Source organism: Balaenoptera borealis (genome assembly GCF_965194805.1).
Source record: "Balaenoptera borealis genome assembly, chromosome: 3".
NCBI classification, from domain to species: Eukaryota; Metazoa; Chordata; class Mammalia; order Artiodactyla; family Balaenopteridae; genus Balaenoptera; species Balaenoptera borealis.
In genome coordinates this window covers 30,877,970-31,098,750 of record NC_138866.1, presented here as the reverse complement: position 1 = coordinate 31,098,750, position 220,781 = coordinate 30,877,970, and the positions used below count along the sequence as shown (strand labels likewise).

Sequence of the window (220,781 nt, the reverse complement as noted above, 5' to 3'; positions counted from 1 at the left end):
CTTTCTCTGGGGCTATGCGGAGGATTAGATGAGATTAAAGACGTTCAAGCACTTAGAAAAGTAAGGTGCTGTAACATATAAGGTATAATTTAGTACATTAAGGCTGTGTCCAAATAAAAACCCTCAGTACCATACAAATGGCAAGTACACGTGTGAAAAATGTTCACCCTTGAAATTAGAGATATCCCAGTTTGTTCGATACACAGTTCTTATTTATCAAATTAGAAAATATTTTTAAAAATTTAATCCTCCGTGGTGGCAAGGATGTTGGCAAACTAGTACGTTGCTGGTGGGAGGTCAAGTTAATACAACCTTTCTAAAAAGCAGATTGAAAGTATGTTCCAAGACATTTTTAGACATTAGCATAATTTCTTGCAAGGAAAAACAAATTAGGACAAAAATTTAAGTATAAATATAGTTAGTTAAGAGCATAGATACTAAGACCAGATTGCCTGGATTTAAATCTCAGCTCTACTTCTTATTAGCAGCGTGACCTTGGGCAAGTCTCTGTGACCTGGTGTCCAAAATAGGGATAATAATAGCACCTATTTCACTGGATTGTTATGATATAAGTGGTACCTATTATTTGTATTATCTCAGTGTTTTTTATAATAGCAAACAATTGGAATCAATCTATCTGACCACAGAAAAATGATTAAGTACGCTATGCTATAGACACAAAAGGAATATTATGAAGTCATTAAAAATAAGGCTTTAAAAGACTATTTAATCACATATAATGTAAAGTAAAAAGAGCAGGAAACTGTATATATCGTCCCATACCACTCATGTTCATTAAAAGAGCACTTTGTACAGATACAGATGTATAGAAAACAACCAGTAGGAATTACATCAAAATATTAACAAAGAATATATCTGGGTGACGGTGTAGGGTTGGGGGTTTCTTTATACGTTTCTGTACTTTGCAAAGCCTCCAGAACAGTGCTTTTCACACTCTTCACAGGCATAAGAATCACCTGGTAATCTTGTTAAAATGCAGATTCTGGGTCAGTAGGTCTGGGATTTTGCAGATTCTCCATCTTTAACAGGCTCCTGGGTGATGCTGGTGCTACTGGCCCAAGGTCTCCGCTTTGAGTAGCAAGGTTTTGGAGCAGGGGTCCTCAAACGTGAGTGTGCATCTGAACCAAGGGTTGGGGGGTAGATCCCATGCCTAGAGTTTCTGATTTTAGTAGGTCTGGACTGGGACACTAGAGACTGCATTTCTGTTTTGCAGGTGATCCTGATGCTGCAGGTCTGGAAACCATGCTTCAAAAACCACTGCTGTAGAATATATATACATATACTTTTTTTCTCAGCATCATAAAGGAGGGGGGAGCAGTAAAACACAGGCCAGCCTTCTCCACTGTTTACAAAATCAAATGCAAACCCTTCATCCAAATGCCTCCATAATCTAACCCCATCATTTCCAGTTACTTTTGTTTAGGCCATAAAAATCAAACCACTAATGCCCTAAACACAGCCAAGATTCCGAACTTCATGCCCTCTGCTGTTTCCTCACTCTGGTTGAGATGTCATTTCCTTCTACCTCCTCGTGCCCAGATCTTACCCGTCCGTCAAGGCCTTCAAAGGCCATTTCCGGCACAAAGTTTCCCTTCCTTGGGGCTCCACAGGACTTTCTGTTCCTCCCTGATGACACTTACCAATCTCTGCCTGGCAGAGTGACTCTGCCGGTGGGTGGTGTATCTCCGCCAGTAGACTGGGAGTTAGTTAATGGTGAGCAGGGCAGTCCCTTCCTTGACTATCTTTGTCTGCCCCCTGACCTCAGCAAATCCCCAGTAGACAGCCGCCACTCAGGGCAGACTGAAAGAATGAATGAACCAAGGGATGGAACCTCCCGAAGCAGGGCAGAACTGTCCTGTAAATGGAAATTCGAACGCACGCCCAGCCTTGATGACCAACAGTAACAGGTGTTTTCCATCTCTGATGTCTGTGATTCATTCTGCACAACTGCCTGCACACCCAGGCGTCAGCACACGGCGGCTCCTGGAATACAGCGCCCTACACGCTGAAGTGCCCACTGTGTTCTGGGCGCCTGGGCAGCCACACACGGAGACGCACCTCAGCGACAACCTGCATCCACAAAAAAAGAGGCCCTGCCACCTTAAAAATATTAACGCCTCACTGCAAAGAATACTCACACGCGCGCGCGCGCACACACACACACACACAGACCCCCTCCCCCGTGTGTCTCTTTCAGACTAGGCGCGTCTCCGAGGACTGGATTGAATGGGAAAGAACGGGCCCGTCTTTGTCATTAATCCTCCCCTCTTTCAGGCGAGCCAAGCTTCTTCCGGGTCAGCGACAATCACCGCCAACCCCAGCAGGCCCTCGGTCCCCCACACCGCTAGCCCCGGAGCGCGCGACGGCCAGGTCGCCACCGCCCGCAGGTTGAGGGAGGGGAGGAGGGCGAGGAGGAGGGCGGGCGGCGCGGGAGTGGGGGAGGGAGGGAGGGAGGGAGGAGGGAAGGAGGGGAAGGCAATCCGAGGAGGAGGAGGAGAGAGCAGCCTCCCGCAGCTGGCGAGGAGAATGGGAGTGCGGGACGACAGACCGCCGCGGGGTGTCACGGCCGCGGCCAAGCTTGCCAGGCGTGGGGCCGGCGCCCGCCGCTTTTAAACCCGGGAGGGCGCGGCGGCGGCGGCGGCGGCGGCGGGCGGATCGCGGCGCGCGCTGGGCGCCGGGTGGCGACCGAATGGAGAGGAAGGGTTCGGCGGCCGGGGCCAAGGGGAACCCGAGCCCGCCGGCAGCCGGCGAGGCTCAACGGCCGCAGCCGCCGCTGTGCGTCCCGGGCGGCGGCGGAGGGACCCCGGCGCGGGGCCAGGGTGGCGCGGCTGCGGAGCCAGCCGAGTTCATCCGGCGAGCGCAAGAGTTCAAGAGCCAAGGGGCGCAGTGCTACAAGGATAAGAAATTCCGCGAAGCCATCGGCAAATACCACAGGGCGTTGCTGGAGCTGAAGGGGCTGCTGCCGGCCTCCGAGGAACGGGAGCGGGACTCGCGCCCGGCCTCCCAGGCCGGGGCCCCCAACCCCGGGAGCCTCTCGGAGGAGCAGAGCAAGACGGTGGAAGCCATCGAGATCGACTGCTACAACAGCCTGGCAGGTGAGCCGCGCCGCGCCCCCGGCCCCTCCTCCCCCTGCCCTCCCCATCTCCCGCCGGGCGCCGGTCCCCATTCCCCAGCCCCGGGCCTCCGGGTCGCAGCCGACCGCCGCGGCGCGCCGCGACGCACACGCCCCCGCTGGGACCGTGCCGCTCTGGGAAGGAGAACCTGGGAGGGGGGCGCTTTGGGAAAAGTGTGACTTTCAGGATTATACCTTCCGAAACTCGTTGTCATCTCGCATTCCTCCCCCGCATCCTCGTAAATCTCGCCTATAAATAACTGGACAGAGAGATGGGAACCCAGCTGGCCTGGCGACAACTGCTGCTCCTACTACTGTTCACCAGTGGCCCTGGGTCCAAATGCAGGAGGCAGCAGCCAGGGTGGGCCACCCGCACCCACCGCATGCCCAGTGGCCGCTTGCCTCAGGGGTCGTTGACACCAGAACTCGCCCTCGCCTTCCCCGCAGCTGACCGCATCCCTCTGAGTCAAGTCCTTCCCCAAGTTCCTTTGGCCCCAGTAGCAAAGGGCAGTTTGCTACGATGCCTTCAGCATCTCAAGCAAAATGGATTCCAAAATGCACTTTCTTCTCTCTGAGCTCTGCTGGGGCCGCCGTTGCCAGGTGAAGAGAGCGATCTCAAAGGAAAGCTAGTCCAAGGTTGGGCTTGAGCTGTGCTGCATTCTCGCTCTCCTCCCTGCCTCGCTCCGTGTAGCACTGGTTCTCACACCAGCTAGCTGCTAGGCTTGAGGAAAACGGAGCCCTTTTATTGGGATGAGAAGGTGAGGTATACATTCCCGAGCACACTTTGGGGATTAAGGTCAAAGTCGGGCATTTTAAAAATTAACTTTGGCACAGAAAATTTTAAAGTCTCTAAAACCGGAGGAGTCTGGGTCACTCCAGGGCTTTCATGTGAGAAAGTGGAAGATGTTGGCAGAGGCAATGGCCTTATATTTGAAAAACACTCTCTCTCCTCTTCTCCCACCCCACTTGGTGGGATCTGGGCATGATCCAGTTCCTCTGACCAGATAAGGGCCATCACTCCTAATCCTTAACCCTTGAAGTTGCCTAAACTAGCTCTGGACAGTTGTAGCAGAGTCAAGTTGTGAGAATGGGTGTGGTTGGGGACGGTGGATTTGTCTGGGGCCCAGACAGTTGGGGGATGAAAAAAAATGTATGAATAATTCTGCTCTGTTCCTAAGTGCCAGTCAGCTCTGTGCCCTTTGAGATCTCTAGTGCCAGCCTACCTCTGCCTTCCCATAACGGCATGTCCAGTGTCATCTTTAATCAGGCAAAGCCCAGGCACTTTGTAGATTGTTAAGTAGTTTACAAACTTAAAGGATTAATGATAATAGTAGTAGTAGCAATTGTGGAAATGGTGGTGCTGATAGCAGTACTAGTAATAACGGCAGCAGATAAAGTAGTAGGAATACAGCATAGATGGACTATTTCAAGCCATCACAAGGTACACCATGAGTCCCTTTATTTCCCGTAAGTCTCTGGCATATTCATTACTGCCTGATGAATATAAAGGGCAGAGTGGCCATGGGTGGAGGAGGGGGCTCTCTGGGTCACTAATGCAGTGATTTCAGAGTGGTAATAGAGTCTTATATTTAGCGTTTTCCATGGGCATTCTAGGGTTGCCCCTCCCCCCATGCTTTTGGCTGCCAGCCGATGGCTAGCACCGCCTACTTTCTACCCCAGAAGTGGTTACATTTCCAAGGTGAAACCAAAGCTGTGTCCTTGGTCAGGCCAGCCCACTCAGGGCAGGGCTAAGATCTGGATGGTTCCTCCACTTCCATACCCACCCCTCCACACACTTTGGAAAACTTTGGTGGTGAGAGAATGGAAAGTAGCAATGGCAGATTTCCCCCTCTGCTGCCTTCTCGGGTGCTTACCACTTATGAATATTAATAATTTATGGATTACAAAAGTAATGCTTACCTATAAAATGTGTTTTCTTTTAGAAAATACAAAATTACCTTTAATCCCACCAACCTAAAGAAATCCATTGTGATATATTTCCTTCCTGTATTTTTTTCTATAGCTAAACATAAACTATTTACAAAGCTAAGGACCTCCTGTATCCTGTTTTTATTCCCACTTGCCATTGTGTCAGAGCATTTTTACATTTCACTAAAATATTTTTGTGAAGATTATTTTAAATGGCAACCTAAAATTTTTAAATGTATGTTTACAATGAGCATTTGATGGAAAGAGAAAGAAAGATGATCACTGTTATTGCTGTTAGAACCAGAACAGTGCAGCGTGGCCCATGAGATAATCTTCTCTCCCCACCCTCCGTGCCTGATTAAAGGGAGGAGACAGCAACTGCAAGTTTGTTCCAGCAAAAAGACAACTGGCCCTTCCACTGGGGCTGCAGTGTGGGGCTGAGCAACCCAGTGGGCTTCAGGAGAGAGCAGTCTGAAGATGTTGGTTCTCTCAAGGATCTGTCCTTCCACACAGCTGTGCATAGAGGGAGAGGTTTGGGGTTTAGAAGCAACATGAACTAGCCCAGAAACACCTGGGGGATTAGGCTGTGTTGCTAAGGGCATCTCAGCACCAAACAAAAGACTATTATGAGGCTTCGGGAGGAAACCTAGGTTCAGTGGACTCTTGCACTCTGCATGGAAGGCTCCAAGAGAACAGCAAGGGGGCAGTTAGAATCTGCTAAGAGATGTTAACCTAAAAATCCATTTGGATGACTTGAGGTGACCACTTGAAGGGTGTGCAGGCAATGTGCAAAGTGCCTGTGGCTGTGGTCTGTTCTGGCTTGGAGTTCCTTCTGATTAGTAGGTATCTGGCCAGGGGTGCAAGACCCCCAGATTTGATTTTGCATGTCTTAGTCTCTAAGAAATTCAAGGAAGGAAATGAGAAGCATCTTCTTCCTTCAGAATTTCTAATGACTTTGATACAATGATTAGAAAAGATATCCTGCCTGGGCAGATGTAGGCATGTGATTCTTACCAAGGCTGCAAAAGAAGCATGTACTGGCCTGTCGATCAACTCCCACTGACCTTGAACAAGACACAGGACTCCCCTGGGGCCTTGGAATGTTCTGTGCAAAACCTCTTGAAGGACAGAACCTTTTGCTTTACAGCTGTTCCTGTGGGGCGGTAGTGGCCCCAGCTGGGTTTGATCAAAAGGTTGCAATGCATGACTCTGTTGGTATTTTCAAATGATGTTCAGGACTCAAATGCCCACAGTGGAGATGGGTGCTGACAGGCCATGGCATTGGATCTGAAGGCTAGACAAGAGTCAGCTTATGTCCCTATTCCTGGCATACCCTGTGACTTTGTATAAGTCCCTACCACATCATTTTACCTCCATTTTCCCATCCATTTAGAGCTATGTTTGGGCAGGGTTTTTTTTGTTTTGTTTTGTTTTTTACCAAAGGGGCAGATAATATCCATTGATGCCAACTGAAAGTCCCAGGACAGGGGAGTGACAAGGCCTAAAGAAGTCACGCAAGAAAAAGGCCTGGATGGGAGCCAGCTTTATCAGTGCTTGTGGACGTGTCTTGAAGCCATGGGACTGGGGCCAGCTACATAATTTGTGAGGCCCAGGGCAAAATGAAAATGTGGGGCTCCTTGTTCAAAAAAGCAGGAGAAAGTTGTCATTAAAAGTTCTAAAAGATAAAGTTTTTTCCCTTTCTTTCATGGTTTCTCTCTCGACTGGAAATGGTGTTTTTATCTGCTATTTAATGTCATTTCAAGAAAATTACAATTTTAAATTATTGGCATGAATTTACTATTCATCTTTATAGTGTGCAATGCCAGTTTTAAGTGGAAATATAAGAACACTTAACTGGTATATGAATCATGTAAGTTATACAATTCACGTTTCGTAGCTTGTACATGCATATGTAGTTTATTCTTACTGGAACCATGGAAATGCTGACAAAACAAACTCAACTGCTTTTATTTCACTTTTTATATGCATACTTTATAGGTGCACTTTCTACCAGTCTTGGCTTTCTGATGAGTAAGGAAAGGAAAAGGAGCTATTGCATACTCCTACCCTAGTCTTTCCTCCTCTGTCATCATTTTCAGCATAAGTGGTTGGCTAGTACAGGGCACTTAAGCAAGAAAGGATGTGATGGGGTTTTAGGTTATTTTTGTTTCTTAGAACACTATTGCTCTCTTTCTGCATTTGAAGCAATTTCTGGGTTGAATGGAAAGCCTGGCCTCTTTGGGCTGTCAGTGTGTGCGCTTGCTTAGTTATTGACCTGACCCTCTTACTTATGCTTGTTGAACTCCCCTGCACTGTGGATCCACTGGAATTCTGTGCTCATGGGGCATCGTGAATGCTATATACTACATGGGCCTGCAAAGAATAGTTGTACCTCTGTCTTCTGCTCAACTTCATGCTCCATTATCCAGTCGGGCTTCACTTACAAAACACAGTTTCAAAGATAAAATAATTAAGAATTTCAAGAAGTCAACAGCAGAGCATTAAACCAAATACAGGGCCCTTCTGAGCATGGGTCTTATGTGACTGCACCCTTAAAGCCGCCCCTGCAATGGGACACCAGAAGATGACTGAGCGTATACACCTAAGGTGGACAGAATTAGATATAGACCCTGAGGCAGATTCTAAGACAAAAGGTACCCCACAGAAATTGGTGTGGGAACCAAAGAACCAAGCAGGAAGATGGATAAATTACAAATGCAAGAACTCAGTGGGAAAAAAAAAAGAGGCCAAGAGCTAGAGACAAGCAGTAACCTGGCAGCCAGAAGATGAATTGTTGGGATAAGAACTGGCAAAGGAGGGGAAAGAAGAGGGGCTTCATGCTAAGATGCTCAGCCAAGGTACTGCCATCTGGATGGGAGAGTTTGACTGGCCAAGCCATTGTTAACCTGAGGCTGTTCCTCAGGCAGCCCCTTGGCCGATAAATCTTAAGCTTGTAAATGTGGCTTCAAAGATCATCTTCCAAGAAAGGATGTGAGAATTGAAACTTGTAGAATGCTTTCAAGGAGAGAATATTCTGAATGTAGACTTTGGGCTGAGTTTCTAAAGTGGATTCTGAAGTTCCTTAGTTTACCTGCAAAAGTAGTGAGTTGGGTGGCTCGTAGCCAGAAACTCTCTAAGATATCTTGAAGTAAGAGTCCCTACAGCCAAAAGGCATGGGAGTGCCCCATCCAAGGCAAGGGGACTTGGCTGCAGGATGGACAGGAAAGCCAAGATATGCAGCAGCCAAAAGCTTCACAGAGCGTCACAGGTTGGGAGTGACCTTCAGATGGGACATTCTCTCCTGCCAGCTCTTTGCTTTCGTCACCAGATTGTGCCTCCTCCGGAGAGCTAGGATGAAAATCAAATGTTTCAACCAACAAGCCAACCAGCAATTTCCTAATTCCCAGATACTTGGCTTTGGGAAATCAGATGTCCATGCTGGGACCAGAGTTTCCCATTATCACCAACGCGATTAGTGTGGTCCATTCCTAATTACATAGCAGCAAGCACAGCTCCAGCACGGACAGTGGTACCAGACATTTAAAAAGTCAAAGATAGGGGAATTCCCTGGCAGTCCAGTGGTTAAGACTGGACTCGTTGCTGTCACTGCCGGGGCCCTGGGTTCGATCCCTGGTTGGGGGACTAAGATTCCACAAGCCATGTGGTGCAGCAAAAACAAACAAACTTTTTAAAAAAGCCAAAGATAATACTACAGAAGATTAAAAGAGTTTAGTCTTCCTCATGGTGTTCATATGGCCTTGAAATGATCATAAGCAGTGTAAAGCTCATTATCTTCCTTTTAAATATACATACACATTTTCATATCAGCAATGAAATGATGCCATGTCTGGTAGGACTCAAAACCAACAGTTCCCAAATATTTTTTAAAAAGAAGCAGGATGTAGGAGCTATACTCAATATTTTGTAATAACCTATAAGGGAAAGGAATCTGAAAAAGTATGAGATATATATATATATAATATATATATAAAACTGAATCACTTTGTTGTACACCTGAAACTAACACAACATTTGTAAATCAACTATACTTCAATTAAAGAAAAAGAAAAAAAAGGAAGCGGAATATGTAGTGCCAAGGAGAGCTGACTTGAACTAGAAGAATCCTGGGTTGAAATATATCCAAGTGGGCCTTCTCTTCTCTTTCGGCCAAAAGGAGTTTAAAACAGCACTGAAATTACAGACAAGGTTTACAGAGAGGAAGCTTGTGGAGCAAAGGTTTCCCTTCCACAGTGTGTCTGTGTGAAAAGAACAAAAGTGCTAAGGAAGTGCTAACTAGCTAGCTCGAGAGTTATGGAAAACCAGAATTACGATTTCAGATTTGGTTATGACTCCATACCTTACAGAGGTGTGTGAATTTCCTTGTCAACATTACCACCTTGTTATCAGCATGAGCTTAGGCACTTCCAAAAATAGGGATAGTCACCACTACCTATAGTGACTTATTTAATAACCACCACCACAAAACAACAACTATAATAACAATAGCAGTAACAATAATGGTAGTAAAGACTACCATGATGAGCCCAGCTTCTGGCCCCCAGTAGATGTTCCATAAATGTGTTTGAAAGGAATGGAAATACTTATTCCAGCATTTGTCTCATATTAAGGATCCAAGAAATTCAATCATTTCATTAATATTCATTGAGCAACTAATAGGTGCTAGACGCTCGGACTTGAGGGCTGGGAACACAGGAGTAAACATAAAGAACAAGGTCACTGCCTCTCATGAACTTACATATATACATGTATAATTCTGTGAGAAAGAAAACTCAAGCTGGAACAGTTAAGTCCCTTGCCCATGGTCACGCAGTAGTATGTGGCAAACTGGGATTTCTCATCTGCCAGGTATGTAATTCCAAAGACTATAGTCCTAACCATTCACCCCACAACCTCCATCTTTAGAAGTTTCTTCCTTAGGTACTAAAATTTTCCTCCTTGAAATTTCTGTCGATCCAGCCATATTCTATCTATCTTTTGAAGCAACAAAAAATACATCTCATCACTGTAACAAGGAAAAGCCTTGACATTTTTAGGGCAACTCGCTTGCCCATCCTCCAGTCTTGTCTTCTGTAAGTTATTCCTTTTACCGTGATTGTGCCTTGTGTGATTAGGATTCCCATTCCATGACCATCCTGGGTCATGGAAAAACTGTCCTGCTCTCTGTAACCAGGTTCTATGTCACTAGGAAGGTGACCTGAGAGGAATGAGAATCTGATGAGTCATAATTTCTAATGAGCCTAGAGGCTTACAGAAGCCCCACCCATACCTCCCCCTAGTTTTTATCCCCTTTGCTCCAGAATGTGTGCATTCCAGTTAAGAGGTCTTGAGAAATTTAAGTGGATGTGCTAAGAGTAGGAATTCATTTCAGCCAGTACTTTTCAGTAACCAGTTTGTGGATACAATGACGGGAAATGACCCATTAGAAGAATAACATCTGGACTTGTCCAGATGCATTACTCCAGACCTGGTCAGTTTTAATGTCATGAGAGTGATGATACCATCATTTAAAAATATGTTCTGGTTTAAGTGCTAAACGAGATTGGACACAGTATTATTCTGTGTGGCATGGAACATTTTCTCTCCTAACATCCTGTAAAGTCGTATTTATTTTTTAGTTTGTGTTTTTATGACTGGCTGATAAGTTCTAACTTTGTGAGCCAAAACCTTATCTCCCAAGAAACAAAAACAACCCCTCCCCCAAACCCAGCAGTAAATAGACCAGTTGGCCCTGTGTCTAGTGGGAGGGGAACTGAGGGAGACTCGTGTGACAGCTGGTGGCACATTTGCTACATATGTGAACTTAATCTGGTCTTGAGTTTCCTCACATATTAAATGGGTATAATCATGCCTGCCTGACTCCCAAGATAAGGGTGAGAAGCAAGAAGATAACGTATGAATGTACTTTATAAACTACAAAGTATTCGAACTGTAAATTATCCTTTTAAGTGGGCAGGGATATTTAGGAGAACAAAAAAAAGAATAGAAATAAGAAGTGGGAACTGGGGCTTCCCTGGTGGTGCAGTGGTTAAGAATCCGCCTGCCAGTGCAGGGGACACGGGTTCGAGCCCTGGTCCGGGAAGATCCCACATGCCACGGAGCAACTAAGCCCGTGTACCACAACTACTGAGCCTGTGCTCTAGAGCCCGCGAGCCACAACGACTGAGCCCGCGCGCCTAGAGCCCGTGCTCCGCAACAAGAGAAGCCACCGCAATGAGAAGCCCGCGCACCGCAACGAAGAGTAGCCCCCGCTGGCCGCAACTAGAGAAAGCCCGCTCGCAGCAACGAAGACCCAACGCAGCCAAAAATAAATAAATTTTTTTTAAAAAAAGTGGGAACTGCCCAATGAAGGAAATTTCCACCTTTAGTTCTAACAGTTTTAAGACAAAAGGGATACTTGAGTAGTACCTACCAGGAAAACCCTCTTGATGCGTGGTTTCTGAATTAAATATCTATTGAGGCTGACTCTCCCATTTTGTTTCAAACACACACAAAAAAACTGCTCCCCAAATGCACGTACTCCACCAAAAAAAGCACTTGCTAATACAGTGAAACAAAAGTGTTTCTCTTGAGCAGAATGCAAGGGATGTTCTTTGAATGTGTTCAGACGTCCCCAGCAAGGGCACAGCGGAAGCGCGACTCGGTAAAGAGTGACGTGGGCAGCAAGTTCCGTCTCTAACTCACCAGCTGCCTTGGGTCAAGGAATTTTACCTCTTGGGCCGTAGTTTTCTGATGTCTAAAAACCGAGGGTTGGAGTCCAGGATCTCCAAGGTCCTTTCCAGCTCTGGAAAGAATAATTCTCCATTCTTTCTGAACTGGGGGGCCATTACCCAGAATGGGAGAGTTCCGTGTGGACTGATAGAGATCCGTCTCCAAAATCTGTTATTACGTGAAAAGGCAGAATGCAAAACAGTGTTTATTTGCTTTGTGTTTAAAAAAAGAAAAAAGATATAAACTAGCATCAACATATACTCTAGTACAGTACTTGCTTTCAAGAAGATTATCTGATACCATGCAAGTGAAGCTGTTCACTTCACTTGAATAGGGACTGGGCAGAGAAATTGGGGAGAGACTTTCACTTTTTTTTTTTTTTTTTTTTTTAAAGATTAAGACTTCATTGTTTTTAGAGCAGTTTAAGGTTTACAGCAAAATTGAGGGGAAGGGACAGAGATTTCTCATATACTCCCTGCACGCATGCATGCCTAGCCTCCCCCGTTATCAGCACTCCCCACCAGAGTGGTACATTTGTTACAGTTGGTGAATCTACACTGACACGTCACGATCACCAAAAGTCCATGGTTTACTTCGGGGTTCACTCTTGTGTTGTACGTTCTATGGGTTTAGACAAATGTATAATGACACGTACCTATCACTGTGGTACCATACCGAGTGCTTTCACTGCCCTAAAAATCCTCTGTGCTCTGCCTCTTTATCTCTTACACCCCACCCTTGGCAACCACTGATCTTTTTACTGTCTCCATAGTTTGCCTTTTCCAGAATGTCCTATAGTTGGAATTATACAGTGTGTAGCCTTTTCAGACTGGCTTCTTTCACTTAGTCATATGCATTTAAGGTTCCTGCATGTCCTTTTTTAACTTTTTATTCTAAATCTTTCTATAGCGCATGACTTTTCTAAGTATATGCATTATTACTTTTATTTTTTAAGAAAAACGATGACAGGATTATCTGTGTAGAAAGATTATGGGTAGTTTTGCTTTCTTCTTTTATATTCCCGAAGAAAACCTACCTTATACACATAATTTTTAATGCCGTTCTGGATATTATCTGTGCCTTGTCTAATCCTGTCAGACTGTGACACCAAAGATGTCAAGCAAACTTATCCCAAGCCCCAAACTTTCTCTTAGTATCCCATAATATGACTTATCCTTTCTGCACTGCCCTCCACCCCAATGCACACATAGGGCTGGATCCTGGCAGCATGGTAACCCACAGTAGGGGGACACCCCTTTGGACTCAGTAGCACGTGAGTGACGGTTTGAATCTGCTGGTGAGGCAGGGAAGAAAGTTGGGTCAGAGCTTGTGACACAAACCGGTCCTGAGCATTAGTGATGTGCCGCTGGTGTGGAGGAAGGGACCGTATGGGTGGTCCATGTCCAAGATTCTCGTTGGCCCCTGAGTCTAGGAAATCCTGCCCATCAGTAGCTCAGACACAGCACCCAGAAGGAAACTCACTCACTCATCAGATCTTTATTGGATACTTGCCATGGCTGTTCACAGCCCAAATCTCAAAGCCACTGTGTTCTCCTCAAAACATGGCATGTGGTTGTGGGAACAGGGTTCTAATCTAGACCCTGCTGCTAACTTGCTCCATGACTTTGGAAAAGTCACATCGCTCTAAGCCTCAGTTTCCTCATATGTAAACAATTGGTGTTGGGTCAGATGCCCTCCAAGTCCCCCTTTCAGAAGTGTTGAACCGTCTAGGATTTTGAAGACCCTCTAGCTCCCCTCTCCCCCCTCTAGCCTCTCTCCTCTGGAAGCAACCAGATTTAGGAAGGAAACAGGAAACAAGCTCCCTTTTGTTCCAGTTTACTGATATGTGCTGACAAATAAGCATAAAGATCTCAACTAAGATTTCCAAGGTAACCTTGCAAATTTGAGGGTAAACCAAAGTAAACGGCAGTCTCCCAGGACGATAGAGTCAGACAGAGGGTCTCAGAGAGAAACCAGAGTAGGGGTTGGAAGCCTCTATAAGATATTGCCTGGGCCCTGGAATCTAAATTGATGGCACCAGAGATTACCTACTGCTGCTAGACCTTCTCAGATTATTCCAAAATTCAGACTTTCAGGCAGTCATTCACCATAAGAAATCTGGCAAGACTGGCTGTATTAGGCCAGGAAGTTCTGATGGAGGGGAAAAAAAAAAGCTTTTAAGAAATGGACTGCCAGTGGCAGGGCCAAGAGTTTCAGGGAACAGTTGCTGGCTAAGCTATAGCATCTCAGAGGGTTGCCACCATTGACTCAAGACTGGAGAGCCCTGAGGAGTCCGGGCCAGATCTGAGCATTTGAGGGATGTGATTCTGGGCCTACTGCTCTTGCTGAGTCAGAACTGAGCTCCTTTCCTGAATGGACCCGAACCTCAGGCTGTAGGTGCCACTGGGTCATTGGAACTTGTGTGGAATTTTCTCTGATACCTAGAGAGAGAGAGAAGGGCTGCGTTCCTGTGTGTGCCAGTGAAGATGGGAGGGAAGAAAGGGAGCACAGAGGAACAGAAAACCTGTAGGGCAAGGTGGCCTGATGGAAAAGATCTTTACTTAGCGTAAGAGGATCTGGGTTTGACTCCTGACTTCCCATCGACTCCTCCGTTAACCTTGGGATGGTCCTAATCTTGACAAGCTTCTGTTTCCATTATAGCGTGGGAGTAGTAGTGTGCACCAAACAGGGTTGTGATGGTGATTGAAATTAAAGGATACGTGCACGCATGCCTAGCACAGTGCCTGGCACGTAACAGATGCTTAATAGATGATGGCTGTGTGTAAATCTACCTCCTACTCCGGTAGGCACTATGGCGGGGAAGTGTGCAAGAGGGGAGGAGAAAGGACTCAGCAGGGGAGGCTGTGGGGGACTATGGGAAGCAAGTGAGCAAAAGAGGGGTCACACCTCGCTCGCCTCCCCTGCACTGTAGCCACTTAAGAGCAAGTTTCAGCTCTTAAGAGCAGGGGAGGCAAGCAGGGTGTGAACCAACAGCCTTTGGTATGGATGTTTCCTACCTGGGCCCACGGGGCTGGGTGAACAAGTAACCCATCAGGCTTCCTCTGAAGGGCAGCTGAGCTCCAGCAGAACCAAGGGCCTTTGGGCCCTGAGGTCCTTGCCTGCTTCCAGCTTCTCAGAATATAAGGCGGTCCAGAAAACACTTAGAAACTGCTGGGTTGGGACTTTCCTGGTGGTGCAGTGGTTAAGAAACCACCTGCCAATGTAGGGGACACGGGTTCGAGCCCTGGTCCAGGAAGATCCCACATGCCGCAGAGCAACAAAGCCCGTGCGCCACAACTACTGAGCCCACGTGCCACAACTACTGAAGCCCACACGCCTAGAGCCCGAGCTCCGCAACAAGAGAAGCCACCACCATGAGAAGCCCGCGCACTACAATGAAGTATAGCCCCCGCTCGCCGCAACTGGAGAAAGCCCGCGTGCAGCAACAAAGACCCAACACAGCCAAGAATAAATAAATAAATAAATGAATGAATGAATGAATGAATGAATGAGAAACTGCTGGGTTCCAGGCAGACATGTCTCTGGCCTGAGGTTGTGCAAGCGAATAAGCCTCAGACGGTGTTTGTTCTCTGCCACTTTCCATCCTCTGCCCCAGGATTCTCTGACCCGTTCTTTGAACTGAACTAGTAGGGAAAGAACTTCAGATTCTCTCACAAGTTAGACCAGTTCAGAGTCTGAGAGCAGAGAACAAGGATGTTCCAGGAAGAGAAGATGCGTGCTGTGATCAGCTGGGTTCCCTGGGGAGCTTCACAAGCAAGAGCGTTGACTGGTGCGCTGGGGAAAGGAGGCTGTGGAGGAAGGCAAGGCCCCTGCAAGAGGGAGAAGCTGCTAAGCTGGCAGCCTCACGCCTGCTCTGCCTGTCCCCTTGTGTCTTATGCTGGCGCCAGTTTACTGAGCTGCCTTCCTCATGTCGGATGAGGAAAGCCCCTGGCTTGATCAGGTGTCCTGGGAATAAAAGCCCTAGCAGCCATGTCCCCTGGAGCCTCCTTTTAATCCCGCCTTACAGGCACTCCTCTACCATAATGCCCGGAGTCCTCTCATGACCCTGGGTCTCTCCAGATTGGTGCTCCGTGAACAGCCAGTGCTTTCTGCTCAGTAAACCCTTCAGAAGGCTTTACTGCATCTCTCCTCCCAGGTTCCCCCACTGCTCTCTTTGAAGACATAATGGGCAGAAGTGATTTTTTTTTTTTTAATAAAATCACAGTTGATGAGGGTATTCTAAAAAAAGATAATTTCTTCCCTAAAAGGAACTCTGATGCCTGTTATAACACAGTCTTCACCCTGATACACACACACACACACACACACACACACACATTTATTTTTCACAAGATTCAAGTTGTACTGCACAAACGTTCACAACTTTTTCCACCAATATTTTACACTAAAAACATTTTTCAGTGTCATTAAGTATTTTTCTACAGTATGATTTAATGTCCGTGTCATGTTCCATTATACCAATGCCCTGTTATTTATTTAACCAGTCTCCTGCTGATGGATCTTTAAGTTATTTCCAATACTTTGCTAATACACACAGTGCTGCCACAGAGAGGCCACAGAGGTGCTCTTTCTGCTACACGTGTGCCTGTTAACTAACTTATCCCCAAACGTATCTGGTTACGTGGTATTTGCCCTGGTGTCATGGAAAGATGGCAGGAGAGGCAATAGGAACAGGAGAGATGTTGCTGGGGTCACAGAAGGATGGAGGGAGAGGTGATCAGAACAGGAGAGGTATTTTTTAAAGTCTAAAAAGAGAACAAGATGGCATTTTGGCTTCTGAGATTTTCTCCCATCCTGGCTCAGAATTCCTGCCAATGGGCATGACATGTGTCCTTGGCCAGAGCCAACAAGGTAAAGATACTATCAGGCAATGGGTTTCTTCTGAATGTTTCTGGGTATATACTCATTGTCATATTCCAGATGGCCCAACTGGCCCTTCCAAAGTCCCACTTCTAACCCAAGAAAGGGTGTTAATGAAGACAAACAGTAATCCTGTCCTACTTTCTTCCTACTACTCCACTTCTCTCTGTGTATATACTACAAGGAAGTCGATAAGAGTTGGGGGCCGTGGATGGGAGAAGTTGTAAGTATGCTGCTGTAGCACCCAAGTCTGCTCCTTCCCTCATGAACAGGAGCATGTGACAGGCACCAAAAGGCTGAGCTGACCTCAGGCTTTGGCATTACAACTCTCTTGAGCAGATTTCGATATCCCTTAAAGGACTGTCAACATAAGCCTTTAGCTTATAAGATTTTTACACTGGTTTTTCACCTGAGCTCTTTCAACTGCCACGTTCACAGCCAAGTAGTGGCCAACAGAGGGTGAATAAGAAGAATATAAACTCCCTGAAGATATCAATATCTTTTGAATGCTCTCCATTTCCTTACAAAGCCCCGGCACAGGCTGTGATGAATGAATCCTCATCGAATAAGTTTACGAAGAGCCTGTACCCAGGATGGTGTGGTGATGGTGAGAGGGATGCAGCAGCCCTTGAATGCTGGGGACATCCATGTGAAGAATTCGAAGGGCGGGAAACAAAGGGCAGCTTGGGAATGGTGTAAAGAGACCTCCAAGAATAATGTTGCTAAAACAAAACAAAACAAAAGAAATACTTGGCAATGTTTATTTGAATCCAGTGTAAGCATGTGCTAGATTGGAAAAATAGAAGGTCAGAAATTAATGTGAATGGAATCAGAGGAGATTTAGCCCATGAGATAAAGCCAGATGACTCCTGGTCATGGGAACAGTATCAGCAGTGATGGGGGAACTCTATCTAGATGCCAGGCAGGGCAGGAATGATGTGAATGAAGATACTGCCACTTGAAGGGTGCTGGCTTCCTGAGTCAGCAGGAAGTTGTCATCGCTTCTCAGTGCCTTAGACTTGGAAAAGACCTTCAGGGATCAGTGAGTCCAGGTCTCTTTACCCACCAGCTTTGCTGGAGTGGAACCAATGTAGGCTTGGGCTTAGACAGTCCTGGCTCTTTCCCTAAAACTCAAATGGCCTTAGCAAATCACTTAACTTCTTTAAGCCTCACCTCTTGGAAGCAGGACTAATAAGACCTATTTTCCCAGAGTCACTGTCAAGGTCAAGTGAGTCATGAAACACTATATAAATGTTTGGTATTGCTACTTACTGAGCATACAATATGTGTAAACCAGTATGATGTAGTTTTGCTGTGTGAGGGTTTACAGATGCCCTACAGATGCTTGTCTGGAAAGCAAAGAAGGTATGTGTCATAAGTAGCTGCCATGATGGGCATGAGCTGAGTCTGTGGCTGTGAAAAATGATTTTATTCATTGGAAAACAAAAGGGCTCACTTGATGACTGTACCTGTAGATCTGGCCTCATTAGAAAAAGACCACCCTACATGTTCTGTGAAAGCGTTACCATTAGGGCGGGTTGTACTATAATTCACAGGTATTAGAAAGATGGTAACTTCTCAGCAAGTTAGAAATAGAGGAAAATTACCTGATCTTGATAAAGAGCACCTACCAAAAAAACTAAAGCTAACATCATACTAAATGGTGAGAGACTGAATGCTGTCCACAACTCTTCATAGCAGCATCATTCATAATAACCAAACACTGGAAATGGCCTAGATGTCCTTCAACAGATGAACGGTCAAACAAACTCTGGTACGCCCATACCATGGAATACTACTCAGCAATGAAAAGGAATGAACTATTGGTACTTGTAACAGCTTGGATGCATCTCAAGGGGATTATCTCAAGATTATGCTAAGTGAAAAAAAAGCTAATTCTCAACAACTTCATGCTATATGATTCCATTTATGTAACACTTTGAAATGACAAAATTTTAGTAATGGAGAACAGATTAGTGGTTGTCAGGGTGAAAAAGGAGGTGGGATACAGGAGAGACATGGATGTAGTTATAAAAGGGCAACAGGATCCCTCCTGTGATGGAACTGTTCTGTAACTTAACTTTGGCGGTAGACAGAGGAAACCACGTATGTGATAAATGGTATAGAATTAACACACACACACACAAATGAGTACAAGTAAAGCTGGAAAACCTGAATAAGATCTGCAGATTGTATCAGTGTCAATATGGTAGTCAATATATTATACTATAGTTTTATAAGATATTATCATTGGGGGAACTGGATAAAGGGTGGAAGGGATCTCTGTATTATTTCTTACAACTGTATGTGAATCTAATATTATCTCAATAAAAATTTCAATTAAAAAATAATACTGTTGGTGTTAGTCTGGCCAGCAGCAGCTAAGATGGATGTTGTTTCAGGAAGAAACCAGAGATGTGTCATGTCAGCCCTATTAGGATCACAGCCGACTCTCAATGGAATTGGAGATGCAGGTGGTTTTAGGACTTAAAAAAGAGAAGCCTTGGTGGAAACTCTGCACTTGGTTTTGTTTGTTTGTTTTTGTCTTTGAATGCCGAGACATAAGAGGGGTAGAGGGTCCCAGAGGGTTATATAGGAAGCTTCCAAATGAGATGTATACAGATAAAGTATACAAATAAAATGAGCACAGTTTGGTACCAACAGGGTCCCACAGTTGCACCTGGCAAGAAGCAGAACTCAAGCCTCAAAGCTGTCTAATGAAGGAACTGAATTAAAATTCATTATAGGCAGTTGAACATTCTAGGAGAGCACTGTGGGTAATGCTGAAGAGCACGGTCTCAGGTGACAGATGGCTTAGAATCAAATCCCGGCCCTGATGCATATTAGCTTTGTGACCTTTGGCAAGTGACTGAACTTCCTTGGGCCTTAGTTTCCCCATCTGGAAAGTGGGCAAAATACTAGAACCTACCTCATAGGCTGTTGTCCAGATTAAATGAGTTAATGCTTAGAACACTCCCTGGCCAATTCATGCTTGATCAAGGTTACCTGCTCTTACTCTTACTACCCTTCTGGGAGGATAGATGAATACTGCCTATGGTGCAAGGCTAGATTCTCCTGAGCTCATCATGAAGCATCTCAGCGTTCTACCCTGTTTCTTCATTTCCTTGGCCTGGGCTCCTATTCGCCAGTCAGAAGTCTCTAATCACTACGAAGGAAAGAACCCAAAATGTCACATGTTGACTGTCGGAGAACAGTTGTTTGCCTACATGTGCCAATTTCTCGGCTCTAGGGCATGGCTTTCTGGGACCTGTTTGCCCTTGTGGGTAATCCTGGGGCCTCCCATGGTTATCCTGGGCTCTCATGGTTTAACCAATAGATGTTCCTGAAGAAACATACATCGAGAGTGGTAGAATGTAAAGTACTAGCTCAGGTGAGACGGCCCACCTGCAGGTGCTCACTGGGGACTTTTTAAAAATGTGGATTACAGGGACTTCCCTGGCGGTCCGGTAGATGAGACTCCACGCTTCCAACGCAGGGGGCGCAGGTTCGATCCCTGGTCGGGGAACTAAGATCCCACATGCTGTGCGGCTCAGCCAAAAAAAAAATAGACTTAAGAAAAACATGTGGATTACAGGGTTCCAGAATCTCCATGTTAACTAATGATGATCAGTTAGCATGGATGATTTAATGAGAAACACTGTGGGGTTCTCATCAGATGTCCAGGTCTGGCCCTTGGGAAACCCTGACTTTTCTCATCCTGCTCACAAGCCTTCAAGGTAGGGAGCAGCCATAATTACCTTCATTTTTACCCACTTCAAAGCTGAACCTCTGAGAGGCGAGCTGTTTTAACCCAAGGATGCCAGGTGAATGCTGGTGCTGGGGACATTGTCTTGTATCAGCTAACTCAGAGGCACTGAAACTGGCCAGCAACTTCTCCGTAAAACTATTTCCGTCTTCTCTCGAAGGCTCTTTCATGCCCTGTAGAGTCAGGAACCAGGCCTATTCATTTTCCTGCCACAGCCGGCTTTTAGAGCTCCTAGCTTTCCCAAATTAGTAGGACTCCAGAGGAGCCCAGCAACTTTGGGTCTGTCTGCCACCCCATCCATAAAGCTGTCAGTGAAATATCGGCGGTGGTACCCAATCATCCACTAGTGATGAGAAAAGGGCTGAGAGCAGGCAGGAGGCAGCATTCACGTCTGCAGTTTAGGGATGTAGACAGGTGGGGGGAGGGTACAACCAACTGTTGACTCAGAGGCTGTCTAATCTATAAATGAAAAGAAAATAGTCCCAGAACCCTACCCCATTCTTTCCCTAAGCCCCCTTTTCTGGCTGCAAAGCTGCTTTTATCATGTTCTCTGCATATACCCACCCACCGCCAATAGGAAAACACACTTTTGAGCACACTTTTGAAAGGAAAACTGGTAAGTAAAACCAAGCATCAAACCTAGGTGTGGGAAACATTTGGGGCAAGTATGAGTTTATGTACATCCGAGACAATGAAAGGAAAAATGAGAAATCGGGGATGAGCTCTGCCCTCGCTGCACAGGTTTGGGGGCGGAGCATTTTTGCTGATCTTTGAATCAGCTCATGTCCACGGAGCATTTGCTGTGGGCCCAGCGCTGCATCCAGCATTGTGGTGCACTTTCTCACTTCATCCTCAGAACAGACCGGTGAGTTCGATAGAGTTGCTGTATTTATTTCAGAGGCGAGGAAACTAGTCTTAGAGAGGGCCAGTCACTTTCTAAGGCCGCATAACTGGCCAGGGGTAGTCAGGATTAGAACCCAGGTCTGCCTTACCCCTAAATTCTTCATCTCCCTTAGAAAGTAGACATCTCTTTGTGCAAACTGGGGTTTGCCCGTCTCCTCCCAGCTGTCTTCTTGGCCCTCCCCACAACCCAGTGAAATAAAAGCAAGCCAAACATAGATTATTTCTGAAATGAAGATTCCTAGGCGTTTGGGAGGGCCCAAGGCTCTAAGTAAACAGCCACTGTCAAGGGGAAAGATCTGTGTGTTACGTGGCAAAGGCCACGCAGACGGTCACACACCCTGACCTAGTAATTGTAACCCTGGGATTATAGGTTATATTTAACATAAACAAAACCTCCATGAGTATATTTATCATAAAGTTACTTCAGTATCTAAAATGTAGAGGCAACATAAATGTCCAGAAAGAAAAAAAAAGAGAGAAATCAAGAGAAGAAAGTTGTTTTCAGAACACTGAGTGTAAGCATTCGTGTACACAGAGAGGAAAATCAGTACTTTTATGGAAAGGTAAAATTGGGTGGGTCATAACAGTCCTGGATATGAAGTTTAATAAGTAAAAATACCCATCATTTCACTGCACACACTACATTCCCATTGCTCTGCCACAGAAAGACCCTCTATCATTTTGCAATATATACAAACATCAAATCACCATGTTGTACACCCGGAACAAACATCATGTTATGTCAACTTTACCTCAATTTTTAAAACTTTTTTTCAATTTTATTTTTTTTGTTATTTTTAATTTTTTATTTTATTTGGCCACACCACGTGGCATGCGGGATCTTAGTTCCCCCACCAGGGATTGAACCCACACCCCCTGCAGTGGAAGTGCAGATTCTTAACCACTGGACCGCTAGGGAAGTCCCTACCTCAATTTTTTAAAAAAGAATCAAGATGCTAAAAAAAGAAAGAAAGAAAGACCCTCTAAATTACCCTCCAAAATATATCTGACCTATTCTTGAAAATTGGCTTTAAATTAAGCTGTAGTTTCCTGCACTGTGTGTAGGATTCAAAATGGAAATTTCCTCTGATTAACATAACACGTTGCTGGGGAAACCACATTTGACCAGTGATTTCCTAAAGAACTAGCATTTATGAGAATCAGTTTTTGTGCCCAGCGCTGTGTGGGGCATAAAACAAACATTAATTACCTCATTTTATCATCACAAGAGTTCCTACAAAATAGGTATTATTATCTTCATTTAACACATGAGAAGAAGGAGACCGAGGGAGATGAAGCAACCTGCCCAAGGGCCTGGGCTAGTGCGTGGCAGAGCTTGGATTCCAGCCTAGGACTGTATCTCCAGATCCAGCACTGACGTGCAGCCAGAACAGCCCAGAACTGGCACAATCCCATGTGCCTATTCAGTGTGTTTAGGACCTATACCAGTTGTTAAATATCCTGAATGTCACCTCTATCCTGATCCAAGCTCTTTCCACTTGACTACTATGCCAGCACCCTTTGAAATCAATTTGAAAATGGATCAAATAATTTAGTTTGGGAAAATTTCCCCCAGGAACATAATAGCCAATTCCTGGGCCCACTTCCCAAAGAAATGACCAGCAAGGTGGTCATTAGTTTCCTAAGGCCACCATCATAAAGCGCCACAAACTGCATGGCTTAAAATAACAGAGAAACACTGTCTCACAGTTCTGGAGGTTAGGAGTCCAAGATGAAGGCGTTGGTAGGGTTGGTTCCTTCCGAGAGCTGTGAGGGAGAATCTGTTCCAGGCCTCTCTCCTAGCTTCTGGTAGCCTCTGGCATTTCTTGGCTTGTAGGTGGCCATCTTCTCCCTGTGTCTCTTCACATCATCTTTTCTGTGTGTCTGACTCTGTGTCCAAATTTCTCCTTTTTATACGGACATCAGTCGTACTGAATGGACCCTAGTCCATCCTACTGACCTCATTTTGACTTGATCACCTCTGTAAAGGCCCTCTCTCTATACGGGATCACATTCTGAGGTGTTGAGGATTAGGACTCCAACATACCTTTTTGGGAGGACACAATTCAACTCCTAACAGCGGGTTCCCCCTCCTCACTCCTGGCCCCAGATGGGTCTTTCCTTCCCTCCCATCCAGCCCAGGCTTCCCTCCCGTCCAGCAGGTAAGGGCAAATGGTAGTGAATCGGCTGTCAGAAGAAAACCAATGGCTACATGAACTTGGTCTTCCTCCTCCCATCCAGTTTCCTTTCATCTCATGCCAACAAGTGGCGTTTTGCCCGGGCTGTCACCATGCCCTGCATGCACCAGGAAAAACAGAAACAAAACAGGTGCCAGAGCCAGGAGAGCCTGACATGTTTTAGCCTGTGGTCTCGGTGTGGTTGCCTTGGGGAACATCAAACTTATGATTTCCTCTGTCTCTGTGTGTGAGTGCTTGGGGCTGTTTAAGTTGCTGATTCTCTTTCTCCTACTGCAGACTCCTCTGCGGAGCTAAGAAAGCCTGCCAAGCTCTTTTCATAAAATCATACCCTAACCACCCAAGGTTGGCAATGGAAGAGGAATCTCCACATGGGAGGAGTGACTGAGGATTTACCACCCCAATTTTGTCCTCCAAATTTACCTTTCTCTTGTAAGTTGCACTGGCCACTACTGCTGCCACCATGTTAGGCTCAGGGAAGGCAGTTTCCCTTCTAGCACTCCTTTCCAAGTATGAATGGAAGCTTGTCCTAATTCTCCACAGCTTGGTTGATTCCAGGATGCAGCATTTATTCAAACTTGTCAGAAGACCCAGAGACCAGAAAGTTCATAATATTTCTCTGAAAAGAGCTTCTAGAAATGGTGGTCTGGGAGCCCGGGCCCATCTCCACATGTCCACTTTGGACATGTCTCCCCACCGGGCATCTGCCGCTTAATAACTGCATCTTTGAAGCCAAATATATACTCAGAGCCGAGGCCATGGACAAGAACAAGCTCCCTTTCCAGCCAGCCCGAGGCCTGCCTTCCCAAGTCCACTGTCTCCTAAGCTGGGACTGGCCAACAGTGGCAGTGCTTACGCCCTGCAGGGAAGATCCCGCCCCGGAGCCTTGGCTTGGAAGACCACATCCGAACATAATCCCGTCTCTGTGCCAAAACAAATCTCCACATAGCAGAACTGTTTTAGACAAGCCCTTCCATCGCTGCCTCACCAGTTCTGATTGTCATCTCCAGCAGAAGATGCCTTACCAAAAGTAATAGAACAGAAGTCCTTTTGAAGAGGAACCAGTGAAACAATTTCATCCTTCTATTAAGTGGCGAACATTTATATTCACAGGCTGTTAGGTGGAAACGGATGGTAGAGATTACTCAATGAAATGTGGGCCCCTCGTTTTTACTGAGGCCCCAAAAGGGAAAGTGATTTTCCTAATGTTGGCTAGTGGCAAAGGTGGGACGAGGATCCAGCTCTTCTGATTCCCAGCCCAGTACTCTTTAGAATGTTGATCTGTGCTGTATCGTAGAGCACAGAGACTCGTATTTTAAACCTTATTTCAAATGGAGACCAGGTTGCTACAATGTGGAAGAAAACTCGTGGATCATCAGTGAATCCAAAATGGCAATCTAGGATCTCCTGGGATGACGGGCTCTAAGCACATGAGTGTAACAGCAGAGGGGACATATTTCAGGGGTTCCCTAATGCTAGTCAGTTCTGACTCCTGGGTGCCGTTTGAATGAATCCCTTTCTCCTGCCTTTCTGCCTCAGCCTGAGTCAACCGAGTCACCATCATTTTATCATCCAAATCCACTCTCGCCCTAAGAATAAAGTCCCAGATCCTCAACATGAACCAGAAGGGTCTGTGTGTCCTGGTTTCATCTTGCTTCTCTAGCTTTATTCCCTTTTACCCTTCCCTTCAGTCTCTCTGCTCCAGCTGGGCTTGGCTACTCAAACCTCCTCAAATAAACCATAATCTCTCTTTCTTTCTATCTTTCTTCCTTTCTTCCTTCCTTCCTTCCTTCCTTTCTTTCTTTTTCTTTCTTTCTTTCTCTCTCTTTCTTTCTTTCCTTCCTTCCTCCTTTCTCTTTCTTTCTTTCTTTCCTTCTTCCTTCCTTCCTCCATCCTTCCCTCCCTCCCCCCCACCACATAGAAAGCTTTTTCTCCTTTCCACCTACATCAACTGTTCTCACACAAGGGTGATTCCCCCCGCCCCCCACCAGGGGACATTTGGCGATATCTGGAGACATTTTTTTGCTTGTCACAACTGGCATCTAGTGGGTAGAACACAAGGATGTTGCTAAACATCCTACAATGCACAGGACATCCCCCCCTAAAAAAAATTACCCAGCTTAAAATATTTATAGTGGGAACCTCACTGGCTGCTACCTGTGTGAGACTTGGCTCCAACAGCTGCCCCCAGAACTGAAGGGTTTCCTGTCCAAGCTTCCACGCGCCATCTCGTGTCCTCTGTTCTCAGCTGAGAGCCCTCTTCCCGTCCAGCCCTCCATCCTCAGACACTTCTGTTTGCTGACCTAAGCAGTCTAGGAAATGGATCTTTGTTTCTTTTAAAAAACAGTTTTTGAATGTCTAAAACTGGGGCCGGGGGAAGCAAAAAGGCCTGGAAATGGGAAAGTCCTCCCCCTCACACACCATCCCCCCACCTTGGGCAAAAGAAGGATAGCAATCGATTTCCAGGACTCATTCAGTGAAAATGTCTGGAATTCCCCTGCAGATCTGGTGTGAACTGTGAGACCTGGCTGTGGACCAGGGTTCAGACCACAGGGGAGGTGGGGCCTGGCAGGTTACAGGGTGTAGAGGCCCTATTCCCAGGCAGGAACCTCATGACAGAACCCCTCCCTGTCGGCAGAGCTGTGAAATCACCAAGGCAAACTCCAGCAGCGTCGGGGTGGAGCAGGGGGGCAGGGGGGCCTCCACCCCACAGCTGAGGGAAGAGAGGGCAGGGAGCTGGTGGCATCAGCTCGGCAGGGTGGACCCCTAGTGTGCCAGCAGGTCTGCGTGTCTCAGAGACCACAGCCACCCACGCCCATGCCCACGGGGTTAGCAGCCTGCTGCTTCTGTCGACTTGTTTGGTTTCCTGCCCTGTAGCGAGTGGAACGTGATGGGTCAATTTCCAGATCTGGGCTGATTCTCTGCCACTTCCTGGTTGTCATACCTCCAACTCAGCCTGCAAAAGGATGTTTTTTGTTTGGGGGTTTTTTGTTTTTTTGTCTAAAATGCCCAATGAAAGATCTGGTCTCTTGGTCAGCAGTTCACGTCCCTGGGAAGTTATTTAAGGGATCAAAACAGCTGAAGTTAGACCCCTGAAGATTAAAATCAGTGACTTGCCTCTATCCCGAGGATGGTTCTTCCAATGTGGGAGGAACCTGAGTGCAAAGGAGCAGCGCATCAGCACCCTCCCACGTCCCACCAGCCAGGTCTTGGCAGGAAGCAGCGGTTTGACCTCCTCAGTCTGTTTTCATTCACTTTGAAGAAGCAGACAGGTGCCCTTCCCCCACCCCACCCCACCCCCTTTTAAAAAATTCCTCCAGTGTGTTTGACATCCCTCTTTGCCTTTAGTCAACGCCTACTGAATGCTTGAGGGATGGAATGGAGACCGAGGTAGCTCAGCAAGGCTGGGATTAGGGTGAGGCAAGTGAGGCCCCTAGGGCACAATATGTAAGGAGGTGCTCACTCTCAAGGGTACAAACTTCCTCACCCTCGCCCTAGCCCTGGCCCTGTGACTGATCGCTGGTGAGAGAAAGCTTCAAGGGGGACATGGTGTACTCAGAGATAACTGACTCTGGAATAGGAAGGAGCCCCACATAGGCACCTGCCAGCCTCAGCTTCCTCTTGCCTGGGACCCCCAGGTCTCTCATGCCCAGAGGTGTGCTCTGTAGAAGGCTGGTCACTAGCCCATCAGAGGCCCCTGCTCCCAGGGACTGCAGAGACAAACGTGTGGAAGAGAACTTGAGGAAAGTCAGAGGCAGTTGTCGCCACAGGATTGCAGGGGCTGCAAAGAATTATAATTACATGAAGTAACAGTGTGGGTGCTTACTATGTGCCAAGCCCTGTGTCAAATACTGTGCCGTCATTTTATATAATCCCTTCAACAGCTCAGTAGGGAACTTGGGCTCTGGAGCTGGACAGTTTTGATTTAAATCTCAGCCTTGCCTCTTTCATGTTGTGTGTCCTTGGGAAGTTACTTAAACCTCTCTGGGCCTCAGCTTCCTCATCTGTAAAATGGGAATAATAGTTGGACCTTTGTTATAGTATCCCAAAGATTCTATCAGGTGAGTCAAGTAAAGCAATGAAGCAAGCATCTGGCACAAGGGAAGCACTTGACAAATATTGGCCAAGGTTAGTATTATCATTGCCTCTTGTGGCTTGTCCCTACAGTAGCCACAATGAAAGTGTCACAAACTGATGGCTTAAACAATAGATATGTTCTGTCTCATGGTTCTGGAGGCTAGGAGTCCAAGATCAAGGTGTTGGTAGGGTTGGTTCCTTCTGAGAGCTGTGCTTCTCTCCTAGCTTCGGGTAGCCCCAGGCATTCCTTGGCTTGTAGGTGGCCGTCTTCTCCCTGTGTGTCTTCACATCATCTTTCCTGTGTGTCTGTCTTGGTGTCCAAACTTCTCATTTGTCTTAGTCTCTTTGGGCTGCTGTAACAAAAGTATTGCACACTGGGTGGCTCAAACAACAACCACTTATTTCTCATAGTTCTAGGGGCTGGGAAGTCCAAGATCAAGACACTGCAGATTCAGTGTCTGGTGAGGGCCCACTTCCTGGTTCATAGATGGCTGTTGTCTCACTGTGTCCTCACATAGCAGAAGAGGTGAGGGAGCTTTCTGGGGTCTCTTTTATAAGAGCACTAATCCCAGACATAAGGGCCCCACCCTCAATACCTAGTCACCTCCCAAAGACCTCACCTCCAAATACCATCACTCTGGGGATTAGTTTTCAACATGTGAATGTTCGGGGGGACGCAAACATTCAGTCTATTGTACCCTTTTTATAAGGACACTGGTAAGATTGGATTAGAACCCACTCTAATGACCTCTTTTTAACTTGATTACCTTTGTAAAGACCCTATTTCCAAATAAGGTCACATTGTAAAGCACTGGGGGTTAGGACTCCAACATATCTTTTGAGGGGGGCGGGGGGCACAATTCAATCCATAATACAAGGTCAAGTAACTTGCTCAAGGTCACACAGCTTGTTGAAGATGAAACTGGATCCTAGAACCCAGGATTATTTGATGACAAACTCCATGGCATAAACCCCAGCACTCGTAAACCTTCTCTGGTCAGAGAGGAAAAACCAAAGAGAGACATTCAGAGGCTGCTGCTGCTGTGTTGATGGCACTTTCCCTTCTTTCTCCCTTCCTCTGTAGCCTGCCTGCTGCAGGCTGAGCTCGTGAACTATGAACGAGTCAAAGAGTACTGCCTCAAAGTCCTGAAGAAAGAAGGGGAGAATTTCAAGGCCCTTTACCGGTCCGGTGTGGCCTTCTACCACCTTGGAGACTATGACAAAGCACTCTACTACCTGAAAGAAGCAAGGACCCGACAGCCAACAGGTAAGGCAGCAATTGCTGTTTCCTTACCACCAGCCCCCTGGGGCAGCTCCCAGGCCGCCTCATTGCCATGGTCAGATTTCCTGGCTGGCAGGGCCAGGCAGGGAGGGAAATGGCAAATGAGGGGTCAGGTGTGTGCTAGGTCCTGGAACAAGGAGAACACGTAGTCCATGCCTTTGCCTGGGGTCTGGGTTCCAGGGAGGTTGGGCATCTCTTCTTTTCAAATAGAATATGGAATTCATTTTTCTAACCCAGAATCCAGCCCTCTTTACTTATTCAACGAGTACATATTGCATTCTTACTATGTGCCAAGACTTGTGCTGGGTGCCAAGGATGTAGATAAGAAGACGTGGCCCCCACTTGTGAGGAGCTCACATTCTGGCTGATGAGACAGAATACAAATGGATAATCTAGGGGCTAAGCCCAGCATCTTCCAGGAAGCGTGCTCCAGCTCCTGCAGTCAGACCCCAGTCCTTAGAGAAGGCGTTATCTGTACCATTCGCTTAAATCACATCCACTAGCCCCGCCATTCATTCACGCCACAGATATATATTGAGCAGGTACAATGGGCCAGGAACTCTTCTAGGTGCTGGGTAAATAGCAGGGAACAAAAAAAAGTTGCTACCTTCAAGGAGTTTATGTTATAATGGAAGAAGATGGACAGTAAACAAACAGACAAATTGATAATGTAATATTTAGTAGTAGTAAGTGCTATGAAGGAAATAAAGCAGAGTCAAAGGGTCAAGATTAAAGAGGGTGCTATTTCAGACCAGGTGGTCAGGAACACCCTCTCTGAGGAAGTATCATTTATTTATTTTTTTTTAATTTTATTTATTTATTTATTTTTGGCTGAGTTGGGTCTTCGTTGCTGCACGGGGGCTTTCTCTAGTTGCGGTGAGCGGGAGCTACTCTTCGCTGAGGTGCGTGGGCTTCTCATTGAGGTGGCTTCTCTTGTGGAGCGTGGGCTCTAGGCGCATGGGCTTCAGTAGTTGCCGCTCGCAGGCTCCGTAGTTGTGGCTCGCGGGCTTAGTTGCTCCGCGGCATGTGAGATCTTTGCGGACCAGGGATCAAACCCGTATCCCCTGCATTGGCAGGCCGATTCTCAACCACTGTGCCACCAGGGAACCCCTGAGGAGGTATCATTTAAACCATGACTTTGACTTGCTGTTGCCATGGTTGTTCATACGGCTGATTTTTTTTTTAATGCAATTCTCCTTCCAAGGAGTTTTGTTAGGATGAATTTGCAAATACCCAATATACTTTTTTTCTTTATTTTTTTAAAGAACACTAACATCTTTATTTTTATGTGTTGCTGATTTGTTTTCTGTATATAAATCGTGTTCCCCCAACTCTACTCTAAGCCACTTGAGGACCAAGAATGGGACTCATTCAGCAGAATTTTCTTGAGTACCTGCCATATGCCAGTACTGTTCTGGATGCTCTGGCAGGCATTTTGGAATATTATACAGCATTCATTTCTACTTCTGGAAGTAAACATCTCAGGCAGCCTAATTCATATTTTGGTGTGTGCAGGGCTGAACAGTTGTTCTATGTCCTTCCGCACTCACTAATTTAAGGGCTGGAACTGGGGCGAAATTCCCCAGTTTGTGGTGAAGTGGCTGCCTAACCTTACTTGTAAGAACAAAATAAGACAATGAAGCAAATTTCTTGTAAACTCTCCAACTAAAAAGCATTACAATCAACTCATATTTATTGGTCATTTGGATTAAGCCCTTTTAGACATATCTATTTCGGTCCTGACTGCAATTTTATGAGGAAGATATTATGATCCCCAGGAGAGGCAGCCTTTGGATTCAGATGCAGCAACTATGTGTGTCTCCTTGGGCATCTGACTTAATCTCTCCGGGGCCCAGTTTTAACTTTGGTCACAGTGAGGATGATGAAACGTACCTTACAGGATTATAATGAGGGTTCAGTGAGACAATGAAGGTTAAAAACACGGCATAAAGTAGGCACTCAGAAATGGAGGTTGTTTCTTGCAGACGAGACAGGAGGCTCAGAGAAACTTCTAAGTTGCCTGAGGTTAAACTCCAACTAACTGTGCTGACTCAGGACCACTGGGGTTTGCTGCTCCATAGAAATAAGGGGAGAAAGTCCCCTGCCTCTCCTCTCCTTGCCGTCTGTCCTCTGGGTCACAGGGACCTGTCCGCGTGGAGCAGTGAAGGAGGGGAACCACATCCTGGATGCCCTCTCAGCCATGCTGGACCTTGGCTGAGTGAGTCTGGCTTGTCCATGGTCTGCAGATACAGCTTTGGTCTGATTCTCCGTAGACCCAAGAGTTCCCCTCACCAGCTGTTCCCTAAGGTGTGTTTCTCTCCTCACAGACACCAACGTGATTCGATATATCCAGCTGACGGAGATGAAGCTCAGCCGATGCTCCCAGAGAGAGAAGGAAGCCATGTAACGAGAACACCTTTCTAGAGCCGAGCCTGACCCGCGGCATCCAGGCACCCGCTGGTGGAGAGCCCTTCCCAGGGTTCTGTTCCTTTCTCCCCGCTTCCTCCTCCTATTGCCCCTCAACTCTTCGTCTACTCCCAGTGTGAAAAGAAGGAGACGGGCAGATTTGGAATCTGGTGGGTTGCCCTGACAAGGGACATCCTCTTTCCAGTAGGGCAGCCGCTGGGAGAGACCTAACTTCAGCAGGAACAGCTGGAGAGGACTGTCACAGGTTGGGAACGCCATTGCAGCTTTGACTTGGGCCAGTGCTTCTGGCAGAGGCAGAGCCTGGCAGGTGCACCATCCCAAAGGCGTCAGGCACGGAGCCCACGGGCTGGACCCCTCCACAGCTTCCTGACAGACTGCAGCATCTCAAGGCAACTGTGACAAATCCAGGGATGCGACAGACACCAGAAGCGTTGGTTAAGCCAACAGAGTCTGAGAATCTGTACACTGGATTTCTGCACACACACCCGCTCCCCACCCACAAGAACCTCAGGCCCTGCCTCCCTCCCTCACGCGTTGTCTTGGTTTGTGCTTTCTCCTCTCCTACTTGGGGATCTGAGACTCTGCCAGGATTCACATGCCATCGAAGCCCACTCTCAGTGCCCTCTGGTGACCACACATACCATTCTCCCAGACTCCCAGCCAGCAGGCAGCTGTGACAGCAGAAGGGCAGGGTAGAGTGGGCCAGGGGCTGACCACATAGGGATGGGGGGAGGGAGAGATGATATCTAGGGGAAAGAGCATTGTATAGACTGGGAGACTGAACTGCGGACGAATTAAGTGTAAATAAAAATAAATTAACAGGCAGCAGTTCCTGTCATTTCTGTTGAAAGAGGCCCACTCCCTCACTTTTACTCCCTCCCGCAACCCTCAATCAGAGCTGCTTGCAGCCAGGTAGGATGGGGCTTCCCCCAAAGCAATGGGCCATTTGTTCAGTGGTGTACAACGCTGGCTGCGCCTTTGTGCTTTTAGAGTAGGCTGGGACTGTGGAGACTGCCCAGGGATTTGGCTATGTGGGAACTTGTAGCCTCTTTTTTGATGAAGTTACCTGGACTCAATATCTAGCACATAGAATGTGTTCAACAAATATTTGTTGAATGACTAAATGATGACTGCAGACTGGCTCTCCTGCCTTAAACTAATTTTATCCCAGCCTAGTCTCCTGATACCTGTGCCGTTTTTGCTATGCCATGTTGCTTCAGTCAGATAAGGGACATTTACTGAGGGCTTCTTGTTTGCCTGTCATTGTGCAGTTTGCCCTGGGACATAGGATGTAGTCCCAGTCTTCAAGGAGTTGGAGGAGTTGAAAAATAGTCATAGGAGATTATTACCGATGATACCTTTAATTTATATGATGCTTTAAAATTTTCAGAGCACTTTCATGTATTTTTTGTGTGATCCGTGAGACAATATTGTACAAATTAAAATATATACAGATGCAATAATATTAATAGTGAGCATTTATTAAATGCACTATCCTCAGATCTTTACATGTATAATCTCATTTCTTTCATGCAATTACCCTACTATTCCCATTTGATGGATAAGAAAACTGAAAAAGAGAAAACTAGCCCAATGTTGCACGGCCGTAAGTGGCATAGCCGGGATTTGAACCGAGTCTGTCTGACTCCAGAGCTCCAGCTGTTAACTACTCTGTAGTTAGTTGCTGCCCTAAAAAGTATAATATTGGGTAGTTACAACCATTCAAAAGCAGGACAGTATGTGTGACAAACCTTGACTACGTCAATGATGGTACGTGGGCTGCCTTTCGTATTTAGCCCAAGGTGAAAAATTGTCCCAAACACTTGACTCCCTAGTGGCGGAAAAGGCAGCTGAGACGCAGCAGTTATTTCTGTGTATTGTTTATTCTCCTTGCTGATGGGCCAGCATGTATCCAAACAATCCACCTAGCATTCCTCACCCCATCCCCAGCTTTGGGGAAGAGTCACAATTATAGGTAGAGATTGAAACGAAACACAAAGTTAATTCTGGGTTATTTATTTAATCAGAGGCTCCAACACTGCAGGATCCAATCACTTCTGAGGGGCCCAGAAGCCAGCAGCACAGGTTATGTTCACATAGCTCCTCAAAAGCTTCCAACGGGGGCTGCAAGAAGGTGCTAGAAATATCCAGGGGCCCCCAGTTGGTTGCCTATAGCTCACCCTCTGGAGAAGGGGAAAAGGGAAAAAAGCTGTTACTGCTGCCACATTCTCCCCCACGCCTACCATGTCCTTCTCTCTGCCCTCTTCCTCCAAAATGGTTTCACATGACCCCAACTCAAAACCACCCTGCAGCACACTTAGTACAGGCAAACGTGCAAAACTCCCCTCTTCCTGAGGCTCCAGCCCAGAAAGTCTGTGAGTTGGCAGACTGCTTGTTAGGATCTGAAGGATGAAGATGAGGTCAGAGGTGGCGTGCAGAGCCACTTCAAACTGGCAGAGTCTTCCTTTGGTCTTCGTGCCATGAAGAAGGACTCAGAGTAACTATTCCCAACGTGGAGCAGGAGAGGGGTCTTGCCTCACCGAGTGAGTTGGGGCAGGGCTGGACAGATGGGGATGAGAAGATTGTTGCCATCCTTCCAAAGAAAAAGGTTGAAAACCAGAACTAGGTGAGGACAACCTCATGGGACTTCATAGAACAAGCGACCAGGCTTTCTGCTTGTCTGGTAATGTAGGTACACGTGCTGGGAACTCCATTCACTGTGACCCAAAGTTAAATGATCCCAAAGAAAAAAGCTGCCTGGGACTTGTTTGAGATGGTGGGACTGAACTTCCTGTGCGTTTGTCCACAGACGTCAGAGAGCTGGTAGGCAACATCAGGTCTGTTCCCCTTAACAAACCATCAGCTTCCTTCTCCTCATCCCTCCCCCAAACAGGGACTGTTATTTAATTACACGTTTTGTTTGCAGATGTCACTGCTGAGCTATACTTGGAGCGCTCATCCTGGATCTGACCTGCTTTGCCATCTCCTGCTTGGACTTTTGTGATAGACTCTTTGGGGGAAAAAAATTATACTTTTATTGTAATTATTATGAAAGCCTCACATGTGTATTGTAGAAATATTAGGAAAAAAAAGATAAATTCCGCCCCATAATCCTACTACCGGAGACAGATATTGTTATCCTTTTGGATGTATCTTTTGGTTTTTTTGGTATAAATGTACACATGCACATGCATTTTTTTAAACAAAGATTGGATCATACTGTACATACTCTTTAATAACTTACTTTTCAAAATGTGTATTTGTATTGTAGAATATGTAATGCATACACAGGTACAAAATTCAAGAAGTACCAAAAGATCTGGAGTCAGAAGTAAATCTCTTTCCTGCCCTGTCCGCCAGCCTCTAGTTTCTCTCCAGCTACTTGTATATCCTTTCAGAGACAGTTATGCATTTTCAAATGTGTGTATCTATTTTGTCACAAATGGTAGCACATGGGACACACTTTTTGCACCTTGTGCTACTTCACCCACTATATCACGAAGGTAACATTTTTTGCTCGTCTCCCAAACTGTTTCAACAGCATCCTCATTATGTGGTTGGACCCTCATTTGGTAACCAATCTTCCAATAGTGATTATCTCATTCGTTCCCAATCTTTATTGTAAATAATATTGCAACAGGCATTCTTGTAGCTAAATTTTGCACATATCTAGGACTATTTCCTTAGGATAAAATCTGAGAAGGATATCGTTTGGCTATCTTTAAGAATTTTGATATATTTTACCAACTGCCCTCCAGAGAGTTTGTACCAAAGCACTCTTCTATTTGCAGGCTTGAGAGTGCCCTGTCCCCTGCACCCTCACTACGGGTGGCTATTATCACTTACCAAATCTTTACCAATATGATAGGAAAATAATAGTATATCAATGTTATATGAACTCACAATTCTTTATTAGTGAATAGCATCTTCATATGCTTATTGACCATTTGTACCTCCTTCTTTGTGATTTTTCTATTTATTTGATATTGGTATGTTTATCTTTATCATCAATATGTAATTTTATTAAGAGTATTATTTTTGGCAAGAAACATTGCCAAATATGCTTTCCAAGTGCTTTGCTTTCAAATTTTGTTTATGGTGCTTTTTGACATACATAAATTCTTAATTCTGCAATTAATTTGTTCCTCTGTTGCCAGCTTCTTCTGCCTACGGTTCACCCTCTCATTTCTATCAGAGTGGCCCTTCTAAAACACAATCTGATTATGTCACTCCACAGCTTAGAAATCTTTAGTGGCTCCTCATCACTTTTAGAATAAAGGCCAAACTCAGCATAACACACAAGGTCTTTCATGTGATTTCTCCCACTGACACCTCCTGGTCCTCTTCCCAAGGTTCCCTACATTCTACTGCTGCATAGCTTCTTGTGATTCCCCGAACCCATTGTTCTTGGGTCTCTGGGCCTTTCCATGCTGTTCCCTCTGCCTGGTTGGCTATGCTTCACCCCTCCAATCCACTCTTTGCCATGGTAACTCCTATAGGACTTGTTCAAGTCATCACTGCTTGAAAGCCTTCCTTGACCCCTTAGTCTGCATTCCAAACAACGTGAGTCTACCTCTGCCTAGCATTTGCTACAGATAGGAATCGGAACTTCCTATTTCTATTTGTCTGGCCCACTATCTGGATGTTCCTCAAGGCAGACACTGTGGTTTATTCATCTTTGCAGCTAGAATGCCTAGTACAATGCCTGGCACATACTAAGTGGCCAATAAACGTTGAGCACTGAACCTGGAATGAATGATGGATTCGGTGGCAAATGTTACTTGAAGTTAAGTGCAGGGCTGGACTGGATCTGGGCTTCTGAGGACTGAAGAAATCCTAGGAGACTTGGGTTAGAAGAGAAGCTACGTGCTCCAGTGCTGTGCTTTCTAAAACATCAGAATCACTTGAAGCAGCTCTTTAAAAATACATAATCTCAGGCTGTGCCTTAGATCCATTGAATCATGGGGATGATGCTTAAGATACTGTAGTTTTTTAATGTCCTGAAAAGTTTCTGCTGACCAGCCAGGTTAAGGAGCCACTGCTGAGGTAGACCAGCAGACAATCAGAACGTGCAGCTCCACTATTTCAAATCCTGTGATCTTTCGGCGTGGATAGATGGAGCTTTGTTTGAATACCAGCTTTGACGTCTACTAGCTGTGTGACCTTGGGGCAGTTGCTTGACTTTTCTGATCCTCATTTTCCTCACCTATACATGGCATAATGTCATATTTCTTAAAAGGCTGTTGGGAGGATTAAGAAGTACCTGTCTCCCAGCTCAGTACTTGGCACAGAGTAAGCATGGAATAAACATTCATTTCTTCCTCCCACCCTCCTCAGCCTCAGTTTCCTCATTTATAGTGTGGCTACTAATACCCGTATGTTTATCTTCTGTATTTCCCTACACTGCACTCTAGAAGAAAGTGAACTTCCAGCAGGCCCCTGGGTTACTCTCTGATCAAATAGAACGAGTATAGATACTTGGGGGTTAGGGGAGCAGAGGAAGCCCCATACTCCATCGCATGCCTTCTCCAAGCATATCAGACTCCACAGCAATTGGTTGGAATAATTCTGATGGTTTTCAGAACCAGGTGTTTCCTAGTCACACCCAAAGATCAACACAGTTTTCTTGCTGCAGTTGCTCCCAGAGGCTAGCGGCTTCTGCGCTGCAAGGAGAAGGCAATTGTCAGGGAAGAGGATAGCCATCGCCCACTCTCCTTCCAACGCCATGGTATCCACATCCCGTGCCTCAGAGCAGGAAAGACAAAACTGGCTGCAAGGCCAAAATAGCTGATCTGCAGCTGCTTAGATTAAGGTGTCCTTGCTTCCCACTCCCAATGCCTGCACTTTCTCTTCCCGCCAGCCCAGAGCGGGTAGCACAGGCAGGGAAAATGCATTCAGCCCATCAGGCATGACAGAGTTCAAATTACCAAGTCAGCATGAAAAGTTCCCCTCTAAATGGACTGAAATTGGATTCTGTAAAAAACCACACTCAGTGAGGCCCTTGGCTATTCATATTTGCTAAGACATGGAGAAGGGGGAGAAGGCAGAGGCCCCTGCAAAATGTTGGGAATCTCAGCTGTTCTGTTGAATTGCCTGTCTGGAAGTAAGCCAACAATTGAAAGCCAGATTTGCCCTGTCTTCAACATCTCACAGAATATTAGGGCTGGAAAGAATCTTAAAGCTCAATAGTTCAACCTCTCAACTTACAGATGAGGGATCAAGTCCAGAGAAGATAAGTGACTTCTTCAAGGTCACACAGCTAGTAAGTAACAAAGCCAGAGCTAGAACTCACATTAGTTTTCACATCAGTTTTCTAACAACAAAATTAAATTCTACCCACTGAACCAAAATACACTTACAAAGCATCTTTCTTTTTTTAATGTAATGCTGCGACATTACTCTCTTCTAAAGAAAGAAGGAACATAATACTCATGCACTCATTGCCTCACTCAATATTTAGCATTCCCATCACTTCATTGTAGGTGGTTAACGAGGTATTGTCTCTGCTTGAGAAACTCACAGTCTATAGGGAAGAAGGAGAAGTAAACAGGCAACTTCAAATCTGTGTAATAAATATTACGGAAAACACCAAGGCACACCAAGAAGGGGCATCTATAACAATCCTGAAGGATCAAGGAAGATTTTCCCGAGGGAGTGCCAATTAGAGGAGCAGAAGTGGTGAGAGAGGGGTCAACTTCAGACCAGCGTCAATGGCAAAGCTCTGTTACTCCCTTTCCTGGATACCATATGAAAGGGTTTGAGGCCGTCAGCATGAGCTGTCTTTTCTTACACTTTCCCTGTTTTCTCATGCCTGGGCTCAGGCAATGGCAATGTCACTTTACTACCCTTATAGGCCCAAGGGCTGAGAAGTCACAGAAAACTCTGCAGACTCTATCTGATTAAATCCCCTCTGTGCAGAGTAGGGACAAGTACACCTGTTATCTCTGAGTGCAATCAGAAGCTCTTCAAGACTTGTGATTTCCATAATAGGTGAAAATTCTACACTCGGTTTCACAAATGTAGCTCCAGAGCCATCATGGCATGCATACCTTTGATATGTTCCATTGTTTTATGTTCCTTTTTTCCTCTAATCTCAGCCTCTTTATTCTAGAACAGCACTGTCCATAAGAAATATAATGTGAGCCACCTGTCTAATTTTAAATTTTCTAGTAGCCAACCTTAAAAAAGTAAAAATAAACAGAGAAAATTACTTTTAGTAATATTTTCTAAACAAAAATAAAATTAAGAAAACAATCAAAAAATCAAATCATCAGGAATAAATTTAGCAAAAGCGCAAAACTTATACTCTGAAGACTACAAAACATTGTTGAATAAAATTAAAGAAGACCTAAATAAATGGAAAGACTTTCCATATTCATGAATTGAAAGTCTTAAGATTGTTAAGACAGTAATACTTTCCGGGTCTTACCTGATGGTCCAGTGGTTAAGACTCCACACTTCTACTGAAGGGGGCAGGGGTTCGAACACTGGTTGGGGAAAATCATACATGCCTCGTGGAGTGGCTAAAAAAAAAAAAGAAGATAGTAATACTTTCCAAGTTGATCTATGGCTTCAACACAATCTCTATTAATATCCCAACTGATTTCTTTGCAGAAATTGACAAACTGATCCTAGACTTCATATGGAAATTCAAGAGACCCAGAATATCCAAAATAATCTTTAAAAGGAAGAGCAAAGTTGGATGACCCACATTTCTTGATTTCAAAATTTACTACAAAGCTACAGTAATTAAGACAGTGTGATACTGGCATATAGCTCAATGGAATAGAAATAATAGTCCAGAAATAAACCCTCTCACTTGTGGTAAATTCATGTTCGACAAGGGTGCTAAGACAATTCAATGGGGGAAGAAGAGTCTTTTCAACAAACAGTGCTGGGACACCTGGATAACCATATGCCAAAGAATGAAGTTGGACTGCTACTTCACATCATATACAAAATATTTACTCAAAATGGATTGAAAATCTAAATCTAAGAACTAAAACTATAGAACTCTTAAGAAAAGAACTTTGGTGTAAATCTTTATGATCTTGGATTAGGTGATGATTTCCTGGGTATGACACCAAAAGCACCAGCAACAAAAGTAAAAATAGATAAACTGGACTTTTTATCTATTAAAATTAAAAACTTCTGTGCTTCAGAGGACACCATCAGGAAAGCAAAATGACAATCCACAGAATGGGAGAAATTTTTGCAATCATGTATCTGATAAGATAATTGTAGCTAGAATATATAAAGAACTATTAAACCCTATAATAAAAAGACAATGGGCAAAAGCATCTGAATAGACATTTCTCCAAAGAAGGTATACAAATGGCCACTAAACACGTTAACAAATGCTCAACACATCATTAGCTACTAGAGAAATGCAAATCAAAAGTACAGTGAGACACCCCTTCATACCCAGTAGGATGACTATCATCAAAAGACAGATAACAAGTGTCCCGATGCAGAGAATTGGAATCCTTATACACTGCTTGTAGTAATATAATGTGGTACAGCTGCTGTGGAAAACAGCTTAGCAGTTCCTCAAATGGTTAAACATAAAGTTACTGTATAACCCAGCAATTCAGCTCCTAGGTATATACCTAAGAGAACTGGATACATATGTCCACACAAAAACTTGCACACTAATATTCGTAGCAGTATTATTCATAAAAGCTAAAAAGTGAGAAAAATCCAGATGCTCACCAACTGATGAATGGATAAATAATATGTGACATATCTGTACAATGGAATGAAATTAAGTAGTGATACATTATACAACATGGGTGAACCTTGAAAACATTAAGTGAAAGCAGCTAGTCACTAAATACATCATACATATGATTCAATGTTTATGAAATTTCCAGAATAGGCAAATACTAGAGGCAGAGGGTCGATTAGTGGTTGCCCAGAGCTGGAGATTTGGGCATGGTGGTGGGAGGACTGGGGGGTGATGCCTAAGTGGTGCAGGGTTTCTTGTTGAAATGTAATGAAAATGTCCTAAGATTGATCATGGTGATGGATGCACAACTCTGTGAATATACCGAAAGCCATTGTCAAGTACATTTTTTTTTTGGCTGCGCTGCCTGTTTGTGGGATCTTAGTTCCCCCACCTGGGATTCAACCTGGACCCTCAGCAGTGAAAGCGCCAAGTCTGAACCACTGGACCCCCAGGGAATTCCCTCAAGTACATTTTAAATGAGTGAATTTTATCCCAATAAAACTGTTAAAATAATGTATTATATTTAGCCCAATATATCTAAAATATTACCATTACAGCATATAATCAATATAGAAATTATTAATGATGTGTTTACATTCTTTTTTCATAATCCAGTGTATAATTTACACTGACAGCACATCTCCATTTGAACTAGTCACATGTTAATTGCTCAATAGTTACGCGTGGCTAGTGGCTACTGTATTGGACAGCAAAGTTCTAGAGCTTCAAGGACCGTCCCATGAGTACTAAACAGTCACCAGCGGCCTTCCTGGTTATTTTAATCTTGCTCCTTCATGGAGTTTCCATGTCCCTCAACTCCAGACCCTTCCATAGCTGCTGCCACTGAACCAAGGCAGAGGGGCAAGGATTGCAACTTTGTAGGAGAGAGGGCAGCAGGGGAGAAGAGAGTTCAATCATCTGCTCCCTGGGCCTCTACCTCTGACCCCACTCTGGCTCACACACCTTTTGTAATGTGAGCCAATCAGAGTTCAACTTCAGACTTTAACACTTATTTGTTGTGTGTCTCATTTCTGAAACTAAGGATAATAACAGTACCATTCTCAAAGATTTACTGTGAAGATTAAATGCAATAATGGGGGTAAACTGCTTTGGATGGCGTCTGGTACAAAGTAAGCATTCTTTAGCATTAGCTAATTATTTAATGATAATAATAATAATAGTAATAAGATGAGAAGGAGGAAGAAGAAGGAGCAGAGGAATATTTTTTTAACAGAATATAATATATAATTATATACATTATATATGCATATTATATATAAATATATAATATAATGTAGTATATTTCTTATCCATTCAACCTTAGCCGCATCTTTGTCATCCGTTCATCCACTGATGGACACTTAGGTTGTTTGCATATCTTGGCTATTGTAAATAATGTTGCAATGAACGAGCAGAGGAATATTATCATTCCTAATGTCTCTAGGTTTTAGCAGAGTGCCTGGCATATAATAGATACTCAGGAAACCATAGCTCTCCACCCTGGAAGCTTATGACATCCCCAGCAGTGGGTTCTCTAGTCTCTGCGTGAATGCTTCCAGGGATTTTCATATCAAATAGAGCCCATTCCATTTTTAGGTAGTTCTACTTGTTGAAATCCACCATCTTATATTGGACTGGAACTTATAAAATGCACAGATCTCAAGTCTTACCAAGTGTGCAAACTGATAAGTCCTAATAATGAATACTCCCCTGCAACCAACACAACAATCATAATATAGAACATTGCTGTCACCCTAGAAAGTTCTCTCATGCCCCTTTCCAGTTAATCTCCTCCCAGAAACCCTAGAAGTAACCACTATTCCCATTTCTAGCCCCATAGACTGGTCTTGCAAAAATAAAAATTGCTTTTAAAGTTCATGTAAATGGAATAATACAGTATTGTCACATTGTATTTTTATCTCAATGCACAATTTTATTCCTATTACATTTAATCATATTGATTTCAGTCTTCCCTTACAGCTTGTTGTGAGCATTTTCATCTTGATCCCGTCACCCACATCTGCTAATTTCTCCAACTTGGTGCCATCTACAGATTTGATAATAATTCTTTCTTGTCCTTCACCCAACAGGAAACAAGAACAAAGATGGAGTCCAGCAGTACATGACTGGAAATCTCCCCTAATTTGAAAGCTTAGGAGATGAGAAGCATTGTGGAAGTGCTGCCAGAAAGGGGGCATGTGGAGAAGCTCCATGTTGATGGAGAAGACTGAGTTCTGTCTGGATTCATGGAAAGAGGGCAGTGGTGACATGGCTTCCTGCTGGGGAGAGGGCAGGGCTGCAGAAGAAGGGCTGAGACTCACATGCATAGAAATGAGTGCTGAGCTGGAGGGAGGAAAAGAGCTTGGGGCGGGGGGTATGGAGAACCGAGGACCCATCACTCATCCATAGTTAGAGGGCCACGAAAGTTGCCAAGATCATCTCGGAAGTCCTGAGCTAAGGTGATTGTTTGGTCTGGTTTTATGTTTGGTTTTATTTGTATTGATAAGTCCCAAATGGAGTCTGGCAGCTTATAAGAAAAATTATTTTCCTGGATTTAGAATCTACTGAAATTGTTAAAACCATGGAGCGCTCTTAGTCTCTCCCCAGCTTCAAATCAGTGAGGCTTTGGGTACCCGCTGAGTGCAGGCTGGAAGGTGGAGCTGCGGGAAAGGATGTTTGGGACTTGTTGGTTCTTTTCATCTTTCAGTCAGGGGATAATTCTGGTAAAGTAAAGCCCACCTTATCAAGATGTTCTTTAAACTTTTACTTTTTGATTACTTTTGATTCAGCATCATAGGGGCTTCTGTTTCTTTGACACACATGTGAACTGAGAAATGTAGATAAGTGCATGACCTATGACAAAGGAAACTTGAACCTCCATCTGCCATCATTGGCTTTGGCACCTTGAACGTGTGGCAGGCCTCATTGACCTTATCCTCATCTATAAATGGGTGAAGGTGAGTCAGAATCCTGTCTGGGTATCAGAAGCACCCAGCCAGCATTTAGAAAATACAGATGTGGGGTCCTGGAAACTGCATTTTTTTAGAAGCTAAAATTCTGATAGTGGTTCATAGAGTCATATTTGGGAATCACTGAACTACTGAGGTCTCTGACAGTTCTAATAGTCTATAAATATGTGGTAGGAGATCCTAGCTGACACCAAACAGAATTGGTCCTTTCTGGTCCATGTATTTATTTTGTTTATCTGCATGAATCAATATACCTATTGGTCAAAGTTGAGAAAATCCTTTTTTTTTTTCCAGAGATTTAGAGAAGATGGAGAGATAGACATAAAGACAGTAGGGATGGAGTGTCTGACCATCAGGTATGGTTATAAGTTCATGGTAGGCTGACATTTGATGGAAACTTCTATGATGAGGAAATGAGGAAATTAAAAAGGTATGCCAGGGGAGTTCCCTACTGGCCTAGAGGTTAGGATTCCAGGCTTTCACTGCTGTGGGCCAGGTTCAGTCTCTGGTCAGGGGAACATAATTCAGCATAAGCAAGGTACTGACACCTTATCCCCAGTGGACTGAACTGTGAAACCTTTGAGCATGAGGTTACTTAGGCCTCTTGGGTACCATCAGAGCCGTCATTGAACTTGTAGAAGAATTAAATTATTTCACTTCCTCCATTCTCTTTCTGCTCCTTGCAACCACAGCTACCTTTTAAGCCACTAAGTCCCACTTTCCTAGCCTGGGTCTAATCTTACACCTGCCCAGGTTTGCACCAGTTTCTAGTTAAAAGAACCCAAGGTCTTAGCTGAAGCGTGTTCTGAGATCCAGAAAAAGGAACGGTAAAACAGAAGAGGAAAGGGAGCTGAGAGAAGCTAAAACTCTCTTTGTCAATCATGTTGCTCACTTTGCAGTTGAGAGACTGAGGCGCAGAGCACTCATGCGCAGCAAGAGCATTGCTAGCCTGGTCTTCAGTCTTTCTGGGATTCACTGCACAGAGACCTCAAAGTCTCTCTTTAGGACTGCTGGAGGTTGCTTAAATTGATTTCCTGCATCCCCTGGCAGGTGGCAATAGGGGAATTTTGAATAAGACTATTAATAGAAGGTATGCATTAGGGAATGTCTAGTGAATCAACTAATAGAAGAATTATGTCTGGTGATTTTTTAAAAAAAATCTCATACTGAATATTGCTGATGTTAAACTCTGAATATATGCCAAGGCCAAGAGTATTTGATATGGCAAAGGCGTATTGGTGATGTGGTTCCCTCTTGCTACTGGTCTATATACAAAGACTTTATTCAAAGATGAGCTCACTGAAGTATAAAGTTAGTTTCAATATAAAATGTAATCCAGTTCTTAGCATACCTGATGGCATTATTTCCTGGCTTAGAGTTTAAAAATCGTAGCAGTTCACACATCCCCCATGGAGAACCTGGGACCTAGATGGGTGAACAGCAGTGCTTCTCAAGCTTTGATGAGCCCAAGAATCACCTGGAGAGCTAGTTAAAATGCAGATAAACTACTGAATGGGAGAAAATATCTGCAAATGATATAACTGATAAGGGGTTAATATCCAAAATTTATAAACCGCTCATACAACTCAATATTGGAAAAAGAAAACAATAAACAACAAAGAACACAATTTTTTAAATGGGCAGAAGACCTGAATAGACATTTTTCCAAAGAAGACATACAGGTAGCCAACAGGCTTATGAAAAGATGCTCAGCATCGCTAATCATCAGAGAAATGCAAAGCAAAACCGCAATGAGATATCAACTCACACTTGTCAAAATGGCTATTATCAAGAAGTCTACAAATAAAAAATGCTGGTGAGGATGCAGAGAAAAGGGAACTCTAATACACTGTTGGTGGGATTGTAAATTGGTGCAGCTGCTGTGGAAAACAGTATGGAGGTTCCTCAAAAAATTAAAAATAGAAGTACCATATGATCCAGCAATCCTACTCCTGGGTATACATCCGAAGAAAACGAAAACACTAATTTGAAAAGATACGTGCATATGTTCATAGCAGCATTATTTACAATAGCCAAGATATGGAAGTAACCTAAGTGTCCATCAACAGATGAATGGATAAAGAAGATGTGGTATATATACACAATGGAATATTACCATAAAAAGAATGAAATTCTGCCATTTGCAACGACATGGATGGGCCTAAAGAGTATTATGCTTAGTGAAATAATTCACACGAAGACAAATACTCTACATTATCACTTATATGTGGAATCTAAAAAATAAAACAAATGAATGTATATAACAAAACAGAAACAGACTCACAGATAGAAAAAGACAAACTAGTGATTACCAGTGAGGAGAAGTTCAGGGGAGGGGCAAGAGGGGGGTATGGGACTAAGAGACACAAACTGCTATGTATAAAATAAATAAGCAACAAGGATATACTGTACAGGACAGGGAAATATAGCCATTATTTTGTAATAACTTTACATGAAGTATTATCTATAAAAATATTGAACCACTATGCTGTACAGCTGAAATTAATGTAAAATGGTAAGTCAACTATACTTCAATAAAAAAAAGTGCAGATTAGGATTCAGTAAGTCTGGAGGGAGGCCCAAGATTCTGCCTTTCTAACAAGACCCGGGAGATGTTCTGCAGCTGGTGTATGGGCCACGCTCTGAGTAGAGAGAGAAGAGAGTAGGCTGACTCCTGAGCAGAGACAGCGAGCCTGCAGAGTCAGCTCTTCCTAACCCTGCATCCAGATACTCCTCTGACCATATCTTTATCTAACTACATATTGTTTATAAATAAACTACTATATGCTTAAGTCTCACTGAGACTTTTGGGTATTCCAGCACTCCAAACCTCTTGGGAATCAGGATCTGAACCCCACAGGCCACCTCTACTTCCAACCCCTTCTGCTAACCTCTAAGTCCTTCTTTGCACAGTCACCCTAATCCGTACCCTATAATCCATACTCCCCAATTTACTTTATTTCCCTATTTTCCTCCCGCTGAAATAATTTGCTTCTATAATAGGAAACGTCAGTTGACTTCTATGTGCCAGAACTGTGTTTTACGGTCCTATCAGGTTTGTAAACATCATTTTATGAGACAGTTATTATTAGAACGACCATTTTACTGACAAGAAACTTGAGAACCAGAAGGGTTAAATAAACTGCCCAAGGTCGTGCAATTAATAAGTGGAAATACCGAGATGTGATCCCAGACCATCTGACTCCAAAGCCCACATTCTTGGCCACTGTAATGTGGGAAGTTGTCCTGGGAGCGTGAGCAATCCATTCTCCCTGGGATGTCAAGGACTCTTACTGCCTCTTCTCAGCCTAATTGTATCTGGTCCTAACGCACTCTGGCTGCTTTCATCTCTCCTTAGCCTGGAACAAAATTACATTAGGTCCTGAATGTCCAGGATCAAAGTCTGGGTTAAACTTTGAGCCTCTTCAACACTAGAGAAGTTGGCCAGATTGATGTCTGAGACCCCCAGCCTCCTCTTCCTGACCCTCCCTGCTGGCCTCCATGGGACCACCTTTCAGCCCCCTCGTCCCTCTCACTTCAGGAGCCTCTGCCTTCCTTTGTTCTCTACTCTCCTTTCCTTCTACATCAAAGGTGGCTTTTAGAGAAAGATCTGAAAAGATTTCTCAGTGTCTCCACATGCATGAATTTTTTGAGGCAGTTTGCATTTTAAGCCTTATCACTTAATCAAGGGAGAAAAGTTCTGGGGCGCTTAGGTCAGAAGGATATAAGGCTGTTGATTAGGCCCAGGCTGGAAAGGGAAGTGGGCGAAGAAAGGGCATTCCAGGCAGGAGGACCTATGCTTGCATATCGTAGTTACTCAATAAATGTTTGTTGACAAAACACTGAAGAGGAAATGGATATGTTCAGGTCCACTGGGACCAGAGAGGGATCTCCCTGAAAAAAATCTGGCCTCCCCTCCTGAGCCTTTATCCAACTCTAAGAGAGTTGGACAAAATATGCTTAATAGATAGTGTTTTCCCCCTTCTCTTGGCCACATAGGTTGATTTTTTCCTTTAATTTAGTATTCTAAAAGTAAAAATAATAATTCCACCAGGTACCCCTTAAACAAGAGGAAATCTCTGACATTCAACCAAAGGTACTTGTTATGATGGAACAGGTTGGAATTGCCTCCTTTACCGTCCCACTAGCTCATTTGGTTATTCAGGCCTCCACACAGTTTCTCCTTCTAGAAGAGAGACAATAATCATTAGGAGTCTGGCCTCTGACCTTTGGAGCCTTGTCAGGAATAGGAACCAGAACCTAGAACTTTGCCAGGGAGGTTACCTATCAACCTAGTGCATGATCTGGCAGCTCCACCCATTCTTTCATTTTTCTGGCCCTCACTCTCCAACCCCTTGGCTTGTCTGAGTTATGGGGACCTGTGACCACTCCTCTAAGAGAGCAACAAGCAAGAAGACAGCAGTGAAAGCAGCTTTAGGGTAAATTTCAGGCAGCAGGAGGGCTCTACCATTGGTTGATGCCTGTGTACCAATGAATAGAAGTGTATTAGACTAGACTAGAATGGAAGATAGAAGTGTGAGGAATGGGGACCTGGGGACGCGCTGGGATCATATGTACAGGCCAAGGAACAAGGGTCCAGACAAACCGTCAATTTCTTATCATCTGCTGAAACATCTCCCCGTTGTCTCTTGGGTTGAGAACCAGGGACACTTGGCTGGTAAGGGTCTACTTATAAGAACAAAGAGCAAGATGAATGTGTTAGCACAGACATTTAGAAGGAAAATTCTGAGCTTTTATATTGTCAAGTGTGGGATAAGAGATGTTAACCAGTAGAACATCTTGCTAGAAAAACAAAAGAAAGGTTCTCATCCACAGAATGTTATGTTTGGGCAGCGACCTAGAAAAGAACTAGCTTATTCTAGGAACAGACAGGTTAAATTTTTTTTAAGTTATCTCTGGCTATTCAGTGAAGTTGATCATCTAATTATCAGTCTTCATGCTTCTGTCCCCCATTAGACACAAGTTCAAGGGCAGAGACCATGCGTCATGCTTGCTTTTGCATCCTTGACGATAGCCATACAATAGTGTGGGTAATCCACCGACCTTTAATAGCCAGGGAAAAGAGTTCACAATAAATATCAAGGGCAAGAAAAAGAAGTTGAATAGCTAGAACTACTTCTGCATCACCTACTTCTGCACAAAGCTAAAGGCAAGGGAAGACCTAGGCCCTAAATTTGCCCTAATGGAAATGCAGCCTTCCCTCAGCCTCTACTGCTCTCATGTTGCATTTCACCCACGTCATTGTTTTTTGGGGTTTTTTTATTTTATTATTTTTGGCTGCATTGGGTCTTTGTTGCTGCACACGGGCTTTCTCTAGTTGCGGCGAGCGGGGGCTACTCTTCCTTGCGGTGCACAGGCTTCTCATTGCAGTGGCTTCTCTTGTTGCGGAGCACAGGCTCTAGGAATGTGGGCTTCAGTAGTTGTGGCTCGTGGGCTCTAGACCGTAGGATCAGTAGTTGTGGCCCACAGGCTTAGTTGCTCCGTGGCATGTGGGATCTTCCTGGACCAGGGCTCAAACCCGTGTCCCCCGCATTGACAGGCATATTCTTAACCACTGCGCCACCAGAGAAGCCCTCACCCACGTCACTGTTGCCTAAACATTACAGCTTTTCCCCCTCAAAGCAAAAACTCCTAATTCTGACCACTTTGGTCACTGAGTCTCAGTCGGGAAAAGCCAACTATATGGCATGTGACTCCTCCTCCGATAACCGCACAAAGAGTCACCAGCAAACCAGTGTCACTCGTTCAAGCGTCATTTAGGAAACATAGTCTTAAGGGTGATGGCAACCAGTTCAGGAAGATCAGAGGGAGAATTTGGGCTTTCCCATCATTGGCTTGAAAGAATAGCTCCCAGGCTGGCTCCAAGACAGCTGGCAGGCTCTGTGTTGCCACAAAACAAAGATCCCCCCCTGTCCAAAGCTAGGAGAGTTCAAATTCTTTCTCTACAGCCCCTCCTACCAGGCTGATGACCCCAAACAGAACCAGTTAGAGAAGGGTGACCTGGTGACACCCAAGAAACGATGGGCCACTTCTTCACATCTTCATGCCTTGTCATGCCTATAGCCCTGGAGCTGACAGAAAAATTTCATGTGCTTTCTGAAAGACAACTCACAAGAAACGAGAATAAAGACATCTGGCAACAAGAAAACTAACCCCTGCAGGCATCACCTTCTCTCATCCCTCCTTTCTCCTGACTTATTCCTTCTTGCCTCAAAGATGAGCATCTTCCACTCAGGCTGCCAAGCGAGGCCCACTGACAGGAGGACGTTGAGCTCTCCAAGCCTTAGCCTGGTAATCTAGCTTGAAGGCATCCTCTCTGTCATCAGGCCATTTTGGAAAACTGTAATTCACCTAGCTCTCCTGATTTGTAGGAGGCTAATCTTAAAAGAATGAGGACTCTGAAGAAGTCATGGCCAGAGAAGTAAATATCTCAGTTAACAAAATGCTTTTATTGCATAAACCCCACAGGCCTTTAGAACTTAAAAGGAGCTCATCTAATTGAAGCCTTTATAAACAGACGGAGGCCCATGGTGACAGGGCTGGGACTCAAATCCATTTCTTTTGGAGCCTGAGCTCCGTACTTCTTAGTGGCCCTGGACCCTCCATGTACTTCTAGATTGGCAACTTGTTTCCTGGGTTGGGAACGCCCTCCTGGAACCCCTCAATGTGTACCTTAAAACTAAGAAGGGAAGGAAGAAGTGACATTTGGGCTTCACCGTCAGGTCCCTGAACTGAAAGAGAGCTGCCACCATAATAAAAATCCTTCATGCCTCCTCGTGGGGGGCTTGGCTTCACAGCTTCCCAAGCACAGGAGCCATGGCTGTGACCTTAGAGATCTTAACAGTTCTCTACACCTTGGGTCGCCATGGAAAGGGGGTGATCCCTGAGCATGTTTGACAGAGACATGCATGGGAAGGATTGGCTGGCAGGAAGGACCGTGTGCCAAGTTATACTTGAGGGCCTGGAATTGGAATTTACATCACTGCTAGCAAAACACAACAGTAGTTAAGCTGAGCAAATCCCATCACTTCTACTTTCAAAATATATCTAGAATCTGACCACCTCTTTCCACTCCTACTAGGACCACTCTGGTCTGAGACATGATCTCTAGCCCCCTTAACAGCACCAGCTGGACCCAGTACTCCTGTGCTTGACTCCCCCAGTCTATTACAAAGTGATTATGTTAAACCTTGATTCCAGTCATGTAACTCCTCTGCGCAAAACCTTCCATGGCTTCCCTCTCACTCAGAGTAAAAGCTGAACTACGAACCACTTACTATGAACGATAGGATCCAACAGGATCTGGATCTATCGTCTCTGACTTCATCACCTACTGCTCTCCATCTTCTCCAGCAACACTGGTCTCCCTGTGACTCCTTCTTGGTGCCCACCTCAGGGCCTTTACACTGGCTGTTTCCCCTATCTGGAATTCTCTACCCACCCCCCATGCCACCCTCACCCCAATAACATGACTAACTCTATCACTTCTTTCCAGGTCTTCAATCAAAAGACACCTTCTTAGGGAGGCCCTCCCTGACTAGCCCTATTTAAAATGTTAACACTCATCCCAGCTGGCTGACATTTCATATATCTCTTTCCCATTTTATTTCTTCTCCTTCACACCTGCCAGTGACACATTACATATTTTACTTATTTATCTTATTTGTTGTCTTCCTCTCCCACTAGAATACAAACACCATGAAGGTTCACTGCTGCATCTCCAGCAACCAGAATGATATCCAGCACACAGTAGGTATTCAATTAACATCGGTTAATTGTTGAAAGGCCAGTGGATTACCCCCACTACTGTATGCTTATCATCAAGGATGCAAAAGCAAGCATGACACATGGTCTCTGCCCTTGAAGAACTTGTGTCTAATGGGGGACAGAAACATGGAGACTGATAACTAGATGATCAACTTCACTGAATAGCTAGAGATGACTTAAAAAAATTCAACCTGTCTGTTCCTAGAATAAACTAGTTCTTTTCCAGGTCACTGCCCAAACATTCTGTGGCTGAATGAAGGAAAGTGTGGTTTGGGTGTCCATGACATGGTAGCCCTGACCTGCCCCCCAGCTGGGAACGAGGAGTCAGGCCCCCTGAAATAACAACGTTTGAGCATCCCCATCCCCAGCTGTTTATAACTCTGTCTCCCCCTGTAGGCGATGAATAAAGACACGCTCCCCAGGGACTTCCCTGATGGCGCAGTGGTTAAGAATCCGCCTGCCAATGCAGGGGACACGTGTTTGAATCCTGCTCCGGGAAGATCCCACATGCCACGGAGCAACTAAGCCCGTGTGCCACAACTACTGAAGCCCTCACGCCTAGAGTCTGTGCTCCGCAACAAGAGAAGCCACCGCAATGAGAAGCCTGCGCACGGCAACGAAGAGTAGCCCCCGCTCACCGCAACTAGAGAAAGCCTGCGCGTAGCAACGGAGACCCAATGCAGCCAAAAATAAATTTAAAAAAAAAAAAAAAGACACGTTCCGCATATTCCCCATGTGTCCCTTCAGCCTGACCCTCCTTTCCTACCCAGGCCCATCCAGCCTCAGAGATCCTCCTACCAAGTCCAGTGACCCTCAACTTGAATAAGAGCAGTTGTTCAAGGGGCAGCACTTACTATGTCAGCCACGATGATAAGCACTTTACGAACAGTATTTCATTTCATCCTCATGAGGTAGGTAATATCATTCCCATTTTCATATGAGAAAACCAAAGCTTAAACACTGCATTGAACACCCAACTGAATGATTTTCCACTTCTTTCTCTTCTTTGAGGACCTGCCATCTACCCACAAAGGTGGGTCTTTGCTGGCATGCTGGTACCAAGCATGCCCCACACTCCTCAGGCCAGGGTGGAAACTTGACCCCAGAGCAGCAGGTTCAGTTTTTTTTTTCCCAGAAATGTAGATGTGGATGTAGAGACATTACTGTAAGGCCCTTCATGAAGGGGGCACTGGAACATCAGCCTGTGGTCACGTGTACCATGAAGGCTAAGCGAGAAAGAAGAAAGAATCAGATGCGCTGAAAATCAGGTGCACTGAGAACTTTGCAACTCCAGGGAAGAAAGAGGAGGAAGAAAGAGGCCATGCCAGGGTCCATGGTGACTCTTCCACTGGCTCCCAGATTTTCTGAGACTCTTTCAATTAGGTACTCCATTCTGATTAAGATAAACCAAGTGGCTTTCAATTATTTGTAACCAAAGGGGCGTGACTCAGAGAAGTTAAGTAACTTACCAAATTCCACATAGCCCCAGAAGGATGAAGCTGGACCTTCAAAGCCCATGCATTACCATAACTGCTAAACCACTTGGGCTGTGTCTTCTCCCAGAGGCTGGCAGGGCAGCTGTAGGGGATTCTCTACCAGGTCACACCCTCCTTGTCCCTCCCTGTCCCTCCTTTCACACCCAATACATTGTCCCAAGGAAAACCGAGGTCACAATAACCTCCAGGGCAGCCTCAAATGAGAAAAGGAGTTAGTTAATGATGAGAGTGTATAGCAAGTAGAAAAGAGCAGAAACATATTGTGGGTAGGGAGGAGACATCATGGGGTAATTGATGTTTTTACAAAGTCTCAGGTCTTCTGGGGAGCAGGTGAACCGTTTCCTTCCCTCCATCAGACCCAGCTAAGCAGATGGCTAGGGTGAGGACAGGAGAGCCCAGGAAGGAGTATGGGGACAGTCTCTGGAGAGGGGACTTTGTCCATGAGGCCTCCAAGCCCAAATCCCCCATGAAGAGAACTGCATTCAGACTTGTCCCCAAATACGCAATCAAGCCAGGTGAAGCCCAAAGAAAAGTGGGCCAAAGGCTTCTCTGGGCAGATCCATTAGAGGTAGCTGCTCCCTCGGAGCCACTTGAAGTCTGCAGCTCCTGGAGCTCTGTTTATTGACTCTCTTTATTTCTCTAATTTGTCAAGTACTGTCTGCAAGCATGTGCTTGCCTCCTAAGTGCTCAGCTTCTATCCTGCCTCCCAGGCTTCTCCAATTTGATTAGTATAGTCTGCACTCCATCTTTTGAGTCATTAATGAAAACACTGATGAATATTGGGCATAAGTCAGATCCCTGGGAGGCCTCTCCTTGGGTGCCATGTCTTCTTGCCTTGCTAACAACCCGGCAGGGATGACCCCTCTTTTCAGACAGGCTTTGCCTGTTGTTCAAGAGTTTTTGTCCCCTATTTTCATTTACCCATTTATTCAATCACTCATTCGTTAATTGTGCTAGGGCTAGAGACTTCCCACAATTTCTGGCAAATGCAAATTCATGGAAAATGCTTAACAAATACTAGTTATTACTACTATGAGGTGCTGTGGGGACACAAAGATGCACAGGACAGACCCCAGTCCTCAGTAATGAGAATGAGGGTAAGAATAACAGCTGCCACCCGCCAGTGCTAGGCTAAGTATTACACAGATATTCTCAAGCCCGTGCTGGACATTATCCACCCTAGGGGGGCAGTTGTTGGTAAGGATTAAGAGTAAGGATTCTTTTTATTATTTTTTTTTTAATTAATTAATTAATTTATTTATTTTTGGCTGTGCTGGGTCTTCGTTTCTGTGTGAGGGCTTTCTCTAGTTGCGGCGAGCGGGGGCCACTCTTCATCGCGGTGCACGGGCCTCTCACTATTGCGGCCTCTCTTGTTGCGGAGCACAGGCTCCAGACGCGCAGGCTCAGTAGTTGTGGCACACGGGCTTAGTTGCTCTGTGGCATGTGGGATCTTCCCAGACGAGGGCTCGAACCCATGTCCCCTGCATTGGCAGGCAGATTCTCAACCACTGCGCCACCAGGGAAGCCCAGAGTAAGGATTCTAATCTTATAATAGCCTATAATGGAAAAGAATCTGAAAAAGAATGTGCATATATATATATATATAACACACACACATATATATTTATATATCTTTGAATCACTTTGCTATATATCTGAAACTAACACAATGTTGTAAAATCAACTCTACTTCAATAAAAAATAAAAGTAATAAAGAAAAGAGTAAGGATTCTAAAGTCAAACTTTTTATTCTGGCTCTTCCACTTACTGGTTTAAACCTTCTTTATCTTAGATTCTTCTTCTGTAAACTTACTAAATCGGGTTGTTATAAAGGATTTAAATTATTAAGTGAGATAATACAGAAAAGGTGCTTAGAGCACAGCCGAGCACATAATAAGCATTCAGTAAACGCTAGCTATTATTATTATTTCATGCCCTACAACTACCTGATATGAACTACTATTATCTGGGTTTTACCAACAAGAAAACTGAAGGTTAGAGAGACTAATTTGCCCAAAGTCCTACAGCCAACAACAGAACTAGGATCCAAGTTTGATGCCAAATCCCATTTGCTTAATTATTATAACATAGAAAGGATGAAGACATGCATAAATAACTATTCAACAAGATAGAAAAGCAGATGAGACTGTAAGGCACAGAATATTGTCATGACACAAATAGATTCTCAGTAAATACTACCAAGTGATGATGATGATGATACAATTTTAAGTGCCATACTAAAGTTTTAAAAGAAAGTGTTTTAGGGTGTCAGAGGAAAGAGAGATCATTTCTGAACAAGGAAAGAGTTGGGGACTTTGAGGGAGGAGGTGCCATTTGAGTAGGACTTAGCATATGGATAGGAGTTGGACACAATGAGAAAAGAGAAAATGATCCTCCACGTAGAGGACACTGCATGAGCAAAGGCAAGAAGATGGGGAACATGTCGGGTGTGTTTGAAAAAAAAAATAGCAAGAAGTTCCCTTTGGATAGTATGTGGTATATGTAAGGAAATAGTTGGGAATGAGCTAGAAAGGAAAACACACACACACACCCCACCACACCAGTGGCCTCATTAAATAAATGAGGCCTTGAATAAAAAATTGGCCAAAGCAGAGAGATTCTCACATTCCAAGAGTCTCCTGGAACTCATACTGGGTAAGGAACCATAGTAGGGATTTGGGAAGGAGGAATGGGATTTCTTTGATATTCGGGCAAGAGTAATTTCCAGAACTCCTGCACAACAGGGCTTAAGTTTGAGGTGGAGGCTGGGCAGGGCTGACGTGAAGCCAACACACGTGCCTAAATATGGGTCCTTAAAACATCAATGTGCTTTGAACCTGGAGGACATCATGCCAAGTGAAATCAGCCAGTCACAAGAGGACAAATACTGTATGATTCCACTCCTATGGAGTATCCAAAGTCATCCAAATCATAGACGTAGAAACGAGAAAGGTGTTGCCAGGGGCTGGGGAGAGGGAGGAGGGGGGAATTCGTGTTTAGTGGGTATAGAGTTTCAGTTTCACAAGATGAAAATGTTCCAGAGATCTGTTGCACAACAATGTAAATATACTTAACACTACTGGACTGTACTTTAAAAATGGCTAAGATGGTACATTTAATATCATGTGTTTTTGACAATAAAGAAAAAAAACGTGAATACCACCTCCCTCAAAATAGTGTTTCTTTTTCAGATGGTAAATGGCACTGCCCTGAGCCACCCAAGGCTCCTTCCCTTGGACCCCCCTGACATCCTGCTATTAAAGGATTCATGTCTGGCACTATTTTGAAAATCACCCCTGGGTCTAGGGGACTTGGCTCAAAGATGCTTTTGCACTGCATCTTTCTTAAGATGGAAAAACACAACCATTATATTGATGAATGGGGGAGGTGGGCAGGGCTGCTGCTGAAGAGTGTGGAAAAAGCAAACAGACCCAACCACTATACTCTGGCCTCGGATTTTCCTGAGGTGGGATCCCTGCAAAAGCGAGTAAGCATTGCCTGGAACTCTCTTCCTGCTGAGTCACCAGGGCGGTAACCCCACCCAGCCACGTCACTGTGTTCTTTGGGAATCTGAAGGTACAGACCCTGAGATGGTTCCTTCCTGAGCCCGCGATGATCACAAGGACCATATAAGGACATGAGGCATTGCCACCCCGCTGGGCACACACCCTGACTGTTCACACACCCTGACTGTTCACCTTGTGGGCACCTGGTTTTCCTGATGCTCCCAGCATCAGATACCCCTGACCCCTCCATTAGCTTGGAAATGCTGTGGAACGTGTCAGAAAAAAACAGTCCAAAAGAGTTGGTTCTTGGCAGCTCTGCCTCCATCATTTCTCTTCCTAATGAACCAGTGGAAAGCTGGATCTGTGGGCACGTCACAGCTCCTTGCCCGGCTGCCGGTTCGTCATCTGCCAGGCAGGACAGGAGGAGAGGGGAGGTGAAAGCTTAAGGCCCTGCTCTCACCTCTGCTCTAACTTCCTCCTCCTGCCCCGAGCAACGGCCTCTCTCAGTCCTGCGTTTCAATCTGATTCCTCCTACTTCCCACAATCACCTCCCGCCAACCCCCAGTCCTTCACAAAAAGAGAACCAAGAACAGGGAGGAAGGATCCTGAGACAGAGTCCCTGACTGGCCAGGGTCCGAGGGGTGATGCCGGAGGTCAGATGTGATTGGTGCTCCAGGATGGGCGGTGCCCCCAAGCCCTGCCTTCCGGGGGCGTGCGTGCCACATGCTGCTCCTCACTTGGGAAGCAGTAGGAAGAAGCCTAGACCTCCAACAGCTGCCCTCCTGCTGGGTGAAGATATTCTTTCCTTAATAAAAGTCAAGGTCTTCCAGTCCTCCCATAGAGAAAACTTAGAAGACACATAGAAGACCTTATCATTCACCCTCAGCTATGGCTGCTCTCAGGGCTTTTCCAAGGGGTCTCCCCTGGGAGGGGAAAAGCGAGCCCATGAATGGCATTGAGGACCTGAACAAGGGAGAAAGGGCACAGGAAATGGAGGGGAGGCACTTGTGACAATTAAAATGGTCTTTATTACAGTATGGAGGCTCCTCGAAAACCTAAAAATAGAACTACCATATGACCCGACAATTCCACTCCTGGGTATATCTTAAAAAAAAAAAAAAAAAAACCACGAAAAACACTAATTTGAAAAGATATATGCAGTGCAATTTCATAGCAGCATTATCTACACTTGCCAAGATATGGAAGCAACCTAAGTGTCCATCAACAGATGAATGAATAAAGAAGATGTGGTGCATATACACAATGGAATACTACTCAGCCATAGAAAAGAATGAAATTTTGCCATTTGCAGCAACATGGATGGACTTAGAGAACATTATGCTAAGTGAAATAATTTAAACAGAGAAAGGCAAATACTGTATGACATCACTTATATGTGGAATCTAAAAGACACAACAAACTAGTGAATATAACAAAAAAGAAGCAGACTCACAAATATAGAGAACACACTAGTGGTTGGGGGGGGCCTGCAATATAGGGGTGGGGCTATGGGAGGTACAAGCTATTAGGTGTAGGATAGGCTCAAGGATGTATTGTGCAGCACAGGGAATATAGCCAATATTTTGTACTAACTGTAAATGGAAAGTAACCTTTAAAAATTGTATAGAAACTTAAAAAAAATTTTTTAAAGAAATAACAGAAAAAAAAGGTCTTTTTTGGCACATCAGTCCTCCTTACACGGTGCCTCCTGCCTGCCCGTCTCCAGCAGCTTCCTAGGGAAGCATATGTGTTTTGCATTTTGGCCATCCCTCCCCCTGCCGTGGCACACACTCTCTGCTCCCCGAGCCCACTGCTGGCCTGATGCTGACCAGTGAGTGCTGGAATGACGTCATCCCTGTCCGTGCAGAACCCGCGTTCCATTCCCTACCTCAGCTCCTCTTCTCTACGGCAGTCCCCACGTCTCAAGCCCACGGTGCCAATTTGGGGATTTGGCTCAGCCTTTCCTGGGCATCACCAATGTTGGCTTGGCCACTCTGATGGCAGCAGACACTGATCTGCCCCCCCCCCCCCCATAGCCTGGTCATCCCATCGTGGCTCGTGATTCAGCTCGTCATGGCTGGAAGGCGGCCTTTCCTACACACAGAAGAACTCTCGTTGAGCTATGTTACTTCGATTCATATTTATACAGATAACAACACCTAATTTTTCTAGAACTTCTCAAGTGCCAGGCTCTATCCAAAGTGTTTACATGTATTATTCATTTAATCCTTACAACTCCGCAAGTCCTATACTGTTGTAAGCCCCGATTTATGGACTAAGGAAACTGGTGCATAAACGTTTGCTAATATACCCAGAGCTGCATGTAAGGAATAGAGCCTGGATTCCAACTCAAGCTATTAAACTCCAGAGTGCAGGCATTTTCCAAAACATCATGCCATGAGGCCACCGAAGGTACAGAGGACTGGTACCCAATTCTTTCCTCAAAACAGGTGGTGATGCGGTGGATGGAGAAGCGTATGAGGAAGCAGATACCTGAAAGAGGGAGGGGAAAGAGCGCAGAAAGGGGATTGGAGCCAAAGGCCAAAGATTTGGGATTTGCTTTCCTGTTCCCCAAGACCTGGCTCCCATGGCAGATGGTAAGCTGGAGGGTGGGAGTGAGGAGAAGAGGAAATTAAGGACCTGGAAAGAGAGTAAATGAGCAGAGGGGGCCTAGAGGCGAGGAACGCAGGCAGGCTTACCTGCGAGAGGCGGTGGGATGGATACAGCACATCCGGGAAGAATGATGGGAAGAGGAGCTGGGGAACCAGTGCTGACCCCTCTGTCTAGGTCGTTGATCCCGGGCAGAGTCAGGCAGTCGCTGACTTTAGCTGTAAGCCATGAAAGCAATCAGGTTATCACTATAGCCCTCTTATCGACCAAATGTTTCCAAAGGCATGAGACACCAGTGACCTCAAAACGGGTCTTGGGGAAAGGAGGACCAGGGATGCAGAGACGGAGACCAAACACTGACGTTTCTGCCAGCAGGGCTCAGGGCCTGCCTGGCAATGCTGGTTCCCTGGCCCTGAAGCAGGCTGCAGGCTGCCAGGCCAGGCCGGGGCCTAGGAAAGGGAGGAAGGCCACCCCCCAATGCCCTTGGGATATCTTGTCAACAGGCTAGCGTCCTTTGGAAAACACTCCAGAAAAAAACAGCAAAAGTGAGACAGAGGATTTCCTTCCTCCTCTGACCTGTCAGAAATTCCCTTAGGGCTATTCCGGGAGCCACGGGTCTGTCTTTATAACAATACTAGACACTGGTCAAACTTTTTAATCCACCCTGCAAACAGGAAATGGAGAAGGAAGCAAGATGGAAAAGACACATCAGAGTCTGTCACTGTTGCTGTTTCTTATCACGGGGGATAAAGCTGAGGAAACGCAGATTTTTCCGAGTTATACTTGATGGGGGTAGAAGCTGAGACCCACAGCCTAGAAATAGGGGTCAGGGAGAAACAGAGCAGACCTTTACAGAAAGGGGTTAGTAGGAAAGAAAGAGAGTACCAGAGGCAGATGGGGGAGGGGCTGCAGGGAAAAGAGGGAAAAGGGAGGGATGGGAAAGGAAAGATGGGAAGAGGAGGAAGAAGGGGAGGGAGGAGGGGGGGAGGGGACGGGGGGGGGCCGGAAGGGGAGAGGAGAGATGGAATCCTCATTGACTAGCCTGTCTTCACTTCTCCCTGCCTCTCCCATCTGCTATATGCTCTCAGTCAGCAAGTTCTTGCCACGGACACTTAAATTCTCTTCATTTTATCGGCCCCACTGCCCACCCCTCCAGGTCCTTCCTGCCTCTCACCTGGACCTTGTCAGAGGTTTCCATTAGTCTCTTAGTTTCAGTTTCTCCCATCTCCAGCTCATCTTTCCACCCCTCTAGGCTTGCAATCCTAAACTAATTTTTTCATGACTTTCTTACCCTACCATATCATTTTTTTCATAACCCCCTCTTCAACTTTCACCACCCAATTTGGTGTAATGGAAAGAACATGGGATTTTTGTAGAACAGACCTCAGGGGTTGTCAGTCTCAGTGTTATTGACGTTTGGGACCCGATCATTCTTTATTGTGGGGGGCTGTCTTGTGCATTGTTGAACATTTAGTGCATTCCTATTACCCAGTAGCACACCCCTATCTCCCCACCTCCAACTTGCTACAACCAAAAATTTCTCCGGGCATTGCCAAGCGTCTTCTAGGGGACAGAACTGCCCCCAGTTAAGAACCACTGACCTAGATCCAAATCCTGAATCTGTCACCTACTAACTAGATTCCCTTGGTGATGTGATGGCTGGAGAAGCATATGAAGAGACATAACTTATTTGAACCTTTAGTTTCCTTGACATTAACACAGGGCTGATAATAGCTACCTTACTGAGCCATCGTGAGAATTAAATACTTCTAACACATAACACATACCTAAACCTAACACAATGCCTAGTACACGATAAGCACTCAGCAAATATTTGTTTCTTTCCCTAATCTCCATTCTCTCATCCAAAAGACTTTAGCAGTTATCATTGTATACAGTCCAAACCAGAGGTTCCACCAACATTTAGCCCCATCCTGCATGTATTAGTTAGCCATTTGTCTGTTATTATAAGGGACAAACAACAGTAGATTAAACAGCATAGGAGCTTCTCTCTCAAATAACAGTCTAAGCGAGATCAGTCCAGGCCTGATACAGCAGCCGCGTGTTGTCTGTGTCCAGGCTCTCTCTATCTCGTTCCTGCCATCTTCAACATCTCATGGTTTAAGACAGCTGTTCCAATGCCCACCAGCACATGTCCACTTCCAACCAGGGATGAGGAAAGAAGGGTGAAAGGGGAGGGTGCACTTCTTATTTTAGACAATTTTACAGTTGGGAGGTTGGCCGCATCACTTCTTCCGCTCACATTTTATTGGCCAGAACCCAGTCACATGACCACACCTAACAGCAAAGGACACGTCTGGCCAGGGAGCCAAGTGCTCAGCTAAAGCTTCTATTAGCGTGGATGAGAGAAGAGATCTTGGGAGGACCTGTGGCTGTCAGTGTCTGTGGATAGCCCCATCTTCCACAGTTCTACTGGAGGAGCCACCCCTTCGGCCACCCTGCACTACAGACTATCTCCCTCAACACCTCCCACTTTCTCCTCTCCACCCCTTTGCTAGCCTTTTTTCCCGACGGGGGCTTGCCTTCCCTTTTGCCCTGCCAACCCCAATCCTGTACATGCTTCGAGGCTGAGCTCAATCCCACCTACTCCTTTATTTTTTCTCTTTTTTTTTGGCCGCCCTGTGTGGCATGTGGGATCTTAGTTTCCCTGACCAGGGATCCATCCCGTGCCCCCTGCATTGGGAGTGGGGAGCCTTAACCACTGGACCACCAGGGAAGTCCCCCACCTCCTCGTTTAAACGTCCCCCAGATGTCCCCCACCCAGAGCAAGTGCTTGCTTCTCTAACCTCCAAAAGGGTTTATTACCAGCCTGATTACCCAAATCTGAGTCATACTGGCTAGAAGGGCCAGTTGCCAATCTCTGTGCTTCTTCACTTCCTAAAAGACTTCTAAGTTCTCTGAGAGACTTAGCCCATGGTGTTTGCTTTTTCAAAACCCCACGTAAAGTGTTGTATTAATTTGCTAGAGCTGCTACAGACTGGGTGGCTTAAACAACAGAAATCTATTTTCTTACAGTTCTGGAGGTTAGGTGTTGGAGGTGAAGGCATAGGCAGGGTTGGTTTCTTCTGGAGGCCTCTCTCTTTGGCTTGTAGATGGCCATCTTCTCCTTGTCTTCACATGGTCTTCTCTCTGTGCCTGTCTGAGTATTAATCTCCTCTTCTTATAAGGACATCAGTCCTGTTGGATTAGAACCCGCATATACGACCTCGTTTTACCTTAGTTACCCCCGTAAAGTCCCTATCTCCAACTACAGTCATATTCTGGTACTAGGGGTTAGGGCTCTAACATATCGTTTTGCGGGGACACAATTCAGCCCATAACAACCATACTGTAGATGCTCAGGAAATATTTCTTATCTATCTGATTAAAAGACACAGAAGGAGAAAGAATAATCATGCTGTTAACTAACTCCTGTGCCCAGGACCTCTCAGGAATGTTGAACATGGTTACTTCTCTTGCCTCCTCTTAGAACTCAATATTCTTTGGCTTCTATGACTCCACTCTCTCCTAGGTCTCCTTCTTCTCAGGCCACTCCTTCTTCTTCTCCTTTGTGAATTCTTCTACCTCTATCATCCTCTAAAAAGTCAGTGTTTGTTGCTGTTCTTTTCTCCTAACCCTAAGCTCTTTCCGTGGTGAGCTCATGTACTCCATTGCTGCAGTCATCTTTTGCAGCCTGATGGTTCTCAGATCCATAGCTTCCACCAAGACCTCTTCTGAACAACTCATTCAAAGCACTGTTGCAGAAAAAAAATGGGGCACTAGAGGATGGTCATGTCCCAGGTCTCGAGTGAGTCCCCGGGATGGGCTGCTAAGTGAGGGTCCTTGGCTTCCAGCAGGAAAGAATTCAAGAGCGAGCCATAGTAAAGTGAAAGCAGGTTTATTTAGTGAGATACACACTCCATAGACAGGGTGTGGGCCGTTGCAGAAGGCGGGAGCCCAAGGCTGGAGCAGCGGCCCCAGGGCATGGGGTCATCTGGGAATGTGAGAGCAGTGGAGGTGTGGGGGTGGTTAGTTTTTACGGGTTTAGTAATTTCATAGGCTAATGAGTGGGAGGAATATTCTAACTATCTTGGAGAAGGGGCAGGGATTTCCAGGAATTGGGGCACCACCCACTTTTTGGCCTTTTATGGTTGGCCTTGGAACTGTCATGGTGCTGGTGGATATGTCATTTAGCACGCTAATGTATTATAACGTGTGTGTAATGAGGCTCAAGGTCTACTAGAAGTAGAGTCTTCTGCCATCTTGGGCCTAGTAGGTTCTAACCTGTTTTTGTCGTATCCTGTTCTTAATGGTTGTGTCATTCTTTTAATGGTTGTGCCTTGCCCCCTTCCTTCCAGTCTCAGCACCAAGCTCTGTTTGGCCATCCTGCTGGTGCCAATCACCTCAATATGCCCCAAACTGGATTATTTATCAATTCCTTCTATCTTCTCCATCATGACACACTATCTTCCCCAAAACACACACACACACACACACACACACACACATTCTTCCTTCTCTAAAGATCCTTATCTCAGTGAACTGTATCACCATCTCCCCAGGACTAAACTCTCCCTTACTCCTACATCCAATCCCCAAATCCCACCAAGTTTTACTTTCTTAATACTTCTTTTCGTTGCCTCTTCTACCAGTTGACTTTAGGCCACTGTCATCTCTCACTTAGATTACTGAAAACAACCTTCTTTCCAATCTCCCTGCCTTTAATCCACTCTCTCCTCTTCAACCAAAGCGATTTTCAGAAACATAAATACAATGGTATCACTCCCCTGATTAAGACCTTTTAGGAACTTACCACTGGCCTTAGACAAAATTCCAAATTAGTTAGTCTGGCAAAAGAATTCGTCATGCTCTGGGCCCTTTTCTATTCAGCTTCATCTCTCACTCATCCCCCTTGACACTATTATGTTCCATTACTTTATCACATTACATTATCATATTACATTACTTACAATTTCTCAAAGAGGTCTATACTCTCCTTCAGCCTCCAGCTTTTATACACGTTTTTCACTCTGCCTGGACTCCTTTTCTTTTTTTTTCTTCTCCCAGTCAATTCTTATTGATATTTCAGGTCTCAGCTCAAGATATTACTTCCTCCAAGAAGCCTGATCATCATTTGAGAAATAGTTGGTCTGCAAACCCCTTCCCAGGAACCAACCACCTCCCCCGACCTTCACGCACATTAACACCCTCCCTGGCAGATTTCATTTCCTGACCGCTGAGCTCCTCTTGTCCTTTGTGCATGTCTTTGTTAAAGCATTTATCACACTGTAATTAGCACTCCTGTCTCCCCTTCTGGTATGCAAGCTCCTTGAGGACAGAGGCTGTGTCTGATTTCTGTGCTAGAAATCTGTTTGTCCTTACAGATCCCCACTCTGCTCTTCTCTGCCCTACTGTGAACCCCAAGAGGCTGACTCATACCAACTACATCAACAGAGTTCAGCCAATGGAGGGAAGTGAAGGAGGTCAAGGTTTTCACCCCACCAGCGAGATAAGTCCTTCAACCTAAGGTCACACACAGCTCCTGCCAGGTGGCCCTCTCCACATGGCTCTCTCCTTTTGGATTCTGGGAATGTTCTCTCCTTTTACCCCTTCAGCCCAGGATTGATAACATCATCCTGATATTACTAGCTCCAGGGTACTACACTACGCCTTGTTTTTCTACACTCTATCCACCTTTGAAAAGTCCCTTTAGTAACTCTCCTCAAATGACTAATTACACAATTTAAGTTTGCCAGGATTTGACTAGTTTCCTCTCTGAATCCCTTGCAAATAATCTAGGACATAAAAGTTGAATGAATGAACGATGAGTAAGTGAATGACTCAGTGAGAACAACCCAAGCCATTGGCTAGCTCAGCTTAATCAACCTCCATATCACCTCCATTTCACAAGGAGGGGGAAAAAAATCACAGTTTAGAACTCGGAACTAAAGTGAGACAGTTTTAGGGTTGGCAAATCAGGGGATCCCGGGGGCTCTTTTGGCGGGACGTGTGGTGGGGAATCGGAAAGGGGCTGTTGGGCAGATGAGCTTTTACAAGCAGTGCCCAAGCCCTTCTGCAGAGCTTCCAGAGGGCGGGGCATATCTCCCCCATGAGCCCCTAAGGGAAGTCCATTTCCTGCAGTGATGTTGTCCCAGGCAGTGACTATGGGTGGGAAGGGCTCTCAAGCCTTCCTTTTATTTCTTTTGGTCTCACCCCTAGAGAAGTGCTTAGAAAATCACTAGATATGTTGCTTCCTCCATCCTCCCCCTCAAATAAAGCAGCCAGAAATTCAAGCTCTAGAGGTGTGGGAGGGGAAAGGCCAGCAATTGTCAAAACAGGATAGACTGTATTATTGAGGAGAGTGGGGTTAAGGCCACAGCCTGGGGGCAGGATCTTCCGTCATGATTCATACACCACACAACCCGGTGGTGTCCTCCCACGGTCCTGAGGGCTGTTTCGAGCTGGGAGAGACCTCAGTGCTCATCAAACCAGTAGAACCTGGGGCCCAGGGAGGGGACGTGATTACCCAAGATCACACAGTAAGAACAAACCTACTATCTCTCTGCTACATTTACCACGATGCCTCTCGAGGACAGGGGATGCTTCCAAGATGTCAGGTCTCAGTGGGAAGGACAGCTTCACAACAGAGGAGGGGGCAGACAGGCCACAAGCTTCTTACGCTCTGTGACTTGGAGAAGGGAATTAGCCCTGGCAGAGCCACGGCTAGACAGCAGGCCCTGTGCACGATGCTGTCAGGGTTAAGAGTGCTGGCTCTGGGCTCAAACAAATATGGACCTGAATTGTGTGTGACCCTGGATAGATGACTCAACTTCTCTAAGCCTCAGGTTCCTCAGGTTCTGTAAAATGAACATAAAACGAATACCTCATAGGATTTGGGGGAGGATGAAACAAAATAATCCCCATTAAGCATTTAGCACATTTGAAAACTGGCACTGAATAAGCAAGCACGAAATATATGTTGGCTGTTATTTTTATCTCCAGCAGTTGTCTTACTTAATTCTCACACCATCCTTTAAGAGAGGGAGGACATAGGCTCAGAAAGGTAAGTGACTTGCTCAAATTTATGTATCCATTTGTATTTGTTAAGCTCCTACCAATAGCCAGACACTGGGGATGGAGCAGCGAACAAAGCTGACGAAAATCCCTGCCCTCATGGAGCTTACATTGTAGATGGGGAAGACAGACAATAAATAAGAAATATAGGTGAATTGTACAATATGCCAGAGGGTGATAAGTGCTGTGGAGAAACAAAGCAAGGAAGAAGATGGAGTGAGGGTGTGGCAGACTGCAATTTTAGAGAGCGGCTGTGAAAGGCGTCCACCCCTGATCACATTGAGCAAAGGCTTGAAGGAGGCAGGGGTGTAGGCATGTGTATCTCTGGGGGAAGAGCATTCCAGAGAAAGGAAAGCACACATGCAAAGGCCCTGAGTCAGGCACCAAGGATTAGAGGGATAACGTGGAGGGTAATGCTCTGAAACAGCATTAGAAAAGTGTTGTCAATTATGATGCTGGAAGCTGGGATTTGAACCCAGAACTGATTCCCAAACCCAGGCTCACAAACACACTCTGCCTTGCTCGGCCCCCATCACAGGCTCCCTAGATAATTAGCTGGTGTGATTGTGAGGGCGGGGTGTTGATTCTGTTCTTTGTGTGGTTCAAAGTCAGATACCAGGAAGGGAGTGAAGAATTCCACTTCCAAGTAAGTGTAATGTCTCTATCTTTAGAACCAAAAACGGGAATATAAATTTCGGTAAGTACATGAGCTTCTAAAGACAGAATATTTGAAATCAGGGCATCCAAGACATCCAGGACATGGTCACCATAAACAAGCAAAAATGCTTTTCAATCCCAGAGATCCTCAGCTATTTCTCCTTTATCCACCCCTAATAAAGAGCATATGAGAAACTCCTCCTTCACTGGCCCGGGGAAGGGGAAACTGGGTCTCGTTCAAATCCTCTATCTGCTGTGGTAGCAACAAGGTCCAAATAGGCAGCATGAAGGAGGGGTGGCTGGGAGGCTCAGAGACCCCATCCTGACTTCCGGTCACTCTCGGGACCTTCTGTGTGCCTTCCTTTTCGTCCTCTAGGAAGAGGCCCTCCACCTGCCCCCACCCACCCACATTTCTGAGTGTATTGCTAGGAAGGATCGAAGAGAACCTCTTGAAAGGTTCCCACTCCAGATTATTGCCAGGTAAACACACAGTGTATTTATGATGTAATGGGCCTGTGCAGGCAGAGCTGAATGGAGGAAATTGCTCACTTTGGGGAGGGGCAGGAACTCTTCCAGGCCATTATGGTCCACTAAGTAAGTTGCCTTTGCCAAGGTGAAATGGTTCCCTCGTGACTTGAAAAGTGAACTATCGTCTACCATTTCATAAAGCATTTAAGTTACCTGGGCCATGACCTTCCTCTTCTCTCTCCATGAAACATCTGCAGCAGGGCTGCCATACTTCTGGTCAAAAGACTGGGAGAACAGTAGTATTTCAAGAGGGTGGGAGTTCATGTGGAAGGAGGCTGGGCAGGGAGGAGGGTGGAGAAGAGACAGCCTAGAGCTATGGGAGGGGCCTCAGGGTTATACCAGAGAGGACCCTGGGCCCAGGTTCTGGTCTCGGGCATTTCCTGATACCACCCATCACCTGAGCCACCTTCAGGAAGTCCACAACTCTGGCCTCAGATTTCTCATATATAAAGTGAGAAGGTAATTGCCAAGTTCATATTCAGCTCTAAAATGCTGTGATGATAGTCAGAGGAAGAAACTGCATGGGAGCATTTGTAATGACTGGGATGTCATGGTTGGGCTGAGACGATCCATCTTTGTTTCCAATCCACAAACCCCTTCAACTGAACGTTACTGCCACGGGACAGACTGAGACCTAGATGGGGGTTTTCATCCGGGCGCCAAGACAGAACACATGAAGTGAGCTGGTCATTTTTACGTGGAGCTTGGAGGCCCAGAGGAAAAATGTACAAACAGGAGAGGGACACACACACACTCAGCCCTTGGAATTTTAATATCAGAAGATCATAAGCTGTATCAACAACCTGGTATCCCAGTTGGTGCCAACTAAGCCCGCTTGCTTAATTACATGCCGAGAGCACTACAATTTAAAATTCTGGCAACCGTGTTCTATGCAATTAAAAACACATAAACAGGGCTTCCCTGGTGGCGCAGTGGTTGAGAATCTGCCTACTAATGCAGGGCACATGGGTTCAAGCCCTGGTCTGGGAAGATCCCACATGCCGCGGAGCAACTAAGCCCGTGAGCCACAACTACTGAGCCTGCGCGTCTGGAGCTTGTGCTCCGCAACAAGAGAGGCCGCGACAGTGAGAGGCCCGTGGACAGCGATGAAGAGTGGCCCCCTCTCGCCGCAACTAGAGAAAGCCCTCGCACAGAAACAAAGACCCAACACAGCCAAAAATAAATAAATAAATAAAATTAAAAAAAAAAAAAAAAGTGCAGTGGTGGTCTAAGTAAGTGGTTAGGGAGGTAATCACCTTGTCCCTAGGATAAACAGCCTCTTGTGTTAAAAAAAAAAGGAAAAAAAAAAAAACACACCAACAGGCCTTCCTTGCGCCCCAGTATTTTGTTAGTTTGTTCCTGCTGTTCTTCCACATCCCTGGTAACACAATGCTTTTCACCCAACACTCTCACTCCCCTGTTCTCCTAATGTCTGCCCATCATTCTCTGACTTCAGACAAGGGGCCCATGGTCAGCTATGATTTATTGCCATAAACAATAGCTTTGCTTACTCCCAGCCCCAGCTGCCAGGTCACTGTGCTTCCATTTTTCCCCATTAAGGAACAAGATTCCTGGACTGAGTTGAGGATGCCAAGTGGATTTTGCATCACTGGCTTTGAAAGTGAGACTTGAGCATCCAGCTTCAGTTAGCCTCCATTCATTAATCAGCTCTGCTTTTTCTGCCTTTCCAGGTTTTTGAGCAGAAATCTTGAGTGCCTAAGGGATGCTCTCCATCGGCCAGAATCACAGGGGACAGAGAGCCCTGAGCCCAGCACGCACACTTCCAGAGATCATCCCAACCAAATGTTAACGCCAACTACATATTCTCGCGAGAGCTATGAACCAGAAGCTATTGGGTCAGGCGTGAAGTTTAACATCTCCCCAACCTCCCACCCCTTCCTGCCCCAGCAAATGCTGCCACTTCACCAGGGAGCAAAGGAGGCCCCATGGGGTACGCTTAGGGATGGAATCTCCACATCAAATCCATCAGCAAGACCTGGGTGTTCTCCTTTTCTTCACCTCCGGTGCCACAGCCCCAGTCCAGGCCTTCCTGGGTGTTGGGCAGACAACTGTAACAGCCTCTGTTGACAGCTGTGACTTTCTCTGTTACTCTAGTTAATCCACCCTCCACTCCACAGCCTGAAGGAGCTTTTCAAAATTCAAAGTAGATGATGTCACCCATGACTAAGAACAATGATTTCTTTCTACTTAGAGTAAAATCCAAACTCTTTACTATGGCCTCAAAGACCCCCAATGCAATCCTCTCTTGAGGGACTCCTCATCTTTCGGGTCTCAGCTTAAATCAGTGGTTCTCAATCAGGAACAATTTTGGTCCCAAGGGACATTTGGCAATGTCTGGAGTCTTTTTTTTTTTGGTTCTTACAAATGGGGGTGGAGGGTCCTCCTACTGGCATCTCGTGGGCAGAGGCCAGGGATGCTGCCAGACATTCTACAATGTGCAGGATAGTCATCAAAACAAAGAAATGTCTGGCCTGAGATGTCAATGGTGCTGAAGTTGAGAAATCTTGGCTTAAATTCATTTTCTCAGAGAGGCCTTCTCTGACCATCTTTATCTCACATTGGTTCCCACCCCGTTGTCCTTCACATCACTAACCACAATCTGTCAATATGTTTTTGTTGTTGTTTACCTACTTGTATTGTTGTTTACATACTTGTATGCTCCACCAGGTTAGAGACCAAGTATGTCTTGTTCAGCTCTTTTGCCTCAGCACCGATCACTTAGTAGATGCTCAATAAATATTTGTGGGAAGAAGAAGGACAGGAAGCAAGGGAAGAAGGAAAAGAGAAAGGGCAGCCAAGATTGAACAGCATCCCTTCCTATTATTTATGAGCCTCTTGCAGTGTCACGCCCACCTTCATCTTTATGTGGAAAATCTTCCCGCTCAACTTGGCCAATTGTACTGATGGTTCTACTAGAGAATAAGCTTCCTGAACTTTGAAGCGTTTAAAAAAGTCTATGCTGGGTGGTGGCATGAAGATATCTATATTTCTCCAGTATTGACTTGGTTTCCATAACTAGATTTCCCCAGTATTGACTTGGTTTCCATAAGATGTTACGGAAAACCCAAATGAACTTTTTGGCCAACCCAATATGAGTGAAAGGCACACATAAACCCCCAGCCTAGAGGGGAGGGATGGGAGATACCACACTGCATCCATTTCTCTAGCAGCTGGTAAACCCATTCAGAGGGCCAGCCCCCAGTTCAGGCTCTAGTTCCTTTTCTTGGTGACCCTTAAAAGAGCATTGCCAATAAGCACTTCACCTTCGGAAGAGCATTCTGTCCTTTGTCAGCTATTTCAGACTGCCCTTGAAGGAAAAATAAATTTGGCTTCAAGTTTTTCCAACGCCCATTTATAGTTCCTCACACAAAGCCCAGCCATTTACACTATTTTGTCCTCCAGAGGCCAGCTAACTCTCTCAAAGATGACCTTCTCTCCACCTCCACCGCAAAGACTCCTAACCCAGTCACCTCCCCACCCACTCAGGGCCACCAAGGACCTGTGGGAAGAAGCTGCCAGCTCAGAGGTTACTACAATGCACTCCTTACTGGAATGAATCTGCCTACATTTCACTCTTAAACCCCAGAGATTAATGTTATCTTATTAACAACACAAAATGGAAAAGACGGAGCTCTTTCAGTTTAATCTGCTTAGTTTCCAAGGCTGCACAGAGCTTCTCCAGGGAATGCACTTGGCTTTTGTTAGAGGAAGTAAAAAAAAAAAAAAAGAAAAGTCCAACATATTATTTGGCATAAATCTGCTTATTTAATTTATATTGTGAAAACCCACTGATTAAATCCTGGGCCTGTCACTTTCTTCCTACGGAGTCTACAAATATCATTGCTATTAGGACGTCTCATACCATAAAACTCCCTACTGCAAGTCCCATGTTTATTCACACACGCACACACACACACACACACACACACACAATCTGCTCTTTATTTTCATCAGCGCCATCTGGTGGTCTCTCAAATCCTCTAGGACTTCTAAAAATCATTGAAGCCCCCAAAGAGTGCCTGTGTATATATGTGCTTTCTATCTATCGTATTTGAAAATAAAACCAAGAAATTTTTTTAAAAATTATTGATTCACTTAAAAATAACAATAAGAAACTTGTTAAATTTTAAACATAGGTATCTTAATGAAAAATAACTATATTTTAAAAAAATTCTATGAAAAGAGTCATTATTTTACATTTTTGCACATCCCTCTAATGTCTGGCTTAATAAAAGGCAGCCGAACCCTCCTATCTGCTTCAGCATTCAGTCTGTTTCAACATCTTGTTTTGGTTGAAACATATGAAGAAAACCTGGCCTCACACAGATATGTAGTTGTGAAAGAGAGGCATATTTTAATAGTCTTTTCAGATAATTGTGGGTATTCTTCTTTGATACTATACCAAAACTCAACAAGTTGTCGTTTCTTAAAGATTAGTTGGAATGTAGAATCTGAAACCATATCCATGATCTTTTTATACTATGCTGCATTAGAATCCATTGGTCTATCCTGGGCTTTGAGTGGATTTTTGTTTTGTTTGTTTGTTTCGGCTGCACCCTGCAGCATGTGGGATCTTCCCTGACCAGGGAAAGAACCCACGCCCCCTGCAGTGGAAGCACAGAGTCTTAACCACTGAACCACCAGGGAAGTCCCTGAGTGGATTTTTGAATGCTTGATTTTGTAGCTTCATTCATTGCATTATGGAAAATATTGGTTCACTGAGTTATGCAGAACTTCTAGATGTTGACACATTTCATTATATGACATAAAAAAATCACACTCATTAATATTGCTACCAATCTCATCAGAAAAACCTTTTAAGCATCAGCAGGCTGTCAAGCACATGACAGACTCAAGTTTTCCAAAATCCTAATTTTTACTTGAAAGCTCAAATTTTATCATTGGGGAACAAATACTGTCAGTTGTCTTCCTTGAAGTAACAGTCTCACTTCATTCATTTTCGAGAAAATATCTGCCAAATACTCAAGCTACTCAACTATAACCATAGTTGGCTTGACAATCATTCTCTTGAGTAAAAATGGCGACCTATGAAAAAAACAAGCAGCCAGTGCAGCTAGCAACTCAATCACGTGTGCTTTCCCTCGAGACAACCGCTATAGGCAGCAGATGTGCTTTATGTGAACTTCACATTTCATCACACAGAACCTTCAAAAGATGACCTCATGAGTCAAGATGTCATTAAGTTGGTAATATTTACTGTTTCATCAAGGATGTTCTTAAGTGGAACTGGCACCTCCTCCGTTACTGGAAGCACGTGGTGGTGGAGAATACAGGGAGTTCTGTGCAGTTTGGTGTCACTGCCATGGCAGGTGCTAAGGTGCCAGGAGTTTTACCTATCATTGTTTTTGTACTCCCGGTGCAGATATCAACACAGCAAAAAGACAACTCTTTAATATTATTGGGAAAATGGTTTTGATCTCTCAGGGCCCCGGGCGTCTGTGGGCCACACTTTGAAAACCATTGCTCTATGGGTTGTGGGACGAAGGAGGGAGGGGCCGTTATACTCTGTCATTAACATCGTTTGCTCAGAGATGGCAATCAGATCCCCATGCCCAGAACCCACCTCCTAAACCCCACATCCCCTGTTATTCCCATTGCCCGCAGCCTTTTCAGATTCCCTATAGAAAGTCTCCTTAGAGATACATTTTTTCCTCACTCCTGGGCAGCCTAAATAGCCCAGGTGGGAACCCAGCTGGAAGCATCCACTCCACCCCCCCCACACTCCCCCCGCATCCGCCCCCCACCCCCGTTTATCACCTAACCTAACACAATGATAAAGAAAAGATGACAAGAACAAAGTACCCTATGAGGTGAGGAATGCAAGATAAGCAGTCTGGCAGAGGCTAAAAATCCCCTTTACATGGGCTGCTTGCAACCTTGGAATCTCAGTTACCTTCACCACCTAGTGCCTGTTTCAGCCTTACTCACCTTTCAGGTCTCAATTTAGACATCACTTCCCACCTCTCCTCTCTCCCTGTCTCCCTCTCCCTCCCCCCACCCCATTTCTCCCTCCCCCCTCCCTCACCTTCTCTCTCTCTCTATGTATATATACATATATACTTATATATATACATAGAGAGAGAGAGAGAGAGAGAGAGAGAGAGAAACAGTATATTCTCATAGCGCCTCATTTGTCTGTAGCTTACCTGATTTTCCCCACTAGATGGTAAACTCCCAAAAGGGAGAAGTCATTCACTCTCAGGGTTTAAAACACAGAAGGGGTCTTCCCTGGTGGCGCAGTGGTTGAGAATCTGCCTGCCAATGCAGGGGACACGGGTTTGAGCCCTGGTCTGGGAAGATCCCACACGCCCCGGAGCAACTGAGCCCGTGCGCCACAACTACTGCGCCTGCGCTCTAGAGCCCGTGAGCCACAACTACTGAGCCTGCGCGTCTGGAGCCTGTGCTCCACAACAAGAGGCCCCGCTTCCCGCAACTAGAGAAAGCCCTCGCACAGAAACGAAGACCCAACACAGCCATAAATAAACTAATTAATTAATTAAAATTAATTTTAAAAAACACAGAGGGGACGTGTTTAACACTTTTTTTTTTTTAGTGGATGCCTTTAGATGGGGCTTGCCTCTCATGGCCACAGATCCCCCAGCCCCGCCCCCGACTGCATCTTTTTGTCATAAGAATGCATCATTCGTTGACCTGCCTGACCCCCCCCAAGCCCCCCACCTCCTGCATCCCAGACCAGAGTAGGCCCTCAATAAGCATTTATCAGAGGGATGATTTTTTTTCTTTTCAGGTTGGGTAAAGCACAGAACAAGATGGGAGTCAGTATTTCTTTAATGACCCCTGCCCCTCACTAGCCATGGCCCTCAAGACTGGACTGTCTTTACCTGCAGGAGCCCTGATGCCAAAAGCTCAGCCTCTCTGTACACTTGTGCCAAACTGAATCTAAGAGACAGAGTTTTGGGTGAAGTAGAAAAGGATAGCTTTCCTGCTTTGCCAGGCAAAGGGGAACACAGCGGGCTCCTGCCTCGAAAAACTGTGTCCCAACCCAGGAGGATTTGATGGGAGTTTTTATAGCAATAGTTCAAGGGTGGGGTTGCTGACAAGATGAGGGTGTGTGCAGGGCCTCAGGTGGTCGTTCTCCTAATCTTGATGAGCTTCTCTCTCCCATTAATCTGGCCTCAGGCGGTTTCTTGGCTGCTCCTCCCTTGATTAGCAAATGTTCAGATGTGCTCTTTGGAACTCTGGAAAGATCATGGAGGCTGGAGTCTTGCCTACAAGAAACTGGGGACAAAAAGGCCTCCATGCCTGGGAGCCCCACAGGGCCCCACTCGGATTCACTCCCATTGTAAACTTCTTCAGCGCATCCTGGCATATTTGGGCTCACCAGGGAGACTATGAACTTCTAGGGGCAGAATCCAGCCTCTCTTTCTCTCTTCCTCTGGCCCAATTCTCCATTGCCTCTCCCCTCCCCAACCCAAATGTGACCACTTAATTTGTCAGCCACTTAAGTTACAGTCAGCTTCGACACCTGGGTAGATAGCAGAGAGTCTGCTTGGAACAGGAGGGAAGGGGGCAGGGTACAACTTTTAAAAGAATGACATAGCCATAGGACATGACAAAAACTGGTTAGAACCAACTAAGTCCAAGATGGTGGAAGATTTGACTTCCAGTAGACCTTGAGCTCTCATTATACACTCACTGTAACACATCAGCATATGCTAAATGACACACCCACAGGCACCATGACAGCTCCGAGGCCAACCATAAAAGGCCAAAAAGTGGGCAGTGGCCCAATTCCTGGAAATCTCCACCCCTTCTCCAAAATAGTTGGAGTAACCCTCCCACTTGTTAGCCTATGAAATTACCCAGCCCATAAAAACTAACCACCCCATATTTCAGGGCCACTCGCCTTCTGAGATGGCCCACTGTCTGTGGAATGTGTTTCTCCCTTGACCGCTCTCACTTTCCGAGATGACCCCATACCTTGAGGCTGCTCTCGCCTTTTGAGACGGACCGCATTCTGTCTATGGAATATGTGTCTCTCTAAATAAATCCACTTCTTACCTACCACTTTTTATCTCACTGAATTCTTTCTGCGATGAGACATAAAGAACCTGAGCTTCACTGAGTCCTGAGAGCAGGTGTGTGATCTCAGATGACTATGGGTTCAAGTCCCAATCTGGGTTTCAGCTCGGTTCAAGTCCCGGCGCATGGGTTCAAGTCCCATCTGAGTTGTGCAGTTTCATGCTCATGAAGAAGAGAATGCTCTTCTAGCAGGAGGCCTCTGTTCCTGGAAGATCAAGTCTTACAGGAAACAGAAAGGGGTACAGTCTTATGTGTGGGTAAGGGCTGGGGGCAGGGAAAGTGTGGTAGGAGTTTGGGAAGGTAGGTTAGGAGCAGATCGTGAAGGCCATGCTAAAGAATGTGGATCTTCTACAGACGTTGGGGTGTAACATGATCAGACCTGTATTCCGTGAGCATATTCGCTAGGGCTGATCTTCTGTCCCAATCCTCCCCCTTTTCCTCTTATCACAAGGAAGTCTCCAGCGCCTGCCATTGAGACTGCACAAGAGGCCCTCCTGATTGGGTGGATGCCGTGTGACCAGCCTCCGAGAGGAGGGGCAGAGCAGACGTCCACCCTTCACCACCGCCACCCAATGCCCCTATGCCAGAACATGTTCTCCAACTCAAGCTGGTTAGACTAGATCGGGTGGGGACCGGAGGGCTGAGAGGATTAGTACATCCCAGCCTTGAATGAAGCACATTCCATAGTCAAGTAAACAGGGTGTGGTGTACCTTGGTCCAGCCCAGCTCCTTTCATGGAGGGGTGTGTCCATGTGTCACAAACCTAAGAGCGCTTTCCAGGCCCGTCCAGGACCTGACATTCCTAACCAGCTATGCCCTCTAGGAGACCTGCATGTACCTTCTCTCTTAGAGCTTTCTCTGTTCATGTATTCTCACCAGGTTCTGCTTGCATTGTGCAGGTGGCTCACCTCTCTCAGTAGGGAGGAAGAGATGAGGAAGGGGGTGAGGAAGAGATTCCATTAGGACCAGGAAGCTGGTACTGGCCCTGGCCCCAATTCTACTTTTCAAGAGCAGGGCTTCTGTAGTTACCTTGCTGTATTACTTGGGGCAGGGGGGCAGCCTCAAAGCAAGTGGCCTCTGGAACATCTGCAGAGAAACCTGAGATCATGAAGAAGTACCCTCAAACTACTGTATTCACCATTGTTTTGCTGACTGTAAAAGTAACATATATTCACTGAAAAAAAAAAAGGTCTTAAAAGTTCTGAAAGTAAAGAACCTTTTTAGATTAACCATGATACCTCTTCATAAAGATATCAGTAACTGACTATGTTTCCATCTTTTTCTTATGCCCACCAAATGGATATTTTTTTAAAAAGATAGAAAGGAAAGGAAATATATTTTCTGTATATAATTGGGATCAAGTTATTTTTGAAGTTTTTGGTATCCTGCCTTTTAACTTTTGAACACTTCCTTATTTCCTTAACTATTCTTGAACAATCTAATTTTAATGGCTATGTAACCTCACATATGGTTGAGTAATAAAATCAGAGATAGGAATCGAGGGTGAGGTATCGCCTGGGGCCACTTTCACACAAGGAAGAGACAGGCGTGTGCTGCTTGCTATGAGAGAAAGCCATCTCAAGCCTTTGTGCCTTTGTGCTCCTCCTTCCCTTAAGATTCAACTCAGGTGTCGCCGCCTCCCTGAGGTCTGTGAAGCCCCAGCTCAGGCTAACGCCAATCCATGGTGTTCCTGTAGCACCATCATAGCACTGACCACATTAAACAGATTTCTGTACATTTCAATCTCTTCCAGCAGACCATAAGGTCTTGGAGAACTGGGCTGTATTTGAACAAGCTGTAAATCTCCAGTGTCCAGCTGGCACCCGGCACATAGAAGATATTCAATAAATGCCTTGCAGAGAGGCAAAGTTTAAGCAATCCCATTGCCAGGCATTTAGACTGTTTATAATTTGTAATTAAAAACATGCTCTCATTGGGACTTCCCTGGTGGCGCAGTGGTTAAGAATCCGCCTGACAATGCAGGGGACACAGGTTCAATCCCTGGTCCGGGAAGATCCCACATGCCGAGGAGCAACTAAGCCCATGCACCACAACTACTGAGCCTGCACTCTAGAGCCCACGAGCCACAACTACTGAGCCTGCGTGCCACAACTACTGAAGCCTGTGTGCCTAGAGACCATGCTCTGCAACGAGAGAAGCCACTGCAATGAGAAGCCCCCGCACTGCAACGAAGAGTAGCCCCCGCTCACCGCAACTAGAGAAAGCCCAGCAACGAAGACCCAATGCAGCCAAAAATAAATAAATAATTAAAGTTAAAAAAAAAACATGCTCTCATGTTCTCAGATTCCATGTTGACTGAGGAAGAGGGTAGAAGTAGACCCCCCCCCCCAATCTTGTTTGGGTCATTTGTAGTCACTAGAACCCTCCTGTAAATAATGTTGAGATGACTTGTAAACAAGTCTTTGTCTGCATCTGACTCATTCTTTGATATGAGTGCAGAGGCTAGAATCAGACAAATCTCAGCTTCACTGTTTGAGAGTTCTGTGGCCTTGGGCCTGTTACTTGACTCTAGTCTTCATTTTTCTCAGTATAAAATGGAGAGAATAATGGGATCTACTCTTAGGATGTTGAGATGTTGTAAATGAGATAATGCAGGTCAAGTCTTAGCGCAAGGCTTGGCGCATTGTAGCTAGTTGTTATTACTAAATGAAATTTCTGGGTCCACGTTATAGAATTAATGCCACATGGTCAAACTGCTTTGCAGAAACATGGAGCAATTCATATACATACTCTTCTCATCGCATCTTCTCAAGCAAGGAGTTGGGTCAATTTTTCGTCTTTGCCCAATCAGCCTGACAAAGGTTATGTGGCCCTAGTTAAACCTACTTTGAAGTTCAGCACAAGGTCATCTTTCTCCTCACAGTCTTAGCATCCAGCACCCACCACAGTTACCATCTGTGGGTAGCAGAGGAAGGGGCTAAGAGGGATGGAGTGAGTGAAGGTCACAGTATTAAAGCATGAACGGGTCAATATAGAGATTCAGAAGCCACTTTTCCACATGCAGCTGAATAATGAAACAGTGGACTAAAGTGCCAAAGAATGCCCCCAAACAAGATTCTTCTGTCTGTTTTCACCCTCATCCCCACCCAACGCACAATCACGGAAAGTAAGAGCACAAAGGCTGCTTTGTGATCAGCCTGCTCCAGAAGAGACCCAGAGAGATTAAGTGGTTTGCCCAAGGTCACAGAGCTGGCAAGTGCCATTAAGAGTATCAAGACCACAAGGAACCCATGACTCACAGCTGGCAAACCTTGTCCACAAGTGTACAAGTCCATTGGTGTCTGTCCTCTTAGCCACATTCACAGCTTCACCAGGAATGTCAGGGTGGACAGTGGTAGAGGGTGAGAGACGGCACATACTTGCCAGGAGCTCCGAAAGCCAAAATTCACGACCTGGGCGAAAGGCAGTTATGCGAAGAAACTGAACTGCCCGGGCAGGCACTGGTCAGTGCTATGCTTCAGAAAGGCCCCTGTGGTCCAGCTGGGGGGCTCCAGGACCTTCAGGGAGGCTCCTCAGCCACCTCCTCTTTCCTGCACCATATCTGCCCCTCTCTCCAGTTATTTTACCCCTACATATGGAAATTCTCGAGAAACAGCCAGTTACTTGGACATCTTGTATAATTACAAAGAAAAGAGGGGAAAAGGACAAGTTTACAAAGCACCACAGCAAACCAGAAGTCATTATTGTAATAGTTTTATTCAAGTCTGTGTGTGCTCTGGTGGTGAGACCAGGCTGAGATCAGCATCACACTGTCATACAAGAGGTTTAGCCATTGAACCAAGCCTGCTTGGCATCCCTAGTTAACAATTTACAGTACCTTGAAAAAAAAAAAAAAAAAAAGCCAAAGAAAAGAACCTGATAAGTTTCCTTCAGGACTTTTCTATTTTTAAATATTGTTGACAAATTACAATAACTTAAATCCCAAAGCAAAATGGGAATTCAAGGACACGGGGTCATCACACATGGACAACACACTGGAGCAGGGAAGGCTTAAGATGAAAACTAGGAGCTACATACTGAGGAACAAAACTAACGTGTATGTGAACTTCCACTTTACCTAGACTTGAAGGCTCTAAGGGGGAGGAAAATCCCAAAGAAAGGTTTTCTGTGAATTAAATAAAACCCATCTCCAGCTCCTTTCCTTAACCCTCTAGAAGATATAGATACAGTCTCAGACTAGATCTCCGTGTGAGTGTGTGAACATGCGTGTGTGAGATTGTGAGTGTGTGAGCGTGTGTGTGTGCGTGTGTGTGTGTGTATCGTGGGTAGTTAGAGGAGAAAGTTGACAAGTTCATCCCCTCCCTTCTTTGCTACAACTGGGTATCAAGAGCATGTGGCTCAATACAATGAAAAGACAAAAGCCTGATTTCAAGTTCCCAAGAGGAGCTACAGTAAGGCTTCCAAACTCCAGAGGCCGGGAGGGATGTGGGTTGAAGCTGTGCTAAAGGGCAGTAATGGGGCAACTGTGGGCTGGAAACAGAGGCGAGAGGCCCATAGGCCTTCAGTGGTCCTGGGAGAAGAGCTACAGGATGGACATGTTCAACCCCCGCCCCCGTGGAACAGGTCCCTGAACAATCGTGGAGAGGAAATGATGGAGGAGGAAGCAGCAGGAGCAGAGAGGAGGTCGGCTGAGCTCCAGGGAGACTGCAAGTCCTGCAGGGTGTCTCCAGTCACAAAGGGGAGGTGATGGGTTAGCCACAGGACAACTCCTCCCTGGACAAAGAGCCACCTCAGAGCCTCAGGGGACCTAAGCCAGGCTGATTTTATCCCAGACCTTCTAAACAGTGCCCTAAAATGTGCTCGGAGGAAAAGAAGAGATGGCTTTGGAGCCAAACAGGTCAGCAACACTGCTTCCTAGCCATGTGACCTTGGGCATGTTACACAACCATCTGAGCCTCAGTTTCCACATCCTTAGATGGAGGTAATATCCCCCACCCCCACCCTCCCAGGATTATTGTGAGTCCAAAAAATAAAAAAGGAAAGAAAAGAATATAAACCTTTAGGACAGCACCTCTCACCTAGAAGAAATATAATGGTTTCATATAATTTATTGTTAGTCCCCATACCCAGGCCAGGATAAACCCATGCCTCATTCTGACAGTGACGAAGAAAAGAGCCATAGCCAGCATGGCTTCTGGAACTGGAGGGAAAGATAAATGATGAGAGTAAAATAAAGATGACAGAGAATAATAATAGTATCGAAAAGGCTCCCAAGGGAGGTGATATGACGGCTGAAGGTCATCGTAGGCCAGGCACAGTGCTAGGCAGGCAAGGGGGTAAAAACACCTCTGTCTAACTTCTGTCCGTTCTGGAACTGGGAGAGAGAATGATTTATTCACTTCTCTGCAAGTTCAAAGATGTCCCAAAGAGGTTTCAAATGAGACTCTGAAGAATCCTCTCCACTGTAATCCCTTCCCTTTCCCTTAAAACACATACACACCTCTAAGTGGCCTCAGGGTTTCAGAGAGGCTGAAAGGAAGCTGGGGGACATCCAGGAAAAGTCATCTCAGTCACAGGTCCAAGGTTGAAAGCTGCCCTAGGTGTTTCACTGCTGTTAAGTCAACACATTCCTATTCAAACGCAAACACTTCCAGAGAGCTACCACCCGACTCAGGACTGAAGGGAAGGGCAAGCAGGAAAGACCTAACCCTACCTCACAGTTCTGCCTGAGCTTGTTCAGGGGAGGAACAGGTAGGGCTGAGACTAGGATAAGGTGAGGCACTCGCCTTGGATACAGAATTTAAGGGGTCACCAAAAACAAAACAAAACAAAACAAAACTCAGTTATCCAGATGAATCATATTTCAGTGCAATACTTTTAAAAATTAAAGTTAATGAAAAGTTCATGATGAACACAATATCTACATTTTAAATAAAGTCGGGATCTGTCAAAGCAAGGACCTGGGTGTGAAGGATTTCAGGAACGTGGGCAACATATTACGGTCTTGGACTACAGGGAGTGTAGAGCAAGACCACCATATCCATGGGGCCATCACTCACCAGGACCCCTCTTGATAAATCAATCTGACCTCTGGGTTCAGATTTCCTGAATGTCTCCCTCACACATCCCAATAGGAAAGGCCTATCTCTGAACCTCTGAAATTGTACTCTGGTGTCTGTCCTGAGATACCTATCTAGCTGCCAGGTTCACGCCTGCCAATCAGGCTAGTAAAACTAGGTTGTGGGTGTTTGCAGGGAGGGTGGGTCAGACCAGTCAGGAAGGAGATTGGGTCAGGGAAAAGGCAAGTCTGTTTCCAAGAGAAACAAAGAGAGGAGTAGAAAAGCTCATGCCTCTGCTAACCAGCTGGGCCCCGAGGCTCTTCTCTATTTCTAGCTGTGGTCATGAGCGAAAGACCCAAAGGAAGGCCATGGGCAGGGGATGCAGGGAACCACACAGCCAGTAAGAATCAGGAAGAACCAGTCCTACTGGCTCCAGATCAAGGAGCAGCCCAACCTTTGGAAGAACAAATCAGGGCTCCCTGAAACGGACAAGGGACGGGGTGAGGCCTGTCAATAGTGTATCAGGACAAATGGAAAATAATCTAAGTGAATGAGAGGCTCACCTGGCCCGTATAGCCAACCAGAAGCCCAGGGCTGGGTCAGGCTAATTAGACACCTAAGCCCCGTTAATTAGCCTTAATCAGCTAGGACTCCAGTTTCTGCCTCCTGCCCTTCCAAAGCCAGTGCCTGGGGTGGCGGGCACCCAGGAGGCAAGGCCAGGGCAAAGTCAGGGACTGAGGGCTCCCTGGAAGTACCACTGGGTTTCCCCTTCTGATGTGGATTTTTATTCATTTGAATTCCTGATCTAAGAAAACCATGATCTGTCCGAACAAAGAGAGACATTTGGGAATGTGTTCCTCACAACAGCTGGAGCTTCAAAAGAAGTCATCTCAGGCCTGAAGCCAAGGAGAAGAGGCAGGTGGTCTAGTCGGTCAAACCACATGAAATTGCCAATATTTGACTGTTTTTGACTTCCAATCACACACACGCGCGCGCGCACACACACACACACACACACACACACACACACACACTGTTCTCCACAAAAGGAAGCAACCCAGCAAGGGGAGGCTTACCAGTGCTAGACCAGGGGCCCCAGGACCACAGATTTTCAAGCTAGAAAGGCTTCGTGCTTCATCGTCCTCAGTTCACAGCTGGGCTCAGAGGTCCAGAGCGGGGAGAGATGTTTGCGCCATCACACAACTTGCAGGCGGGTAGCTCCGATCACCGGATTCCTGCCGCTCCTGCTGCCACGTTCACTTACAAGGCACTGTGAGCTGCTCTCCCCCTGACCCCGGTCTACAGTCTCTGGCAGAGTCCTCAGGAAAAGCCTGCCACTACAGAAGCGGCAGCACCTGCTCCTTCCCCGAAATTCTTCAAGAGACAATAGTGTTTCTGACCTGCCCGACCCACACCTGAGTCAAAGGCACAGGCTAAATGAAACACATGCAGAAAAGGTCAAGGTTCTGCATTCACAGAGGGGCCTGCCGCACGGACATTTCAACTGTGCAGTGTACCACTCAGAGCCACCCAGCCTTCAGTACCCGCTGCTCTGTGCTTTGTGAAAAGCGAGCTGGAAGAATTAGGAATGCTCAGGAGGCGGCTCTTTCCCTGTGGGGGAGGGAGCAGGGAAGGAGCCTCCAAAGGGGGGCTGTGGAGCAAGAGTGCTGATACCACTTCAGGCCTAGATGTCCTTGGGGTGTCTTATGGCGTCCCTGAGCAACTGTGGTCTGGGGGAAAAGGGGCCTTGTGAGGAAGCCCGCACCATGACCTATGTCCCAAGGGCCAGCAGACCCTTTCCCAAGGATTCCTTCCAGAACCGGCCTGATTCCGGCCTCTAAACACATCAGACTTTGGGAATGACTCCAAGAAACAAGAGACCCCAAATCATCATTCGGATGCTGCCTCCAGCTCCCCGTCTCCCATCGCCTCCTCTGTAAGACACTAATGGTAGGACCATCAGCCTTACAAATTAGGTGGGGGAATTAGGAGGGATGCTTGTAAACACCAGGGGCTACGTAATGCAGCAGAAGAGCATGTGCCTGACCACGGTCCCCATTAGTCATGCTAAGCCAACTCCAAATCATTCCTCTTCCAGAAGCCAGAGGAAGTAGGCAAGTCCCCTAGAGGCAAAGGCGGTAAGAACTGCACTGTCAACTTCAGCAGTTTGTCCTATTCGCTGGCAGGGAGCCACGGGCTTCACGGACCTGCTCTGATACACACTCTCTTGCCCTTGTGAGGGAAGCAGGTGATGGTTGCTTTTACAGGAAGGAAATTTGAGAGGGACTAAGAGACAAGCCCAAGGTCAGACAGCAAAAGCAGAACGGAGGACAGAGCCAATCTGTTCGGGTCTCAGAGTCTGGTGCCCGACTCAGCAATCAGTCCAAGCAGCTTTTTAACTTCTCTTCACTTGAATCTTCATCTTTAAGCATTTCCCCTTCTCTACCAGTAAGTATAACAAATGTAGAAGGCAAATAATGTAATTTTGTAAAGGTCAGGAGGAAAGGTTAGCACAATTCTGAGTCATCCAAATGCAAGGTACCACCATCATCATCATCTTCACTACCAGACCTCCGGATACTAAAAGATGCGAAGATAAGAGCATCTGTCAAAGCCTCTTAGACATAACATGAAAATAACTGGGACATCTACTCAGCCCCTGGCAGTGGCCTGGATCCCCAAGGACAGAGGACAGTCCTGTGCAAAATCAGTGGAAGGAACTGAAGGAGCCAAGGAGAAGGGGCGGAGAGCAGTATCTGTTTCCCATCACCATCTTCCATGTAGCAGCACCTGCCAAGAGGGGTGGGAAAGTGTCTGAGGAAAGGGAAGGGGGTCAGCTACTGCTGCTGCAGGGGTTTGATCCCCCGCTCCCAGGCCTGCCCCTGCCCATGACCATGGAGACAAGGGAGGTTGAGTGGACAGAAAGCAACCCAAACCTGTTACTATATAGGATCCTTATCCCACCTGAGCCTTGCCCCACAGAGAGAGAGAGTGTGGCGGGCAGGGGCCCCTCGGAGACCTGGTTTGGAGGAGCTGAGAGATGGTAAGTCCTCCATCTTCATGGAAGCCCACAGAAGCATCTTCAGAATAACCCCGCTTCTGCCTCTTGCGGGTATAATCCTTCCCTTAGCAGACACCCAGCCTTCCCTTGTCTTCCCCTGGATGGATGAGGAAGAACCGGGTTCAACCTCCTCTTACTCAGCGACAGTGAGCCATCAGTCTCCTCCACACCAGTTACACTACACTTCTAAGACAGACAGCTGCAATCCAACAAAATGACAAAAAGCAGAAAATGAGCAAAGGAAGACCCCCTGTCTCCTTCCACAGAGCACTGTCCAGAGCCAGCGTGGTCTGGACTACATTGTATGCTGCACCCACCAGGGGGCCATTTAGTGCGGCTAAGGGTTTAGAGATGTGTTAGTGGCTTAGGGCCTGGGGCCCTGGAGAGTCCTGGGAAAGGGCACAGAACAGGCCGTCTGTGTCCCTCTCCCCATCAGGAATGAAGGGGAGTCACGTGGTTGGCTGGAACTGCTGACGGGATTCACGCTTCCCCCCTCCTAGCCGAGGAGCGGGGCATGGGGGCAAAAATAATCTCTTACGTACTGTCTTCGCTGAACAAAGAGACGGAGAGAGATGAGATGCAATAACAGAACGCTGGACAACAAAACCAACAGTGCCTCCCCGCCCAAGACTACATGGGGCCCTTGAACCAAAGTGTCTGCCAGTGGGCTCGTAAAACAACGAACAACTTGAAAGCCAAGGTCTCCCCTTTTGTCATCCCCAGGGCAGGACTTCTATCGTAGTTACAGAGCAAGCAATGACCAAATCCATCACTCGTGCCCGGATGGCTGTTCTCCTGTCCTGGCATCCAGGCAGCAAACGCAAGAAACCTGCAGGTGGCCCTCCAACACCTGCAGAGAAATAGTCCAGGATAAAAGACAGTGGAGTGATGTGTAGAGTCTTGAGGGGGGAGGAGCATGACCTAAGGACGCTATTCCTGTCAAGCTGTTATTCCCACGCAAAGACAACCGTTCACACTTGCTGCAGGAGCCTGAGGGTAAGAGGAACAGTGGAGACACACGTGAGGAAGCTCCAGAAGAAGCTCAACGTTCAAGTTAAGGAAACAAATTCCAGAAAAGTCGGGGTTGGCCTCTGTTGTCCTTCCTACCCAGCACATGGTCCAGAGCCCAGCAGGAGGGGCTATCTGTGCACAGAGACAAGAGGCCTTGGTTGGTCTCCAGTGCTCGGGACTTGAAGGTTCCTGTACATCAGGGGCTCACTGAGCACCTTACAGACATCATCACTCACCACATCCATTCACGCAGGGAACTAAAAAGCGCTCCATTTTACTTCAAGGGCATCACAGAGTAATGATGGATGAGAAGGAATCCCCCCAGTTCCAACTCCCAGGGTCCAGGACCCACCCCCATATGCTATTCTGGTGCAGCGCAGAGATATCTCCCCACCAAACACACAACCTGAAGTCCACTAATTCCAGGGACCGGAAGAAAGATCAAGGGAAGAGAAGAACACATACAGATCAGATGACCAAACGGAAAAACACAAGAACTTTGTCTCTGGTTTCAGAACTGTCACCAGTGAGTCTCCCTGGAAACTATTCCTGGGCTGAGAGTATGTTTGTATCAGAACCTGGTCTGACCACATTTGGACCCCAGGTAGGAGATAGGTGCCGTCAACAGGTGCTGGTTTCTGCCCTTCTTTGAGTGTTTACAAAAGGAATGAGGACAGACAGACTCCGTTACCCTCTTTACTGCAACTCAACTGTATTTCCTAACTCCCTCCCCTCCCCCCGGGTCTCACAGAGGCAGGTCCCTACCACTGGGAGGCTCAAATGAATAAGTGGGGCGCCTGGAAGTGCAGTTAGGTGGTGCTAGCTCCATCAATTCCTGCGCCCGACACTGGGGTACTTTGCCTTCAGTCCTCCGGCCGGCACCGAAGGGCTCAGGACACAGAAAAGCTCACATCTCACACCAAACGAGATTCTGATTCATGAGTGTCAGGGAAGAATGTGGAAGAGGAGCAAAATCAATCACAGAACATCCAGTACTGGTGTTTGGAAAGGCTGAACTCAGGGCTAACAGGGAGCCCAGGAGGGCACACCCAGGGGGCTGAGGAGAGGGAGAAGCAGACAGATTCGGCTGAGTGACTCTGCGGGGTCACCTTGAAGGCAAGGAAGACTGTGGAGGGTGGAGGACATGCACGCACCCCTCCCTGCCCTCCACAGCCACGGCCCCTCCAGTGGACCTGGGGAGAAGGGCCCTGCAGGGCAAGAAGCCCTCTCAAGGGGCCCTGCTTCCATCCCTTCCATCTTCAAAGTGCATTATCAGTGCAAGAAGTAGGGCGGGAGCTCAGGGGGTCCAATGCCGAGACAGGGCTGTGCCAGCCAGCTCCCCCCCATCTCCTCCTGCTTCCCCCTTGCCCGCCCCCAACCCTTTTCGTGCTAAGACCAGAACTCTTGCTGGATCTCGTAAGGGGCAGGCCTGTGTGTGTTCAGCGCGGCTCTGCACAGCGGCACGGTGCCGTCCTGACTCTGGCCCTCTGCGTCCAGGTCCAGAAGCGTCCGCTCGGCGGGTGGCAGCGGCCCCGCCTGGAAGGGGGTCAGGGCTGGCAGCCCAGGCCGCTCCTCCACGGTACTGCTGCTGCTTGCCAAGCAGGAGTCCAGGTTGCTGGGCGTCTCCGTGCTGGAACTGTTGGCTGGGGAGGCGCTACGGGCGTGGCTGGGAGACACGAACCACCAAGGGTCCAGTCGCTGCCGGTTGGCAGAAGGACGCGGCCGAGGCAGAAACTCCAGGGTCTTGGGTCTCTCCAAGGCAGAGTCCTGCTGTGTGTTCCAGCGCCTTGGGGTCGGGGGAAAGACCACATTGGGGTCAGGGAGACGGGGGAATTCACCTGGGTCTCGGCTGGGGCTGGGGGTTTTCAACATTCCTGGTCAAAGAGACAAAGGGAGAGGCGTTCGATAATGGCACCACACTTCTGGGCCACACACGCTGCTTCCTCCCCACCTCGCCACGTCCCCGTCCACTTGGGATAACGTGAATCACGAGCGCCTACTATTTTTCATGCAGTGTGTTGGCAGGCACTGGGGATGTGACAGTCAACGACAAGGCCACGGTCCCTGTATCTGATAATAATGGGACACACGGGGCTCGTATCTGCAATGAAACAACTTGAGGAAATGTCTGTTCATTCGCAGTTCATCCATTTAATAAACGTGTGACAAGAACAAAGCTAGGTGTCAGAAATCTAAAGACGAGTAATCTAGGGGTCTCTTTTCCCAAAGAGGCCACCTATCTGATTGTAACAAAAAAATCTAAGCAGGGGCAGGGCAAGCTGAATGGTCAAGTACTATTGTCGTTCACACTCAAATCTCACTGAAAGGGTATTGCCATGTTCTCTTCTCCTACGGGATTCAAGGTGGTTTCTTGACCTCAGGTCAGACTGACGTCTTCTAGGGCGCAAGGGACAGGGTGGGGAAGGCCCAGGGTGACAGTGCACGTCAGGGCGTGTGGGACGTCAGAGGAGAAGGCGAGCGTGTGCACCGGCACAGCAGTTCACCTGGACACATCTCCGCGTCTGAGCGACGGGATGAGTAACTGAGGGGTGAGTGATGGAGGGCGTGACGCCCGGGCGGAAGCTTGCCTTCTGCGAGTGTCTGGACTCACGCTGTAACGAGAGGCAAGAGCCCAGCTGCGTGGCAGAAAATACCCTCCTGCGTGCAGGGCAGGATTCCTCTCGGTAACTGCAGCCTCCTCTTCGGGGAACAAACGGAGCTGGACTCCCGCCCTTGTCCTGAAAGCACCGCGCCGCACGCTCCCACACCCAGGGCCTGAGCATCCCACCGGAGTCCTGATGGGGCTCTTCCCAGAACCTGCCTGCCTGCTCTCCCTCCTCAGGGAAGACCCCCTGAGGCACAGGACGGAGAGAAGTCGGCCACCTCCCGCGGCCCAGAGCAGCCTGTCTTGACTGGCTGAGCCAGAGGAGAAACGGAGCTGACCCCGATACCTCCACTCCTGGGGGAAGCACGAAGGCGGGCAAGAGGAAGGAGGGGGCGGGCAGGCCTCACCTGCTCCAGGGCTGGGGCTCAGCCCGTTGCTGGAGGGGCTCCTGCTGGCTCGAGGGGCCGCCGGCTTGAGGGCCCCATCGGAAGGAGTCCGCCGGTGGGCGCTGGGCTCAGCGCGGGGGGCCGTGAGGGTGACATGGGTGGGGGTCAGGGACTGCCTCGGGTCTCGCTTGAAGCGCTCCACTCGGACATTGACCAGGGGATTGCGGGTGCAGGGGCTCAGGGGCGGGGCCTCCCCGGGGCTGACGGGCATCTCGTACACCACGATCTCATCACTGTCAGAACGCAGCAGGGAGCGGGTGGAGTTGCACTCGGAGATGGAGGAGAGAGAGAGCAGCGTGAGGGAGGCAGAGGGGTCTCCTAGCAACAGCACGGGCTCCTCCTTCTTGAAGAGCTTCCGGGATGGGGGGCTGGTGCTCCGACGGGGACGACTGGCTCTCTGGAAAAGGCCCTCGCGCCTCTTCTTCTCCTCCCGGGCTGGCGGCTCGGGTTCCTCCGGGGGGAGCAGCTGGCACTTGCCAGCTTCCAGCAGGTCACACCCGAGGCCCGTGGCCGCCAGGACGGCCCCACAGCCGAGCAGAGCCACCTCGCAGCGGCGGTGGTGGGGGCCGCCCCGCTTGAGGCTGTTGGTTGGCGTCAGCTGAGGGGTACTGGTGGCCGAGTTGACTGGGGTGGGCTCCTCGTGGACGCCGTCGCCGGGGGGGCCGTCCCCCTCCTCTCCACGAGGGAATGGGATGCAGAGGTAGGACTGGTTGGGTGACGGCTGTGGACGACTCTCCCCACTCCGTGGACCTTCGCTGTCCTCGTCCTCTGCGAAGATGAGAGGAGTGGAGGGGAAACAGAAAATGGGAACGAAGCGGCAAGAGTAAAAACCTGGTCCTTCTCCCCAACCCCAGGCCCCTGGCTTAGTGCCAGGGATGCAGACGTTGAACAGTCTGAGGTGCAGGACAAAGAACCAACAGGACTTCATGCCTCCACACTCAACTGCGACCAACGTGGGGAAATCACTCTCCACTGCAAAGCCTGTTTTCCTATGTGCAGAAAAGATGATCTGCTAATTTGCTCCTTCTGTCGTAGGGACCCTCAACACAAGAAGTGCGGTATGAGTTTCCTAGAACAGATAGATCCCTAATTATTTTACAACTTGAAACTGGAAGGGACCTTGGATTTCTAGGATAATGGCCTACAGACTTGTCTTAAGACTAGTGTCCTGCAGGACGTCCCTGGTGGCCCAGTGGTTACGACTCTGCGCTCCCAAGGCAGGGGACCCAGGTTCGATCCCTGGTCAGGGAACTAGATCCCACATGCATGCTGCAACTAAGAGTTTGCATGCCCCAACTAAGGAGCCCACGAGCCACAACTAAGGAGCCCACCGGCCACAACTAAGGAGCCGGCAAGCCACAACTAAGGAGCACACCTGCTGCAACTGAGAGCTGGTGCAACCAAAATTAAAAAAAAAAAAAAAAAGACTAGTCTCCTGCAAAGGATTAGAATCCCCTGCATGGGTGAAGGCCCATCTACTCTATGGACTGACTTATTATGATCTTGGAATTCTAGAGAGAAGAGTACTTTCTGAGAGAGCCTGGAGAAGGCCTTACCCATTCAGTAATCACAGGGCAACACTGGAAAAGCTTCCTTGGAGGAACACTGTGGTGTCTTCTATTACCATCTCCCATTCTGTGGACTCCCCACATTAAAATACCCAGAAATAGACCCAGGAAAGGAAACTGCCTGATTCCAGGCCTCCTCCTTCTTCACTGCCCTAAGGAGGCTATAACTGGCCCCTTGGGATAGGAGGCCAAAGGCAGGTTCCATGGCAGCAGTAGTGATTTGAGAAGACTCGATGGAATGGGAGTAGAGCAAACTGAGAAGGAACAAGCAGGGCCGGGGGTGGGGGGACCAAGAGTTGAGGAAAAGAGGAAACACCCCCATGAAGCAGTACTAGGGGTCCTTAAAGAGTCCGAGAAGCTTGGCCAAGAATTCCCTGAGGGAACAGGGGGAGAGTCAAGACAAAGGCAGTGCTTACCCATCTCCATAAGGCTGGTGAACCCTGGCAGGGCTGGACTATTCCTCGGCCCCTTCCCCAGGTTGGGGGCACTGGACGACCACTGTTTGTATCCATCTACCAGGGACTTGAGGCTGAATGAGAGGAAGTGAGGAAACTGTGAGAACTGGTTACTTCCTTTACCCTCAGCTCCCTGGGCCTATGGAAATGCCTCTCCCTGTCTGCTGGATTACAGCAAAGCCCAAGAGCCTCGGGGTATAGGCAACAAGCCTTATTGAGCCCACCCGCTTCATTAGCAAAAGTGCACATGCTCTAGGGAGTGAAAAGCAGAGACATAACCCACCCCTCACATGCTGCTACGGAGCTGTGGGAAGACCTGCTGGGCAGGCTGGCAAGAGGACAGCAAGAACAAGGACTGCCCGGCGCTGGCCAGGGTCTTGCCGAAGCCTAACTTAAGGGAGAGACAGTCACTCCGCAGGCGCTGACTACAACACACTGGTGACGTTGGAAAAACTGCAATGCTGAGATTTGCAACGCAAGGCAAGCACCGGGCAATGAGCTAGCAGAGATGGGCCAGGCCAGGCCACTCCACTCACACCCTTTCTCAATTTCTCCTTCCAAGCTTACGGCATGCTTAGGCAACTTTCAAAGCCATCCATGTTTCAAAAACAAAAATCAACCAACAAAGCTGCACCAACCCAGTGCACTTTGGGACAGACCTATGTGGGCAGTACATAATGCTGGACTCGAACCCTCGGTTTGTCTGGGAATGGAGAGGAAAATGACAGGAGCTTGCTTTCAAAACCCTGTAATCAGCTCACAGTGGCAAGCCAGTAACTCCAAGGTCACTGACCGGGTACCCCGCCAACTCTCTTATAGGACAGGGGCATCAGAGGCCCAGAAGCACTGGTCTTTCCCCTAAAGGACAGTAAAGAAGGAGGACTGAGGAATCTGTGGGCTATGACTGCCCTGGAGATACCAGTATATAACCAGGGGTGGCTCTCCTTTTAGGGCTAGAGAGAGCCATTCAACTAAAGCCCACTCTTCCCAGCCCATCTTGAGGGAGGGAGAAGGACCAACTTCTTCCCTGACTGCAGACCTCTGTTTCAAGTGCTATCAGAAATGCCACTGAATTAAAGTACCTCCCAGCGACCAGTGGTTTCAACCAAAATACACAGCCAGAGAGAAGCGTACTGCCCAACCCACAGCCTGAGACTTCTCACTGGAAGCCTCATAACATAACCTCCAGCTCTGGGTCCAAGGAATCCAGATCAGCAGAGTCAAAGCCAGTGCTGACGACCAAAGGATAAACAGCCATGGACTGTCTCCCTAAAACTAAGGATGCTGGGAGAATCCCAACAACAGGAGTGGTCAGGGGAGCAAGGAAACGTCAAGTCAGACCAACACAGGAATTTTCCCAAGGTGCACGATGGTACCGCTTCCAAAAAAAAAAAAAAGAAAGTCAGCATGGCCCTGGCAATAATGAGGCTTGATTCTGCGGGGTGCGCTGTGAGGACAAGGAAACGGAGGGAGGGTTATTACCAGTACATGTGATGACAGGGTGAAGATTAGACTCACCCCAAGTGGAAATGTGGAGATTCTGATGGGGTACTTAAACCATTAGCTTTCTCACGTCTCTGAGGGGATCTTCAATGAATAAAGACAATCAGTAGCAGGCAACAGTGGGTACATGCAGCTCAGCCTCTCCCACATGAGAACCCTCAAGGCTGGGCTCCAGCCACATCGCCAGCTGCCCTCCCCTTGTCCGGTCAGCAAAGCCCCACACCATGAAGGAATCTTTTTTTTTTTTAAACTTTGGGTTTGTTTGTTTGTTTATTTTTATTTATTTATTTATTTATGGCTGTGTTGGGTCTTCGTTTCTGTGCGAGGGCTTTCTCTAGTTGCGGCGGCAAGTGGGGGCCACTCTTCACTGCGGTGCGCGGGCCTCTCACTATCGCGGCCTCTCTTGTTGCGGAGCACAGGCTCCAGACGTGCAGGCTCAGTAGTTGTGGCTCACGGGCCCAGTTGCTCCGCGGCATGTGGGATCCTCCCAGACCAGGGCTCGAACCCGTGTCCCCTGCATTGGCAGGCAGATTCTCAACCACTGCGCCACCAGGGAAGCCCATGAAGGAATCTTAACAAGATGACCATGCCGGAACTACCAGAGGCCCAGGACCTCCCAATCTGTGGGACAAACATCGCTGAGCAGCCACAGCTTAATTATGGGGGGCTTGTGAATCCATAGATCTCCGCTGTCTACAGACAGCGCATATGTTTCCTACAGATATGTACTACTTTTTTAAAGGATGGAGATGCAAATTCACTTAACATTACTGAATTCAATACAGCTTTTTGTCATTACATATTTTCTTCAGTCAACAGGGACTAACATTAGAAATAGTATCATATAGAGGCACTCAAAATTTTCTGACATGGAAGAGGTCTTTTCTTGAGACTGGATGGATTTTCCTTATTTCTTCAATAGGAACTGAGAATCATGAAAAATGAAGTCACATATTTTGAACTGCTTCAAAAGTTTTGAGGGCAAATCTATGTAAGTTAATGTAATGTAAGAAAATTCCAAAGTTAATGTTTTGTGTAATGTGAAATGCAGTTAATTTACTAGCAAGACAAAAAATACCTTTAAATGAAGCAGAACCAGAGAAACCATTGGGATCCAGAGCCAACCTGGTAAAGCCTATCTGGAAACACACTAATGTCAGAAATGCCAAGGGACTCAGGGTGACGGAGTTCCTCAGGCCCAGCTCAACCCTACTTCTAGCCAAGGCTCAAAGGACAAACTGAGGAGTGCTTGTACCTACAGAACTTAGTATAGCAGAGCAACCTGCAATCCCCAGAGGACTCAATCACTGAATTCTTATACAGCTTAGGCAGTCTGCCCTACATATCTAAATATTCTGTTCCAAGGTAGCTAGTGATTTCCAAAGCCTGGCTTCAAAGAGTCCATCCTTCATGAACCAACCTGTTATTTTCACCTTCAGCACAGATCTGACATGGGGAAGTAGATTTTGGACATGAAATCTTAGTATTCAGAGAAATACCAAGGCTAGTTACAGGTTCAGGGCACCTCTAAGTTGAATAGTCAACCTTAGAAGCTCTTTGAAAAGCCACTACAAAGGATGAAGGGGGCTACTGCTAATCCTCCCACTTGGAAAAGTCAAGAAATATGGTTCTAGATTCTAACACAAGAATAAGAAGTATATCCCATGACATGCATTCTTCGAGTATGAAGGAGAATTGCATGAGAAGCACGGACGAATCATGAGAGCAAGTATTTACATATGCTTACTACGAGCCAGCCCATCTTCTAGGGACTTCCCAAATATGAGCTTATTCATGATCGCCTCCATGAGATGGGTATGGAGAGAATCCCCATTTGACAGATGAGAAAACATAAGGTCCCACAGCTGGGCATGGAGGAACCGGGATTCACACCCCGGCAGCCTGGGCTCAGCATCCATGGTCTTCACTACTACACTACAAGCAACTGGTCTGTGAAGGACTAGGACCCCTGGGTCACAAGCCCACAGTGAGAACACAAGCACATCCAAGGCACCAGGGCGTGCCATGTGCTTTGCCTAGAGGGGGCACTCATACACGTCGGCGTGGCTAGGGAGTGGGGTCATCAGGAAGTGCTAGTGGCCCTGGAGTCACCTCCAACTGCACCTGCAGGGCTGGGTTATTCTGCCTGCCCCTGCTTCAGGATAAGCCTCCATTCAAGAGGCATGTCACCTCTGTCCTTCCTTCTCTTTCTCCTGGGCAGACGTTTTAAGGGGAAGAGCCAGGTGTAAACAGAACACTCAGGCTGAACTCCTCACACGTAGTGAATGCTTGGACTACTTGCTACTCTGAACAGGAGGTCTCCGGGGCTGGGCAAACTGTAACTCATGGGCTAAATCCTGCCCATCACTTGTTTCTGTACAGTTTTACTGGAACACAGCCATGCTCGTTCATTTACATATTGTCCATGGTCTGTGGCTGCTTCTGTACTACCACAGTGGGGCTGAGTAGTTCCTACAGAGACCACGTGGCCCACAAAGCCTAAAATACTTACTATCCGGCCCTTTATGGAAAAAGTATGCCAACTCCTGTCCTAGGAGGTTCCAGGGAACAAGGAGATTGGAAAACCCTATTGTAAAGATCAAGAAGCTTGTAATTTCTCTGAACGCAGCGAAACACGCAACAGAGAAAAAGGTACTCCACATCATATTTTTAAAGGATTTCCCATCATCTGGCTCTTACCCTTCGTCTCCTGAGGCAAACTCCTTCTGACCAAGTGTACCTGGCCCCCACGTCCGTCCCTTCTTCTTGGGGGCCCTCTTCTCCTCCTCTTCCCCCTCCTCCTTGGGGACGACACAGCTCCGGCCCCAGGTTTTGCTGCTTTCGCCTGGTGTCACTGTGGATAACAAAGGTCGAATGGGAGCTGGAAAACAGAGAGGTCCCCCCAAACCAGCCTCTCCCCGACCGGACACACACACTCACATAATTGGAGCTGCGGGGGATAGTCAGACCTTGTCAAAAACTCTGTGCCCGAGTGGAGCCTGCCAGGCAAGTAAAGGAGTTCCCAGCCACCACTCACTCAGTGCTTTCAAAGTACCAAACGTGAGAAAACCTCCTAGATTCTCCCGAGTCCAGCATAAAGTGGGCACTCAGGTCGGCCAGTCACCAGAGCTCCAAGCAGACCTGACTTAGGAACATGTTTTGTTGCCGGGGACTGGCTTGGGGGGCGAGGGGGGCGGTGAGGAAGTAGGTGAGAGATAAGGGGTAAGGAAGATGTATAAGTGAAGACATTTTGGTAAGAAAGTGCTGGAAAGGAAGAAAGTGAGGAATTCAACACTGTGGAGAAGGAAGTCAGGGGTAGGAGAGGGGGAAGGAACGGGCCTGGAGAAATATAACAGATAGGAGAGGAGGTGCCTTCTTCTGACCCTGATACCTTAGAGCAAGGGTTGAAAGCCAAATGCTTCAGAGACTGGCCTTATATCATAAATGAATGGAGTGACCCAATTACCAGAAAACAGGGAGTTGAGGGGACTGAGGCAAAATACAGAGCATACGAAAAAAAGAATCCACTGATTTGATTTGATTTTTCAAGGAAAGCCAGAAATCCAGGTCTTGGGGGGTTTTTTGACGAAATCTCTCTATCTTTAAATTAGGGCATACACACACTTTACATATATGCATATATGTGTGTTTGTATAAGTTCTTTTTAATAAACACTGTCATAAAATAAAATTGGTTCAGATTTGGCCTATCATAAAGTAGCTGGCAAGTTTACCTTGGAACCTACACTTTGACAAAGCCCTTTCCTGGGAAGCATGGAAAAGAAAAACCACGATGCCCCAAATATGGCAGCAAGTGCACAAGGTCCCCAGGCCAGGGTACCTTCATCGCATCCCAAATTGCTTTGTAATTCACTAAAGAGCCCGCTGATACCCACAAACCCCTTTGCTGGTATCTGACTAAGAGTGAAAGGGTCAAGGTCATGGAGAGAGGAGGTGGGGGGTAAGGGTCTGCGTACACATGTGCATGTATATACATATTGTGGAGGAGAAGTGGCAGAGTTATGGACGGAGCCAGCCTGGACCAGTCGGTGGCTGGACAGAGCAGGGGACAGGTGCCCCTGGTGTGTTCTGGCCCCAGCTAATTTGGGAAACAGCCTCACACTGGATGGCTCGCAGGCGAGGAATGATGGTGGGGCTTGCAGGAGGACTAGAGCGGCTGTTGATGAGACTCTTCCTTTTATCCATGGTGGGTGAGGCCTGTACCGTGAACTTGTGCTGGAAATCTGCTTGGGGAAGACAAACAGATGCGTGTGCATTAGAATTTTCCCATTATCAAATTCCTATGAGCTACAAGGATATATACTGTAACACAGGGAATACAGCCAATATTTTATAATAACTATAAATGGAGTATAACCTTTAAAAATTGTGAGTCACTATGTTGTACACCTGAAACTTGTGTAATATTGTACATCAACTATACCTCAGTTAAAAAAAAAATTCCTATGAGAGAACTGACACTTCCTGGCAGGCTTGAGGGACAGGCCCTATTTCCTGAGAAGCTCCTTTTCACCTGGGAAATGTTCTCTTTCACAATCATTTCTTTTTCCCATAGGGATGTGGCAAGATGGACGTATGAAGAGAAGGAAACTTCATTACCCAAGTGAACTTCATTATATGGTTTTCATAAAGCCGTCTATATAATGTACATATGTCTATATAATGTATATAGGTGTAGCAAGTACATGCTTAGAATAGTTTTTAAAAACATCATGAGAGGGCTTCCCTGGTGGTGCAGTGGTTGAGAATCTGCCTGCCAATGCAGGGGACACGGGTTCGAGCCCTGGTCTGGGAAGATCCCACATGCCGCGGAGCAACTAGGCCCGTGAGCCACAACTACTGAGCCTGCGCATCTGGAGCCTGTGCTCCGCAACAAGAGAGGCCACGATAGTGAGAGGCCCGCGCACCGCGATGAAGAGTGGCCCCCACTTGCCGCAACTAGAGAAAGCCTTCGCACAGAAACGAAGACCCAACACAGCCAAAAATAAAATAAATAAATTAATTTTAAAAAAATATCATGAGACCTTGTTGATTATTCTAGGAAATCTAACTTAAAATTCTCCATCTCATATAGTCTATCTGTACACGCCTCTTTTTCTCAGGGACCAAAGCAGGGAGACTGATGCTCTCGCTAAGTGTGGGGTAACAGGACTAACCCACAGAACCTGGGAAAGTGAGGGAGGTGCGGTTAATGGTCCAAATTCTGATGTATTCCAAAGGCATTTACAGCACACATGAGGAATGTAAAATGCACATTCTCTGAGATTCTGAGCTTCATTCGCCCCATCTATCAAAAGGCTATAAAAAAGATCTGCATGTTTGCACCTAGGTCTCCCCTCTAGACTGTGATCTCCCTGTAGGTGAGCTCCATGGCTTTTCTATCTGCTTCCTTAGCACACAGCAAGATGCTGGCACGTGCCAGATGCTCCAGAGGTGCTTAAAGACTCTGTGTTGCCTGAAAGGAAAAAAGTGTGCAATGACACATTCACTGAATTTCACTAGATGGATTCTCTTGTCTGTACCTAAGCCACCATCCCAGTGCTTAAAATCATCCACTACTACTCCTATTATGCCATTTTCCCTTGGTTCCTTATACTTCGAATAAGCTTGCTTCCTGGGGCCTTACAGACTCAGAATACAATGAACTTTTTTATTTACATAACACACACTTGAGTACTCACCTCCCTCCGTGGGTACGTTACGCCCCGCAGAGATTCTAATTCATAGTTTCATATTTCTTTGCATTTTCCCAAGGCTGTACCTACTGCAAATGTACCTTTGTTCAGCTAATGTGTTTCTGAAAGGTTATGTGTAAATCAAATTCTTAAACGTTCATCCTAATCTCAACTGCACAGAGAGAGCTAATTATTTACAGAAACCCTGAGATGAGTTATTTTGCAGACTCACACGCACATACACACGTACCCTGGGATTTTTCTCCCCCAGGGACACATTCCTTCTCCAGGGTTGACTAAAGTGAGATGTGCCTGTGTGCACGGCGTGCTTCCAGCAGCCCGGACTGAGCCCGCCTGTCAGGCCTGTCACATTCATGGCCTTCCCCTCGTATTCTGAGTGTAGTCACACCACAAAATCCCCCTGGAAGGCGGAAGCTGTCCAGCAGGCCAGGCTTTCCACGGAATAGAACGGACCTTCTTAAACCGGCTCCGTGATGAGCCCTGGGGGGTCTCACGTTTCTGAGCTCAGTCCCCGGTTCCCACAGACCCCCTGCCACACCAGTCTCTCGGTCCACTCCCACTTCCCCCAGGTCCCCGGCCACCGACCGGAAGGGAGGCTGATGCGGTTTCCGTCCTTGAGCTTCAGTCGGTTCTTCCTGAACTTGCCCTTGCGTTTCTTGACCCGCGGCTTCTCCTGGCACAGCTGGTGAATGATGACGTTGAGCTCCCGCTCCAGGATGTCGATCTCCCGCTCGGCCAGCTCCTGCTCCCGGCGCCGCAGGAGCTCCTCCTGGTTCTTCTGCTGGAGTGCGGCCCGCGTCAGCTCCTCCTCCCAGGTGTGTAGCTCCTGCCAGGCAGGTAGAACCATGGGGGGGGAGGGGGGGAGGGGGCGGTGTGGGGGGCAGGTGGTCCATGCAGAGGGCGCTCGCCCCTGGGGGGCCAGTGCTCACGGCAACCTGGACAGCTGTCCTCCAACGCCCCACGCTTCAGTCCCCGGCGGAGATGGGGGCTCAAGAGCTGGCTGGAAAATGAACGCCCGACCACCGCAAATGGAGGAAAGGCAGGCTCAGAGGAGCCATCCTGAGGATACAGCTAGAGTAGCCACAGGCCAAGCCCTGGAGACGGGGGCTGATGGTTCCCTGTGCCCCTTGATTGACTGATCAAAATTACCTGTGACCAGGAAAAACGATGGCGTTTGGGTAGAAAATATAATCATATTCTCAAATTTTACAGATCTGGTTCTATTTTGATTTTTTTTTTCTGTTACATAAAGGAAAGTTTCTTAAAACCAGAGCCAGCTTAATGTGATCTAGCTTAAAATGTGTGTGCTGTAAATGAATCACCCTCCAGGCATCGCCTAACATTCAAATGAAAATAAATATATTTCCAGGGTGGCTGTTCAAAAGGTTCGTGAGGCGCGTCATCTAAATCTTTGTTCACTTGGTGAGTGAATCCACTGAGCGTGTGGTTTAAACTTGCATCTTATCTTAAAGGACAACCATTTGCTCTGGAAGGATGGGGACAGCACAGCAAAGAGAAGAGAGAACATTTCCTGAAGTCTTTGCCAGGCACTTTCTCTAGAAGGTGGGCAGAACCTCTTCCCTCCCTCCCCTGTTTCCTCCTGCATGAATTTACAAATGAACTCACCATGGAATTCCTGGAAAGAGGTGGGGGCTTATGGCATCAGGAAATAGGAGAGAGCCCAGGAAAGAGAACAAAGCATGCATGCGTATACAATTTAAACATGTGGACTCATAAACTGTTAACACTGGTTACCGCAGGCCTAGGATTGAAGTGGGGTGGAGGCGGAGGACTAAAACTTAGGAAGCTTTCATGTCAACAACCTGAGAGAACCATGTCTAAAAAGGGAGAAGTTTTTTTCAATAAAGCAGCCAGAGCAACACTTCTGTGGTTGAAATTCAAAATTCTCAATGAAATGCTCCCCTATAAGAAGTCATTCTGGACTAGAACAAAATATAGAAATGGAACCCAGGGCTAGAAAAAAGTATGTGAATACATATCGGGGAAGCAGAGCGGCAGGCAGAGAGCAGAAGAGAAAACAGAAACAAAATGGGAATAAAACATTCTGATGAAAGGAGTTTTCCATTCAACTTGCCTTCTATTCTCAAGAGTATATGAAAATGACCATAAAAATGATAGAAAGGAGAAAAATGAGAAGAGGATGAGCACCTTGAAAGTTGTCTGGTACGTGGTAGGTCCTCAGTAGTTCCTGATTAACTGTTGAGTCGATGAATGAATGAGAGAAAGAAGGAGGAGGAGAGAGAAGACAATTTTATAAATGCAGTCCTTCTTTATGGGAACATGGATTCATCACAGTGCCTGAGAAATGAGCTTGAACTTTTGAACTTCTCCTTCTTTGATGAAATAAGCCCCAAACAGATTAATTGTTGTGCGCCCTCCACATCCCTGGCTTCCTGGTCCCACTGCTTTGTTTTTACCACCAGAACAAAAACACATAGAAGATTCAGAAAAATTATTCCTGGTTGGTTATTTTGCTGCTAAATGGGAAAGCTGAAAATTAGTTCAAGCTAATCTCAGCCTTCCTAAGTCCTCTCTCCTGCATGCTCTTGTCTAAGGCATGGCTTGGGTTTAAGCTCCTTCCTTTAAGGGAACTTGAACTCCAGCCCAGAGACCAATCCATCCTCACATACACAGAAGCAGAAGTAGGTTGAGCCAACCTGAAGAGTGAATCACATGGGAAAACAGGACATTTATGGAGTACTCAACTATGGCACCATATACCTGGAAACCCTCCAGCATGGTAAATCCCCTTCTTGCAAAACACCTATTTGGGTATCAACTCCATAGCATGCAAATCGCATCTTCCACATAAAATGATTTAAGAGGAATCTCTCCAGTGAGAAAGCTCATTACCCATTTCACCCTCACTTGCCCAACTCCAAGCCTTATAATGGAGAGGTATCACAGCATTGGTGTTAAAAGCAAGGACTCTGGAACAAAGTGGCTGATTTGTGGCCTTGAGCAAGTTAAAATGGGCATCACATGTTATATGGAGTTACTAGCACCAATATCACAGGACTGTATTACATAAGGCAATTATTACCTTATTATGCAAGATTATGTAAGAATTCATATAAATTACTCATAACAGAGCATAGCAGATAGCACATGCTCTACAAATGTTAGCTATTATGAGAATTGGTTTGACTTTCTCTAGTAACTACTTCCTGACAAAATCCAACTTTCATTTTTCTTATTGTCTGGTACCCTTATAATTTCATCAATCAAAAGAAATAACCATGGAACTATATTCAGTATCCTGTGATAAACCATAATGGAAAAGAATATGAAAAAGAATGTATATATATATATATATATATATATATATATATATATACATATATATATAATATAACTGAGTCATTTTGCTGTATAGCAGTAATTAACACAACATTGTAATTCAACTATACTTCAATAAAAAATAAATTAAAAAAAAAGAAAAAGAAATAACCAGGAGTCAGTGATTCAGCAATCTCAAAAAAGGCCAGGAACTTTGGTGTTCTTCTAGTTGGAATAGAACTAGTAATTGGAACAGCCTCTTTTAATCATTCTGCTCAATGGTCAGTACAGATCCACCCCTCTCTCCCCCTGGGTCCCTAAAGAATATCATAAGCTCACTGCATCCCCCTGCAGAAGGCACCTTGACTTGCCAAACAGTACAAGGGTTGCTATGTTGCATCAAAAGAGTTATATCTTCAAATCAGCTCCAGAAATGATTTTTAAGTCCTTTGATAAGGGAAACGATGATATTGGAAAGAAAATGGTTTTGGAATCAGAAGACCCCCCTTCAAGATTCTGCCTCCTCACTTACTAGTTGTGTGACTTTAGACAGACACTGACCCTCAGCTCTGAGATGAAAAAGTTAATAACACCTGCCCTACATGCTGGCAGCAGGGGCCATAAGACTCCTGGATAAAATGGGTGAAAAGGTCTCATCAGACCTTTCAAGTGAAAGAACTGGGAAGCCATAAAGATAATTTTAGATTCTACTATTATTATACTGCTTCCCAAATTTCCACAGAGGGGAGTGAGAAGGGAAAGAAGAAATTAACCAAGTCTATCCATGGACATCCCTCGTGCCCCTAGCCACTGGCCCCACGGGATAAACAACATAACCGCTTTGATTGGCTTCCTCTGTGTGGATGCTGACTGCTGGCCAGACACTACGGGCAGAGAGAGGGGCCATTTAAGGAATGGTCTCCAAAACAAAAAGGCAGATCTCTAATGGGCTATGAGTCTCTGAACTCCTCAGTTGGTTCAGCCTTTGAGCCCTTTTCATAAAAACATGAAAAATGCCAAACAATTTCAGACTCATGGTATTTTTAGCCCATATGCTGTTTCTGATCCCCAAAGACACTGACAGGATGTTCTGATAATTGCTCTCAGTGTTGAAGTACCCCTATATCCAGTTAAACCCCTTCCACAAGCCCATTGCAGAACAAAGAAAGCTTTCTAGAGCGCTCTCGGATTTCCAGCCGGCAGGGGCCGGGGTGGGACACCCTGCTGGTACTTGCCCAGCGGTGCTCCTCCTCCAGTTTGGACAATGAAGTAGATACTCTGCAAGGAGAGCTTTGGATTCATGACCATCCCCCCCTCACTTATTCCTGCCACATCCCAAAAAGAAAGAAAAATTCTCGATCGTTTCAGGTGACACCTGAGGCCTGGAAAACTCTCCATGTAAAGCCAGGAAGGAAAAAGCTGCTCTGTTGCCACAAACCGAGCAGGAACGTGGTCGTGTCAGAATCGGTCCAGAGGCCCCAGTGGAGAAGATCCACTCATTCAATGCATGCCTTTTGCTTCTCTTTCTTACCTTTTCTTTGGCCCTGAGTTGGTCAAACATCTCCTGAATCTCATGTTTCCAGTCATCCTGCAGGCAGTGGAAGGAGTCCTTGGGCATTTCAAAGAAACCAGACTCCTCTATGGTAGTTAGCTGGTCCAGGATATTCGTAAAAGATGGTCGTGAATGGGGGTCAGGATTCCAGCAATCTGCATGGGGCACATGAGTCAGCAGGAAGCATTAGCGGACAGAGGCAAATGTAAGACTTAGGATATTACGTGACCTCATTTGACAGAAAACCACCTCTCATTTCTCCTTCCAGAAAGAGAGACTGGGACTTAGGGAACCCCAAACAGGGCTCAGGAAGTAAAGCAATCTGCCCAACATCACAATCATCAAGAGTGAAGCTGGAAACACAATGCAGCAGCTCTGCACCCATTCCATTCTGACTACTGATTTCACATAAGTAAGGCAAGTCCAAAGCGTTTTCTTGCATGAACTACAGCTACCACAGTTTATCAAGTTACTACACGATTCCAGTCCTGACAATGGGTAACTACACCTTGGGCCCCAATTTCCCATAAATAAATGAGCTACCCTTCCCCAACTCAACGTGCTGATGAGAAGGCAAGGACGAAAAGCACTGGTGTGGGAGTCAGGAAAAGTGAATTCTATCTACTCTCAGCTGAGCCACTAACCAATGGAGTGACCTCCTATCCATTTAACCTCTCTCAGCTTAGGATTTCTCACTGACAAAATCACAGGGCTTGCCTAGATGAATTTTAGAATTCCTTTCTTCTTAGATCTTCATTTCTACATGTAAGACACTCAGAGGTCTTGAGATAAAAGCTGCTATACCTTCTTACTTTGGATTAAATAATAATATTCTGAAGCACTGGATAGCAGCCTTCAGTTTCTAAGCTACGTTCTACAGTCACTAGATGGACAGAGGGACATCGGTGACACCAGTGTAGCAGGGTGCTGACATCATCTTGAAGTAGCTCTTCCAACCATCCTCAGGATTCCTCCTTGACTGACTCATACTTCACCTCCTCTTTCAGTTACTGATCCTGCAGAACTGGCCACAATCTATCGAGTGCCGATAGAAAAATAAACGGTCTCCAGTTTTGTTCCAGCCAGGGGTCACTCACCTTCCATGAGTTTGGCAAAAGGTTCCGGGCATGTAGAAGGAATGGGAAGGGCAAGCTTGTTCATGGCCACTCCATAAGCGACAGCTAAGCCATCGATTCCTCGGAAGGGCACCTCACCGGTCAGGAGCTCCCAAAGCAGCACCCCATAGCTAAGGAGAGGAAGAAGACAGAAGCCGCACCATGAACCATAGGTGCAACTTCACGCAAATATCTCGCGAGGCTTTGACGAGCATCCCACATCCTCTCTGACATGTAGGGAGACTAACAAAACAGAAGTACTGCTATAATATAAAAGGGAGACCATAAAGCCTACTGGCTATAAGCGAAAACTCTGGAGTCAAGCACAGTTGGTTTCAAAGTCTTGTTCCTCAAATTCCTCATCTGTGAAGTGCAAGTAACACAAGCAGTCTGAAAAGGCTGTCATGAAATGAAATGCACTGCTCTAGTGTTTTAATCAGTGATCAAGGGCCACATCTATTTTGTGGTTACTATTGTGAATGTAATAAACTGGGAGAAGAGGCAGGCTTCTGGGAATACATTTTTTCCTGCTTTAAGAAAATTTCAGCTTAAGTCACAGATACATTATTTTTTATTTTTTTAAATTTTATTGAAGTATAGTTGACTTACAATGCTGTGTTTAATTTCTGCTGTATAGCAAAATGATTCACTTATACATGTATATATTCTTTTTCATATTCTTTTCCATTATGGTTTATCACAGGATATTGAATATAGTTCCCTGTGCTATACAGTAGGACCTTGTTGTTTATCCATCCTATACACAATAGTTTGCATCTGCTAATCCCAAACTCCCAATCCTTCCCTCCCTACCCCCCGCCGGCAACCACAAGTCTGTTCTCTATGTCTGTGAGTCTGTTTTTGTTTCGTAGATATGTTCATCTGTGTTGTATTTTAGATTCCACATATAAGTGATATCATACGATATTTGTCTTTCTCTTTCTGACTTACTGCACTTAGTATGATAATCTCTAGGTCCATCCATGTTGCTGCAAATGGCATTATTTCATTCTTTTTAATGGCTGAGTAACATTCCATTGTGTATATATACCACGTCTTCTTAAACCAATCGTCTGTTGATGGGCACATGGGTTGTTTCCATGTCTTGGCTATTGTAAATAGTGCTGCTATGAACATAGGGGTGCATATATCTTTTCAAATTATAATTTTGTATGGATATATGCCCAGAAGTGGGATCGCTGGATCATATAGCAACAGAAACATTTTTTTTTTAGCTTTATAAAAGCAGAGAGATGACCACCCGAAACAAACATATTTTGTTCCTGGGAAAGATTTCTTTCAGCGCCCACTAGGTTGAATAGATTCCTGCCCCCGTCAGCGTGAGTGCGTCCCTAACGGTGACCTCTGTCTAATTCAAAGGGGAAAGTTTCACAAGGGTGGACTGCATCGGTAGAGCAGAGCAGCGCATCAGCTGTGAGGGCTTCGAGTTCTTTCCCTACCTTTCAAGTCCACATGAAGAATTTCTTTTCACATGTTCTGTGAGTTAGGGAATGGGGAGCACAAAGCTTACGGAATAATTATTCTATGAATTCACAATCAGAACCAGGCAAACTCATGTAGTGTTTAATCCTTCCAGGAATAAGTCAGGACCAGAAACCATAAGGCCATGAACAGTTGGAAGAGGGCCTCTCCTTATATTTTCAACACAAAGCTCAATTTCTTGGTAATACTCATCAGTAGTTTACAACCAACAAGAAGACATATTTATTTTAAAAAAATAATAATAAACCCAGCAACTATTCGATCATGGTACCTTGTATGTGCAGTATGCTAAGACATTTACAAACATGATCTTGAATCCCTACAACAAACCTGCAAGATAAGTATTATCATCATTTTGCAGATGAGGAAAGCAAGTTTTAGATGGGGTTAGCAGCATATATTAAGGGCATATGTGGAGTAAGTCACGGTGGACCTGGACCAATTCTCAATTCCTTCTCCCTAGAATGCCCTTCGACCAGTTCTCTGCTTGGTAAACTCTACTAATCATCTTTCAAGATATGATTCAAATGTACCAGCATTTATTCATTCATTTTAAACATCTACTAAATATTTACTATGCATCAAACTCAATGCCAAGAACTGGGATACAGGATAAAAAAACACAGATCTTATCCACAAAGAGACTAGCAAGAGGAATAGAAAAAGTATCAATTAGAATATGGAAAGAGGAGTCACAACAGAGATACTGTGACAGCACAAAGGAGGGTCACCTACACCAGACCAGGATGGAGGCAGGAGGTAGCTGAACCCTGAGTGAAACTCTGCTAACTGAGGGAGGAGCCAGGGCTCCAGAGACAGGGATCAGAGAGCACAAGAGCATGGGCTTGCCCTCAAAGGATCCCATGGCATGGCCTGGCATGGCTCCAAAGGAGAGCAATGTGCCCACCAATGTGCCAGGGCACCCCGGGGGTCTCTACAGAGGGACCCTCAGAGTGGACTGGCCAGTGTCCTTGGACAATGGCTTTCCCCGAGTGAGCCCTCCAAATACTATCATTTTCTTTATGTATTTTGACAGGAAAAAAAAAAAGAGCCTAGTAGACTGGTAGTTGCAGGTCTTGTCTTGTCCTGACAAGAAGGTGGATTTTAGTCTAGGCTGATGGGAGCAACTGGACACTTTAGGAAGCCTCCCGACACCCCAGCATGTTACTCAGCCCTTGTTTGCGCTATCAGGTATTCTAGTTGTTTGTTTACCAGCCTGTGGGCTCCTAAAGGGCAGGGACAGTAGTTCCTAATCTTTGCATTCTCAGGGTCTTGCCCAGGCTCTGGGATGCCTAGGCCCTCACATAATGAATGAATTGGTGGGTGGGTGTAAGAGTGAGTGTGTAGTCAGATGGTCCTGCAGGCTGCACTGGGTACCCCAGAGTAAGCCCCAAATATCATCAAGAACTGCACTAGGACACTTCCTGCCAAACTTTTCATGTGACTTATCCAGACAGCAGTCATGCTGGGCAGCGTCCATCAAGTGACCTCTACGAGCTCTCAGCACTGCTAACTAGATTCCCGGTTAGAGAGACTCCCATCTTCAGTTGCCTGCTCTCAGCATTACTGCCTACTTCCACCCTGAGGAACAAAAACTCAAGGCTCCCGAAACCCCTTTCTTCCATCCAGGCAAAGACCGTCGATGTCCCAAGCCTAACTACCTGGAAAGACAGGGTGTTTTTGAAGATCCAAACACGTGTCCTGGCATTTCCTCTGTGATGGTGTTTACACTGAGCTCTACTCCGTGGAGATGTCTCAGGCCACTGGGAAGGGAAAGGAGCCAGGGACCCTCCCCTCCCAGCTTCCACAAGGGCAGCTCTGCTCTCACCTGGCTTGGTCCTTTGTTCATGGGCATTCCATTCCATTTGAAGGGCTCTACAACTAGGAAAAGTGGGAGAAGTGCTGCTCAAGAAAGACTTAGACAGACTTGAGTCGAATGCCTGCTTTACCACTTACAGCCGTGGGACCTTGAGAAAGCAAGTTCACCTCTCCAAACCTGTTTCCTCATCTGTGTAACAGAGACAGCAATTCCCTACCTCATAGAAGAGCTGCAAGGAAAGAATAACAATAACTACCCCGGGGCTTCCCTGGTGGCGCAGTGGTTGAGAATCTGCCTGCCAATGCAGGGGACACGGGTTCGAGCCCTGCTCTGGGAAGATCCCACATGCCGCGGAGCAACTGGGCCCGTGAGCCACACCTACTGAGCCTGCGCGTCTGGAGCCTGTGCTCCGCAACAAGAGAGGCCGCGACAGTGAGAGGCCCGCGCACCGCGATGAAGAGTGGCCCCCACTTGCCGCAACTAGAGAGAAAGCCCTCGCACAGAAACGAAGACCCAACACAGCCATAAATAAATAAATAAATTAAAAAAAAAAAAAAACTACCCCGCATCCTGAAATCGCCATCTATGGCTAGTAAACACCGTGTGCTTCCCTCTCGGAAAGGCCTGAAATGAGAAAGTGGCTGGGGAGAGCCGTGCCGGGGGTACCAGCATTCAGCGAAGAAGGCTTTCTGGGGATGACTAAACCAGTCAAAGTGTTCCTCTGCCAGTGTTCCTCTGTATTTTTATAACAGAAGGTGGGTGATGTAAATGAAGGCTTGGTGCTCCTTTGGCAGGAACAGAGTCCAAAAAGGGGACCGGAGAAGCACACATTAGAGGGATCTGAGCCTCAGGGAGAGGAGGACAGTAGAAGTCCACATGATTTACCTCAGGTTTAGCCTCCTTTCTTGCCCTCCCTGGGTTAAGAGAAGGTCAAGAGGTCTGTTCAAGACTGTTTACAAGCAGCCTCAAAGTACCAGCTCAGCTAGAACTCTGCCTCGGAGTCCCTTCCCCCCAGAGAAGTGCCAGCTCCCACAGTGCTGCCAGTGATTTCCCAAGAGCGATAGCCTAAACCCAAACCCTCAGAAATGCACCCTGTGTCAATAATTAACCACCTCCAGAGGTGCAGTAATCTTTTCCACTGTTTGGTAATATCCGATGTGGGAGAGGGATGTTTTATTTTTTTCAAAATGAAGAAAAGCCCTAGAGCGAATAGCAACCCTTCCCAACCGAAGGTGCAGCAATTCTGTACCTGTGCTGGGCCAGGGCTGTTTTTCTTATTAACCTGCATGGACTTTAAGACTGTCAACTCAGGGACCCACCCTCCAAAAGGAGAGGGTGTCCCTTGAATGGGCTCCTGCACTTGGTCATCAGCTGTGAGCCCACATTCCAGGAACCAAGCTGACTGTTTAATAATCTTTGGCAAAGACAACTGAACTACCATATGTGAAAGTACTTTGTAAACTGTTAGGTAGCACACAGTTTACTATTCTTGCTGTTAACCAGACCCTCATTCAAAATGACAACATATTTACTAACTTATTTATAAATGTATATGTTAATACAGTTACTGACATAATAAATACTTATTAACATGGCAATATGCTGCTCGTGCTCTGTTACATTCAAAAAGCAGCTTACAAAACAGAATGATCCCATTTTAAGGGATGGGTGGGTGATCACAGGAACAGGAATAAACACACCAAAATGTCAACATAGATTATCTTTAGAAGTGCGTTGTGGGTGATTTTCTTTTTCTTTTCTTTCCTTTTCTTTTTCCTTTTTTGTTTATCCATATTTTCTAATTTTTTTCTATAGTGAACATGTTTTCCTTCCGTAATTTAAAAAACGTAAAATGATTAATTAACAAAATGCCTCCACCTCATCCTACACATGACAGGCAGAGAGTCACCGTGGGACAATGGCCTCTGGCTGTCACCGCTGCCCTCCCTGCACAACACAACCAAAGGGCAAGAACTGCTCTTCTTGAGGGGGTCTGGGCCATTCTCATCCTACACTCCACCACAGCACAGAGGAGGCCTAGAGAACTATACTCGAAGAACAGTGAGACAAACTCAGCTGGCCCTGGGCACCCACCAACTGCAGAGGCCCAAGGCCCCGGATGAGCTCCAGGAGGGGAGTGGGAGGGAAGGGGGTTGGATTCAGGCTCAGCCCAGTACTTGACACTGAAGTCATACCCTTACCTTACACACTCAAGGCCCATAAGGTAGAAATAGGATAGAAATAAAATGATACATGGAAGACACCAAGCTTGTTTTGCAGAATACCAGGGAAACCACAGATATGCAAACAACCTGCTGGCAGCCCCTTCAGGCACACTGAGGGACTAGGACAACCAATAGTGAACTTTGATAGTGAACTTTAGACGTCACAGGCTGAAAATCCACCCCATGTAACATAGGGAACCCCCCCTGAATTTGCACATGCAATCCATGAAGAGGCATGAAGAACAGTCGAGCCTGGGCAGAGAACTCCAGAAACTTACAAATTACTTTCCACCGACCATTTCCCACCCCCCCCCACCCCGTCTCTTATTCCCTGCTTCCATGATAAACATCCCACTCAATAGCTGATCAACTGGGGAAACATATCTGAGCATTGCCTCCTGCCTCCTTGCTTGGTCCCCTTGCAATAAATCCTTTTTCCCTCTGCAAAAGACCGCTGCCTCGGTGTTTGGTCTTTCCATTGTACAGCGGGAAGCAAGTCCACTTGCTTGGTCATAACAGAGTAAGTATGTATTCAACAAACATTTCTTGGAGGAATAAATGCATTACAAGTCAGTCTGGGAACCAGCTTTGTCCCGAGTTCCTAGACATGCTTTGGCCCTCTTGGGACAGGCTGCTGGGTCCCAGGCATGGTGGGCCAATCATCCTGGAAGAGGGTGCCCAAAGCGCAGGAGTAAGAGTATATAGATGGTGACGTGGCTACAAGCACAGAGTTTTAAGAGACACATATCTAGTTCAGATCACAGCTTTACCTCTACCACCTGGGTGAACCTAGGCAACTGATTTCAATCATCTAAGCCTTAGTTACCTCATCTGTAAAATGGAAATAATAATAGCTACTTTTGGAGTCATCTCCAAATTAAAGACAAGCTTCTTGCCATGGATAAGCTCTCTTTCCCCTTTTCTGTGGGATATAATTATTCTGAAGTCACTTTCACTCAGATGTAACCATTCAGAAAAGAATAACACACCAAGGGACGCTGAAAGGACCTGAGTTCCTGAATGATCTCAAGGTGCAAATCTGCCCCACCAGCCTAGACAGGCTGGACTACTCTTGAAAAAGAAGTACATTTCTACCATCAGTAGGTCTCTTTGCAATAGCAGCTTAGCTTAATTAATACATTAACTCATCTCATTAGCCTACAGTCAAGCAATGAAAGTGTAGGTTGAAGCATATGAAATTGCTGCTTTTGTGGGTGAAAAACAGTTGAATATCAGGATACAGCTCAACCTAATGAGATCTAGTCAGATATTTTAACGAAAGGAAAACTCTTTTCTTCACAATAGGTACTTCACCCATAATTAATGTGTAGTGAAATAAGATTCAATATACAGAAGCTATAAAACATCATTGAAAGAAATTAAAGGTCTAAATAAATAGGAAGATATCCCATGTTCATGGATTGAAAGACAATATTATTTAGATGGCAATACTCCCCAAAGTGATCTACAGATTTAACATAATCCCTATCAAAATTCTAGCTGCCTACTTTTCAGAAACTGACAAAATGATCCTAAAATTCGTATGGAAATTGAAGAGATTCGGAATAGCCAAAATAATCTTGAAAAAGAAGAAAGCTGGAAGACTCACACTTCCTAATTTCAAAACTTAGTACAAAGCTACAGTTCTTAAAACAGGTGGCACTGGCATAACGATCTATTGACATAGATCAATGGAGTAGAATTGAGAGTCCAAAAATAAACTCTTTCATTTGTGGTGAACTGCTTCTTGACAGGGATGCCAAGACAATTCAATGAGGAAAAAAACAGTCTTTTAAACAAATGGTGCTGGGACAACTAGATAGCCACATGTAAAAGAATGAAGTTGGACTCCTATATCACACCACATACAAAAATTAGGTCAAAATGGAAGAAAACGGAACAAAACGGACCTATATGTAAGAGCTAAAATTACAAAACTCTTAGAAGAAAACATACGTATAAAACTTCATGACTTGGTTTCTTAGATATGACACCAAAAGCACAAGCAATCAAAGAAAAAACTGATAAACCCAACGTCGTCAAAATTAAAAATGCTTGTGTTTCAAAGGATATCATCAAGAAAGTGAAAAGAAAACCCACAGAATGGGAGAAATTATTTGCAAATCATGTATCTGATAAGGGACTTGTATCTGGAATATATAAAGAACCCTTTCAACATAAAAATGGAAGGACATATAACCCAATTTTTAAATTGGCAAAGGATTTGAACAGATATTTATTCAGAGAAGATATACAAATGGCCAATAAGCACATGAAAAGATGCTTGATGTCATTAGTCATTAGGGAAACACAAATCAAAACCACAGTGAGCTACCACTTCACATCCACTAGGATGGCTATAATAAAAAATAACAAGTGTTGAGAGGATGTGGAGAAATTGGAACCCTCATGTGTTGCTAATGGTAATGGCCGTGGTAAAAAACTGTCTGGCAGTTCCTGAAAAAGTTAAATATAGAATTACCATATGACTCAGGAAATTTCACTCCTAGGTATATACACAAGAGAACTGAAAACATATGTTCACACAAAAGCATGTACACAAATCTCCATAGCAGCATTACTTACATTAGACCAAAAGTGAAACAACCCAAATGTCCATCAACTAAAGAACAGACAAACAAATTGTCGTATACACATATGATGGAATATGATTCAGCTATTAAAAGAATGAAGTTCTGAAAAACATATATGAAGCCTGAAAACATTATGCAAGTGAAAAAAACCAGTCACAGAAGACCACATACTGTATGATTCCATTTATATGAAATGTCCAGAATAGGCAAATCCATGGCGACAGAAAGTAAATTAGTGGTTGCCAGGGAGTAGGGGTAGGGGTAGGGGGTATTAGGGAATGACTACTAATAGGTATTGAGGGTTTTTTTGAGTGATAAAAAATATTCTGGAAATAGTTAGTGGTTGTCATGGGTTGAATGGTGGCCCTGAAAAGATATGTCCATGTCCTAATACCCAGAATCCTTATTTGGAACAGAATCTGCCCCAGAGTCTCTGGAGAGAGTATGGCCCTGCTGACACCGATTTCAGACTTCTGGCCTATAGACTGTAAATTTCTATTGCTTTAGGCCACCAGGTTTGTGGTAATTTGTTACAGCAGCCTTAGGAATCTAATAACAATGATGATCAGTGTAAAACATTGTAAATTTACTAAAAATCACTGGCTTATATATTTTAAAAAGTGCACTTTTCAGTATGTGAGTAATATCTCAATAAAGCTGTTATTTAAAATATACACACACACACAGAAGCTCACTTTACAACACACTGAGAAGCAACAACGTCATAGATGAATACGATGATAATCTACAGTCCTTTCTTCTGCATACCAAGGTGAGGCTACTGTCTCACAGTCATAAGGATGCTTACTCTGTAGATGCTCATCCTCCCATCAGCGGGAAAAAGATTTTTAGATTCATGATCTTGTGACCTCTTGGGCTGACATTCACTAAGGGGAACAGTTGGTCTAATCTTTGACTCTGCAGTTCTGGGTGCATGCTTGAGACTTATCTTTTCCCATTTCTATATCAATGCTCAACAGGCAAGACAGAGCCTTGACTAAAAGTTTAACTGGATAACTGGAAAGGATAATTTCCAGCCCACTCAGAAAAAAGAGACAGCACAAACAATACTCATCAGCTGAAGGGCTTATAGTGAGAACAAGTCCAACAGTAACAGCCACAGTTGCTGAGGAAGCCAGGGTGACTGTGGGGAAGGTCTCCAGGAGTGTCTGGGTACCCTCACCACCCTAGAGGTCAGTACACACTGCCCCTAGAATCTCCTGGTCCTTCCTAGGGAGCAATCACCAACACAAAGGGGTCTACATAGAGGTGGTACTTGCCCCATAGCACTGGGGGGATTTCTGGCAGATGAAGGTGTTAGAAACTGTCCTTTGGCAACGTGGGATTTAGTGTAGAGTGCTCTGAAGGGGTCACCTAGACCTACTTGGGGCGCCTGGGATTCTACGCAACCTCAATTCTCCAAGTCCTGAAGCATCTGTGCAGCCAAAATAGATCTGGGGAGCGCTGACCCTGCACCTCTGGACCTTACCTCCACACGTCGCTGCCTTTGGAAAACATGGAGGCACGAATGACTTCAGGTGCCATCCAGGCATACGTCCCTGCTGCGCTCATCTTGGTGGTTCGGTGCCATTCCCGAGCCAGGCCAAAATCGGTGATCTTCAGAACCTTTTTGCTCAGGTCTCCATTCTCCACCTTCTGGAGGATCAGTACTGGGCAAGGAAAGGAATACAGAAGAAACCAGAGTCTGCGTTAATCACAGGGAAACCACACAATACAGAGCCCTCCTGCCATCCTCTTGTCCTCTCCTGCAGGCTCCATCATGTGGCTACCATGGGTGGGTGGTGGGAGCCACCATCCTTAAACACCTAGGATGCATCCATTTCGGTGCCAAGTATTTTACAGGCATTATCTTCAACCCTCACAACAACCTTATGAGGTACGTACTATTGCCATCGCTGCTCTACATACAGATGAGGAAACTGAGATGCAGCACCACTAAATAAATTTTCCAAGGCCACTCAACTAATAAGCCAGGACTGAAACCCTGGCAGCCTGGCTCGAGAGCCTTCCCTGTTGCCATGACACCATACGGCCCACTCACACCCTACGAAAGAAGAGCCGTGGGGTCACAGCCTGCCCTTCTGAGGAGCGGCTACCCGGCCTTCCTGACTTCCAGGCCACCGCTGGGCTTTAAGCACTCTCACAGCACCAGGAGTGGAGGTGCCTGCTGGGCTTTTAAGGTTTCCGACAGTGTCTCAACAGTTTCCATGAACCTCTCCACGTTACTTTATTTAAAGTCTTAAGAAAGCATGTCTCAGTTTCAGGTGTACAACATTGTTAATCAACTATACTCCAATATAAAATAAAAATTAAAGAAAAAAAAAGCATGTCTTTTGGGCAGAGATACTCCCTTAATCCAGGAACTCACCAGCACCCACTGGGGAGTGGCTGACAGGTTGGAGGTCAGAGGGCACACACTCTGATGCTCACCCACATGACGGCTCCAGCGAGAAGCATGCCCTTGTGGGAGCCAATCTCCCCCAAAAGAGCAAAAACGCTCACTGACTAAAGTGCTGTAAGCAAAGGCCAGGAACTCTGCCTGAGTCGGCAGCTAGTGAGCTCCTGGGATATGAGGAAGCCGAGCCTCCATTTCCACAGGTGGGATGGTTCCCAGGACCCTGGGTCAGCACCACCTCTGTGGGCCAGACGCTGAGCCACCGGGAGTTCAGAGCTCTGTACACGGGATTTCAGGGAAGGAAGGAAAATTCTCTCTGCCGTTCAAGTCTAAATGGGGAGAGTGGGGTAAGGGGGGCGGGTTTCAGGGCAAGAGCCGCAGGGCGTCCCTCAAGTCACACGACGGTACTTTTCTCTTCCTAACCCCCCCAAACCCCGCCCCGGCACACGTCCACTGAAGTGTTACATAATGAAAGGACGTGGGCCAAAGATCTCTACGTCCTACAGTGCTTCCCAGAAAATCAGCAGTAAAGAGGGATTACAAGCAGCTATAGGGCTGGAAGCATAAAAGAAGTCAGTGCCAGCCACTCCCTAGATCTAATGGACTAAGTCTCCTTCCTCCACACCCTCTCCCCTCCTCCCCTGACACAGCCCACCCACTCCAAGCTTCCAGCATCCTGATGGGTCCAAGCCTCTAAGAGCTTGGGCAGATTAAAACAAACAAACAAAAAACAACTTCCTACATCTCATCTAATCACAAAAATCTTTCCAGATTCTTCTGTGCCTCTCTCCCCTTCTCTGCGGGTAGACAGATAACAGACTGACATGCACTCAGACTGCTGGGGAAGTGGCACCACAGAAACCCACCATGCCCTCTGCAGTGGCGGCAACCAGCTGCTGAGCATTTCCCGGGGTCACCCTTAAACCGAGGATTCAGAGAGAGCCCTTCCCCTTACAGATCTAATGGGGTTCAGTCCTGTCACCCGAGGCCTCTAGGTGGCTGGGACAGGGTGAGGTAGGAGGAGGGTAACAGTTTCACGATGCTGTATGGGTCCAGCTGAGCTTTCTCAGAGCCTCTGCGGGAAAGGGAAGGCAGAGAGGTTTAGATTCTGCGACAGGAAACTGGTTTTTAGAAATGGGATGGCATACTGAAGATGATTTTTAAAATACATCAGTCTGTCAGATGGCTTAAGAGGGATGGCCGAAAGATGAAGACAAGAACCAGCCCAGGGGCAGTTTGTCTAAACTGGAATGCATTTAGACAGTGCACGTCCAGCCCAGTTCCACCTAATCTCCATGACTCCCTGATGCCTTACATCCAGCTGACCTCAAACATTTATCACAACAGGATAAATGTCCCTGAAGGCATCTGAGTTAGAAAGCCCTGGCCTAGGGGTCCTGCCCCCAGCAAAGGAGAGCGGCTATAATCCTGGCAGCTAGTAATTCTGGCAGATGGTTACAGCCAATGATTCTCAAGAACAGTGTCCTGAAATACTGATATCTACCAAGTATGCATTACTATTAACAATTAAAGCAACAAAGTTTGTGAAAGCTTTACTTTTTTTTTTTTTTTTGGAGATTTTAAAAATTGAGATGAAATTCACATAACATGAAATTAACCATTTTAAAGTGAACAATCCAGTAGCATTTAGTACATTCACAACGTTGTACAACCATCCTCTCTACCTAGTGCCAAAACATTTTCATCACCCCCAAAAAGGAAATTCCATACCCATTAAGCATTATTCCCCATTCTCCCCTCTTCCCAGCCTCTGGCAACCACCAACCTGCTTTCTATCTCTATCGATTTACCTATTCTGCATATTTCATATAAATGGAATCATACAATATGTGACACATCTGGTTATTTCACTTAGCATCATGTTTCCAAGGTTCATCCACATTGTTGCTCATATCAGCACTTTACTCCTTTTTCTGACTACATAATATTCAATCATATGTATATACCACTATTTGTTTCTCCTTCTGTCCATTGACAGACATTTGGGTTGTTTCCATCTGTTGATTACTGTGAATCTGCTATGAACATGTGTACATGTATACTTGTTTGAGTACCTGTTTTCAATTCTTTAGGAGTGGAATTACTAGGTTATATGGTAATTCTATGTTGAACTTTTTGAGGAATCACCAAACTATTTTCCACAGCAGCTGAACCATTTTACATTCCCATTAGCAATGTATGAAGGTTCCAATTTCTCCACATCCTCACCATACTTGTCATTTTCCTTTTTCTTTTTCTTCTTATTATAGCCATTCTAGTGGATGTGAAGTGGTATCTCACTGTGGTTTTGATTTGCATTTCCCTAATGACTAACGGCGTTGAGCATCTTTTCATGTGCTTTTTGGCCATTTGTATGTCTTCTTTGAAGAAATGTCTGTTGTTTTGTTGTTGAGTTATGAGTTCTTTATGAGTTCTTTATATACGCTGGATACTAGACCCTTATCAAATATGTGATTTGCAAATATTTTTCCCTCTCTGTAGGCTGTCTTTTTACTTACTTGATAATGTCCTTTGATGTACAAAAGTTTTTAATTTAGATGAAGTCCACTTTATCTATTTTTCCTTTTGTTGCTCATACGGTACTTTTGATGTAATACCAAAGAGCTGTCAAATTCAAGTTCATGAAGATTTGCCCCTATGTTTTCTTCTAAGAGTGTTACGGTTTCAGCTCTCATATTTAGGTTGTTGATCCGTTCTTCGTTAATTTTTGTATATCATATGAGATAGGGCTCCAACGCCATCCTTTTGCATGTGGCTATCCACTTTTCCCAGTACTGTTTGTGAAAGGGGAAAGCTTTACTTTTTAAAACAGAGTGGAGCATAGTTCTTTCCAGACATGTTTTCCTAGGTAGGAGAGAAAGGTTATATTCACAGCAGCTTACTTATCTGTACCACTGCTGTGAGCCCATTCTAAGCTTCTACCGCTGACAAACAGCTGCAGTGGTAACAAACTATTGTGCTTTACTTCTTGGAAAACTTAAGGGTGTTTTATCAAAATCTGGTGAAGTCCATGAAAGTGTATTGTGTAAACCTCCCCTTTCATGGGGGGGCAGTGGAACAAATGCTGAAAACTAACAAATCCAAGTCAAGAGGGACCCAGCCAGGATAAGACAAAGAGGGAGAAAAAGATGCATTTGAACTAAAATCTTAGTGATTAACCAGATATAGGGGCTTGATGGAGAAGGGAGACATCTCCTGCCTTTCAGACATGAATGACAAGTAGAATGGTAGTGCCCTTGACTGAGAAGTTGAAAGACAAAGTCCATTTGAGGAAACCAAGTTCAGTCTGGGACATAATGGATTTAGGGTGACAGTAACAAGAGTCAGTGCAGAACAGAAAAAAGAAAAAAAAAAAAAAGAGCAGACAATTTAAATCCCAGGCCTGACATTTTCTCTGTAACCCTGGGTAAGTTTCATAGACTGTCCATCTCTATTCCTGCTTCTATAAAATGGGGATAAAGATTAAAGGCAATACAGTAATAAAGCACCTAGCAGAATGCCTGACACATAATTAGGAACTCAGGACATTACAGCCATCATTACTACTCTTACGATTAAGTGTCTCATACATAAGTGGAAACCATGGGACTCCAAGTTCAAGGTATTGAGAACCTTGGTAGGAAGCCTGGCAGGCCCTGACACATAATAATCATGTAATAAATTTTTACTGTATAAATAAATGGAATGGTTGATTAAATAATAATGATAGCTACCCATTATTGCTCATTTACTATGTACAGGCATACCTCGTTTTATGGTGTTTCACAGATATTGCATTTTTTACAAATTGAAGGTTTGTGAGAACCTTGCACTGAGCAAGTCTATTGGTGCCATTTTTCCAACAGCATTTGCTCACTTCCTGTCTCTGTGTCACATGTGGTAATTCTCACAATATTTCAAACTTTTTCATTATTATTACGTTTGTTATGGTGATCCGTGATCTTTGATCTTACTCTTGTAATTGTTTTGGGGAACCACAAACCATGCCCACATAAGATGGCAAACTTAGTCAGTAAATGCTGTGTGTGTTCTAACTGCTCCACCAACTGGCGGTTCCCCCATCTCTCTTCCTCTCCTCGGGCCTCCTTATTCCCTGAGACACAACAATATTGAAATTAGGCCATGTAATAACCCTACTATGGTTTCTAAGTGTTCAGGTGAAACTCTCTCACTTTAAATCAAAAACTAGAAATGATTAAGCTTAGCAAGCAAGGCATGTCAAAAGCCAAAAAAGGCCAATAGCTAGGCCTCTTGTATCAGTGAGTCAAGTTCTGAATATAAAGGGAAAGCTCTTGAAGGAAATTAAAAGTGCTGCTCCAGTGAACACACAAATGATAAGAAAGCAGAACAGCCTTAGTGCCAATATGGAGAAAGTTTTAGTGCTCTGGATAGAATATCAAACCAGCCACAACATTCCCTGAAGCCAAAGCCTAAACCAGAGCAAGACCCTGACTCTCTTCAAATCTATGAAGGCTGAGAGAGGTTAGGAAGCTGCAGAAGAAAAGTCTGGAGCTAGCAGAGGTTGGTTCAAGAGGTTTAAGGAAAGAAGCCATCTCCATCACATAAAAGTGCAAGGTGAAGCAGCAAGCGCTGCTGTAGAAGCTGCAGCAAGTTATCCAGAGATCTAGCTAAGATCACTAATGAAGGTGGCTCCACTAAACAACAGATTTTCAATGTAGATGAGACAGCATTCTATGGGAAGAAGATGCTACCTAGGACTTTCATAGCTAGAGAGGAGAAGTCAATACCTGACTTCAAAGCTTCAAAGGACAGGCTGATTCTCTTATTAGGGGCTCATGCAGCTGGTGACTTTAAGCTGAAGCCAATGCTCATTTACCATTCCAAAAATCCTAGGGCCCTTAAGAATTATGCTAAATTTACTCTGCCTGTGTTCTCTAACTGGAACAACAAAGCCTGGATGACAGCACATCTGTTTACAACATGGTTTACTGATTACTTTAAGCTCACTGTTGAGACCTACTGCTCAGAAAAAGACTCCTTTCAAAATATTACTGCTCACTGACAATACATGTGGCCACCCAAGAGCTCTGATGGAGATGTACAATGAGGTTCTTGTTGTTTTCATGCCTGCTAACACAACATCCATTCTGCACCCCGTGGATCAAGGTGCAACTTGGCCTTTCAAGTCTTAAAACTATTTAAGAAATACATATCTGGGGCTTCCCTGGTGGCGCAGTGGTTGAGAATCTGCCTGCCAATGCAGGGGACACGGGTTCGAGCCCTGGTCTGGGAGGATCCCACATGCCGCGGAGCAACTGGGCCCGTGAGCCACAGTTGCTGAGCCTGCGCATCTGGAGCCTGTGCTCCGCAACAAGAGAGGCCGCGACAGTGAGAGGCCCGCACACCGCGATGAAGAGTGGCCCCCGCTCGCTGCAGCTGGGGAAAGCCCTTGCACAGAAACGAAGACCCAACACAGCCAAAAATAAATAAATAAATAAATAAATTTATTAAAAAAAAAAAAGAAATACATTTCTTAAGGCTATAGCTGCCATAGTGATTTCTCTGATGGATCTGAGCAAAGTCAACTAAAAACCTTCTGGAAAGGATTCAACATTCTAGATGCCATTAAGAACATTCATGATGTTCAAAATATCAACGTTAACAGGAATTTGGAAGAAGTTGGTTCCAACCCTCATGGATGACTTTGAGGGGTTCAAGACTCGAATGGAAGAAGTAACTGCAGATGTGATGGAAACAGCAACTAGAATTAGAAGTGGAGCCTGAAGATGGGACTGAATTGCTGCAATCTCATGATAAAACTTTAACAAATGAGGAGTTGCTTCTTAATGGATGAGCAAAGAAAGTGATTTCTCAAGACGGAATCTACTCCTGGTGAAGATCATTGAAATGACAAAGGTAGAATATTACATAAAACTTAGTTGATAAAGCAGCTGCAGGGTTTGAGAGGACTGACTCCAATATCAAAAGAAGTTCTACTGTGGGTAAAAGGCTATCAAAAAGCACTGTATGCTATAGAGAAATCATTTGTCTATAGATGAGAAATAAGAGTCAATCAGTGCAGTAGACTTCACTGTCTTATTTTAAGAAATGGCCACCCTGATCAGCCAGCAGCCCTCAACACTGAGGCAAGACCCTCCACCAGCAAAAAAATATGACTCACTGAAGGCTCAGATGCTGGTTAACATTTTTTTAGCAATAAAGTATTGTTAATTAAGGTATGTACAGTTTTTTGTGGACATAATAGACTACACTCAGTAGACTACAGCATAGTGTAAACATAACTTTTATATGCACTGGGAAACCAAAAAATTCATGTGACTTGCTTTATTGCAATACTCACTTCATTATGGTGGTCTAGAAGCGAGCCTGCATTATGTCCAAGGAATATGCCTGTAGTGGCTTGATGCTCTTTTCATGATGTATGTAAAGAGCTTGACAACCATCACCTTAGTTAATCCTTAAACCAACCCTATGAAGTAGGCATAATTATTTCCCCTATTTTACTCATGCTGAAACAGACACAGAAAGGTTAAGTCAGTCGCCCACAGTTAGTGAGGGTTGGAGATGGATTCCAAAGCCAGATCTCTCTTCACATGCTGTGCCATCCAGAGGACAGAAAGGAATCCTGAGTCTTTAAGGCTTGGCTCAATTTCCACCTGGTCCCTAACACTGTCATTAATCAACTAGTCTTCACTGCTCTCCTTGTTCGTGAAGTACTCCTTCAGCACCCCAAACCAGTACCATACAATTTAACACTATCTGCTTCTTTTAATTATTCCCATCTGCTGCATGTGCGTGTCTCATCGTTTCCTCTAGAATGTGATGGAATACGACTCCTAGAGGGCAGAAACCCCATTCTCTTTCTTCTGGAACTCATACCATCCCCCTCCAGGAACCAAGCAGAGGACCAGGCTCTCTGAAAGAAATGATCCTTCACCGGTTACTCATTTCACTGAAGTAGTCACTGCGCATCTTCTCAGACTATCCACTTCCTCATTCTATTGTTGCCGGGACTGGGTGGAGGGGAACATCCCTCCAACGTTATCCAACCCTGAGGCACTAAGGGGAGCTGGGTGGGTACCAGGCAAGACAAGGAGACTGGAGAAAGAGGGATACCTCGGCCAGGGTTACTAGTGACTACACATCCTGCTGGTGTCAGGCGGGGTCGGGGGGACACAAGGAGAGATAAGCTAGAGATTTTTGTCCTTAAGGGCCCCCTACATGCTGTATGGAAAGATACCCGACAAAACTGAGTATCACGTTAAGATAACACGTGCTTCAATCAAGGGCCCACTTTTTTACTAGAACCAGTAAGATAATCACAGTTTTCCAAACCTCAGTAACACAAGGACACTATTTCCAGATCAGGCCACCACCTATATACCATTTACTTAGTATTTTTCTTTAAATTGACTTTTAAAAAATTATGAAAAGAAGAAATTTTATATCATTATTCTAAGTGGAAAAAACAAATATCCTCCTAATGTCAGGTAACCTGTACAAATAAATAAAACCAGAACCAAAATAAATGTTATTAAGTTTCAGTAGATCCTGCTACTACTCAAAGTTCTGAGCCTAAGGCCAGCTGCCTCTGTTAGAAAGAAAAGATTACAAGGGTTAGAGAGGAATAAAGGCAAACCAGCACCAAAACGAATCTTGATCCTCCATAAATATAGAGAGGGTGAATGACTCTCTATGGAATTCGATGTTATCTAACACAGACCACCTACAAGAACCTCAAGGCCACCCCCTGCTAGGACAACAGAGGGAGAAATGAGTCAGGCAGGGGCGGCCACAAAGGGCTTTGTGAGTCTGACCTAATATCATTTAGCTGGAGGCCAGGCTCTCAAAACTTGGCATAACTGAGGAGACTCCCATATGTCCTAATGGTAAATTTAGCTTTGGTTGATGATTTATCATTTTGAGATTTCTTATTAATTATTCATCTCCATTAGCACAAAGGGCTCTGATTTGCTAAATGCTCACCTTGGCACCAAGGTTCCCACATCCCCAGGCCTTCATTTGGCCCAAATGATTCAACATCATCTCTCCCTGATTAAGCAATAGGTCTAACTCTGTTTTGAGGGCTGTGTCTTGCTTGGTTTAGTCTTTTTTTTTTTTTAAGTTTACTGTCAAAGGTATATACACATAAAAGAGTGTATAAAAAACACACGATTTAAAGAAAATAAGATGAAAACCCATATGACTCCATCCAGTCCCTTAGAAGCTCCACATGTTCCTCTCCCTCACATCCCTCCCCTCTCCCCAGACGTCTCACAATCTTGACTTCTGTTTATTTATCCCTTTACCTCACTTTGTCATATTACCACCTATGTATACATCCATAAACTAAGATATTGCTTAGTTTTGTAAAAGTGAGTGACAAGCACAGATGTAGCTGTGTATACTAGTTTCCTAGGGCTGCCTAACAAATTAACACAAATGTGGTGGCTTAGAACAACCGAAATCTACTGTCTCTCAGATCTGAAGGCAAGAATTCTAGTCTAAAATCAAGGTGTCGGCCATGGCCATGCTACCTCCAAAGGCTGCAGGGAGAATCCTCCCTTGCCTCTTCCAGCTCCTGTTGGCTGCCAGCAATTCTTGGTGTTCCCCAGCTTAGGGCAGCATAACTCCAATCTCTTCACTGGCCATCTGCCCTCTGTGTCTGTCTCTGTTCTTCACATGGCATTTCCATCACTATGTGTCTGTATCCAAATTTCCCTCTTCTCATAAAGACATCAGGCATTGGACGAGGTCCAGTCCTTATCCAGTAGGACCTTATCTTCACTTGATTACAAAGATCCTATTTCCAAATAAGGTCACATTCACAGGTTAGAACTTCATCATGTCTTTTTCAGGGGGACACAATGCTACCCACAATACAGTAATAATACTGCCTTTGCTAGATGAAGGCTCTCAAGGAAATAAGCTAAGCACAGCGTCTGGCCATGGTCCCAGAGAGCTGACTAGAGCCCTTTCTGGGAAAGTCAGTAAGCAAGATCATATATGAGTGCTAGAAAAACTGCACAGATGACCACAGTGGGGACATTTGGCAGCAGGGAACTGTGGAGAGAGATGCAGATACTGGACATCCATCAGAAATTTGGTTGGGGAGTGGGCTCCCTGTATTTTCTGTTTCTAAATTCACTCGGGTTCTTGGGGTTGGGCAAAGAAAACACTTCTGTCTATCCAGTCAACAGGACAAAGAGCTTCATCAGCACATGAGCAAGACAGCCAAATACAGAGAAGAATCCTGACCAGCCTCCCCAGGTAGTCATTCCTCAGGTTAAATTGATGGAACACCGGCAATAGGTGAGTCGGTGATGAGAGTCCTGAGTCACACTACCGGATCTAAACTGCCCCCCTCTATGTCCGATGCACAGCTGCTCTCCTGGGGTCTCCTTTCACAGTCCTCGGGGGTTTCCCTTCATCTATCTCCTACGTCCTGTACCCCACTTTCTCTTTCTGCTGCTTTCTTCTCTTACTTTGGTGATATGCATTCTCCAACAGCTCTTTAGAAAGAACGCATGGAAGGTACATTTTTTTTGTTAGAAAATGTCTACATTCCACCCCCATACTTGGCATAAAAACGATTGGAGATTTTCCTTCATCATTTTGAAGGCATCATGCATCAATTTCTTGCTTCCAACATTGCAGTTAAGGAGCCCCGAGCCATTTTGCTTTCTGATGCTCTGTATGTGACATGTCTTTTTCTTTTGGGAAATTTTTAGTCTCTTCTTAATCCCCAGTGTTCTGAAATATCAAAGGAATAGGAATGTGCCTTGGGTGGGGACTTTGTGAGTACTTTCAAATCTGAACATTCATGCTCTTCAGTTACAGGGAATTTTCTTGAAGTATCTTACTGTTACTTTCCTCCCCTATATTTCTCTGTTTTCTCTCTCTCTAGAACCTCTATTATTTAGGTATTAGTCTTTCTTTACTGGTCCTCCAGTTTTCTTATCTTTTCTCCTCTATTTTTCATCTTTTTTTTTTTTTGATATTCTTTCTGAGATGTCATCACTTTGTCTTCTAACCCTTCTATTGGGTTTCTTCTCATTTCCCCTATCATGATTGTAATCTCTAATGGACCTCTTTTTTGTTCTCTGAATTTTTTTTTCAGTTGAGTGGCAAGAACACATGTAGCTGTGTAATGCCTGTTTTTGTAATACGGGCACATCCTTTCTTTTACCTGAGCATATTACTAATGGCTCTTTTTTTTATTTCTTTGTTTCTCCCAGTGCAGTGTGTCTCAGCTGCTTTTTCTATTTGTGCTTTGGTCTCTAATGCACTTTTGCTCAGAGTGCATTACTGTACTCCTTGACTGTCTGCTCATGATCAAGAACCAAATTGGGCTTATGCTTTAAAAAGGAAGTCCTTATGTTTCAAAGGTACATACTGAAATATTTACCCAAAAAATATAATGTTGCAGATGTCCTTCAAAATAATCAAGGGTGGAAATGAGTGGGGTGACCGAAGAGACAAGATTACCCATGAGTTGGTCATTATGGAAACTGCCTGAGTACACGGGGGTTCATTATGCTGTTTCTCCTTCCTTGTGTGTGTGTTTTCCATAAAAATAAGTTTGAGCAGGGGATGGGGGCAAGGAGTGAGGGATCAAAAGCTAACTAGAACCTCTAAGCACATAGGAGGCATCTGTCAACTTCGAGCTTCCCTGTAGGGAGAGCCAGGGAAGCCTAGACAAGAACACCTGTGGTCATTCTGTTGAGCTGGTCAAACACACTTCCAACTGCAGGAAAATAAAGGTCTGGCTGCCAGTGTGCTGGGAATCAAGTGGGGGGGAGGGCCGAGGTGGTTGCAGGCTTCAGTATGTAAACAGTTGTCTCATCACTCCATTTTTAAAATAAAGTCCCCATACCCATACCCTGTGCCTGTGTCCCCCAGTCCAGAAACCGTTTTCCTCTTCCAAAAGGAAAGGCAGTCAGGTGGCTGCACGGCGTGGAGGAGGAATGCATTTCACATCATTGTTACCTGACCCTTTTTTAGCACCCCCTTCACTCCAGTTCTGGAGGTACCTGGTGCTGCCACTTCCTAGACTTTTAGGGATTCTGTGATATAAATTCATTCTTTGCTTTCCTCACTGTCAGGTTAAAATTCTCTTTCTCAAACGTCCTAAGTTAGTTACGGCTCATCTACCTGTTTTCCAGCTTCTAAAACTTCGCTGCTGTTGTCTGCTCTGCTGTTGGCCTTGTGAGTTCCTGTAGTTCTAGCTGGGTTTTAAGAGAGACCACAAGCAGAGGTAGTATTTGTATGTGTTCAGCCTGCCATCCCAGCCCAGATCCTGCCTTTGGTTTCGTTTGTTTGCTGGGGTAGGGAGAAGGAAACTGATGTAGTCTGTACCCAAAGGTATCCTGCAGGGGCTTCCAGCTTCCCTTGGCTTGGTTCTTCTATCTCTCCCAGTTGGAGAAATCTGTCCTCTCGCTTGCTCCTGTCAAAGCTCAGAGTTCAGCCACCAGATGTACGTCACAGCATCCTCTCCCACCTTAACCAGAACAATCTCTGAGCTTCAACAAGGCAGAAAGGAAAAAGAAACAGATGAAGACCCAGAACGCCTGGGTTCTGGCTTCAGCACTGTGCGATCTTCACCAGGCCCCTGTGCCCCCATGTCTGACATTCTCAGAGTCTATAATTCCCTGAAAGCTGTGGTGGTCTCTCCTGGGGTCAGCCAAGCTCCACCACCCACCTGAGCTGAAGGACAGCTACACTCAAGGGTGAAGAGGAGTTAGGCCAAATGATTCTACCCCAGAGAAAAGCTCCACTCACCAGACACAGCCAGGCCTTAGGGTGCCTGAGTCAGCACTGGAGACGCTTGCTTCCTGCAGCCCATTGCCTGCAGTGGAGGTGAGAAGACGACCTTGGGCTCCAGCCCCACCCAGCAGCCCAGGGTACCAACAGGCCAGCAGTAAGCACACAGCAGACCCTCTGTGGTGCTGAATAAGCCAGAGCCACATAGAAGAGCCTCACTCATGGGCCACTAGCATCCAGTGAGAGCACGGCTAACATCCAAGCCCCAGCCTCTCCTGTGCCCTGGCCCTCAGCCCACTGTCCCTCCAGGCAAGACCAAGAGAGGCCAGACAGACTTGCTTGCCCAGGCAAATGATTCACTGCCTAGACTTCTTGACTCTGCACCTCAGCAGAGGTGTGGTGCTGCCATGCCGGCAGCCGCCGAGGACCCAGCCGCGTTCAGCACCGTCAGCAGAGCGGCGCTGAGCCAGCACAGAAAACCGTGCTTCCCGACAAACATCTGGGCACAGGCAGCCACAAATCCCTGTCGGAAGAACTACGGAAAGGTGGAGAGAACCAGGTGGCTGGGGATTTAGGTTCCACTCCCTCTTGGTAAAGAAGAGGAAACCAAAGTTAATGGATGTGTGCGACGCACTCCCGGCAAAGCCAGAGAACCCTCGGTACAATGAGTGACCTTGTCCTATGACCCAGAGCCAGGGCAAAGCTGAACTGTAATGACCTCCCTTTCTGGGCCTGTAACCTGAAGAGGCATAATAGGTGCTCAATAAATACTTGTCCTGAATGAATGAATACAAACCATCCGCAAAGGTTTCTAATTAAGTCAGTTAAGGAGTGGCCCCCAAATACCCGTTTGAGGGCTGACTACACTGGCTTCACCAAAGAAGCTACGGCAATGATTCCTAATCTTTTAAAATATGTCCGTTCAGCTTACAAAATGTTATTATGATGGTAGATGTACTTTTAGTGTGTGTTGATTAAGAAAAAAACAATAACCAGAGCTCATGTTTAGGGGGGCCTTCATGTGTGCTGCAGCTGAGCTAAGTTATTTAAATGCATAATCTTTTTTTCTTTTAATAAATTTATTTATTTATTGGCTGTGTTGGGTCTTCGTTGCTGTGCGCAGGTTTTCTCTAGTTGCGGCGAGCGGGGGCTACTCTTCGTTGCGGTGCGCGGGCTTCTCAATGAGGTGGCTTCTCTTTGTTGCGGAGCACGGGCTCCAGGTGTACGGGCTTCAGTAGTTGTGGCACGTGGGTTCAGTAGTTGTGGGGCACAGGCCTAGTTGCTCCGCGGCATGTGGGATCTTCCCGGACCAGGACTTGAACCCGTGTCCCCTGTACTGGCAGGCGGATTCTTAACCACTGCGCCACCAGGGAAGTCCTACGTGCATAATCTTATTTAATTCTCTCAACAATTCGGGAAGCCACTTCAGATGTGGAGAGTGAAATTCAGAGAGGCTGGTCCACAGGTGCAAGAGGCAGGGTCAGGACACAACCCAGGTCTGGATGAAATCACAATGAGGGCCCAGGACCACCATGCTGTATTAAACACCCTGATGAAAAGTGCTTTTAAATGAATTTGTATTTTATCAACACAACAGCACCTATACACCTTTGAAAAACAGAAATAGGAATACTTACACTTTCTACAATGCATTTAGATTCAAAGGCCCCTAGCAGTAGCCCCCTCCCCAGGGGTCTGCAGCCCACCACTGGGAACTGCTGACCACAGTGCTGCCACTGGAAGACCGTTCTGCAAAAAACAGCCGGTAACTGTCCCTGAGGAAAGGATCCACCTGTCTCCCATCATCTCGCATCCAAGCAGGTGTCCCAAAGCCTCTGCCTCCAGAGGAGTGGATGGGAGAGCATCTCCAAGGAAGGGTTAAAAGAGAAGGACAGAGTCAGCAGCATTTGTGAGAAAGAGAAAACAAAGTGAAAACACAGCAGAAACGAACTGCTACTTTAGCAATCCTGGCAACGTATCATGAAAGGACTAACAAGGGATTAATGATAGGAAAAGAGCCTAAAATCTGCGACCTAGACTGCTAGTCGCCCTGCAGTGGTTACTCTCCCCTCCTCCCATAGTAATAGAACCCTCCATTTCAAGATGGGCACCTGGCCACGGATACCATTAACATTTCCCAGGCTCCTTGTTCCAAGGTACAGCCAAGTGACTGAAAAGTATCATGTGGCTGCTTTCTGTAACCTGTCTTGAAAGACATCAGCTCAGGGCCTTTGGCCCTTCTTTTCACCCCTTCCTACACTGTGCTGCCCAGAACATGAATGTGACAGCTGGAGCTACCATCTTGGACCAGGAGGAGAAGATCATGCCCAAAAGTTGGCAGAGCTATGGATGGGAAGGAGTGTAGGGCTCGTGGAACAGAGATGTCATGCCAACCATGGACTGTCTCCCATCCAACTTTTACATACAACAGAAAAACTTCTTATTTCAGCCACCGTTACTTTGGGTGTCTGTTTCTCATAGCTAACCTAATCTAACTAATACAAAGTTCAATTCCACTACTACAAAATCTCTTTATAGCAAAACAGAAGTAGACATATTATAATTGAAAATCTAAACCAAAAGCAATATTCCAGGCAATAAAATCTCCATAAGATATAGCCAAAGATTTGGACGGCCTCTCCAAGCTGCTATAAAATGATTCAACTTGAAACGTGTTTCAGCTGCGTATTTTTTTTTTAAGTAGAATGTCATGTTCTATAATAAGTGTTTACTTAAATCCTTCCCCCCCAGAAGCCCACATGTATAGAGGGCCCATATGCATTGTGCTAAGTACAGAGTGTTCAAATATAAATTAAACCAGTACCGCCCCTCAAAAAGATCACTAGCCAAGAGGGAGATTCAGGGAGTAAGAAAAGCTAGAGCAGGAGGTCTTTATTTTTTATTATGAGCCTTGTGATATAATTTGGCTTGTTAAACTAGATAATGTACATGCGTTACTTTAAAAATACGTGTAAAAGAGATGTAGTAGGCAATTTAATAATACATGTGACTATATTATAATAAAGTATTAGTATACCAAAATACGTAATTTGATCATACTACTTTTTGTTAAGAATATGCTATCTATCACATAGAAAAACACCTGAAGGATATATACCTAAATGCTATCAGTAGTTATCTCTGGGTACTGGGATTCGGGGTGACAAGTTTTTTTTTTTTTAATGTTCATCTATATTGTTGAGATCGTCTAAAATAAACATGTATTTTTTTGGTTACAATTTTTTAAAATTATGTCATTTAATAATAACAATAGCTACCATTTCTTGCATGCCTGCTCTGTCCCAGGTATAATACGAGGAACTTCACATATGTCACCTCATCCAGTCTTCATCGCAACTCTGCAAGGGGGGTAACATCCTCATTTTATAAATGGGAAAGCTGGGCTCAAAGGTTAAGTAACCTTTCCACATCCAGGCAGAGAGAGAGGCAGGAGGTGACTCTTGCCCGTGCTCCTTCCCCTATACCTTGCTGCCCCCTCTCCTCGGGGGTCCCAGGGTTTAACAGTTTCAGCTCTACAATACCTTGCATCTCCACAATGCTGGTCTCTCCTCTGCCACGGTGTATGAACCACATCTGCATTTGATGTGTCCTGGGGTGGGCTCAGATCATAAATTAATTGGGCAGGCTGCTCACCTAATCCTATGTCCTGTATGGACAGAGCCACTGCTAAGAGTGGTTTTCTCTGTCAAGTTTACGGCTAATTCTCACTGGGAGGGACAAGGAGGGATAACGGTGTTCCGAGCTGAAGAAAACTGGCAGAGAAGCCCCGGAAGCTAGGAGTCAAACCTAATTCTACCTCTGAGTCCACTGTCCTTTCCACTAGAACCCTGAGGGTCTCTAAAACCAAACCATTTGAGTATTGCTCTAGATCCTTCTAAGGAAGGGAACCAGCCCCTTTACATTTAAATGGGAGTGCTTTAGAAGTGAAGACTGTAAATACTTGAGGAGCTAGAAGACACTCAAACTAGGACAGCTTTGGCAAGGTGCAGTGGCAAAAGCTTGCTGGGGGGCAGCCTCTCACCAGCCTTAATTCAAGGCAGAGTCGTGCTAAAAGCACTACGGCTGAGACAGTACATTAGCTTGAGGGTTGGGCGGAAGGTGTTGACGGCAGGCAGGACAAGTAACCCTCCTGCACCACCATTCTAGAAGTTGTGAGTTTTGCTTTGGGTCATACAGGCTGACCCTGCAAACTCAATACCACTGATCATCTTTAAGTCACAGCCCTCTAGATGGCATAGCTAGGCAAACCATCAGTAAGGTCAGTGGGAGAGCTGGGGAGAGAAAACTTAAATGTTCAAAAGTGTGAGGATAAGAACTCATAAAGCAGAGGAATCCTAGGATCCTGAAGTTCTGCTACCAACTGGGCCTTCATCCTCGAGACAGGTGTGTATCTGGTGCTAAGCAGTAGCAGGTGGGCCCAACACAGTTGTTCAGTGGAGCCCAAAACAAAATGTTCTCATTCCAGAATCTCCACTTCGATTTACAGAATCCTCTCCCATCAGCCCTTCAGCCACTAGGCTGTAAGGACTATGAAACACCCAAGACTGACCCATCTCTAACTTTCCACCCACTTCTAGGGTCCCTGGTGCTTGGCCCAGTGCGTATCTAACTATCCCTTTCACAGGGCAATCTTCAGTTCCTGCCCCTACCCATACCAAGCCACCATCTGCATCTCTTTTTCCTTTTCTAAAACGTGTGCCCCACCCAGTGATGCATCTCCAGAACAGCAGAAAGGCCCTCCACAGAGTGGTAAGAAAGGCTGAGTCTCATATATCAGAAAGGCAAAGAATAAGCATCAACTCTGAAACTCTGGACCTGGGCTCCCCTGCCCACCAACAGGGAAACATTACTCATTGCTCATTCAGCCCAGAAAGGACCATTCTTCATATTCAAAAATGGGGGAAAAAGTTATTTCAGAGAGGAAGATTCTCCTTGCTCCATCATAGTCCAGGGGTCAGAAAGTCTTCCCTGTAAGTCCAGCCTGGAGCTATTAAAAGTGGCCAAGGTACACTGGATGGAATTCTGAAGCACAAGGAGCAGCCCCTCACCAGAGGGTCACACACCCCAGCAAGTCAACTCTTGAGACGCTGGGCTTTGTCCATAGACCTCAGGGCCCCACCCTGACTAACTGGAGCATCCACCTCCTTTCTGGGAAGGAGGCACCACCACCAAGGGTGGAAAGGGATGTGAGGTTAACTAAAGCCTCTAAAATACAACCAACATCCACGATCACAACTAAAAGTGGGAGAGTATCCAGGTTGTTACTCCAAGGGATCAAGACTCATCCCTACTAACATTCCTGCGTGAGAATCCACTGACTTTGGCCAGCAGAAGATACCAACTGCTTTAGTTACTGGAAAAAGTCAGCAGACACCCAGATAGGCAAAAGGGAGAGGAACAGAGAGGGATGAAGAGATGATCTTATAAAGGAAAATAGGATGGCACTTCCCTCATTCTCACCTCTCTACGCCCATTCATTCTGGCCACAAGGCTACACCTGGAACCACTACCATCATCATCGCTAGTATTCATGGAGCACTTCCTACATGCCGGACACTGTGCTAAGCATTTGACATGCACTATCTCATTTAAAAACCTCAGGAGGTGGGTAGTGTTTTCATCTCTATTTACAGATGAAGAAGCAAGCTGTGGCTGAATCAAGTGAGGATCTGCCTCCAAGTCACACGGCCAGGAAGTGGTGAAGCTGAGATGACCGGCTTCAGCTGCCGTGCGCTTACCGATGATCTGATTCTGCCCCATCTTATTTGAGCACCTACTGTTGAGGACTCTGGAAATAACAAAGGAAGGATCTCCTCTGAAGATGGTCACAAAATACACATGTGCTCTTGGAGCTGTAAAGAAGGGTCAGGGCTTAGACCAAGGGAGAGCATCAGAAGGCCACTCTCGGTAGGCGGAATAATGTGATTCCAATCCAAAGAGGGAAAAAACCTTGACGCCTTGGAGAAATAGGAAAGAGTCCCTTGTAGCTGGAGCAGAACCTTCATGAGGGGGAAAAGGAAAAGATGGAGCCGGAGCACTGGGCTGGGGCAGGAGTGAAAGACGCAGGCCACACGGAGGAGCTGGGATCTACCCTGGAGTCACAGGCAGTTTTTAAGCAGGGAAGTGGTGTGATCAGATTTGTGTTTTAGCAAAACAAGGTTGCAGTGAGACAAACGGAACTGAAAAAGCAAGAGGCTGGCAGCAAGGACACAATAAGTAACGTATTACAACTGTCCAGGGCACGTGGTGAAGAATGAACTAGATACTACTGGGGATGGGGATGATGGGAGAAGAGACGGAGTCATTAATTACACGTACGGGGAGAAGGAGCGGCTGGCTAGTCATAGGAAAACCCTCCGGCTTCACACGACACAAGGGAAGGTACGAGCATTCAGTGAGTACAGGGGCTTTTAGGGGCCCTATTCCCCTACGTCTGCACCAACATCCTCCCACCCACCCTTCCCTTCCAACAGGGACCAAAGCTGCCCATCCCCCTCCGGCCTCTCCACAACCACGGAGGAACATGGCTCCTTTGCGTCCAGTTGTAGCCACCAACTCACACATCACTAACTGCCGCGGTCTGGACCACGTGCAGCTCCACGGTCCTGGCATGCTGAGACCAGACATTATTTGCCAGAGCAGCTCCGTCCTGCACTCATCTGGCACAATGGGCCAGCCCCAGATGCCAGGGCCCCGCGCTTCACAGTGTCGGCCAAAGGTGTGCAGCTGAGAGCTTGGGGAATGGCCCGGGCTAAGAATCAGGCCAGAGGGGATGGATTTGATAGATGAGCTTCCCAGGGCCGGCTAGGGTGTTACTCTGGAGAGCCAGTCCTCAGACAGCCAGCTGGGCCTTAAGCACAGTTCCGAGAGGCTGGATAGTTACCACGACTGCGATACGGGGGCCTTGGGTCACATCCCAGGAGTGTCCAGGCTTCCGGGCCACGCCCGACTCTGGCTGGCTGTGTTGTGACTATGTGCCATGGGGAAATAAGGGAAAATCATGGGCACATGTGCGGACCAGCGCTTGAGAAACAGCTCAGAGCACCAGCCTTCTTCAGAATGTGCCCACATCTGTGCTTGGCACGCGATTCAACAGCAAGAGAGGTGGATTTCTGCTGCCCTTTTGAGCTGAAGGATAGAAGGGGACCTGGTAGGGAACTACTCTATTTAGAGATTGACAATGGCTGGTCTCAAGCAGGCACAGCAATTCATCAGGCTGTTTCAAGCTATTTTTCAGTGACCCCTTGACCAGCCCCAGCTTTCCACAGGAACTTCCTTTTCATCTCTTCTTTGGATGCTCTACCCCGCTTCCCACCTCGCTCATGCTGCTGAGGAAAAGTTTTCTTACAGCCAAGCTTCCTGTGATTAAAACAGAAAAGCCAGTGCCACCTCGCTGGCCAGAGCCCCCAGCGTGTGTTTGCCGGACACCTTGCTATCGGCAGCATCCTAAAATATGACTATTTCAAAAGACGTCCACTTGGGCACCTATAGCCATTGCCATCTTGTGCAAATTAAGCCCAGATAACACAGCTGGGACTCCAGCCCTGAGCTCGTCCAGACACAGATGGCACCAGCAGGAGACGGAAAGCCAAAGGCAGGGCCCCCCTGCAGCCACTTTCCTTATTAAAAAAACATCTCCAACACCCGCCTGCCCTGAATATTCCCACCATCCTGGCTCAAAGTGACTGAGGACAGATGCCAGATCTCTGTCAGGCCTCGGACGCACCCAGCTACAAACTAGATAAAAATAATCACAAAAGAGTCAGCACCTCAGACCGTTGATGATTTTGTCAACAAAGAGTCATTCTTCTTTCTTGGCATGTGGATGTGGGGGGGTTCTACATCACCGGCTCCCCAGAACCTTGTATCCCCAGCTCTGCCACCAGAGTTCCCGGGCAGGCACAGGAGGTTGACTTTCAAAATGGCACAACAACATCTCCCATCTTATATGCTTCCTCCAGTGGGACCCTGACACCCCTCCCACTGAAAGGTGGGTCTCCTTGGCCTCTGGGTGAATCTGGGTGGGCCTGAGACTCACTTTAACTGCCAGGATGCAGAGGAAGTGACACTGTGGGACTTCCAAGCCAGGCCAGAAAAGATGATACAGCTTGTTCACCAGACCACCTGTGCTTGAAGCCTTGAGCCACCACATCAGTAGTCCGAGAGCCCTGAGACAGCCACGCTCAGGGAGGAGCGACACACGGGCAACCCCACCAGCCATCCTAGCCTTCAAGTCCTCCCAGCCCAGGCACCAGACATGTATACAAACAAGCCTTTCAGAGGATTCCTGTCTCCATCTGTGGCCTCACCCAGAGCCTTCACATCTTCCCAGCTGAGGCTCCAGACGCGGAGAAGCAGGAACAAGCCATTCCTACTGAGCCTTTTCCAGATTCCTGATGCCAAATCCCCACGAGCATGATGAAATGGCTCTTGTTTGGGGTGGTTTGTTCTGAGGCAATAGGAATGGAAACAGTTGGTGACATACTTGTGAGTCTATTCTCATATCTGCTGCCACCAAAGAAGCAGCTGCTCTTGGAAATAGAATTTTAAGAGAAGGAAAAGCTCCCTTTTGTTGAGCATGTACTTTGTGCCAAGGGCTTACGTGCATTAAGTTCACTTAATGCTCATTACAGTGCTATGAGTTAAAGCTAGGATTATCCCCATTTGACAGAAGAAGAAATGGGCTCAGAGGATGAGGACCTTGCCCAAAGCCTGACCTGCCTGACTCAGAGGCCCTAACACTGTACCACAGTCTGCTCTCCAGCCACGTAGAGACAGGAGCTGTATCTACAGGGAAGGCTCAACTGCTTGGGAGACTGGCTTTCCTGTTCAGTAACCCAGGTCTGGGAATTCCCTAAAGAACCCAGGTGACAGGGACACAGTGTCGACAAACACTTCCCTGGAAAGTCATTGCTGGGGCCCACCACCCTATTACCAGTTCCCCCTGAATCCCACTCCTTCTTCTCCTAACTCCTCCATCAAGGCCTTCCAGAGAATTCTGACCTCTGCAGACACCATCTCATATTCCCTTGGCACACTATTCCACACTGCTTCATACTGTTCTGGTTGTTTGGGTGTGTTTACACAGTACGGCTCCTGAGGATGGAAAGAACACGGTGGAAGAGACATCTACGTAGGCCTATGATAAAGTGACCTGTCATATTGCCTACGGCATCTTTATAATAGTAGACACATCCATTTCTCACAAGGATCCATTGGGTTGGGAATCATCACCCAGGCACAATGCAAACACTCCAGGCTCTGTGACCTGCACCTCACCCAGGGCATCAAAGGGGAGAAAGGATTTGAGGGCGGAGGAGGAAGCAGCACGCCCACCGCAGACACCCATCACCATCACCCTGCAAGCAAGGAATCCCCAACCACAAAGGCTCAACACAGTGGAACTTGCCACTTTGAACCACAAGTCCTTAATCGTCCTGGAAAGCTAAGAAACACAGATTAAAGTTTCCTGTGAGTCATCCCTCAACCTCTATGCCTAAGAGTAGGGAGTGACCAACCTCCAGGCCTCCGCAGGTCAGACTAGCTTTGTTCTGACTCACCGTCTTCCTCTCTATGCTATGGATGTCCTTCCTAGTACCTTCCTTCCACCTCCGTGCCCACTGGGCTGGGTGAGACAAGGTATGTGCCTGCACCTTTCCAGCCTACCTCCAAAGAGTACTCTACAAATCCCACTCCCTGTGGGATGGAGTTGAGGATCTTACTGCGGCTGGGAAAACTCAAGACCACACAGATTCTCAAGGTGGTACAGCTCAAGTTTCCAGGGGAAAGCCGGTCTGTTCCTTCCATCCCTGCTACCTGGGAAGGTGCGCGTATTGCGCACAGCCAGAAACTGCTGGGAATAAGCTCAAGTGCCTTATTTGCTGTACTTAAGGGACGTCCTTCCTTTTTCCTGAGCGGGGACATTCTTACTCTTCCCGGAAGGTCATTATGGTTGACTTTCCCATCTCAGCCGCTCCTCCTATATACTACATATCAAATCGAGCACCAGAAAGCTTATGAGGGGCCTAAAATTGACCAGATTCATGATCCATCCAACCTAGAGCCATGCATATAAAGCCAGACTCACGTGTTCGAATCACAGGGCAGAGATGTGTTCATTGCAGGGAGGATCCTAAAGTAAATCTAACTTAGGTGGACGTGACTTATTTTGTCAGGCACCGGAGGGCTCACAGCAACACTTCTTAAATCCTTCTTTTTTCTCCCACTCACTGCCCTTGCACAAAGAAGCTCACAAATTTCCTGCTTAGAATTCCTTTCTAAAAAGTGTTTCCGTTGGGCTGAATGTGTAGGATTCTAGTTCTTGTCCCCTCTCCTTTCCTCCCATCACAAAAGCTCAAAAGTAGTAGTAGCAACGGAGTCAAAATTCTCTTTGTGAGGCAGGCAGGAAAAGGGAACAGCTGGGAAGCTTTGCTCATAAGAGTTTGGGTGCTGTTCCCCCAGCAATCAATCCAAATCAGAGAACTAAGGAATGAATGGTGAAAAGTCAGATTTCTTTTTCATAGTGTTAATCTAAAAATAAAAGTGGGCACCACAAAACATGCCTAGCGGTCTGTCCTCCTTGGGGCATGGAATTGCCACACTGGTCCAACATGGTCCATCTGGTTACAAACTCAGCTGCAAAAGCAATGCCCCAGGAAGGCCTGCTCACCTCCCAGATGACACGGAGCTAAGAGTCATGGCATCTGAAAAACCACAAAGGGCTCTGCCATTAACAAATGTGTCCAAACCCTTTCTGAATGTTTACATTACTCTTCTGGTTCGAAATTTTAAATTCCATAAACCAGCATCTGTGAATTTATCTGAAATCTATACATACGTCCCTTGTTTAACCAAAAACAAAACCACAACACAAACACAGGCAAAAGCAAGAGTCAATGAAGCAGAAACTTCTGTTATGGCCCAACTTTTGCACAGCTGTACTTAAGCATAATTTTGGTTCAGGGCCAACACTAACCAGAAGCAAAGCTGAGGCAGGCTACAGAATGACAGCTGAGGCTCATGCTGTGCTTCTGGAGGGGGAAAGGAGAAATGAGAAACTAGCTCTCAGCTCCTGTGCATTTTAGGACCTCAGGTCTAGAGGTGTGAGAGGCCCCTGAGCTGGAACAGTGAAGGATCTCCTCCCTGCAATTCTAGATGCGGGGATGAGCTGCCCGACAAATGCCCAGGATTCAAGTTCAGGCACCACCATTCTCTCGCTCTATTCTTGCGCAAGGCAGTAAACCTCTCTGAACCCCATTTTCCTCTACTGTAAAATGGGGGTTATCACCATCTCTGCCTGGAGTACCTTAGATACTGTTCCAAACAAAATTCTATAGCACCAAATACAAAATGTGATTATTCTTCATCCCATCTCTAAGAATACTGGGGAGCGCCATCTATTGCTTCACCATGAATAATAAGCTAAGGGGAAAAAAATCAGATAATGCCACATTACACTAATAATCTTAAATCAACTGAGAGAAGTTTTATGGGAAAAATTTAAGTTGATTTTCCATTACCATCCATGGGACTTGATGGTGCATCCTTCCTTGTCACTAGCTGCTATGCACATGGGACAGACAAATAATTTAATCCAAATAATTAGAAAGGGTAGGTCTCCTATGGGGGGGGCAGCGGGGAGAGAAGAACCTCCAGTGGCAGGGAGATTGTTACTGATCCACCCCTGGGACTCCCATCCTTAAGCTCAGGTAGCCAGGAGTTCACTGCTTAAGATATAAAAATGTTTTTCAATCTGATTAAAAAATGGGCAGAGGACCTGAATAGAAATTTTTCCTAAGAAGATATACAGATGGCCAACAGGCACATGAAAAGATGTTCAACATCACTAATATCAGGGAATTGCAAATTAACACCACAATGAGATATGACCTCACACTTGTTAGAATGGCTATTATCAAAAAGACAAGAAACAAATGTTGGTGAGGATGTGGAGAAAAGGGAACCCTTGGGCACTGTTGGTGGGAATGTAAATCAGTGTAGCCACTATGGAAAACAGTATGGAGGCTCCTCAAAAAATTTAAAAATAGAACTACCATATGATCCAGCCATCCCAATTCTGGGTATATATCCAAAGGAGATGAAATCACTATCTAGAAGAGATATCTCCACTCCCATGTTCATTATAGCGTTATTCAAAATAGGCAAGATACATAAAAAACTAAATGTCCATCTACGGATGAATGCACAAAGAAGATGAGGTATGTATGTATACACACACACAAACACACACACACACACACACACATACACACACACAATGGAATATTATTCAGCCATAAAAAAAAGGAAGGAAACCCTGCCATGTGTGACACCATGGATAAACCTTGAGGGCATTACACTAAATGAAATAAATCAGAGAAAGACAAATACTGTACGATCTCACTTACATGTGGAATCTTAAAAAGCCAAAGTCATAGAAACAGAGGGTAGAAAGGTGGTTGCCAGGGGCTGAGACATGGAAGAAATGAAGAGAAGGGTACAAACTTCCAGTTATAAGATGAATAAGTTCTGGGCATGTAATGTACAGCATGGTGACTCTAGTTAACAGCACTGTATTATATAGTTGAAAGTTGCTAGGAGAATAAATCTTAAACGCTCTCACCATACAAAAACATGGTAGTTATGAGAGGTGATGGACGTGTTAACTACCCCTATTGTGGTGATCGTTTCGCAGTATATATGTGTGACATCACATTGTGCACCTTAAAACGTACACAATGTTATATGTCAATTATATCTCAGTAAAGCTGAGGAAAAAAAAGCAGCAGCAAAATGTTTCTACTGGTTTTTTATTTTCCTGAAAATTCAACTACCTAGAAGAGCAGTGAATACTGTTATCCTTCTACATGACACAGTGAAGAAAATGACCAAGTTCATGTTGGCAAGCAGGAAAGACACAGACTTCACCCCTCAGCTTTGACCTCTGGGCCCTGTAAGTCAGTCATGCCTCACCTGATTCCTCAGATGGTGTCTAGAGCCTCGTGCCACCACTGTCTACCATACTGTGGGCTGGCTGGAAAGAGTAGCAGAGTAGCCGGCCATTGTCAGGGTCTGGGGATGGCTGAGAGAAAGAACACAGTCACAAGACTCAGCAGCCCCGAGAGCATGGCTTTAGGCAAGCCACTCAATTTCTCCAGGTCACAACCGAAGGCTCCTTTAAGCTCTAACCTTACCAATAAACACAAGAGAAAATCAGAATCACTGGAAACTGAAGACTATCACTGTTTTCCCCAGCCATGCCGCTTTCCCCTTCCTCTGGGATTCTGAAGGTTAACAGAATGCAGAAACAAAAAAATATAGGAAGTGTCCAGACAGCAATGTGCACTATGACTGAAATGGCAGGAGAAGATGAGGTCTATTGAGCAAATGAGCAAATCATATATAACCATTAAAAAAGCCAGATTCGCACAGCGGAATCTGGGATAACTTCTTGTCTTTTTTCAATCATCCTTCTTCCTGTTACACTGCCTTATCAGACGAATCAGGTTGCAAAAGTCTCAAGGATTTGCAGGGAGAGGTCTGAGCTACAAGACCCATCACTGCCAGGGCCCTGCAGCCCCACTGGTGTGGCGACAGGCCTCACCCCTGCCTCACCCACAGCCGTGCTCCCAGGGATGGGTAGACAGATGCAGCCTTCAGAGGTGGGTGATTCCAGAGGCAAACAGTAGGCTTCTGACTTTCCCAACAACTCCAAGGAACCCCTTCCTTAGGGTCCCAAGCTCCTGAAAAGTTTATGAAATGAATATATAAAAGCCAGGGCTGGACAAGAGCAAAGGCAGCTCACTCAGTAAAGCAGTTTGAGTCCATCCAGAAAGGAACTAGGGACAGAAAAGGCAAGATTTCATAGCAAAACTGGAATTTCTGCCAAACATCTGGACTGCCATATGCAAGTCCTGTGTTAGGCAGGATTCGAAGGATGGGGGAGGTAGGGAGCAGGGAAAGGTGGAAGAAGGAAAAACAACACCTCTGCTGTCAAGAATCCTAGTGGTGGGGGAGGGATAAATTAGGAGGTTGGGATTAACATATACGCACTACTATATATAAAACAGATAACCAACAAGGACCTACTGTATAGCACAGGGAACTCTACTCAATATTTTGTAATAACCTATAAGGGAAAAGAATCTGCAAAAGAATATATATATATGTATATTCTGTATACCTGTAACTAACCACATTGTAAATCAACTATACTTCAATAAAATTTTTTTAAAAAAGGAAAAAAAAAATTATTCAAGCTCAAGGCTTAAGATATATATACTTTACTATATGTAAATGTTATGCTTTAATAAAAAATTAAAACACTAAGAAAGAAACAAACACCAAAAAAAAAATTCTATTGGGATTCTTGTTTTCACGAAAAAAAAACTGTTAAAGGAGACCAAAAAACCCCTTAATTTCCTTTGCTTCTAAGAAATAAATTTAGGGTAGGAAGGAGACTGACTTTTCTTTATATTTCAATTGTACTATTCTGACCACGTGTATGCAATGCATTTTGTATTGTAAAAATCTACAGTGCAGGGGAATTCCCTGGCAGTCCAGTGGTCAGGACTCTGCACTTTCACTGCCGAGGAACTAAGATCCCACAAACCGCGAGGCGTGGCCAAAAAAAAAAGCTTACTGGAAAAAAAAATCTATAGTGCAATTGGAGAAAATATGACTAAAATATTGAAAATGCAAGTATAAGACAAATTATACTCAAAAGTACAAGATCACAAATTGTGGATCTAAATACTGAGGGGATAAAAATAGCTGCTGGAATTACAATACTACTGATCGCTAGATATATGGACAACTTACTGTGTGCCAGGCACTGCTAAGAGCTGCACCTAGAGGATTTTATTTAATCCTTACTTCTACCCTGTAAAATGAGAGAGGTGGGATTATAATTATTCCCATTTTACTTTTACAGAAACTAAGAAAGTACATCCTTTTCTGAAGGTCCCAGCTAGCAACAGAGCCAGGACTCAAACGCCATGTCACCCAGAGCTCACGTGGGTTCATCTCCAGCGGAAAAGGGGGTTTACAACTCAAGTGTGGGCTCTAAAGGAGGAGAGTTTTGGCATTGTTTGGAGCTCTGGGGGACACCGGGAGGCAAGGGGGTTCATGCATGGGAAAAGGCACAGGGCTGGAATCTGTGATGATCAAAACTACAAACATTTCTTGAGAAGCTTTTAAGGGCTGGGCACACCCAGATTTGGAAATAAAGCTGCAATACAGAGAAAGAAAAGAGACAATCACACTCCATTCTCCTTCCAAAAAAAGACAATAATACTCAAAATAAAATCTCTGAATATTCCAGAGTCTTAAAAGAGACTGTGCCACAAGAATGCTAAGTTGATTCGGGGAACCCAGGAGGGGGATATGAGAAAGGGAATTCTCTTTGACCCTGGCAGCAGACAACGGAGCGACAGAAATATATTGCCTTCCTCCTGGGGCAAAAGCATTTTAATTATCAGCTGAGAGGCCAGCAGAGCCATAAAACTGGCCAGCTGTCCCATGCAATCAGGCCAAAGGCCATAACAAGAGGAGGCAGCATCTCTCAGGGGGCCGAGCACTGCGAGTTAAGGCTGGGTCCAGAGAGAGCAAGAGGCACAGGCCTTTCTCACGAGAGGCCCACGCACAGCAGGAAGGAGCTGCAGGGGATCGATGCCTTTCTGTGGCTTCCGCTGAAACAAACCTGCCCACCCATAAAACTACCCCTGGCTGACTCAGGAGAAGGCAGCTCAGGGCTGCCTAAAATCCCCATACTACTTTAAAAAGGGAAACCCAACTATACCCTGTGTACACCTAAAATAACAAGGGATAGAAAGAGCGGGGGAAAGGGGCGGCCCCTTCACTGGATGTGGTTCCTGGGTGATAACCTGCTAGACATCATTTCATGCCATCTTAAAACAGCACTGCTCTCTTCTGTCTTCTCCACATTTTACAGATGAGAATCCTGGTGCTCCAAGAGGCGTGCCCCACGTCAGGGACTCAAGAAGTAGTTTAAATCCCAGTCTCTGACTCCCAAGCCGGTGTTCCTTCCGTCAGACCACAGTGGCTCCCGATGCCAAGCTTAAGGGGGAAATGCTTCCTTCTCAAATCAAAACCTCCAAGTTTCCCACAGAGAGCAAAAATCCCGGGGAAGTTAGGAGAGAAGGGGACGCGTGATCTACAGGTTTAATGCCTCGTTTCTGTGTCTCACGGCCACGTCCAGTGCACTGCTCAGGCACAGCCTCCCGCTATCCTGTGGGTGAGTGGGCACAGAGGCACACGGTTAAACCCGCCTGAAAAAGGCTTACGTTGATTCAGAGAACTGAGTGGGAAAGCAGCAGCAGGGCTCTGAGACACCAGGATGCCCCTCGCTTAGCGCCAAGGACAGAAGTGGCATTTGACTAACTGCGCCCTGCTTCCAGGATGAAGGCTGCCCTCGGTGTACTGTGAGTCCCCGTCATGATTCATGTGACCGGAGCATCTTGTCTCGGCAAAGCCATCTGTCACGCCTCGGGGAGCAAAGGGGGAAGGGAGCACCTGTGGGCTCCTGTCAGCTGTTTCCCCGCTGAACCGCTTGGCGAACACTCCCCATCAGAAGCTTTGGCCCCTGCAGTGAAGCCAGGAAGCGGGGAGCCTGGGTGCGCTGTAGCCTGACACACAGATTCAGACAGACCGTGTGGTCACCACCCACTCCCAAACACACACGTTCGCACTTCAGGTCACGTGATGTCAGTCCTGGGAGGGAAGGACTTCAGGGACCGTCTCGTCCAAACCTCTCATTTCACAGACGAGGAATCTGAGGCCCAGAGAGATCACCAGATGTGCCTGGGAGCACCTAGCCGGTGCCCTGCCCCCCATCCTCTTCTTACCCAGATGCCCAATTAAAAAGTTCTCCTTTCTTCATAACCTTCTCTGAGTCTTAGATTAATAAAAACTGTAACCCTCTTCCCCCAAAATGAGCCTACACACATTTTGTACAGACCCTTGCTTAATAAGAGGAATACGTGTGGTTCAACAGGAAGCCGATGGGGGTCCTGACAGGGACTCCAGGGTAAAGAGATGGGTGATTTGGGGAAGCAGTTACATTTTTCTCTTGCCTCAACCAGACCGCTGTCACCACTCTGTGTCCCAGTTTCCCCATCCATAAGTGACCCTGAGCTACCTCACGGGAATGAGGGAAAGCACCAAGTCAGGAATGGAAAATTTTCCAAAATTGGAAAATGGACGAAAGGAGACACAGGCAGGCTCTTGCCTCCTTTGAGATCCCGAAGCACAAATCTTGACCCTGAGCGACGACAGTGCCAAAGGCCACCTGCGAAAAGGGGAGATCGCTACTTAGCTGTTACCAAATTTGTTCAGGGAGGATTGTAGGGAAGGGAAGACAAAATAATTTACCTGACTTTCAATCGTGGCTCAAATCGGAGGAAACAGAGGTAACGGGGAAGAGACTAAAGAATCATGTGGACATCAGAGCCCGTACACCTTGCAAAGCCCTTCTTGCCCTGAACCCAACCCCTCATTGTGGCTGTTTTTCCCAAGCTCAAGGCTCAATCACTGTCCAGAAATACCTACCAAGATCCTTCACACAACACAATGCTCTGCTCCAACTCCAACACAGGCTTTCTAGGTGTCTAAATGCTGCCCAGGGCCCCAAGCTTCTCCCTGCCCCTGAGTAAGCTGCAGAGAAGTCCCCAGAGTCACCAGAGGAAGGAGAGGTAGGCAGCTTCCCCGAGCAAGCTGGGGAGAATGAGGGCAAATGTTCCATGAAGAGGGCAGTTACCCTCATGAATCCTCAGAAGGGGCCCCTCAGCCCCGCAAACTGTGGGAAAGGGCTGAGGCAAGAGAATCCAGGGGGACTGTCCAGGGCACCATCGCCTCCTGGAGAGCCACGCTCGCACTGGGCATTTGCGTGCTGGTTTTAGGGCCTTGTCCGTGACCCCACGGGCAACTCCTCGAGGGCAGGGACCGTGTCTGGTTTTGCCTCCTGTTATAGTCTCAACACCAAGCGCTCAAAATGACACACAAACGAGAACCATCTCGGCACAGGAGACAGCCACGGCCAAGCGAAAGGGGGAAGGCAAGGCTCCCAGGCAAAGTTAAAGAAGTGAGAGGTGCAATGAAGCCCGCGGGTCAGACCTCCTGGCCTCGCCAGCTTCTCCTGCTGAGTCACCTGACTGGTTATTTGCCTCACTTCAGCTTTATTCACTTATGTATTTATTTTGACGTGCAGAACGTGTCTCTGTACTCATGGAAAATGCTACCCATCAACTGAACACGATACTTTGGGACATGCCTGGTGCCTGCTGGCTAACCTTAGGTATAGCCTCCTGTAACCAAAGGAGAAATCTAATTCATTGAGTGAGGGCTCGTACACTTTTGCCAGGAAAAACTCTCAAAACATGTCTGACATCCTCCAACTCTCTGTGCAAGGGAACTTGTAGCAAAGAACCACGAAGAGCAGAAATGGGGAGAGAGACTTGGCAGTACCTGAGCCAGGTACTGTTGGAAGTATCTCATTTGGGGATGCATTCATGAGGCACAGAAAAAGTCATTTATGCACCTCTCGAAAAGAACTGGGAATCGGGTGCTCTGGCTGATACTTTGCTGCCTGCTAGATCTACCCTGGGAATGTCGTATAGTTTATCTCATTCTCCTATAGGAAAATAATGGCTATTCCTCATTCTTGTCTCGGGAAGACCTCTCTGCCACATGGCTCCTCGCCAGGATGTCTGTGCCTTAGCGGCTGCATCCCTCAGGCAGGAATGGGTTCCACCTCAGTGGACCGGAGAGAGGACACTAGGGCGTGGATTCAGTGGGTCACAGAGCTCCACAAGCCTCACAGCAGGCAAACCCTCAGCCTGGAGAAACTCTGCACAGGAAACGCAGTCAGGGGCTGTGGCCAGTGTCCGGTCAGGGGGCACTCCAGGGCTCGGAACGTGAGAGCCAGCCTGACGCCAAGGGCGAGACGGACGCTGTGTCCTCCTCACACTTTAAGAAAGCAGGTCTTCCGCTTCCTTACCTTGGGAGCTTTGAGAGAAGGCTGGAGAAAGGCACAAAGCACATGCGAGCACAGAACCGGGTGGCAGGGGGCTGCTCCCAGGCACCCAGTTGCAAGGGGATCAGCCCCATTGAACAATTCAGCAAAACTGGAACGGACGTGGTGAGGAGCACCACAGGGAATTCACAGCTGGGAACAAAAGGAGAGCTGAGGTTGGAGGGGACACACAGGCAGTGGACCCAGGTGACGGGGGGAGTGGCCTGCTCCTGCAGCGCCTGGCAGCCTGCACCAGGCCACAGGGGAGACATCGGCCAGTGAGAGTTATTCGGGCCTGGCCTCCAGGAAGGGTGTGGGGAAAGAGGAGGGCAGGGGCGTTAGAGGTTGGAAACGAATGCCCTGTAAAAAATGCCACACTTGGCACCTGAAACAGGTTGACATTAGGAAGGATCAAGGGCCTGGAGATTATGAGGATGAAGAGCAACTTCCATGCGAGTGAGGCACGAGGGATGCCCTCCAACAAGACGAGGGGAATCTTTACCCTTCGAGATCCTGCAAGTAGACCAATTCAAGTGCTACTTTCTTCACTCGTTTATTCATTCATTCATTCATGTGCCTGGAAGCTAAAGACACAAAATCCATTTGGAGATGTAGCGGATGCTCCTGACAGCAGAGCCAACAAACAGAGGAGGCCAGGGGGTGCAACAGGGCAGCGGGCTGCAGGCCAGCACAGTGTTTCCATCTGTCCTTCAACGGCCTGTGCTGGGTAGAGCCTGCACTCACTTCACCATCATGCCCACCAAGCCCTACAGCGTCACATCAGCTGCTTCCCAGACTATGGGCCCTGAATGGAAGGCATCTGAGCTTGCAACCACTGGACTAGCGGCTCTGGTCCCTTGTCCCCCTAGTATTCTTCTACATACTATCAGGTCATCTAGATTTAGCACCAAATGACTACTTAGCATCGACTCCAGTGACAGGTCAGTGGGAAGGAGAAGTGGCCAGGTTTGAGTTGAGCACAGGAAAGTGAGTAGGGTTTGGATAGGCGGAGAGATGAGGCGAGGGTACTCCTGAAAGCAAGGTTATTCCCATAGCAACAGTAAGTGTGATGAGGGCCCAGTGGTCGGGAAGTAGTACACAGTATATTCCAGGGGAAGGAGGAAACCAGCTTGGCCTAAGGGGAAAATGCCTTCAGAGGAAGAAGAGGGCGATAAGGCAGCAAAGACCCATGAGAAGTTCACGTTGACGTTTGAAAAGAGGAAGGCAGGGATGGCTAGTCCCAAACCAAATACAGTTCACCGCTCACCTCTGCTCTTTCGGCTACGAAATTAAGAATGAGTTCATCACACGTCAATGAAATGTGGACGCTCCCTGTGCGCAGAGGAATATTATTCCTAATCATATAAAACTAGAGCACTACAGGGTCACACAAAACAAGCAGGGGGGCGGCGAAACACCCTAGCTGCCCCACTGCGGAGCGCCGGCAGCAGTGCAGCCATGAGGAGTCACACCTGGGCCCAACATCTGGTCTGAGGACTGGCAGTGAGAGCCTAGAGAACTGGCTGCCCACTCTGAGCCTCCACTGTCTCACCTGTAAAAGAAAGACATTCACAGTCTTTACTCTGCAGGGCTGCTGTGAGAATCAGATGAGAAGCCGCATAAAATGCTTAAGACAGTGGTGCCTGACCTAAAGAGAGCACTCAGTAAGCATTAGTTGCTTGTTGTTGTTATTATTATATAGGGGTTTGGTGGTTGCTATTATTATTACTCTTATTACTATTATTTAGGGCTTTGGTGATGATGATGATGATGATTATATAGGGGTTTGGTTTAGTTAATATACTGTATCTAAATAGTGGAATAATGTAAAACCTTTAAATATGTTGTGGTAGAAGACCATTTATTTAATAAGAAATTTATTTAATGAGACCATTTATTTAGTAGGAAAGTGGTCACAATACATCAAGCAGTCGGGGGCAGTGGGGAGGGGAGAAAGCATACTACAAGCAATGGACTTATTAGGGTCTCCTGTGTAAGATTTAGGGGTGAAAACAAATATGCATAAATGCCAGAAAAATGGAAAAACACACATTGTGTTTAGCTCTATGTTCTTCTGTGCTTTCTAAGGGGGAGGAAAGAAGTTATTTAATAATAAAATAAAAGTAATAAAACTACCTTCACTTGGAGTAAGGCTTTTCATTTTCCAAAGCTTTTTCACATGTCTCATTTTTATACTAATTTTATTTTTAATGGCCCCTATTAAACTGTTATTCTGCCAAATGCCCTTAAACCAAAATCCTGAAATCCACGTATCTACCCCCAAAAGGACAATCTTTCCACTAAAAGACCATCCTTCACTAACACCTTTGCTAACAATCAAGTAGCTGGTTTTCCCCAATGTGAGGAGCAGAGACACATAAATCCACTTTTATAGCCAGGGCTTTAGTGAGTAGTTTCATGAAGAGATGTTTAAGTTAATGATGCACTGTAATAAAGTAGTAGAAACCATCAGTTAAATCAGGGGTCTGAGCCACACGTCCCAGGGCCTAGCTAACCCTGCTCGTTTGGCTCTAAGATGCTAAGTATCTAGGATAACACATCCTCCCAATGCATGTCCCCAGATTCCGTGAAGACTGCCAGCTGCTTCCCCACCAGCCATGTTCTCTCTCTTCCTTGGTAACAGACCATGATTATTAGCTAGGCTCCATGCCCCCCAGAATAAAATCCTCCATCTCCCAGCGGCCCCTGCGCTAGCCATGGCTGTGGGACTCCATTCTGGCCCCTGAACACATGCAGATGTGTTGCGCTGGACTTCTGGGAACTTGATGGGAGTCGACTCAGCCACAGGAGCAGCTTCTTCTGTGCTTCTGCTTTTCCTGCTCCTTCAGGCTTGTGACTTGGACCAAATAACTGGCATTTCACCAGCCATCTTGGACCATACGACAGCCCCAAGATGCAAGCCATGTACTGGGATGACGGAGTAAAAAACAGGAGCCTGGGTCCCTGATGACATGTGGAGATGCTCTAAAACCCCATCCCGGCCTTCTTTTCAAAGACAAATGAATGGATACCTTGTTTTAGCCACTGTTATTTTGCTTTGTTTTTTTAGGTTATGTGCGTCAAACCTGAACTTACTACAGATGATATATGAACGTAGGATATTATATGCTATACACATCTGGCAAACAGCACATGACTTTTTTAAGTGGGTCATCAGGATAATGAAACATTTTAATAAATCACTTTTTTACTGAACCTTTTGTAACAGCTAGATGTTTATCACCAACTACTTTCTTTTTCCACAAAGACAGGCCCCCTATATACTTATTCTTTTCTCTAGTGCTTCAAAGTCAACTAACACATATAATTCATAGAATTCTGCCCTCACATGACTGTGATCAAAATCCAACTCTCTGGAGCCCCTAACAAAAACCAAGAGAACCTGGCCAGTATCCCCAGGTCTGCAAAACACAAAGAAGTTATGACACTCAAACTGGAGGCAAACAAGCGGCATAACATTTCTAAAATGATTTTCAAGTCATGCACACACAGCAATGGAGTAAGAGCAATGGTGTTGTCAGGGCTCATATCAGATAAATTCAATCCCAGGCAAACACCCGCCCACAGACCAATGTCAAGGAGCCACCCCAACTCACATGTGAGATTTATAGCAGGCATCAACATCAGCACCACCCATGCAGCCCAGGGCGCTATGGACATTTCAGGGCCTCAACTGTCTTGATGAGGTCCTTTAAAATACTGCCTTATGTGTAAGTCCAACTCCTGCCACCATACACTGTACTTGAAGGTCCCCCTCAGCAATCCTAAAACCCACGTAAGGCCAAAGAAGGACCAGGGCTTTGTCTCCAGGGTGACAGAATGACATTCAGGTCCCTTGCTGTCTCCTGCAAACAGCATAACCTTGGCACGTCAGCTTTTCCTTCACAAGAGCCTAGACTTCCAAACACAAGTCACAAAAGGTAAAACCTTGTACTTACATCTTGAAATTACACCCAGATTTAAAACTTCGCAGAGGAAATTATTAACTTTTACAATCATCCTAGCCCAGGTTTTTAAATGGGCTCAATTACATAAGGTTAGTGCACTTAGCCTAGTTCTCCCAGCATGATAAGGATGTAAGAAAACATTTTAAAATTCAGCTTCTATATCACATTTTCTACCAACACATCTGCTTATTCTTACCCCATCATCCAAAGCAATCTCTAGGCAGAAATTATTTTGAAAAGGAGGTCACCGGGCTTCCCTGGTGGCGCAGTGGTTGAGAATCTGCCTGCCAATGCAGGGGACACGGGTTCGAGCCCTGGTCTGGGAAGATCCCACATGCCGTGGAGCAACTAGGCCCGTGAGCCACAACTACTGAGCCTGTGCGTCTGGAGCCTGTGCTCCGCAGCAAGAGAGGCCACGATAGTGAGAGGCCCGCGCACCGTGATGAAGAGTGGCCCCCGCTTGCCACAACTAGAGAAAGCCCTCGCACAGAAACGAAGACCCAACACAGCCATAAATAAATAAAATAAATAAATAAATAAATAAATAAATAAATAAAGCATGACACAAATTAAGCAATGTGAATACCACCAAGCTTTAAAAAAAAAAAAAAAAAAGTAAAGTAAACCAGAAAGTATATTTGTGTACATATACGCCATATATGCTTTTTATTTTTATTTTATTTTATTTTATTTTTTGGCCACACCACAAGGCACGTGGTACCTTAGTTCCCTGACCAGGGCTTGAACCCGTGCCCCCTGCAGTGGAAGGAAGCATGGAGTCCTAACAACTAGACTGCCAGGGAAGTCCTCACATATGCTTTTTTTTTTTTTTTTTTTTTTTTTTTTTTTAGTTAATTTATTTATTTATTTATTTTTGGCTGTGTTGGGTCTTCGTTTCTGTGCGAGGGCTTTCTCTAGTTGCGGCGAGCGGGGGCCACTCTTCATCGCGGTGCGCAGGCCTCTCACTATCGCGGCCTCTCTTGTTGCGGAGCACAGGCTCCAGATGCGCAGGCTCAGTAGTTGTGGCTCACGGGCCTAGTTGCTCCGCGGAATGTAGGATCTTCCCAGACCAGGGCTCGAACCCGCGTCCCCTGCATTGGCAGGCGGACTCTCAACCACTGCGCCACCAGGAAAGCCCCCCACATATGCTTTTTAAATGTCTGGAAAAATATGCTCAATGCAATGCTTATACTACTGGGAGGAAAACATTACAGGTGATCTTTCTCTTCTTTTTGTTTATCTACACTTTCTAATTTTTGTACAACAAAAACACTTACTACCTATGTAATTTAAAACGTATTTTTTAAAGTTAACAGATTCACAATAGCATCAACAGAAAAATAAGCCACATCTGGAACAGCTTGGGGCCGAACAAAGCCTGAAGGATTTCTGGGCTCAAAGCTGAAGGATGCAGACAGTGAAGTTCCTGGGGCCCCGAAGTCCTAATGCCCTCCTCTCTGGACAGGATGCTCAACGTGATTTTAAGCATATGCCATTTAGCAAACTGTATCCTCTCTACCATGCAGTTTAGGCAAGGGAAAGTCTAAATTACCACACAAAAGAAGCATACTCCCAGCGCCTGCTGATTCAGCCAAGGAAAGAGACTGAAGTTTCTACCAACTCACCATTTAATTATGTGTAACACTTGCTTTACAATCCAGTTTATGGGTCCTAGATGTTTAATAAAGTTACTTCTCAGTTCCCTGCTATTAAACACTGGGTAGTTATGACAATTAATTAATACCACCCCAAGGCTACCAGGAGGGCTGTAGTTCTACCAGCCAGGTCGTGCTCTCCAAGTTGACATGGCCACCTGAATGGGCCTCACAGCTTGAACAACATGCCTCTTCTTCCTTATACCCCTTCTCTGGTGGGGGCCTCAGGTTGGGGAGTTAGGTAGAAATGCAAACAGGTGGTATTGGTTTGCTTTACCTGTTGTTCCACTGAAGAGGAAAACCCCTTTTGTGATCACAGGCACCCCTTCCTCAAGTGGAAAAATAAATCTATATGTTTTGTTTGCACAGTACATCAGAATTACATACTGCCAACTACGCCTGCTAATAAGAGCTCAGAATTATCCCAAACCCCTCCGGTGCCTCATTCTTCTCCTCCTAAACCAATTTTTCCTGGCATTCATCCCACCCCCTACATCTCAAGTCAAGGATGGACTGGTTTTAAGCAAGGTGTTTCACTGCCCACTAAGATTCCTGAGGAATCCACTCCAACCGAAGCCATGGACTGAGTCTGAAAGTGCTTGTAAGCCCTCCAGCCTCATCTCTCCGTACTCACTGTTGCTGGATTTAAGGTCGCGGTGGATGATGGGGACAATTGCCTCATCATGTAAGTAGTTCATCCCTCTGGCAATCTGCACGGCCCAGTTCACCAGGATGTCTGGGGGAATCCTTTTCCCAGATAACACTCTATTCAAAGGCCCTCCACGAGCAAACTCCATGACCAAGCAGAGGTTGGGTTCCTTCAGACACACCCCCCTAAGGGCAATGATGTTGGGATGCCTCAGCATGGCGAAGAGCTTGGCCTCCTGGCGAACATTCTCTATGGTCTGGCTGATGTCCTCGTCCGGGTCGTGGCGAGCTGCTTTCACGGCGACCTCATCCCCTATCCAGAAAGCACGGTAGACCTTCCCAAAGCCCCCGATGCCAATAATCTCTTCCAGGGTTAGCTCCGCAAAATCAATCTCTAACACTGAGAAGGAAAAGAAAAAAAGAAGCAAGTCAAAAAAAATGTGAAAAACACCATTTTATCACCCATTTATCTGGGTGGGTAAACATAGCAAGTTGTCTGTGCACTCAGATTTTCTGTCTTCTCACTATACACTCCCTAAAGACAGGAAATGTGATTAACTTTTTTTCTGTTACGTTATCCTTAGTGACTAGCACAGAGTAGGCATTCAATAAATATTCATGAAATAACTTCCACTTTGGACTTCATGCAGAATCTTGTACCGAGATCAACCATTCTAACTAAAAGGAAAATTGGGGGAGATCATTTTTATGAGACTTATTCACATTTTACTGTGTACATACTAGATAGTGAGAAGCATAAAATCCAGTGCCATGGCAGACACACAACCAAACCACTTTAGCAGCAGTATGATCCAAAGATGAGGAAAGTCACTAATTCCCACCACGGGACAGTGATTAAGAGGGCGAGTGGGGAAGGTATTCTCAAGGAAGGAAATATTTGAAATGGGCCCTAAAGAATGAGTGGGAGGGATCTAATCAGGCAATGAAGATCAGGGTGGAGAAGGACAATCCAGGTAGAGGGAAGGTCATGAGCAAGAACCGTGGGGCACGGAGTACATTCACTACAGCCAAGACATGGAAACAACCTAAATGTCCATCGACAGGTGAATGGATAAAGAAGATGTGATACATATACACACTACTATATATAAAATAGATAACTAATTAGGACCTACTGTATAGCACAGGGAACTCTTCTCAATACTCTGTAATGACCTACATGGGAAAAGAATCTAAAAAAGAGTGGATATATGTATACGTGTAACTGATTCACTCTGCTGTACAGCAGAAACAAACACAACATTGTAAATCAACTATACTCCAAAAAAATTTAAAAAAAAACAAATAGCATTTAGCTGAAAAAAAAAGATGTGATATATATATATATATATATATATATACACAATGGAATACTACTCAGCCATAAAAATGAAATAATGCCATTTACAGCAACGTGGATGGACCTAGAGATTATCACCGTAAGTGAAGTAAGTCAGACAGAGAAAGACAAATACCATATGATGTCACTTATATGTGGAATCTAAAATGCGACAGAAATGAACACATCTATGAAACAAAAACACTCACAGATACAGAGAACAGACTTGTGGTTGCCAAGCAGAGGGTGGGGGAAGGGAAGGATCGGGAGTTTGGGATTAGCAGATGCAAACTAGTATATATAGGATGGATAAACAACAAGGTCCTGCTGTATAGCACAGGGAACTATATTCAGTATCCTGTGATAAACCATCATGGAAAAGAATATGAAAAAGAATATATATGTATAACTGAGTCACTGTGTTGTACAGCAGACAACATTGTAAATCAACTATACTTCAATAAAAGGAAAAAAAAGAACATAGGCCATGAGAGTATATGGCCTATCAGGAACTTCAGGGAGTCCAGGGCAGCTGGATTATAAGCATTAGGGTAGATGAGGCTCAAAGCCTTGCTGGGTTCAGCCAGGTCATGAAATGTTGTTGAAGCCATTCTGAGGGGCTTAAACTTCACACTGTAAATGGTAGGAGTCATGTATCTTTAAGAAGGAGAGTGTTGTCAGTCTTGTGACTTAGAAAGGAAACCAACTCTGGCAGCCATGTGGAATATAACAGCAAACAGAGGCCACTGCAGTAACCCAGCAGCACAAGCACAAGGGTCTGAACCTCAGCAGCCATGATGACAGGAGGACAAAGTACGGAGGAAATTGGGAGATCTTCAAAACTTGGTTCTACCAAGACCTGGTGACTAAGATGCTCGAGAAAGGAGTCTCCTAGGCAACAACTTACCCCAGCACTCACCTGGGCCACAGGTCCACCCCTGAGATTTCCAGTATCACACCCAACCACTCATTCCCCATCCCAAATCCAGAGGTCGAATCTACGGTACTTGATTCTATCTTTAGCTCTGCTTAGAAAGGCTTCCATGGATAGGTAATAATAACCACCAGTGATTATAAATCTTGGGCCAGATATGGTGCTGCTATAGGAGCAAAGTGCTATCTCATGTTTCTCTCATCAAAACCCTGTTCTCTGTCTTCTCAGTCTCTTTCTTTGTCTTTACCTAGCTGACTCATGGGCATCCCTCAGGTCTCAGCTTAACCATCAATCTAACAGAGGAACTTTTCCTAACCCCCCGACTAAACGAGGTCAGGCCCGAGTCAAGCACTTCCATAGCAGTCTCTATTTGGCAAGACTCAACAAGGTTATAATCACTTGTTCAACGCCTATCGTCCTGCTAGACTGCGAGATGCACAAGGGCGGATCCTGTCTGCCTTACTCACCACTGTCCTTTATCAATGCCAAATATTCAGCTGGTGACCAATAGACAAGGAAGTAAAATGAGGGAAAAAAATCTATCTCAGTATGAAATAAACCAAACTCAGATCTGGGGGGAAGAAATTGAATTGGACCTCCTGAAACAAATACAGAGAATAGTCACACTTTGCTAAAAAACTAAGAACACAAAGATATATTTCTGAACTCTTGGCAAGACCTGAAGAGGAACTGCCCACCGCTGACTGTTCTCTTCCATTCTCAGCCAGCTCCATGACGCCTTCATTCTCCATTCAGATGCTGGTGGTGCTCATAACTCTGTTTTTGCTTAGTTATAGCACTTCTATCCTGTCTAGGGCTAATATTCATTTGTATTTTGTAATGCACCCAGCAGTCTGCACAAAGGAAACTCTTAGGAAAAGTTAGTTGGACTGCCTTTAGGTATACAAAAGATTATCACCTCATCTAGCACTGTTTCTGAAGAATAAATGGTGTGGCAGGTCCTTCAGACTAGCAATCAACATCCATTCTACAATCCTCCAGCATACCTTTCAGTATACAGAGGTCAGAAAGCTAAAAAAGTACATTTTCCAGACTCCTTGACAGAGTGCTGGTTAGCCAATGAGATGCACAAGATTCAGAAGGCAGAAGTGAGATGGAGACCATCTCCTTGCTGCTTCTCCTGGCAAGCATGGCTGTGGAGAAGTGGGGTTTTTCCTGCAATAGCATGTCAATGTCCAGTTAGCTCTGTGGATGTGGAAAGGAATGTTGCCAGGCCAAGCAGTCACCTCATCGGACACCAACTACGACAGGGTGTTTGAGAAGTCAACAGCTTCAGTGGCAACTCCTGATTCTGTACCTTCTCAGTTAGAGAAGCAGCAGCTTGCCTGGTGGGCCAGGTCTGCAATGTTCTGGGAGTTGGTCCTCTAGGTCCAGCTGAGAGCCCCTTCTCCCCAACCTTCCAAAAAATCTATAAGCAACTAACTTCTTGTGCTAAATCATTTTCTGCTTAAAATAGCTTGAGTGTTTCTGGGTCCTAAAATGAATCCTGACCAATTACTAATTCTTGCCTTATCTCATCTATATGAATGAGAAAAATATGCCAATGCCAAAGAGAGATTAGAAACCCTCTTGGAGAAAACTGTAAGTTATCCTAGGAGTCCCTGTGGTCATAGACGGAAGAAACACTCGTTCTTTCTGCCAGATTTTTCACTGATGAAAAGATGTGTGCCTTTTTAATAAATGTGCATTTACATACCTTATTTCCTCAACTGAATATCTGAATTCTCCTTAAGGGAATTAACTGTTGTATTTTCTCTTGTACCCACCCTCTTCTTTCCTCTGGTCTGAAGCATAGCTGTGAACACACAGGAGGTGTTAGATATTTATTTAAACATATGAGGATTTAAAAGATGTGATTCTGAACCAGGGTGCTGAAAGGACAGCTCCTCCAATGGTATTTCACAGAAGATAGAAAACCTCTGTGGGGAAGGCGAAGCAATGATCTCTCTCTGGGTAGAACATAAACTCTCAGGTTCTTGCTATTTCGTCGAGGAAATATTATGACCAGCCTTCAGGAAAAGTATAGAACACAGCTTACAAGCAGACAGAAGACAAAACAGTGGGGGATGTGGGGAGGGTCCTTTCTTTTCCTCTCCCTGCTAAGAAGTCCCTTTGGATAGAAACTAGATCTTCACTGCAGCTGCGAGGATGTGGGGCTCTCCTCCCTTTCCCTGCCCCAGTCAAGACCTGGTTGTAAGTAAGAATCAGGTCAAGTCTCATACAGCACATTTTTCAGTTTCTGTGGAAGAATATTTCCAGGAATATCAGGAGCAAAACCTTATTTCTTTCAGTCTTGGAGTCAAGATGTTATTCCCTCTCAACTGTATCCTTGGAAACTAAACATACAGGCACATTCTGGTGAGTTTGGGGCAAGTGAATGGTACATACCTCACTCATTTAAAAATCTTAAGTACATCTGAAAATACATCCTTATATTGCTAGTGAAGGCAAGAAAAAGAAATGTAAATTAGTAATATCCTTAATTTATGCCCTGCTTGAAAACAGACACAACTCTCCTGTAAGAGCAGCTTTTTTTTAATACCTAGGGTTATATATCTCTGAAGATGATACATTTGGAACTTTACATTTTCCATCTTTCACTAAAATAAAGAAGATGAGCAAGCTCCTGGGTTATTTATATTTGTCAGCCCCGTGCAGAGCTAAACTCTAATACCTACACTGGAGAGGATAAAAGCACTCTATAAATGTTAGATGATTTATAGTATCACTCTTATATGCTTTCTTTGTCACAAGATTTAGTAATTTCCCCCTCTTCTGTTTTGATTAAAGTTTGAAACAGAAGTTTCACTTTGAAAAGCAGTATTTGAAAGTAAACTGAACATTATTACTTCACTTTGTGTCTTCTATTCACAATCTAATATCAAAATTCATGTCCCAGAGAGGAAGTTGAAAAAAGTAACTGGGGAAAAGTTGTCAGAGGCTCAATTTCATTCTAAGTCTTTGGAGACAAGGTCAACAATCACCTTTATTTTCTGAGTGACACTAACTGAACCACTGGACACAGCATACAGACCAGAGGCCCTTTATCAGATCACCAACTTCCTTGAGCAAAGCACTGCACTGAAATTATATGTTTACATCACCAATTTCCCTCACGTGTGACTTCTAAGTACCTCCTCATCTTCTCATTTCTTTATCCCCTGGTATTTAACACAGTATCTTTCTTTCACTAGGCACTCTAATTGGTTTTTGACTAGAGGTAAATTTTCTGAGTTATCAAAAATTAATTCCAGTCAAGATCAGAATTCAGTGTGGCTAAATAAAATAACTTAGCAAGACCTTCAAATGCTGTTGTTCAAGTCAATTCTTTCAATAAGTACAAGGTACTTCCTACTTTCTCATCACCTGAGTTTTAGATATCAGAATCTACTCTATCCAAGGTAACTTTTGTTACAGTCAGGGTGAAGTCCTGGGCACCCAATGGAGAAAAAGCTTCTAAAGTGGCTCAGTGTAGACCTTTCTGGCTTTCTGTGCATATGGGTTCTTCCAACCTAAGTCACATTCACTCCTGACTGCTCTGACAGCAGGGAGCATAAGATATTAAAGAAACTCAGCTCCTGGGCTTCCCTGGTGGCGCAGCAGTTGAGAATCTGCCTGCCAATGCAGGAGACACGGGTTCGAGCCCTGGTCTGGGAAGATCCCACGTGCCGCGGAGCAGCTGGGCCCGTGCGCCACAACTACTGAGCCTGCGCGTCTGGAGCCTGTGCTCCGCAACAAGAGAGGCCACGATAGTGAGAGGCCCGCGCACCGCGATGAAGAGTGGCCCCCGCTTGCCGCAACTAGAGAAAGCCCTCGCACAGAAACGAAGACTCAACACAGCAATCAATCAATCAATCAATCAATAAATATTAAAAAAAAAAAAAAAAAGAAACTCAGCTCCTGCTCATGAACCTCACAGAGCTCTTCTACTCTGATATTAGCTGTCTCTGGGGGGGAAAAAAAAAAAAAATCACCAAACCTCACCCACAAAGACCCTCAAAGTCTGACATGTTTAAAACTACACTGTTTTCTAACATGCCAGGCCAACATCTCTTCCGGTATGTGACCAAGTTCATCTTCAACACTATTTGAGACATTATCTGCTAGGACCCTTAGCCTTGATCTTTCCAGCACTAACGCCAAAAAGATGTAACACCTAGAAACAATTTAATTTGTCACCTGCAGGTATTATAAAGATTAACTGTAGAAGCAGGAAGTTTTAAACTGAATAAGAGGGAGAGAGAAACAAAGGAAATTAAACATTTGAACATCAATTTGACAGTCAAAACACCAATTAAAAAAAAGGACAGTAGAAAAACAAGAGGTTATGATTTTGATATTAATAAATGGTATTTAATAAACATCTTAAGATATAATATAATTGTTCAGGTGAAAATAAGTTACAGGACCAGAAAAATGACTGTTACAAATAAAATTTTTAAATTAAATGTTTAAAGTTGGCCCTTGGTAATGATTTTTTTAAATCAGCTAAGAGACAAAGTATACAAAATATGGAATAAATAATGATATAAGTGAATTAACAATACTTTTTTAACAGGAAAGAAATTACAGAAACCCTCAAATACAAAATAGTGTAAACTGCACCGGGAGATATTTACATCTTTCTTCTAAAACCACCTAGCATCACTGATTAAAGGATTCTAACGGCAATTTAACTCCTTTGAAAAAACAAAGAAAATTTCATTTCAGGGTGTGGAAAAGTGGAGCTCCTGGAAAACTAGTGAAAACCAGGACACTAGAAGAAAGGCCCTGGGAGGGACCCCTGGGCATGGTTCCCCTGAGATTTGGCAAATACCAAATATAGGCAAGGATCTAGGGTGAGAAGAAAGGAGAAAATATATTGTCTGGGTGTCAAGGCCCTGGGATTTAGCCACTATACCTTGTGCTCCTGATCTCTCATGGGGGAATGACATACTTTTCCCTTGCTAATCATTTCTCCACTCATCACCTGCCCCTACACACACACACACACACACACACACACACACACACACACTCACTCTTCTTATAGCACATTATTTGGTGAGACTCCTCAAGGGACCACTTTTGAAATACAAGATTAGGATCCAAGAAATCAACACGGTATTTCAAAGACACTTCAGCCTTGAGTTCACATAGGCTTCCGGGACTTGTGAGCCAGCCCAGCCCTGCAGGAGACACCCCCATCTCCTTTAAAGCAAATGCCTTTCAGGGGCGGGGACAGGCGGTAGAAGAGGTCGGGAAGGTCCCTGATTTGGGGACTAATGTTATGACAGAAACCACCAGCTTGCCTAAAATCCTTCCAGATTGCGGGTGGAGGGGCGGGGAAGTTGGGGCTGGGAAGATTCTCCTGCTGGGGCTTCAAGATGTGGAATCAGGAGCTGCTGCTGAGGTGGTCGGGTGAAGGTGAAGAAGCCCAAGCGCCCGAGGTTCCAGGCGAGGCCTGCGGCATGTCTATCTTACTGATTGCACCCACCAAAGCCCCTGCAGCCCGAGCGCGAGCACACACACCCACCCCCAGGTCAATCATTGCCCACCCAAGCTAACCCTCGAGGAGGGCTCCCCTCCCCCTGCGACAACCCCAAGGCCTCCATCATAACCCCACCCCCCCGCGCTCCCCGCCGAGCTCCCGGGCCCCGCCTTCGCCTTACACTGAATGGGCGGGTAGCAACTGGGGTCTTCGCCGCCCGGCTGGCAGCGGCTGGAGAAGGCGCTGCGCGGGGTCACGTAGTTGCTGGGGAAGATGCCCACCCGCTGGTTCAGCTGCCCGGTCCACCAGCCCTCGTCGCCGGACACCTGCGAGTCCTTGGACAGCACCTCCACCACGTCGCCCAGCCGCAGGGTCAGCTCGTCCTCGCCCACCGCCTCGTACTCGAACACGGCCGTCCAGTAGGGCAGCGGCGCGTCGGAGCCCAGCTCCCTGGGGACCGCCGCCGCCGCCTCCTCCTCCTCTTCCTCCTCCTCCTCGGCCCCGGCCCCCGCTCCATCCTCCCCCGGCGGGGCTGCAGCGGCGGCGCTCGCCAGGCAGCCGAGAAGCGCTCTGGAGGGCTCCATGGAGCGGCCGATCCATAGGGTGCGGGGCTGCTGCCGCCCGCAGGAGCCGCCGCCGCCTATTGTTCATGCGGCTCCGCAGAGCTGGGGGGACCCCCCTCCCCTGACGGCGGCCGCAGGTAGGGGCCGGGCTGGCTGGGCGGGGAGAGTCGGCTCGCTAGGGCTGGGGCTGGGGCTGGCTCGGCGCGGCGCGGCTACAAGTGCGCGGAGCGCGTAGTGCTCACCGCAGCATGGGGGCGCAGCGGGCCGGAGCCCCCGCCTTCGCGCTCGCCCCCTGGGGCGGCCTGGCCACCTCTGCCGCGGGTACCTGCTCGCGCAGCTGGGGCCCGGTGCCGCCAGCCGGCCGCCGCTCACCGCTCTGCGCCGCGCCCCGCCCCCTGCGCCGTCCGCACGCCCAGGACCACCTGACGCGGACCTGGCTCCGCCCCAGCCCTGCGGACCCGAGGAGGCGGGGCTTCACGGCTCCCGGGCCCGCCCCCACGCCATCCTGCCTTCCCATTGGCCGCCGCTGACCGGTCCGCAGGTTCCTCCAGCCGCGGTTGGGGCTGCCCCGCCAGCCGCCCGCCCCGCCCCTCTCCACCCCCTGCGCCTACGTCGCCCTCCCCCTCCCACCCCTCCCCAACGTGCGGGCTCTCTCATTCTCAAACCCCAGGTTGACCCATTTCTCTCTCCCATTGGACCCCGGCATCTCCAACCATTGGTCCAAGGTACCTGTCCGTTTCCTGGGAGAGTTCAACACCGCCCGGCAGGAAGAGGCTGCGGCCTCATTGGGCGCCTGAGGAAGGATGGGCGGATACTCAAAGGTAAAGCCGAGCCCTCATTCAGACCAAAAAGGGTGAAGGAGACCGTTCTCTTTGTTTGCCGCTGAGAGGTAGGGATTCCACTGGGCAGCACCTGTGTTCTTCATCCTAAAGTGAGCTTCTGAGAGTGAGCAGAGGAGAAGCGAGCTGGGTTGCGCCCCCCGGTAGAGCTCTTTCTTCCCCAGCTCCTTCTTACCTTTGGATTTTCCCTTCTCTTGGAGCTGCCTCTGCCCTAGTCCTACCAGGTGGATCAGTTTCCACTCCAGTCCGACTGAATTGCACCCCGACTCCTTCCGTAACCTTTCATCTAGTAAGACCTTCAGGCCCACTGGAATGTTCTTTAGAACTCTTAAAACTACAGTTCTCGCCTTTGTGAAGACTGCATACAGCTCGCCCTTTCCTAGGTTCCTGTAAGAAGAAATTCCAATACCGTTGATTTTTAGAATTCAGACGAAAGACCACTTTACTGGAGCGCAAACTGAGGGTGGGAAAGCTGTCGGTGAAGCGGGCTTGGTCTCTCTGAAGAGGCTCAGTTTCTCTACAAATCTTGGAATTTTTTTGCCTGGGGGAATTGCACCTTGGATCACAGTGACTTTAACAGAAATCAGATTAAGAACCAAAGCTGAATATAGATTCAGAACGATACTGCAGTTCATGAGCAAGGCTGACTTTTCCTACATCCTTTTGTTATCCTCCGCTTCTCAAACAAAGAAAGGAAGGAAGGAAGGAAGGAAGAAAAAGAAAGAAAGAAAGGAAAGAAAGAAAGGAAGGAAGGAAGAAAGAAAGAGATAGATGGCCCCTAATATTTCTTCTGTGCTTTAATCCTTTCATGGCAATATAGATTTCCAATGAGATGGTTCTCTGACATTTCAAAACCAGTCCATGCTGAGAGATCTAGCCTGATCTCTACTAAACTTTTCCCATTCCGTGGTAGGAATAGATCCGATATATTTGGCATTCACTGAGTGTTTTTTGTCTAATTATAGTTTGGGGTTAATTGTTAGACACACTGAAGACAGTGGGGCAATTTGGAAGGATAACCAGGGCTGGCATCTCCAGCTTTGCTGCCACCAGCTGCAAGATCTTGGGCAAGTACTTAACCGACTGCTCAACCTTAAAGTGAGGGGATCTTGTAGGCCTGACATTCTGTGGTTTGTACATGAGAATGGCTACACTCATGTGTCCCACATGAGTGTCCCACCCATTTCAGGCCTTGAAGAAGTTAGAGTGCCATACCAAAGGTCAACTGCAGTAGGTCTTGAGAAAGAATTTCTGAGTAAATGCCCTAAAAGAGTGTCCAGATTCTTACTGTACAGAGGATCAGTGAACTGGAAAAGATATGGATGAGTCTTTGAGTAAACTCCCTAAATTTTGTTCAAAATAAAACTATGGCACTCCCAAGCAGAAGAGAGCAAGTAAGGAGGGGGTAGAGGTATTTCATGTTTTAAAAAAGACCATAAGAAAGGTTTTCTTGATAAAAATTTAATTTGGAGGAAGAAGGAATTTTCCAAAATGATGTAGACACACGGAGAGAAACAAACAGGAAAAAAAAAAAAAAACACTAAAAAGATATAGAGAAAGATTGTCAGTGGTGATCTCTTTCAAGTGGTAGGATTATGAGTAATTGGGCAATTTTTATTGTCATTTTGCTTATTGATAAGTTTGTATGTTTTACGATACAGTTTTGATCTCTACTTCTCCCCCACTCAGAAGAGAAGAAAAACAATCCTGGATCCCTCTCAGTAGGAAAAGTCTAACTACCCACATAACTTAAATCTTTCATGAAGTGTCATTCACCAAACATTTCAAGAAGTCACTCAGTAAATATTTGTTGAATGGATAAGTGCTAGGAATTCAAATGAGGGAATATCCTTCAGGCTAAAGCTGTCTAGCAGAAGTTGTCTAGCCATGTTGCTTGGAAGAGGCAGAACTAAAGCCAGTCCTGGAAGTGGATGGAGGGGACAGGGAGGAACCTGCATTCAGGACTGAAGGGCGAACATGGACCCACCGCAGAGGTGGGGAAGCCTGAGTAAGCCCAGGGATACAGTAAGAGGATGAGAAAGAACTCTGAAAAGATAGGTTGAGACCAGATTTGTCGAGGGCCTTGTAATTACTTGTTTCAGACAAGTAAATATTTCATTGACTATTTGTAATTATTTAATGTCTAGCTTGTTCACCATGAGGGCAGCAGCCCTCTGGTTCTCCACAGTTGTCCCAGCACCTAGAGGGCTCCTGGCACATAATTGGTTCTCAGTACATATTTGTGACTGAATGACTGACTTGAATACCAGGCTGAGAAAAAAGTCTGTGTTTGGTTTAGCAGATAAAAGTTTAGCCCTGAAAGCTCTTGAGTAGGGCTGGGAGGTGATCAAATGTTCACCATCTCTGAGGATGAGAATAGATGAGGAATGGATGAGGAGGTGCTTAAGTCGGGCATCCAAAGGTGTATACAGCTTGATTAGTGGAGAATAGGAAGCGTGGAAATGGAAATTAATGCAGTGGATAGAAATAACAGAAATACCAGCCCAAGAAGAGGTAAGAGAGCAAAAAGGGAGTGATGGAAAATAAACTTTACTAAATAAAAAAAGGGCAGATTGCAAAAGACTTTGAAAGGCAAGTAGAATTACCAAGATTTCACCACTATTAAGCAAGGGGTGACAAGTGTCACCCCAAAAAGAATCATTTTCTCTACCACACTGAAAGGTATAGCATAAGGCAAGGAGAAAATAATAGCAATCGGTGATGCGGCTTGGCAATGGACTTATGTCAGAAGATCATGCTTTCTCCTGGCTCTGTCCTTTGAAATCCATGTGACTTGAGGCAGGGTACCTGTTTGAACCTCAGTTTCCTTATTTTTAAAGAGATGTAAAAATAGAACCTGATTTTTATAGAGGTTTGTAGGATTAAATGAAACAAGTCCTACAAAAGCTCTTAGCATGCTGACTAGCACCCACTAGATATTCAAGGTATTTATTTTCTTCTTTCCTCTACCCATCACATTCAGAAACACTCAAGGGAAGTAATTAGTTAATTGCACCCTAGGAAACTGCAGAGGCTTCTTGACTGGGAGTTAAACCAGGGTTTTTCCCTTAAAAAAAATAAAAATAAAAAAGGAAGGAAAGAAAAGGGAGAAAGAAGGAGGGAGGGAAGGGAGGGAGGGAGAAAAAAACAAACAGGCATCATAGACTGATGATTAAAGTTTGGGGCCTTGGCTTTTAACTGAATCGGAATCCATACTCACTGTTTGCAATTAGGCAAGTTAATTCCCTGGTCCCCCCAGCTCCCTCATCTGGAAATTGGGGATAATTATCTCACTGGGCTCCTAGAATGATTAAATGACAGGATGTATATTATGTGCTTAGCACAGAGTCTGTCAAGTAGTAGTAGTTATTGTTATTATTATTATTTGAGCCTAAAGCATGATTTGGTAAATGAATATCACTCTCTCCTCAGGTCTTCTGGGAAGTATTTTAAATAAGTACTTTGGTGCTAAAATCCCTCAGGCAGAGATGTTAAGCTTTTCCAAGAGTCAGCCCACCCCTCTCACCTCTCACAGTACACCATTTCAGGAGAGGAGCCCTAGTTCCTGATTCATAAACCCCATTTGCAGTAATATGACATTCAGTAAATGTTTTGGACAATGTGTGGTAGGGCTGATAGGACAGAAGTTGGAGCCAAACACTCGGGTCCAAATCATTGTCAATGTCACTGTCATTGTCACTGTGAACAAGGCACTTCATTCCTCTGAGTCTCCATTTCATTTGTTATAGAATGAGGCTGTTTTGAGGATTAGATGAAGTCAGGAGGACTCCCTGAAGTACCTAATACATAATAGGTGCTCATTAAATTGTAAATGTTCTTAACACACTCGATAGTATTTTAATTCCTGTCTTCTGAGAGTTAGTGGGGCTTGAAACAACAAAATGGTAAGAAATCTTCCCTCCTTTCTTCTCCCTTTCATCTCCTACAAAAACCTCAGTTCAGAAAACAACTGTACCATGGCAGCTCTTTGTTTATTTTATTTTTTAAGATTTTTTTTTTGATATGGACCATTGTTAAAGTCTTTATTGAATTTGTTACAATATTGCTTCAGTTTTGTGTTTTGGTTTTTTGGTCAGGAGGCATGTGGGATCTTAGCTCCCCAACCAGGCCTCGAACCCACACCCCCTGCATTGGAAGGCAAAGTTTTAACCACCAGACCGCCAGGAAAGTCCCATGGCAACTGTTTACAATGTCTTATCTCTGGAGACCAAGTTGCATTTTAACAATGAACAGAGTCTTTTAATCAAGGAAAAAAGATCAAAGGTAATTTTTGCTTCTTTCAGCCTGGTTGCAGAGCTAGCCGCGTGGGACGGCTCTCCATGAAATTACACCTCTTACCACCATGCTGGGTCTGCAAGGATTTCATTTAAGCCTTTTAGTCAGGGACCCCAAATAGGTCCAATCAAAAGAGAATTAAAGGGAAGATTATCCGTACAACTGGGGTTTTTTTTGTTTGTTTGTTTTTTAATTTATTTATTTTATTATTTATTTTTGGCTGGGTTGGGTCTTTGTTGCTGCGCAGGCTTTCTCTAGTTGTGGAGAGCAGAGGCTACTCTTTGTTGCGGTGCGCGAGCTTCTCATTGCTGTGGCTTCTCTTGTTGTGGAGCACAGGCCCTAGGCATGCAGGCTTCAGTAGTTGCAGCACGCGGTCTCAGTAGTTGTGGCTTATGGGCTTAGTTGCTCCGTGACATGTGGGATCTTCCCGGACCAGGGCTCAAACCCGGGTCCCCTGCATTGGCAGGCGGATTCTTAACCACTGTGCCACCAGGGAAGCCCACAATTGGGGTTTTTGAAGAACATGTAATGACTGGGAAAATGATCACATAAAGTGGAAAGGAAAAAAAGATAGAAAACTATCTGTTGTAATCTTAAAAAAATTTAAAAGTAAATTGGATAAATCAAGACAAAGAACTGTATATGTAATATATTTCTAATTTTATGGAATGTATATTTGCATTAATATTATTGAAAGAAATATATCAAAATGTAAACTGGGCTTCCCTGGTGGTGCAGTGGTTAAGAATCCGCCTGCCAATGCAGGGGACACGGATTCAAGCCCTGGTCCAGGAAGATCCCACATGCCACGGAGCAACTAAGCCCATGCACCACAACTACTGAGCCTGCACTCTAGAGCCCACGAGCCACAACTACTGAAGCCCGCATGCCTAGAACCCGTGCTTCACAACAAGAGAAGATCCCCACATGCCATGTAGCCACTAAGCCTGTGCTCCACAACTACTGAGCCTGCGCTCTAGAGCCCGTGAGCCACAGCTGCTGAGCCCGCACACCACAAGTACTAAACCCCGCGCACCTAGAGCCCGTGCTCCACAACAAGAAAAGCCACCGCAATGGGAAGCCCGTGCACTGCAAAGAAGAGTAACCCCCGCTCGCCGCAACTAGACAAAACCCGCATGCAGCAGCAAAGACCCAACTCGGCCAAAAATAAATAAATGAATAAATAAATAATTTTTTTTTTTAAAAATGTGAATAATTATCTCCAGTCTAGATGATTATCTCCAGTCTAGGAGTGATTTGTTTTTTCTTTGTCCTGTACTATTCAGTATTTTCTACCATTAAAATGTACTGATTTTCTAATCAGAAAAGTATGTTATTATTAATAATCATTATGAAAAATTTTAAGGATGTGGAAATGGCATAGTATAACAATAAATGAAAAAGTAGTGAAAAAAATCCTTCATACAATATGTTTACAAATGTGTGTGGGTGCGTGCGTGTGTCTGTGTGCATTAAGTGTAGCACCCAAAATCTCATTTTTAGTTATTTCTGAGCTGAGTGGTGGAGTATGGGTAATTTGTATTGCCTTCGTTTTACTTTTATTTTCCATATAGCTAAAATAACCATGCAATACTATTATAATTAGAATAAAAAACCACAAAATCTTTTTTTTTTTTTTTGGTAATAATGAAATAGATTTCAAGCTGAAAGCATTATTGCTAGTTAGAGAGATGGTAGAGGAGGGAAAAAAAATAGACCCCGAGGATGACAATAATAATAATATTAATAACAATATTGATAATGACTCCTATGAATTGAGGGCACACTGCGAATGCCATCACTGTTTACAATCTTTTTTATTTTTCAGAGCCTTTAATGACTCTTCCAAGCAAACAAAAATTCCTGGAATATAAACAGTCCATTGCTTGCCTATCTTTTCCACCTCCTGGAGGGAACATTCTTGGTTATATGCAGACAGACATGTGGCTAGGTACTTTTAGAACTATTCAGTAGTTTAGCTTAGCTGTGGTCTTACTCACCTGACACAGGCATAGACTTCTTTTATTCTTCAGCTTTTCAAATCTCCGTCTTTAAATCATGTTGGTGACCAAGATTTAACTGAAACTTCAGCTCACTGTTTCGCTTTTGAGATTAATGCCCCCTTATCAGAAAAAAAAATCAATTTAAAGATTTTTGTTATTATTTAAATAAACCAGTAAGATCTGATGAATGAGCAACTCTCACAGTTATTCGTGAAAAATAGATTTTATGAGAGCAGGAGCTGTGTACTTATGGACGTGGCACAGCAATGCCCTCTTAGAGACCATGGTGGACAACCTCGCCACCATGTGGTATTGAGGAGTATGGCGGCCGTATTTCTCTCTTTTTTATTGACATTTGTTTTCTAGTTTTACACTTTTTTTTTAATAAACTTATTTATTTTTAATTTTTGGCTGCATTGGGTCTTCATTGCTGCGCACAGGCTTTCTCTAGTTGCAGCGAGCGGGGGCTACTCTTCGCTGCAGTGCACAGGCTTCTCATTGTGGTGGCTTCTCTTGTTGCAGAGCATGGGCTCTAGGCACATGGGCTTCAGTAGTTGTGGCACGCGGGCTCAGTAGTTGTGGCTCGTGGGCTCTAGAGCGCAGGCTCAGTAGTTGTGGCGCTCGGGCTTAGTTGCTCCATGGCATGTGGAATCTTCCCAGACCAGGGCTTGAACCCGTGTCCCCTGCACTGGCAGGCGGATTCTTAACCACTGTGCCACCAGGGAAGTCCCTAGTTTTACACTTCAAGTGCTGAAAGTAACCTTCGTGATCACTGGGTGGAGCCTCTTCAATTGTTGTGGAAACCAAAACCTAAACCATGGATATCACTGGGGCTTGAACCCAAATCTTCAGACCCTCTTCTGACCCTTTCTTGCCACACAATTGTTTCTAGTTCTTCAAGTTCACTCAGGGACTAGCTGCATGTCATTTGCGGGGAAACTTAGCGCCATCTAATGCAATGACTCACTTTTACATCCAAGGAAGCCCAAGCCTAGAGAGGACAAATTACTTGCTAAAGGGTCCACAGCTAATTCTGTGTTCCTTGTTTTTTATTCCATTCATTCATTTACTCACCAAACATTTACGCATGTGTCTACTATGTGACAGGCACTATTCAAGGCACTAGAGATACAATAGTGAGCAAAAATAGACAAAAGGCCCTTCATAAATCACATCTTCTAATAGGAAAGACAAATAGAATAAGCAAGTAAAATACACAATATATTATTACAGAGGGATCAGTGTTAAGAAAGGAAAAAAGACAGTGGAGGGAGAGAGTAGAAGATGAAATGTTAGAAAAGGTTATATTTCAGAGTGGCCAGAGAAGGCCTTAGCAAGGTGACTTTTGAAATAAAGATCTGAAGAAATTGAGGAAGCCAACCATACAGATATGGGGGAAGAGCATTCAGGCAGAGGAAACAGCAGTGCAAAGGCCCTGAGGCAGGATTGTACCTGTGTATTGAAGAAAAGAGCAAGGAGGCCAACCTAATGGGTATGAGAGTTCCAGGGTAGCAAGAAGTAGGAGAGGTAATGGGGGGCCAGATCATGGGGTACTTTCCAGTCAAGAGGACTTTGGCTTTTACTTTTGTGAACAGAGAAAAACAAAAAGCATTACTCATCACCCAGTTCTACCAGGGTGAAGTCGCAACCCACTGGGCTCTCCCACTCACAGTGTGCCCTGAGAGGAATTCAGATGCAAAACAAGATGAGGCACTCTGTGCTCAGCATAAATGGGCCGCTAGACAGTAGACACATGTCTCAGGAAGAATTTCAATGACCCCAGATTCTTGCATCTTCCATACATAGAAAAGCACTAAAGTCATTAACTTGAGATATCTGTTCTTTGTGACCAGCAACACTCTTCTACCAAGATACATGCTTGACTGCATGTGTTCCCTAGCCCCAAAAATCTGTATGTAAACTGACTCCCTAATCTGGAGCAGTTCCTCAGAGCTCAGTGGCTGTCTCCCGGGCTATAGTCCTTAGTAAGTCCCTGAATAAAACTGAAACTCAACAACTCTTACGTTGTGTGTTTTGAAGTTGACACTTTGAATGAGATGGGAGCCATTGAAGAGTGTTCAGCAGGGGAGTTGCGTGGTCCGACTTCAACAGGAACACTCAGGCCACTAGTTTCACAATGGGCTGCAGAAACAAGGGCAGGGGCATGAGAGGAGGAGGCTCTTCAATAATCCTGGCAACACATATAACAGCAGGTTAGGCAAGGGGGGTGACAGGAGTGTGGTGAAAGGTGGTCAGAACTGTAAAATATATTTTGAGGGTAGAGCAGCTAGCTTTGCTGGTGGATTGGAAGAGGTGGGAAAGAAAGAGGAGTCAAGGACGACACCAAGGTTTTGGGCCTGAGCAACTGAAGCATAACATTGCCATTAATGGAGAACAGAGGGCATCTCAGCAGCTCACTGCTAGGCGTGCTCAGTGTGAGATCACCGCCCCACCCCCAAGTGGAGATGTCGGGTGGGCAGCTGGTTATGTAGGTCTGGAGTTCAGCCAAGAGCTGTTAAGTAGTAACAGCCCAGTCCAGAGAACATGAACTCCATAAAGTGACTAAGGGCACCATAGAAAACATTCAAGCCCAAATGGTAAAATACTTCCTGTTTTAGCATGGAGCTTTCCAGATTTCTACCCCCCCAAAATTTGTTTTTTATTTTCATTGAATGAAAGGTTCTTTAAATTCTATAGTGCTTTACAATTTTCAAAAGTTTCACGCAGGGACTTCCCTGGTGGCACAGTGGTTAAGAATCTGCCTGCCAATGCAGGGCACACGGGTTCGAGCCCTGGTCCGGGACGATCCCACATGCCGTGGAGCAACTAAGCCCGTGTGCTGCAACTACTGAGCCTGCTCTCTAGAGCCTGTGAGCCACAACTACTGAAGCCCGTGCACCTACAGCCCATGCTCCACAACAAGAGAGGCCACCACAATGAGAAGCCCACGCACCGCAAGGAAGAGTAGCCCTCGCTTGCCACAAATAAAGACCGCGCACAGCAACAGAGACCCAACACAGCCAAAAAAAATAAAAATTAATTAATTAATTAAAAAAACAAAAACGATAAGAACCAACTTTGTAAAAAAAAAAAAAAAGTTTCACGCACATAGTTTCATATAATAACCCCTTTTTCCCCCACCCCTAGATTCCCCCTCCCACCCCCACTGGTAACCACTAGTTTGTTTTCTATATCTGTGAGTCTACTTCTTTTTTGTTTTATTCACTAGTTTGTTGTATTTTTTATTTATTTTTTATTTTTATTTTTTGGGGGGCTGCGTTGGGTCTTTGTTGCTGCGTGCGGGCTTTCCCTAGTTGTGGCGAGTGGGGGCTACTCTTCTTTGCAGTGCACGGGCTTCTCACTGCAGTGGCTTCTCTCACTGTGGAGCACGGGCTCTAGGCGCCCGGGCTTCAGTAGTTGCAACACACAGTCTCAGTAGTTGCAGTGAGCATGGGCTCTAGAGCTCAGGCTCAGTAGTTGTGGCGCACGGGTTTAGTTGCTCCGTGGCACGTGGGATCTTCCCGGACCAGGGCTCGAACCCATGTCCCCTGCACTGGCAGGCGGATTCTTAACCACTGCACTACAAGGGAAGCCCCATTTGTTGTATTTTTTAGATTACACATATAAGTGATATCATACAGTACGTGTCTTTCTATGTCTGACTTATCCAAAGAAACTTTTTAAACGGCTCTGCCTTGCAGAGTCGAAGGCTGTTCACCTTTTGCTCACAGACGTGACGTGAGTCTCGCGACACTGGTCAGGTCTGAGGGATGATGTTTGTGTGTTTTCTAGGTTACAGAATGGAGCCCCGCGTGGGCCAGTGGGAGCCCCAGAGGGTGGCCTGTCAGGCCAGTGGAATGTCAGGGAAATGATCTTGTGCTTCCTGTTGGACTAAAGGTGGCTCGATCCCGATTTGAAGACTTCCCCTCTTTGCTTCTTTGGATTGTGTTGATGCCCAGGTAAGGTGCAATTGCTTGCAGCAGTGTGATCTGTCTCTTTATTATTTTATTACTTGCCCTTAATCCACCCCCTACTCCACCCTCCTATAGCTTTATACGTGATGGAATTGACATTCTTTCTTTTGCATCTTGTCGTCTCCTGGGGACAACAGCAAGGGATGGCAGAGTGACTGAGAGCTTATTGAGTACCAGGCAATAGGTTAGGAGTTGATTCACATGCCCTCATTTGGCATCCAAGGACAATGCCACTGACCTACCAACTAGGCCACCACTTGTAACAACAACCAACATTTAAACAGCATTTTCAGTTCCAAAAACACTTTTGCATATAGGTGCACTGATTAGGAGTATAGCTTCTAGAACCAGACTGTCTGTGTTTGAATCCCAGTTCTGTTATGACTGGCTGTGTGTTCTAGGACAATTTACTTAACGTGTCTGTTAAACCTCAGTTTCTTCATCTGCACAATGGGGATTTAAAAAATCGTACCTACCTCCTAAAGTGCTTTTCTATAGCTTTATTGCAGTATAATTGATATACAAAGAACTGCACATACTTAATGTTTTAAATTTGATGAGTTTGGATGTATGTAAACACCCACAATCTGAAGTGGTTTTAAGGATTGAGGTAATGCATGGGCAGCTCTAAGAACTGTGCCTGCAGTCTAGTGAGCCCTCAATAAAGGCAGATAGGATTCTATTACCTCTTTGGGCCCTCAAAAAAAAATTCCTATAAAGCAGGTATTCTTTTTAACCGACTTTGCTAATAAGGAAACTGAGGCTCAGGGAAGCTATTTAATGTGATAACTCAGTAATAAGTAGCAGAAGCCCTAGACCCAGTCACGGGTAACAGCCTTCGATCCGCAAACTTTTCCTACTTGGAATCCATTTCCTCCAGAGGGTTGGTTTTTGTGTTAACTTTCTCACCAAGTCTTCTGGTGTCCGCTGGCTTTGTGAAAGAACCCACTGAGATTGGAGGAGAATAACAGCAAAAATAACCTTTCTTGGACACATCAGTGTGTCAGGCCGGTGTCCAGCACTTCTCATGCCTTTCACATTTCATCTTCACCAAAAAACTATGCGCTGCGTACTTTTAATAACCCCTTTGTATATAAACTGGGGCCCAGAGCCATTAAGTTACAGGAGTGGTGTGAGTTGGGGCAGAATCCAAGATCCACCCGTTTATGCACAGGAAGACTTTCAGGTTCCGATATGGGAAGACTTTCAGATCCGGACTGGGGGAGGCAGATTGACTCCCGCCCCCTTATGCTAACCTGTCCCCAGGCCAAGCTGTGACAGCCAAACAGTGACACCTGGGGCAGCCCCACCCACCCTTCAAGCTTGGAGGCTATGCAGGCTCTCAGCCCTCCCAGCCCAGGGCCAGGCCGAACCCCTCCACTTGAGACGCAGTGTAGCCTCCAGTTCAGAGAATCCCTGGTCCAGAGGGTGTCTCCAGGAGCGGAGGATGGACTGAAGATGTCTGTTTGGGGCCAAGGAGAGCGCAGAGGAAGTCTGAGATTTGGACTCAATCCCACGCCCCGTCACCATCCCCATCGCAGGCCTCATCCACCCTCCTGCAACAGGGTTGGCAGCCTGCGTTTATTCCTTGCCTCTTGGCATTTAGATTCCCTTGCTCCTCTTCTGGGCCTCCAGCACGTCATATGTAGAATTTCTCATGGGTAAATGGGACAATTTCCCCACTCAGACGTGAGGCTAGGTGTGGGAGAATAGAAACCTATGGGGGCTTGGCCTGAGCTTAGGTTTTAATGTGAGCAACCTGGTGTTTCTCTCTCTCTATCCTTCCTTCCTTTCCCTTCCTTCCCTCCCCTCCCTCCCCTCCCTCCTTCCTTTCTTCTTCCCCCCCACTCCTTCCTTCTTTCCATCCTTCCTTCTTTTTACAGAGAGGGGCAGAACCACAACATACAGCTTGAGCAACCTCCCAGGATCTCCCTACTCCCACCAGAGGCAGCCTGCTTCCTATCCTGGGCGAGCTGGGTTCAGAACAGGCACTTTGCACACTCCAGGTGTCTTTGGTGTGGGGCGCAGATGTGGCCGGGTGTGACTGTTCTCCCCCTAAGTTAAGCCACTGATCGTAACTTTATGTCCGAGTGCCTATTAATAACCGCAGGCAGCCCACTTGTCCCCTGTCACTCCAGCTGCTCCAACAGTGACCCACTCTCTGCCCTGCCCTCCTCCCTCGTGAGCTACAGCTGGGTCTGCAGACGCCATCTGCTCCACATTCCCCTCTCTCACGTCCCTCATCCTCCATCCCTGTGTTGCTCTCTTCTGGGGCCGTGACACCAGGTCACTAATAGGGGTAAGTGAGAAGGAGAGGAAAGAGGAAAATAAAATAATAACAATTGATTCTGATAAACCCTCCAACCCTTAACATTCTACACCCAGGTTCCTTCCAGTCATTGACTATGAAAATAGCGCTCCTGGGTCTCAGAGTTCACAAGGCCTGTGGTTTGGATAAGGAGCCTTTCCACTGGGTAGGCTTGCTACAGATGCTGAACCCACTAACAGCCGAGGAAATTTATCTTCCTGTTGGTGAAGCCTTCAGCCCTCCCATTCTGTTTGTTTCTTCCCTGACTCAGCTTCTCTCCTTTTTTATAAACTGCTACCAAGGAAGGACTTGAAATTTGAAGTATAAATAAATAATACCTCAACTATTACCTGAAATGAAGATTTGAAACTTAAAAGGGACCCAAGAAGAGAAGCATCTCAATAGAGAACAAGAGCTCTAGGAGAGTCGGTTCTGGGTTCTATGTCCCCAGTTACTGACTGGAGCATCTCTCACGCACATTGGCAGCGTCAATAACACCAGCCCATTCCTACCTTGGAGCAGAGGATGGCACCAGATCGTCCTCGAGATCTCTTCTAGCTCTGAAGAAATGGAGATGAACAGAGGAATGGACACCACCAGCAAGCTGGGAAAAAGGCATCTTAAGAGCCTGTGATTTCAAAGAGTCTTCTGGTTGGGACGCCTGAAATCAGATGGCCAAGTGCGGCCTATACAGCATAAATATTATGACTCTGACAGTATCTGACAGTAGTGATATCAGCCTCAGGCCCTTTTGTAATTCCATCTCTTCAAAATCATCCTTCACTACTTCCTGCAAACATAACTTCCTCTGCCTAGTTGACTCCTACCTATCCTTGAAGACCTAGCTCCAAAGCTCCACACTCTGGGAACACTTTCCTGACTATCCTGAAGACACACAGGAGGTTTCCTCTCTGGGTCACACAGGACTGCCCCGCACTCAGAGCCCTCGCCACTTTGCACTGCCATCTCCTCCCCTCCCTTGACCATCAGATCTTTGAGGAAAGAGACTTGGCCTTCATCTTTGCCTGGCACATTCCTGGTTGTCCTACTTTGAATGGAGAGAGATAAGAGTGGTTATATAATGATCTACCGTCATAAAGGGTTTTCCCCTACATTTTCTCATTTAGCCTTCACACAGCCCTGGTGACATGACTTGCCCAGGTCATTTGGTAAATAGTAGAACTGGAAGATTTCACCCAGTTTGGGGACCATCAACCCCAGCTTGTAGGTGTCCCTGAAAGCCTCCTGTCATGTAGGAGAAAAATTCCCCAAAAGTCAGTATTCCCCTCACCTTCCTTCTCCTCTCTCTCCCATCAAGTTCAAATGTCAGACGGCTAAGATAGCCGAAAGGGGTTTTTTTTGGCCGGGCTGAGTGGCATGTGGGATCTTAATTCCCGGACCAGGGACCGAACCCATGCCCCCTGCAATGGAAGCACGGAGTCTTAGCCACTGGACCACCAGGGAATTCCCTAGCTGAAAGTTTTGATAACCTGCCTTCTTTCCCTGCTTGTCTACCTCCTCCGGCAAAGGCCCTACCTGAAGAGCAGAAACTGTTCTCCCGGAGGCCACCAGACTTCAGGCCTCTGACGTCAGAGCCCGGGCCCTCTGCCTTAAAGTTGTTGCAGACCCCATCTCTAAGACGGCAACCTAGTGTAAGCCACGATATAATTGGGGGCTCTTGAGGGCTTCTCTGTAATTGCTAAGAATCCTCCACTGGATAGAGAGGAATGATATGTATTCTAGATTCATCATCACAATTCATCAGGTTCTCTTCCTTCTAGCTGTGTGTCCTATAGCAAACTATTCAGTACTCTGGACCTCAGTCTTTTCATCTGTGAAAATAGGAATTGAACTTAATCAATATAAATAAGATGCCACCGTGTACAGAGCCCAGGCTAGGTAGTAGGGCTATAGATCAACAGAATATGGTCTCTGCCCTCAATAAATTAAAGTCAAATGGGAGAGACAGGAATTAAAAAGCAGAACCCACAGCAGAGCGAGCTAAAGTAGATATGGAAGAAAGGCTATTAATACCTGATTTGCCAACCTGATTTGGCAGTTGGGCCAAGAATCAAATGAGGTCATGCATATCAAGTATTCTTAAAGCACTGCAAATGTAAGCAAATATGTTATTTGTCTTCTGTAGGAGACACCAGATGTGTTGTCTGCTCAGATCTCTCCTTTTCCAAGAACTGCTCCTATACCCAAATCCACATCATAATGGTGACCCGCCCCCCGCTCCAAGCGCCACTTTGGCCATTTTGGTTGATTGAGCCAGACGCAGACCCCTGGCCCAAGCTGGGCCACATAGCCTCCCTGCTCTAGGTTTGGAGTGGGAATGAAGGTAACTCAGACTCAGTCACCCTGGGCTCTTGATTAGAGCAGATTCAAATTCTGGAGGCACAGACAGCTATTTTCTGAAAAGGTGGACTGAAAAATTAAAGAATGCCAAACTGCCACATCTGAATGGAAAAATGGAGCAGATTTAGAGAAGAGTTAAGACAAGGGGCAGAGTCTACCTGGCATTCAGGCCTTAGTTCAGGTCTGTCCCTGGCTGCCAGAAATGGCATCCCAGTAAGGACCATCTTTTGCTAAAGATAGCTCTGATGGCCTTCAATCCCTTGCAACTAAAAGATTTGTCATTAAGCAGTTTCTAAACAAATTCAATTCAGGCTAATGTAGGACAGAAGTCCCTCCCTAGCCCATGTAAGAGCTGTGCCATTCTTTCATTCATTCAGTCAGTCAATTAGTAAATGAATATTATCGAATGCCAACTATTTACAAGATTCATAAGAAGTAGAAGAGAAGTTGGCTGTATATTCTATGATATAAACCAGGCACTGGGTGTCAGCCTTCAGGCCAGCTGGCTCTCAGAGCTCCTGAAATTCCCCAGTTGTGCCCTGGGAGCACTTTGGTGGCACCGTATGCTGCTGTCACTTGCAGTTATTCCTGAGAGGCTCTGGAGCCTTGGACACCATGACATTTGTCTACCCGTCACCCCTCCCCTTCTGGTAGCAGCCACTAGACCCCACTCTTACCCCCCCCAACATACACACATACTTTTGGGGAGCTGCCCTACCCCATTCCATGGTCTTTTGGTGAAGCTGTTCATCACAGGACTCCTCCCCTGATCACGGGGTGGACACAGGACCTAAGTGGGCAATCAGAATCTCTTCCTGGGGAACCTGAATTTTGAGTTGAGACACATACAGAGAGCCATCTCATAGCAGCACCCCATAAAACAGGTTCCCCCGGTGCCCTGCTGAGAGCAGGGCAGCCCACTCCCTGGACTCAGTTGTTGCTTTAAAGCTGTAGCCACTCCAGCATCCATCACTCAAAAAGTAAGTATCTTCTGAACTAAATTGGCCAATCAGTTACTTCCAGTCTAGGAGTCCTGAACTGTCTCCTTTTCAGATCAATGCTCATGGATGAATGAAGAAAAGAGAAGGGAAGTAGAAGAAAGAGGAAAGTTGCCTCAGGTTCCCCACCCAAGCCTACAGCCCAAGCCTTGATCCTATTTTTAAGACCCTTTAATGAGCCTATATTCATCATGAGGTTTTTTTTTTTTTTTTTTTTATGGAAATCTACACAAGTCATTTGGCTGAAGGCTGGAGCTTATTTCAGGAAAGCAACTCTTTCATTTCTCCAAAGCCCCTGTTAGCTCCTCCCGCACCTGTTCTCTCTTCTGTCAAGCCACCTATCACTAATTTCCAGAGCAAAAAGAACCAGGATCCAGATTCCAAAGCAGGCTGTAAGTGATGCTTAGAGAAACAGGTGTGTGATTTTTGTCATAAATTGTCTTAATATAATCTTTCCAGTCAACACAGATGCCTCATGAAAATGCATTTCTTATCTCACAAAGGTTGCCTCCCAAAGTAAGACTCATAGAATCCCCCCAAATAAACCATTAATCCAAGCCCCTCGTTTTACAAATGAGGAAACTAAGGTGCAGAGCAAGTAGCTTGCACACTTGATAACATGGAGCTAACCAACAGCAGATCCGGGACCAGAATTCAGGTCCTTTCGCCACTAGGTCGGAGTTTTTCCACTATTTCATGCCTCCTCTCACACTACAACTCACTTTCTTTAAATATAAGAATTTCCTTAATCTGTATATATATATATATATATAAATATTCCATTGGGCGATAAATACTTGACAGAGAATCTGGATACAAAAACCCTAAAGTATGTGCCTCCACTACTAGTCAAGATCCATACTTTATGCAAATTGTCTGTACGGATATAGAATTCAAATTGCACAATTTAATGTACATTCAACTCTTAACTAAATACAATGTAAACAAAGTTACCTGGTACTCAGTTATTATTTTTTTCCACTCCCCAAAGTGAATGGTAGAATTAGAACCAATGAAAGAAAAATGACAAGGAATTTGATTAGGGCAAGACGGATTTACGGGGATGCTCAGAGGTGGTGAGTTCTCCATCACAAGAGGTCAAGCAGAGGTCAGACAAACAATCATTTGTCAGGGATGTTGGAGAGCGCTGGTTCTCCAACTCTTTCATAAGCACCAGAATCATCCCAAGAGCTTAGAGATTGCTGGGACCCACCCCTGAGTTTCTGATTCAGGGAGTCTGGGATGGGGCTTGAAGCTGTGCATTTCTAACCAGTGCCCAGGTCATGTGATGCTGCTGGTCCAGGACCACACTTTAAGAACCACTGTGGTGGTTAGGATGAGACATTTCACTCCAGCTAAGGTATACAAAGCTAGGTCACATTTCTATTCAATGTCTTATCAGACAGCTTGGATTCAGTGTTGCCATATGAAACTGGGCTTCTTTCCTGCCTGGGGCTACCTTTGGTGATAGTCGAAATCCTGCACATACCTCTGTGCTCACCTTGAAGCTGGGACAAAGAGAGCCTCCTTGAGGCTGACAGACACCTAAAGTTGCTCGTAATGTAGGATAGGCGGCCAGAGACAGTGTCAAAGCTCACACCTGGACATGACAATCCTCTGAAATCAGTACCATGGGCACTGGAACACACTGTTGATGGTCGTGACGAAGCACCAGTCCTTGCTTGTTCCAAGTGCCTCTCAGAGGGAGAGCCAGAGAATCTGCCATCGCTGCCCATGGGACCACAGTTGAAAAAAAGGACATTTTGCTCAACCCTGTGATCCTTGTCTACACCTGTGAAAGCACACAGCCAACATTTACTAATCTTTCACTCCATATGAAGTATTGTTCTAAGCAAGTAACACGTAGCTCTTATTTAATCCTTTTAACAACACTATAAGGTAGTAATTGGTAGAACTGGGGTTTGCACCCAGGTACTTCAGCTCTACACCCCACACTCTTTTTTTTAATTGAAGTATAGTTGATTTAGAATGTTGTGCTAATTTCTGCTATACAGCAAAGTGATTCAGTTATACATATACATACATTCTTTTTCATATTCTTTTCCAGTATGGTTTATCACAGGATATTGAATATAGTTCGCTGTGCCATACAGTAGGACTTTGTTGTTATCCATTCTATTTATACTAGTTTGCATCTGCTAATCCCAGACTCCCACTCCATCCTCCCCCAACCCATGAAACCACAAATCTGTTCTCTATGTCCACGAGTCTGTTTCTGTTTCATAGATGTGTTCATTTGTGTCATATTTTAGATTCCACATATAAGTGATATCATATGGTATTTGCCTTTCTCTTTCTGACTTATTTCACTTAGTATGATAATTTCTAGCTCCATCCATGTTGCTGCAAATGGCATTATTTCATTCTTTTTTTATGGCTGAGTAATATATATATATATATATATCTATATCTATAGATAGATATAGATAGATAGATATATACCACATATTCTTTATCCACTCATCTGTTGATGGACATTTAGGTTGCTTTCATGTCTTGGCTATTGTGAATAGTGCTGCTATGAACATAGGGGTGCATGTATCTTTTCAAATTATAGTTTTGTTCAAATATATGACCAGGAGTGGGATTGCTGGATCATATAGCAGCCCTATTTTTAGTTTTTTGAGGAACCGCCACACTGTTTTCCATAGTGGCTATACCAATGTACATTCCCATCAACAGTGTAAGAGGGTTCCCTTTTCTCCACACCCTCTCCAGCATTTGTTATTTGCAGACTTGTTAATGATGACAGGTGTGATGTGGTATCTCATTGTAGTTTTGATTTGCATTTCTCTAGTAATTAACAATGTTGAACATCTTTTCATGTGCCTGTTGGCTGTCTGTATGTCTTCTTTGGAGAAATGTCTATTTAGTTCTTCTGCCTATTTTTCTATTGGGTTGTTTGGTTTTTTGTTGTTGAGTTGTATGAGCTGTTTGTATATTTAGGAATTTAAGCCCTTGTTGGTCTCATTGTTTGCAAATATTTTCTCCCATTCCATAGGTTATCTTTTCGTTTTGTTTATGGTTTCCTCTGCTATGCAAAAGCTTGTAAATTTGATTAGGTCCCATTTGTTTATTTTTGCTTTTATTTCTGTTGCCTTGGGAGACTGACCTGAGAAAACGTTGGTATGATTCATGTCAGAGAATTTTTTGCCTATGTTCTCTTCTAGGAGTTTTATGTGCACCCCACACTCTTAATCAGAGATAAAATTGTTGTCAGTGTAAGGAATAGAGAAAGAGGTTGTCCTTCCTCACACTGTTACACTAGGCCAGAGTTTTAGCCCCTGGTTGTTATAACGGTCTTTCCTCACCTCTAAAGACCTGGGATCCTGAAGTTTTGTCTGTGTGTTTCACACACGCACACAGTTATTGATTCCAAAGCTCACTCAAAGTACTAGGTGACTAGGTCAGGAAGGGTTTCCAGCCTTAGACACATTCTGCCCACAACATTCTTTCTAATCTGATGATCTCAGTACTAGTGTTGAGCCCAAATGGCCATTCTAGGCTCACCCTTGCCACTGATTTAATTCACCCTTTGGGGAGCCTTGGTGTCACTTCCTGCCTGCTGACCTTAGCTGGGACCATCTCAGGCATCGGAAGTGTTGAATAATATTAAACTGTAAAGAGATGTAGTCTGAGTATTAAATACCTTTCATTCAGGTAGACTCCTTGGCCCCCGATGCATATTTCTCCAACCTCTTCCCAGCAGTCAACCACACTCAAGGCATCAGACCAAACCCTAGCCACAAAGCTTGCCATATTTGCTTCCTTCCTCCAAGACAATGGGCCACCACTGGCTCTATCTTTGCATAATTAAACGGCCAACTCAGACAATTCTTGCAAAACAGGATTTGCCCCAAGGTCCTTTGTAGTACCCATCCTAGACTTTAGCAGGTGCCTCTTTGAATAGACAGCTTCTCTCTCTAATGAAATAACTAAACTTTTACCTTCCTTAGGCCCTTCTATCCAAGCATTGGCAGTTTAATAGTGTCATCATTCAACATATATTGAGCACCTATTATATGTAGGGCACAGTGCTAGGAGCAAAAGATAGAAATAAGATAAAAGCTTTCCTAGAGGTAAAGGATAAAAGCTGTACAAGGCTGCAACATCCCCAGGTCTCCTGCCCCAAAGATGACAGGAAGGGCGTGGGGAGGGGAGAAGGAAGGGAGCAGTGGTAAACAAGAGGGAAGAGACAGTAATCAGTAATCTGAAGACTGTCTGCTAGTAAAACCAGAACAGGCTGACATTAAGTCTATTTAAGAACAGCCTCAACAAAGAAAACTTATTAGCCAACGCTATCAAAATAGACCCACTTTCTAAATATGTAGCTAAACTTTTCACTCCCCCACAACTGCATATAGAAACATCTCGCAAGAATAACTTTTTACAACACAGCCTCTGCAATACATGATGCTGTCCCCATCTGAATAGCAAAATAATTGAGGTGCAGATGGTAAGTGACTTGCCTGCTATTGTGATGCAAGGCAGTGAAAACACTAGAAACTGGTTCTAAGGAGTTTCCTGGGAACTGCCTTAGATTTCACAAAGGGTCCTTAGATAAGCATTGCAGTTACCTATGACTGCATAACAAATAACCTATCAATCACCCCAAAACTGAGCCACTTACAACAATGACCATCTTTTGCTCATGATTCTGCATTGGGACTGGGCTTACGAGGGCAGTTCTGCCAGTCGTGCCTGGGGTCTCTCATGAGTTTGCAGTCATCTGGTGGGTTGACTAAAGCAGGATGATCTAAGATGACCTCACTTACAGGACCAGGGTCTTGATGCTAGCTGCTCCTCTCCAGTTGATGTCATTCAATTGTCTACTGCAGGCTACATGGCTGCAGGGACATGCCAAGAAGGCTAGGGTGGAACTGCAAGATCTCTTAGGCCTAGGTTCTCGAACTTGTACAGTGTCACTTTTCCAACATCTCATTGGTCAAGAAGCAAGTCACAAGACCAGTACAAATTCAAGAAGTGGGGAAATAGACTCCACCTTCTGATGGCGGGAGCTGCAAAGTATTAATGGCCATGCTTTTCACAATGAGAGATAGCTAGGCCTCATTTTTACCAGGCTACACACATTGGCTGTTATTGTCACTGCTGGGACCCAACCAGCATCCACAAGCCCCTGCTCCCTATGGGGATGGTTGCAAGAAACATCTTCTACATTGGAGCTTGAGAACTTGGGGACTTAGCTTTAGCCCCTGGATGATGCCTGAACTCCTGGGATATCATCACGTATATATGCTGAAATTATAAATGAAGTTGCAGACCAGCAATCATTGAGTAGACACGTTAGTGGTAATTGCTGCCATCAACGCACAGGTACACAGAGCAGACATCATACATTCATGATCACATCATCACACGATTTCTCAGGTGATAGCTTCGCATCCCCAGACATGGCACATCACTTCTTCAAAGCCAAGTTAATACAGAGCAAACCAATTTTCTTCAGATTTCACAATATGTTTTAGAAGAAAATACTTTGCTAGACCTGATTATTGTTTTTCTTTATAGGTAGGCCTCTCAGTATTTGGTAGAACACAAGAAATTCCTGGCTCAGGCAAGGAGATGAAGGAGTTAGGAAGGAACCAGAAATGGCTCTGTACAGGATACCTAAGAGAGGCCAACCTTGCTACAAATGGATTAAACTTGTCCAAGTGAGGGCTGATGAAATCTAAAAGTTTTACAGCTTCATTGAGGTATAATTGGCACAGTAAGCTGCATATATTTAAAGTAGACGATATGGTAATGAAACCATTACCTACGAAATCATGGACACAATCAAGATAATGAACATACTCACCAAGCCCATAAATTTTCTCATGCTACTTTATAATCCCTTCCTCCTGTCCCTCTCCGCTTTACCCACCCCCAGGCCATCACTAATCTGCTTTCTGTTGCTAATGATGACTTTGCATTTCTAAATGCAAATGGGAATACCTAGTATACACTCTTTTCTTGCCTGGCTTCTTTCACTCTGCATGATTATTTTGAGTTTTATCCACAGTACTGAGTAAAGCAATAGTTTATTTCTTTTAATTGATGGGTAGTATACCATTATATGGCTACACCATAATTAGTTAGTTTATTCCCCTGTTGATGGACATTTGGGTTGTGCTATGTACTGAAGTATGTCCCACCAAAATTGAAGCACTAACCTCCAATGTGACTGTATTTGGAATTAGGGTCTTTAAGAGGTAATTAAGGTAAACTAAGTCATAAGGGTGGGGCTCTGATGGGATTCAATTAGTGTTCTTAGAAGAAGAAACACCAGAAAGCTCTCTCTCTCTCTCTCCAAGCATAATCAGAGGAAAGGACAAAGCAGCCATCTGCAAACAAGGAATAGAGCCCTCAACAGAACCAGAACCCTGCTGAAATCTTGATTGTGGACTTTCTGGCCTCCAGAATTGTGAGAAAATGAACTTCTGTTGTTTAAGTCATGCAGTCTGTGGCATTTTGTTACAGCAGCCTGAGTAGACCAATACAGATTGTTTACAATTTGGGGCAATTCCAAATTAAGCTGCTATGAACACTTGTATCCAAGTGCTTGTGTGGACACATGCTTTTGTTTCTCTTGGGTAACTAAATAGAAGTGAAATGGCTGGGTCATATGGTCCGTGTATATTTACCTTTTTAAAAAACTGTCCACACTATCTTCCAAACTGGCTGTACCATTTTGCATCCCACCAGCAGTGTATGGAATTTCCAGCTGCTTTACATTCTTGCCAATACTTAGTATGATCAGTCATTTTAATTTTAAAACAATTTAATTTTGGATAGCAATTTATTCTTCACCATTCTAGTAAATATATGGTGGTATATCACTATGGGTTTAATTTGCATCTCCCTAATGGCTAATGATGTTTATCATCTTTCCATGTACTTGTCATTCCTGTATCTTCTTTAGTGAAGTATCTGTTCCAATTTTTTTGCTCTTTTATTATTGATTGAGAGCTAATTAAATGTAAATTTGAATAAGCATAAGCATAGAAAATTAGACCCAGAATCTTACTGGCTGTGCAGTTTGGGCAAGCCTGGGAATGGGGACCAGAACATGCAGGAAGAGTGTGTGGGCATTGAAAACTTGGAGGAGGGTGGTCAGGGCTGAAAGGAGAGTGGGCGGTAGGTCTGAAGATAAGTTCTGCCAGCTTCACAATTTTGTCTAAGTTTGGTCTTGAGCCCTGCCTAACAGTTTTCTCACCATTGACACCTAATTCCAGCCCCCGGATGCTTCGAGAGCCCCAATTTTGTGACACTTTCTGTGGGAATTTATTTTAGGAATGCACCATATGTCACTCTTGCCTGAAGAAGCTTGCCAAGTTTGTAGGCAAAGACAGAGACACCCACAAGAAGTATCTAGATAAGATTTGGCCCAGAGTCCTGTCTGGGAGTAGAGTTGAGAACAAAGTAGTATCTAAAATACATCCACTAAAGCGAAGACCTAGGAAAGGAGGAATGAAAAGAAAGGACCGAGGGATGATAGGAGTGAGAAAGTATCATACACTTGGTGCTGTGATCAAGGACCCTGTGCTCACCATGGATAACTCCTTGCCAGAAAGAGACAAGTGGGAGAGAATCCAGGAGAGAGCAGAATAAATGATGAAGGATCGGAGAGGCTGATTTATGAAGCCAACTTAATAGAGCTCACTGAAGCTAGTTCATGTAACAAAATGCGACTGAAGCTGATTTTCCATCAGAGTCTGAAAGAAAATGGAAATGCTCTTTAAAAAGATTAGGAAAATAGCAAATGTAAGAGTCAGCTTGTCTACCAAGCCCATTAAGTAAAGTGAAAATAACTTTTGCATTAAGCAGACCAATTCTTTTTTTTTTAACATCTTTATTGGAGTATAATTGCTTTACAATGTTGTGTTAGCTTCTGCTATATGACGAAGTGAATCAGCTATATGTATACGTATATCCCCATATCCCCTCCCTCTTGCGCCTCCCTCCCACCCTCCCTATCCCACCCCTCTAGGTGGTCACAAAGCACCGAGCTGATCTCCCTGTGCTATGCAGCTGCTTCCCACTAGCTATCTATTTTACATTTGGTAGTGTATATATGTCAATGATACTCTTTCACTTCGTCCCAGCTTACGCTTCCCCCTCCCCGTGTCCTCAAGTCCATTCTCTACATCTGCATCTTAATTCCTGTCTTAAGCAGACCAATTCCTGATCTAAACATGTCCTCTCCATGTTCTGATGAGCCGCTCATTGGCATTCTCTTATTCTCTTCAATCTTTCTCCTCATTCTGTCCTTCTTTCTTTTTGTCTGGTGAATGTCATAATTATACAAAAATCTTCAGCTCTGGGAGTTCTTATTCCTTCACCTTTTAGAGGAATCTTCCTTCTTGGCCCCCATCCATAGGTCTGCCCATCCGTGGCCATATCTGTATTTCTTTGGCTCCTTGTAGTTGACGTAGGCTGAGGTTTACCCCACCCCTTCCCTTATAGACCACCTCCTCTTGAATTAGGACTTTCTTCAAGCCAAGAGCTCAGGAAAAGATAATAAATGATCCTAATTCCACCACCCTAACTAATACAATCATCCACAGCATTTTGGAACACTTCCTTCTAATCATTTTTCTTCTGTATTGGAATAACTCTGGTAAAATTACATCATCTCAGATTGGAACCAAGATGGCGGAGTAGAAGGACGTGCTCTCAGTCCCTTTTGTGAGAGCACCAGGATCACAACTAGCTGCTGGACAGTCATCAACAGGAAGACACTGGAACTCACCAAAAAAGATACCCCACATCCAAAGACAAAGGAGAAGCCACAATGAGATGGTAGGAGGAGCGCAATCAGAGTAAAATCAAATCCCATAACTGCTGGGTGGGTGACTCACAAACTGGAGAACACTTATACCACAGAAGTCCACCCACTGGAGTGAAGGTTCTGAGCCCCACGTCAGGCTTCCCAACCTGGGGGTCCAGCAACAGGAGGAGGAATTCCTAGAGAATCAGACTTTGAATGCTAGTGGGATTTGATTACAGGACTTCGACAGGACTGGGGGAAACAGAGACTCCACTCTTGGAGGGCACACACAAAGCAGTGTGCGCATCGGGACCCAGGGGAAGGAACAGTGACCCCAGGGGAGACTGAACCAGACCTACCTGCTAGTGTTGGAGGGTCTCCTGCGGGGGGGGGGGGGGGGTTGGCTGTGGCCCACCGTAGGGACAAGGACACTGGCAGCAGAAGTTCTGAGAAGTACTCCTTGGTGTGAACCCTCCCGGAATCTGCCATTAGCCCCACCAAAGGGCCCAGGTAGGCTCCAGTGTTGGGTTGCCTCAGGCCAAAGAACCAACAGGGAGGGAACCCAGCCCCACCCATCGGCAGTCAAGTGGATTAAAGTTTTACTGAGCTCCGCCCACCAGAGCAACAGTCAGCTCTACCCACCACCAGTCCCTCCCATCAGGAAACTTGCACAAGCCTCTTAGATAGCCTCATCCACCAGAGGGCAGACAGCAGAAGCAAGAAGAACTACAATCCTGCAGCCTGTGGAACAAAAACCACATTCACAGAGAGATAGACAAGATGAAAAGGCAGAGGGCTATGTACCAGATGAAGGAACAAGATAAAACCCCAGAAAAACAATTAAATGAGGTGGAGATAGGCAACCTTCCAGAACAAGAATTCAGAATAATGATAGTGAAGATGATCCAGGACCTCGGAAAAAGAATGGAGGCAAAGACCGAGAAGATGCAAGAAATGTTTAACAAAGACCTAGAAGAATTAAAGAACAAACAAACAGAGATGAACAATACAATAACTGAAATGAAAACTATACTAGAAGGAATCAATAGCAGAATAACTGAGGCAGAAGAACGGATAAGTGACCTGGAAGACAGAATGGTGGAATTCACTGCTGCGGAACAAAATAAAGAAAAAACAATGAAAAGAAATGAAGACAGCCTAAGAGACCTCTGGGACAACATTAAACACAACAACATTCGCATTATAGGGGTCCCAGAAGGAGAAGAGAGAGAGAAAGGACCTGAGAAAATATTTGAAGAGATTATAGTCGAAAATTTCCCTAACATGGGAAAGGAAATAGCCACCCAAGTCCAGGAAGTGCGGCGAGTCCCATACAGGATAAACCCAAGGAAAAACATGCTGAGACACATAGTAATCAAATAGGCAAAAATTAAAGGCAAAGAAAAATTATTAAAAGCAGCAAGGGAAGAACAACAAATAACATAGAAGGGAACTCCCATAAGGTTAACAGCTGATTTCTCAGCAGAAACTCTACAAGCCAGAAGGGAGTGGCATGATATACTTAAAGTGATGAAAGGGAAGAACCTACAACCAAGATTACTCTACCCGGCAAGGATCTCATCCAGATTCGATGGAGAAATCAAAAGCTTTACAGACAAGCAAAAGCTAAGATAATTCAGCACCACCAAACCAGCTCTACAACAAATGCTAAAGGAACTTCTCTAAGTGGGAAACACAACACACAGTGGTTAAGAATCTGCCTTCCATTGCAGGGGACGCGGGTTTGAGGGACAACTAAGCCCACACACCACAACAGAGAAGCCCACGTACCACAATGAAGTGAAGACACAGTGCAGACCAAAAAAAAAAAAAATTAATCAACCACGCTTATGTAATGAAGCTTCCATAAACCCAGAAAAACAGGGTGCAGAGAGCTTCTGTGTTGATGAACATGTGCAGATTGGAGGAGAGTGTCCTGCTCAGAGATCATAGAAGCTCCTTGCCCCTTCTCACATACCTTGCTCTATGCATCTCTTCCATCTGGTTGTTCCTGAATTACACCCTTTTATAACAAACTGATAATCTAGTGAGTAAAATGTTTCCCTGAGTTCTGTGAGCCACTCTTGCAAATTCACCCAACCCAAGGAGTTCTGTGAGCCACTCTTGCAAATTCATTGAACCCACAGAGGGGGGTGTGAGAACATCTGATTTTTAGCCAGTCAGTCAGAAGCATAGGTAAGAACCTGGACTTGCAACTGGTATCTGAAGTGAGGGGCAGTCTTGTGAGACTGAGCCCTTAACCTGTGGGATCTGATCGTATGTCTGGGTGGATAGTGACAGAATTGAGCTGAACTGTAGGACACCCAGCTGGTGGCAGAAAATTGCTCAGTGGTGTGTTAAAAAAATACACACATTGGAATTGGTACCAAAATTGTAGGAGCAAACTACTGATACATACAGCAATGTGGGTGAAACTCAAATGCTTTATGCTAAGTGAAAGAAGAGTCAAAAGGCTATGTACAATATGATTCCATTGATATGACATTCTTGCAAAGGCAAAGCTATAAGGACAGATACCCGATCAACAGTTGCCTGGGGCTGGAGTGGAGGAAACAGCTGAGTATAAAGAGATACGGAGGAAATTGGGGGGTGATGGAACTTGACTGTGATGGTGGTTATTTACATGACTATATACTTTGGTCAAAATTCACAGAACCACACAGTATAGGATAAATTTTACTGTAAATAAATATTAAATCTTCTTAAATATAATGGGGAGAGGGAATTCCCTGGCAGTCCAGTGGTTAGGACTCTGAGCTTCCACTGCTGGGGGCACGGGTTTGATCCCTGATTGGGGAACTAAGATCCTGCATGCCGTGTGGTGCAGCCAAAAAATAAATTAATAATAACAATAATGGGAAAGTATTGGTTTATGAAACCCTATACTATCATTTGTCCTCTGTGGCAATAAATGCTAGTTAACATCAGGGAGGAATAAAAGGTGTAAGGACTTGCAAGAGAAAAATGCCCTGATTAATGTCTCAAAATATAAAAATTGTCACCAGAGTCATCATGAGTTGTCCATCCTGATTGTCCTCTCCTGCTTTAGCTCCCACTTATTCATGTGCGTTGACCTCAGAACTACTTGAAGTAACCTTGTCTATGCCACCACCCATCATGAGAAAGCCAAATCAGTGCTGTGGATGCTATCTTGGGGTCTTCCCAATGCCTCTTATTATGATGATGTCAGAGTGGATGAGAATTTCATGCAGAAGCTGGGAGAAGGGTCTCCTTCCTAACTCTGTGCCACACTTTGTTCCAGGGCTCTAAAGCCTCGGCTTTATCCGTTAGGCACAACAAGCACAGTACCTAAGGCCCACAATACTTTTAGGGCCCCATGAAATAAGTTCTTTTAAAACCAGAAGAAAAAACTAAACTTTGGGGTCCAAGAAAATGTTTTAATATTTAATATTAATATTCATGTGTATATCAATACAGTTATAAAATATAATTTCTAATGTTTTTCATAGAGGAAGGGGCCCAGGAAGGCACAAGTACCTAACGGCCCTTGAAAGTGGTAATGCAGCCCTTCCTGGAGAAGATATGTGTGTTGCCAGAAGCTCACAAAGTCTCTCTTAGACAGTTGGGTCCACATTTTGCCCTTCTCCTCTTAACTGTAGGGATTCAAACTGGATCAGATAGTGATGAGACAGCTCTTTCCTTCTTTTCTGGCTCCCCCTTCACCAAAATTCCTCTCCATTTCTCAAGTTACAAAATCAAAACTTTCCTGCAGGCAAACAAATGCCAATATTCTCTAAGAAGTTGTTTTTTTCAGTTATTATGTTGTGAGTCCATGTCCTTTGGGCCCAAAGTCTTTTTTTTTTTTAATAATAATTTATTTATTTTTTATTTTTATTTATTTATTTATTTTTGGCTGCGTTGGGTCTTCATTGCTGTGCGTGGGCTTTCCCTACTTGTGGCGAGCGGGGGCTACTCTTCGCTGCAGTGCACGGGCTCCTCATTGCGGTGGCTTCTCTTATTGCAGAGCACCGGCTCTAGGCACGCAGGCTTCAGTAGTTGTGGCTCGTGGGCTCAGTAGTTGTGGCTCACAGGCTCTAGAGCTCAGGCTCAGTAGTTGTGGCGCACGGGCTTAGTTGCTGTGCGGCATGTGTGATCTTCCCGGACCAGGGCTCGAACCCGTGTCCCCTGCATTGGCAGGTGGATTCTTAACCACTGCACCACCAGGGAAGCCCTGGGCCCAAAGTCTTATACTTAAATTGAATATTTGAGTATGTAGGGGTTCTACACCAAATCTCTACATCTGATTCACCAAATTCAGATGATGATGGCATGAAGGGTGATACCTTTCTCTCCCAATTCAAATCCAGTTACTAACCACCTCTCTGACGTGGAGCAGATACTTGGGAGGAGTATGCAGAGAAGCCTAGGGAAGATGTGTGAGACATGGGCTGTGCTAGCATCCAGAGAGCAAGAAATCAAAAGTGTTGACTCCCTCCTTGTCAGATGGGATCTTGGGACTGACTGCTGAGAGCTCTGCATAAGGACCAAAATAGAATCAGGTGTGGAGAGATTGGTGGACCCTCCCATCCCCCACCACCCCGGAAGGGCAGCACCAGGCAGGATGTTGGGTCCTAGGAGAAGCTGAAGAGAACTGAGCCAGGAAGGCTGAGTTCCTTCCTAATTCTGTTCCTCACCATTCACAACTTTCCCTGGCTCAGGAGCTCCAGCAACTTCACCAGAACTTTAGATTCTTGTAAGAGAAGCCACCAGATGTAGGAGAAAGTGCCCTTGACCTTCCCAAGAGGTGCCCCAGGTAGTTACCTCTTTTCATGTATAAGGTGTAATTTAGATACATAACCCACTAGCAATCTTCTTCAAGTTTCTGTAGGTTTTCAAAAGATAAACCAGTGAGCATTAAGTGAACTTCATTGACATTGAGACAAATTCATTGACACTGACACAGAATAAGCATTCCAACTCCACGTTAATAATGTCAAAGTCTTGTTTCAAACTGTTAAAGTCTAGTAGCATATATACTAGAAGATGGGGGCTTCCCTGGTGGCGCAGTGGTTAAGAATCCGCCTGCCAATGCAGGGGACATGGGTTCGAGCCCCAGTCCGGGAAGACCCACATGCCGTGGAGCAGCTAAGCCCATGTGCCACAACTACTGAGCCTGTGCTCTAGAGCCCACAAGCCACAACTACTGAGCCCATGCGCCACAACTACTGAAGCCCACGCACCTAGAGCCCATGCTCCACAACAAGAGAAGCCACCACAATAAGAAGCCCATGCACCACAACGAAGAGTAGCCCCTGCTCACTGCAATTAGAGAAAGCCCACGTGCAGCAACGAAGACCCAACACAGCCAAAAATAAATTAAAATAAATTAAAAGAAAAAACGGAAGATAGGGATGTCATTTCTCCATCCTCTTGAGCCAACAATAGAAGCCAGTTGCTGTGATTTATCCAAAGCAGACCAGTTATATCGATGGGTAGAAGGATGATCTGGGAATTTAGAGCTCTATCCCCGACTGGCTCTGTGACTGTCTAAGCCATTTTACATTTTACACTTCAGACTTCACTGAAGAAATTGAAGGACTGAACCAGAAGATTTCATCATACGTAACTGTATTAGTTTCCTGGGGCTGCCCAAACAAAGCACCACAAACTGGGTGACTTAAACAACACAGATTTATTGTCTCACAGTTTTGGAGGCCAGAAGTCTGAAATCAAAGCATTGGCAGGGTTGGGGCTGTGAGGGAGGATCTATTCCTTGTCTTTCTCTTAGCTTCTTGTAGCCTCAGGCGTTCCTTGGCTTGTAGATGGCTGCCTTCTCCCTGCATCTCCACATTGTCTTCACTTTATGCAAGTCTGTCTCTGTGTCCAAATTTGCCCTTTTTATTTTTTTTTATTTTTTTATTTTTTTTTCAAATTTGCCCTTTTTATAAGGACACAAGTCATATTACATTAGGGCCCGCCCTAATGACCTCATCTTAACTTGATTGTCTGCAATGATCCTATTTCCAAATAAGGTCACATTCATAGGTACCTGGGGTTAGGACTTCAATATTTATTAGGGGGACACAATTCAATGTATAGCACTAACTTTGTAAAAAAAAATCAATAAAGGGAAAAATATGTGAGTCCAAAAGTAAATTGAAACATCTACCAAGAGAAGCTGGAATGGGAGTTGGATAGGTCTCCACAGCCCACCTAGCCTGATCTTTGCCAAACTGCAGAGTATTTTACAGGCTCCTTCCATAAAGATTACAGGATCTATAGCAGGGATAGTACCAGGGAGGAAAACACAGAGGCTTCTTCAAATTGTACCAATAACACATATATATGAGGGCAAAGGTGAAGATGGATTTATTTGTCTTACATACCTATAGAGCCAGCAATACTCAAGCAAATAAATTTAGCCTTTCATACTTGATGAGAAGCTAAAATGAGCCTCCCACATAAATATCACTTGAAAATCTTCCCCTGGACTTCTTTCACTCATTCATTCATCAACTAGATCCACCTGCCTAAATTAACCCCATCTTTATTTTGCCTGCTGGGTGAAAATGGAGATCTCATTGACTCACCAGCCCTCCAGCTCTTAGAAATAGATGGTGGATCTTTCTTGAGCTACACGTCTAAACCAGAGCCCAGAGAGTAAATGGTTTGTGCCCTGACCAAAGTTCAGTTATTTTTTTGCATTTGCCTTCTTTGCTCCCATCACATGTGAAGTTCCCATGCCTTTCCCCCGACACACACTCTCTGCAGAGAGAAGCAAAATCTTTGTTGAGTATTAACCTCTCCAACAATGAGAAATTCCTCCCCAGATGACTCAGGACAGATTGGAGCCAAACCATTTCCTTCAGTCCCTGAGCACATTGTTTCCCTCTGGTGACTCCTGCAATCCAGAAACAGCTGCAATAAAACAACATTCTGATATAATCTCTCAAGCCATCCTTACCCTTTTGTTTTTTCTCTCTGGATGGAAGAAAGAGAAAATTCCTTGCAAAGCTGCCATGGTGCATTATTTCCAAGTGTCTGCCGATGAAGGCACAAACCAAGCAGCACTTTTTACTGGAGGAAAGGAAAGAGCAAAAATGGAAGGAAGATGTAAAAAATGATGGAGAAAACTCTGAATGAGTGAAATAAAGTTATGCAGTGGAAAGAGAATTGAGCAAAAACATTGCTTATGCGATGCAATTGAAAGCTTAAGCTCACCTTGCCCTTCACTTTGAATGAACCAGGAAGGCAGTCTATTTCAATATTTAATTTGGACTGTTCTTACTTGAAACTGTTGCTGAATTCAGGTTTGGCTGCTTGCAGCTCAAAAGCCAATAACTGAGGGGCAAGTGTCTGTAGAACGGAAAGGTGCTTTATTCAGAAAAGCTGGCAATCTGGGGAGAAGGTGGACTCTTGTCCAGAGACCAACTGTGAAGGTTCTGCTCAGCCATGACATTTTTAAAGGGAAAAAGGGGTAAAAATCTCAATCATTAAGGTAGGAGGTCATATTCTTCGTCATTTTTCCATTGTGTGCGGACCTGCTGACTTCTCCTGATCTTCTTTTGGATGCTGTCTTGCCTGCATGGTCCGCCTGCAATTGGATGTTCTCTTGCCCGCATGGTCTGCCTGCAAATTTGCTAACGGGGCATCTGGGGATAGAGAGTCAGTCATTCTTTAACTGCTTAATTCTTCATTCGTACTCCTTTTAATCTGGGAAAAGAATCAACAGTTTAGGCAAGGCGTTGTGTACATTCAGTAAAGCAAAAATCAGGAGTTAGGTTAAATGTTACTTAGTAATCTCACTTTTATGACTAAGGCTTAAGGGGAACAGAAATATACCAACAGGAAAGGGGCAAAAGAGCTGCTTACAAATCCCTATTTGTCAGACATCATTCCATTTCTATGGGTTTAGGGGTGAAGGTCCATCTTCTATAATTTCTTCATGCTGACATAGGGCACCATATTTTCAGAGTGGAAGATGTCGACATGGGTCTGTAGCATCTCTTTGCTGACAATTTTAGTTGCCTGGCTTTATGGATGGAATTAATGCTTGCCCTCTACCTTCTTGCTGGGATTAGCTAATGGGAAGCATCACCAAAAGATTGAAGAGTAGAAAGAGTGAGGTTGAGATATTTTTGACTGTGGCTCCCTCCCTCATGGGTCACCACAGTTTGGCTGCTTTTCTGTACTGAAGGTCACAGTTCCTGGGAGAGGGGAGTGTCCCTTCCTCTTCACACAGCTATGCTCTGCCCCTTCCCCTTGCCCCTGCATGTGTGGGGGTGGGTAACAGAATCCCACTGTTGCTGGTGCCAATTCCCTAAACCTCACCCACACTTTATAAGTAGATTAGACCCTTAAACTCTTTTTTTTTTATTAAAAATTTTTATTGAAGTATAGTTGATGTATAATACTATATGTACAGGTGTACAGTATAGTGAGTCACTATTTTTAAAGGTTATACTCCATTTATAGTTATTGTAAAATATTGGCTATATTCCCTGTGTTGTATAATATATCCTTGTAGCTTATTTTATTCATAATAATTTGTACCTCTTACTTCCCTACCCCTATGTTGCCCCTCCCTCCTTCCCTCTCCCCACTGGTAACCACTAGTTTGTTCTCTATATCTGTGAGTCTGCTTCTTTTCCCTTAAACTCTTCTTAATTGCACAGTTTGAGTGTGCTCTCTGTATCCAGGAGGTACCCTGGATATTACAAGTCATAGATTTTCCCTTCAACTAGACTGTCTCTTATAAGATGCCCTGTGTCTTCTTCAAAATATCTAGCATGGTCCCATGCACAGAGTAAACACTGGTCATCCATGCTATTGGTGATCTCAGGAAAGTCCTTCACTTAGTCTGGCCCCTCTTTCCAAGGTCACATTACCAGACCTATTAATCATGTATGATTCTGTTTGTTCATGCAAATCTGCTCATCATTGTTGCCCCAAACCTGCATTTAATGGGATTTTGCTGCTTGTGGTAAGCAGTGTGGTATAATGGAAAGAGTAGGGGTTTTGGAGCCTTGCCGACCTAGGTTCAACTCCCAACACTGCTACTTTCTAGGTGGGTAACATGGGAAAATCTACTTAAAGTCCCCAAGAACCACTGTCACCATCTGTAAATGTGAGATGTAGGATCACCACATCTCTGCCTCCTTCCCCAGCACCTTTTCCATCTTCACCAGTGTGGCCAAGTAGAGTTCTTTTTCCCCAGTTTGAACACAATGGCTGGTGGTAGGATGAAGCCAGGTTCCTGAAGAAAAGGAGATAGAAAAGAAAGGAAGGGAAAATGATAGAAAGTTTAGGCATATTGGCAACACAGCCCATGCTTATGATCAATATTAAGTATGTTTTGGGGAGATGTGGAAGAAACTGTGATGCCTAAAGAAGCTCAGGGAAAAACGTATGAGGAGGTGTAAAACACAACCAAGGTGGAATATTCCAATGCTGCTCGTCTGAAGCGATGGTGCTGTATTAGTAGTCTTTTCACTGAGAGCGGGTTGAAGCAAAGAATTTATCTAATGTAGAAAATAGGACACTAAGCAGAGAACAGGTTCAAAAGAAAAACAAAGGCAGTGAATATGATTCCTTCCACCCCTTAAATGAGTTGGTTTATACGTAACTCATAAGTTCCCATCAAAGTGGAAGTTAAAATTTTCCAATGCTACTAATAAAGTGAGCATCATAATGCAGAACTCTGGAAACAAGTTGACTGACTCTCATTCCTTTTTTTTTCATAATTTTTTTAATACCTTTTTTATTTTATTACTTATTTATTTATTTTGGCTGTGTTGGGTTTTCATTGCTGTGGGCGGGCTTTCTCTAGTTGCGGCGAGCAGGGGCTGCTCTTCATTGCGGTGTGCGGGCTTCTCTAGTTGCAGAGCACAGACTCTAGGCATGCGGGCTTCAGTAGTTGTGGCACGCGGGCTCAGTAGTTGTGGTTCGTGGGCTCTAGAGCGCAGGCTCAGTAGTTGTGGTGCATGGGCTTAGTTGCTCCGTGGCATGTGGGATCTTCCCGGACCAGGGCTCGAACCCGTGTCCCCTGCGTTGGCAGGCGGATTCTTAACCACTGCGCCACCAGGGAAGTCCTCTCATTCCTTTTTTATTTTTTATTTTTTTTACAGATAATACCCAGGTACATTTGTGGAGTGGGGAAGAGGTTTCCAAGCAACCCTGCAAGGCAGACTTGGTGTGGACGAAAAGACAACCCAAGAGAAAAGGACAGGAATGTTTATATCATGCCCTGGGCTGGGAGTGTCTCCATCACTGGCTACAGCTAAATGTGTTCCTTCAGGCAATGGGCCAAGCCTGTGTGCTTGCCTGGCTGTTGTAAAGAATCACAGCAAGGTCTCAGGGCTTGTAATACCTTCTTCAAAGGGTTACTATGAGGCAGTACAATGAGACAATATACATAAACAGCCTAGTACCCAGAACATAGCAGGCACCTCACACATGCTCTGTATTATTTTTTTGTAGGGATTTAGAGCATGTTTGCAATTTAGATAAAAGGTTTTTTTTTTTTAATTTGGAAAATCATTATGGTTAACATTCTCCTATTGGTTATGCCAGCTATTGTGATGCCCCCAAAGGGTTATTTTCCACCTCCTTTACACCTGTCTTCCTGATAAACAGTGAAGAGCATCTGACAACACTGAGGACCCAATAGTACAATGGAGTTACGTACACAAGTACTTAAGTTGCTTGTAGTCAGCTACACATTCAACAAAAGAAAATAATGCCGATGAATATATACGTATATATGTAATTTTTCCCCCCAACAATATGGTCCTTCAGTTCAAGCCAACTACTTCATCTGGTGCTCAACCAAAGAAAGAGCCATGGCCATCTGTTCTAACTCTGGGGGAAAACTGGCTGTGTTGAACTTACTGTGAGATGGCACAGAATACATAAAACCAAGTAATCTGTACTACATGGATGATTTAAGAGATTTTTAATGGTAATTTTTTATTGATATGATTTTTGCCCTATGTGTTGACTTTTAGAACCCAAACTCCAAGCTTGGTACAACACCACTGCCACACACTGTAGTGTGTCATTTCAAGTTGTCAGATGCTAAGCATGTATGAAAAGTGACCCCCCATCCTCACAATACCCAGTATTACTCTGATATTAATTTGGAGACTGCTTAGGCAGCCTCATAGCTGTGAAGACATCTGCATTACCATGTTCCTGCCAGTAAATTCCTTCTCTCAACACTGGCATTATTAATATTTTAAATTATTTATTTAAAAAATACTTACCAAATGTCTACTACCTGCTAGGCCCTCACTTCAGCTCTAGGAATACAGGAGTGAATAAAACAGGCTTCCTCTGGCCTTGTGGAGTTCACATTCTAGGTGGGGAACCAGATACATTGATCAACTATTCACACAAATTCATTCAGTCAGTCATTCATTCAACAAACATGAAACTGAAGGGATAGACGGTAATTCTCCAGTGGTCTCTGGGAAGAGCTGGGGCATTGAAGGCAAAGCACACAGGGTAATCCTTGCTGTGGGTTGTCAACTGCTGTGGAACCTATCGCTCCAAACCTATTGGTCTTCTATGAAGTCTACGATGATGTCAGTCTGTGTTCTCTTCATCTACAAACATTAGGCTAACCCACCACCGTGATAGATGTACTCTCAATTGTAGTTGTTGTTTCCTACTAAGATGATAAATTTGCACTGCTCTCATCAGACTCCTCCAACTGATCATCTTTTGAACAATGGATGCATTTAGAGATGGCTGGCCAGGGTCAGGAGAGCAGTCTATAGCCATAAAAGAGATAAAGCAGGGTCACCACATTCTAGAATTATTAAAGCCCTCATCTTGGTCTTATCAGAAAGTGCTCTCACTAACTGAATAAACTAAGCCTAGATGAAGCTGATATTGTCATCTGGGAGATTCTTACTTTAACTAGGACATTCTCCTTTTTGCATGTATAGTACATATGTGTTCCTCTCAACTGGTTTTGTACATTTTCATCTCTGCCTTAATATATTCACATAGCACTCTTTAAATACCCTAATTATAATAAGGAAAAGAAAAAAAAATAAGGAAAAGAGAAGGAAATAAAATGGCTCCATTCCATTCCTCACTAGAAAGTTGATTCTGTAAGTTTAATCCTGACTCTATTTCCTAACCATCTATCACTCTGGGATTTAACAGGGAAGAATAGGCACAAAATGTGGCCCAATTGAAAGAGAATTAATGAAAAAGAAAATTAAAATAGTTAACCCTTATTAATCATTTTGAATGTGCCTCATCCTAGGAGGTAGGTTTAATTATTAGGTATGATTTACCCACAAAAAATAGAAGATTAGAGTAATGAAGTAATTGGCTAGAAAGTCACAGCTGGGGCTCAAAGCCAGCATTCCCACCCAGGAAGTCTGACTCCAGATTCCACACTCTTAATCTCGGCTATGTTGCCTTCCTGAAATGAGCAAAGAGTAAGAGAGGAGAAAAATAGTGACAAGAAAAGGGAGAGTTGAATAACAGAAGACACGGGCAGGAGGAAGGGACTCAAGTAGTTTTCACATTCTAGAAAATAATTGAGTAGAATTAATGCTGACCTTGAAACAGAACTATTTCCCTCAACACTCATTCTATATTTAAAAAAAAAAAAGTCACTGCCATTGTCTCCTTTTCCTTTTCTAATCTTTGCACAGCGCTTAGAATGACGCTATCTGAAAAGCATGTGTTCAATAAACCCTACTGACTAACCAATGGTTTTGCACAAGAAACACTGAAGGACACTTAGGCAAGCAGATACCTTGTAAAATCTATAGCAATGAGATCTTTTGGATGATGTGTTTTCCATTGTTTATTACTTCTCTAGAAGGTCACAAGAGCCAGCCCTCAATGGGAGTGGCACCCAGGCAACGGTCTGCTGTAATCGATCTTGTAGTGACTCTCCATCACAAGTTCCACTGCAGCTCCTGGGTGGGCCTTGAGTGGTCTGAGCCCCATCCCCATCCCCACTGCCAGTAAATGGGTCTGGAATAGGCAGGCCTAGGCCAGTTTGCACCAAGGAGTCACTAAGAGGGGTTTTCTAGGCACTTCTGGAAAACATGTTCTCTTACCCTTAAGAAAGAGCCATAGGCTCCTGGTTGAATCCTTAGACTTCATGACTCTCTTCCAACATGGCCCAAGACAGCTCTCCAAACAATGGAGTGTAGATGCAGCCACACCAAATTCACCAAAACTCTTACCCAAGTTATGCTACCAAACAGGGATGTGCTTTAGAAATCAACACTGAAGGGTCTAGAATCCAGATATGGTTTCAGAATTGAAGAACTAGGCACTGATTCCAGAAAAGATCAGAACCTGAGGAGGACTTAGAATCAAGCCAAGACCAAGATCACCCTGAAGAGAAGATTCAAAGCAAAGAAGATAGACGATGTCCTACCAGCTACGCTTCCTCCCAATTACACACCCTCAGCAAGGGATTTATGGACAAACCTTATCCTGGGATTGATTCCAGAGAGCAACTCATTAAAGAAATTGAGGTTCCAGAACTGAGCAGATAAAAGGAGAACCTGATGAGGCCTTAGAACAAAGACAAAACCAGAGACAAAATCTCAGAGATGAGAGAGTTCGTGGTATAGAAACTACAGAAAATGGCACCAATCTCACTAGCAACTGTCTTATTTCTCTGGAGCCAGAACAGAGTGAACAGAGAGACAAATTCAGAGAATCTGATATCAGATTGGGCTCCAAATCAATCTCTCTCTTCCTGGAAACGTACCCTTCTAAACATACCTTCTGCTCCTCTAGAAGCTGAGCCTTCTGGAGATGGTAAATAGGAATTTAGGAGCCAGAGACATATAAAGCACCACACAGCCCTACTGACTGAGCCTGGATCCAGAGTTCGGCAGATCTTGAGGACAATGAAAATGAACTTATTAATATATATTTTTTAAAAAGAACAAAAAGAAAATGAAAGAGCCGTAGGAAGTTAGCAGAATGTTTGAAAAAGGAGGCAATTAGCCCATAACTACTAGAAGCTTTCTAAGAACTGGGAAACTTACTTTAGGATAAAGTCAGCACTGGGGATAGGAGAGCAAAGGAATGGAAAGAGCCACTGGATCCACCAATCCTTAACCCTACCCCCTACCTCTGATTTCCTGTACTTGTGCCAGTAAGTTTCTTTACCATGGGAGCTAATTCGAAGTTGAGTTGGCTTTTCTGTTACTTGTATTTTAAATTATCCTACTGATATAGCCTGGTAAACATTTAAAAAAAAATGGTGACCATGCATGGCCTCATGGCCTGATTTCACTCCCAGCATGGTCCATTTGTTCAAGCTATTCTTCCTTTTCCATAATTATGACAGCCTGCTCACCTGACAGGTGCAGCCTTTCTCTTGACAAGGAGGCCTGGCTGGAAAATTTCAGCTGGAGTCCCAGTGCCTGTAATGTTCCTGCCATCCTCCCACCCATCCATCCATCTACCATCCAGCTGATGGATCAACAGATTTACTGCAAGCATTTATCAAAGCATTTTGCTAGGTATTGTTAAGCTACCAAAAGAAACAAATCAAGTGCTCTCTGCTCTCAAAGACCTTACAGTCTGAAAGGGGCAGGAAATTATGTATATAATTATCTATGGCAAAATGTATAAAACTGTTAAGTGTCACTAAAGTGCAGATAAAGTGCCACAGCCGATTAACAAAAGGAAAAGATTGGTTTCTGCTGGGAGGATTAGGGCCATTTTTGTGGAGAAGATGGATTTAAAAATTTTTTTTTAATTGAAGTATAGTTGATTTACAATGTTGTGTTGATTTCTGCTGTACAGCAAAATGATTCAGTTATACATATATATTCTTTTTCGTATTCTATTCCATCATGGTTTATTACAGGATATTGAATATAGTTCCCTGTGCTATACAGGAGGACCTTGTTAAAGATGGATTTTGAGTTAGATCTTGGATGATACAGAATCAGTGCAAAGCAAAGAAGCATTCCTGGCAGAGTGGGAGCAGGAGGCAAAGGCCCAAAAGAAAATCACGGAGAGTGGATAGGGAACAGCTGGCTGAAAAATAGAGCTGGAACTTGAAAGGGTCATTGAGGCCAAATGGTGAAGGGTTGTGACTCCAAGTCCAGGTATTATTCTGTGAGCAGGAGGGTGGAAATTGAATCAGGTATGAGCTGGGCAATAGAGTGTAGTTTGGAAAGAAAGAAATTGAGTATTCAAGACGGGGCATAGCAGGAGCAGAGAGCAGAACCTAGGTGGAGTGGTTTCTCTGTGTAAAGGTAAACTGGAGCACATTAAAATTTTCAGTTTACTGGAGCATACAATGATTCGAATCAGGCAACACAAAACCAAAGGTGGTTAGGGACACTCCGCCGACAGAAGGTGGGGAGAGGTTTTTATAGAGAGGACATGGAAGAAAAGCAAGGAAATTATTTGCTTGGCTATAGCTTAAGTAGGTACCTTCTTTGGGAAAGCCTAGGTGTCTGTTTGTGATTGTTCTTAAATTTCATTTTCTAGGATATGAGTGCATTGACTCTGACTTAAGTTTTAGTTTTCTTGCGTAGGCTGCCAAGACACTAGAGCCGCCTCAGTCTAATGCCCTCTTTGTTTAATTACTTTGACACCGGAAACATCCAGGAAATTCTCTTCTGTAGTCATGAGTCAAGCTAGTAGATATAGGAGACCCTAATTGTGAGGTGGGGTCTAGATGGAGGGATAGTTATCCAGAGTTTAGGGGTGTCATGCCAGCCCCTCATTGGTCAGGCCCAGCCAGCACACTTAGGAGCAGTGAGATGAGGAAACCCTGGATCGGAACCATGTGGACCAACAGGAAATAGGTGAGTGCTGCATGTGTCCAAGGGCCAGACAGGTGAGTATCTGAGTAGAGGAGACAAGATCCAGAAGTGGTACACACCTGGGAAGGACAGAAGAAAGGCAATTCAGAAGCGAACCGGTTGGGAGTATGAGATTAACAAATGCACACTACCATGTATAAAATAGATAAACAACAAGGATTTACTGTATAGCACAGGGAACTATAGTCAATATCTTCTAATAAACTATAATGGAAAAAAATCGAAAAAAGAATATAGATATGTACATATATATAGGTATAACTGAATCACTTTGCTGTACAACTGAAACTAAAACAATATTGTAAATCAACTATACTTCAGCAAAAATAGGAGAAGAAGAAGAAGAAGAAGCAGAAGCAGCTGACCAGGCAATAGCATCAAAGGCCCAAATACTGGGTTCGGGCAGAGGGTCAAGAGCCTAGACAAGGAGTCAGGACAAGAGCTATGTTGTAGAGACAAGGTGATGAGAGCAGAGGTTTCAGAGTCGAGCAGACCCAGGTTTGAATCCAATGGCGACTATTTACCTGCTGTGTAAACTTGGGCAAGCCACTTGACCTCTCTGAGCCTCCATTTCCTTGACTAAAAAGGAACATAATAACGTCTACCTCACAGAGTTGTTATAACGAGTATAAATAATTCATGAAAAGTGCTTGGCACTTGGAGCTGTCAACAAATGAGAGCTATTATTATTATCAATATCATCCTCATTATTTATATTGAACCGGAGAGATTTCTTCGGCTCAGCATGAGAAGATAAAGCAAATGAGAGGCGTGTTTGCCAAGAACAGAGAAGCCAGGAGGGGGAGCCGGGCCTCTCCAGAACTGATCCCAGATGACCTCTCTGACTCAGGTACTGGTCATTTGTAATTGTCGGTGTGTTCTTGTCATTTGTTTCTTACACTCTGTGCTGCTATCACCACTGTCACCATTCCCTCCAGCAACAATGAAAAGAACCTTTGATTTTTGTTAAAACAGCCACACGGCTTGTGCTCTGTGGCCGGCATATCTATTCATCTTTTCTGTGGGGTGAGCTGTCATCAATATCCAAGGGTACCGCCTGCTGGGGGGTTCTGACAACTGTCTCTATGGTTTCTGGCCAGATCTCATTAGCTAAGTGAGGTGGAGCCCAGCGAGGTTAATAGGTTAATGCTGGCAGGGGAGGTTAGAAGGAAAAGGGGGATGGGAGACACAGGTGGTTACAAGAGATGATTTTCGAGATGGAAGGACATGGCTGACCCAGCCTAGTGTCAGGGGATGCTTATTGCGGTAGAAATCCAAGGTCACAACCTTTTGCAGCCTCTGAGGGGTCCGTGATGGCATATTTCATCAGAGGAGGATGTTCACTGCAGTGATCCTTCATTGTTTAAAGCTCATGTGGTTTTCATCCTTTACGCTGAGCTCACTCAACTCTTAGTGCCCAATCCAATAACAACCAACATTTATTAAACCCTGACTGCATGCCAGACACTGGGCTAACGCATTTTACGTACTGTTGCATTTAAGCCTCATCACAGCTCTATGAAGCTGGTACTATTGTTTGCTCCATTTTATAGATTAATAGAGGCTCAGAGAGGTTAATCAACTTGTCCAAGGCCACACAGCTAGTAAAACTCTGAGCCAAGTTGGGAATTCAGGTTTTGCCGATTCTGCTTCTCCAGCTCTGAATTAGAATGCTAACCAGTGTCTCTCACACTTTAATATGCATATGAGTCACAGAGGATTTGTAAAAATGAAGATTTTGACTCTGTAGATCTGGATGGGGTCTGAGAGGCTACATTTCTAACCAGCTCCCGGGCTATGTGTATGCTGTTGGTCCATGGATCATACTTGGAGCAACAAGGGGCTTGCCTGATAGATCTGATTCACAATGGTTGGTAGGTTTCTGTCCTGAGGAGTTTGGATTTTAGTCTTGGATAAGTTCAAACCATTTATGGAGTGTGTATTCATTTTTCACACTGAGTAACACATTAGCACAAATTTAGCACCTTAAACAACACGCATTTATTATCTCACAGTTTTTGTGTGTCAGGCATCTGGGAAGAGCGTGACTTGGCTCAGAGTCTCACATGGCTGAATCTAGGTGTCATCGGGCTGTGTTCTCATCTGGAGCTCAGGTTTGTCCAAGTTCATTCTGGTGGTCACAGAATTCAGTGCCTTGAAGCTGGAGGACCGAGGTCCCTGTTCACTGGTCGGCTGTCACCAGGGGCCCACTCTCAGCCATCCTGGAAATGCTGTATTTCTTGTCACCTGGCTCTTCCATCTTCAAAGCCAGCAATGGAGAATCTCCTTTCTGTCAAATCTTTCCCATACTTCAAATCTCTTTGGCTTTTTCTGCCTCTGACCTCTAGTTGCAGATTTAAAGGGCCATGCAATCAGGTCAAGACCACCCAGACAATTTCCCTTTCTTAAGGTCAAACTGATTTGGGACCTTAATTACACCTGCAAAATTCCTGCACAGCAGCACCTAGGTTAGTGTTTGACTGAACAACTCAGAGAAGGCTTGAGGATACCAGGGGCCAGAAATCTTGGGGGACATCTTAGAATTCTACCTATAACAAAGGGTTTTGGTTTTTCTGGTTGAGCTGTGTGTTGATTGATTGATGATTTTAGAGCCATGGAAATTGAGACTATATAAACTGCCTCATTTCTGCTTTCATTTCTTCTCATTTCTTCTCCTTACTATTAAAATTTACCAACAATGGTTTCAAAATAGAAACGAACTGTCTTGGTGGAGATTCCAGCAAATTGAGCTAAGCTCTTTTTCTTGTTTGTTGTATAAACTGAAAGTGTGAAATAGCAACTGATACATAGATCATCTGGAGTTTTTCACTGACACATAACCAATGTCCAGGAATAAGTCCCCAGACAGAGTGATATTTACCCGAAGGCAGCAGCTTCTACTCAAAAAACCCTGAGTGCTCAGTAGATGACATGAGCTGATTAAACATTAGCGCCTGCAGGGAGATCAGCTCGGTGCTTTGTGACCACCTAGAGGGGTGGGATAGAGGGGGTGGGAGGGAGATGCAAGAGAGAGGGCATATGGGGATATATGTATACGTACAGCTGATTCACTTTGTTATACAGCAGAAACTAACACAACAATGTAAAGCAATTATACTCCATAAAGATGTTAAAATAATAAAATAGGGCTTCCCTGGTGGCGCAGTGGTTGGGAATCTGCCTGCCAATGCAGGGGACACGGGTTCGAGCCCTGGTCTGGGAAGATCCCACATGCCGCGGAGCAACTAGGCCTGTGAGCCACAATTACTGAGCCTGCGTGTCTGGCGCCTGTGCTCTGCAACAGGAGAGGCCGCGATAGTGAGAGGCCCGCGCACCGTGATGAAGAGTGGCCCCCGCTTGCCGCAGCTAGAGAAAGCCCTCGCACAGAAACGAAGACCCAATACAGTCAAAAATAAAATAAATAAATAAAATTTTAAAAAATAAAATAAAATAAACATTAGTGTCTGCATTTTAAAGAAGGAGGGTTTGCAATACCCTGACGTCAAAGATCTGACTGAAGTCCCAGGACTCAAACCCATCTTTCTGAGTTCTATCTTGTTTTCCTCCCAATGGCACTGTCCTACAGTTACATGGCTCATAAGGTGTTAATCCAGGATTGTTTTCCTTACTTGGATCTCAAAGAAGACAAGTCAAAGTAAGAAGTGGGAAATAAGCTGCTGGAAACCTGCAGGGGGAGGAAATTCCTAGGGGTTTTCGGTAGTCTGGAGAGTTCCCTCTCCAAGCAAAGCAGAGAGGGGAGGAACCCGCACACCCTGTAGATCCTAGGTTTGGAAAGTGTCGCCAAAGACAGCCCCCGGTCAAGAGGTGGGGCTAAGCAGGACGCAATCCTGGTGATGCTCTTTCCAACAAAATTCTCCTTATACCTTCAAAGCTATAGCAAGAGCACCACGTGGGAAATACTGCAATTTTCTTAGTCCGCTCACAGCATAGAGCGCAGCGAGGGAATGGCTGCGGGAAAATCCCAGTGTCCATGGCAACCTCGGGGTGAGGAGGGGAAATTGGTAGTGGGGTTTCTTCCTCCAGAGCTTGAAAGGCATGGCTGAGGTAACTGCCCTTAACTATATTTTTGCCAACACATAAGAAGCTCTGCTTTGCATTTTTGGTCTCATGGCATCATTTTTGAAATACAAATCATGAAAGCAGTAAATTTCTGCTGTGCCTGCTGAGACTTGCTTTATCACTCTCTTATTTTAGCATCAAGAAAATGACGCTGTCATTCCAGCTGGGAGGTATTTTGATTGTTCCAGACAGAAAGCTGGCTGATCACATTAAGAGTGAGAGAGAGACAGAGGGAGAGAGAGAAAGGGAGGGAGAGAGAGGGAGTGTACTTTTATGGTGTGTATGTGTCTCCTTTCTGGGGCTGAGAAGGAAATGATCTCATCTCAGCAACGGATAAACACATTTTGACGGTAACTGATTCTCAAGTTGAGACTTTCTATGAAGTCTTCTAACACTGTGGCAGTTTGCTAACAGACAAGGAGAATTCCTCACTAAAGTTATCACTAGCAGAGTTCTCTGCCACTGGCTTCTAAATAGAGGCATAAATGTAGGGTAGCAAAATAGAGACTAGAAATAAAATAAGAGAGTTGGAATCAGTGATCTCTAAAGGCCCCTTTGATTTAAAGAAAATTCCAAGGTGGACATTGGCAGACTTAGAAATGATGATAAATGCCCGAAAAGGGAGAGTATAAATTTAGGAAGGTAACAGAAATCTTCTCGACTGATAAATGAATTTGTGTGTGTGTGTGTGTGTGTGTGTGTGTGTGTGTGCACGTGCATGTGTGTGTGTGTGTGCATGCTTGTCTCCAACTTAGAGGTGATGTTTTTTTTTTTTTACTTTCAGAATGATGGCTTAGTTGATGGCAGAGTGAAAAGGACACACAAGTCAGCCAGAAGCCCTGGAGTACAGCAGACATTCCCAGAAGGTCTTGGCAGAAAGAGTCAGACTGAGAAGCTGGCCGGCTGGCAGTGCCAGGAAGGGGAAGAGATGAACTATATATGAGTGGACATAACCCACATGGTAGAGAGGTCTGGGCAGCCTGAAATCCAAACTAGCTGCTGTGGATAATGGGTTGTGGGAACTGATTCTTGCAGAGTGTGGTTCAAAGGCAGGATTTGGGAGGATCGACAGGAGCAAGAGCCCAGCACCCAATCCAGAACAAATGGGATAGAACAAGGATCCCAGAAAAGGGACCCAGATTCAGGTTGCTAGGGACTTGATCCCCAGGCACGAGACTAGGATGTGGGAAAAGGTTTGTGTAGACCCCACAGCAAGGCTGATTTGATGCTCTTCTCTAGAGAAACCAGCGTAGGGCTCCTTAAATTCTCCCAGACCGTAGAGATCTCGAGGGCCTCAGCTGGACTAACTGGCAAATCACAGAATTAGGCATGCAATTTCAAGAAGTTGAAAATGTGGTTCCTGTCCTGAGGGGTTTATAATTTATTTGGGAAGAAAAGGTCAGCACACCTGAAACAGAGAAAAACATGTCTGGATGTCCCTTAACTGCGTTATGTACAAGTTGCAGGTGTTACAAAAAAAGAAAAAATTAGTATGTGCCAGGGAGGTCAAGGCAAGTTTCGTAGAATTGGTGGGCCATGGGGGATGGTTTGAATTTTTAAGCAAAGAGGAGCAGATTCTGGGCATTGGGAGTAGGAGATGTTCACGGGGGTGGAGAGAGGAGGGTAAAAAATATCCTGAGATATCTTCCTCATCCTGTTCTTACCCAGGTAAGAATAGTTAAGACTCTTTCCTGCAAGGGCAGCCACTGGTGGAACAGCTGATGGATGAGTACTTGGAAAGCAGAAGATAAAGGAAGTGGAGTTTGCTTGATAAGAGAAGAACATGATGAGGATGACAGTGCAGGTAGCTCCCAGGCTCTGTAGTTGTGGCCAAGAATCTGTTTCAGTCTCTTACCCAATCCAGCCTTGACTTGCAACAGTGCCCATCACAAGCCTGCAGGGTATTTTCCTACATGCTTCCTGCCTGGGCTCCCCAACCTTACTTATCACTCTGATTCCTGGTTCCTTTCCATTTGTTTAATGACTATGATTGAATCAAATTTTCCTGTTGATTAAAACTCTTGGGATCTTAGAGCCTGAGTCAACAACGTTTTCTCCCCGCTAGATGACATAATGAGACACATTGTGTTCCAAAAGCTCTGGATCCCATTGCTGACAGAATAGGTCACCTGTTTAGCATCATTGGGATGAGTGTCACCTTCGAGATGACTGCTCTATATTGAGAAGAATGAATCAACTCAGCATATTTGTCTATCTCTGTGACTTTTACTGTAAAAAAATGAGTTTCAACATATTTCTTTAGCACTGACAGTTGCCTTTCCCAGTCTGCTGCTGCTTAAGAAATCCCTAATTGTTTTTTTTTTTTTTTAAGTTTTAATTTTTATTTATTTATTTATTTATTTATGGCTGTGTTGGGTCTTCATTTCTGTGCGAGGGCTTTCTCCAGTTGCGGCAAGTGGGGGCCACTCTTCATCACGGTGCGCGGGCCTCTCATCATCGCGGCCTCTCTTGTTGCAGAGCACAGGCTCCAGACGCGCAGGCTCAGTAGTTGTGGCTCACGGGCCTAGTCGCTCCGCGGCACGTGGGATCTTCCCAGACCAGGGCTCGAACCCGTGTCCCCTGCATTGGCAGGCAGATTCTCAACCACTGCGCCACCAGGGAAGCCCCCCTAATTGTTAATCTCAGATCCCAGGACACTGACCTAGCCTATAACGCTGAGAAGGGAACTGGTGGTAGAGAATCTTGGCTCTCAGCTGCTGTTTGAATCCTCAGGAGCAATGAGAAATAGGAGCTGGGATAATTCCTTTCCATTAGCAGCTGCTTCAGCAGACCTGACACTTGGGTTGGATTAGTATTTCAACTCACCCCAATGTAGCAACTTTTTCAGCTTCAGAAAATAACGTATGTACCACACTACTGAGGAGGCTTTTCCTGTGGGCTTGTAGCAGGAAAGAGCCAGGCACCCTACAGGGCTGGACTGGGTGACCTGTGCAAGGTGCCGGTGGTTTTGGGAGGTAATGACAGTGATTGACGCTTGTTCAGCAATTTACAGCAGATTGTTTCAAACCTCATTTAATCCTCTCAACAAGCCTGAGAAAAAGAGGTTATTTTATTATGCATTCTACGGATGAGCAAAGGGACTCCCTTTCTTAAGCAAAAGTCAGCAAGTTGCAAACCAGGAATGAACCCAGTCTGTCTGAATCTCAATCCCACATCCTTCCCAGTGAAGCCGAGGTTCTAGTCCACTGTGTGGCAATCAGTTGTGAGATGTCACACAATAATTTGTCATTAACAAAACAATTAGATTTGATGGTGATCGATTGATTTAAGTTGAGGTAAAATTGGTATGTGACATTATATTAGTTTCAGGTGTAATGGTGATATATTTTAGAATCAGAGTAGGTGATGTCTCTCTCACTTTCTTGTATTCAAATGTGCTTTTGGAGCAAGGAGAATGGGTCAAATTGAAGCAAGCTCCCTGGGGAACCACACACATCAGTTTTATCTGTGCAATAACACTGAAAGACCATGGCTGGTAGAGACAATAATAGTTGTCGTGATTATAAGTTATTGCCCTGCTTCACTTCCCTGCAAAACACTGGTTTTCACCAAAGTTTGAATCTGGGTTCTTCTACAAGAGTGTGCTGCTTGTGTGAATGTCATCCACCTTGAACACCTCCAGAAGACACAGGTGGGCAATCACTGGAGCTCATCATGCAGCCTTCCCAACAGATCTGACTCTGGCAGCACACAGTTCAGTTCCTGGGAGTTACTACTCTGTATCAATGCTGGGTACCCATCCCAGACACATACTAAGGTAAATGGACTTTTGCTTAAAGCGAAGACTTGTATAACCAACTCTTAATTTATATTTGCACATAACGTTAAAACTACAGTGTTCTATTAATGGCAATATTATCACTTTGTAATGTAGGCCATAGAAAACTGTAAATGCTGTTATTGCACAAATACAATATAAATATTCTTGAAGACCTGGGAACTTGCTGCAGCATCACTCTTGGCCACTCTGCAGATGTTCAGAAGCTGTACCACTTAGTGTGACTTAGTAGAAACACTCAAAATATGTTTGGGAGCCATTTTTACACACAATGCTGTGATTTCTGCCCCCCTCCCACCCGCCCCAGAACACTTGGCAATGTCTGGAGACATTTTTTATTGTCACGACTAGAGGTTGGTTTGCTACTGCTACTGGCATCTAGAGATGCTGCTAAACATCTTATAAGACAGCCCCCTCACGACACAAAATTATTCATCCCAAAATATCAAGAGGGCTGAGGCTCAATCTCTGATCTACACTGACACAAAAAGGATAAACACGTTGATAAAAAATTTTATGTGATGCAGCTGAGCAAATGCAATCAGGTTCAATCATAGAAGGGGAGAAAACTTGTTATTAGAACTCAGCCATCTCTATGTCCTTCAGCTTTTGGGCGTCAGTTTTGCTCAAGCCTCCAGATTACGGGTGGAAAGTCACCCTCAGTATTTCCTGTGGGTTTCTGGGTGGCTTTTGTTTTAGCAGTGGGCTGTTGATGCTATTTGCTTTTTTTCACTGCTACTACCTGTTCCAAACTGTTGCTTTCAACTCCTGCATCTGCTGCCCGCCTCCCCAGGCCCATTCCTCTTTCTCGCTCTCCTCAAATCCTGACAAAACACCTCTTACATGTGCTTATTATAGGTTGCAAACTATTGCTGATGGTTCAGGGTTATTTGTACATTTCTCAAGTCTTCCTCACCACAGGAAATTTCCTCCTGGCCATGATCTTACATAGGGTTTCACTATCCCATCCAGATGTCACTCTCTCATGCCCTGCTCATCTCTTTCAGGTGCCTTATGCTATCTCTTGAGCGGCCAGCTAAAAACTCACAGATTCCTATTTCTTTAGTACACAAAGTAATTTGGCCTTCTTTGTTTCACTTGCTTCTTCTCTTGCCCTGGGTCGGGTGGAAGTGGGATTAATCAAATAAGAACATCAAAGCATTTTCCTAGACAAATAACAACAATCATAAAAAACCCATATCCCATGGGCTGAAGGCAAAATTGTAAGTACTGTTTTTTTGTTTTTATTTATTTATTTATTTTATTATTGGCTGCGTTGGGTCTTTGCTGCTGCACGTGGGCTTTCTCTACTTGCGGAGCGCGGGCTTTCTCTACTTGCGGCAAGCGGGGGTTATTCTTCGTTGCGGTGCGCGGGCTTCTCATTGCGGTGGCTTCTTTGTTGCGGAGCACAGGCTCTAGGCACACGGGCTTCAGTAGTTGTGGGTCGCGGGCTCTAGAGCGCAAGCTCAGTAGTTGTGGTGCAAGGGCTTAGTTGCTTCGCAGCATGTGGGATCTTCCAGGACCAGGGCTCGAACCCATGTCCCCCTGCATTGGCAGGCGGATTCTTAACCACTGCGCCACCAGGGAAGTCAGTAAGTACTGTTTTACATAGAATTTTTTTTTTCTTCGCTTTCCAACAGACTGGGGAGAAACAATGTGATGTAGCTACTAAGAACAGTGGGCACTGGAGTTAGACCATCAAGGATTTGAATCTTGGCGCTACCATTTTTTGTCTGTGTGACCTTGGGCAAGTTACTAACCTCTCTGTCCCTTAGTTTCCTCACTATTACAATGGAGAAAATAATAGTACCAACCTCATAGAGCTGTTGTGAGAATTAAAAAGTTAGTGCATGCGAAGTACTTTAGTTCAGTGGCTGACACAGGGAAGCTACTCAACAAACGGTGAGTATTGAAGAGTGGGGTATATAAGCAGACTTCTCACGTAAGAGAGAAAGCGTGCAATAAGCACGTTCCTATAGAGGGCTGAGTGTACTAAGCTATAGGGGTTCAAAGAAGACAAAGGGCTTCTGCCCTTAGAGAACGCCCAGTTTCCTGGGAAAGACGGAGCAGTAAACAGATAACTATAACTCAATGTGACAGTGCTACAGCAGAAGTCTGTTTATACTTGTCAGAGGATTTTTACTTAGCAGTGACCGTGACACTGTTGCTGTGGATAGATGTTAGTTTCTATCTAACTGGAGAATCACAATGCATATTACATTCTCCTTGTAGTGAGAGAGAGTTAAGTAGAGTGTCCCTGGTTATCTGAGTTTGGCCAGTCCCTCTGTCAAAATCCACGGCTTAAGGAACCAAGATGTGTCTCCGTTCTGTCTTTGCTTCTGGGCTCCCCTCTCCATGGGTAGCGTTGGAGGGGGCTTCACACCCCGAGGTGTTCTGCCTCTTGATTAAGAGTCTGGTGCTCAGCAGCATCTTAGAATGCATACAGGAGCCGGCTATCTGTCCTGATCCTCTAGGAGATTAATCATGCCGTGTCTAAAAAGAGCCTAAATTATTAGCTAGAACATTAAATGTGCCAGTTTTAAGTGACTTAAATCACTTGTCAGACTTTATTGTTTTTAATTGTTTATATTGCGAGTACATGTCCTGAGTAAGCACATTTCCAAATAGCAATGATGATGGAAATGTAACAAGCATAATTCTTCATATGATTTCAAGCACCTTTTCATCCCATGATCTCCCCAACCTCCAAAATATACCATGGCCTAGGGTGAGTTACAGAAACTCTCTGGGCTATTGTTTTGCTAATTAAAGTCAATGAAAACTTAGATTTTTAAATATTTATAGAGAATATTGGGAGTACCTTGAATGTCACAAAGCAAGAAGGGATATCGTTATTAAATAGCATAAAATTAAAGTCAAATGGGAAAAAAATCAAAGTTGGATTGATTTCTCACATCTGACCAGGATAAATTCTAAGTAGATATAATATTTAAATGTCTAAAATGAAACCATCTTCTTTTAGAAGAAGCTAAAAGAGAGTTATTCACTATAGAGTGGGGAAGGCCTTTCTCATTGTGACACTAAATCCAGAACCATAAAAGAAAAGCTTATATAGTTAATCTCATAAAATAAAAATTTTCTGCATAGAAAAACCATAAGCAAATTTGAAAGACAAATGACAAACTGGGATGGAAACATTTGCGGCTCTATTACAGACCAAAGACTAATTTTCCTTAGCGTATGAACTCGTACAAATCAGAAAGGAAAAGACCAACAGTGCAATAGGAAAATGGGCAAAGAGTATGAACAGGCAAGGCCTGGAAGAGAAAGCACAAATGAAAGTGATTCAGCCTCACTCACAATAAAATAAATTTTAAATTACACTGAGATATCCATTTTCAATGATCAAATTAGCAAAGACCCAAAAGCCTGATACCAATTTCTGTTGACAAGGGTGTTCTGAAACAGTCACTTTCATACCCTGCTAGTGGGAGTGTAAGCTGGTGCAACAGCTAGGTAGAGCAACTGGCATTAACTCCTCTTTTACGAGTCTATGCTTTAGATATTCCCCAAATGTGCAAAATGAAACATTGGGTTGGCCCAAAAGTTCTTTCGGGTTTTGGTACGATGTAGAAAAACCCGAACGAACTTTTTGACCAGCCCAATATATGCAATATTAACCATTATAGCCATGTTTTAAAAGCAAAACATTATTAGCTACCTAAATGCCCATCCCTAGGCATTAAATTAATTGTGGCACATTCATATAATATTATGTATAATTATATATAGTATAATGCAATGCAGTGAAAAAAGAATGATGAAGCTCTTTATGTGCTGATACAGTAATCTCCAATATATATTGTTAGGCGAAAAAAGCAAGGTGCAGAAGGTTGTGTACAACGTTATACTTTGTGTACAAAAAGAGAGTTTATATGACTATCTATGTATATATATATTTTCCTTGTATATACATAAAATATCTCTGTATAGTAGTAGAAAGGATGTTTCACTGTATATCCTTTTGTTTGTTTGGTTGGTTTTTTTGGGATATTCAACTATGTGAAGGTATCATCTATTAAAACTTTAAAAAATGAAATAATAATAAGCCAAAACTTGTAAATAAGTCAGTTAGTTAATTAATACATTAAATAAAATCCATTTTATTAATAAATAACTTAATGGCCAGGTTTCTAAACACACGTATGTTTGTCTGTCTGTTCAATCTTTAATCCTCCTCTTTGATCCTTAACATAATCCAGTTTTATTTAGGCACCTGTTCCTCCAAACATAACCCCTGCGTCTCAGTCCACATCTGGGACTGCCTGGTCTAAGTGTACTTCTATTCCCATGGCCAGTAATTGGTTCAGGAACCATGGCCAAAGTCAGTGTGTGGCATTGCCCTGAGAACAGGGATTGATTCAAGAATGCTAGAGGCTCCTGGGAAAGAAGTTTCCTTGGTCTTAGGAGAACCTCGCCCAAGTCGATGGCATTTCTATATGAAACCAGTAACTGCTACAGCCATTTTGCGTCTGTGAAGGAAGTGGTCCAAGGTCAAAGCCAACACACAGAGGAGTCATCTCAGGGTACTGCAGAAAAATAGATCCAGAGCCACTAATTAAACTGTCTCTGAAGCCTGCCCTACCCCCTGGACTTGCAGTTGTATGAAGCAATACTTTTCCTTTCTGTTTATGTGAGTTTGAATTGAATTTTCTGTTACTCGAAGCCATAGGCTAATAATATCCAGATTGCACAGAGGAATATGTGTCCAAGCATCGAAGTGAAACACATGGGTAAGTCAGAAGGAAAAAAATGCCTTCTGAAGTTTCTCAGACTTAGCAAACTGCCAAGGTACATGGCATGTGTTGACATAAAACTTTCCAAATCAGGCTCTGAACTCCAATTAGAATATGGTACAGAAATAAGTTGGGGGGAAGGGGTGGAGACACTGAGCAGAAAGATACCAAACATTTACAGTGGTTGTGACCCAGTAGGGGGTCACAAAGTTTTATCTCCCTTTTCTATATTTTCTCAGGTTAAAAAATGTGAATATATTATTTTTATGATGAAAAACTACATACCAGTCCAAAAGGCACCTTGGAAGCAGAATGGTATAGAGGCTGGGCCAAGCAAACCCCCAATAAGATAATGTCAGGTTTTCAAATAATACAAGCCTGAAGGCTAAAAAAGTAAATAAACAAACCTTTTAAAAAGCTCTTCATAAATTAGAGATTAGGAAGTTTAAGAATTCCTTGTAAACCTGAGGCTGTTAGGAGTGAGGGATTTAAAATAAACAAAATGGAGAAAGCAAATTTAGATTACAGCTGTAATATTTGAAGCAGAGTTCATTTTTTTCTTCTTGAGACAATGATTTTCACAAATACTCCTGAGATGTCATATTTCTGATCACCCCTCATATGGAATTTGTTTTCATTTTCTGGTAATTCCCACAGGCTGAGGGTCATTACTCAATTGAGATTGGGAGGCTTTAGCATCTTCTGGACCAGGGAGAATTCTGGAGGTAGATGATACACGCTGTTCCACACTTTTTTTTCCCTTAAATTTATTAATTTATTTTTGGCTGTGTTGGGTCTTCGTTGCTGGCACGGTCTTTCTTTAGTAGCGGCGAGTCTTCGTTGCGGTGCACGGCTTCTCATTTCAGTGGCTTCTCTTGTTGCAGAGCACAGGCTCTAGGCGCGCAGGCTTCAGTAGTTGTGGTACGCGGGCTTCAGTAGTTGGGGCGCATGGGTTCTAGAGCGCAGGCTCAGTAGTTGTGGCGCGCGGGCTTAGTTGCTCCGCGGCATGTGGGATCATCCCGGACCAGGGATCGAACCCGTGTTCCCTGCATTGGCAGGCGGATTCTTAACCACTGCACCACCAGGGAAGCTCTGTTCTGCACTTTTTAATTGCACTTAACTATGTATCTTAAAGATCAATCCATGTCGGTTCATTAAAAGCTACATAAATACTCTGGACTTCCCTGGTGGCGCGGTGGTTAAGAATCCGCCTGCCAATGCAGGGGACACGGGTTCAATCCCTGGTCCAGGAAGATCCCACATGCCACGGAGCAACTAAGCCCATGCTCCGCAACTATCGAAGCCCGCTCTCTCTAGGGCCCATGCACCACAACTGCTGAGCCTGAGCTCTAGAGCCCATGAGCCACAACTACTGAGCCCGTGTGCTACAACTACTGAAGCACCCACGCCTAGAGCCCATGCTCGGCAACAAAGAGAAGACACCGCAATGAGAAGCCCGCACACCGCAACAAAGAGTAGCCCCCACTCGCTGCAACTAGAGAAAACCCGTGCACAGCAATGAAGACCCAGTGCAGCCAAAAAAATAAATACAAATTTTTTTTAAAAAGCTACTTTAATATTCTATTGGCTGCTTGGAATTCTATTTTTTTAATATCAAAAGATGGAAAACAGTGGGTGTGTACATTAATTCTCTAATTCAGGGATTCCCAACACTGGAGGAGTTTTTCAACATCCTATGTATAGACGTGCCATAACTTGGAAGTCTATGTTTTTAATAGAACATTGTGATTTGGGTGGTTCATGGACTACACATTGAAAAACACTTGTCACAGGACTTGAGAGCATAATGAGTTTAAAAGATGGAAATACTTAGAGAAAGAGAGTGAGAAAACTAGAAAAACAGGGACGTTTCACTTTGCATTGTGATCTCTACTGATCTTTTTTTGAGAGATTTTATCTTGACTATATCACTCCCCTGGGACATAGATGGAAAATATACTCTTCGTGCATAATTAGAAAATGCTCATGTATATCAACAGTTGCTGAATCCCAGTGACGATAAGCAAAGCAAAAGCAAAAACCAAAACCAAAACCAAAACCAAACCAAACCAAGTCAAACCACATGAACAAACAAAACTAGTAAGAAATACATTCCCATGTGCTGTCAGGGTTTCCATAAAGAAAGCTGTGAAAAATCTCCAAAGGAAAGATCTTTTTATTACATCATTGGGATATTCATTTTTGCCATTAGAAAAAAGCCACAGCACTCAAAACTAAATGCAATGAGTCTACAACATTGAATTCCTCAGGATTCTTGAATTCAGCTTGGATTTTTTGACTTGGGTCTAGGACTAATTTAGGAAGTAGCAGACTCTGGATTGAAACACAAGTTTATCTGATTCCACACCTCATTATCTTTCCATTACCAAACACTACTTCCCACCAAGGAATGTTCTTGGTGCTCCCTGCCAGGGAAACCAGATATCCAGCCTCCAGAGGTGACACCTCTCTCATTTCTGCATAACTTCAGGCAGATGCTCTAGATGATACTGGTAACTACTAATCAAGTGAGCTTTTCAGGGAATCACCCAGCTTCATCAGTTGGCCCAATAGGTCCTGATGGAATTATGCTACCCTGGCTGAATCAGAATGGTAAACAAGCTTCTTAATATGGTGTAGCTAAACACATCAGACATCTGACGTAGAAGAATCCTTTAATGTCAAAAGATGGGGAATAATGCATGGATATATTGTTTATAATTCAGGGATTCCCAGTACTTGGGGAGTTTTGCAATATTCTAAACACTTCCCCTTTCCTTTCATTGCCCTGCCCCAAAAGTGTTATGTGTGAGTTTAAGAAAAGTGAATTGCATTTATTTATTTATTTATTTATTTATTTATTTATTTATTTTTTGGGGCTGTGTTGGGTCTTCGTTGCTGTGCGAGGGCTTTCTCTAGTTGCGGCGAGCGGGGGCCACTCTTCATCGCGGTGCGCAGGCCTCTCACTCTCGCGGCCTCTCTTGTTGCGGAGCACAAGCTCCAGACACGCAGGCTCAGTAGTTGTGGCTCACGGGCTTAGTTGCTCCGTGGCATGTGGGATCTTCCCAGACCAGGGCTCGAACCCGTGTCCCCTGCATTGGCAGGCAGATTCTCAACTACTGCGCCACCAGGGAAGCCCCCGGCAGGCGGATTCTTAACCACTGTGCCACCAGGGAAGCCCAGCTGCTCTTATTTTACTTATTGATATTTAGCTCCATATCCAGATATTGGTATTTTACAATTGTATTATGTAAGACTTGGGAAGTTCCACACTCCTCCAACCCCCGCCCCAGCCACCCTTTGGCTTTCAGTTTCCTGATGTGTTATAAAGTGGTATATAGCTAACGACTAAAAAGAGAATCAGGGAAGAATTCTAGGGCACCTCCCGTCTCTTCCAAATTTCTTCACCTTTATTCCCTATTTCTTCTATGCTGGTGAAATGCTTTTGACTGTTGAAGAGTTACCAACTAAAAGCTAAAACAGATTAAAATCTTTAATTGAAAAGTCATTGCCTTCTGTGTTGCTTTATTTATTCAACTTACATTGACTGTCAATTGACCTTAACAGCTTACTACTAGGCATTGTGTGACAGGCTGAGAAGTGCCCTGCCCTCAAGGAATGTACAGTTTAGTTGGAGAGATATAAAGAAGTACACATTTAGGTGCCAAAAGAATGGAACATATGAGTACTCTAGGCTATTCAAAAAATAGATGAATGGGTTTGAAATAGTCATAATGAATCTTAGTAGGCAGATGAAGGAGTAAGGTTTTCTAGGTAAGGCACATGGCATCAATAACAGTATAGAGGCAGAAATTGGTAAATCAATGGGCTGATAAATAAAAATAAATAAATGTGTATGCTGATATTCATGTTAAAAGGTTTTATGTTGGGGAATAACGGGAGCTAAGTTAGAGAAAATAGTGATTCAGGTTGTAGGGGACCTCGAATGCTTGGCTAAGGAGTGTGTCTTTAGTACTGCAGGCACCAGAAGGGAATTGAAAGCTTCTGAGAAAAGGAGGGGCATGGGCAAAGTGGATTGGGGAGATTAATTTGTTGGTGGAATGCAAAATGGTTTTGAGGAGAGATTGGAGGCAACAGGAGGCTATTTGGTCTGAGTTTATGAGAGTTTTCACCAGATTGATTGATCTGGCAGTGTAAAGGAAGGATTGAGCAAGAGAAAGACTAGGAAACTACACATGGAGGAGGGCGTATGAGGTTCTAAGCCTGAGCGAGTGGGAAAATGTTGGTTTCACCAAGAGAAGTAAATAAGAAGGGCTGGTCTGGGGGGCGTGTGTGTAGAGAAAGACATGGATACCTGCTACATTTAGGTTGCCGGCAGGACATGAGGCTATGATGTCTAAGTGGATCATTGCTACCGCATAAACTGACCAGAGCTGCAGTCTGTATGCCTCTGCTCTGAGGTGGGCTTGGGTGGGGGTTATTAGAAGGTTTTGCACACTCAGCTTTGTCCCTTTCAGGCAGGAGAGAGCATCCACTGTCAGAGCCTTCCCAGTCCTCAAGGGGCCTGGTCAGGAAGTACAATTTTAATAGAATTAGCTGAAAGATGAACACATGTCAGGTGGTGGTTTGGCAGTAAGTCATTGCTGCTAACTTTGACAGGCTAAATGTCACATTATTAATGGCTTTTATGCATGGCTAAGAGGGTTAACACTTAGCAAATTAGATTCTTCAGTTTTTGTCCTGCTCTTGTATTATATGGGTATGATAGGGTATGTTACCTTTCTGCGCCTCGGCTTCCTGTTTTTAAAATAGGAAGCTTGTTGTGGCAACATTCATAAACATTTTGAAAGCTACAGATAAAAAGCACTGCAGGATTCTCTCGCCTCCCACCCTCACCCCAAAGACTGAGTCCGTGTCTGGGAAAGGTCATCCATTTCACTGAATTCTTTCAATGGCTAACTCCCTAAGTCAGTTAATTAGCATTTTTCTAAAATGCTTTTACCAGTCCAGAGCTCAAAGATGTAGTCTATAACTGTCTTTTCTATCTCCTGGACTTGCTCATCCTGCTGACCCCTTTTTACTCAGTGGCTGGTGCCATGTGACTCCCACTTCTAGGCTCTTGGATCAATCCCAGCCATGCTGGAGGGGAATTAGAGTTCTATATTAATACTCTGGGACCTCAGCATGAAGTAACCATGGTCAGTATGAAATGCAGTCTCAGTTCTAGGTATTAAGTTCCTCCTTTGTTTCTAAGTCTCCCTCTGTCTGCCAGATCTGGCCTTTGGATACTTGTCTTGTTGCACTGAGCCCAAGTCCTGTCCTCCAAACTTGCCCAGTACCTCCTCTCAAGGACCTGAATTCTACTTGTTTTCATCAGTTCCCCAAAGGGAGAGAAATCCAGACCTGGAAGACAGCACTGAGGCTGGGGCCTTGCTATAAGCAACACATTTCCTTAATGCTTGCCATGATTTCCCAATTTCTGTCTGCTCCTGGATTTCCCAAGCCTGCGTAGCGGCTGCCCATTGGCTTACCACACTCGCATCCTCTGTGTTGAACCAGCCTGATCCTGGCTGCCTTCCTGGTTGCTGCCGGTTACATACCCTCCAAATACTGTCTTCTGGCTGCACACTCATCACGACAGATGGCTCTGTCTCCAATTCCATGGATGTATCTAGTTCTGGTCTCCACTTCTTCCAGTCTACCTCACCCCAATTACAGTTAATCCTTTTACATTAAACTACAGCAGATATTTGCTGGAGTGGAAACTGATGTGGTATTGGAATTTTATCCTTGTTTACATCTTCCTTTGTGTTGGAAAAGCTTGGGATCACTTCCAAAAGCTGCTTAGAGAGCTTTCCTGTCTTCTTTAGGAGAAACAAATGAACACTTGACAATACCTTGTGTCTGTGACAAAGGCTCAAGGCCACTCTCTTAATTGTAAAATTGCATATTTAACCTTAATTTTGCTTTTAGACATACTAATATATTTTAAAGTATATTTTAGCCAGTGTTCATTCACGTCTCTCAATTTCAAGGTATGTTATTGGAACTTCATGGCTTTGTGCTTATAAGGAAACGAACAAATCAACGCTGGGGATGGTATTCTACATTGGTAGTTTCAAATTTTAAGGTATATTAAAATCTTCCAGAGGGTTCGTTAAAATAGATAGCTAGGTTTCACACCCACAGTTTCTCTGGATGCCTGAGAATGTGCATTTCTTTTTTTTTTTAATATTCTTTTTAAAAAAATATTTATTTATTTGGCTGCACTGGGGCTCTTACTTGCAGTATGCGGGATCTAATTCCCTGACTAGGGATTCGAACACCTGGCTGCCTGCATTGGGAGCACAGAGTCTTAACCACTGGACCACCAGGGAAATTCTAAGAATTTGTTTCTAACAAGTTCTCAGGCAATGTTGACACAGCTGGTCCTGGGATTACACTTTGAGAACTGGCCATACGTTTAAACTGGCCACAGGTGACCAGAAGCTGAGCAGTTATTGACCAGTTCAAACTCTTACCTGAATGGATAAGGTGGAGAGTGCTGAGAAATAAACTTCCAAAGTTCAGTCCATGCAGTTAGGATGACTGCTGGTTCCAGTGGTCTTTCAACCACTTCTGAGAACTTGGGCAATCACTTAGTTTCTTTGTGCTTGGGTTTCCTAATTCATAAAATAAGGCTAGCCTGTATGCTGCTCTTACAGGAGTATTGTGAAGGTCAAATGAAATGGGTGTGGAAATGTTTGAACTGTAAAGTGGTGTGACCCTGGGAGGTATTGCAATTGTTTTTCAATATTCTTCTTAAAACGTCACCACGGATTTCTTTTGGCTCCCTTGCTTTTCTCATTAATTATAGCAACTTTAATCCAGGAATAGAGAGTACATTTATTGCTATCATAAACTCAAACTTCAAACTCTTTTTTTAAAAAATTTTATTCAATGAGATCAGACATGCCGTATAAACATTACACAGAGCCAAGAATGATTCCCAGACTTTACAGCTATAAAAAGAAAAGTACGAGACCCTGTTGTGACTTGGGGTGGAGGCGCAGTTCATCTTTCAACCCTGTTTAAATTGGCCCATTAATAAAAATGGCTACAAGTTACAGCGCGTTAAAAAATAAAATCACCGTGTACAATGATCAACCTGTCCACCCCATACCTTTACACCTCTTGCAACTTCTATTAATTTATTTGTCTTTGGAAGCAGTAAATCTGTCCAATCCTGGCCGTGGTTATTTTTCTCAGTCAAGGGCCTCCAGCTCACTTTATGGACCAACACAATTCTTGCTCCAAGTGGGTGCGTCTGTGAGTTTTCAACCGTCATCAGCTGTACCTAATTCTTTCCGGCCTTCAAGGCGTATCTCAGATAAGAGCCTCATTGTTCCCAGGCCTTTAATAAATACCGTAATTCGTCAGCCAGGATGCTGACAAGGTTTCGGGGGGTGGAAGACCCGGTTTCTGGACTGGTGAAGGAACTTGCCAGGTTCGGGTACCGGGAGCGCAGTGGGATCTCCCACAGCCTCGACTCGCTATCCCCGGAACCTCGGCAGCCCCGCCCCCGGGTCCGGGCCCGCGTCCGCTCGCGCTTCCCCCGGGCGCCACCAGGAGGCGCCCGCGGCGGCGGAGGCGCTGCGCGCACCCGCGGGGAGCCGGATCAAGGGGCGGAGGGAGAGGAGAGGAGAGGAGGAGCTGGAGGGGGCGCGGCT

At 45.3% G+C, this 220,781-nt stretch overlaps 3 protein-coding genes and 2 long non-coding RNA genes across 11 annotated transcripts; 2 read left to right on the top strand and 3 right to left on the bottom strand.

Moving 5' to 3' along the window:
- Positions 1–707: 707 nt before the first annotated feature.
- Positions 708–6,465, bottom strand: LOC309625196. The gene is made up of 2 exons (XR_014242379.1): positions 3,329–6,465; positions 708–2,091 (listed from the first exon to the last, which is right to left on the bottom strand). It is a non-coding gene; the product is annotated as an uncharacterized lncRNA (long non-coding RNA).
- On the top strand, positions 2,090–32,824 carry TTC9 (tetratricopeptide repeat domain 9). Its single transcript, XM_082384367.1, has 3 exons — positions 2,090–3,116; positions 28,698–28,880; positions 31,223–32,824. The coding sequence occupies exons 1-3, from the start codon at positions 2,711–2,713 to the stop codon at positions 31,300–31,302; spliced, it is 669 nt and encodes a 222-aa protein (XP_082240493.1). The 5' UTR covers positions 2,090–2,710; the 3' UTR covers positions 31,303–32,824.
- A 131-nt stretch (positions 32,825–32,955) lies between these two features.
- LOC309625193 (uncharacterized protein) lies at positions 32,956–80,334 on the bottom strand. Of its 5 annotated transcripts, XR_014242377.1 has the most exons (6): positions 80,225–80,334; positions 61,454–61,617; positions 58,509–58,637; positions 38,752–38,845; positions 37,682–37,845; positions 32,956–33,505 (listed from the first exon to the last, which is right to left on the bottom strand). XR_014242377.1 is itself a non-coding variant. In XM_082384372.1 (5 exons), exons 2-5 carry the CDS (start codon positions 61,485–61,487, stop codon positions 34,278–34,280), a joined length of 312 nt encoding a protein of 103 aa, XP_082240498.1. In that variant the 5' UTR covers positions 61,488–61,617; positions 80,225–80,334; the 3' UTR covers positions 32,956–34,277. The 5 variants fall into 5 exon arrangements, 4 of the variants coding, with proteins under 4 accessions (XP_082240498.1, XP_082240496.1, XP_082240499.1 ...); XM_082384372.1 differs by lacking the exon at positions 37,682–37,845 and having other exon boundaries at positions 32,956–34,332; XM_082384370.1 differs by lacking the exon at positions 37,682–37,845 and having other exon boundaries at positions 32,956–33,915.
- Positions 78,462–159,600, bottom strand: MAP3K9 (mitogen-activated protein kinase kinase kinase 9). 3 transcript variants are annotated; one of them, XM_082384320.1, is made up of 12 exons: positions 158,706–159,600; positions 150,747–151,160; positions 112,746–112,926; positions 103,098–103,246; positions 101,980–102,155; positions 97,734–97,974; positions 95,553–95,675; positions 94,133–94,286; positions 91,448–91,516; positions 89,891–90,003; positions 87,868–88,674; positions 78,462–86,729 (listed from the first exon to the last, which is right to left on the bottom strand). In XM_082384320.1, exons 1-12 carry the CDS (start codon positions 159,106–159,108, stop codon positions 86,245–86,247), a joined length of 3,315 nt encoding a protein of 1,104 aa, XP_082240446.1. In that variant the 5' UTR covers positions 159,109–159,600; the 3' UTR covers positions 78,462–86,244. The 3 variants fall into 3 exon arrangements, with proteins under 3 accessions (XP_082240446.1, XP_082240447.1, XP_082240448.1); XM_082384322.1 differs by having other exon boundaries at positions 86,268–86,641; XM_082384321.1 differs by lacking the exon at positions 91,448–91,516 and having other exon boundaries at positions 85,852–86,729; positions 158,706–159,598.
- Positions 159,601–159,669: 69 nt separating this feature from the next.
- Positions 159,670–185,035, top strand: LOC309625197. Its single transcript, XR_014242380.1, has 3 exons — positions 159,670–159,976; positions 170,018–170,184; positions 175,922–185,035. It is a non-coding gene; the product is annotated as an uncharacterized lncRNA (long non-coding RNA).
- Positions 185,036–220,781: the final 35,746 nt, after the last annotated feature.

What these genes read in the sequence shown, in the direction of transcription:
- TTC9 (XM_082384367.1), top strand. Translation starts at nt 2,711, where the DNA reads ATGGAGAGGAAGGGTTCGGCGGCCGGGGCCAAGGGGAACCCGAGCCCG. An exon ending in CTGCTACAACAGCCTGGCAG is followed by an intron (nt 3,117 to 28,697) that starts GTGAGCCGCGCC and finishes CTTCCTCTGTAG; the next exon opens with CCTGCCTGCTGCAGGCTGAG. An exon ending in AAGGACCCGACAGCCAACAG is followed by an intron (nt 28,881 to 31,222) that starts GTAAGGCAGCAA and finishes CTCTCCTCACAG; the next exon opens with ACACCAACGTGATTCGATAT.
- LOC309625193 (XM_082384370.1), bottom strand. Translation starts at nt 61,487, where the DNA reads ATGCCTTCACCTCCAACACCTAACCTCCAGAACT. An exon ending in CATCCCACCGCCTCTCGCAG is followed by an intron (nt 38,846 to 58,508) that starts GTAAGCCTGCCT and finishes TTTTTTTTTTAG; the next exon opens with CCACTCCACGAGGCATGTAT. An exon ending in CTTAACCACTGGACCATCAG is followed by an intron (nt 33,916 to 38,751) that starts GTAAGACCCGGA and finishes TTTCTTTGGAAG; the next exon opens with GATGGCAACAATCTTCTCAT.
- MAP3K9 (XM_082384320.1), bottom strand. Translation starts at nt 159,108, where the DNA reads ATGGAGCCCTCCAGAGCGCTTCTCGGCTGCCTGGCGAGCGCCGCCGCT. An exon ending in AACTCAGGGCCAAAGAAAAG is followed by an intron (nt 97,975 to 101,979) that starts GTAAGAAAGAGA and finishes CCTGCCTGGCAG; the next exon opens with GAGCTACACACCTGGGAGGA. An exon ending in TCGCCTGCGAGCCATCCAGT is followed by an intron (nt 94,287 to 95,552) that starts GTGAGGCTGTTT and finishes TGTTATCCACAG; the next exon opens with TGACACCAGGCGAAAGCAGC.